Source organism: Abrus precatorius, unplaced genomic scaffold, assembly GCF_003935025.1.
Source record: "Abrus precatorius isolate BTA unplaced genomic scaffold, Abrus_2018 Scaffold10, whole genome shotgun sequence".
NCBI lineage: Eukaryota > Viridiplantae > Streptophyta > Magnoliopsida > Fabales > Fabaceae > Abrus > Abrus precatorius.
In genome coordinates this window covers 31,134,678-31,423,035 of record NW_020874292.1, presented here as the reverse complement: position 1 = coordinate 31,423,035, position 288,358 = coordinate 31,134,678, and the positions used below count along the sequence as shown (strand labels likewise).

Genomic DNA, 288,358 nt, shown 5'->3' with positions numbered 1-288,358 from the left:
ACCATCTAAGAGTAAATTCAGCACCTTGCTATTGTTTTACAACATTGGCAAATTGTTGGATGTGTTAAATCATTTCCACTCACAAAATGATTCCAATTCAAGATCTTTTTAATATCCCTTGATCTATATGTTCCTCTTTCATTCTGAACCATGTTACAATTATGGTTTAGTGGTTTCCTTATATTTTCTTCACATGTATAATAGTCCTTGTAACATTTATGGAAATATTTTCCTCTGCCATGATGAACACAATTTCTTCAGGGAAGGGCATGTGTGCTGGTATGGTGCTTTATAATCACTGGTAGCCTATTGAATCCATTTCTTTTTGTTTTCTGATTGCAATGCACATGTCTATGACTTTAATCATATTTAATATCAGACTCAGGTTTTGTTTAGTATATCACTAGTTTAATAATTATTTAAAATTTTCTATTATGTGCTATAATATCGTTTTGCTATGCCAATTTAACCCCTTGCTCTTACACCCTCTTTTACTTGCAGCCAAAAAAATTACCAAGCCAATTTCTTTCCAACTTAACAAGCTAATTTTGGAATCATTTATGCAGGCTTTAATATCAAATGTGAAGGAGTTAAATACTATACCCCATTTGCTGGTTCCTTGCAATTTATGCTGGTATTGTTGTACGCAAATTCTTCTGAACAGTCACATAGCTAACTAACGGCCTCTGCTTTGAAATTTGTGCTACCATGTCATTAATGGCTAGACTACGCTGTGTCACTATAGATGTTACCGGTACCCTAATGGCTTACAAAGGGGAGCTTGGTGACTATTATTGCATGGCAGCCAAATCTGTTGGCCTTCCATGCCCAGACTACAAACGTGTGCATGAGGGATTTAAGCTTGCATATAAGGACATGGCAAAGAACTATCCATGTTTTGGGTACGCAGCCAAAATGCCTAACATTGTGTGGTGGAAAACCTGTGTGCGAGATTCTTTTATCAGGGTAAGTTTTCTGTAAAGTCATTACTGTGGGTGTATTAATTGTCAAGATAGCTAAATTTTGATATTTACATGGGTGCACAAGAAAAGATAGCTTATTTAGTATGGCTCTAAATTTGTCTTCTGCAACAATGAATGTACCGAACTAACAAATATTTAACTCCCATCTTTGTTGATGTGTTCATCCTTATTAAAAGCGATCAAAATTGAGCAATGAGTTACAGATTCATGATATTTACAATCCTATATGTGAAAATTCATGAAAGAGAAAATTTGTTTTTCTGGCAGGCTGGATATGATTATGATGAGGAGACATTTGAGAAAATATTCAGACGCATATATGCCTCCTTTGGTTCATCTGCTCCATATACTGTCTTTCCAGACTCTCAACCATTTCTTAGATGGCTACGTGGACAGGGTCTTAAAGTTGGCATTGTGAGCAATGCAGAGTATCGATATCAAGATGTAATTCTTCCAGCTTTGGGTTTAAATGAGGTAAATTTCCTATGACTTTCCTAAAGTTTGCTACCAGACTTACAAATGAATATAAAAGATAAATCAACATTTACCATTGTCAGAGAGACCACTTAAACACATAACTATGAAGTGACATAATTTCACATTCAGAAACATCTGTGTGCGCCAGCATTGTTGTGCAAAAACACACTTAACTGGTGGAAATGTTAAGAGAGAATGGTGCACTTTCATTTTGAAACACTGATTATTGATTTATGATCTATGAATTAGAATGAAGAAAATTTTGTTGAACTGTAGTATTTTTGGCTCTAAAATGTACTACTCAATACAAGCTTTCAACGTTTTTCTGTACATTTGTTATGTGATTATATTAAGACATGTCTCTACACTTGTGCTGCTCGAGACAAGAATGTCTGATTGTAACGATGTTTGATGATGCAGGGATCTGAGTGGGACTTTGGTGTGTTTTCTGGTCTTGAAGGTGTTGAGAAACCGAACCCAAAAATTTATGAGATTGCACTTGAGAGGGCTGGAAACATTGCACCTGAAGAAGCTTTACATGTCGGGGATAGCATGCGCAAAGATTATGAGCCGGCTAAGAGCATAGGGATGCATGCGCTATTGGTGGATAGATTTAAGACACCAGATGCTGTGGAGTGGAGGAAATCTGGTGCAGTTGTTCTTCCTGATCTGTTGGCAGCACAAGAATGGCTGTCTTCGCAGAAGTCAAATTTATAGAGAGACTTTTTTTGCTCAAGTAGTATTTGAGTATCAATTTTCCCCTCTAATGATATTACTGTGACATGTGATGTTTCTCCGGGTATCATAATAGCTTGTGGCTGAATATTCCTCTGTAGAGCCATATTTGATAATCTGATGACTGAGAGTTAAATTCTGATGTAGCTAAAGTGTAACCTTTGTAATACAAATATATTCAAATGTTACTTTCTCTTCTTTGGGATTCTGGCATCTGTGGTTTTCCCTGGTTACTTGGTTTCCCAAGTATTTTACTTTACCAGTGGGAAAAGAGACAAGCATATCAAATTCTTTTTAAGTCACTAGTTTAGTTTAGTAATGAGGGATTTGAATAATTTGAGATCATGAATCATGACCTCATATTTTTTGTCATATTTCATATAAAGTATTCAAATCCCTCATTTTTTATGAGATCACGAAATTAACCTCCACTTTTGATTTCTTTGCCTGATTTTTGGGTCCATATCTGCTATAAATGAGGCTTTCTTTTTTTATGGTCAAGGAACTAGAGGATTTTTGTGCGGGATGCAGAGTCATAGACCTAGCATCCATTAAGCCCAATAGCATGGCTGGGTACTGTAACCCAAAAAGAAAAATCCATTGGGATGCTGCACCTAACACGGAATGACCCATTATCACCCTCGTTCTACATTCTTGCCAAGACCTTCCATGAACTCAAATTCATGATTCATATGGCCGTCTTTGTCTTGCAGAGTAAAAGTTGTAAAAGTCCTTTCATCGTGACGTTATGTATGGTTTTTCTGTCGACTACTTGCTTCTATTTTTTTATTTAATAACATAGTTTTAAGGGTTGTGTTTGTTTTTGGGTCTACCTATCAAGCCCTGTCATTTGTAGTGACTAGTTTGAATGAAGACAAAAGAATATTCACTTCAATCCATGAATTATTACGTGAATAATTCTTGTTTTATTTTAAGGTAGATTAATATGAATAAAAAAATTTGAAATAATAAAAATCAGAAATGATAAAAACATAATATTTATTAGAATTCTTGTTATTGGTAATGTACTTTTTTAATTTAGATCCATGGTCAAGATGATTTGATGTCATTTATGAAGCATGGCATCTTTCAATTATGCTGGTGGCCATGCTAATTCAATTATCTTGTTTTGCTGAATTTGGCAATCGATTGTTTTTAGAAGCAATTTTTATTTGGGGAAAACCTTGAAACGATCATAACTATTTGGACCTTCGAAAATGGTAGCGTTTAATAGGCTGAATACCATGATTCACCGTCAAATATTTTTCCACATCGAATCTTTACTAATAAATTTAGTGTTGGATGAATTTTGAACTTGGTTTTGAGTGATTTTAATTTTTGTAAATTTAACTTAAATTGAATTTGAAGTAAAATAATTTATATTTAGAAAATTTTATCCTAAAACCGAGCTTATAATAAAATTTAACATACAATTTTCAATCACATGTAAGAACTATAATTTTTCCTCCTCTTGCTTTTAGTCTGATTTGGTTTTAAGGTCAAAAATCAACGTGCGTGCGTTTAAAACAATCAAACAATTTATCTTCACACAATGACATCTATCTTTGATTATTCTTGCCTTTGGCGATGATAAAATAGAAACACAGCATGTATAGTAAATATAAATTGATAACCAACACAATATAAACAAATATTAATACTTTCTTCTTCTTATATTATTTCCCATCATTTGAGGTAACGTTTACTTCTTTTTAAAAAATATTAATATTCAAGTGATTATGATATGATTTTTTTTAAAGGTCTTTTATTAAAGGAGTTGGAGTGTAAAGGTAAATTATTTAAACATTAAAATTTAACTTAATTTGTGATCTTAACTTCAAATTTAAGTAAATACAAATATGTCAAATACGTATATTTCATATGAAAATACAAGTTAGTGAACTTGCCGGGGGTTATGTTTTGAAAGTGTTGCTCCCATACAAAGACAACCAAGACGTACAATGGTGTGATAGGATTGAAAGTGTTGCTCTCATACAAAGACAACCACGTCGATGTTCATAGTCTTCAATGGTGTGTTTGTTGACTTTTTTGTTTTTGAAAATTGCATGCTCCATGGGACAGGGAATGATGAGAATCAGTCGAGTTTTCAAATCATCAAGTGCCCCCAAATGGACATCCTACACTGACACCATCCACATTGAAAGATAAAAATATACCATTGATTTAAATATAAATCACCGTTAATTCTTAATTAGGATGAAAATTGATAAACTCTAGAATATCTGTCTTAGTAGACAAATTAATCGAGAATACCACATTAAGATTAAATTATTTTTTTAAAGTTTTGTTTTCTTCAATTTTTAAATACCAAACTCATATTAAGATACAAAATATTATACAAATTTTCAATTTCTTAGTTAAATTTCTTTTTAAGTGTTATAATTTTTTTATTTATCTATTTATTTCTTTTTCAGTCCTTCAAACAAGTGAAAATATTTTTATTTTTATTCATCCAAAAGATATATCATTTTTATTCTTTTTTTTTTAATTTATATCCTTGTTTCATTCATCTTGAGGAGGGTCGTAAATTCCACACTAACTGACAAGATAATTTAAGACACTTGGAAGGACCAATTCTTTACTTGAAAATAAGATATCTGCTTGTGTCCTAACCTGTCATTCACTTTCATATCCGCCTTAGGAAATACAGAGTTTTTGAATGGGGTCCAAAAGAGGCATGGATGAGGCTGAACCACAGAAAAGTTATTGGAGATTTAGCAAACAAGATTTCTTACCAGAAGAGTCCTTTGAAAGCTGGAACAACTATGTTTCTGCTCTTTCACAAACATGGTCAAGGTTCAAGGACCGTTTCTTCAGCAGATCAGATGAAACCACTGAGACAGAAGAGCTAAGGAAACAAAGTGAACATGAAATGAAACGTTGCCTCAACTGGTGGGACCTCATTTGGTTCGGTTTTGGTGCAGTGATTGGTGCTGGAATCTTTGTGCTCACTGGTCAAGAAGCTCATAACCATGCTGGCTCAGCAATTGTCTTATCCTATGTTGCTTCAGGCTTTTCAGCAATGCTTTCAGTTTTCTGCTACACTGAATTTGCTGTAGAAGTTCCATCTGCTGGAGGGTCATTTGCATATCTCCGAGTTGAGTTAGGAGATTTTGTTGCTTTTCTCACAGCTGGGAACATTCTTCTTGAAAGCATTATTGGAAGTGCTGCAGTAGCAAGATCATGGACTTCTTACTTCACAAACCTTTTGAACCGTCCTAAGGATTCACTGCGCATTAAGACAAATCTCAAAGATGGGTACAATTTGCTGGACCCTATAGCTTCTGCGGTTCTTATTATTGCTGCAGTGGTTACAATGATCAGCACAAGGAAAACTTCGATACTCAATTGGATAGCATCTGCAGTGAACACTGCTGTTATTATATTTGTGATCATTGCAGGGTTTATTCATGCTGACACATCAAATTTGACACCTTTTATGCCTTATGGGGCTAAAGGGGTGTTTCAAGCTGCAGCAATTATTTATTTTGCATATGGGGGGTTTGATAGTATTGCAACCATGGCTGAAGAAACCAAAAAACCATCAAGGGATATACCGATAGGCTTGGTTGGGTCAATGTCCATGATCACAGTGATTTATTGCTTAATGGCGCTTGCACTTAGCATGATGCAGAAGTACACAGAGATAGATACAGGTGCTGCTTTCTCAGTTGCATTTCAGAAAGTGGGAATGAAGTGGGCAAAGTATGTGGTAGCTTTTGGTGCATTGAAAGGAATGACCACAGTGCTTTTGGTAGCTAGATTGTCACAGGCGCGTTATATAACTCACATTGCACGTGCCCACATGATCCCACCTTGGTTTGCTCTTGTACATCCAAAGACAGGAACCCCTATAAATGCTACCCTCTTGATTACCATTGCAAGTGCCATCATAGCTTTTTTCTCTGGCTTGGATGTGTTATCAAGCTTGATATCAGTGAGCACACTCTTTGTGTTCATGATGATATCTGTTGCTCTTCTGGTGAGGAGGTACTATGTGAGAGGGGTCACACCAAGAGAGAACCTGTTAAAGCTTGTTATATCCTTGATGCTCATTATTGCTTCCTCAACAGGAATTTCAGCTTACTGGGGGCTTAGGCCTAATGGTTGGTTTGGATACACTCTGACTATTCCTGTTTGGTTCCTTACAACTCTTGGGATGTCACTATTTTTGACTCAGCAAAGGGTGCCAAGAGTTTGGGGTGTTCCTCTTGTGCCATGGTTGCCATCTATGTCAATTGCAACAAATATCTTCCTCATGGGGTCTTTGGAATCTGAGGCCTTCATAAGATTTGGGGTGTGCACCATGGTAATGCTGATCTACTACTTTCTCTTTGGCCTCCATGCAACCTATGATATGGCTCATCAACACGAAAAGATGCAATCTAAAGTTGACTACACAGAGACCATAAAGAATGCAGGGCCTTAGATAGTTGTACTCTAGAATTTGAACCCAATTCCACAAGTTACATGTAATTCTACGTGTTATTTTAGTCCTTGAATGCATAAATAAGGGTCTTATTACTGAATACAAATATATTAGCATAATGATCTTAATTTATTTAGTAGTCGCAGCAGTCGTTTTCTCTAATGGCACATAAAACATATATTATGCAGGGTGCTACAATTAGCAAAAATGCAAATCTACATAAATAACCGAAAGTGGATCAAGGTTTGATGAAAAGGATGTCTATATCAATGTTTAGCTTTATGCTTGGTTAACATCCGTAAGAAATGTTCCTGCATCATTAACAAGTTGCTGCCACTTGGTAATAAAATGCATGAATAGTATTTGAACAGGAAGTGTACTTAATACCGAATTCCACCTCCCCTACCCATTAGAAATTCAAAACTTAAATTTAACTTTCTAAAATCTCCAACAAGCCATTATAATAACGAAAATACTCAAATAGACAAAGATTAGGAGATTTATCATTTATACATAACTATTCACCACTACTTCAAAATTGTTTATAATGAAAAAAAGCGTGCACATTATCATCGATTTATCTCTTAAATGACGGGAATACTATTTGATTTTTAAAATAATGTGATTTGAACATCACATAATAAAAAAAAATAACAATTTATCCAAAAGAATTATCCGAATCTTTAAATAAAATAAACGTACAATTTATTCCTTAATAATGTATTATTTTTCTTGTTTTAATCTCCAGAATTTTTCATGTATATTATCAAATTAATAGCATATTTACCCTAACAAAATTATCAATTTACTTAAAATTCATTTTTTCCAAAATACACACATCCACACACACCAAAAAAAAAAAAAAAAAAAAAAAAACCTTAATCATCTAGCAGTGCCACCACCACAATTCGATAGAGTAGCACTACATGTTTCAATGGAAATTTGACCCTTTCAGCAATGAAAAAGCACGAACTTGAGAAGACAACATAACTAATCGTCTCCGACAAGACGATAACAACAACATTCTCAGAACTATAAACTCCACTCGCTGAGGTAGCCATTACCTTAACCAATCCAAACTCCACCTTTTTGGGTCGATCCATGCTATTCCATGCCAAAGTGCTCTACCTCTCCGATTAGGCTTCTCACACTCTCTCTTCGAACAACTCTCCATCTGGGTTTCTCCCAAACCCTAACACTTTCCTCTTACTCTTCTGCTTCCGATGCCCATCAACCCCTTTCACCTCAAATCTTCAAATCAGGTACCAAAATGGGTTCTTACAAATTGGGTGATTTATCTTTCTACTCCCTCATTGAGAATTACGCCTCTTCTTTTGATTTTGAGTCCTTGGAAGAGGTTCTGGATCAAATGAAGCGTGAAAGAAGAGTTTTTATTGAGAAAAATTTCATCATCATGTTCAAGGCTTATGGGAAAGCCCATTTACCTGAAAAAGCTGTGAACTTGTTCCACAGAATGGGGTGTGAGTTTCAGTGTAGGCAAACTGTGAAATCCTTCAATTCTGTTCTCAATGTGATTATTGAAGAGCGTCTTTTCAATCGTGCTTTGGAGTTTTATTCTCGTGTTACTGCATCCAAGAGTTTGAACATACACCCAAATGCACTCACTTTTAACTTGGTGATTAAGGCCATGTGTAAGCTTGGTTTGGTTGACAAAGCTATTGAAGTTTTTAGAGAGATGCCTCTAAGGAATTGTGCTCCTGATACTTATACATACTCTACATTGATGCATGGTCTGTGCAATGAGGGTAGAATTGATGAGGCTGTTTCATTGTTGGATGAAATGCAGATTGAAGGCACGTTTCCTAACCCTGTTGCGTTTAATGTGTTGATCAGTGCACTGTGTAAGAAGGGTGACTTGGCACGTGCAGGCAAGCTGGTTGATAATATGTTTCTTAAGGGTTGTGTTCCGAATGAAGTGACTTATAATGCACTTGTTCATGGGTTGTGCCTTAAGGGTAAGTTGGACAAGGCGGTGAGTCTCTTGAATCAGATGGTGTCGAATAAGTGCATGCCTAATGATGTTACTTTTGGAACACTTGTTAATGGGTTTGTCAAGCATGGTAGAGCTTCTGATGGGGCTCATGTGTTGGCCTCCTTGGAGGAGAGAGGTCGTCATGGTAACGAGTATGTATACTCGTCCCTTATCAGTGGTCTGTTCAAGGAGGGAAAATTCAATCATGCAATGCAGTTGTGGAAGGAAATGGTTGGAAAAGGATGTGAACCAAATACTGTAGTGTATAGTGCTCTTATAGATGGTCTTTGCCGAGAAGGGAAGCCAGATGAAGCAAGGGAGGTACTATTTGAGATGAAGAATAAAGGTTATTTGCCCAATTCTTTCACTTATAGCTCCCTAATGAGGGGTTATTTTGAAGCAGGTGATAGCCATAAAGCTATTCTTGTTTGGAAAGAGATGGAATATAATAGTTGTGATCATAATGAGGTTTGTTACAGTGTGCTCATTAATGGCCTGTGCAAGGGTGGGAAGCTTATGGAGGCCTTAATGGTGTGGAAGCAAATGCTGAGTAGAGGAATTAAATTAGATGTTGTGGCTTACAGTTCAATGATTCATGGCTTTTGTAATGCTAACTTGGTAGAACGTGGCCTAAAACTTTTCAATCAGATGCTTTGTCAGGAGTCAGAGTTACAACCAGACGTGATCACATATAACATACTCTTAAATGCTTTTTGCGGGCAGAATAGCATCTCCCGCGCTATTGATATTCTAAATGTTATGCTAGATCAAGGCTGTGATCCTGATTTTATTACATGTGACATTTTCTTGAAAATTTTAAGAGAAAATATGAATCCACCTCAAGATGGGAGGGAGTTTCTAGATGAGCTTGTAGTTCGGTTAGCTAAGCGACAGAGAACAATAGGTGCTTCCAAAATTATAGAAGTGATGTTACGTAAATTTTTACTGCCCAAAGCATCTACTTGGGCAATAGTTGTTCAACAGCTCTGCAAACCTAAGAATGTTCGAACAGCCATTAATGAATGTTGGAGCAGGCTATATTGCTGATATCTTGTAAGACATGCTATTCAATTACAATTTCCTTGAACCTTAAAAACTCTGGATACAGGGATTCTTTATCAAGGTCCTCAAGCATAAATGCATAATGCCTCAAACTTCCAGAAGGCAGATACAATGATACACGCCAGATACATAATTTTCCTTATCCTAATTTCATTTTGTGTGCGCGGAGATGTTGGTGTGAGCCAAACAGGTGACAAATGATTATCGCACCATTTAACCACTGCAGCTGTCTAAACCTCTCACTTGCTTTTGTCCATTCAAAATATTAATGTTATGCAACTTACGATGGTGATCAGAATCTTAAAACGGTAAAGTGCTCAACTATCATATAGTCAAGTGTATTTGTACTGGGCTCAGTCAAGGTTATTGATTGTGTATGCATGTTACAATTTCTTAAAATGCTGTCTGAAAATTTGGCCAGTAAATAATTTTATACAACTTGCAAGTATTTTACAGATTGCAATTGTGCAAGGCAAATGAAAGTAAATGATGATGAACTAGTGAACTGGATTGCTACTGATGCCAACATACAGAAGTGTAATTTTCTTTTGTGGGCATGTGCGGAGTCCATACATTGCTTTGTCTCTATGTGCAAAGGCAAAGAATGAAAGGGTGATTTTCTCATTATAGTTTTCTCTCTCTCAGACCCTGCCATATCTATTCTTCTTTGTAATTTGCTTGTTTTCCTTGCTCCTTTCCTTTTATATTTGTCTGGCACCCTGGGTTTAAAAAAATATCCAAGTTTCTTAGTGCTCGTTTGGTTCAAAGTTTAGTAGCCTTGATTTTAATAAAATTGATTGAAGCATTGAATGTAATTGATATACACGTATAAATTAATTTAAATCACACATTTTTATTGGAACGTATGCTTTTCATTAGAAAATGCAAGAATTGATTTTGTTAACTCCTAAATATCACAGTTGTAGATTTAAATTGAGTGGGAAAATTGTGGGGCTATGAGTGATGATGCCAAAACGAAAGTGATAGTAATTGTTGTTTATTCGATCATTTCATATATATATCAAGTTTCTTAAACTTCCTCTATTCCAGTAGTATAATCAGAAATAAGAAACCTTTTGTTGATACTTCATTCTTGATTGCTAATAACTTTTTTGTTAATCTAATGTATAGCTTTTGGCTTTTTACGCTCTGATTCGCATTATTAATTCCTTGAAGCATGATAGAGGTATGATGAATGTTAGGTTATTGTTTTGCACTTATTGTTAGGTTCTTGTTCTTCTCTTATCCAACTAGACCAGTGCAACAAAATTTTCAGTGTTGAACCAGGGTAAGCTTGTACGAGTGGATGAATATTGGAAGGGTTATTGGAATAAATATGACAAAAATAACTAAAACCATCTTTAGCTAGTTCCTTTTTAGGTGTCTCTTTGATGAGCCATGCTCAATGGCCTTAAATTTTCATTTCACAAACTTCTCTCACTTCAACTGGAAGCAATAGAAATGTAAAACATAATTTCCTGATAACTTCTGGATCTGTTACTTAGTACATTGAATCCTCTATCAAAACATTGTCTTTTGTTGATTAAATTGGTTTGATCTTTTATTAATTAATGTTAATATATTGGTAATGATATACTCTTCTTCAAGTAATGAATGACATGCACATTCTTTACCCCGGAATTCGTATCCCTTTTTTCATCACTTCTTCGTCATGGATTAATGGGGTTTTCTCTGCTTTTATCTTGTTCGTTTAATTGTGTCAAGACTGCTATTTATTTGTCCTGCTTTATAATTTCCTCTTTTGTTCAAAACTTAGTAACATATAAATATTTATTTTGTCATCTTATATTATACTATCTGACAGGATTTCAATTTGATTATCAATTATTAGCGGATAATTACAGAACAGGGCCTTGACTTGGAAGAGTTGAACCAAAGGCTATCGCTGTTGAGTTGGTACGGCAGAGTAAGGCATCTACTGAAGGCTAGCAATCTACAAAGGGTTTCTGTAAACTAAGTAACATTTTTCATTGATGAGCAAATTTTCTTCAAATTGCATTCATTGCCTCTACTTGTTGTGAGGACGTACCCGTTTAATTTTTAAAAATTCTGCTACCGTTTAACATATTTAAACTACTCTTATCACGCTCTCTCAATCACAATTGCTCTCTATTCAAGATAAGAAGATAATCGCACCATTGTTTGCTGCGGATTAACCTTTACATCATCTGGTCACACCAGCAATACTCAATCCCTCTCTTCAAAGTACCTTCACCTCTATTTTATATGGTTCAATGCATCTGCTATCTCATTTTGATAAAAAATATTTTAAAATATATAACTTCTATTTTTATATTAATTAATTAATTTTACAACTAATTTTATGAAATAATTTCAATTTCGATAACTACATTTTTAACTTTTATTTTTTAGCTTTGAACTTATCTATCCACTAATATTATCAAACACACCCTTCATTATTACTTGAGTTATTTGATGACATTAGGATATAATTGTTAACTAGACATAAAAAATAAATCGTTAACATAGGTCTGAAGAGACAATAAAAAACTAATAAATAATATTTTTTTTAAAATTATAACATTTAATGAAAGGAAGTTTTATAATATTTTATAATTTTAATAAAAAATTATTATACTTAAAATTTTTATCATATAATCTTTAATACATATTAAAAAAATTGATTAAAAAAATAAAATATTTACCAACTCAAATTAAAAGAGAATATATTAATAGTAAGGACTATTTTATGGTAAGAAGTATACTAAGCCGAATGTAGATGCATTGATAATATTTTTTTAATAAAAATTCATCACTTTTGATTTCTTACGAAGCATTTGCTAGTCTGTTCCATACCACGTTTGGAATGTTTCCCAAACGTAGGGAATTGGCGACCCAAATCACTCTGCTCTTTGATAGAATACACGAGTTGATGAAACTAATGTGTTTAATATCTTTCGAAAATCATTTAAAAATTACTTCTGAAATTTAATGTTAAATTAATTCTAAACATATTTATTTCCAAAAATAAAATTCCTGAAATCACAATAAAAAAGTGATGCAAATAGCAATTCCCTACATAGTTTTTACACACTGTTTCTGTTTAAGCAGCAGCTTCAACAACAGAAGAGACCTTTCGGAGAACATACACAGGATCTCCAACCTCAATGATATTACCATTCCCTTCAGCTGACAAATCCTTCGAATTCCATACCAAATTCTGGCCAAAGTAGATCTGTAGAAGCACTTCACATGTCATTTCACATCATTAAACCAAAGGAATGTTCATTCAAAGCTTGATGACTCACCCGGCCTTTATTATTGTGATTTGGCCTTATGATTTTTCCTGACCTAAACTTCGATAGAGTTATATTTGGTTCAGGTCCAGCTTTTGCAGTCTCTTGATTGATTGTAGGTATCTGATCATACAAATGGAATCAATCATCCCAGTTAGTAAACAAGACTATGTGCATGGTTGGTTCATCTTAATTTGAAACAACAATTACTTATTTTTGCTTGCTTCCTGAGAGAAGTTCTGAAAAATAAGCAATTACTCTTCAAATTTTCGTGTTTCCAAACATGCACCAAGAAATTACAGGAAAAAGTATATTTGCATGTGTACTAAAATGTGCATATTATCCATGTGATAGATATCTGTGTAATACATGCAATTATAGTGTAGTGAGAAGACAAAGAAACACACAGAGCATAAAGGAAATTACGAGGTAGAACTTTTCACCTTACAACGGTAGCACAGTTTGACACCGAAAAATGAAAACCTGTTTATCTTAATGTCAGTCCATATGTCCTCAGAAAATGGTTCACAACCTTCAACAAGAATACTGCACAATGAGTCACCCAAATGTCAATTATGTGATTTAACAATCCATTAAGATTTCAGTAGCTTCTGGTCTGAATAAATAACAATGATTATAAAATAATATAATTGCAGTAGACCAATACACATTGAAAAACCAATACTTGGGTCTAAAGCGATCAATAGGTACAGGCTCCTTCAGCTGATTGTTTAGTTCATCCAATGATTCCTGAAAATCATAAATGACAAATAATGAGTATAGATTCAGCAAATAAGAAAAGTTACACTTCATTTTCCAGCTGGATTAACCTGAGAAGCAAGTAGGAATTGATAACCATCAGTGAATAAGGTCTGCTGTTGTCCCTTAGCATAATCAGGATCCACTGGTCTAGTTTCAGAAGCTGCATTTGGAAACATTGAAGAGGTTTGTTCAACTCAAGAGTAAACACATTTTATTATGTATGTATTACTGGAAATAATCTGGTTTTTAAGCCAAATTTCCCATACAAGATATACACTAACACAGAGTTTCTCCCTAACAAGGAGTCTCCTTTAACACGCAACAAACATTATCATCCTGTTTGATTATTTGCCTTTTGGAAACACATGCTTTGCAATTGATGAAATGGAGTTCCAAGGAGTCTAAAACGCAGAAACAAACAGGTCGTAAAGCTGTTCAATGGACAACAACATTCCATATCATGTACATATAAGACACTAATACTAAACAAACACTGATAATTCAGGCCAAGTGGGTCTCAGTCTGCCTCTTATACCCTCTCACAAACTTTCCAAGGCCTATTAAGGTTCATCGTAACTACATGGTTTTGAAATATTATACTGGTCAGAACATACGTTTAGTATAACAAAAAATTAACAATAATATATAAATGAAGAAACAAATTTATCTGAAAAACCTTATTCTTACTTAACCATAAAACGGTGACTCTCATTGACTCCAAGAATCATCTAAAGTTTCAAATATATTATTATTAAAACACAACACTACATTAAACAATTTTACACAATAAGAGTTCAAGGTTGGAAGGGTTCATGAGTTAGGAGTGGAAAGTCTGAACTTTTAGTCTTACCATAACCCGGGAAGTAGGGACTGCAAATGCAATAGTTAAGTTATGCTCATTGTCAGTCAAGATACTAAGAGTAAAAGCATATCAAAAGAGTTTCTTTCCTGAATATGGGTGATGGGGTCACAGTGGTTGCAACATGCCTGGCGGGACATCTATCTCCAGCCACAGCAGCTGCTAGCAACAACAGCCACAGAGCTGGTGACAGATAACCGGGTTGGCCTGCCTTGTCATTCAAAACCAAAAGAAGAGAGACAACATAGCAGAAAAGGAATATTAAAAATGGCCAACTCTCATTCACAACATAATTGGTTTTATTTCCATGGATCATGCTTGACTACTATATGCGTTCAAGACGATTTAGCATGTATTCATCATAATGAATCGATGCATTTTGATATACAATGCCCAAATTTAATCCCAGCGATGTTCACATGTTCTCAAAACAGTTATATTTCTTAAACAATTCATTACATGTTTAAGGTAACACATGTAGATATTTTCGTTGTTCTCATTATCTCAAGGTTTCATAATTTTTCAAAGACCTACCAGTATTGAAGCGGACCAGGCGACAGGGTTTTCCTATATAATCCGAGAACCACTGTGATGCTTCAGCTCCCTCATCCCAGGCAGACCCAGTCCATTCCCATACTGAGACACCATCTGCTACTTCGTTTTGTTGTTTACTCAAAGAAATTTTGAGAGTTTGCATCCCAGGTGCTTTCACCACTGTTATGAAGTAAAACTTTATATTCAGTTACTAAAGAAAGGAAAAAAGTGATAATGAAGAATGTGCAAAGCAGAAGTTCGTCAGCATTTCAACTACTGTGTTTTTGTTTAAAAATTAACAACACGGGGAAAGCATCTGTCAAATGAGAAATAAAGTTTACACACCATATTCAGAACAAAACACATAAACTGAAACTACAAATCATGTTAAAACTCCATAACATATCAAATGAAAGCAAAAAAAGTGATCACACAAAGACATCCGTATTGGCCAAGTATATGGGGTCAGAAAGTATTCCTTATAACGACTTGGGTTAACCATAAATGTCCAACGTTGTAAAGTTCATTCTCTAGTTGTCCGCTCATGAATGTGAGGGGATGTAAAGAAAAGATCCCATGTTAACAATGAATATTGTCAAATAACTACTTATAAAGACTTGGACAATCCTCCCTCTTGAGCAAGCATTTGGGACTGAGTTAAGCCTTGTCCATGTTCAATTATACCAAAAACAATAATGGAGCACACACAAGAAAGCGTGTAAATCAAGTCAAGAGGGTCCAGCATCAAACTCGTATGCAGAATGCAGAAAACCAATGCGAAAAGCATAGAGAGAGAGTGCAAGATAAGATCTTCTTATAATGGTTTAACCAATGTGAACTAACTAGTTCCCAAGATGATTCATTTGATATTTTCCACTATCAAACCAAGCTTTGTTGTGCACATCAAGCTAAGGCATGGCTGTGTTGTGCACATCAAGTTAAGAAACAACAGGGTGCCACTTATCCTACATCAAAAGACATCTACTTTCTCTTGGATCAAACAATATTTTGAGGGTCCTTTAAGAGAGATGAGTGTGTCACATTGCTTCATAACAGATTTTGATGATTCTTTATGAATATTTTGGTAAAAACAAGGAGGCTGAAGTTTCTCACAGTATGCATGTAATAAGCTGAACCAAACACTCACTAATAATTTCTGATATTTTTTTCTTAAAAAGAAGAAAAAGAAGAAGCACAGGTGCCAATCCATATCCATATAATAAAGAAACTAACAAAAAATCATCATATGCATGAGAAGCTTATTATAGATCAAGAAAATGTAATCTACCAATGCAGGAATCTTGTGTAGGTTCCCAATCTTCAACAAAAGCATCAGGTGGCAATTCAACCTCAACCAAAGCAAGCTTTGGCTCAACTCTTTGTGTGAGTGCCTTCCCTAAGGAATTCACCAACATCCATTGTCTATCCCATCGAAATCCTGCCACATAATAATATTACAAAGTATATACATTCAACTAGAAACAAAAAAGAAAAAAGAAAAAATTGAATAAAAAGCAAAAAAAAAAAAAAAAAAAAGTGGGTATGTATTTGTGTACCATATGGAGTGAGAGGAGCATGAGAAACAGAAATTCCACGGCATGACTTAATTGGGTATATGAAAATGGCTGAAACTTTAGCTGAAGGTGTTGTTGGTGCTGATGCCGTTACTTCCATTTTGGTTTGGTTATTGAGCAACCTGAGCAGTGTCACTAGTTTAAATACCTTAATTTTATGTATATACTAGGAAATTTTTGCATTTTCGGGACCAGCACTTGGTTCTAACCAATAATTATCTTACACTTTAATATTTTAGATATGTATAAAAATGTAAGTAGTTGATATTAAGTAATTTTGAATTAAATTTTAAATATTTTATTTATATATATATATATTAAAAAAATTTGCATATTTAGGGACCACAACATAATCTCAACCAATAATTATTTTACATGTTAACATTTTAGATACATATAAAAATATAAGTGGTCAAACCTATTAAATTTTAGATCACATTTTAAATATTTTACTTTTTTATGTATATGAAAATTTTTTCATTTAGAAACCACTGCATGGTTCCAACTAATAATTACCTTACATATTAATATTTTAGATACGCGTAAAAATGTGAATGATTGAGATCACATAATTTTAAATTACAATATATATATATATATATATATATATATATATTAATAATTGCTTTACACATTAACATTTTCAATAATTATCTTATACATTAATATTTTAAATACGTATAAAAATCTTAGTAAACGAAAGTACATGGTTTTAGATCATATTTTAAATATTTTACTTTTTATGTATATATTGAGAAAATTTTTCATGTTCATATTTTAGACACGTGTAAAAATATGTGTGACGAGATTACGTAGTTTTAGATCTCAAAATAATTTTTTATATGTAAAAGTTAGTAAGATATAATGTTTTAAATAAATTATAAAAAATATGAATTGTTAAAACTATAAATTATTATGGCATTTTTTATATTTTAAAATTTTTTATTATTTTTTAAAAAATTGGTACTAACGATTTTCAATTTTTAAAATTTTATTGACAATTTTTTATAATATTTTAAAAATTATCATTGACAATTTTTAAAATCCTTAATTTTTTTATTCTTTTATTAGTAATTACACGAAAAGTTATCTATGACAAATTTTTAATTCATATTTTTATAATTTTTTAAAATACCATATTTTGATCTCATGTGTTGCATCATCTGTGGCACAAGAAATCCACACGTGGCACCTCACTTTGCAAGTACACACTTATGAAGACACGTTACTTTAGATAAGATTTTTTTTTGTGTGAGAGAGAGATCAATATGAGCTTTCTTTTTAAGTTTTAAAGTTTCTCTACAATTACAAACAAAATTTTATGTATTTAGTAAGTTTATTTTCAAAGTGATAAGGTTTTCTAATTATAGATAAAAATTTAACTTAATGATTATAAGTTATTAAGCTATTTTTTTTATTTTTAACAAAGTTTTTAAAATATAAAATTAAATACACTTTTTTTATTTTACAATTAAATATAATTTTAAATAAGTAAATGATTTTAAAATATATTTTTAATTAACATATTTAATTATAAAAACTTATTTTAATCATTAATTTTTTTCATAATTAATGCATATTTAGTAAAATAATATTTTTTCAAAAAATATTATTTATTAAAAATAAGTTTAATAAAATAAATGATTTTTTTGACAGAGTAATCTTTCTTTAGCTAAATAATATTTTTTTTTATAAGTTTAAGACAGTTGCTTATTGAATGCTCGAATTCTAAATCATCAGTTAAGGTAGAAAAATCCACACGCTTTAATGCTGTGAGGATATTAGTTATAGAATTAAAAACATTTTTTTTAACCAAAAATATAATAGTGCTCCATCCTTTTTAATACTTTTTAATAAGATGCAAAAATATATTTATATTTATATTTATAATTAAAAAATATTTATTGTATTAAAAAGTTAAATTTAATTAACTTCAAAAGTCAACTCAAAATAGGAAGATTATTTAAGTTTTACATTGAATATTTTTATTATATTTATAATCAATATAACCCATCTTAACATACTATTTCACACTTCAGAATGAATATTCAATGTGTAAAATTAAACATTTAAGTGTGTCCAACATTAAAATTAAATAAATTATGATACTATATTAAAATTTTAATTCAATTCACTCTTAAAAAGTAATTGAAGAAAATATGAATATTCAAGCCATAGAAAACAAATATTTGATTATATATTTAATCAAAATGACATATTTTAAAATGTTACATTCTCTCTCCGATTTATTTTTTAAAGCATATTAAATATAATCAACAATAAAAGAATATTTATAATCAGTGATGATGATTTATTGTTCCTCTTTAATACGTTTTTTAAAGTAAATTTAATAATATAAAATATAATAATATATTATATTAAAAAAATATATTAAGTATGATCAATAATAATAAAAATATTCATAACCAAATGAATTTTTGTTGCATCCTTTTTCTACGTTTCCTCAATCAATTTCTTTTCTTGTATACCAAAATCTGTACGTTTCTTAAATTAAATGTTATAATTGTAAAATTCAGATGGTAGATATGATGATGTAAGAGAATTGAATTTCTTTTTTCATTAAAAAAAGAGTACCATCCATTCTCAGCAAAAGAAAAGGAAAACACGCAACCAGCTAATAAAATTATCCAAGATATTTTTTTTTTGTAAAAAACAAGTAATTATTTTAGTTTTTAAAAATTATTTAATAAAACGCTTTAATTTTTATATTTAATGAATAAAAAAATAAAATATTTATACTTCTAATATTGAGAAATTATTTAATATTTTTTTTAAAAATAAATTAGGCTTGTTGAATTTTTTTAAGAACTAAATTAAATATTTAATATTTTAAAAATTATATTCATATTAAATTCTGACACTTATTTTATCCATTTATAAGAACTATAACTTTTATGAAAATAATAAATTCAAACTACGACTATTATTTTCCATAAACAGTGAGTGATACATACATCAACTTGTCAATTTACGACCCAGCTATAAAGATCCATCAACTTTCAACCTTGGTCCAATTCTTTGAACCTTATTACATGAAAAATTATTTATTAAAAAATGAACCCTAGGTTTGAACACTTTTTGCTACCTCTCAACATTTTTTCAATGTTTCTAATCCCAACTTTGTTAAAGTGACTTGTTTTAATTGGCATGTCATATATCTTATGAAAAGCTGATCATATTACTTAACAAGGATCCAAAGCAAGATAAAGTGACAATTCAACTGAGAAAGGTTTTGTCTATAGCTCGAGGGAACAACATTTTGGTCACATATTACAAGAGTGATTGAAATTGATTGCTCAGCTTTGGAGGCATGCATTGTTTCTATTGAATATCACTGATATTTAATTGTTTGACATGGATGTGTGAAGGGTCTTCATCACCATCCCAAGAAGAAAGAGTAGTCAGATATGGTACGTTGTGAGGTGATTTTTAGTGGGCTATAGGTAAATGTGAAAGAGATGTCCAGTGTTCAATCTTACTATTTAATTTTATTAAAATGTATTATTTAATAAAAATTTATGATATATATTTGATGGCTGGGATCTGTAAAGCATCTCTTTTTGTATTGACATAGATCATAATCCTCCTTTGAAAATATGTCATTAGCAAATGAATTAGAATATAAAAATTTATTAAATTATGAATCTAGCATGATAAATTGAAAACTTATAACTTTGGACAATCATACAATGAATCTTGCTTACTTACAATTTAAAAGAAGTGTGAAAAACGTGTATGTCTACATATAACATGTAAAATGCAATGGAAATGATGTTGGGACAACAAAAGAAGAAGTGATAGCAAAATAAGATTCATTTTCTTCTTCTCATTTGTCAGCTGGAGAATTTGAATAATGCATACATTGTGTTTAGTCTACAACTACCCACAAATGCACCCAAAATTCAAAACTCAATTCAAACATGGTTTAATCAATAAAAAATCATTTTATATTTATAAAAATTAGTACATTTTCAATACGTTGCACAATTATTATTAATTTAAATTTAAATTTTAAAAGGGAAAATCAATTATTTGATTTTTTTTTACAAAAAAATTGTTAGACAATTCATTTGTGATAAATTACGGTGGGGAACACATGAAGCGTACCACTACATTTGTACCAACCGGTCAATCAATAAATAAGGATCGTTCATGGATTATTATTTTAAAAGATGATTGAGATTCAAGATTCTTCATACTTTCCAAAATTCATAGGCAAGTTTTTACTTTTGTACAACCTGTTTTTATTGATTGTACTATTTTCTTTGAAATTTTGTTTCAAAATATGTTAAATATTCTTTAAATAATTTAGTTTTAGAATGTAATTTGAAAATCACTTTCAAAAATATAATTACTAAATCATTTCAAAATTAGATTTTGACTAGTTTTTAAGCACTCTTCTAGAACTTTAATTTTAGAATATATTAAATTCTCTTTTAAAATTATATTTTTAAAACGGTACAAAAAGTAATTCCTAATAGACTTGTGTTTTATAAAGTTTGTTTTATTGTAGCCTTATAAATGTCCGTACACACTTTGGTTTAACTTATTTAAGAAAATAATCACTTTACAATTTATTGAGAAAGCTGTTAAAAGATAAGTGATTATTTTCCAAAATTAATCCTTCCCAATCAAGCACAATTGCTACAGATCCTGCAGACACAGTTCATGCAGCTGCTTCCGTAGCAGAAGATACATTTTGGAGAACATAAACAGGATCTCCCACTTTAATGAATTTTCCCCTCTCGTTAGCAGAAGAATCCATCCAGTTCCACACCATATTCTGACCAAAGTAGACCTGCAGAAGCATTTCACATCATTAAAACCAAAAGAATGTTCAATCAGAGCTTGGGCACATAATGCCTTACCTTGTTTTTATTTGTTGCATTTGGTCTAATGACTTTGCCAGACCTAATCTTCATAAGAGTTTGAGTTGGTTCAGATCCAGCTATCCCAGTCTCTTGATTGATTGTGGGTAACTGACCATAAGATACAGCATCAATCATGAGTCTAACCTATTTAATCAAAATGTACATGATCCTGGACACTGATCTAGGCTACAAGACTAATAACATATTCAACAATTATGAAGTTTCATCTAGTCTTGTTTGATTTAGAATGATATGAAGATGACCACGACACAACCACCACCATACTCTAATTGAAAGTATTATTCCTTCCTTACTTCTTTATCTAATGAAAGGCTCACAACAGAATTCAAGTTCTGCCCACCACCTAAGTTAATCTATGTATGTCATATTGGTACGAGTTAGAATCTAAAATTGTTAGCAGAAATCATCTGGTACTTGTTACAATGGAGCATAATGATAGATAGGAAGTTACAGAGTAGAACTCTTCACCTTACAACGAGAGCACAGCTTGACACCCTGAAATGAAAACCCGTTTATCTTGATCTCTGTCCACAAGTCCTCAGAATATGGTTCACAGCCTTCAACAAGAATACTGCACCGTGAAGTACCCAAGTCTCAATTATTTGATTTAATAATCCATTAAAGATCAATTCAGTATCTTGCGGTCAAATTAGTAATGAATTTTATGAAATAATATAATTTAAGGAGTTGACCAAAAGACATTGAAAAATCAATACTTGGGTCTAAAACGATTAATAGGTAAGGGTTCCTTTAGAAGTTTGTTTAGTGCATCCAATGATCCCTGAAAGCCATAAATGACAAATACTGAGTAAAGAATCAGAATATAAGTTAAATTAGATTCATTTATCAACTAGACTGACCTGAGATAATAGTAAGAATGGATAACCATCAGAGAAATGGGTCTGATGATGTCTCCCAGCATAATCAGGATCCACTTGTCTAACTTCTGATGCTGCATTTGGAAACATTAAAGATGTTCATCATAATTATAGGGTGTAGTAAGATTAAAGTGGAAATTTATTGTAATTATTTATGTCATTCAATGCACTGATGCCACGATGGGCTCATGGCCCCATTGTGCATTACATACTCAGGGCAACACTGTAGTTTGGTTCACATTATATTAAACACATTTACTATAACCAAAAATAACAATAATATATACATAAAACAACAAACTTATTTGAAAATTTTCGGTCCTACTTCATTAGTTAAAATCTGAAGTTCTGAATGTATCAAACACAAAAGACAACATCAGACACGATGAAAAGTTCAAAGTTGGAAGAGTTTATGAAGTAGGACTTTAGGAGTGAGGAGTCTGAACTCTTTGCCTTTACTATAACTCATTTAGAAATTAAGGACCTACAAATTCAATAATTAAGTAGGAACTAAGGACTTAGAAATTCAATAGTTTAACTTTTGCCTTTTTCAGTACAGGGACTAAAATACCAACAAGATTTATTTTCTATACATGGGTTACAGTAATTGCAAAATGCTTGGCTAGCCATATTTTGCTAGCCACAGCAGCTGCTAGCAATGGTAGCCGCAGGATTGGTGGGAGATTACAAGGCTGACCAGCCTTATCATTCAAAACAAAAAAGAAAAATGGGACAAATAAGTAGAAATGTGCTCATCTTAATGAATCAATGCAATGCATGTTGATATACAATGGCCCAAGTTAATCCAAGCAATGTTTGTGTGCTCATCTTCACATTTTTTGTTCTTCTCATAATCTTATTCAGTTATTCTTCAAGGTTTCATAATTTCAAAGACCTACCACTGTTGAAGCGGACCAGTTGACAGGGTTTTCCTAAATAATTTGAGAACCACTGTGATGCTTCAGCTCCCTCATCCCAGGCAGATCCAGTCCACTCCCATACTGTGACAGCATTTGTTACTTCACGCTGTCGATTACCCAAACAAACTTTGAGAGATTGCATCCCAGGAGCTTTCAACACTGTATTATGAAGGTAGTGGCACTTGATATTTATTAAACAAAAACAAAAGCATTCATGATCATGAAAATTGTACGAAGCAAAAGTCATCAGCATTTCAACTACCGTAATCTCTTTTCAAAATAGAGAAACACAAGGAAAGCATCAATCAAAGGAGAAATGAAGTATTTTATTTTCATAAACAATGAACTCGCTAAGAAAGTGTTGGAGTGTTGGATTGCTGTCTCATAAACATTTGAGAATGCTATGGCTTATTCTACAGTTTTCAATGCTATGAGACAGCAATCCAACAAATTGATGCTATGATGTCGACACTCTACAGAAAGAAGAGAAGGATACAAAAGTAGAAGATAACAAATTCTCAAGGCAGAAAAGACAAAAAGGAAAAAAGCCAGAAAAAAAAATCAAGAACCTTGAAACAACGCATGCCAATCCCTCTGAATATCTAACAAAGACACCCCCTCCCCGCCAAAAATGAAGTTTAAACATCATATCCAAAACAAAATGCAGAAACTGAAACCACTAATCTTGTCCAAACGCCATAAGATAACAAATGAGAGGAAAAAGCTGATCAAGCAAAGACATATCCCAGATGGGCATAGCATATGGCCAAACTACTTCTTATAATGACTTGAGTAATCTTCCCCATTTGAGCAACGTTTTAGGGGCAGAGAATTGAATTGGGCATTCAAAAACTATTTAAAAAATTATCATATGTTGTGAGGAGCTTATGATGGCTTAAGAAAATGAAATCTAACCCATATAGGAATCATGCTTAGGTTGCCAGTCTTCAAAAAGTGCACCAGTAGGCAGTTCAACCTCAACCAATGCAAGCTTTGGTTCAACTCTTTGAGTGTATGCCCTTCCTTGGGAATTCACCACCATCCATTGCCGATCCCATTGAAATCCTATCACATAATGATATTACATTCGAGCCAGTTTGAAAAGGTTTATTTAAAAGTCTCGCAAACTCTTTTTAACTTATTTCAATAAGCTTCTAAATGAAACGAATATTTTCAGCTTATTTCAACAATTTCATAGTTAAATAGACAAAATAAATCATCGGTTAAAAACAGCTTAATGAATTAGCGTTTAATCAAACTGTATATCCAAATCCTAAAGATTTGTTTGTATTCCACTGGAAACAAATCGAAGTGTGAAGTGTTAAAGAAAGAAAGATTACCAGCAGGAGTGAGGGGAGCATGAGAAACAGAAATTCCACGGCAAGACTTGATTGGGTATATGAAGATGCCTGAAACCTTGGCTGCAGGTATTCTTGGTGCTAATGTTGTAATCCCCATTTTTGGATTTCTCTGTCTCACGTTAGAACTACGCAGAATCTTATTATAATAAGGATGTTCAGTATTTTAGTCAAAGACAATTCATGATTTTGTTTAATAAGAATATAGGATGAAGATTTTAATAAATCTAACTAAGTACAGTGTCGAGTGAGATTGAAGAAAGTTTTATATTGGATATGAATTCACAAATTGAGCCATGGATAATTGGTAAGAATTCATATACTTAATATCCTAAAATTTTGGATTGAATCAAGTGTCAAATTTACGTGTAAATGTTTACCGAATATTTTAGCTTCCTGCAGATTACTCAACATAATTTATATTCAGTAAATAAATTTAATATACTGACAAATTATGAGAATGAATGATTATTTTCATAACAATATGAAAATTGTTATCTTTATCAGTATTCAATAATATTCAATTTATGCACGTCTCCTAATTTTCTTTACAAATTATCCAGTTAGCAGATATTTTCGATAGTTATAATGCAAGGAAATATTTATCTCTCTCATCCCTATGTTTTAAAAAAAATTATAAAAATATGAATTTTTTTAAAAAATCAGCGGTGTCAGTAATAATTTTTTAGTATTTTTAAAAAATTCATAATTTTATAAATTTTGTGTTATTCTGTTAACACTTGCACTTAAAATTGTGATTTTGAAACTTCATATTTCATAATTAAAAAAAACCGTATTTTTTGTATATATAATTTTCAAATGTTTCAAATGTATACAACATGTTATGTTATGTGTTGCATTCTCTATCAGTGACAAATTGAACAGTAATGATGTACGATATTTTATTTCCAAGAGGGAAACAGAGAAAGATAAATAGCAGATAAAGTATCCAAAAAAAGGAGTGTTATTTAAAATGCACTCACATCTTAGCCTTACCCAACTGCCCCTCCCTTATCCTTCTTCCCTCCAAAACCACCCTCCACCAACCGCCACCGCCACAGCCACAAAACCCTGTTCTCCTTCCCAATGGATCGACCTTCTCCGCTCCCAAGCCCAATCCTCCACCACCTTCCGCCAAGCCATCTCCACCTACGCCGCCATGCTCGCCGCCGCCGCTCCCCCAGACAACTTTGCCTTCCCCGCCGTCCTCAAAGCCGCCGCCGGCGTCCATGACCTCAACCTCGGGAAGCAGCTCCACGCGCACGTCTTCAAGTTCGGCCACGCTTCCTCCTCCGTCGCCGTCGCCAACTCCCTCGTCAACATGTACGGCAAATGCGGCGATCTCGACGGGGCTTGCCACGTGTTCGACAGAATCTCTGAACGAGACGACGTGTCGTGGAACTCCATGATAGCCACCCTGTGTCGCTTCGGGGAGTGGGACCTGTCCCTGAAGTTGTTTCGGTTAATGCTGTCTGAAAATGTGGACCCCACTTCGTTCACTTTGGTAAGTGTGGCACACGCGTGTTCGCACGTGCGTGGCGGCGTGCGGCTCGGGAAGCAAGTGCACGCGTACGCTTTGAGGAATGGTGATTGGAGATCATACACCAACAATGCTTTGGTGACTATGTATGCAAAATTGGGGAGAGTTGAGGATGCGAAGGCATTGTTTGGTGTGTTTGATGCTAGAGACATTGTGTCTTGGAACACTCTTATTAGTTCTCTTTCTCAAAATGATAGGTTTGAGGAAGCGTTGTTGTATTTACACCTTATGGTTGTTGATGGGGTTAGGCCAGATGGGGTTACATTGGCAAGTGTTCTACCTGCTTGCTCTCAATTGGAGATGTTGAGGATTGGGAAGGAAATACATTGCTATGCTTTGAGGAATGAGTTTTTGATTGAAAACTCGTTTGTTGGTAGTGCTTTGGTTGACATGTATTGTAACTGCAAGCAGGCTGAAAAGGGTAGGTTGGTTTTTGATGGGGTCTTGAGGAGGACGATGGCGGTTTGGAATGCTATGCTTGCAGGTTATGCACGGAATGAGTATGATGATCAAGCCATGATGCTCTTTGTTGAGATGGTTTGTGATTTGGAGTTTTGTCCCAATGCCACCACATTGTCGAGTGTTTTGCCTGCTTGTGTGCGTTGTAAGGCATTTTTGGACAGAGAAGGGATCCATGGTTACATCGTGAAGAGGGGCTTGGAGAAGGATAAGTATGTGCAAAATGCACTAATGGACATGTATTCTAGAATGGGAAGGATTGAAATTTCAAAGAGGATATTTGGGGGCATGGACAGAAGAGATATAGTGTCTTGGAATACGATGATCACTGGCTGTGTTGTCTGTGGGCGTCATGATGATGCACTTAATCTTCTGCATGATATGCAAAAAGGTCAAGGAAAAGATAGGAGTAACACATTTGGTGATTATGAGGATGATGAATGCATTCCCCTTAAGCCTAATTCAGTGACTCTAATGACTGTGCTTCCAGGTTGTGCTGCCCTGGCAGCATTAGGTAAAGGGAAAGAGATTCATGCTTACGCTGTTAAAAAAATGCTGGCAACTGATGTTGCTGTGGGAAGTGCATTAGTTGACATGTATGCAAAATGTGGTTGCCTAAACATAGCTAGGATAGTCTTTGATCAAATGCCTGTAAGAAATGTTATTACCTGGAATGTTATTATCATGGCTTATGGGATGCATGGGAAAGGGGAAGAGGCTTTGGAGCTTTTTAAAAGAATGACAGCTGAAGAAGATGGCAATAGGGAAGTAATAAGGCCCAATGAAGTGACCTATATTGCCATTTTTGCTGCTTGTAGTCACTCTGGGATGGTGGATGAAGGCCTTGATTTATTCCATACCATGAAAGATAACCATGGGATTGAACCCACCCCTGACCTTTATGCTTGTCTTGTAGACTTGCTTGGCCGTTCTGGTCAGATCGAAGAGGCATATAAATTGATCAATACAATGCCATCCAATATGAACAAAGCAGATGCATGGAGTAGCTTGCTTGGTGCATGTAGGATCCACCAGAATTTAGAAATTGGTGAAATTGCGGCAATGCACTTGTTTGTCTTGGAGCCAAATGTGGCTAGCCATTATGTTCTATTATCTAACATGTACTCCTCAGCTGGACTTTGGGACCAGGCAATGGATGTACGAAAGAAAATGAAGGAAATGGGAGTGAGAAAAGAACCTGGTTGTAGCTGGATTGAGCATCGTGATGAGGTTCATAAGTTCTTGGCAGGGGATGACTCACATCCCCAAAGCAAAGAACTCCACGAATATCTTGAAACTTTGTCCCAAAGAATGAGAAAGGAGGGTTATATACCGGACACTTCTTGTGTCCTTCACAATGTTAATGATGAAGAGAAAGAAACGATGCTCTGCGGGCATAGTGAGAGGCTGGCAATAGCTTTTGGCCTTTTAAATACGCCTCCTGGAACTACCATCATAGTTGCCAAAAACCTTCGAGTTTGCAATGATTGCCATGTTGCCACTAAAATCATATCAAAGATTATGGACAGGGAAATCATTCTTAGAGATGTTAGAAGGTTCCATCATTTCAGAAATGGAAATTGCTCTTGTGGGGATTATTGGTAAAAAATGAATAGTAAAAAATTGATTCTTTCTAATTAATTCATCTCAACCTCCTCCTTCTCTCCCTCTGTTTTTTCTTCCTCTCAACTCCCATTTTCCCTCTCCTTCATGGGCGAGAAGTTCAGTTGAGATCATGTATCATTGCAACTGGATAGTTACATAATTTGGATAGCTAACAATTTGGAAAGAAATTCAACGTTGTATCTGCTGAATCCCTGATGTTGTCTTTCGTATGACACATTAACATCAGTACCTCATATCTGAAATAATCTATAACAATTTTGCTTACATCCTTTACTCCACAAATTTTTTAGGTGGCCCTAAGTTGGTTAGAATAAATAGTTTGTTTGTAGATTAATTACTTAGAGTCAGTTAGTTGAGTGGGGACAATTAGAAGAGATAAGCATGTTCCCCATAAATAGGAAGAGAGGACTGAGGAGGAAGATATCTTGTGAATTGAAAGAGGATTGGGGTCCTTAGGCATTGGGAGAGAACAAGGTCTCTCGAATACCTGGATTGTACTGGAGTTTGGTATAATAAAGATAATCTTTCCTCAATATCCGATAGAGTTTCTATCAGAACTATGCAGTACTTTGCTTTTTGGAACAGAACGTTCCGCTGTGTTCAGTTATAACACTAAAATTGGTGTATGTTTCCGCTTGAATAGTTCCATTAATTATCGAATTGAAGTGAGTCACTTTTTTAATTATGTCATGTTCAATTATCTTTTCTAAAATACATCAATCATAAAACAAAATTCATGTTACATTGTGTTTGGTTTTAATTTGTTTATAGGACACTACCTTCGAGTTTTTCGCTTATATTTTTTGTATAATTTTTTTCAGGTTCGCGTGTTTACTTTCACAAAAAATAATAAAAAATTGTCATTTGATTTCACATCAAATTTAGGGCTTTATATTTTTACTTTCATGGAAGGAAAACGGATTTATGTTGTCTTTTTCCAATTGAACTGTCTGAGTCAAGGTTAAACCATTGAATTGATATCTCAGGCCTCTGACCAGATTCATTTCCAGTCTGGATTGGGGGGGGGGGGGGGGGGAATGTAAACCATAACAAATGAATGACATGCAGTCCATGGATAAACATTATTTTTAGTGACACAGATTACAGTTATACAGCAAAGTGACAAAATTTTCCTGACTATTCTTCAGTTAGAAGATTGGGATCAAAACAGTATTTTCTCTTGATACATCTCCAATGCTTGGATGATTTTTTCAATGAACAATTTCCTGTGCAATCTATACCTGCACATGTAGCATTCACAAAAAAAAAAAAAAAAAAAAAAAAAAAAAACCTATAATTAGGGGGTTTAGGATTTAAGATGTTACTGAAAATAAAATTAAAAAAAAAAAGTAGCAAAACTGCTAGATGATGTAAATTTGGCATACTTAATTGCAGCTTCAAGTGTCCTTGTAGCATCTGTCATGGAATCTGTGGTCACAGTGTGTAAGCGAAGCATTAGCTTTTATTATAAAATCTAAGTCAGCTAGAGATAGAAGAGTAACACAATATAATATAGTATCTTTTGGTAAATTTTTATCTTATAATAATTTTATACGGTTGAGTCCATGCTTTTGTGGATGGACTACATGACTATTTTATAAATATCAGGTGATGCTTTAAAGAGCCCCACTATACAAGTGGTTGAGCTTTTTGCCCATTGGAATCGTGTAACTGACTCAAGATGCATGCTTGGTGCAATTAAAATTTAGTGAACTTGCCGGGGTCAATGGAGGCTCGATTGATCAAACTCTAGATAGAACCCATGAACCTAACTTAGCAGATATAATTGTAATCATGTAAATTTGTAGCTCCAACTCAAAATGGAAGTTGTTTTGGTTACATTGATCAACTGACTCCAGGACAACCAGAATATCACCCAAAATATTTTCAAGTTAAGGCATAAGTAGGGAGGATCTTTCAATGTTACAGTTACATCACCTCACAAGTGTGTACTCCTATTACTGATATAAAAACATAGTAAAATTAACAAGCTTATGCTAAAAGAAAGTGCAAATTATACCAATTTTAGGAAGATATATATTATCAGAAAGCAAACATATTGCAAAATACAATTATTTATTCACAATCAGTTCCATGTTTCTACGTTCTTGTGCAACGATACAAACATCATTACCTAGCAATTTCTGGTCTTGTTTAGAGGTTGTAGCAAATTCTGCAAGCATCTTTTGGCATTCGTCTTGCAACTCCTTCACAGCCTTTCTTTCCACACTAGGGACTGGAGGCACGTCCCCATCTGACCAAGTTGGCAATGTTCGTGCTGCAGCTATGACTGCTCCATTGACAAAAGTATCTCCAGGGTTTGATAGACGATCTGTTATAAATTTCATATTGATATGCTCAATAATGCCAATTTGAACATACAAAAGTGTAACGAAGCAGATTCCAGAAAGAAAATTCAAATGTCCATACTGTTATGGTAATACTCTTCAGGAAGGCCAGATATATTGAAGATTGACAGGAAGGAATCCAAATGAATACGTGCATTTCCTGAGAATTTGATCACATCCCAAGGATTCTGCAATTATAAGCAACTCCTAGAATTAGAACTACATTTCAAGATTCAATATATCTAAATACCAAACATGAAACATATATAAGTTTACATGAATTGTTCATCACAAGAACAGCAAAAGAACAAAATCACATAAATACATCAAAGAAGCACCTGCATACGGACTATTTTGCAGTGACCATGACCATGAACAAGTAATACAAGATACGAGACGAATTTTCTCAGGCAAATTAGGTTGGATCTTCAGTGGATGGGGCATCAAATCTAGGATACTGTATCTGTGGGAGAAAGTTTAGTGTATTTGGTGCTTTTCTATTTTCACTTTTAGATGATATGTCTTTTTCAGTGATACATGCTATACATACACTTCAACTGCTGCTTTTAAACAATCGGATTGCCAATAACAAGAGTAACATGTAATTTCCATATACCAGGTTTTGAAAGCATTAAAGAATGAAGAGTCAAAAGATAAGATGTCGTTATCCCTAGAGAAAATGGATGCTGACTTTCATTTGGCTTTTCAAAATGCTGTAGGGAGAGAGGAGAGGCACTTATTTATTTTCAATTAAAAAAGAAAAGGATTGAGCCGAATACAATAAAAAGATACTTTTTGTATATATTAAAAATACTTATTATTTTTCTATAGAATACTTATTATTTTTATATATATATATTGTAACAGAACCCACCACAATAATATTTTTTTTTAGGGCGATAGTTTTGAAAAGACAGATTACCTATCTTTTCTTGAAGAATTTCTTGGGAATCTTGCAAGAGCCAATCGTTCTTTTTTCTCTGACAAATGGTCAGAACTTCATCTAGGTTCGAATCCTACTGAGGGAAATTGACCACATTAAAATTACCTTCTAGGAAGGTCTGTTTGATATCCAAAAACTATTCAGCACGGATTCCTATTTCTCAACGATATCTCACGACCAAGACAATTGGTTGAATCCCGTGAAACCATTTCATAGAAGTTCATTGATATCCTCTTTTTATAAAGCAAATCGACTTCGATTCTTAAATAATCGATATCACTTCTGCTTCTATTGTAATAAAAATGGTGATATTGTTCCTCCATTGATCAAGAATTTCGATTTTTGGGAAGTATCATGGTCATCCAATAATAAGGGTTTCCTTTTTTTCAAATGAAAAATCTTTTTGGTAATAGTAATTATGGAAAATGGTAAGAAAATGATCAATTCTTACTACAAATCAAATAATAGGATTTCTCAATGGAAAAAAACGTAGATGAAAATTCTCAGTGTACATTGACAAATTATTGAAAGGAGTGGCTCTTTGTATGACAATATTAGAGGGAACAAAGTGAACACTCGAGAGTTTGTCAAGAGAACTTAAGCTCAACTAGAAGAGAGAGAAAGATTTTTTTCTCTTTTCCCCACCAATGGGATTTGTCATGGTCTTCAGTCCAGTCATATGTACAGATCGTAAGAGTGCTTGAACTCCAGTGTGCTAACGAGGGACAAAGAGAATTAGCAAAGAAATTTTCACAACAGTAGAGAAAGAGGAATAGGTAAGTAGGTCAAAGCAAGAAGAATTAAATTAATTAGGAAATTAATATCATGTTTTTGGAAAGGACCCTGAATACCTAACCAAAACTAAAGCGTAGAGAGGACTCCTTTTTGCTAAAACACTGATTAGATTTTGCTACATGGCTTAAAAGTAAAAGACAAGGAAATCTGATGTTGTAGTTCCACAGTCATGCTCCAACTTTTATATAGATATAATAGATGGTTGACAATGGCATCCATGATGCTTTTCTTTTTATTCCCCTTTATTAATGAACATTTTCATGAGCTTCTCTTGCAATAGCTGAGGGTCTCAGCCCACAAATATTCAGGATAAAGAACCAAAAAATATAGAACATTCCTTTCATCAAGATTTAAAAGGAAAGAAAATTACCACAGGCGATGAAAATCCATATCTTTGCATGAACATGTCATTCTTCTGCGAACTCATGTAATTGACTGTCATCTGTTACAATTTTGACACCATAATCATGATTACATGTCCCACAATGAATACAAATTACAAAGAAAATAAACAAGAAAGGAAATATTTTAGTTTCACTAACATAAAAGCAGTTATGCTTTAAAGTCATGTTAACCAATCTAATAAATAGATTGACTAATTAATAATTTTCAAGCTTAGGAACAATAAATTTCTATTTCCATAATATTGAATATAAGTACAAAATATGAAGATATAATTACACAAAAGCTATTGAAAGAAGTTGTGACATAAGATGCTTGACATTTTGAGGAAATGGTTGTCTTCTCAACTTCAATTTCTCTTCTTCTTTTTTTTTTCTACTCCTTGTTCTAGAGGTTTTTAGCAGTAACAAGGAGTTGTGGACTTTTGCTCTCTTTTGTTGTTTTAGATGCATATATCAATACAGTATAAAATGAGAGTCTTCAGAAGGAAATTTTTTACCTGATTATCTTATCTATATGATCCTGTTTTCTAGCTTTTGTGAGTATTTTTTGGCCAATGGGTGGTCTTGAGGTTTCTTTAGCAAATATGCAAAGCAATTGTAGAGCCTTCTTGAGCTAATATCGCCTTTATTTCTTTTTACATTTCTTTTTTCTGTTATTTTCATTTTTTTCTCTTTTCTGGGTATCTTTAGGAGGATTATTCTTTTATTTTTTCTGTTTTTCTTAATTTTCTTACTAAAGTCAATTGTTATCACCCTACACCTTGGAGAGCATTCTAGAACACTATGGAAGTTTCTAGAATTCAATAACATTCTAGACTGAGTACATGTGAAGCAATGAGAAGTAAAGGTGCAAATGGCTTAGATAATTAGAGTAATGAAAAACAAAGGTTGTAGAGCCATCACCTTGCATTAGGTATAATCATCATATCATTAAGGAGGTGGAGCTCTTATAAATAGGAGAAGTCATTCTATGTACAGCCATAGTGAGTATGCAAGGTTCCTTTGTACACTAGCCTACATTGAGAGTTTGGCATTCATTTGATATACACCCTATCTGTCTATATTTCTCCTGCCTTGTGAGATTAATTAATGTTACAAGACATAAAATATATCTACACTTAGTAACATTCCCTAGAAGCAGGGCATCAATAAAAATGCATATTATAGAAATCTCAGAATTTGAAGAATGAGGTTAAAAAAAGAATGGTATTCCTTTCTGAACAGACGATACAACAATGGGTTATAAATTCGTCTAGGATATAAATGCATTCCTATTTACAATAAATAATTAAGCTAATGCCAATGCAATAATAATAATTAATCCAAGACACTTTAATACAATTTGTTATTTGAATAGAACTCTTTCCTAGGATATTTAATTGAACACATTTTTCATACAAACATCAAATGGTTTACCTCATCTCCCTTTTTAATGCGCTGTCCAGCATTTGTAAGAACCTCAAGCATCCTGTCCTTAAAACGCCAATGGAAAAAACAATTTGGCTCAAATGAATGGTTCAGCATGTCTGAAAAAATAAGACTAAGTTAATCAGCAAGCTAAGTTAAAAAAAAAAATTCTAAGTATGTCATTTTTCGCTTCTGCTCAAAGTGTTTGATGCTTCTTTTTTCAGTGCAAAAAAAAACACTCCATGTATAATTTTATGCTACTTGTTCATCAAGTTTTAATATTAATGAACATCTCAAACGGGGAAATTTTTTTAGTTCCCTTATAATAATACATACTCCTATTACAATTGTAACTTTTTGCTTCGTATGATTATTTTTTGACAGTTTTATTTTTAAATAAAAATAAGGAATTTTCTAAATTTAGAACATTAATTCAAAGGGAGTAAATCCTATAGAAGTATTGAAAATTTGCTCCAAAAACAAATAATACACGTCATCAGAAAATAGAACTAAAGTAAAATTATGAAGATAAAAGATTCATCTAATTATATCATGAGTAAATAAAGGTATCATATCTAGTCAGACTAACTAAGGTGAATGGATTCACCAGCATAAGGAATCAGCATATTTGCTTCTTGATTTAGAGCACCAATTCTCATCTGCATGTTAATACATCGTGACTGTGCAACACTTACAGCCCAAATGAACCTTTGAGGATCACGAGCAAGACACTTTATTTTAAGGGGTGCAGCACTGTGCTAAACGAGATTAACACAATTTGTTAAAACATAATAAGTTTTAAGCATAACGGAAGACTAACAAATTCAACAAAGACAATTTGCTCTATACCCAGTTATTCTCCCAGAATTCTAAGGCTCTTTGTTGCTGGTTTCTCATAGTTGAAGCAAGACGGGGATCCTGCAGCTCCAAAAGTTCCTCCTGGTGATACAGATCAACAGATGAGATATCATAAAACCGTTACTAAAACTATTTTAAGTTCCAAGTTCCAGAATGTAGTGATTCAAATGCATGTAAGTGTATAGAACAAAATCTTTAAAATTGCAAAGGACTCCAGACCAACACAAAACATGTAAGATATGTATCTTGTGGTTCAATGAATATTTATATAGTTATCTTTGAGGTTTTCATTATATATACATGCATACATACATATATATATATATATATAACCTACAATGACTTGAGTTACAGCTTACAAACATTGGCAGAGGAAAGTTGTTAAAGTTAGTCAAGTGCTATCCATAAAGTAAAATAAGTTGCTAGCTGATTTCTTCCAACCTAATTTTTGTACAACCCAGTCAAATATCTTAAGGTAAGAACTAAGAACCAAGTAAAGTAAAAGGTCTCTTAAATCTTCGCAGAACATCAGAAGGACAGTAGACAACTTGCATGTCATAAAACATATTACTAAGAATAATTAATTTTCACAGTCTTATGATCCAACTTCAACATGGAAATAGCACATGAAAATATTTTGAAGGAAAAAACTTCGAACAATTAAACATCTATTACATACATGATCTCCCTTGTATATAAAGAATTGTCCAGTAATAAGTTCAAAACAGGGATACCCCTATCCAACCAAGGTAACTGATACAGAGACCAATTTGTTTTTTACACACCTCTGAGGCTAGAAGTAAGCTAGTGCATTCATCTGCACTGGGTAAGAAGTCGCCATACAATTGCCAAAAGTTGTCTTCACAGTCAAACGCAAATAAGAGAAGGCATGCTAACCTTAGGTCCCAATCTGTCTGCCACAAAGATTTGCACAATTACATTAAGCAGATGACCAGAAGATCTTTTTACTTTTTTAGCAGATACGACAGTTAAAACAAAGGGTGGCACGTAGTTAGCATATGTACTTCTCATGAAAACAACCAAGCAAATTGGTTATATCTTATGATGAACTAATGAACTTAGAGGAGAATTCCAATTACCTCTGGATTTGTCGAGTTGATAATATCAAATATTGGATGATCCATGGGAATTATATCAGGGAAAAACATCCATGGGAGCTTCTTGCTTATGGTTAACATCAATTCAAGAGGAATTTCCATTATAACCTGCCCAAATACATCGTTAGGGAAAACATCCATGGACAACTACTTTGAATAAAATCATAAAGTATATTATACAAATAACTAAGTAAAAAATCCTATAAGTTGACTACACATGCAATCATTTTACAATGTGCCACCTCCAGCAGTCATGAAGATTATATCTAGCAGAATGTAAGGGGAGTACCATCACTTGAAGCAATGTTAAAGCTACTCACCCTTTCTCGGCGAAGAGGCTCTACATCTTTGGAAGCATACACACCAAAACCATCAGGCCCTTCCTTAAACTCAACTCCATAAGCTCGCACACTTCGGACATAACCAATCTTGTAGAAATCAGGATCTGCAGGCTCCAACTACAGGAACAAACAAAATTAACAAAAAGAAAAGAAAGAAAAATCTTAACTGAGTGTCTCATCAAAATAGAAGACCCTTGAAGAATTCATCCAAATATCAAAATTAAGTATTATGAGCATAAAAGCACATCATCAAATTATGGAAACAGCAGTCGCTCTACCAGATTGAGTGTTATGAACATAAAATCGCATCAAATTATGGAAACAGCCCGCACTCTAACATGTTGAGTGTTGTGAACATAAAAGCACGTCAAATTATGGAAACAGTGTTACTTACAAACCATCAAAACAACAACCAACCAGTAAACAAGTGCGAGGCGAAAAACCAAAAAAGCAAAACAAAAGATTTTTACCTCAGAGGATGATGATTCTTCAACTTGGGGAGGCCGAAACAATGGAAATGGGGGTGCATCAACCAAAGCTTTGATGGGTGGTGCTTTGTTTCGAGCATGAGAACCAAATGAGTAAGTGGGTCGGCACAAGAAGCCACTGCGCGAACCTTTGAACTGTTTAGAAAGAAAACAAAGTTGGGAAGAGGTTCAAATAAGGAGACACAAAAAGGATGGGAAAAAAGGAAAGAAAAATGAACCTGGGTGTTGGAGAAGAAGGTCTGGGTTGGGTGATAAAGAGGAAAAGAAGCCATTGGAAATTGAGAATGGAAAATTAAAGCATGTGTTGTTGTTGTTATGTGTAGCAGTGTGAATAGTTATGCAAATCCAAATGACAGAACAGAGTGTGGGTAGAGTAGAGTGACAACGTTATCCGGTCTGGTTTTCGATTCCAGCAGCATAGGTCATGCCACTCCTTCAAAATATATCATTTATGAAAATTTTTATTTCTTGTTTCAAATATTTTTTTTAGATCTTATTTTGTTAACACACTCTCTGCGTGTTTTTTTTTAAGGTGTACTTCGTCCATTCTTTTTCATCAACTTTATTTTATAAAATTAAATAACTATTAATTTTTATAACTCTATTCTAAATTTATTCAGTAACAAATTATAAAGAATTAAAATAATTAATGCCACCTCTAATTTTGTATAAAAATTATATTTTATATTATTAATTTTTTTTAGAATTTTGTTAAAGATAAAACTTCAGTATTTTTAGTGTTGTTTATTAATTAAAATTAAATTTTTACTTGGATAATATGTTATAAATTTAAATATAATTTTTTAATTAAATATAATTAATTTTAATTAGTGAACGATATCAATAGTATTTAAATAACATATAAATTTTTATTTTGTTGATAACTTTAGTTTGAATTAATAAGATGGGTTTACCCAATCAAGTCAATTGGATTGTGTTTAACAAAACATAATTCTTATACTTTAATTTCTGAGTTTTAATTAAATTTGGATGTTCTATCTAATCAAGTCTAATATAAGTTAAATATAAATAAAAAATTTAAAAAATAAGTTTTGTTAGGCTTGAACATTATTTTTTTATGTTTTAATTATATTTTTTTTATTTATTAAATCATAAAAGATCATTCTAGACTCGAATCGCTCAATTTATCAGCCTTAACTCTAAAAATTATTTTTAAATAACTAATAATATGAAATTTTATTGAAAAGGTAATAAATGTGATAAATATTATTTTTAATAGAATCTTAGTATTATTTGTTGCATAAATCTAACTTTATTAGTTTGAGTTAACAAAATTATTCATTTTATATTCATATTTATTATAATATTTGCATTAATACAAGATTGATTTACTATTCATATAAAGTGAATATATTATTACTTAATATATAAATCATTAATGTGGCTATTAATATTATGAGTATTTTTTAATATAATAATTTATAATATATAAATATTTGTTAATAATATTAATAATTGATGATTTGTTTTTTATATAAAAAAATATTAAACATTATATAATAACTTATTTAGAAAATTCAGAATACCATTTTTTAATTACTATGTAAAGCATCAAACGTCACAGGAGATAAGAAGAAATGCCTATTTTTAAGTATTCACCCTTAGACAAGTTGTGAATGAGTATACAAATAATCTCTTAAAGTAATATTTTGTTAATATTTAATATCTACAGATTTTTTTTTTACAATCTAGTTTTCAATCCTTTTTAAGAATTAATTAATTCTAAAAGTGTTAATATATACCATTGAATCTATAAAATATATTGATTTTATTACAAGTTTTTTTTTTTTTTTAAATGTCAAACTCTTTAAAATAATCGAATCTGTTTGTATATTTTTGTTTCAAACGAAATTGTACTATAATAGTCTGGTTTTTTGTTCCTTTCACAGAACTTCCCTTCTAACTTAATTTTGAGCATACTCCATTTTAGAGAGTAAACAAAAAGGCTCTTACACTTGAAAATACGAATGATGAATGATATTATTAACAACAAAGAAACTTTTCCCATTTGGTAATAATGAACTACAATTAATTAGAGGACGTAGTGAGCAATGCTCTTGTTATTTTTGCAACTATTATTCTATATGGTTTGAGAATTTTCTAAGTTCACACTTACTTTACTCACTATATTTTGTGTAGTGCCTTTGTTTTGTGAGGTTTACTAATTGAATTTGTGACACTCAAAAGTATAATGGTTTAAATAAAATACTAATGTTAATAATTGTCTTAAGGTATGAAAAAATATTAAAAATTGTTATTAATATGTTTTATCATAATTTCTAATATTTTCAATCAACATCCTAGACACTTAAAAGACAGCATCAAGATTCGTATCCACGTGTAATATTGTGTACCGTATTATTAGTTAAATTAAATATTGTAATGTGTCTTTTTCTACAAACGAGTAAATAATAATATTAATTAATAAGATTTTAAAAAATAGTAAAATTTATGATATCTATTTCAGTTAAAAAAGATTATTCTAATTATAAATATACTAAATATGTAAAAAAAAAAAAATTATGTGTGCGTATGTGCGTGGGGAGTGTTATGGGTTAACACAGATTCAAATTTAGAATCATGAACATAAAGTCTATTTGTTTCGAGTAAATTTTTACATATCTATTAAGTCTGAATTTAATTATTATCCATAATAATTAAAAGTTGTATTAAATCTTGACAAATCCGAATTGAGGTATATGAACCTACTCATGAGGTAGGGTAGGGGAGGAGAAAGTTTTTGTTTCTTTTACTCTAAAGGAGATAACTTTTTCAATATTTATATTTTTTTTTTCATTCATAGAATTGTAACCTAGCTAGTGATATGTGAAACTACTTAAATTTGGATAATAAATAATTGTTTTAAATTCTCAAAATACAAAATTAAAAGCCTCTATTATTTTTACTCTTTGTTTTTTATTTTACAATAAAATATTATAATTCAATATTAATTATTAAGCTAATATTTAATAATATATTAATGTCATTGATTGTCTCATATTTTCTTTATTATGAATAAATATTAATTGAATAAAATTTTATTAATAATAAATTAATGTCTTTAATTTATTTTTTAAAATTATTAATTAAAGACAATTTTCGAATATATATAGATAAAAATATCATATATAGATAGATATCCAATTTAATATATTTTAAATATGTATCGTGCCCGTTAATTATGAGTCTTTAATAATAGACAACTTGCTCAATACAATTTCATTAATTTATTTTTTTTGGTATTTTAAAATTAAAACTTTGGCGTCAGTGACATATATTTTGATTATACAAATTCATTGCACCAAGTTAGCTAGCCGTTGGGGCAAAACTGTTCTTCTCTTTTATTTATGCACTCACCCTCTACACTTTTCCATCTCTGTCTTCTAATTAATTATTATTATTATTATTATCTTGGTACACATGGAATTAATGCTCTGAAAACCACCAATATAAACTGTAATTTCTTTCCAATTAATATTTTCTCAAATTTAATATCATTACGCACAATACATATCACTTTCCATAAACTCCTCTATGATTTCCTAACCTTGTTAAAGAGGTAAATGCGTATATATCTGGAAAAACAATTAAAATTTTTCTCATTTACAATCGAATGCAAAATTCAATGGCAAAATTTGCTACATTTAATTCAGAGATATGAAGAGGCCGGGCATATATAAGATGCCCAACGAAGTCAGGATTCTCACACACAGAACAGAGGCAATTAGAAAAGAAAAAAACTTCACTCTTTGCAGGTGCCCTTTTTTTAAGCTTTAAAAACATGGATTTTTCAATGGAGAGCTCTCAAGGTTTTAACAAGGATCAAGATAGTCAAAAGTTCAATGAGGAAAAGCCATCCTACAACCTAACTTTTGATCAGCAAGGGCAACTTGAAGCGTAATTTTCTTGCTTGTTAATAATATTCTTCTTTTGTATTTATTTATTTTTTTCATATTCTTTTTGTATTTAGTATTTAATTTCTGTATCAATACACTAACATCAATTTGAGATTTTTGTCTTCATTTTTTTAAATAAAGATTTTTCGAGCGGTGCCCAAATCCAGACGAAACCCAGAGAGATCAATTAGCCAAGGAGCTTGAGCTTGAGCCGAAACAAATAAAGTATTGGTTTCAGAACAAGAGAACTGAAACAAAGGTGATCATGTATTTGTTTTATAGTATATATAATACACATCATTCAAGCGAGTATTACAAGCATAGTTAAGTAATGCTGATCATGTTTTACTTGTATGATATCGTAAAAATTAATCGGGTTGAGTAAGCATATAACATTGCAATTTGGATTGGAAATAAACTAAAGAATACAAACTTCTTGATCAGTGTACTTGGCTCATCTTTTGGGATGCCACTCCTCTAGAAGAAGGACATGGACTTAGGAAACTTTTAGAAGATTTTATTTGAATCTACAAAAGTGACTTCTAACCTTCCTCTAAATATTTTTTCAGTTTATGTAATTTTATCAAGTACAGGCTCTTATTTTATAAAAAAAAATATTGAATAAGTATTTAGTTAACATATTTGTCCAAACATACTTTAATATTTAAAAACCGAGCAAGTAGTTTTGCTAATTTGATTGATTTTCTTTTGATGTGAATCATATATTTAATTAGCTTTATGAAGTGTGACCGTGATCGAAGGGCTACAATGGTTCTTTTTTTTTTATGTGTGTGAGAATAATTTTATATATTCATGAGTTATTTTCAGCATATTTCTAATCGTTCTTGTAAAGTTCATGGAAATACAGATGTCTCTCCCTGCGTCACAGGCTCCTACCCTTGAAGAGGTGAACCAAGAGAACAATAATTGTGATTCTGATCAAGCTGATGCAACTTTGAATGACAATGGAATCTGCGACCCAATGAGTGGAAGTGAAGAATCTCCAGAGATGGAAAAGGCACAGATATTAAAGGTTGCAACTGCTGCTATGGAAGAACTCCTTAGGCTTACGAGTGAACCCTTTTTATGGGCCAAGTCTTCAGATGATGTAGGATTTGTGCTCATTCGTGAAAGATATGCAAAAATGTTTCCCAAGGTTAACGATAGTTTGGAAGGTCCAGATACTCATGAAGAGTCTTCAAGAGATTCAAAAATAGTGAGGATTGGTGCGATGCAATTGGTTGAAATGTTTTTAGATTCGGTGAGCTTTCTTATAACACTTGATAAACACTATCCTCCTTCTTTTATATTTAGATAGATAGCATACTTTGTGAGGATTTGATTTCTTTATATGAGAAAAGTGTACTTTAAAAAATAAAATGTATTTACAACTGTTTATACAAAAATCAACGGTTAAAAATTAACAATTCATTTTTTTATTAATATCTTTTTATCTATTTTATTCTCTAAAAGACATTTCTTCACTATATCAGTCAAAAAGCATTTGTAACGAATCGTATAGAAGATTTTAGTTTATTATTAAGAATTTTAGGTTTTTATTGGATAACGGGTAGTTTAGAATTTCAGAATTTGTTTCAAATATCAAAATAAACAAATCTTCGTAGTTTTAGTGTAATTCATTATTTATCCTCACTCTATACTTTTGTATAATTGTAAAAAAAAAAATAGAAATTCACATTTTTATTTTTACATATTTCTTTTTTATTATTTTTTTAAAATTACATTCATTATTTATTATAGTAATAATAATAAATATGAGAGAGAAAAAAGAAACTCTTTTTTTTTTACTAGGAATAGGAATTTGGTTATTGGTCCATTTTCAGTTTGTACTTAGTAATTAGTAATATTCGAATGAAACAAAGATTCAGAACAATTAATGTAATTCTATTTCTAGATTTGTATATATATATAGCAAGCTTAGAAGTTAGTTATAGCATCAATCATTGAAGTCAGCAAACATATTTTATCTTTTACATCACTTCATTTTAAAAAGAGATAAAAAAATTTTGTAAATGAATAAATTCTCTAAAATAAAAAGTTTACTTTATAGTCATTTCACCATAAATTAGAAACCAAGTTTGCGTTTTATTATATATATATATATATATATATATATATATATATATATATGTGTGTGTGATAAACGTATATAATAATTCCTACTTATCTTCCAAAGTTTTATAATTAATTTTAGTCACCAGAATATGATACTCTTTCATTCCAGGACAAATGGGTCAATTATTTCACACCAATCGTTTCAAAAGCAGAAACAGTCGAAGTGCTTGATGCTGGTTCGTTAACAAATCGAAATGGAGCCATGCAAGTGGTATATAATTGCATGCAAATATTACTTTATCTATGTTTCCTTTAATTGCATATATGGTTTATTTATAGACATATGGTAACTAAAGATTATTTTTCCCCTCAGATGTACGAAGAAATGCACATTCTTTCACCTCTATTGCCATCTCGGACATTCTTCTTCCTTCGTTATTGTCAAGTAGTTGGTGTTGGCGTATGGGCAATAGCTGATGTGTCACTTGATTCCTTTGGAGGGCACGTTCCTCATTGTTCTGCTAGGAGGCTTCCCTCTGGGTGCATCATCCATCAACTACCAAATGGGTCTTCCATGGTATTTATAAAAAAATTTAGAGAAAAATACATGTCTCAAATTTTGAATGTGAACACCGTCATCTTTATGGATGTAGCACTCAGTTTAATTCAACCACGTTTTTAAAAGGATAAAAAATATATGAATAAATATGTCACTAATGATATCAAAATGCTAAACATGTTTTGGGAAGAAAACTTTAGTGATTAAAAAGTTAGGATTTTGCACTTCTTATGTAGGTATTTGTGCACATTGCATGTATAAGAGAAATGGGAGATGAAATAATATGTGTTGAATAAGGTGTTAAATTGAACTCTACAACTATAATTGTGGCTACAATATCAAGGTTTTGGAGGACTGTGCAATTATATCATGATTCATGACCACTATTAAGCATGGTTGCATCAGTCATATATATTTGTCTACAACATTAAGGTGTTAGAGGTCTTAATTTGCAATCACTACAATTGTAATTTAAGACCTTGATATAATAGGTGTGATATGATAGAAAAAGAAGAGAAAGATTATGAAAAAAGTGCAAGGAGCATTAAAAAAACAAAGGTTGATAAAAAGAAATACATTTGTTTTGATATTTAATAATGGCAACTATAGTAAGCTTTTATGATGAAATTATATGCTTTATTCTAGGTTACTTGGGTTGAACATGTGAAAGTGAACGATAGGATGCAAACAAGCCCCCTCTATAGAGATCTTCTTTGTAACAATATTGCGTATGGAGCAAAACGGTGGCTTTTGGCACTTCAAAGAACGTGTGAGAGGTTTGCATGCACTTCATCAATTGAAAATTCACCCATTCATGATGCTGAAAGAGGTTACTATCTATTGTATCACTTCGCTACCTATACATTATTTATATTCAACTCTTTGATCCATTTAATATGCTATAGCTAATCTATGTCTTCATTTGTTCAGCGATAATGTCAATTGAAGGAAGGAAGTGTGTCATTAACCTCTCTAATCGAATGGTTCAAAGCTTTTGTAAAATTTTGAAATCACGAAAACAGGATTCTACACCATTTCTTGAGGAAAACAAGAACGAGATTAAGGTTTCCATTCGCATGAACACAACACCAGGCCAACCGCATGGCTTTGTTGCCACTGCTATTACTTCCATTTCGCTTCCTGTCCCTCCTCATAATATTTTTCGCTTCCTCAATAGTACGAAAAGACGACACAAGGTTAACAGATTATACAATCTTTATTTTGATTATTCGAACGTAAATGTGTGAGTGCATGCATGCAAGTGCTCATGTGTGACAGTAAAAAATTTTATCCTTAAAAAAATTATGATTTTATTACTTGGTCATCTAAATATTGTGAAATTTTTCATTTAATCTCACTCTTTGTTTAGTTTTCATTATGAATTCTCATAAAAGAATTACAATTTTTTTAACCTTGCATTACAAGAATGATATGTAGTTGTTATTTCTCTTACACGCAGTGGGATGTTCTTTGCTGTGAAAATCGAGCGGCTGAGATTGCGTACATCTCAATTGGTGGAGCTAATGCTGCTAATCATATTTCATTTATTCAGGTATATATAATTTTACCATCCTTTTTATTTGATTAGTGTTGTATTTGAATATATCATATATGGATAAAGCACGTTCTTAGTACAATGGTTGCAATCCACATGTCATAGGAAAAATAAAAGATCAAAGGAAAGCGTCTTTCACATTCTTAAATATTGTGAAGCTTATTGTCAAATATGCAAGTTTATTGGGTATATAGTGTAGGAGATTACTATACGCATAAATTAATTTTACACGTTCTCCAACACGTACGGGTTTAAACTCGTCTTCGTTCTTTTTAGAGATGTTGCTTCAAATTAATAGATTTAATTAAACTCACTATAAGGAAATATGAATATATTAGATAATGCATTTTAAAGCTTGTTTGATCATAAGATGAAAAATAATAAAATATAAAAAATAAAATAAGATATGTTTTTGTTTTATTTTGCAATTGATACATATTAAAATAACAAATTAAATAGATTAAGTTATCGTATTATGTTTATAATTTTAGACAAGATTTTCCCCACAAAATAAAATTTATAAGAGTATATGAGGGGTAAACTTATTATATTCTATTAATTAAATAAATATTCAAAATAAAATATCATGTTCAACAAATAAAAATAATAAAATGTAGGTTGATCAATTAAGTCATATGTCCCATAAAAAAACATTTCTTTAATTGCTTTAAAGTGTATAGCAGAAAAAATAATTTCGCTTCAATATATGTGATACTGAATTTACCTTTTAGAATCTAATAAAAGTCATTGTTATTAATTATTTTCATAAAAATAAATTTAATGAAATTCATTACTATATTCATGTGGAGCAGACTCTCAATGCAAGAGAGAGCAACGTGCTGGTTTTTCAAGAAAGTTACATAGATTCTCTGGGATCATATGTTGTGTATGCTCCAATTGATGTAACAAATGCAAGAAGGATTGTAAATGGAGAGGGCTCAATGGTACATATTCTGCCTTCAGGCTTTCTAATATCAGGAGATGGTCGTGAAGTTGCTGAAACTTCTAATGGTGGAAATGCCAATCGATCACGAGGCTCGTTGTTAACTATTGGTTACCAAATACTGATTTCAAGCAAACCAAAAACTCGACACCAAAATATGGAAACTATGGAACTTACCAGTCGACTAGTCATCTCAATAGTTGAAAAGATTAAGAATGCTCTCAAATGTTCCGATTAGGACTAATCTTTTGGTGAGGCATTTTTGCTATTAGACTCAAGGATATTATCCATGGTTTTAATTATAATAAAATAATTCAAGGATCTATACAGAATATTTTCCATATCGAATTTTGAGATACGCTCACAGAGCTGTGAGATTTATATTTTGCATTGAAAAGTAGGCCAAATCTGTAGCTCTTTTGATAATTTTCTATTAATAATAACTTATATTTATTCATTTAGTCGCACTGACTCAACTCTGATAGTATCACAATCTGCTACTTGAAATTGGGAAGTGGAGGATGCTTCTGCATGTTTTCCCTTGCACCCTCGAAAGGTCAAAATCGAGTAAGATCTTTCACTTATAAACGAAAAACCATTGCACCGACTGCATTAATATTTTGGGTAATTTCAGCGTCATGATGGAACAAATAAATGGGGAAGAACTGCGCCAGTAGGATTTTTATGCCCCACATTGGTTAGATTACTCATATATTATTCTTTATAGTACATCTGACATGGAAATTAGCCCGCCGAGTTGGGCAGCTCCAGCTTGTAACCCATGTGGGGGCAACAAAGTAATGGAACATGGTTCTGGCTTCGCTAGGTTGGGCTGTTGGGTACGCCATGTAGGCCTGCCCGTTCCAAGTTGAGAGTAGGCCCATGGGCCCATGGGATCTAATCGAAGGCATGGATTTCAAGGGCCCTAAACAAGAGGGAACCGCGTGAGGCTGTCTTCACAGAGCAGCGAACACCTCTGGCTCCTAACAGTGGAGGGATTACAGGTCTCTGTACTTACAGCCCAATACGCCTAGTGGTCCTTGCCGTTTGAACCATTACTTTTTTTTTTATTATTCACGTGGTAACTTTCACGATTTTGTGTTTCAAAATTACACAGACTTTACATTTTCCCCAATTTAGTTCAACTTAAAAGCATTTTCTAAAATGATATCGCTTGTTCTGTTCTTATTTAGTATTGGCAAGCCTTTGTATCAATGTCGTCATAAGTTGTACTCCAACATCACGTGAATCCTTATACTGTATCTCAGGTGTGCATTTACATCTCAAAACAGTTCTATTTACAAACTGTGGAAACTGGAATTTACTCTATTCAGAAAATTTCTGTAAGCATTGCAATCGTTCACATAATTATCCTACAGTAAAGTACTCATCTTCCTTCCCTGTCCAATGCATATATCCAGTCATGTATATAATCCATCTCTCGTGGAATTCAACTAGGTAACGAGTTTCCTTTTACTTCTTTTAGCTTATTATGTATGTCTGCGAGCAGAATGCAGATAACGGCAAAATAAGAAGCTTGTTACCGATAAAATGAATCTCAAATCAGGCAAATCAATGGAAGTTGAAGAAAAAATTGAATACCTTTGTATTACACTGTGCCTTGTTGTCGTAAAGGCTGAGCTTCGGCGTGAACTACATTATTTTGCTGGTCTAGTGGCATGTACTGTGACATGATAGCCATGATCTCCGAGTCCATGTAAGACTAAAAAAAAGTAGACAACGGTAATTAGATATAGTGCTAATTTGAATCTTCATTAACATGAATGATGTGTGCATTATCTGTAGTTGAGAATGAGTTAGACTTACCCTGAGCCTATATTTGTAAAACACGTAACCAGCTAGACCAGCACCCACAACAACTGCTATGACCACAAAAGCAAGGAATCGTCCAAATCTTGAACCGCTTCTTTCTGCATGATAAAAAAGAAAAATTCTAATAATTTAGTCTGATGAATTTGAAAACATAGTTTAGTTTTTAATAGGAAAAGGATAAATTTAGATGTTTATATATGCATTCTTTTTAAAGCATACTACATGCATAAATACAAGAATGTGGCAGTAACTCATCTCTCTCATGCAGATCTGTATAATGCACTTTTGAGTTCATATTATAACAAATCAATCTTTTGAAAAAACAATTAAACATGTAAAGACCTAAGTGCAATGACCATTTAGTGTATTTTGAATGAATCCTAGTCATTTGTAGAATTAGGATTGGAGTATTATAAAATTGTCAAGGTTTTCGACTAAAAGTTTAGTTCACTACTAGTTGCTTCACCACTTTGAAGTCCACGGGATGCCATTCATCTATTTCTCATATAAGAATCTCTGACTATAATATCTCACCAATACAAACATCTTGTTCCTTTATATATAGAAGATTTCCCTTGCATTTACATTCGTAACCACCCCAAGTGTCCTTGCAGCTGCAGCCATCACACTGACAAGCACTTCGGTCCTTACATTCATCAACATCTGAATCAGATCAAAAGAGAATTTTTCAGATTGATTAATATTTTTGCAAAACTGATCATAAAAAGAAAATAACAAAATGTTTTTAACTTCCATGACGGATGCAAATATTACCTTCACATTTATGACCATCCCCACGAAACCCAACTGGGCACTGACAGCCATTTACCTGGGACTCCTTTATACAAAAGGGAATTCAGTTAGCCTTAAGGGATGTCACAGAAAGTGGTAGAATAAATTTCAATAACCAGAAAACATAAAAAGAAAAATGAAGATTAGGTTATGCAGTACTGAACTGAGCATGCAGAGAAAGTTACTCCATTTCTTGTTTCCGACCAACACCCACCATTGTTTATAGAACACCTTGCAGGCCCAAAAGCTGTCAAAAATACGAAAAGAATAAACATCTCAGCAAAATCATGGATAGGACCATATCACTTTTGAGTACAGAAGGAAAACAGGTGTCTTCTTATTGTGGACCATGCAAAGACATTATTTTTATTAGTTTTGTTCAGTCTAAATAAACATCAACCAACTTTAGAGATTTTGAATGTTATAGTAATTTATTCCACAGCACCCATACGTAATAATGACATACAAGGCTTTTCAAGGAGAAACAGGTGACTAGCTTGAATAACTCAATACTACCAATGTTGAAATGGGGATTTATATCTTTCAAAAGTTTTCAGTAGAAGTAAAATAGCAGCAGCCCAATACCGAATTGTCATTATTCACAAGATATTAGTAGTATCTGAAGAATGGATAGACCTTTTGCTCATAACTTAATAATGGACCTTTTTATTACGAAGACAGTGCTTATAAAGTGAAAATTACTCACATACTGACTAACAAATAAATAATAATTTTTATAAAATGCTCAACTGGGATTCATATTTCGTTTTCCTATTTTCCAAAGTAAAATGATCTAGCCTACTAATAAAAATGTTTGGGGGGAGTGACTATACTGATCTCCATCCACACTATGTCCAAGTATCAGTAAAATTGCACTTATATTTGGGTTTGAATTACAGTATGAAACAAATTTTCTCAATTGTTTGACATGAAAATTGCATACAGGACGAAATCCAATACCTATCTTGTTTTATGAGAAGAGAATAAATAGTATTGTGAAGTTCTGAAATAACAGGAAGGGAAAAATTCTTAAATTGGCGAGGCATACCCACACATGATGTATAACCATCACCCTTGTACTGAACCCCATTAACAACAGGGCACTCGCAAACTCTTCCCCTGAAAGTATCCTGACAAAGTATAAAGGTATAAATTGCAGCGGATGATAAGTAGACACTCATGGACTGTGATATGTCCTTTGATTCTAATTGTGAGAAAAAATGGTAACAGAAATTCCTTATGGATACCTTGCAAGCAGTTATGTTAGCATATTTGTCTTGCCAACATCCTCCATTTCTTTCAAGACACTCGTTAGTCTCAATATCTAACAAACTCAAACCAGAATGTAAAGATTAGAATATCAAACTCACAATATACTTTTAGAAATAGAAGAATCTATCATCAGTGAAATTCGTATAGTAAAATATTAAGCCCGCTAACCTCCGCTTAGACAAACCGAAGGTTCAGTAGTCTCCTTAAATCCAGAACATATTGCCTTCAGTACAGCAGTTCTCTCCAATTTCCCTTTTGACAAAAAAATAAAATCTTCAGAATTCTGACATACCAAATATGTTCTAGTAAATGATTGTTGATGTTGAGACATAACATATATATATATATATATGCACTACATTACACCAAGGACAAAGATTTTGAAATTCAGTTAACCAAACAACTGAAATAAAAAGGATAGATTCAAGTAATATACAGACAACGAAGGAATAGAAGATGACCACAGAGAAGCAAAATTAAATCAGGGAGAATCTAAACTTCGCCCGTCTGCATCAAGTGAGAAAGAAAACCCAGATTTTTAATATTATAAAGGGATCGGGAAAACCTTAAATTCATAAATAAGAATTAGGGTAAAGCCAGATAATGAAACAATATACTTCTATGAGCTTTTATTATTTCTCTGAAAATGAAACAAGTCTTTTCATATTAACAAAAAACGTGTTCCATTTATGTGAGGAAAGTGATCATGATGGTTGATGCTGCTCTAGTTACAAGACAGAAGCATCATCTAGTTGAAAGTAAGTTCACGGGTCTTTTCAGTTGCCAAGCCAGTGAAACATAAAGAACCGAAAGATATAATAGTTATAGATTCAGAATTTTTAATATGATAACTGGATTTTGACAGCCACATTCAATAATAGAATGCACATGCCTCACATACACATAGTTGAAGATCAGCAAAAGCATGGCGTTTGCAATACACTTCTGAGAATTCAAGCAGAAAATCTATTAAATGGGTACTTAAGTAACTAACCTCTGTACTGGACATTGTTTATAACCAATGTTGGCAAGATAGTGACATCACCACGAGATCCTCTCCCAATCTGAATATCACAAATGTAACAGAAGTATATAAATTATTTAACACAAACAAAAACCAGTCCTGTAATCAACTGGATCTCATGTTTCATTTTACATGGTACTATTAGATGGCAGTTTATATTGTTTTTAATTTTAAGAAGACATAGAGTAAACACTAAAAACATGTTTTATTTTATTTTATTTTTAAACAGTTTCTGTTTTTTAAAAAATAAAATATAGTACTAAAAAAAAATCAAACATGCTCTAAATATTTTACCTGAACTTGTTGCTCACTCTTTAGCACTTCATTCTCCACGTCCGCTTCAGGATCACCCATGCATTTCTTAATTTTCTCAATAGGCAGATCTGTAATATTCAGATAAAACTTTAACAAAAGAAGAGAAAACAACAGAATTCATGCATAGCAATATTAAAAAGAAGTATTTACCTAAAGATTTCATGACATCATCAGCACAATCTTTGCTGTATCTTTTCTCCTTCATAGAACATCTGACATGGAAATCCGTCACATAATCCCACCAGACCCACGAACGGTTGCTCTCATTGGCAACTCTATGGACACACAGCTGCCTCAAATTTTCATATACGACATCCTTCCCTTCATATCCCTCTCCAAAATCTTTCTCTGGATCTGGGGCACAATATCTCCCGCGGTTAATACATTGAGACTTGCACTGACTGCTAAGAACGAAGGGCTGAGGACAAAACCAAGTTATATAGTGTGGAGTGAATAAGGTATAACCACCCCTCTCAAGAATCTGAGCATGACCCTTAAAATTCTTCACAAAATTCATCTGCTCGTCACAACGAGCTCCACATTCATCATTGCTGTTGGTCCAGAACTCATACTCAACTCTGTTATCAGGGTGAGGAACTGACTCTCTCCAGTCTATTCTAAGCAAAACTTCATCTTTGTTATTTAAAGATTCCTTTATCGTATCACCAAAGGATTTCTCTATTAGAGCCGATGGAATTTCAATCTTCTCTATGTATCCATCAGCATCAGAGCTCTCCTCAGGAGAATCCATGGTTATCAGAGACTCCTCAATGCTATCAGTCACCAAAACAGCTGCAGCTCCAGCCAGTTGGGCATGCCAAACTTTCAAGGCAAAATAACACTCTACAAGAATAAATAACTTATACAGTAAGCATCACAAAACTTGGATTCAATAAATTCTAATGAAAACGGATGCTTGAGGCTTCTTATTAAAGATTTTTCTGATCACGTGAGGAACTTTTTTTTCACTAAAACTAGCCCTTCTGTTGACTTTAGGATTCATAAAAAAAACCATATAAACTAAATATATATATACACACACAAAGATAAATTATGGATATACGACACTTTAATTGTGGGACAGAGGGATACACAATATTTTCCTTCCGTGGAAACTTTCATTTTTCTTCCTTTTTTCGCGGATTACAGTAGCCTATATATATATATATATATATATTCCATTTTAAAAAATATAAGAAATTCGAAAAAAAATAGCTGAAAAATGCAAAATTAAAAAAAACGATCAATCAACCGATAAACCTATAATCAATAACTACTTATATTATATCATACACAAATATAATAAATCTCAGAACACTCAAAAAAACGAAAATCAGATGTTCACATAGATAACGGTCAAACAGCTATAATTAGGAAGGTGAAAAAAACTCAATCAAATAAAACGAACGAACGAATTGAGAATACAAAGTAAAAAAAAGTCAACGAAGAGAAAAGATAGATAGGTACCTCCACGATCAAGGAGAAGAATAGTTGGACGATTAGAGCGAAACTTGAAAGGCTTATCGCCATCGAAGACTTTGCAACCGTGAGAGTCTTTATCAGGATAAACGACGGAGCCAACGATGAAGCCTCCATAATCTGGAAGGCCAAAATTACCGATAGCGCCATCGCGCTTTGTTCTGAGCTTGTGCGGTGAGAGAAGCGCGATGCTACTCTTCTCCACTACGAAGCGTCCATCAACAAAGGTAAAAAGGAGCAAAAGGAACAATCGAAAGAGCGTGAGAGCCATGCAGATGCAGGGTTTCACGGTTTGTTGCGGCAGCGAAGAAGAGAAGAGTAAGAAGAAGGACGCGTGTGCTGCAAGAGATTGCAATTGCGAGTGTGGGTATTACAGGTGGAATGTTTTTGCATATAGAGAGAGAGAGAGAGAGAGAGAGATATGGTTTATGGTGCGGAGGTTTGTGTTTCGCAATCAAGCTGTGACGTAAAGCGAAGGTAAACGACAGGTGAAAGGAAGAGGGAGGTGGTGGACGGAGTCAGGGGAGCTAACTTCATAAACTCACACCCACACATTCACGCTTTTCTTTATATTCTTCATTTTTATTTCCATCTTTTTTATTGGAGGGAAATTTTTATAATCGTTTATCTTTTTTTTTTATTTTTTTAACCATATTTTTATTCGTTATTGAGTTAATTTTGTGAAGTAAAATTTCAAGGACTTATTTGATGAAATAAATATAGTATCATTTCTTTTTCTTAATTTATTTCTTATAAAAAAAATAATTACGTATGTAATATATAAAAAAAATGTGCTTGTTATGATTTTTTTAAACTTGACTATATATTAAATATTTTTTCTAAATTATATTAAAATATTAAAAAATATTTATATTTTTTAAAAAATATAACACTAATTTTAATTATTTCACATATACAAGAGTATAGAATTATCTTTTATTTTATATTATAAAAAAAATAAATCACAGGTGAAATATGAGTTTGAACTTAAAAAAAAATAGAAAGTGGTAGGGAACTGATTTTCTTCTTGGCTTTAGAAACTCTCTTTCTTTGCTATTGTTTGATCTTGTTCCGTTTTGTTGTGTGTTGTTTTAGAAAATGAATGAACTGTTATTGTGTTTTGGAATTTTAGCCATAGTAGTACTAATAGAAGAAAGAAACTTAACAAGTTGACGAAAATATTTTTAAGATTTTATCAAAGATTAGTTCTTAGTTTATAATTTCATGTATAAAAAGAAGGGGTTAACTACTTTCTTCATTTTTGTGCAACCATGAGTATACTACCACGGGAGTATCTTATGACTTCGAAAATGCAAGTATGCGCATCTTAATTATTGAAAACAATGGCAATTGCAGAATATGAATAAACAATATTAATGTAAGGCAAATATTAAGACCCTAATTTATATTAACTTTTCAATAATTTTTATAAGACTACAAAATTAAATTAAAATTAACTTATACTTTTATATTATTTTAAAAATTATTTAATTTGACAAGACATTTACTTATTATATGAGTAACTTTAGTTTATTTCTCTTAAGAATATTTTTATAAATATTATGTTCATTAATTTATTTATTAGTTTAAGAATTCTCAATAAGAATATTGGGCCTATTAAATTTTATAAAATTTAAAATAATTTAACCTTTTATAAACAATCTTATTTTAATGTATCATTTTTTAAATATAAGTAAATATCAATTACAAGACTACATGTTTAATTTGTCTAAAATTTAACATTTATAATTATAACTATAATAATGCATAATTTAAAGGTATAATAAGATTTGATGACTATAAAAAAAATTACTAACCAAAAAAGTTAATTAGTTTTATTCTTTAAATAAGACGATCACTTCCCGTTTAATCTTTTAAAAAATTAATTTTAAATTTACAAAAGAAAATTTATTTATTTAATCTCATTTTTTTATAAATATTCATTTAAAAATTTATCTAAAATTGAGCCTAATTAATATTTTAAAACATTATTAATAAACTCAAAATTAAAAGTTTTTTCAAAAAATATAATTAATCCATTTTTACCATAAATTTTTATTTATTGGTTTTTTAACCAATCCCAAATAACTAACAAGACCCATATTTTACTTTAAAAGTTAAAATTATTTAATTATTTTTCATATTACAAATGCCTAAGTTTTTCTGCTTTGTATGTAACATTTGCATTTTGTCGGTATTAAGAAGTTTCATAGAATGTTAAAGTAGTATAAGTTCCAAACGATGAAACCAATAATATATGCATTGATCAAAGGCAAAATTCTCCCCAGGATAACTTTTTTTTTAATTGACTTAGTCTATCTTGACAATGAAGCATCATGGATATTTCCGACTTGTACAATAAATACACTAATGAAAATTCTCATCAACTTTCCTTTCCTTGTCCTTTTAATTTGAGGAAAATTCTTTTAATTGACAATGAGGCACATCGGTTTTGTGGCATAATAATATAATATTGTGAAAAGGAAACAGATTTTTTTTTTACTGAACCCTAAACTACATGAAGAAAAAGAAGAAGAAAATGCAAAGTGAAAAATACATGCTCTAGATTTTAGTATAATTCAATCCCTTCAGAAAAAATTATATGAAACATTTTTTTGACAAACACACAAAATTTTAATTAAGAAATGAGAAAATTCTATTTATTTATTTTTTTCAGTTTTAGGCCAAGTCAATGAAGAAAAATAGAAAACAGAGGAGGCTTTCTATGGTCGTTAATGGTCCATCTTAAAGACTTCTAACGGATAGTCAATGCAAGACGATGATGCTGAAAAACCCACCTTACAAGGCACGTTGAGTGCTTTAAGGGTACAAGACTTTGCAATCTTGATTTTTTTTAACCAATAAGTATTCAGTATACGACATCACATTTGTATTTTTAAATCATGTGAAATATAAAAATATTAATTAAAACTATAAAAAGTTATTAAAATTATGAAACAAACGTGAGCATTTTGATTTAAGTCAATTCTAAGAAATGAAAATGAAAATGAAAATAAAATTATAGTACGATAACATGATTATTTAAAAGATGATAAAATAATTTTTTTTAATGTTATTAAAAATAATAAACTATAGTTTAATATATGATAATGAATTAACTAAAACCGCCACATGCATGATGCAAGTGTATACGTCTATATATTTAAAATACTGGTAAGAATACCTTAGCACAAATTAAAAATCAGAGGAGCATAACACAAGTCAACTGCATGGTAGTTTTTCCTGCCAAAATACATGTTATAAAATAAGGCACAAGAAGGCCCATATAGAGTAATGAGATAAAAAAAAAAAGACAAATAATTGAAATTGGTAATAAAAGAGCATTACATATATACGAGGGACATTCTAAATTTCTTTCTGAATTTGTTGTTAATCCTAGGTTAGTAAATAGTTGATAGTTAAATATGTTAGAGTAATTAATATTTCTTTATTTTTTAATATATATTAAATATTTTATTTTTAATATATATTAAATTATATTCATTGGTGTTTATTTAATTTTAAACACGAATCAATTGATTGGTCGGGATAGGAATATTTCAAAACTCAACCTATTGAGTTTTTGGAACTTGGTCTGATCTCATATTCCAAGGAAAAGAAAAGAAAAACCATAAAAATTTGTCTTATTTAATGACCTAATTTTAATTAAGGATGAGTTCATATCAACCTTCGCACACACGCAGAGAGAGACAGATATACAAATTTGACTGGTTGGGTGAGTTCTATTTTTATATATTTTTTAACATCTATTAAATATAAACAAGCAAAGGGACAAATATCACGAAAGCTACTTTTGAAGAATTGTTTCAAAATAATTAAATATAACGATTGATTGGTTGGATGAGTTATAATGATTTGAATTACTTTATAATTTTGCTTAACTCACTTTTAAGTTAACTTATCCGATCTTATTTAAACTTATTCTCATATACAGAACCATCAACAAATTTTCACAAGTTTATGAATGGGTTTGGTTTAAAGAAATAGCCAAATAAAAAAAAAACTATTGTCATGAAGTATAATTAATCCAAACTCATTTCATAAATATTGTTATTAATAAATGTAAGTATGATTCAATTATATTACTACAATAATCAAAACATTGTTAATGGCACTAGTCATCAATGTTGGTTAGTAATTGAATGTAATGGTAATGGGTTTTAATGACCACAAATCATAATTGGTAGTAATTTGTGATGGACACAGTGATAGTAATGACTAAAGTTAGTTGATGAGTATAGTGATAATAATAGGATAGGTAAGTTTAGAAATATGGTGAAAGATGTTTTGTTTTATCGTGTTCACTCATGATAAAAAAAAAAAGTGAGTATGAACATTGACTAAGTATATAGAGTTTAGTATTATATTAGGACTATGTGTTGATAAAAAAATTATAATAATAATAATTTTACAGGTTATGAAAATTTACATAACTCCACGTGCATATTTTTTATATTGATAGCGCTAGTTATCAAAAGAATAGTGATTTGAATTACTTAATAATTTTGTTTAACTTACTTTTAAGTTAACATAATTTTTACAAGTTTATGATTCAGATCAGTTTAAAGAAACAGCTAAATAAAAATTATTGTCGTGAAGTATAATTCATCCAAACTCATTTTATGAATATTGTTATTAATAAATACAAGTATAATTCAATTATATCGCCACCATCGTCAAAACATACATTAAACAGACATCCCTAACACCACATTTTATCAATGTTGGTTGGTGAATGAATCTAATAACAATAAATATAAATCACACTATTTATGAAGAACATAGTAATAACTAGAATTGGTTGATGAGTATAGTAATCATGACATTTTAGAGAAGTTTAGAAGTATAGTAAAAGATATTTTACAGTGTTGACTCATGATAAAATAAATTAAATTAAGTGATTGAATCTTAACTAAGTACACAGAGTTTTGTATCATGTTTATAATCATATGTCCATAAATAATAATAATAATTTCATAGGTCACGAGAGTTTACACATTTTCACTTAGAAAAGAAAAATAAATATAAAAGAATGAAATTTAAAAATAAAAAATTATTTTGTTTACATCTCAATTATTATTCTAGTATCCACTAAAAGTTATTGATATCCAATTCAATTTAAAATTTTATACACTATCTATAAATGGCTACTTTATCTGGTGTAGAAACAGAAAAAAAAATTATCAAAATATATTTTTTAGCAGAAATGTTTATTTATATTTTTATGTGTTTATTATCAATCTGTTTAAGTGATTTTTATTTAAAATACTCCTATTATTAATATAATTATAAGAGAGAAAATAATATTGAAAGAAAAATTATAATGGACACATAGGAGTAGTAATAAACATAAACTTTTATTGCATGTAAAGTGTGTGGTTAGAACTAGGGCAATAAGTGTGGGTTATTTTTTTTCATTTTTGACATATTTTTATTATTAACTGTAAAAAAAACATATCACATGATTTTTGTTATTCGATGCAAGATATTAAAAACAAGAAGGAAAATAAAAATCAATTAGCGTGTTTAATTTGTAATTATAAAAATATCAATTAAACATTAAAAAAAAGAAATAAATAGAGTATGCTAAGTTATCCATCAATTGTGAATCATATTTGATTAAGGAATCCACATATGATCGACCCTCGTCCCTTAAATGCTGAAAACGGACGGTTATTTTAACATCACACAAGACTACTATGGCAATAAGATAACATTTAATTAGTTCATAACGTCATTGACGATAGGTCGTGATTTGCACAAGGCCTGTAATGGAATTAGCTTTGGCATGGTGATCCCTTTGTCCTCCATCATATCAAGTTTTTCCTCACTTTCTCGTTCCCATTCGAAGCATTGAATTAATAATGCCATAGTGAAGCCCACCGTACGTTGGGCCAAGCCCAGACCAGGGCAAGCCCTTCTCCCCAACCCAAATGCAATTAACTTGGTCACCTCTCCTTCCTTTTCAAATCTCTCAGGCTTAAAACTTGTGGGGTCATTCCAAAGTTTAGGATCTCTATGAATGAGCCATGCATTAGTCAACACTATAGTGTCCCGTGGAATATTGTATCCTCCAATAGTACAATCCTCTGAAGAATAATGTGGTAACAATAATGGAGCAGGAGGATGTAATCGAAGTGTCTCAGATATGATGTTTTGAAGGTATGGGAGTTTTGACAGATCTTGCTCTTGTACTAATCGTTCCTTTCCAACGTGAGTGTCTATTTCATCTTTTGCCTTCTTCAATACTTCAGGGTGGTTCAATAATTCAGACATTACCCACTCTATAGTCACAGCTGATGTGTCTGTTCCAGCTAGAAGCATAGCCTGTAACTCATTTCAAATCAAATACCATATAAATTTCACAAAAATATATCAATGCCGCACAAATTGATTTGCAAACTATGCTGACACAGTGGATTAAAATTTTTGAAACTCCATTTCAATTGGTCTGTACCGGATCCGATAGCATGTAGAAGATTTTTCCGGCTTGATAAGACGTGGTCCTAATTTTGATGTAACTTGTAACGAAAATAGAGTTGGTGGTTAAATTTTAATAAGGTAAGGTACTATTTAAGTTTTATGCTTATTTTTCAATAAGATATTAAAATTTTTAATTTTATCTAATATTTATGTAAAAGATAAATCATTGAGGTGTAAAAAAATTAGAATACAAAATGCTTACGTTAAACAATAATTCAATGAATGTCTTTGTCTTTGACCATAGCATAGACGAGTGCGGATGGACCGTACGTGTCATAGGAGAAATGCTTCTTCGACATTTTTTAGTTCTGTGGAGATACTTTTCGACCTTCACGTGTCTTAATAATTATCAAAATTTTGTCTTTTATATTTTGGTTTTCGGGGTAAGTATTGAATACTACATGTTATTCTAAATGTTTAAAAATTATTTGTAAATAGTAATATGTATAAAAAAACATTAAAATAAAATATTTTTCTAAAAAAAAAAAAAGAGTCACTGCGCAATGATTCAATGATTAATTAATAATGAAATAATAGCACAAAAAATATTTTAAAAAGTTTGATTGATTACCTGAATAAGACCTTTGATGATGTGATCAGAATAGTACTCAGGCTGCGACTCACTGAGTTTCAAGAGGTGATCAATCATGGTGTCAGCACTCCCATGCTTCCCACTTCGGTGCTCCTCAATTAGACCCTGCAAGAATGCATCAGCTCTCTTCCCAATCCTCTTCAGCCTCTTCTCCAAATCCTCAAAATCGAACAATCTTATCATGATAACATCAGTTAGTTACGAATACTGAATCTGTTAGTTTGACCTGTTATAACAGATCAACAAACAGTTAGTTACGTCATCATTGATACGGTACCTGAGGAGTGGCAAGAAGTCACTCTTGTTGTTGGCGCCAAACAGAGACAGCATCTCCGTTATAATTTCCCTGAACTGCTTAGCTTCCTCAACGTCCGTTACGTCGATGTCCTCACCGTAATATCTCTTCCCCGAAATCATCCTCATCATGGCGTTGAACGTCATCTCCGTAAGCCTCGATCTCAACTCCACCTTGGTGGGTTCATGACACGTGGCGTCCTGTCCAAGTTTCCAAATTAACCGCTTGGTCTCGTCCCTGCGGATTCCCAAGAAAGAGTTGAGGCGGTTGGTGGAGAGGACGTCGATGGTTGTAATGCGGCGGAGGTTGCGCCAGTGGTCGCCGTAGGAGGCGGAGCCCAAGGTGGTGTAGTTGTAGAAGATGTACTTGCCGGCAATGAAGCGAGGGCGGTTGGCTAAAACGATGTCGTTTTTGGTGAAGCATTCTTGGACCAATGAGGGGGACGAGACGACGACGACGAGACGCGAGCCGAACCAGAGTGAGAGAATGTCGCCGTAGGTTTGGGAGAGCGCGGAGAAGGTGCGGTGGATTGGTTGCTTGAGGTGGTGGAGGTTGCCGATGATGGGGAGGGTTGGTGGACCCGGTGGAAGGTTTCTGATCCTTCTTGATTGGATTTGGAAGAAAATCTTAACGGTGCAGATGAATGCAAGGGAGAGGATAGCGTAGTGGAATAAGGGTTCCATTTTGATTTTGCCTTAGTAGTGCATGTAGTTGGTGAAGTAGTAGTTATATATAGTGGTTTCAATTGCATGAGTGAAAGTGTGAGTGGTCAACAATGGAAGCAGCCGGCATCTATTTCGTATCTTAACAGGGAGTTAGGTCCTGGGGAAGAAAAGAAAAGGTTCATCAGTGAGTTCGGTCTACAAGCAAAAAGAAAGAAGATTATTATTATTTTTTAATTTTAATATTTCAAATAATAAATCATAAATTTAATAAATTCTTTATTTATTTTTCTAAATATTATATTTTTAATTAAAATAAAATATTACGTTTTTTTCCCTCGAAATTCAGCTTAAATATACCTTTTATACGAAAAACTATACTTTATATTTGTGTGTGTGAAATGGGTAAAAAGAAAAGAAAAGAAAAGAAAAGTAAAAAGTAGAGATGTGATTAAAAAAAAAGGTAGTAAATAAATCTAAAAAAATAGATGTAAAAATATAAATTTATTTACGTATAGGTCCTGATTGCTGCTTAGTGTTTATTTGAAAATAATATTTTAAAAATACGTGCGGTTAAAAATTTTAAACAAAAAAAAGTATAATAACATGCAATAATATTTTTCAAATTTGTACATATTAGTTGTTTTTTTCTATGTTTGCATAACTTAAATGGGAATTGCATTTTTTTTATTAGAGAAATGTCATATCAATATTATACTAATTGATTGTGTTTTAGTAAAAAAGAAAAGAAAAACTACAAAATAAATATTATACTAATTTATTTGAAAGAAAGCGGCGAGAATACTATGCACTCTGTCAATTTTTTAATTTGACTCATCTAAAATCTGAAGGCATTTTAAACGATAAAATAGTAAAGAATAATAATCATTAATAAAAAATAAAAATGAAGATTTTAGTAATTTCATCATTTATTTTATAAATAAAATATATTATATTACAATCTTAAATACTAATTCTTCAATTAATAATTATTATTGAAGATCCTTTAACTATGTTACTTTACGTTGGCGTATGTATGTTTTTTTGTTAAACCTTTATGAAGTTAATATGATTTAATTGTACAGTGAATAATTTAGATTTTAAATATAAAATTTTATTGTTCATGTACTAAATTTGACAACACAAATTTCAATGCAAAATAAATTTTGCATTGAACAGTATTATCAAGATTTTAGTGAAAGTGATGAGTTGGGATGTCTAAAATATTATACAACTAATTGTGATCGTTGAACGCATGAAATCATTTTCACCAAAAATTGACGGACTAATTTAAACATTCGTTTAAAACTTGGCGATGGTTTATCGTTTATCGCATTCATAAAAACAAAGTTTTCGATTCTTGTCTTGCAATCACCCAACGGCTGTCATAAATTCATAACAAAGTTTGAAATTCACTAAATAAAAATAAAATCTTCATAAAATTAACTTAAAAATTATCATTTTATAATCAGTTTCTATATAAATCATTTTATCGTCTCTACACTGTGCTTTCCTACGTCAATGTATGACAAGCATTCAATAAAGTCAAATATTGTAATTGGCATGCCTTAGAAATCACTCAAATATTGGAAAGCACTTACTACAAAAGCAAGCATCGATATGTCAAGCAAACGATAGTGTGGGTTGCTTGCGTCGTCCCCAAGAATATTGCTTCTTTTATGAGAAATCGATCTCGAAAGTTTCAACATTTGAGTTGAAAATTCGTCTAATATTTCGTCAGCTCAATATACAACATGTGTTCAGCACCAAGAATTAAGGGTTAATTTATATATATTTTTCGTAAGTGTATGGAAGAAAAAGACATATCGATGTATATTCTTTTATAAATTTTATAAAATATGTATTTTCTTATTTTAAAATAGTCTGAATAGGAAAGTTTTATAATTAAAAAGTTTCAATAAGTTGAAATTAATCTAAGTTGAACCCTATATATATATATATATATATAGAAGAAAGATCTTCTTACATCCAGATTATAATTTATTACTTCATTAGCCATTAAATTTAAGTTAAACGAAAGGTTCAAATTAAGTATAAGAGTTTTTAGACTTTAAAAAAATCTTGCTCCTATATATATATATTGTAAAGAATAGATAATATATATATTTAATTGGTGTAAAAACTGAGTTCTATTATTGATCTCACAGAGGCTATTATATAGCCTAGAACAGAAACAGAATACATAAAAATAGTTTCACATATGACTATATGACAATATTAAAAAACAAACTGATCCTATAAACTAAGATTTATTAAACAAACTAGAAATAACTCCTAACAAATAGTAAAGACCTTTTCATTTCCTCCCTTAAACTGATTGCAATATGTAGTAAGTTTACTTCAACAAGATCAAGCATCCATATCTTCTTTCTAAGTTTCTGGAAAGCCTCAAGTTTTAAGGCTTTAGTCATTAAATCTGCAACTTGTTCCTGAGTTCCGTAGTGCACCAACTCAATTTCTCCATCTTTCACAAGATCTCTTAAAAAATGAAAACGCACACTAATATGTTTACTCCTTCCCTGCATTACTGGATTTTTTGAAAGTTTAATTGTTGAACTATTATCACATAATAACAGTGCTGTTGTCTTGAGAATGAGTTAGATTTCTCGAAACTCTTCTCGTCCACATTGCTTGACAGGCACTGGCAGCAACAGCCATAAACTCTACCTTTGTACTTGAAAGAGTAACAATTGGTTGTTTCTTGGACATCCATGACACTGCTCCTAAACTTAACAAGAACACATAACCAAACGTGCTTTTAGAGTCATCTTTATCTCCTATATAATTAGAATTTGTGAACGCAAGCAGATTTTCTTCCCTTTCTTTCCTGTAGAATATCCCATAACTAGTAGTTCCTTTTAAATATCGTAAGATTCTTTTAGTAGATTGCAAGTGCAACTCTGTTGGTTTGGACATGTACTTGCTAATTAAACTCACATTGTACATGATATTTGGCCGTGTAGCTGTCAGATACATTAAACTACCCACAATTTGCTTGAAGTAAGTGTCATCCATCATTGCACCATCAATATCTCTGTTAATCTTACTACCTGGAACAATTGGACTTTTCACATGTTTGCTTTCAGACATTGCAAACTTCTTCAGAACATCATTGGCATATTTCTGTTGACACACAAAAATTTCTTCTGATTTTTGTAAGACCTCAATGCTGAGAAAGAATCTCATCTTCCCTAAGTCAGTCATCTCAAAAGTTTGCATCATAGATTTCTTAAATTTAATCATCATACCCATGTCATTGCCAGTATAAATTAGATTATCAACATAGATGCTGACAATCGCTACTAGAAAACCGCTATTTACAGACGGATTTTTAGTTTTTATCTTATTTTTTTTAAATTTTAAAAAAAAATTGTCTGTAATACAAATGGATAAAAATTCGTCTATAATTGCGGTCCGTTGTTGGCCTGCCATTTGGCACAAAGTATTATAGACAAGAATTACAAACGAATTTTTTCGTCTATAATTTGAAAATGGGAGAGAAATTTGGAGCGGGAGTTACAGATGAAAAAATTCGTCTGTAAATATTGTCGTTTTTTACTGACTTTTTAGCTGGCAATCTGTAGACAAATTTTTCTGTCTATAACTGTATTTGACAAATTTATAGACGAATAAATCTGTCTATAATTAAACTTTTAAAATGCACTGTTTTATTAAACCATTTACAGATAGATTTTTCTGTCTATAATGTGCAAAACACATAAATTCGCGCCTCCTCCTTCTTCTTCTTTATTTTGCATAATTTCCTCTCTCTCTTTAAGAGCTTCAGTTTTTTGGCCTTTGCGAGTGATTGGAGCATCTATTTGAAAAATAATTTGCATCATTGTGTTCCTGGTACAAAACTGTAACTTTTAATCAGTTTAATTTTTTTATTTTTTGATGTATTTTAGAGACTTAAAATTTCTAATATAGAATTGTAGGATTGGAGATTGTATGATTGGGGAGAAGGGCGTAGAGGTCCTTCTTCGAACCTGATTATTGTGTGTTGTGGAATTGTTTGTGCTTGCAGAGTTTATAGAATATGCATGTTGTGGAGTTATAAGATGATGTGCTTTAGAACGGTTTAGGATTGTAATGTGTATATTTTTTATGTATTGATTAATAGATTGTTACATAATATATATATTGTGTGTAAAGAAAATTTAGATTTTTATATTAAGTACGTGTAAATAAATATAAAGAAATATTCATATATTAAGAGATATTCTGCCAAAATTTACATTAGAAATTTGTCTTCCTCCACCACGTCCACAACCTCGGTATGATCCTTTTCCTCTTTCTCTTCCTATGCCTCTATTGCTCTCCAACGTGAGTACTTGCTCATCATCTCGACTGACTCGTTTGAACTTTTGCTCATGGACCACCAAAGAGCTTTGAAGTTCATCAACGGACATTGCTTCTATGTCCTATGACTCCTCAATCGAAACTACCACATAGGTGAATTGAGCTGCCAAGGTTCGAAGTATTTTTTCAACCACTCTGGAGTCAGGCATATTTTCTCCATTGCTTCTCATTTTATTGGCCACTGCCATTACTCTAGCAAAATACTCTGTGATGGTTTCGGTGTCCATCATTTTAAGCACCTCAAACTCCCGTCGCAATGCATTAAGCATTGATTTCTTCACACGTACATTTCCTCCAAATTTGCATTGCAGGGAGTCCCAAACAATTTTGGACGTGCTCCTGTCCAAAATATGTTCGAAAACTGATCTATCGATGGCCCTAAAGAGGTAATGCTTTACCTTGTGATCCTAAGTTCTGGATTTCTCCAATTGCTCCAATTGTGCATTAGTCGAAATAGTGCCTGCAACAGGCTCCTCAACACCAGTCTTGACCAAGTTCCAGAGACCTTTGGCACGGAGTAGATTCTCCATCAATTCACTCCAATGGTCATAATGCTGACCATCAAAATAAGGAATTTTTACGGAGAGTTTCTCGTTGTGCATTATCAGAAATTTCTATCTTCACAGGTAAGTTGCGACTTACGTATCAAGCCCTAGTGAAGGCTTTAATACCAATTTGTAAGGAATAAATAATATATATATATATATATATATATATATATATATATTTTAACTGGTACAAAAACTGAATTCTATTATTAATTTCACCGAGGCTATTATATAGCCTAGAACATAAATAGAATATATAAAAATAGCTTCACGTATAACTATGTGACAACGTTAAAAAACAAACTAATCTTATAAATTAGGATTTATTAAACAAACCAGAAATAATTCCTAACAAATAGTAAAGACATTTTCATATATATATATATATATATATAAGATTTTACTAACTCTAAATTTATCTTTTTCTGCCTTACTTCTCATAATAGAACGTTTCACGTGTCGTTGACCTGCGAAACTTTATTATTATTAAGAAATAACTAATGTTTTATAGGGATTATAATTATTAAAATATAATAAATAATAAATTTTATTTTAAAAAACTTTATTTAATAATAATTTTAATAAAAATATCATATATAAATTTGTATTATCTACAACAGTATATAGGTTTGAAAAATCATACATAAATATCATTATTGGATCTTTGTTTTCATGGCGGCTATATGGCCCTTTCGTTAATGTTGATGGGGTGGGCCTTTCTACTGGTCTTACTTTTAAAGGGTTACGTTGGTGTTATTGATAATGACTTTCCAATTAATAGTCGACCGAATAATAATAATCATAAATTCCTTTAGTTTTGCAGTATTGGTTTTAGATAAATTTTTTATGTTGTTTTCTGAAACAATTTTTTCTACTAACGAGTCAAGTAACGATTCTGTCCGCAAATTAATAATAATAAAAGAACATGGAGTTTGGATAACATTTCATCAAGAGGAAAGACTAGTATAAAGTATGTTTGGTAAGGTATTTTAACTGACTAAAAGTTTATTTTATTAGCTAAAAACTTACTTAGCTAAAATAGATAATTACTAGCAATTTTTTATGTTACTTTGATTAGCACTTCTTTCAATGTTAGTTTTTTATTAAATTTTATTAATGTATAACAAGTTAAACTATAATAACTCCACATGTTCGATGGCACTTTGTCATTAAATTTTATGGCTTAATTAAGCCTAAATCTTATTACAGTACAACAAGTATAAATAAATATTTATTTTTATAATAAAAATTATCACAATAATAATATAAATTAATTTATATCATCTTGTTTTATTTTAAAATAAGAGTAAAATTAAAATTTATACTTTATTAAAATATATAATTACCAAGTTTTAAATTTTAAACTAAAAATCAATGATAACTTTATTTGTTATTTTTAGTACTAAATTTTTGCATATATAAAGATTTAAACTCAAAACTTTACTTAAAATATACTGAGCTGCTTGACAATCGTACTAATTTTTATTAATTTTAAATAGATATTTTTTTAGCTTTTATATTTTAAGTTTAATCTTTTAACGAACTTTTTATTTTTCAACAAATTTATCCTTTCTCTTGAACAATACAATATATTTTGCTTTCCCAACAAAAAATAAATCAAACGGTGTCAAATTTCAAAGCTTGAGGTTGCCGAATATCAAAACAACATTAAAAATGGTAGATTTAATTGTATGGAAACAATTTTACTCTTGGTTTGATTCGTATTTATTTTTTCCTTCTTTTATTCAAAAATATCATTTGCAGCATTGAAAGACATAATCCAATTAATCTATTAGGGTTGTTGGATATGATCAAAATGAGGTTATGGTCTTGGTTTAATCTCTCATTGGGATTGTTCTTTCTCTAAGTAGTGAATTAGCCTCTACAATATATTAACCTCTGGTAGTAATTAAAACTTTTAATGCTCTGTTTGTAATTAAAATATTGCTTGTACTCCGAAACTTTCAATATGATAATGGCATTCACTTTAGTGGCAGATTTTAATGCTTAGATTAATTCTTTTATAAGATGTGAGGGATAAGTACTGAAGACGATTTGCATGCCTTAAGTAGGGTTTTCTTTTTTTGTTTAAGTATATCAATTTCCAACTAATCGTTCTCAGGAGGACGATTCTATTATTATACTGACACGTGGTGCAAGTTATTTTTTTATCTCCTGATTTATTATTGTGCCGTGGTTATTATTTAATTTTTCACTTATTATATATATACTCTTCTCACTAGCAATTGTAATTGACGTTGTAAGAGCAGAAAAAGATATTTGAGATTAGTAAATTTAGTTATTAATTTTTTAATATTTATCTATTATTAAATTTAAGTATTGTTGTAGTTATTAATTAAATATAAAAATATTAAATTTGTGTTTAAAACAATTTTGAGAAGAATAAGTGTAAAAATTATGTAAATCAGGATGCACAAGTAAGTAATAATTTTTTATATTATGTAACAAATATGACACGTTTAAAAATTAAAAAAATATATAAAAATAATTAATATAACCGAATGAAGTATAAATAGTTATTAAAATAGAGAAAAAATTATAAAATTTTGTATTTATAATTTAAATATGAATGTGTTAAGTTGTTATGAATAATAAATTTATAAAAAATACAAATGTAAAAATGTAATAAAATAAAAGTGCATGTAACATTGCCGTGTAATTAATATTGTTATTTAGAAAATATTTAATTTAATTTATAGAATATAAAATAATTAACAAATATAAGTAAAAATAATGTCATTATTTAATTTAGTATGGTAGGATTAAACTAATTAATATAATTTATTAATTTTTTACGTTGTGTTATTAACAATTTAATAATAAATATATGTTCTAATTGAGTAATATAATTTTTTGATGTAAGATGACTGATTTTGTTATTATTGTATATTGGAATGGTTGAATATTTTTAAGTAATGAGAATGTTACGTTTGAAGGAAATAATAGAATGATTAAGATTGAATATGAAATAAATTTGGAGACATTGAAAAGAAATATTCATGCTAGACTGAAATTGTCTACTAGTCAAGTTATATATAGATTGATTTTACGATTTTTAGTAGACCTAATTGTTAGACAATATACAATTATGATATATGTGATAATGAAGATATTGATTGCATGTTAAGTCCCTTTTTTACAACAAAATCAAAGAAGTGCAATTGAAATATATGCAGAATATTATATCTGGTGAGAGTTCTTATATTCAATCACAAGGTGTGGATTTAAATTTATCATGTTCACATGACAATATTTTTGAGGTAGCGTAATTTTATTACTTTGATGATAATTTATATTTAATTTTATTGTAATTATATTTACCTAACAATAAATGTCATGGTGATGTAGAATGTGAATATGAAGATGAGGATCTTGATGACAATGAAAATAAATGAGGTGATCTTAAAGAAAGTTCATCTGATTATGATTTGGATGGTGCAATTCATGCGAGCTTAAATATAAGTGATAATGTATGAGAAGGAGGTATTAAGTACATTGAAATGATATAATATGTTTCATTAACAAAATAAAATAACTCGATATAAATGGAATTAAACCTCTAATGACACGTCTATCAATGTTTATCGTCATGCATAACTCTATACAAGAAATTGAAAGCTGCTCCTCCTCGGCCATACTGCCTTGTGATGGTGAAATCGTCAAGTAATGATAGGTAACGAACTATGACCCTGCTACTAAAGTAATCTGTTAGCATAAACCTTCCAATAAGCTTCAAAATATACGCTATAGCAAATTTCGTTAACTAAAGCTTGTCATGATTATGCATGATAATGGGAGTGAAAATGTTGATTTAACCAACTAAGCTTTAAGTTACTCCCCACAAAAGCCTTCGGTGATGGTCTAACACCTAAACTATCTTCAATTATCTGTGGTCAATTACCTCATAGCTGTAAATACTGGAATCCTATGAACCCAAAGACCTATTTTCGAAGTCTTAGACCTTCATCTTTTAATCAATGTAATGATTAAATGCTTATCTAATGAAAATTTAGCAAGATGAGCAACTCCAACAAAGTCACCTATCTCCAAATGAGGTAAAATCTCTACTGGAATACCGTCTACGCTAGCTAGCTAGTATAAGCTGACACTTCCTAACCTTTAACATTAGATATTATCGTTCATTTTAAATGTATTCAGAGACATGTATACTTTGAAAATGCAACAAAGATGAATCTTCTGACACAGGATTGATTATAATACCTTCAAATGAAGATGAAGTCATCCAAAAAATTTAAAATATATATTAGCATTATTATGTCATTATGAATATATATTTAAAATAAACTATTAAATTATACAATTTGTTAAAGTACTAATCATACAATTTTTAAATTAAATTTAGAAGAATATAAAATTCAATATATAACCTAAAGTTATTATAAAAAATGATAACAACATAAGAATTCCAAGTTTTGATTTTTAATGATTTTTACGTCTCACATAGAATACTAATACTATTTTAACAAAATTGTTTTCTTTCTAAGTCTAATTAAATTTCTATCATATATATGTATATTAAATTTTAATGAAACTTTTTAAAATAATAGTTATGCATCAAAGTATCAAAGTATTAATAGCAACTTCTAATCTTATACTTACTATGTAAATTATAATCATAGTGTTATTAAAGTATCAATCAATATTCTATTTTACGCTGCAAGAATTTATAAAATTTAAAATAACTACATTATGACTTTATTAACTTTTAAATTTTTAAAGTTTATAAATTTATTTCACTCTTGATACTTTGTTTATATTAATACAAAGTCATTGTTTTATTTCAGTTTATTACAACTTAAGAAATTTAACTTATGTACATTTTAACTTTTTTGTTTTTATTAAATATTTTATTCTTTTAATTCACTCTTATTATTAATCAATACTAATAATATAATTTTTCATACTTTTTCATCAATAGCAAATTTATTTCTAAATGTATTTAGCTTATTATCCTATAAATATAACTAATTAAGTATTTTAAGCTTAATATATTATGTTTTAAATACAGTTCTACATTTTATAATATTTTTACTATCATTAAATTTTTTTATTAAATTTTTTTGAGTTCCCAAATATAATATAAAATATATCAACTAATATATTATTCAATTACAATTGTACATTTATTAATTTTTTTTAATATCATTCAATTTTTATATACAATTTTTTGCATAATAAATTAACAAATATATCAATCAATTGCAGTTTAGAAACAAAATTTCCATGAATATACAGTTACTAACAAACACGTGCAGAGCATATATATAAACATTCAATAATTTATTAATAAATATAAAATAAATTATAGAAACAGTCAAAAAATTTGAAAAAAATATACAACTACATTTTCTACTTATCATATGGATACCGACAAAAATAGTATTTCACTTCACCACCAACAATCCTAAAATTCAGATACAAATATGTTTGAGTTTTCCTTACAATTCAACAAAATATCACTAATTTCACAAATTAATTTTTATCTTTGGATTTCTCATATGATAATAGAGCAAAAAATCAATTTCTTTTGAAATTTTTTTCAAAATTGCGTAACGATTCTTTGAGGCTGGCATTAATGGAGAAATGACGATGGAGTAAGAAAGAAAAAAGTCGTTCGCGACACTGGTTCCAAGAAGACACGTGTCAAAATTTTGGCTAGTAGTGCCCATGATAAGATAATAGGCCAGTCTGTATACATAACGCGCTTTCTCTCTGACCGTCCATTTCAAAAGTCCATCGTTCATATTTGGTCGACACTCGTGTACCTATGATACGTGTCTAGTGTCTTCTAATTTGCTTTGATACTATTTATTATTATTTTTAAATTTTTTTTGCCAATTTTTAAGTTCCACGTGTCACTTAATAAAAAGGTATTAAATTATATGATAATCCATTAAATAATAATAAATAATAATAAAAATACTATAATCAGTACACAACTGATACTTGTGTTAGCATAGTAAAAAATTGCATCAGATAATTAGTTTTAAGTAATTATTTTGAGAATTAATTTTTAAATATATATTATTTAAATAAAAAAATATTTTCCTTTTTTGCTTTTGAAACAAGAGTGATGATTAGGTTCAAACTAATAACATCATACAGAATTGTCAAAATATTTAATGAAAGCGAAATTTGATATTGTGTAGGTAAGCAATAGTTTATTATTTTAAAATTTGATAATTTTTTTTGTTTTGCTTTTTTGTGTATTTAATTTTATTATTTTAATTCTGAAGCAAGACAAGTTGATAACGGTATGAAACTTTAACTCTAAATCTATTTGAGAATGATTTCATCAATGAATTTTATATTCTAAACAAGAGTAATTTATTTACAAGTAGAATGTTTAATAAAATTATGATCTTTTATAATTTGTCACATTTATTTTTTAAAATTAAAATTATTTGAGAATGATGTGGAAATTTTTACTATTTACTTATTTTTATTAATTTTATTTTATGGTTCGTGTTCGGCTTGAAACTCCAGTAGTCTTTAATTGTTACTTTGTGATTGGGCCGAGTTTTCGTCCTTCTTGTCAGCATGTCAAACAACAGCATAAGTTTTATGATGGATTTATTTTTCTTTTATCTTACTTTCTTTGTCTTCTTTTTGTTTTGTTTTCCCTTTTTGTATCACCCACAGTTTTTTTGCTTATCCCCAATTCCAAACATGTAACTCACGAATGAAAAAGCTATAATAATTCTACTGAAACTTACAAAATTTAAAAATATTTAAAAATAATTAAAAACTTAATGAAGAAAAGTTACAATTTTTGTCTGTCAGAAGTTACAGAACATATACTATTTTTAAACAGAGAATTTCAAAATGAGCTCAGAATTATAGCGCTACTTCTATTAAGTTTCGTATTTAATTTTTGTCACAAATTTATTATTGTCCTATCACAGTTGCTAACTTGCTAGTTATATTGAATCACCCAAAAATGAACACTTGACACTCATTTGATAGGTATGTGTATGTGTATGTGTGTGTGAATTATAAATGAATATAATATATCCACCATTGCACGTTACAAACATTATCCATATATTATTGGAATAGCACTAATTAAATACTGAAATTAATGCTACACACTTGAGCATAGACAGATCAACACACGACTCAAATTAAATACATTATTCATCATTACACCAAATGAATCTTGCTGACGAGAGGGCGAGCTTTACACATGGCCATCAATGGAGTTAACTTTGACAAGGTGAACCAATTTTGCTCCCTCATATCAATCTCTTCCTCGCTTACTCGTTTCCAATCAAAGCATTGAATCAATAATCCCAAAGCCAAACCAACGTTCTGCATAGCCAAAGTTTCTCCGGGACAAGCCCTTCTTCCCATTCCAAATGCGCACAACTTTTTCTCTACTCCTTCTTCATCAAATCTCTCGGGTTTAAAACATGTGGCTTCATTCCACACTAGGGGATCTCTTTGCATGGCCCAAACGTTAGCCATCACTATTGTGTCTCGTGGAAAGTTGAATTCTCCAACAGTGATGTCCTCTGAAGACAGGTGTGGTATTGCTAGGGGTGCAGGGGGATACAACCTAAGTGTCTCAAGGATTATTTTCTTAAGGTAAGGAAGTTTTGGAAGATCTGACTCACTTAACAAGCGATCTTGTCCAATGTGAGTGTCTATTTCATCTCTTGCCTTCATCAATACCTCTGGGTGGTTCAATAAATTCGATAATGACCACTCTAACGTTACTGTTGATGAGTCTGTTCCCGCGAAGAGCATGGCCTACATTGAGAACAAAACTCTTTGTTTATTTAATGATCGGTTGTGCATAACGTGTGGTGGAAATAGGTTGGATTAAGATAAGCTTTGGAAGACTTCAATTGGTGATTTCAACGTTTAGAATTCCAAGGCTAATCTTTGAGTCATTTTCAAGACATGATTTATTCTTTTCACTTGTATGACTATTTAAAAGTCTATTTTGAAATATTTTTTTTAAATATTACAAATAGATATATTTTTAAGATTTATACTGACAATAATACATCATGTTAATATTTAATAATTAAAGTTTTAACTAAAAAATATTTGTTTGTATATTTGTACTAATAGTTTTAATTTTTATTAAAAAATTATTCCAATAAAAGATAATATAATGTTAAATTATTAGTATATGACAGTCTTTTACGGTAACATGCTTAATATATTTCATTTCAAGTTGTGTGTTAGATGAAACCCTAAACAATACTCAAAATAAAATAATTACCAGAGCAAGTCCTTTGATGATGTGATCGGTGTAATTTTGGGGCTGCGATTCTTGAAGATTTAGGAGATGATCTATCATCGCATTTTCTCTCTGTTTCTTGTTACGTTGCTCATCAATTAGAACATTCAAAAACCTATCAAATCTATCACCAATACTCTTCAACCTCTTCTCCAAATTCTGAAAATCGAACCATCTAAGAAATGGCAAATAATCGGCTTTATTAGAAACCCCAGCGAATTGCAGCAACTCAGCCACCATCTCTCTGAATTCCCTCGCTTCTTCAACATCTTTCATCTCACTCTCTTCACCAAAATATCTCTTTCCCGATATCATCCTCATCATGTTGTTATACGTCATATCATGGAACATGGAACTTAGTTCCACTCGCGCAAACTCCACGCGCGAGTGCTTCGCTAACTGGTGTATTAGCCTATATGTTTCGTCCTTTCGGATTGGGGCGAAGGACTGGATTCGTTGAGTTGAGAGAACGTCGAGGGAGATGATACGACGGAGGTTGCGCCAGTGTTCGCCGTAGGAGCACGACCCTACGGTGGTGCAGTTGTAGAAGATGTGTTTTCCTGAGAGAGAGCGTGCGCGGTTTGCCAAAACGACGTCGTTTTTGGTGAAGCATTCTTGGAATGCGGACGGTGACGAAACGATGATGGCGAGACGGGAACCGAACCAAAGGGAAAATATGTTGCCGTGTTTTTTGGAGATTTTATGGAAAAAGCGGTGGAGTGGGCGTTCGAGGAGGTTGAGGTTTCCGATTATGGGACGAGGTGGTGGACCTGGTGGAATGTTTTTGTACTTTTTTCTTTGATAAAAATGATTCAAAGTGAGAAGAGATACGAGGAAAAGGAGAAAGTAAGAGAACAAGGGGAAGATCTCCATGGCTGATTATTGCTTTAGCTTGAGATTATGGAGAACTGACTCTAAAATGTGAAGTGATAGTGTGTAATAATGTAGTGAACAGAGTTTCGGAATTTGATATATTAATTAATCTTCACGATGGCTTCAAATTCAAAGTCATGACACAAGCTCTTTCGAAAGTCAATATTCAAATTTCAAATGTTTGAACAACATAATTAAATGAAGAGAAATGCTAATAATATAATTTTATTATTAGTTAAATTTTATTAAAAATTAAAAAAATAAAGAGATAAATATTATTAATTAAACAAGTAAAATTATATAAATTTTTTTGTAGTTAACATTATTTTTTTAATGTTATTTAAATAGCTATTAAAGTAATTAAAAGGAGACACACACACCTAGTCCAAGTCAGTTTGTTTATTTTTCTTCCCCGCATGCATTAATACTCAATTAGCGAAACACAGAAACCTAATTAATTATCGATTTATTTATCTATATCTAGTTATATACAGAGAATTACTCAGATAAAAAAGAAGCACTCAATTGCCATTAAAATTTTATCATATAGTGGTGGCATAATGCTAATTAAGAGCTATCCAAGTCTTAAAGAGCACAACTCAATTATGTTCTATAGGTTGAATCTTTGGAAGGAAGCAATGTGCCAATGTTAGACACAGATACAGGAATAAATGTATTAGTTCTATTTCTAGCTATATGGACCAAATTTTAATGTACCATGTGGTTGTCCATTTTTGAGATACCTACCCATCTAAGCCAATCTGTCTACACCCTTGACCACTAAAAAAATGAATTGTATTATTCCTTGTTTTAATAAATTTTTTTTTGAATTTTTTTAATTTTTAATTTTTAATTTATTTTTTTATTATTATCATATTAATTTTTAAATTTTATATAATTGACATTATTCTCAAATACTCTCGCAATCGTTTGTTTCACATTTTACATGCTGTTAACTAATCAATTATTTTATTAATTGTTAAGATTGACCAATTACATACTTAGTTGATTTATTTAAATTTTTTATTAATCAATTCTATTTTGCTGGAGAGGCAGCCCAAATTCTATAATTGCTTATTGAAAGCGATTAACAACGTGAAAAGAAAGGCAGCTTAGAATAACTGTGACCTAAAAAGAAATTAACGAGTAGTTATGAATCCATTAAGTTTACTTTAATTATAATTATGTGTTCTATATAATGATAAATGGATTATAACTATAGTTATAGATACAATATTTTATTTACTATTAAGTATTTTTTAACATATATTCAATGACAAATGATAAAATATTTATAAAAATAGGATTCAATGTATTAAAAAAATACAGAATAATATCAAATATTATAAATTTTAATAAAATTTGATTGGATGAAAATCGATTATAAAATTAAAGTAAAAAGCCAAACTATGGAATCGAGAACTGGAAACTTATTCCGCCGCATGGCATAAAATCGGTGACGTTATTCTCAGTCCCAAACCTCAAACCTTTTCAGCATTGCGTTTTTCCGTGTCTCGCTAACAAACCGGACGCTGTTCAGGTGGTTCTCTCCGGTTCCGAAGCGACGCAGATATGCCGCAAGCACGAGGTGGAACAATTTGTTCCAATCGCATTCCTCAAAATCCTCTGTTTATTTATCCTAATCCTAATTCTTAATTAATTAATTAATCACTAATTAACGCTAATGGACTAACTGTGTTCTTTGTGACAGAGCTTCCAGGGTTCTACTATGACCCTGAGAAGAACAGGTATTTCCCCATCAAAGGTCCAATTCCTGGTTCTTCTTCTAAGACTAAAAACCCTCCCCTGAAGTCACCTCAAATCCCTTCCAATCAGGTATAGTATTTGTAAACCCTAAATGTATTTACCTATTGGATTTTTAGGAATGGAATTCTAAATTTGATTGATTATAGTTACAGGAAAGGAGTAGGAGTTGTTGTAGGAAGCTTAGAAACACCACTTCTAAGTTGCTTCTTGCTAGGGAGTTAGATGGTCATCATGTCATTGCTTCTCGATATTGCAAGAGTAGCTTCACTGAGGAATTCCGGAAAATACAAGCGTCTAAACCTACAGTGTGTTGTTGATTATTTCCTTCCACGATTGTTTTTCTTTGTCATTTCGAATTTTGAGTGTAATGTGAGGTTAATTTTGCAGGTGTGGAAATATCGGGGAACTGATAAGATAGGTATTAGTGCTCTGGAACATTTACGTGTTGATGTGCAGACGTTAGAGGGTCAATCTGAAACTGATGTTTTATTGACGGGCAGCATAAATGGCTCGTTGAGGTAACTTGTACATGTGTATTTTCTATTTGCTGTTGTGCTTGCTTGCCTTCTTTAAGGCGATTGAGGTCGTTTGATGCAATCTCTAACCTTTGCGATTGAATTGTGAAATGCATGTACTCATGTCTTATAACTTGTTTCTAACTATTTATGTAAGTGAATCCATCTTTGTATTATTTTATGATCTCACCACAATGTATAAAATAAAATAATAAGGTTTTGCTAGCCGTGTAAGTAATGGTTAAAACTGAAATGTTTTTTTATTGAAAAATGTAACATTTACTGTTTACTAATGCATCCCTGCCATAATTTCCAATAAAATCTTTTTGTTTATTGATTCCTTAAAAATGCCCATAGGGTAATGGATAGCTAAACCTAAATAAATAAGCTCATCCAAAAACACAAAACAGGAGTGCTAGCAATGCACTTTCTTAAGCATTCTTTCTTATTCTTTCCAACATAAACTATTATGAGTCAACCTCATTTCAGAGGAAGTGGGAACTACTTCATTCATGACTCCCAATAAATTTTAACTAATAATAGAAAGTATTTGAAAGAGTGAGTTGTTTGCATTCTTGCACAAAAATATTTGTGCTTATTATGTTAGCTAAGTCCTTCCAAGGAAAAACCTACCTGTCTGAACAGAAAGCAGGAATTAAGTCTGTAATTGCAAATTAGATCAATTAGTACAAAGCCTGGCTCAATAATTAATAAGAGATCCTGAGTTATTATCATAGGGAAAGAGGAATTAGATATCCTCCCTTCATTACATATTGAAGATAAATACGTAGCTGAGTAACAGGCATGTTTATCATCTACGATATTAATAGTACAACTAACAGTCAATATGTGTATCTTAATCAACTGGTGCATATCTTTTGACCTTGACATTATATTATTCAATATGATTTTCCTTTTTGCTTTACTCTTAATTTGCAACACTGTCCTAGTACTCTAATGGACAACTGATATCATTTTACCTCAATACTTAATAAGTACTTTGATGGTCCTGCAAACTAACTGGATCAAGCTGGGCACTTGAACCTAAAAAATATTGATTTTTGTTAACTTTGATGTATAATGTTGATTACTATTTACTAGTTGTTGCTTGTGAAGTTCGGTATTCGCAGTTTTTCTGAAGTTGGAAGGTTTGGACAATATTTTGATGGTGGGATAAAATGGATGCCTGATTGTATGAAGAATTATGTTAAAGAGAAAACAATTGAGCATAATGTGGTGCCTGGGCCGGTTTTCAGACCTAATGGAGCTTCACTGCTTATGTCCTCCAGAATTTCTTGTATAAGATTGGGTCCAAAATGCACTTCTCATGCTGTGAATGATGGTCCTACAGTTGGACATGCATTGTATCCTTTTTCTTTTTGGTTGTTTTTTTGTCATTGCTCTGTATGCGCTATATAGATATATAAATATTTACATTGGGTCATATATGGTCAAGACTTGAGATTAAAACATTTAGTCATATGACCTTCATGTAGCTTCTAATCTTTGATCATCCTTGTGACAATGGATTACAAATAGCTCTCCTCTCTCTCATAATAAAGTGATATGCTCTAGTTTATATTTTAATTACTTGTTCAGTCCACTCCATCAACAATATTGCAAGTTTGATACATTATATTGCACTTATTTATGATAAATTGACCTTGTAGTGAAAGGTCTTAACATGAAAAATAGATTCACTACTTTGGGATCGGAGACATCTGGTGGATCACTTTATACTCTTGGTCTTGTTGAACCATTAGATCTTGGGCCAGATATACTGAACACATGGAGCAGACTAGAGGAAATTGCTTCTTTCAGGTGTACACTTTGGACTGCAGAATATGATTATAATAATCATCGGGCTATAATAGGCAAGTTATTCTCTCTCTGCTCCTTCCTTCCTTCTCTTTCTCTCTTTCACACACACACACACACACACATGCACATGCACCCACACTCAAACAGGCGCATGCATGCTATGATGCATGTGCTTATAGCAAATAATGTTCAATTCAAATACAACCACATGACATCATGTGTGGAATTTGTACTTAACAGTTAGCATTAGCTCATGGTCTTGGAAATTTGTTATGTCTCATGGTCGCTTATTAGGACTTCCCTATATAGCTTTCAACCCAGTTCAGTTTGATTGTTACCAATTGCGTCGGCTGTAAGGATAAATAGTTTTAGGCTGTAACATATACCCAAATTTTTGTCAACAATTTACAAGAATTCTGGATTATTGAGATACTATGTTTGTTTCTGTTCACTGTTCAGATTCATTATATTTTGTCACTTTTCACCCCATTATTATAGAAAATACCTACTTAATCCGTTAAATCTCTTCACTGTTTGACTTTTGGCTTTTAAAATTTAGCTACGTGGAATAATCAAGTGTAAGTAACCTGTGTCAATATGGTTGTGAATGATCTGTTTTGCTTCTGTTGCTCCTGTCTCTTTTCTGCATTTGGCTTCTATATATTACCAGATTAAGATATTGAAAATTGTGCATAGGTAATGATTTATTAACGAAAAGTCTTGGTAGTTCATGAAAATGACAGTAGTGATCTAAACCCTCTTCCATGAGAAATATCAGAACAAACTTCTAGAAATTATGAATTTTTCCCCAGTTAATTTTTTATCTAATCTTTTGCAAGATATTCATTTGTGTTCTTAATCATTATTAGGTACAAATCTGGGAGGTGCTTCAGTGGATCTAGAAACTGGGATGACATCATGGTTTTTGCGTTGTAAAAGTGATGTTTTTGCACAACAGATTGTTAATTCAGTAAGTTATCTCTTTTTTATTCAAACAATGGTATGGTATTCCTAGTAAAGTACTCCCCATGGAGTTTTCTTTCAATCAAATAAATCATTACAATGATGAAAAGCTGAAATGTTCATCATGTCTTCACAAATGAAAAATGTTATGGTAAAATTATTTATCAAATTCATGAATACGAACAAAAAATTTATCTAGTGTACATAGCTGCTGGTATATGTACTTTTCCTTATATCATCAATCACTTGCACTACTGTTATTAGATACATTGGAAATGAAGGTGGAATTATTTAATTGTTGATCACTCATTTTGAAAGACATTACAATAAGGTTGAAAGTGAAATATTGTGCTTGATGTTATAGAGAAAAGGAATCCATTTTTAGCAATTAGATACCATCTTAACAAAAAAGGGTGATGTCCCACAATAACTTTATATTCAGAGGCTTACGGAGGATGAGTCCCACTTGTTTTGCATTTTTTTGGGGGGTTATATATCTAGTTAGGAACATGGAGATAAGAAGCATTTGATTCTGGGGATCCCAGGTTAAACAGGATTTGTTTTAGGGACACATTTGATTTACTAAAGTTGGCAATCTTTTTACATAGTCTCTCTTAGCTGCCAATCTCTATCTTTTCCAATGGACCAAACCATTATTTTCTCTCTCTAATATTTTTCAACAGTTTGGAGCAACTTTTTATGAATTAGTTACAGGTGGTTTTGGTAGGAAAAGGAGGGAATTCGTTAGAAGTTTATTAATGTATTGCAAAGCATCCATGCTTGTAGTTTTCACAATGCTTCTTTGTCCTTAGAGATGGAATTTTTTTCATGGATTTTATTTGGTGCAAAACTTTTGCTTTTATTCAAAGGGTATTCCTAACTTGTGCTGAGAGACAAGTTTTATTGCTCCGATGATCTTATTTATTTATTTTTTTAATTTCTTTGTCCCAGACAATATCTTATCCTCCCGTTTACATTTTATTCCTTTTCTATTTTTATAATTTTTCTTCTTTTATGCACATGAAATGTGGTATTTCTTAGTGTCTGCCACTTTTAAGGTTTTCATTTTTTTCCCACAAAATCATGTCATATCTTTTGTCCATGTTATGAGGTTATTATTGTTAATATATTTTTCTTGTTGCAGGGAAATGTGATTTTATGTGGGCTCAGAAATGGGGCAATTGTCACTGTAGATTTTCGTGAGAAAAGAGAAAGGTTCTCTGGTAGACTTATTACACATCGAATACCTTATACACCTTCAGATAAGAAAGTTGGAGGTTCTAATAAAGAATGGTTCAAGGTATTTTCTTTGATTCAGATATTAGAATTGAGTAGAGGTTAGTGAGACAGATGTCAAGAACAAGCAAAACATAACATAATAAAATATTGTAAAGAGATTTGAATATGTAAACAATTGTAAACCTTGATTTTAAAATAATGGGGCAAAAACTGTTAGAATATCTATTATAAGGAAAGAAGGTGAAAGCTAAGAGTTCCCTATGTGTGCCAAGTGACGTAGGCTTGCTAATACTTTCAAAGCTTATTTCCAGATTTGACTGCAGAGGCAACAGACCATTATGATTTGATAAGTTTTCTTAAACAGTGCTTCCACCAAGTTGTTTATTGACAATAATCACAATATAACCACATAAATTGCATTGAATATATATTTTGTAGCTCTTGTTTAATATTGCATACCAGTGGCATAAATGTCAAACCAGCTAATCTTTTCAGATTCAAGTAGGGTTTTATCATAGATCTTTGCTTACGGATCCTTATAGTTTCACCTACTTTTAATATTCTCACTGTAGCTGAAATTTAAGAAAAATTGTAATTGGCTGTCTACTTTTAGTACTTGAGGAGTTGATTCAAATTTCGTTGTCTTGGTTAACATTTTGCATGTGGCAATGGCATCATTAAGCTAAATTAAACATTTTGGTAGGAAATAAATATTATAGAAAATAAAACTAACTCTTGTTAAGCTAGTTACACCTGATTTACTGTCACTAAAACTATATCTTTGTAAACAAGTTCTTTAAACACTGAATGAATTTTACGTTTTAATAGAGTCTGCTCCCATTTACCTATTTAAAAATTTAGCTTTTATTCCTTATTTATTGTTAAACATCCTTTAGTGGATTTTTGGGTCTTTTGTGAATCAGAGTTTAGGCCCCCTGTATAAATATCTGATTTGATGGAACTTGTTATTTCTTGCATTTTGATGGTATTTTTGTGATTGTTGTAACACTATAGCTTTATCTGTTGTTGATATGCTTACACCCCTCTCCTGTTGCAGCTCACTGGAGACATATATCCTTCTCATACCATTAGGATGCCTTCATCTATATCCTGGTTAGTCAGCCGTTTCCCTACTAGTTGTCTAGTTGACTTACATCTTCCTTGATTGGAATATTATAGATTTCAACTGACTATTTCGTGTAATTTATTTCATGTGTTGACACTAGTTTGGTGTCACTTCAGTTTGATGATCAGTACTTCTTGGCAAGCTCAATGGATGGATCGGTTAGTATATGCTATAAGGAAAATTATTACCTATATCATTTGTGTCTTCTCTTACATGTCATACAATGCTAATAATTTGCAGCAGAACCTAATTATTTGGCAGTTGGGTGAATTTATTCCTAATATTTTAATTGAAGAGAAACTATTTTAGTAGATCCTTTTTCAATTGAATTTCTATTTTCTCGAGTGATTTATCTTTACTTTACCCCCTAGGTCTTGCATCCCCTAGATAATATGGTGATTGATATAAAATAAAGGCATTGCAAACACACAAACCATTTTTTGCTGACTGCAGATCATGAAAAAAATTACTTCTAAATGATCTGTTGTTGTCCTTAGATGAGGCTCTATGATCATCGACTACTCCATAGGGGTGCTGTTCAATCTTATGAAGGCCATGTGAATTCTCATACTTTCATACAGCTTGGTGTTGATCCAGCTGAGAGATTTGTTATGTCAGGTGGATGTTACTTCAGTGATTTTTATTTTATTGAGCATCCTAGAGTTTGAAAATTCTGACTTTGCCATCTCAGGTGGAGAGGATTGCAAGCTACGTTTGTGGAGCATCAAGTCTGGTGAACTGCTTTTTGAGGATAAGTTCGCCGATTCAGTTCTCTCCACTGTGTGCTATAGAACATATAAAAGTGGTGAGCACAATATGCTTTTGATCTTTCTGCTTTCTATTTATAAATTCTATATTTTTATTGTCAGCTGATTGCTAATTTTAAACTGTATTATTTGGCTGTATAGGTTTTAAAGCAGAGGAGGAAAACAGATACAAGCATGACTCTTCTTTGGGTGCATGGCTTGGATCACACCAAGGACTATTTTATATGAACTGGTTATGACAGTGAATGGCCCTGCAGGCTGCAGCAATAGCACCTGTAGCTGCACCTAGGAGATAATGTTTTATATGACCAAGTTTGGATACCTCAAGAGCCCATGCTCAATGGACTAGATGCGCGCAATATCTGGTATATAACCTTTTTGAGGTGATAGTCTGCTTGCTAACGCCCCATGGTAATGGAAAATGGGTCTTTCTGGACTATCAGGTTGATCTTGGCATGAGGTGATTAGGTAGCTTGTAGATATTTAGTGAAATTCCCTATTTAAAGGCTTCATACAGGATTAGAGTTGATACTAACACATAGTAGAGATGATCCATTTCTCTGTAGAGATATTGCTGTTGAAGTATTTACACACAATGAAAGGTTGGGGTGAAAACCAAAAAATATAAAAAATAAAATGTGGTTGTTATGGCGTTTTTGCCCCTATGTTACTATGTTGACCTTGTACCTGTACTGTGAGAATCTTCAGATGCTGGTCAGCCATAGTTGTACTAGTGTCAACTGTGGTACTGTTAATTGGCTCTTATTATTAGCGGGTTATTTAAGCTTTTATTTTTTTAACGAATAACTGAAAAAAACAAATGGGTTGAATCTCAGGCAGTACCGTAGTTGTGCTGCGAGATTAAATGTGGCGTGTAGGAATGAATTTTGCAATTTTATTTAAATAAAATATAATAATGTTATTTTTAAATATAAATTAATAATAAACAAAAAAATATTTTAAGAACTTTCATAAACTTTGGTTTATTTATATTAATTTTTATTTTGAATAGGTGAAATAAATATCGACGTTGCTTGTATATGCTTGTATAGACATAAGGTGGCAACCCTAAAATAAAATGAAATCTAAATACTCTATTGCACTGTTTCATTTCTTTTATTGTCTTGTGATGTCTTTCCTAAATATTTTCGGGTGAGATTAAATTTTATTTGTGAAAATAGGAGTTATCCCCTTTTTTCATTACTTTTGTTTAATAATATTTTTAATTCATTTGTGAATAAGAAGAAAAATAAGGGATCACGCTTCGCTTAACTTTGAATTGGTTGGAACTTTGAATAGATTTTAGTAATCAGGGGAATTAGACAAAAACTTACTTTGTTGTCAACATTAACCCTAACATTGCATGGTTAAATCAACTTCAACTTTAAAGTTAAGTTAGCGATTACAGTAAGAGTAAAACTCAAATTAGTCATGAGACTTCATATTGGTTGTCAATAGATTCTGAATATTGTCCTTCAATGTTTAAGTTAGATATTTTTTTTAAAAAAAAATTGCTTTGATCCTCAATTTAATCTAAATACTTGTTATTTCAAGCTAAAATAGAGTAAATTGATAATAATAAAAAAAGTACTGAGTATTTCTTAACTAACCGTAAGAGAGTAAATCCTTGTAACAAAGAGTTCATTGAAGTAAATTTTATATCTTTTAATAAAGTGACATAAAAGAAGATAGAAAAGGAGTGACTTTTTCGATCACCTCCAAAGAAGACATAAAAGAAGGAATGAGCTAAGCTCCTTTTTCTGGTATCCATTAAAATGTGTAAAATTTTTTACACACACAGAACTCAATAGCAACTATTCCAACCACCCCATAAAACTAGGATAATGACTACATGTACTAACTAATCAGCACTAGCCACACCACTCTAATCACCCCATGCACAAAGAAATAAATAAATATTGGGCTTACACTAGTGTTTTTTTTTTTTTTTTAATACTTAACTAGAAATTGAACTTGAATTAGTCATGGTAATTAAGGGACCCAACAATATTTCAAATTTTTAAAGGATAAAGATATATTTTATTAATGAAAAAGAAGAGTATTTAGTCTAAGTTACATAATGAGTTCAACAGACTAAAAATATTTGAAAAATTAGTGTTACAGACCTAGGCTCAAATAGGCTAAGCAAAAGCTGAGTTGCAAACTTATTTTAATAGTCCGTAGTTAGTTTTAAACAGGATAAATTACATTTTTCTTTCTTAGTAGACACTTAAAATATAATCTCTTTTTCTTAACACTAAAAACAAACATTTCTCTCTTGAGAAATTAACACGTGTTACGCTTTAATTTATTCAATGAACAAGCATCTTAACGTTATCGGTATCTAATTTTATTTATACGAACTAGTGTATTAATAAATGTGATAATCTTCTTCCCTTTCATTTTTTTCTCGCTATCATTCTCAACATTATCATTGGCTTTCATTATTGATTTTGAGACTTTAAACGATGATTTTTTTGAATGAAATTCTAAATTAAGCTGATAGTAGAGGAGTTTAAAATATCAATTTATTTTATGAAGTCTTAACCAATAACATGAAGTTTATAAACCACTCCAAACTGCATGCTCATCCTCTCACCTTTCTTTGTTTTTCAATACATTATTTTACGAGATTGACATGCTTTCATGATGTAATTATATATATACATTTAAATCGTATCCCAAAATTTACCCTTTTAAGAAATCAGAACCCAAAAGAAAAAAAGAAAAAGAGAACAGATAAATCTTGAATGAAGATGAGGAATAATTAAAAAGGAAATCTAAATAGCCAAACAAAGAAAACAGTCGTGAAAAGGAAAGCTGTCAAGGCACTTTGATTGCTTTTGTCAAAGCAGGTTATAGCAGTTCTTTTGATATCTTTCTGTTTGACAAACATTCTCTAGCCAAGTAGCCATACAAAGCTTTTGAGTTGAGTCTTTGGTAACAAATTAAAGTAACTAACTAAAGCGACAAGACCCCTTGAAAACAAAAGTGAAGGCAAAATCATGTCTCAGTGCCTACCTACCTCTCTTTTAGCTTGGTTGCCTAACATGAACCTACACAGTTTCATTATTTTAAGATAAAACAAAAGTTTAAATGTGATGGGACATGAAGCAGTGAAAAATGTTGAATTTCTTCGAGTGTGCGTACATCAATTAAATTTAACAATGAATTTAGTAAATGGTACTTTATCATAATGTTTGGAATGTGAATGTTTTTCATTCCATAAAATGCTAAAAGATAATTTATTATGATTAACACTATGGAATCTTGGTACATATATCCCAAAATTTGAAATCATGATCAAATCGGCCACAAATATCTAAACAAGCAAAGCAAAGAAAAAGGACCCAATAATTAGTCCAAAACAGTTTGGTAATTTCGAAAGATAAACAAACAAGAGGGTACTAACAAGAAGAAAGAGACACTAGATTTATATACATTTGAAAATTGGATCAGCTTGTAATGGTTTGTTTCAGTTATAAAGGAAAGGGACAAAGGATACTATGGGAGTGCAGAGAAATTGATGAGGATATTTTGGGTAATGGAGGATGAAGGATATTGACCCTTCAAACACTGCTTTGAAGGCCAAATCCGTGTAACTTTTTCACGCAAAACTATGTGAGGGATGTTTCTGTATACTTTTTTGAACCCCAATTCTCCTTTCATTATTGTGTGCAATATGCAACTCCTCGTCGTAAGCAAAAGACCCCTCCTAACCTTTGTTACAATTTGAATCATTATGTCCATTGGAGCATTACCAATTGGTAGATGGATGCCCTTTTGTGATCAGTAGAGGGTTACTTTATAGTTTATTTTTCCTTATTTTTGTTAGGAACTTCAGTTACGTGTTGAGGGTTCCATTTTTGTGTCTCAATTTTCCGTTTACATCCACATAAGACATCCTTAGAACCAAAAACAAAGAGAGGTTTGATTGCCTGTCCAGATAAGATGTCAATGGCTTCCTATTAAATTAACATTTCTAAAAAAAAAAAACAGTAATTTTTCAGGTTTGATTTATAAGATTCTTTTGATTGAATCTTACAGATTAAATTATGTTTTTGTTTTTATAATAAACCGGGCAAAATCTCAAACAACAAAGAAACCGATTTAATCACCCTCAGAAACTAATTTCATAAAAATGTTAATGCATTAATTTTTTTTTAAAATATTACTCACATTCTAAATTTATTTTTACTTAAAGTTAAATTCTATTATCACTTTAATTATTAAATGAGAAGTTACAAAATAATAAATTTATTAAAAAATAAATATTTAAAGAAATAATAAATATTTCAAAAATTTTAAAAAGGATATTGTTTTAAAGACCGTTAAATTCTTTCAAAGGAATCTTATAAAAAAGAATAGAGAGTATTTATTTTGATTCCTTCAATATTTCCTATTTCCATTTATAAGTCATTTATCAAATTTCTTCAATGTCTTTGAGAAAGTTAGAATTTACATCTCACCAACAGAATTACATATTGTGGCGTCACTTTATTTAGTTTGTATAGGCATGCCATTAATTTGTTATTTCAGCCTTTTATCGCAAGACAAGCCTAATTTAGCCTCTAACTGATCAGATGATCTAATGGGGATTAATTTGGCTGCATTGGTGTAAAAATAAATACATAACTGAGAAGATGAGAATAACATAATTATCTTCAATAGGTTTAGTTTTTATTTTAAAATTGTAAAATTTTTCAATTTAAACTATATAATCATACACGAATGAATGATAAAAAATAACTCTCTTATCCTGGTGATCACTCCAGCTATATATATAAGAGAGTAAAGAAAAAATCATGATGACTATTCTAAAAAGAAGCAACAATATATATACATATATGAACAAAATGATGACTAGAAATAGATTCTCATGTACACATATCCTCATGTTCAAATGATTGGCACGTGTGGTTCAGTTTCATGACAAAATATGAACAAAACTGCACTCCGATATCAAACTGCATGCTTTAAATCCTAGCACTCAAATCAATTCTAAACAAATGGAGAAAAATGAAAAACAAAATAATAATAACAATAATATATAATAGTGAAGACAACATAAAACCTGAAAACCACGAACCTCTGAGTTGGTAATATTAATCCTAATTTTTAATTTTTTTTGGGGTGGGGGATTCTACCCTGATATTGAATATTTACCTGTTTGAAATGGGGTTTGGACCACTTGGGACTTCATGCTCACTAGCATTGAAAATCTTGTTTTGCCATTGAAATGGAGGCCGTGGAGCTGGAGAGATTTCTCCTTTAGGACCCTTCAAGAGATCATCAAGAACATGGGTATCTTTCGCAGTTTTTGGTGTGATATTTGTCTTGGAATTTTGTGTACTTTCTTCTCTAGCTGAAGCAACTATTATGGTGTCCCTTTTCTTTACGCCATCTTTTATAGAAGTTAAAGTGGAGAAGCTTCGTTCTGGGATAGCCATAGCAAAGTGAAAGGCTAAGAGCAAAGAGAAGAAGAGGGTCATGCAAGTGATATAGGGAAATGTTGCATCAACAGCCATGCAAAACGAAGTGCCTTATAAAAATCATCCAAGATGCACTCAACAAATTTGAAAAGAGTATGTATATATGTGAATTTGTTTTTGAAGCTGGAAGTAACAAGTAAGTGTTCTCAGGAGAAGTAAAGGTATCTTAGGCTGTAGGGTTTATATTGTATTAAAATTATAAAGAAGTTCAACTCAGAAAGTTGAAGAGAGTATATGAAAAGAAGAAAGCAGAAGATTGGTGAACCTCTCCCTTTGACGATGTGTTAATTGATTGTTAGGTACATAGCTTTATCTATATGTTCTGTCGTATTGAGCAAGGTTATGAAAATACGAGTTTCTAGCACCAATGGTTACTAACAACCAATAATAATAAGTTACATCATAATTAATAAATAATTATATTTCTTAAATATACTAATCCAAGTTTAATTTCTTGTCATATTTATGATAAAATATTTAAGTCTTATGTATTAATTAATATCTTAAAATATTAATAAAAATAATGAATAAAAATATTTTATAAGAAGATTACAATGAAAGAACATTAAAAATTTAGTTAAAAGAATTTTAAGAATACTTTTAAAAATATTTTTAATTTAAAAATATATAATAATAATAATAATGATGATGATATTTGTCTGTTATCATATGTATTTTTTTTTTATATAGAAAACAATTATGGTTGAGCCAAATAATATCTCTCATGAACAACAAAATTCTTCCTCTAAATAACAACAATAATATGTAAAGACATAGGTTACTATTTTGTCAAAAAAAAATGTTAAGAAAAATAAAATCTTCCAAGAAAATTTATTTAGATGATATTATTCTTGAAATATATTAGTATTTAATTGCCAATTAAGATATTTTGGCATATAAAAAGTGAAGACAAATAAGAAATCTTCAATTAATTTTTACAGTTGGGATAAATGAAGAAATTCAGGTTGAGCCAAAAGTGGGATGAACAGAGTATGGCTACATTTTTTTTCCCTTAACAAAAAAGTATGTGTGAAACTCAAGACTGAAAAGAGAGAGAAACATGGTTAGGTTGGTGACGAATCACGATGTATAAGACAGGGAGCGCGGGGTCAGAAGGAAATAGCTACCTTTGAAGAGCCCCACACACCGGAATGAGTACAGAGCCACACACTTGAGTTAAAGAAGTGTTTGAATTATGGGAAAAAGCACAAAGATCACCACTCACCAGTAAAGAGAGAAGAAAGAAGAAGAAAAGGACCAGAGAGAGAACATTAATCTCCAACTCTATGCTTAAACTTGATTCCATAACCCATTTCTCCTAACATCACTTTTTCTGGGAAATTTAAGTGTTTAATGCACAGGCAGACCAATTACTCACCAAATATATGCTCTATGATGAAGAATATGATTAGAATATGAGTTTCAGATATATTCTGTTATTTCAAGATCAATAACAACAGTTACACAATACAGATATTTATTAAAAAATGACCATCATATTAAAACTAAGTTAGTAACTTGCATATGAGAGATAAGTGAGTGCTTAGTTGACATAATTTTCAATAAATTAAAAATATTTTTTTGTTAAGCAACAAATTAAAAATATTAAAAATTAATAATTAAAAAATGTTTATTATAATTACGATAAAAAAAATTGCATTTATTTTGTATAAATAAAATTAGAGGTAGTATTTTACTATTCTTTTATATTGATAAGAAATAATTATTAATATATTTTGTTATTAAATTTTTTATACCATATTTAGTATAAGATGTATGCTAATAATATAAATTCAGTTGCTGATTTAATAGTTAAAATGTTAATAATATTTTTTATGATTGAATTAATAACTGAATATTTGTTAATATTTTTTACTAAATATTCAGTAATTAAATAATTTGTAATCTTCTAATTTATTTTAGAAAATTAAAATATTTTAGATCTTATGTTTCAAATACAAATATAATGATACTCGAAAAATATGATAAAAAATAATGATAATTATAATTTAAAAAATTATAATAACTTAAAAAGTTAAAGAATAATAAAGTATAATATTAAATAAACATGATAATTAAAAATTAATTAATGTGATCACTTCTTGTTCTTATTACATTAAAATTTAGATTACAAAATTACAAAAATAGAGGTGAGGGGATATTTCAAAATTTATGCAAATAACATTTTGCAAAAACCAATGCATAGTTAGGAGATGTAATATTGCACATAATTTTTTTAACTACCCAACTTTAGGGTTTTTAATTTGAAAGGGTTGAAAAAAAACAAAAAAACAAAATGCATTTCAACCTTCTAATGTTTCCCATTTGGCAAATAAACGTGGAGAGGAGAGTAAAAGAAGTGAAAAAGTAACGCTTTTATAAAAAAGAATGCAAAAAGTGAATCTCATTTAGAAAAGTAAAATGTATTACACTTTTGAAAGGTATGTATTATGTGTATCACTTCTTTGGTATATATTGGAGATTAAGGAACGAAGAAACGTGATCGAAGGGATGCATGTTGTCAACGTTGTATATAAAGTGAGAATGAGAATAGTATATTGATAATTCAAATTAAGTTAAATTAATTTTCTCTTTATTAAAGAAAACATAGGACTAACAAATTAATTTAACTTTAAAGTTATATTATTCATTTTAAAAGTTATACATAACTTTTTAAAAATATTATATATATATATATATATATATATATATTTAAAATTTTAATCATTTACAGCAAGATTCAATAGTTGAGATTATTAGTTCTTTTATTTTTCACATAAAAAAGTAATCTTATTTAATATTATTTTTGTAGGTGTGTTTAATGAGTTGGCACTTTTAACGTAAGAGTGAAAAGAATAACCTTTAACAATACAATACAACGATAATGAATTGTTCATAATAATAATAATAATAATAATAATAATGTATATTAACACTCATGTTCTTTCCTACTTGAAGGACAGTTATTTTAATAAGTTGTTTAGTATATAGTTTATCAAAATAATTTTTTAAAAAATTTATTCCAATTATGTTTATATTATAATTTATGTCATAAGGAGAAGAATTTATTAAATAAGTACTTAATCAATATGTGTTTGAATTTATGTCTAAATAATTGTAAGTTCACACTTAATTTAATACTACTAATTATAACATGAGGAACTTATCCAAACAAATCCTAAGTAACTATATAAAAATACTGACCACACTAAAAGATGGACATCTGACACTTGATTAGCCACAAGTCATTCATGTAACACTAGTTAAAGGAATTATTTTGTGTCAAATAGTGAATAATATTTTGATTTAGGTTATGGTCCAAACTACTTGATCGTCACAAAATCAGTAAATGAAGGATCACGGTGAGTAATGATCCAAGAAAATGTGGTGCTGTTTTTGCAAAGAAACAATCCTGACACCCAAGTCAAGGGGCTATTTTAGCATAGCTTGGTCAATTTAATGTCACCAACCTAATCACTCCCTGTAATCCCCTTCCTAATGGAGTAGTATTTGGCTCCTGCTCCATCCCACTCAAAAAGTTACAAGAATATTTAGTCTAGTTTTTGTTAATATGAGTACATGATTTGACTTCTTTAAAGTAAGAATAGATCTTAATTATATTTAAAAGATGTTTTAATTTAAATCAATTGATATTTTAATTTTACGAACAAGAATGCAACTTGGATTCTAAAGAACATGTTATGGAAAGAAAATTTGATTTACAAGACAATATTCCATTTTCTCCCAATCAGAAGCAAACGTAGAAATAGAAAAAGAAAATAAAACTAGAATAGGGATAAGGGGATAAGATGAAAGGAAACCGAAATAACATAATAAAGAAAACAGTGAGTAAAAGGAAAGCTGTCAAAGCACTTTGGTTGCTTTTGTCAAAGCAGGCAAACATTTCTTTTGTTATCTTTTTGGTTTGACAAACATTGCTATAACGATACTTACAAAGCATTTGGTTTGAGTCTTTGGTAACAAATTAAAGTAACGAATTAATAAAAGTTATGAGATCCCTTAAAACCAAAAGTGAAGGCAAACTTATGTCTCAGCGCCTTGCCTCTCTTTTAACGGATAAAGGCATTGATTTATGAGACTTGCTGATCATATATATATATATATATATATATATATATATATATATATAGTATTTTAGTAAGTTATATTTTAAAAACTTTTAAATTCTTTTTACAAAAAAATAGGTATTTTGCTTTCAAGTATTCATGATAGCTAATTACTTGCATTTCTTTAGCAACAATTAGAGTTTTATAATTGTTTTATTGAACCCCAAAAACAAATTCACTCATTCTATTAGTCTTCTAAAAGGTTAATCACGTGTAAAACTCAAGTCTGGAGAAAACCAAAATAAACATGAATATCTTGCCTTATTTCATAATAGACAGTTGTTTTAGCTTGAAAATTCTTAATTGAAAATGCATAAGTTTCGTGGAAACACATAAAGATTTATTAATATGAATAATAATCTCTGTACAGTTCATTTTTTGCTGTAGAGATACAAAAAAGACAAACATAAAAAGAAAAAAAGAAGAAGAAAAATCGAAAGATGTGATAACTAATGATACGATAAAAAAATAAAATGGAAAATAACTAAAAATATTATAAAAGTATATTATTGTTATTCTGGGAATTAGGACTTAAAAGAGTAACAGTTGAGAAGTCTAAGTACTAGCATCGAAGATCTTAGGGATGATTTATCCTATATTGAAGTCCTTCCAAAGACCTGCATCGTGGCTAATTTCGAGATCTGATTGCAGTGTTTCCCATATCTTTGTAATAAGGTGGCTAATAGGTTGACCAATTTTGCTGAAAAACTAGTGATATTAGCGTTTGGCTTGAGGACCCACTAAGTTTCATTATACACTTTTAAGGTGAGATGCTAGGGTTTAGTGAAAGTTATCTTGCTAGACAAGGAATTCTGAGAATATAGGGTGATTCTAACGTTATCTCTTTATTTGTAAAAAGTAAATATAATAATTTTTAATTTTAACTGTTGATATTTGTAGATATAAAATGAATGACTAAGATTAATTGGTGAAAAAATTAAAAATTAAATTGGGTAATAAAATATTAATGAAGGGTAAATAAGTAAATTGTCACTTCACATTTATCTTTTTCTTCTTCATCTCTACGACAACTTCTCTATTTTTCATCTCTCTCATTTTCTTTCAACCTCCTTCATTCTCAGATTTTTTTTTTATTTAAACTTTAAAATTTGTTGGATAAAATTAACTAAGATGATATTTCTTATCTGTGACTTCCTTTATAATTTTCTCTGAATTACATGCACCACCTTATCAATCTGGGTTCTAATGAGACATGGCTGGAAGAACATGAGACGTGGTTGGTGAAAAATTTGAGAAAACATAATGAAAAATATTCAACAGAGACAAAGTCAACCCTCTTTTAATTGTTTAACCGAACAAATCAAAACTTCACAAGTAAGATAATCACTTCCTACAATGCTTGTTTTGTACTTTCCACCCAGCGAGGTCATTCTACTTCACATTCAAAATATTTTAAATAAATACCCAACACTATTTACATTAACTATCAAAATCGATTTAGACATACATTAACTATCAAAATTGATTTAGACATCCACCACATATAGAATTGATGTTTTTTTTTAAATATAACTCATCATTTTCTACATTGGCTCTATAAGTAATCTATGTTCAAATTTATTTCTTCCCATACGTCACTTTCAACATCTAATTTTCAATAAACTCGATGTACATATATATGACCCATATATATCCAAATTTTCTAAGTTGAATCTTAAAAGTCAAGAAGAAGATGAAATGTGGTCGAAAAAAGCAAAAATAAAAAATATAAACAAATTTTTTTAAAAGAAATGCAACTTTTTACATTAGTTTTCTCAGAAAACTGATGTAGAATGTCTTCTTTTGTTATAAAATATAACTTTCTACATTGAAGCGAATTAATGTAGAAATTTATTTTTTTACGTAGCTATTTTAATATCAGTTCTTGTAAAACTGATGTAAAACATATATTTTATTTAAAGAAAACATAACTTTCTAATTTTTTACATGAGTTCTATGGAGAAAATCGATGTAAAAAGTTATTTTTTACGCAATTACATTAACATCGATTCTCTCATAAAACTGATGTCGTAATTTAAAAAAAAAAAAACACAACTTTTTATATTGGTTCTCTATAAAGAACAAATGTAGGATTTTTTATTTTATTTTTTGCATAGCTACTTCTACATAGGTTCTCTAGAGAGAATTGATGTAAAAAATAAAAAAAAATTTAAATGTCATTGTTTTTAACGTTATATACGAAAGTGGGTATATGCTTTGATTGTTTGCTTCTTCATTGTTCCATTATGTTAATAAACATAATAGCGACTTGATATCCATAGAAAGTGGAAGAAAGATGTCATTTTATTAGTTTAAATTTTTCTGTGTTAAAATTCTATCATTTATGAATTTTTTAATAGTGCTAATAAGATGAGAGTAAGAGAGGAAAAAAAGGAAGAAGATGATGAATGAAGAACATAAATAAGATTCTAAAATTTTAATATTTTCCAAATTTTTTAGTGTTATATTTTTCTAGATAAATGTTCAGCCATTTAGAAATCCTTTACAAGATCAGAATGAAAGAAGAAGAATAAGAAAGAAAGAGATAATTATATTACTGATTTCAGAATCTGTATATTTTGTGGTAACTGTATTGAGTATTGTCCAACAAATTATGTATCAACGAATATAAAGAGTATAGAATTTCACTAGTAATCGTTACGAATTGAGAAAAAATAAGAATATGAATTACTAATATATTTTTTTTTATAAATCTAACTTAAATAACCAGTTTCCTATAATACAATTTTAATCATTTGATTAAAATCAACTATTTACAATATTTAATAACTTTTTCAAAAGTTATTTTTATCTTACTTTTTACAAAAGAAGAGAGGATGTTAGAATCACCCAAAAATATATTTCATCCTACAAATTCAAAATACAACTTGTTATGATTAAATTTTTGTAATATTGGCAGCTTTAGGCCAAAATTTGAAATCGTGATCAAAGGCAACTACCAATAGAGTTTCCAAAAATAAAATACTGCTCATTTAGACAAATAAAGCAAAGATGACCCCAATAATATACTCCATATCCGTGCTTGTTTCGCAATATTACTATTATCTTTAACAAAAATGCGTGGTTTGATTTTATGTATCTGATGGATATGATTAAAGTTGGTTTATGTGGTTTGGTTTTCCTCTAAATTCAATAGAGTTGATACCTTTTTTTCATATTGGTGCATTAGTCCTCTTAATAGTATGAACACTGTTGTTAATTATTTATGATTATTAATTAATATGTGTATGAAAATTAGAATATGCTATTCAATATTTTTTTGCCTCTTGGCAGCAATGATTTCATAAAATATTTATATATAAAAAAGATTAAAAGAGACAAAGTTTCACACATATTTTTAATCAATTAAAATTATAATTATTATTAAAAAAATTAAATTTACATATATAATCCTCTGAAAGAAATTAAGGAAGGAGGGTAAGGGTAGGCTAGTAACCCCAAAATACATCCTTGTCGGCAGTTTCATGTGATAAACAAACTAGAAGGTACTATAAAACAAAAGGAAAGAGACACTGGATATGATATTTATATATACAGAGAGAAAGAATCAGCCTGTAATTGTTTGCTTGATTTTTGAAAGAATGAGACAATTAGTACCATGAGAGTTGCAGAGAAAATGATTATAATATTTTGAGAAATTGAGGATTAATGATATTGACCCTTATTTTTGTTTCGACCATTGGATATCACACTGATTTGGATACCAAGACCCAATACCGTTTTCAAGCAAAATTATGGAACTCATTTCTGCTTTTTTTAAAAGGTATAATAAATATTTATTTTTAAATACTTAAAACTAAGCTTCAGAGAGTTGATGGTAACAATTTTTGTAACCCCAGTTTTCCTTTCATTATCTCTGCCTCGTCTTACACGAAAAACATAAAAACCATTGCAATTTTGAGTCATTATGTCGTTTCCCTCAGCGTTTGTATCCATTTGATTGGACCAATGTGCCCACCTTCGGTGCCCTTTACAACCAGAGACAGCAATCACCTTCTCATCTAATCCTTTTAATTAAGAAACTAAACATTTAAAAAAATAAAAAAGACCCCAAGTATTTTGTTAATTAATTGACTAATTGCAAATAACACTAAAGAAATGGATTTAATTGAAACGAAAAAGGACGTTTACATTTATCAGTACCACAATGTCTCTAGTAAGATTATTTTCATGAAAAATATTTATCGGAAATGATATAAAATAGCATACGATGCAAACATTATCCAATATTATTAAGTTATAGAGTAAAGATTAAACTGTATTCCTTTCAATCTTGACCTTCTCAATACGTCACACGTATAAAAAAGTAAACACTACGGAAATTTACCAAATCAACTATAACTTGGATAATATTTGATTGTTTGATGGATTAATTAGCTAATAATAAAACTCATTTTTTTTGCAATTGTCCATGAACTAAAAGTTCAGTGGAAAGAAACAGAAAACACGTATGATTCATAGACGGATAGAAAGGAGCACAAATATGATGGCCATTCTGAAAAGCAGCAATTATGTATCTAAACATAATGATGACTTCAAGTAGAATCTTAGATACAAACATATCTTCAGGTTGAATGATTGGTACGTGATCAAGTTTTCAGCGTCAACTAATAATATGAATAGACAGTACTGCTCTAATATCCTTTTAAGCCCTAGCACTCAAAATTAAACCTTTGTAAATGGCCCAAAACATAATAAAGAAATAAACAGGGAAGAAAAAACAATTAAAAATCTGCAAAATTATAAACCTCATTGGAAGTAAGATCAATATTATTTACTATTTGATTTAGTGCTTGTTTGGAAATAGATTAATTTTACGAAATAAATTTTAAAAAAGTAATTTTTTTCTGATAAAATAAGCCGACCACACCATTATTTACTAATTGGAAATTAATCAAGTTTGGACTACGAGGAACTTTATGCATGTGAAGTGTTATTGCATGGTTTTAAGATTGCAGGAACTTAATTTGTATACATTCAATAAATTTCTATAATTTTCTGATAAAAGAAAAGTTAAAGATTTCGTTTCACCTTCTCGGCACCATCTTTTATATAATACGTTAGTTGAGAGAAACTATGTTTGGGGAAGGCCATACAATTTAAGTGTTGTGCAGAAGAAGAGGTCAAGCAAGTGATAAGAGGGAAATGCATCATCACCAGCCATGCAAAACGAAGTGCAAATTATCCAAAAAGCGTCTTGGTAGCTTATTAATTATCATAACTCAAGATTCTTGAGTTGTCTTACTCCTATATTCACAAAGGAATAAAAGTCACGAGATTATCACAAATAAAAATGAAAAAAAAAAAACAAATGTGGACATTTTATTAAAGTAAAATTATAATTTTTATTTTTAGAATAATATAAAAATACTTAAGCCATATCTAAGTTTTCCTGATAAAATAATGAAGGACTAATGTTTTGATATCACCGCAATTTTGAAAGTTTTTAAAACAACTCTCATGCTAAAATTTATTTTATATAATTCTTTAAAATTTTCAAAATATCATTTTTTTTACTTTAAGTAATTCAATTAAAATTTTATTCCAAACTAGCAATTCTAAAGAAAATTCAATAAACTCCGAAACCTACTCTACATTTTTATACTATATCCCATTTGTATGACAACTTTACAAAGAAACATAAATAAGTAAAATTTGGGGGTAGTTTAAAAAAAATTAATTTTGTTTTTCAATTAAAATTAAAAATTTATATTTTCTAATAAAATATTTACATTTAATATTATCATAAATTAATTAAGATAAAACTGTATTTTTAATTAACAAATATGACTAAAAATATCTAAGAAACTGCACTTAAATTTTGTCTGAATAGAAAAGTTGGTAAATAAAGTGAAAAAGATGGAGGTGCATGTAAATGAAAAGGAAAAGAAAACATAAACAAAAGTGCAGATTAATTGATTTAACAATGTCAAAGTATTAGGATGCACGAAAGAAGAAACTGGAAGGTAACATGTTCCAAGTACAAAGTAAAAGATAAAAATGGAGTAAATCAATAAGCATTGACAAAATTGCAGTTGGTCCTGATTTCTCCTTCATCCTGGTCCGTGAGAACTTCAACAATGCCAAGCTTTCCCATGGACACCGCAAATTGGTGCTCAAAAACATTGGGAGTGGCACTTAATGCAGAAACAAGAGGTGAAGTCCTTGGATCAGCATATAACAATTGATCAGTAGATAACAATCCCATTTTCTTCTTAAGATTTATGTAGTACACATGGTCAAATGTCTTCGGTGTTGTAGCATCAAGGTCCACATACTCTGAGGCCCATCTACACTTCCTTTGCAAGAAGTTAACATACTTTGGATCTATAGTTGGGTCTGGTTTGCCAGTTCCTTGGTAGTTGTACAGCCTATATTGAATGGATCCACATGAACTCCTTCCAATAGTATGAGCCCCTAAACACAATCATCACACACGCATGTATATTGCAAACAATTAGTGGAACATTTTGAAGCAAGTTGGGTAATATTACTAATAAACTATATAAAGTTTAAATTATAAATGCTTCATTTAATTTAAGATTTTATCAATATTAGTCTTTAAAATTAGTGTAAAGAGTTCAAGATTGACAAATTTTTATTAATGAAGAAAGTATATTAATCTGCCTAAAGACTAATGTTAATATTTTTAAAAATTTATTTACCTGAGAGAACAACTAAGTCAAGCACACTCATGCCCTTGGATTGGAAAAACTCAATCAAGGAAGTAATATTTTCATGGCCCATAGGCACCATTTCAGCTTCCTTAGCAATGGAAACCTTGCCATCTTTCCTACCATAAGGAACTGCCCAATAGGGTCCACCCAACTCAACCGTGGCATCCCTTGCAGCAGCAGTTAGAATGTCAGCACAAGACACTGTCTTTGGGCATTGTTTCTCAAGTTCTGCCTTTATATCATCCACCACTTCGAACCCTCTCAGTGTCTTGCTTGCCTGTGCTGTCCTCTCACTTCCATCATGGTTCAACAGAATGGAGCCATCACATCCCTGCATGAATAGATTAGTCCAATTGAGTATAGTGCCAAGTTATACATATTGTTTGGCAACTTTTCTTTTTTGGAGAATTGAAAATTTTCAATTTTTTTTAGCTCACAAGATTGATTCTAAGACATGAATTAATAAAATTAGACTACTTTTAATTCACTCTCAAAAGTTAATTCAAGAAAGAATTATTCAAATTTGATAAGAAATATTATAATCACACTCCTAAATAACGTGAGTTACAAAATATGAACATGTCTATAGTTAAAGGGTGATCATTAAAAAAAATAATAAAATCAACCAACTTTTAAGCTATCATTTTCAAACAATAATTAATTTTTAAAAATTCAATTTTTTTAAGAATTAATTCTACAAAAATCTAATACAATAAAGGCTAATTATGTACCCTGACAGAGCAATCATGGAAGTGCAACCTCAGGAGACTAGCTGCTAAAGTGTAGTCCTTCTGAATCCATTCTATCAATTTGCTGTGTAGAATTGATTCGAATTGGGGACAGCTTTCACGGTAGTGACCAAAAGATAGGAGATTGTCCAAGTTGGTTTCATATATTGTTGGGACTTGGAGAGTGAAGACAGTATCATCATAATTTTCATGAGGTTGGGCTATGGCTGAAACGATGTAAAGAGCCAAAAGAAGAAGCAATGGGAGGAAAGAATTAGACATGTTCACTCTTAGTTATTAACCTCAATGACACCCCAAATTGGTAAGGCTTCCAACTAATGAGGTAAGTGTGAAACACTTTGTTCTGTGTCACATGTCCTTGTGTGCACATTAGACGTGTGATTGGTTTATATATAGAGAGGAAGATTTTGATATTGTGATTATATTAATAGGATGTGACAAACGTGGGAAGAACAAAATAGTGTGCGCATTAGACATATATGAGTAGTTTATATATAGAGAGAGGAAGACTTTGATATTGTGATTATATTATTGGGATGTGACAAACGTGGGACGCACAAAAGATAACATAGATGACATGTTAGCATGTTCCCTTGTTTTCTCATTTGTTGTTCACCCTGGAAGCCAGCATGATTCTTCTTTAATCGATATTTCTCCCATTATTTGTCATGGGCATGGCTGGGGAATGAGCATAATTGATTAATCATCATCCTTTGAGTGTAATATGGTTTAATGCATTCAATTGATTCTGTATATTTTTTCTGCAACGGTTTACGTTGACCAAGTGTTTAATAAATATTATCAATTAATAATCATCTTTGATTAAGTTTTTTTTCTTTTTATTTAATTATTCATTTACAGGTTGATATAGGATAGTTATTTAGTGGTATAATTGGCACACATTCTTTGATTCACTCAAGTTAGTTATTACTCAATTCTATAGGCAATCTTTATGAGTGATTCTGAATATTTGTATAAAGCAACACTATTGTAATTCATTTTTCATTGAATAAATGAGAAGTATTCTTCTGAGATGGTATCAAAGCTCCTAAGGGAGTTCTAGTAGCTAAGTGGTTTATCAATACGAATATTTCGTTCTTTTTCTTTTTTCATCTTCTCTTCTCTCTTTTTCTACTTTTAACAATGGTGGCTACCCAGAACTCCAACTATAGCGATTACCAAAGCAATACGTCCAATCCTTTGTATCTTCACCCCAGCGAGACACCATCACAAGTGTTAGTCACCTTGCAATTGAACGGCATGAACTACCATGCTTGGGAAAGAGCTTTGAAGCTCACCCTTCTCTCCAAGAACAAGCTAAAGCTTGTGGATGGCAGCTTGATTCCTCTGTCATCAACGGACCCCGTTTATGGTGCATCTTGGTTCATAGATCCATTGATGATTCGAGCTACAATCAATTCTATGGATCGACCAAGCATCGGAGGTGTGGAAGGACCTTCGTGATCGTTTTTCACAAGCGGAAATGTTTAAAATTTCTGATTTTCAAGAAGAAATCTATCATTTGCAGCAAGGAGCAACCACTATGAGTCAATATTTTACTTGGGATGAGTTTGAAAATTATAGACCCGTGATTTCTTGCAAGTGTTTGATACCTTGCACATGTGGAGCAAGTGAATCATATAAAAAGTATAGGGATCAACATTATGTTATTTGTTTTCTCAAAAGGATTAAATGAGCAATTCTCACATGTGAGGTCTCAAATTATGCTTCTAGATTCCCTTCCTTTTGTAAACAAAGCTTTTTCTCTGGTTGTTCAACAAAAAAGGCAAATATCTACTACCGGGGTCATTGAGTCCTCCTCTGATGCAAAAGCATTTGCAACAAATTTAGATTAATATACTGTTGGTAGAGGTCGAGGCAATTTTGAAAGGGATAGGGGTCATGGTATAGCAGGAAGAGGCCAAGGGACTTCCACAAAATTGTGCGCTTACTCTGGAAGGAACAATCACACAGTAGACACTTGTTATTTTAAGCACGGTTTCCCGCTGGTTATAAGCCTAGACCTAAGAATGCAAATGCTATTATCTCCAATGAAGCTTGTATTTCAGAAAAAGACTCTCAAAACCAGCCAGGGAGTGTTGTTCCAAGCATTGATTTCATACAAAAGTAATATCAAGGTCTTCTAAACTTTGATCTCTTACATGTTGACATTTGGGGACCTTACTCCACCACTTCTATTATGGGTTATAAATATTTCTTGACCATCATTGATGATTTTTCCGGTTCACGTGGATTAAACTAATGAAACATAAAAGTGAAACCAGAGACATTTTGTTACTTAGAGACACAATTTGATGCAAAACTTAAGACAATCAGAAGTAATAATGGACCAGAATTTTTAATGATAGAATTTTACCTTGCTAAAGGCATTTTTCGTCAAACTACTTGTGTTGAAACATCTTAACAAAATGGGGTGGCTGAAAAAAAGCATCAACACATCATAAATGTCACCAGAGCCTTGATGTATCAGGCTAATTTACCAAAATCTCTTTGGTCATTTGCTGTCATACATTATGTCCATCTCATTAATAAATTACCTACACCTTTATTACAAAATAAGTGATCCTATGAAATTCTTTATGAACAATCACCAAATTTTAATCACTTAAAGGTTTTTGATTGTTTAGCTTATCCCATTACTTTGGAGCAAGGTATAAATAAGTTTTCCCCAAGAGCTAGAAAAACAATTTTCATTGGATACAAAGAAGGAACTAAGGATTAGTTGTTGTATGACATTCAATCTAGAAAAAATTTTGTCTCTATAAATGTCATTTTTTATGAAACTTCTTTTCCTTTTCAAAGGGAGGAAGCATCTAACATGACTAATTTCTTTACACCAAAACCAACCTGTCAAGGTTCTTTACCATTTACCATATATGTTGTTGCTGCATTACAAACCCCTAAACCTGAAACTACTTTAACTCCAAACAATGACACATTACCAGCAACTCATGCTCCATCACATGCTGCACAATTGCCCATTAGAAAACCTACAAGACAAAAGGCAACAACCAACCTACTTGAGAGATTATCATTGCTATCTATCTGCTGCCAGCAACAGTGATTTGTCTTCATGTATCTCCTCTTTAATGACTTATTCTTTATATTCATTTCTTTCTTGCCATAAATGCTCATCAAATTATAAGAAATTTTGTTGTTCAGTATCGTCCTTGATTGAACCTAAAACATATTCTCAATCATCTAAATTGGATTGTTGGAAACAAGCCATGAAAATCTGAGATTAAAGCTCTTGAACCAAATCATACTTGACAAATAGTTGATCTTCCTCCTGGAAAAATCCCAATTGGTTGCAAATGGGTTTATAAAATTAAATATCATGCTAATGGTAGCATAGAAAGGCATAAAGCTAGATTGGTTGCCAAGGGTTACACACAACTTAAAGGAGTTGATTACTATGACACATTTTCTCCTGTAGCAAAGCTCACTATAGTGAGAGTTATTCTTGCCTTAACGGCTGCCAAACATTAGTTTCTTGAGCAATTGAATGTTAATAATGCATTTTTTCATGAGAATTTACATGAAGAAGTCTACATGACTTTGCCTCCAGGCATGGCCCCTCTCATCCCAATAAAGTTTGTAGACTCAAAAAGTCATAGTATGGGTTAAAACAAGCAAGTAGGCAATGGTATGCTAAGCTTATCACAACCTTACTGGCCCTTGATTTCAACTAATCTTCTGCTGACCATTCACTCTTCATCAAGCATGCAAGTGTTTCCTTTACTGCCCTGCTAGTATATGTTGATGATATAGTTCTTACATGGAATGATTTTGATGAAATCCAATTTGTTAAGGGACACTTGGATACACAATTCGGTATTAAAGATCTTAGCCATTTTTCGTTATTTCCTTCGTCTTGAAATCTTAAGATTTTCTTCTGGTATTCTGGTTAACCAAAGGAAATATGCCTTAGAATTGTTGGATGAAAGTGGTATACTTGCTGCCAAACCTTCATCCACTCCTATGGAGCCTTCTACTCGATTAGTTAGCTCAGGAATATACATGTATCTGATCCTCATGCTTACCACAGATTTGTTGGCCAGTTAATGTATCTTATCATCACCAGACCAGATCTGACTTTTGCTACACAACATTTAAGTCAATTTGTCTCTAATCCTATGGTTTCTCATCATCAAGCTGCCATGAGAGTCCTTAGATATATCAAGAGTTCTCCTGCTAAAGAGATTTATTTTGTAAAAGTTCCTCAATAATTTCATCTACTTTTGCTTATTCTGATTGGTGTTGTTGCTTAGAAACTCGCAAGTCCATCACAAGCTATTGTGTTTTGCTTGGTTCATCACTGATTTCCTAAAAAACCAACCACAGTTTCTCGCTCTTCATCAGAGGCTGAATATAGAGCTTTTGCAGCTCTTAGTTGTGAACTGCAACGGCTGCAATACTTACTGATAGATGTACAAGCTCCTCCCACAGCTCCAATTTCTGTATTCTGTGACAATCAATCAGTCATTTACTTGGCTCATAATCCAACATTTTATGAGCGCACAAAACATATGAAGATTGATTATCATGTCATTCGAGAGATGATCAACTCTGGCCTTTTTTATTTACTTCTCGTTCTTTCTTTTGCTCATTTGGCTGATATGTTCACTAAAGCCTTTCATCCAAAAAATATTGACACAGTGTGTTACCAAGCTGAGACTTTTAGATATACATAGTTCAACTTGAGCGAGGTATTACTAATTAATAATCATCTTTGATTGAATTTTTTTTATATGTAGTTATTCATTTACAGGATGTTATAGGATAGTCATTTAGAGTGGCACACATCCTTTGATTCACTCAAGTTAGTTATTCCTCAATCCTATAGACAATATTTATGGATGATATAATTTAGTAAATTGATAAATGATATAATTTTTAAGAAAAAATTATTATTTAATGATTGTTAGTATGTAATTTTGAATACATGTTAAAATATTATTATAAAAAAATAAAATATTTATTTTTAAATATATTAATTGTTATTTTTTATATTTTTATGATATTTGTATTCATAAATCACTCATCCGTTAATACTATTCTGATACTCTTTTGCATAAAAAAATTAATTTATTAAAACTAAAAAAGGAAGTAATGTGTCAAAATTTTATAATATATTTTAATTTTTTAATAATAAATGGTCAAAATAATAACAGATATATTAAATGAATGAATATATTTACTTATATTTTATTAACAAAAATTACAAAATAAATAGAAATATAAAATAAATATAATAATTAATACGTTTAAAAATTAGTCTACAGTAGTTGTTGTTTCTTATAAAATAAGTCACTAATTTAATTATTGAATACTGTAACATTTCTTGAATATAATATTAACAAATTTTTCTAACATATAGCATTGGCTGTTATAAGAAATTATAGTATTTAATAATTAAAATATAGTATTTAATATTATTAATATATTAAATTATATTAAAAATTATAATTTTGAAGATGAATTTTATTCCAAGTTAAAAAATTTCAATTGTGAATTTATATAATATAAATTGTTTTATTAATTTAAATGAAATAAAAATTTATTTAATAAAAACATAAAAAAATATCAAGAAGATAATAAAGAAGAAACAGCAAAACTTTTTACTTAAAAACACTGGTAGAATTTTATATATGAATAGACACAAACAAACCGAACGAGTCCAAAAAAATTAGCTTAAAAAATTTTCGATCATTAATTAGGACAAAAGTAACATTATTGAGTGGGCAAAATGAAAATACAGAGAACCTTTGGAGTAGCAAATTAAACATGGTTTACAGCAAACAGCATGCAATCAATCAGAAAGACGAAACGCCACAAAAGGACATCATGGTTTGGTAGATCAAACCAATAAGCTTGACAAGAAAACAATACTATATATATATATATGCAACATAAATTAAATTGTTCTTCCCTTTGTAGTCATGCAGAGAGTTCTTTAATCTGCTACCATGTCTTATCTTTTGGCTATATATATATATATACGCGTTGCTTGAGGAATTGTACAAAACCCAAATGTGCAATGGAATCGAACAATTTACGTGGCTAGCATGGGATATATGGCAAATTCTTTGTGGGGACTCCATTGACTTTGCAAAGCATGGAAAGTACATAATTCCAAAATTCCTAAACTCAAACCAACAAGTTTTATATAGGGAAATTGAACTGCCTGCTTTCTCAATGGGGTCTCCTCCATGTTCAATAAGAAATCATGCAGAGTAGTATACTGTGCACACATTCCATTATCCACGTACATTTTTTAATTAATTAAATTTCAAAAAATAATTGATCTGTAAAATAAATACTTTGAATTTTTTAAAATTAAATAATAATAAAAATTATACTCCTGAGAATACGTTATTAATATTTTTGGTCAAGTAATATAAACATAATATTATTTCTTTCTGTTGGTTCACCCAACCACTGTATCATCCTTCTCTAAGCAAATATCTTCGTAACTTCACGTATTCATCTTTATCTTCTCTGTGTCACTATATTAGTTCTGTTGTATAGCACACTCACATCACAAGATTTCTATAATCTCTATGACATTTATTAACTCATTTCTTTTTCTTATATTTCCCATGCTCTTTTTCCTGAACCCCCAGTTTGACTTTCTCAGCATTAATTCAGCTTATCTTATCTACCTTCAATGACAATAGTCAATGCCTTAATGGCAAATATTGCTATTGACTGACACAGTTGCAGTCTCTTTTATTAGTCATTGATATGCTTTGTCAAGCTATACGCAGCTGATACCAACTCATCTCCACTAATGCATGCCATGCCACCATGCATGATGAACTTATCAATATGCTTACACATACACACTTCTATAGAACCATTCACATGAATGATGATGAATCCTTTTCTTCTCAATATCAAAAACAACCACCACCGCTTCCCAACCTACACCTAACACCATAAATTTGCAGTTGTCTTCATCCGTATCTCCGTATTAAGAAGAACAAATTTGCAACCAAACAATTGAACCTTGTAACTACGAGGATGAAGATTTCAACACTTGGATTTGTTTTTCTTTTTTGCTTACTACATCTAGTCCTTTGCCATGGTAACTTAGACAGTGAGGGCACTATGAGAGTGCTTTTGGAGGTGAAATCGTCGTTTTCTGAAGACCCAGAAAATGTTTTGAGTGATTGGTCAGAGAACAACACAGATTACTGTAGTTGGAGAGGTGTGTCATGTGATGATGACTCGGAGCAAGTGGTGGGACTCAATCTGTCCGAGTCATCACTCAGTGGGTCAATATCATCTTCACTCGGTCGTTTGCAAAACCTGCTCCACCTCGATCTCTCTTCTAACCGCCTCAAGGGTCCCATTCCAACTACCCTTTCCAACCTCACTTCATTGGAATCGCTGATTCTTCACTCTAACCAACTCACAGGTCACATTCCCACCGAGTTAGCCTCGTTACTGAGTCTCCGAGCTTTGCGAATCGGTGACAACGGACTCAGTGGAACAATTCCCGCCTCACTTGGGAATCTGATCAACCTTGTCTACCTTGGTTTAGCCTCATGCAGACTCACCGGTCCGATTCCACCTCAACTCGGTCGACTCAGTGAGTTGGACAATCTGATCCTGCAGAAAAACGAGTTGACTGGTCCGATTCCGCCCGAGTTGGGGAACTGCTCAAGCCTCACCATCTTCACTGCTGCCGAAAACAAACTCAATGACTCGATTCCGAGTGAACTGGGTCAACTCAGGAAACTGCGTGTTCTCAACCTTGCCAACAACAGCTTAACAGGGGAGATTCCGAGTCAACTCGGTCAAATGAGTGAGCTCAAATATCTAAATTTCGTAGAGAACAAGCTTGAGGGTAACATCCCAATGTCTTTAGCTCAACTGGGTAACCTTCAAACTCTTGACTTGTCCATGAACATGCTCAGTGGGGTGATTCCAGAGGAGTTAGGCAAATTGGGTCAGCTACAATTCATGGTTCTTTCTGGTAATAAACTCAGTGGGACCATTCCAAGAACCATATGTTCCAATGCAACAAGTTTGGTGTTCTTATCGTTTTCAGGGAATGGACTTAATGGTGAGATACCAGCTGAATTGGGTCAGTGCCAATCACTGAAACAACTTGATCTGTCCAACAATTTTCTCAATGGATCAATACCTACTGAGGTTTATGACTTGTTGGGTTTATCTTTTCTTTTGCTTCACAACAATAGCTTGCTTGGTTCAATCTCTCCCTCCATAGGGAACCTCACTAAATTGCAGACACTTGCATTGTATCACAACAAGTTGATTGGTGCTCTCCCTAGAGAGATTGGGATGCTTGGGAAGTTGGAAATGATGTATCTTTATGATAATGAGTTATCAGGGAAGATTCCTTTGGAGATTGGTAACTGTTCAAGCTTGCAAAAGGTTGATTTCTTTGGGAACCACTTCAGTGGGGGAATTCCCAGCACTATTGGGAGGTTGAAGGATTTGAATTTCTTGCATATTAGGCAGAATGAGCTTGGTGGTGAGATTCCAGCCACACTTGGTAACTGTCATATGCTTGAGGTGCTGGATATGGCAGACAATAACCTCTCAGGTGGCATTCCTGCAACTTTTGGGTTCCTTAGAAAGTTGAAGCAGTTCATGCTTTACAACAATTCTCTTGAAGGTAGTATTCCTCACCAAATGATAAATGTGGCAAACTTGACAAGAGTGAATCTTTCAAAGAATAGGCTGAATGGTAGTTTGGCTGCATTGTGTAGCTCTTGGAAGTTTCTTTCTTTTGATGTTACTGATAATGAATTTGACAGTGAAATACCCTTTCTCCTGGGGAATTCACCTTATCTTGAGAGGCTAAGATTGGGTAACAACAAATTTTCTGGTGAAATTCCAAGGACATTGGGAAAAATCACTGAGTTGTCATTGTTAGACCTCTCTGGGAATTCACTTACAGGACCAATACCAGATGAGCTATCTTTGTGTCATAATCTGGCCTCCATTGATTTGAACAATAACTTTCTGTCCGCACACATGCCATCATGGCTTGGAAGTTTGCCTCAGTTGGGAGAGCTTAAGCTCTCCTTCAATCAATTTTCTGGGTCTATTCCACTAGCCCTATTCAAATTACCAAGGTTGCTGGTTCTTTCCTTGAATAACAATTATCTTAATGGAAGTCTCCCAGGTGATATTGGTGATCTTGCATCCCTTAATGTCCTCAGTCTTCACAATAACAATTTCTCTGGACCAATCCCTCATGCACTAGGTAAGTTAAGCAATCTTTATGAACTCCAGTTATCCAATAATAGCTTTAATGGTGAGATACCAACTGAAATTGGAAATCTCCAAAATCTCCAAAGCATTTTAGACCTCAGTTACAATAATCTCTCTGGTGATATCCCACCTTCACTTGGCATGCTATCAAAATTGGAAGCACTTAATATCTCTCATAATCAACTCACTGGAGAAGTCCCTTTAGTAGTTGGTGAAATGATGAGCTTGGAGAGGCTTAATATCTCATACAATAACCTTCAAGGTGCATTGGATAAGAAGTTCTCCCGCTGGCCACAAGAGGCATTTGAAGGGAACATTCATCTTTGTGGAGCCTCTCTTGGGAGCTGCAAGCATCGCGGTACTTCCCACAAGAAGCTATCAGGCTTAAGTGACACAGCAGTGGTCATAGTCTCTGCCATTTCAACTTTAGCTGCAATTGCACTTCTAGTACTTGCAGTGAGCATCTTCTTGAAAAACAAGCTAGAACTTTCCAGGAAAGGCAATGAAGTGAATTGTGTTTTGTCCTCCTCTTCAACACAAGCACGGCGATCATTGTTCCCTCTAACTTCTCCTGGAAAGAGAGATTTCAGGTGGGAAGATATCATGGATGCCACAAACAATCTAAGTGATGAGTTCATAATTGGTTGTGGAGGTTCTGGAACAGTCTATAGAGTTGAATTCCCCACTGGAGAGATTGTGGCTGTGAAGAGGATTTCATGGAAAGATGATTATTTGTTAAACAAAAGTTTTATAAGAGAAGTTAAGACTTTGGGGAGGATCAAGCATAGGCATCTGGTGAAACTGATAGGTTGTTTTAGCAATAGAAACAAGGGAACTGGTTGGAATCTGTTGGTATATGAGTATATGGAGAATGGGAGTGTATGGGATTGGCTACATGGAAAACCCCTCAAGCCAGGTAAAGCAAATGGGTGCCTTGATTGGGATACAAGGTTCAAAATTGCTGTGGGATTGGCTCATGGAGTGGCGTACCTCCATCATGATTGTGTGCCAAAGATCATTCACAGGGATATCAAATCCAGTAACATTTTACTAGATTCCAAAATGGAGGCACACTTGGGAGATTTTGGACTGGCAAAACCACTCATTGAGAATCAGGACTCTAATACAGAGTCCAATTCTTGTTTTGCTGGGTCTTATGGTTACATAGCCCCAGGTAATGATTGATCATACTCCTGACTTGAATTATTATTTTTCTCAGTTTTTCTTTTTTGGTCTAACTGTTGACAATTGAATTAAAATTTGCTTGTATTTAGAGTATGCATACTCAATGAAGGCAACAGAGAAAAGTGATGTTTACAGCATGGGAATTGTGCTTATAGAACTTGCTAGTGGTAAGATGCCAACAGATGCAGCTTTTAGAGCAGAAATGGACATGGTGAGGTGGGTGGAGATGCTCATTGATATGCCAGACACTGCATGTGAGGAGTTGATAGATCCTGAGCTGAAACCCCTTTTGCCTGGTGAAGAGTTTGCTGCTTTCCAAGTGCTTGAGATAGCCATACAGTGCACAAAAACTGCACCACAGGAGAGGCCATCATCACGCCAAGTATGTGATCTTCTACTGCATGTAGCCAACAAGAAGAAGCTGGACTTTGAGAAGCTGAATTTGGATCATTACTAGTTATTTTATTTCCAATAGATTGAAGATAAAGGAAGGCATGTTGTATGTGCTTGATTTCATTTGAGAAATTTTAGCAATTCAACAAGCACGTTTTAATTAAACATACTCCAATGTTGAGATTTATAAAGAGAAATATTAATATATATAATGGTGACTTGAAAATGTAAATTTTCCTTTTTATCAGATTAGTATTTTATGTTTTGCATCCTTTTAACATTTTTTTTTATGCCGAAGACTCTTGGCTATATTTAAATTATTGTCAACCTCCAATGGGGGATTGGGAGGTAAGTTGATTGCTTCAGTTAGGCTGCCTTTTCTTTTCTTTTTTCTTTTTTCTTTTCCCACTTTATAAGAAAATGACTAGTTAAAACAACTGCATTAATTTGCTAAGAGATTGTTTGCGTAAGAAATTTGGAGGTAGGGGGAGAATTTTTATTTATTTTAAATAAATATATTTTAATTTAATAATTTTGTAAAATAAAAGATATAAAATAATATATTAATATAAATATAATGTATTAATAATTTATTTACGAGGACTATGTTATTTACTCCCTAAAATGATAGATATTTGACTATTTAATTCAAACTTATTTTAAAATATTATACCTTAAAATTATAGACATTTGTTTATTTAGTTTTTAAAGTTATGAAAGTATTATTTTAGTCTTTAAAATTATATGTATCTATTAATTTAGTCTCTAAAATTATGAAATGAAATTTTTTATCTTAAAATCATCATAAATAAACTATTTTTGTTTCTAAATTTATAGGAACCCTCAGTTTAGTCTGTGAAAATAGAACATAATTTTCAATTCTTGAAATTCTAATAAAAACTTGTTACTTCCATTAATTTTCTATAAAATTTATCCAACAAAGTATTAGAAACAATAAGACATCATGCTTATATGACTACCTATCTTATTAAATAACATTATTTTATTTTATGAAAAAAATAGGAAAAAGATGTGTTGCTAGCAAGATTATTGCCTTTTCTTTCGCTTCAACTTTATTTTAAAAATATAAGTTTAAAAACTCTTACACTCAATATAAATGTTTCATTTAATTTACATCTAACGATTAATAAAATAATAAATTATAATCTATTAAATATAAGTTAAATAAAAGACTTAAATCAAATATAAAAATTAAATTTATACTAATATATATATATATATATATTACTTTCCAAAATGTTGCAGCTTTATGACATACATGAATCATATTGACACCTACCTTACAGTTCATTTTATGGTAATAAGATGATATTTTATATTTTACTTTATTTAATATTTATCCTATGGGCTAATTTTAATTTTTTTTAATTTAAATTTTATTTTATGAAAAGAATTTAGTTATAAACAAGATAATATAATTAGTTAGATTAATATATCAAATGTAAAATAAAATAAAAATATTTTTATTTTTATTTAATTTTTTATCTTATCTTATAACGAGCTCTTAATATATCACATTAAATATGTTGTTAAAAGAATTTAATAAAAATTAATGAGAAAGATTAAAATGATTAATTTTTAATATTTTTTTATAATTTTAGAAATTAAATTGATAAATATTTATAATTTTAGAGATTAAAATGATTAATTCATAAAAATTTTAAAAATTAAAAGTTTATTTCTAAATATAAAAGATTAAAATAAATAATTTTTCTATAATTTTAAATACTAGATTGATAAAAATTTATAATTTAAACAAAATAATATATAATTCTTTATTTATTGTCAAAGATGATATATAATTTTATTAATTCAAAATAAAAATTTATTTTCTCTCTCTTTCGAAAACTCTCCTTGAATAATCCCTAACACTTTTATTTGAGAGTTTAATAAGAAAGAAAAAATAAGTATCTAAAGAATATATATAAAAAGAAATTTTAAATTCTTTTTTTATTTAAATGTCAAACTCACCTCTTTTTTATTAAAAAAATTCAAAGAATATTTCAGTGCACATCTAAATTTTTTTAAATTTTTTAAAAAAATTTAAATAAAAAAAAATTCTTTCTTATTTAGATGTTAACCATTTCTAAAATTAGAAAAACTAAAAAAATAAACCAAAAAAGTTTTGGATTACATTTAAACACTTTTAAGCCTTTTTTGTTTACTTTAAAAAAAATTCAAATAAAAAATTTCTGTTAAAATCCTTTTCCCCCCCTAATTTTAGCCTGGAAACAGAGCCTAAAATGTTATTTTTGTTTCAACCATCCCAGTCCTTTGAAGAAGAAAGCTCAAACTTCATCTTATCAAAGTCTAACGAAATTTAAAAACATTAAATAACTCTTGAAACAAAGTTTCAATATAATTATATTCGTAGTCGTAGAAACGCTTGTATATAGGTCGATTCTTCAATCAACTACTTTTTTTAGTATTTACAATTATTATATTGACTTAAATGCATTCTTTAGACATTATTCACATTATTTATCAATTAAAATTAAATTTTTATTTTAATATTTTTTAATAATAGTAAATATATATTTTTATTGAAATAAAGCTATAATTTTATTTACTAAACAGTATACAAATAACAATATATAAATTTTGTCCCTATTGTATATTATCGATTATAAATAATATTATAGTTAATAATCGACTAAGCTTTTACGTACGGTAAAGTTATGATTTTTGAGACTAAATTCATTAGTATTTATAATTTTAAGAATTAATTTGATATATTACTAAAAAAATTCATAAACTTTTTAATCTAGCTCCTTTAAGTAAAGAGAATATATCTGAAACATAAATTACATTTAAAAGTAATATATATCATTTAAAATATTATTATAGTTTGTGAGTAATATTATTGTTAAGAGTTAATGTCAATAATTGCTTAAAAACATTAACACCTAAAATTATAGGGAAAAATTAGTAATTTGATTATTTAATTTTTTTTTTAGTTTTAAATTTGTATTTTTTAAAAATTTAGTAGTCTAACTTTTACTTTTATCTTAAGTTAGTTTGTTTTTATCTCAACTTAGCGACTTAGTTAGAATGTTGTTAAGGCTCGTCAAAAATTACATTTTTGAATTAGATAATTTTGATCCATCTAATTCTGTGTACATGGTATGAAATGCAACAAAATTTTATAACTAAGTTGGCACGTAAATAATGAGTAAAAGTTTCAAAAAGTTGTGTTCAAGTTAAAATATAGAGATTTAATTATTAAAGCAAAAATGGGTCTTCAAAAAATGATTCAATTTAATCAATTTAAAAATACAAAAAAATGATATGTTGATCAAAACTTAGCATTTAAAAGAATTCTTCAATCAGTTTCAATGATCATTTAATGAAAAAGAAATAATTTTTTTTTCAAAATTAGACTTTGATGAAAATGATTACTAAATTTATGCTTCAATTTCTATTTTAACCAATAAAATGACCAAAATTTTTAATATATTGATCAAAATATAGTGTTTAGGGACCTCTTCAAATAATTTTAATAAAATCTTTGAAAAAAATTATAATGTCTGACAAGATTCTAATGGATTTAATCATATTATAATAAAATGAATAACTTGAAATGAAAATAAAAAAGTGAAGGTTAAATTGAAAAAAAAAAAAAGAAGATAAAATTGAAACGTAAAATAAAGGTAGAAAATAAAAATACTTATTTTTCAAAAAATAAAATAAAAAAACTATTAAAATTTCAACTATTCATTTTTTTAATCAATGATTACAATTTATTTTATCTTGAAATATCACCTTCTTAGTTCTTATTTAAAAGAGGTTAATTTTATATTTATGACTGGATATTCCCACATACACAGTAATTGGGTAAAACTTTCTTCAACCTAATGACTGCAAAGTTCAAAATTTTGAAACTGTTAAATTTATGTTTATATAGAGCGAACTTTCATTGCAACTAATTAATGTTGTCAAATGATATTAACTATATAAAATTAGTTTATGTTATTTACAAAATCTACAAATTATTTTTTTTCTACAACATGGCATACCCTAGCAATTACTTTTAATTAATGTAAATTCAAATTCAAATCGTTGAACAATTAAAACTTACACATATAAATCAAAGAAGCTACAAATTAATGTTCAAATTATTGCGCTATTGAATCATACACGTAAATATTAAAACTTACACATATCAATCAAAGCAGCTACAAATTCAAATTCAAAATCAAAATCATCACAGAATCGATCCTTACCTGAAATCTAAATTAAATTATTATTTCATAATTAAATGTTTATCATGATATTTCAAATGTCACGTGACTGTATTAAATTCTCTTTTTAAATATAAAATATAGGTATTTGTATCTTTCCTGTTCATAATATACTCTATGGCTTGATTTTGCAGTAAATACGATTTCTATGTAACGGTTATATGCTAGATTTTATTTTATTTTTTTCTAATTCAAAATTAAAATTTGACATTTTAGCAACTTTTTAGCTTTAAAAGAAGTAGAATAAATGTTCATTAATATTCATTTTATGAATCACCGCTACAAAAACTGGAAAACGAAACTTTTATTTGTAGAAAATATATATTATACATAGTTCAGTAACATTTTTCTTAAGTTCAAGTTTTTTTTTTATATAATTTTCTTTTGTTTTCAAAGACTTTTACTAGAAACACTGAAATAACATTTTTTTTATTTTTACTATTTTATGTATAAATTTATAAAAAATGAAAAATAGACTAAAAAAATTATAGTAATTTTGTAATTAAAAATGAAAATAAAATATATTTTTAAAAATCAAACAGGTCTTTAGTAACTCAATTATAATTAAATTAACAAAATACTAAACAACATGTATAGTTGATAACGTGACAAAAATAATATTATATATAATATAATATATATTTTTTATTTTATTTTAATTCTTAAAATTGTTATCCATCATATATTTTAATCTTTAAGATTGTTATTGAATTAAACATTGTAATCTTTTATTCTTAAAATATTTAATTTACTTATATTTCTTTTTCTTTATTCTTTCATTACTAAAAATTAGTTTAACAGACTTTCATCTACATCCTTTACTGATGTTAAAATCACTCCATTATTTCTTTTTCAATTTAATCAAATCTAAATTTCTCAATTGAGTCAACTTCTCTAAATTTATCATTCACTCACTCACTCACTTTTTTTTCCTCCAAAGAAACACACCTTTTGTAATGAATCAAACATTCTAATGTTGTATATTACATTTAACACCACATGATTCATAGGATGAAATATAATATTCTCGTCTTTTTCACCATTTAAATATACTATTATCTTATCAAAATGACATATCTTATAAATATTTTTATGAAGCATTAATATTTTTTTATATAACTTTGCAATCAAGGTGTACTTGATGTTTAACATTTCTAACCTTTACAAATTTCTAATAGACTTTGGAAGCTCTGAGATTTTAGTATTTCTCAAACACAAATACCTTAAGAGGAGCAATATGTAAATGTTTTTAGGAAATGCATTTAAAGGAGTTCTTTTTAAATCAAACACACTATATAACTTGTTAAACTTGAAGTCAACATCGGATGATAAGAAAATATCATTTGTCTTTGTCTTTACCTTATCATAAAAATATTAAAAAATATTAATAGTAGACTAATGACATCAACTTGGTCGTTGCAAAAAAACACAAATGGTGACCAATGATAGTATTTTCTAGTGATAACAAATGAAGAAGAATAAGAATAATAAGTAAATAAAATATTTTAAAAATTAAGGACTAAAACATTAGTAACAATTGTAGAGATCAAAATATTAGACAAATAACAATCTCAAAGATTAAATGAAATAAGAACACATCATAATATATATGATGTTATTTTTATTATGTAATTAATCATACATATTATATAAAGTGATATGTTATGTCATGTAAAATATTTTATGTTTATTAAAAAAAGGGAATTTAATTCTATTAGATTTTATTTTATATTACATTATCACGATTGTATCATGAAAAATTCAAACTAAATATAAGAGAAGAAAACTTAAGTGATGCCTTTTTAGTCTTCTCAGTTCAGGTTGAAGTTTCATCTCCGTCTTAAAACAAAGTTCTAATTTTAATTAATAAATAATATAAACGGTATCTAATTTTTAAGGAAATTCCAAATTCCTAACTTCAGTTTCTAAGATATTTTTCAAGTAAATAAGAAAATGTTTTGTTTGTGATAATTAAAAGAAAAACTAAGTGATACGAATTCGAATTTTGTCCCACAAAAGGTGCCATAAAAGGATGGTGGCACCAAAATATAAAAACAATCTAATAGTAAAAGGGAAATACAAAACCATTTAACGGTTCACAGAAACAGTTGGTAAAAAGAAAGTGAACCCATTTCTTTGATAATTACAACCTAAAGGTAGAGGAAAGTGGAAAGAATCCCAAATTGTGTAGAAAACAGTGAATCTAGAAATGAAAGATAAAAAACGGTGACAACTAAACACCCCACTACTGGTCAACATAATTTGGTCAACATAATGTTAAAGGAGATGGTGATATAATAATGTAGAGGAAGAGGATGACGCTCTCTTTGCTGTATTTTCTCTTTCTCTTTCTCTTTACTCAACGACCCCACAATCTCAACGGTTCAAACTCAACGTCTCACTCACTAAATCTCATTCGCACTGTTTTATTTATATAAACACTCATCACATTCTAAGCTTTGGTAAGCTTCGCGTGTTGCACCCTTCTAAGAACCTCACACCTTTGTTCCTTTCTTTCGACAACAAAAGCGCTTCTTCCAATTTTAGGCACAGCCCAATCTTCCAATTTAACCAACAAGGACGAGGAAACAAAACAAACAACGTTAATTCTTTTTTGTTGTCACAACCGTTACACAAGACGTCTAAATATAGGCGACGAAAACGGGCATGGGTTAATTATGATTTGAAGAGCATTTATAGCCATAAACTGCTCCTTCCTTTTAGTGTAAGAACGATCGTTTCTCCTTCATCTTCTCGTCCTCTGCTTTACACTGTTCTGTTTTTTCTTTTTTCTTTTTTCCTTGCGTTTGAGCAAAGAGTTCTACGGTGAAGAGTTTCGTGACTTTGTAATGTCTCAGAATTCTCCACCCCTTTCCCTGAAATGGGTTGCTATGCTTTCAGGTTTATATAAAACCTCGTGAAGGTTTGAACAAACCGAGAGAAGAACTAGAAGCAGACAAAGCAGAACAAAATGGCATCTTCCCAAGTTGTTGAAATGGCTTCTTCTTCGCCCTTTGGTTGCGTTCTGAGGGACCGTAATCACCGCGATGGATGCAGGGAAAGCAACGTGAAGGCCACGCATGCCGCATTCCAAAGGAACATCAAGAACTTTGTGATGGACCACATTAACACGTGCATGTCCATGTCTTCTGACTCAACAAACGAGAACACCAACAATACTCACATGAACAACAATGGTTCATGGGTTTCAAAGGCTCGTAAAAACCGCAATCTCCATAGGCTTCATTTCAATAGAACCAACCATGACATCAACAATGACAAGGATGAAACCTCGTTGGCTTCATTGATTAGCCCCAGACACTCGCGCCTTCTTGATCGATGGGCTGCAAGACAAGCTCGTGAAATGGTGTCAACATTGGAGAATGAGGCTGAGTTATTGTCCATGAACAATAATAACAATCACAACAACAATAACGGTGACATGTTCACAAGGACTTGCAATAGTTCTAGCTCTGATGAGCCCTCCTCAGAAATCTCAAACCTTGGTGCATCTTCCCTTGTTCAGATATGGGAGAAGAGGCTTAACCAATGCAATGGCTCTAAACCAATAGAGAGGATTAGTCCCAATGCTGCAAGTGCTTCTAGCAACAATGAGAATGCGTCCTCTGTGGAGGAACAATGCATTGATGGGCCACCGGTGAATGAAGAATCTTTCCCTGATTGGGAATCTGATAAGACTGGACACAGTGATCAATCTGTTTCGCCACGTGGCAGGTCATGCTCTCCGGAGAGTGACAGGGTCAGTGTTGCTGACATAATCAAAAAGCTCACTGCTACAAACCATAATCAGAGTCCAACACCTTCTTTTGGTGATGACAATGAGAATGAAGTGTGTGGTGGTAGCAGCAGTGTCACAGGTTCTCCTTGTAGAGAGCGAGAATTTGGTGGCTTCACACAAGAGCAGTTAGAACATAAAGCTTTTCCTCAGATGGTTACTTCTTCTCTTCGAATTCGAGGTCGCCGGGCGTATAATGATTTGCTTATGCAGTTGGAGCATGACCGTTATGGGGAGCTCAAGAACCTGGCAGAACGTGGATCAGTCTCCAAGTTCACACACAGAGGTCGCATTCAGGTAAAAATGAAAACAAAGGGGTGGTTACTCTTTGTTTGTTATTAATGACAATGTTATGCCCGAGTTTCTTAAACAAGTTCTGATTGTAATTTGCTTTGTATGCATAAATGCAGTCAGTGCTTCGACTTAGATTGTTACAGCGTGGTGCGGCAGCTAATGATCCACCCAGCCAGAAATCAACAGCATCTGAAGTCAACAGACAACAACAGGGATCAGCAATTATGCAATTAAGGTTTGATAATTTCCACTCAAAAGTCAAGTTTCTTACTCCTTTCGTGATCGATACTCATACTTTGAATGAACTCTTGTTTTAGAAAGATATTTAATGACTTCTCTGGTAGTCAAGACATATCCACACCAAATGCCTTGCCGAAAAAAATTTGTTGAATTTCATATCATGGTAGTGGCAAGATGCATTAAAAGAGTATAATTATAAATGTCTGAATATACTTACTCATGGACTATTTATTTGTCTGAATTCCAAAACTTATAATTTCATTCCATAAAGCCAGATTTAGGCTGGATAACATGAGAATTGAGAAGGGTGTAAATGCACATTTGGATCAAGCATTTCCTTTTATATGCACCGGTTCTTATTATAAATGTCACCAAGATGGAAACTCGTAAATAAACAATTTCTGCTATTTTGGCCCTTAAACCCATCAGCAGTTATCATCCTTGTGAAATCTAAATTTAGGTTTTTCATAACATGAACACAGCAAGGTTCATCATATTTAAGTTCTCCTGTAGGATATTAAATGACAAATGCTTTTATAAAATGCAGGGAAAGGTTTAATATTGGGGTTGAACTTAGAACTACAGTCCAGGGAGAAGTGGCTAGCCCAAGAAATCCTCATAGGGAGATAGTGAACAACAACACACAATTGGCTAACTTTCCCTCCACTGATCAACTCAGCAAAGACACAAGCAGCCAGACTCCTCATGGAATTGCTAATCACTCTACAGAATCCACACAAAAGTCAGTGTCACACACTGCAGCATATCATAATAGAGAAAAAGCTCATCCAAGTTCAGATGTCATGTTCCAAGAAACAAGTTTTCAGGCTCAACATCATGAGCCCCAAGAAACCGCTGAGGCAACTACTCCCATGACTGATTCAAATCTAAATGAGACAGATGATAGGGTAGAGACAAGCAACAAACAGAATGATATGGCTAAAAGCAGTAATGAAGAGACAGTAAATGAGGAAGAGGCAAGTAACCGCCGGTATGCTGAAATAAGTTATGAGGAGACAGTAGAAGAAGAGGATGTAAGCAATCAGAACTATGCTGAAAGCAGTTATGATGAGATGGTTGAAGAGGTAGAGACCATTGACCAGAATTATGATGAAATCAATTATGACTGGATCAGTGAAATTTCTAGGCCTAGGAGCTATTGGGAAGAGCGCAGGCAAGCATGGTATAGAGAGATGCTTGACAATGATTCTCATAATGAGGATATACGGAAGCTTCTTGAAAGGTATGTATTTTTCTGTTAAATTCTTTCAACTATTTCCTTGTATGTTCCTTGAATATAATATTTACATAATGAATTATAACTCAAGAAAATGTTTTAATATGTTCACTGTTCTGAATACAAGTATATTATGCTTCCAGACAAACGGTGTCAAATTTCCTTTCTAGTGACTTCCGAGAAAGAATGGATAGATTGATGGAATCTCATAGGGGAACACAAACACATGTAGTCAATAGTTATGATAATCATGAGGAAGACAACCAAGGGTTGATAGTATTTTTACAAGAGCATTTGCATAATGCGAGAGCTCCTCAAGAAGATGGAAGAGAGAGCGGGGAGGAAGAAGAGGAGGTGAGGATAAATCAGGATGGGGAAGAGGAAGAAGATGAGGAGGCAGATGAGCAGGAGCATGAACATGAAGAGGAGCATGAGGGGGAGAGTTTGATAAGTGGTTCATATCATGAAGTTGGCAAATATTCTAATCAATCCTCATCGTGGAGTTTCGGGGACAATGAAGCCGGTGATGAAGATCTTGATAGAGATGCTTCTACATCCTCTCCTCAACCTTATCAATCTCAGCCATTCTATCAGGATAGTCGGCGATGCTCTTCGTCCACCAATCATCATTCTATTGTGAGTTTCTGTTTACGTTGATAAATATATCTGAGTACAAGACTCTTAATCTCTTACTGATTACAAAACTTCTGTGCTTACAGGAAATGGAACTCATTTATGATTTGAGAGGGCACATGGATCAACTTTATCATGAGATATCTGAGCTCAGGAAATCAATAAAGGGCTGCATGGATATGCAGATGCAATTACAAAAATCCATGAACCGGGAGGTTCACACAGGTTTGTGCTCATTTATAAGAATTTTTAATCATGTCAATCTGATTGTCATAGTGCAAAATAGGCAGTACACCATTTAAGAAGTTCAGGTTCTTCAATATTCTTAGAGAATTCCAGAACAAATGAAACAAGGTGCCCATATTACCACACTGGCGATGTCAGCTTGAATTTCTAACAACATTAATTTTCTGGATTAAATAAATAAACTCCTTACTCTTTCATGCATAAAATAGTTTAGTTTCTAAAAAGATTACTATGTTGAGTTGAAATGCAACCGTTGTGCAAGTTAAAAAAAGATGTCACTTCACCATAAGGAAAATCAAATAAATTTGTCTCATACAAAGTTTCCTCTTTGGTTCACTTCTCATGCAAGCGAATATGCCTTTAATTGCATACCAATTACAAATGTCTGTCTCAGTAACTTTAGTCATGCAATGTATTATATAAAACTCCATTACAGTTAAAAATGAAGAAAAGAAGCCCCATAACAAGGCTCCAAAGAAAGGCAACTGCTGTATTTGCTATGAGATGAAAGTTGACTCGCTTTTATACAGGTATTTTCTTCCGAATTCTTCCAAATTATTTATTTTCATTTTAAGAGCAAAGGAGCACTCATGTTATCACCAACTTCATTACAGGTGTGGACACATGTGTACGTGTCTGAAGTGTGCCAATGAGTTGCAATGGAACAGTGGAAAATGTCCTATTTGTCGAGCTAAAATAGTCGATGTTGTTCGAGTATATGTTGACGATTAGCCTGTCTCGGTGGACAGACTCTAGAGGACTATCTCCTAGTCCTGATACTTAGTGAATTGCTAAGACAACAATTTGACATTATATGTCATACGACTTTCTCCTTTTTACATATACTTTCCAAGTATATGATTTTTTCTGGGGGAGATTCGTATCACAGACTTCAGTGTAGATCTTGATAGTTATAAATGAAACTTTTTTTCCTGCTGATATATGTTCGGTATAATTGTATTACAAGGACTTAATAAAAACACAGACAAACTTAAACACACAAATATTTTTGGCAACATGTCGGCTTTGTGAGAAGTGGAATATGTTGCTTGAGGTAAAAAAAGGGGGAGAAATAAAAAAAAAATGTTACCAACATTAGTTTTTAACCTCAGGCAAATGGGGATGAAAAAGCCAATATAATTCCAGACTACTGTTTAATGACGTTTATATATATATATATATTATTCGGAATTTTTCATATATATAAACGCAATCTAATAGCAGTACACAGTTGAAAGAACAAGAAAAACAAGACAAAAGAAAAAAGTTGTGTAACATTACTTGTCAATAAAAGCATATGACTTTCCCTTTTCCACGTATTTCGTCTGCCCACCAGTTTAACCATATGACTGTGTTGCCTGTTGCGGGTAATCAAACATGCGTTGCTTGCTTCAGAGATGAACATGATTTACACCATTTACAACTATCATAAATGATTATCTGCCGTTTTATGAATGCTTGGTAGGGCAGAAAGTTAAAAAAGTGAAAAATGGTGTGGACGTGTGGTATAATTGACCTGTTATTTAAACATATAAATTTGATTGGTTCCCTCATTTTCATTACTTCAATTTATTTTATTTTATTTTCATTTTTACTCCAATTAAGTGGCAGTTTTTTCCTTTTTAATTTAAATAGCAATTAATGAATTGCAAGGTTATTCCAACGAAAGAAAGAAACATATTAATTCGTCTAGAAGAATGAAAAATCCTGAAAACTGCATACTTCATTGTAATGTAGGCTCCTCAAGTTTAGGATAAACAATCTAAGATAAATGGGTCGAGAAATATTGCTAAAAAAATTTAACGGACAAGAAAATTCATGTTAATTGGGGGGTTGGCCATGGAGATCAGAAAAACCTCTGCAATGATATCTGGGTCCAACCTCCAATAGACTCACGGTGTTAGTACACCTGTTACAAAGTCAAATATGTAAATGTAATTGACTCTATTAATTATCAATCAATTATTAATACCACCTCAATCTTACTCTTAGAACATGAGAATTTTGCTAATGTAATATATTTATAACATACTTCTGTGTTCGGTTGGGTATATTCAATTCGCCTTAATGAATCAAATTTACATGAAAACGTACATGAATCATCTTACAAGCTGGACAGTACCTCGAGGTGACCAAGGTACTAGCTACCTCATGCGAATATCCAATCAACTTAATCTTCTCCTATCTATACGATCAATTTAAGTTTTGTTTTTGGTCTGACTGTACAATCAATTTGACTCACGAATCTCACTCGATCCAGCCTTTTGCTTTCTGTCAATACTGGATCTAGTTAATGTAACTGATCAGATCAGCCACAGCAGAGCCCAATTTGATTTCCCAAATTCTATAAGACCTTCTCGTAACATAATGAACATATGTTGCCCAACAATGTGCCCATCCTATATACGCAATCATAAGAGGAGATGAATTGCTTACCTCCCTGAAAGATATCACTATTAACATTGCATATGGCCGAGCCAGGTGTATTCCGATGACCGCAAGGGTTACTAGGGAATCAGTAAGAAATTACCTTGGTGAATTAGTGGTTAAATATTTGCCATACGATACGATTGCTTATTGTAAATTTTTTGTTTCAAAGAAAGTCTAAAAGCTGCATGTACGGCACATGCAGCCAGCCCCTCACAGGCTTTGCTTGAAGACTACGTATAATCTCGTACAAAGGCTATTGAGTCCACACATAATTCATGCTACAACTACAAGAAAGAAAACTTAACAGTGGATAGACTTGCAGAGGATGGCCCGAATGTATACTGTTTTTTCAGCTTTACTCCCTCCTTGTCAGACATGGTTTGTCCACACAAAAGAAAGACATAGTAAATGACCATAAAAGAGGAGGACCCTATAACAAGGGACATAAATACCAGTACCATGCAAGATTGTGGATTCGCTTTGGGTAGGAAGCCTTTGTAGATACTTGGTGATGTACAACTAGGTCTTTTTTTCGGGTAAACAGCCGCTTCTTTTGTCAAACAAAAGGTCCAAGAAAATGCAATTGGAAAATATATCCCTTAAAGTGGTAAAAAAAATCAAGAGAGCTGCTGAAATCGGAATAGATAATTTTTTGGAACTCTAGAGTGCAAATCCATACTTGCACGGCCGAGTAAAACTTGTGCCAAGCATCACTCAAGAGTTCATTTTAGATTCTGGCAGCTCTATTACTGTATTAGGTTCCTTATTCTTCCATGTAAACCTGAACTGCAGTCTCAGCAATCATCACTCACTTTAATTTTTGACTTCCAAAACTTTCCTTGATCTCTGACTTTATAAAATATTATTAAATATCATTCACTTGAGTACATAATGCCAATGAAAAAGAATAGGTGAATGAAATTTTGCAACAATTTTATGAAAGAAAAAACTAAAATAAAAATTCTGTAAAGTCAAAAATTAAAGTAAATATTTACAATGTAAGAGACCAAAGTAGAAGTTTCTCCATTCCTATCATCATCTACCACATATATATGTAGCTCTACCCTGACCATAGGTGCCATTCATGATAAAAAATATGACAATGCTAACTCCAGCCGGTACCTGGCTAGTATATCAAACCACTAAAATGTAGCCACTTTAACAACAACTATCATACTGTTAATAATTTCTTAATATTTGAACAGGGAAAGAAGCTATTATCATTCTGTTCTTGTAGCCATTCATGAATTTGACTTCCCAAGTACAAATAGGGCAAATGCACTCAATGCTTATGTTTGTGTAACACAGAAGATTAGTGGCTGAGAACTGAGAAATAAAGAATACAAAATACAAAGGATAGGTAATCGTTCCAACCCAAATTAGTAAAACACAAAACAGAAACATACGGTAGATGCTAAAGCCTTCCCATCATTATAAGTCTACAGCAGAAAATAAACACCAGAAGAGTAGAACATCCCTATCAGTTTGAGCAATAGTCAACCTTAAAACAAGTGACTCAGTCCATACTCCAAACTAACACCAAAATGCAAGAAGTTCAGGTAAGATTTGTATGATAATATATGCTATTACAGCATATTTTCAGGACAACCATCAAAATTTATGGAGTTAAATATGCAGTGTCAAGAAAATACTTTCCTTGTTTGCACTACATAAAGCAACCAAAAATAAAAAGAAGCAAAAACTTACTCTTTTAAGAGGAGATGATTAAGGCAAGAATTGCAACCGGTTTTTGCACTACTTATATCAAATCTTCCAATCATAGAAATGGGTAATTGAAAAATCTTTCATTCTAACTCTTTCTGTCTTTCTCTTCTAAACTTTTGCATGTGGTGGAAATCAACCCAAATACAATTAGAGGACCCATCCAAAACAGGCAACACCAGTATTCCAAAGAAAAATAGTTATAGACCAAGAAGCCTGTGGCTTACGGTGATTCCAACTAAGATGTAGGTGGCAGGACATTTGGCTTCAGCATGTGCAGACAAGACAACAAAATTCTGGTTTTAAGACAAAAGTAAAAGAAAATGAAAAAAAAAATGCTGATAGAAGGGGAAAAACCCCTTTAAATAGATTAAGACAACACCAAGATGCTTCTTTGCCCCTCTCAAAACCAGCTTCACACAACCGGCATCATATCATCTCCACTAATTTTTCAATATCTAAATAAGTGCAGCTTCATGCTCATTGAGAATCTTAGATATTTACGGGAAACAAGCTTGCAGCAGAACCCCCTAAACTTCATATTTCAATAATCTAAGACCAGACCAGTTTTTTAGTCCTCAGTTCCACAATTCAATGCATTCAGCACATTATAGGAAATGATAACAATCCCAAATTTGTTGACATCAAATGTAATGCCTTTCATCTTGCAAATAATTATATGATATAACTCGCACTATGTGACATTATTTCCAGATATGCACCCCAAATTACAATTTAATACTTGTATGTAATCCACATCTGTAGTTTAATTAATAAAGAAGGAACTACCTGATGGTCATCTAGGTGTAAGCAACAAGCAAAGCAAGCAGCCCAAACTCCTGCACCAATGAAATTGGCCACTCCGCAAGGCACATTCAATCAGCAAAAGATCACGTGCGCAACACCTGGCAGGTACTAACACCTAAAAGGGTTTTGATAACAATACGAAAAGTCACACTGAACCAAATTCTGAAGCAGAAACTTATGTCTAAAACAAGATAAAAGCTTACTTAACCAACTCTTAACACGATGGTCATTGTCATTGGACTTCATTATACATCAAAATACAAGGCCCTTCCCCTACAGGGAAAAACAATAAAAGCAGAGAAACGGCATTGACCTTCATAATAACACTAATTATTAGATCAATGGCACAATTAACATTGACGATCTTATAATAAATGGTAAAGAAGCAAAAAAAAAAAAAAAAAAAGGAAAAGAAAAGAAGAGGCTGCATTTGCAACCTAATAATGCAATTAACCGTGTACAGAAGGGTGGAGGGAATCAAAACAAAACCCCACAAAAAAATAATAATAATAATTGTAATCTTACTTATACCACTAAATACAATAATCCTATACAGCAAAGAACAACTACAACAAAGGATCGAGAAGCACCAGCTTGAGACCGCACATCTTCGCGAAACCCCGGCGGCGACGAGAGGTGCGAGGGTTGGCCATCGAAACCCGGCGAATTCTCCGGCGGGAGCGCGTCATCATCCGGCGGAGGAGCACCATCGAGAGGCTTGGCAGACACAATAGGATTCCTGCCGAAGATCTCTCTGGGCAACAGAACCTTGGAGACGCCAAAAATGGCGACGGGATTCTGATCGAAAACCGTCTGCGTAACGGAGGCCTGAACGATGCCTGTGTTGATGGCGACGGAGCCGTTAACGCGGGAAATGTTGAGTGTGAAGCTGCCAGCGCCCATGGCCTCAGTGGCAAGCGTTGGTTGAAGAGGGTTAACCACGGATTCAAGAGAACCGAGAGGGTAATAGGAATGAAGCACGTGAAATTTAAGAACAACGGCTTTCTTATCGGCGGGAAGGGACTGAAGCGCGACGGAAGGAGGGAGATCGGCGAAGGCATCGTCGACGGGGACGAAGAGAGTAATTCCGGCGCCGCCTTCGTCCGCTTCGAATTCCTGCACTACGCCGGAGGCGGAGAGCATGGAGGCAGCGACGTTGAAGTTGTGGCCGTCGATTAGGGCTTTGGTGATGTTGAGGACGAGGTTAGGGCGAGTTTCGGAGGCCATGAGGTCGAAGCCGTAGGGAATGAGGAGAGAGTTGACGGAGAAGATGGTAATGTTGTATGGTAGGGTTTTGACGAGGGAAAGAAGAGTGGCGTTGGAAGGGGAATAGGGAGCGGGTGAGTGGATTGAAACGACGCCGGATTGGGGGTCGCGAGTGATGTTCACAGAGCCGAAGTCGTCGGTGGCGCGGCCGGTGGTTTGGAGGAGTGTGGTGACGAGTTTGCCGGAGGGAGGGAGGGAGCGGAGGTCGGACCATGACAGGAATTGGAGGAGGACGTGGTAGCGGAGGACATCAGCGAGGGCGGAGGGGGAGAGGTGGTGGCGGACGAGGTGGTCGTCGGAGGATAGGTAGGAGTTTGGGACGGCGAGGAGTGAGAGGGAGGAGCGGTGGGAGAGATCGGCGGCGAGTGGCGTCGCGGAGGAGAGTAGGGCGGTGAATTGGGAGAGGTCTGGGAAGGTGGAGAGGAGCGCGGTGAGGTTGAGATTCAGCGATAGTGTTGCTGGTGGGGTCAAGAGGAGTAAATAGAGTATTGTTCTGAGGGTAATATGGGGAATCATTGTTCCCCCCGATTCAGAATGGGAAGCCATTGTGGTTTCTCTTCTTCAATGGGATTGGATTTGGGGGGTTATGTGACAGATTTTGAGTGAGCGAAGTGTGAAGTGAAGTGAAATGAAGTAGTGAGATGAACGAGTGAGCATGCAAGCTGTGAATGATGAGATTAGCACCGTGGGGGTGATGCAATGATGATGTGGATTGTTAGTGTTTTAGTGTTTTCCATTATTCTCTTTTTTTTATCCCATATTCCGTCTTCTTCCCACTCAACTTGCTTTCCGCTCTCTCTAATATGTGTTCCTGGGAATTTATGACAACTACCCTTAAATATAATTACCTAATTCCACTCTCCTCTCAGATTATGCTATTTCACATTTATATGTCATGGCATGAAATTTATCATTCATACTGTAATTTGATAATATTCAATGACGATTTGTCTCTAATGAATTACTTACATTCTTCTATAAATAATAATGTAACAATTTATTAGCAGTTTATGATCAAACTTTTCGTCGTGTAAACATTTCTCGTCTATCGTTCATCATTCTAAGTAACTGCATGCATTCGTGCTAATTTAATTATTATAATGTCTTTTATAAGTACATTTTTTTTCTAAAGAAATAAAACTGTACTTTAGTAGTTATAAATATAATGGTTATTAAAAGATTAACAATTGAAGTTTTCAGGAAAATCACAGTTTATTATATATGTATTTGTATTTCATTAAAACTTTAATTGTTATTTTTTAATCAAACCTAAATTTTATCTTCCAATATATTATTTTATATTATAGGGATCAAATCTTACCGAAAAGAAATTAAATAAGACTTAACTACACTTTGATCTCTTTAATTTACATTATATATAATTTTAATATTTCAAGATATTTAAGCCTTTATTTTTTAAATTAAGCATATATTATTTTGTATACCTAAAAATTTTAAATTATTATTTTTTATTTAAATATTTAGAAATTTATCATAGATTTAGAGTTTAAAATAATTTCAAGATTTTCCACTATTTTATTTAGAAGGAATGAATTAGATTTACACAAATATAATATAACAATACTTTATTCTACATTTGAAGTGAACCGAATATTGACATGACGATAAGTTATAAATCATACACAAATAATGAAATTATATTAATTTTTAATGCAAAATTAGATATAATTTTATTTAAATTAAAACTGTGTAATAAATTTTATTTTTAATAGAAATATATAAATTTTATTAAAATTATATAAAATTATCAAATTTAATTTTGCTTATAACCAACATTGAAAACTAAAATAAAATTAACATAAAAATATTTTTTTAATTTGTTTCTTATTAATAAAACCTAATCTTTAAAGAAAATATAATAAAAACAAAATTATAAAAAATTCTGTTGAGTTAATGTAGCGTGTGTAAGATCCAAGATAACTTGTATGACTCTTCTTCAGCTCTCTTGCAGAAAGCTACGCTAAATGCGCCTCCAAAACAAGAAGCTCTCGGGAAACATTTTCTGGATATCACAGGCAACGAACATTCTCGAAGGATCAATGATAGAAAATGGAACATGCCATCGCTTCAAATGCCCCGTTTGGCTAAGAACAACAACTCCTGAGAAATACCAAACTCATATAGTTTATTCGCAGACAGAACCATGTATTCTAGCTGAATGAGAAGGTATATCCACAAACGATTTTAACCCTGCTTTATTTCTCATTCAGTTATTCCAAACAACGTGCACGCTTGTTCTTTATAGATTAAATTAATTGTTTGGTCCCGATCTTATACTATAATTAAGAATTTTGCACCTCTTTATTTGATTGTTCATTGTTCTCTATACAACTAATAAATGAAACCATGCACATGTTAATTGTTTATAGAAAACTTAGCATCACCCTAATTACTTATGTTAACTGTTGCCTAGTTTATATCTACTGCAGTTTAAGTGACAGTTTCTCTCTTCTTCAACAGTGGCGAAATCGCTTCTTCATTTTCGCTTGTTTGGCTGCAATGTTTCAAGCACAAAAATAGCTGCTATATGGGTGCATCTGTAACATGTCTCAGTAATAAGAGAAATTTTAGTAGTGATGATTGTTTACCAGTTATTAGAGAACCTAGTACAAGTAGAAATGCTCCTGATGACCGCTCTAGAAAATCGGGTTCACTCGGTGGCATGTTAAAATACAAATCCGCTGAAAATTATCCAGTCCTTCGAGCAAGCTGCCTTCAACACTGGTTTAAAAAATGGCAAACACTTAGGAGAAACAAATTGACAGCTAGCACTTTTGCTGCTGCAATTGGGTTTTGGCGTCGTCGAAGGGTTCAGCTGTGGTTAGAGAAGCTTGGTGCTATTGAACCGTTCTCTGGAAACCTTGCCACCTGTTGGAGCAATATCAAAGAGGGGGATGCACTTGAAAGATACAAACTGATTACTGGAAATACTGTGTTGTTTCCTGAATTTCAGGTCTATGATGCATACCCAGAAGATAACTGGCTGGCTGCTTCACCGGACGGTGTTATTGACAGGATGGTGTATGAGTTACCTTCTCGTGGAGTACTGGAGATAAAGTGTCCATACTTTGACGGGGACATAAGGAGAGCTTTCCCTTGGTCTCGAATTCCAATTCACTACATTCCTCAAGCTCAGGGTTTAATGGAGATTCTGGGAAGTGACTGGATGGATTTTTATGTTTGGACTCCTAATGGTAGTAGTCTATTCAGGTTGTATCGTGATCCAGAGTATTGGGATGTAATGAAAATAGCTTTATCGGATTTCTGGTGGAAGCATGTCCAGCCAGCAAGAGAGTTGTATCGTAGTAATGATGTAACAAATCCCCTTTTTCAATTAAGATCAGTGAGACCAGGTCGTAGACATGAATTGTGTACATATATAGCTTATAAAAGCAAACACATTGTTGATAATTCTAAGTTGTTGATGCGGGAGATACATGGGAAACTGCAAAATTGATGTCACCAACTGTTAGAGGAGCGTCATTGGAGCAGTAACAAATTCTTTATTATAGGTTCCATGATATTTGAGAGGTGAGTCTGTGTCAATATAGTTTATGAATAAATTGATTTAGCTGAAGAGGGATGACATTATGAAGTTGTTGTGTTGGTTTACAGATTTAAGGAGTTGATTGTTAGATGTGATTATTTGAAGCTGGAGAGTAGAGAGGGACAAACTTAACAGGTTATAAAACTTTACACAATTGAGAAATCTGGTACTGAGAAAGAGGAGGGTTTGACTACAATTATATCTCTTATTCTCTACAAAGAAAAATTGTTAATATCTTGCAGGCTATCTTCCTGCATTCATCAGTACATTAGTTCTGTTGGATCACTTTTCTGTTAACACAATAAAATGATCCGATACTTGAAGTGAGTAACATGTTCATAATAACAAATATGGATTTACATGCTATGAAGTCCAATTTGAGGATGCGGGACTCGTTTCTTTTTTATTCCTCTCTGGGGTTGCTTAAGACTAAGACTCTTTCTCTTCTCATTGTCTAAGTGACCCAGTTCCTTAGGCTTCAGCAAGGTAATTTTTTGTAGACCTACTGAACTTGAGTCATAGCTTCCATTGTAATATTTTATTTTGATTGACTGTTAGCTAGTTTGTTCTGTATTGCAATTTGCTAAGGATGCTATCTATGAATGTTTGGAAGGCACAGAGTTGTCTCTTATATACTAAACATGAAGTAGTAAATGTTTTCCCTCTTCTGGTGTGTTTGATATATAACCATTCTAGTGCCTTCATCCAACAGCTTAAACTTTTAGGAAGTGTTGGTTCATGGCATGGTGTTAGCCCTTCCAATATGCTTAATATTACCATAACAACAACATGGTTATTCACAAAGCGAACACTCAACCAAATGCTGATTATAATTGAGAATAAAATATCTTGCTGCTGACTGGGTTGTATATTTTTATTTTGCAAGCAGGCTTAATTGAACTTCTTTTGAAGTTTCAATTTCTATGAATAACTCTCTTTTAAGTTACTTTGTTACCCACTTCTGGTCAGCATTTATATGCTTGTCTGGACTTATGACAGATTCCTATGCTTATAGATTTTAAACCCTCATTACAAGTTAAGACATGAATACAAGATTGTGAACTTGCTTCGTACAAGTCTTTCTGCAAATATGAAGTCAATGGGTTCTTAGGCTTTGTGTCTAATACCTCTGATTTAATATATTTTCTCATAATTAAGTTATTCCTTAGAAGCTTTTGCAAAAGAAAACTCTCAGAAGTATCTGCGAAGTTATGATTCTAACATCTTTTATATATGACTGCTATAGTTATATCCTCGGCTGCAATGCTTGATGCATCTATAGGATCTTTAACTAATATTTTATTACGGGTAATCTTATAGATTGTCAGATATGGGGTGTCAATATGCTCGGTATGGCTTACAAGTTTGTTGTGTTTGTTTTTATCACTGTCTTAGTAATTTTCTTGTTGCCAATTGTAATTGTTGCGTTGCCAGTTTGCCATGTTTCAAATCTCAACCTTTTAATACTCAAGGTGGTCTCCAAGATTCCAACCATCCAACATGATGTTTAGAATATGAAGCTTAGGTATGTTTGTTTCACATGTGGTCAGATATTGTCACCAAATTTTTATCCAGGTAGTTAATTGTGTGATATAGCATGTCACATCACAGCAGGTGCCTGCTGCATGAAGTCACTCGTGTCACATTTTTGTGTCCTGCAATTCCCACCCATGATTGTAGTCAGTATCGTGGATCTAGATCACAGCCACTATGATGCACGGGGACAAAACCCTTCTTTGCCACTGATGTCTGAATTTTCCAACCCCTTTCGTTTTACATATTTTTGTGATTTCTCCTGTCTCTTTTCCAGAAGAATCACAACAGGGTATGAACCTCTTCTTCCTCATTTGACGCAAACAGAGTCAACGTCTGACCCCACTGCCCGCTGTGTTCTTAGTGATTTGCTCTCCGATGCATGTCCAGGTCTCTGTTCTTTCAAAACCTGCTGTTAGTACCACAATTTTGCTTTCATTTGCTCAGATGTGACCTTTCTAAGTTAAACATTGTAGCTATTTGGAATTTCTCCTCATTTAATGAATTTAATGATTACTTCAATTTGTATAACAGGACATTTGGGGTGATTTGATCAGTTCCTTGAGGTAAAATTGTAGACAAATCGTGCTCATTTTCCAATTCTGATTTTGTTTTCTTAAGGTGGCTAGTTGAAGGATTAACAAGTTAGAGATGGATATATAGGGTATAGAGAGATTTTAATTTCACTGCTATTTGCTGTAGAGAATACTAATTTAAGACGCTACTTGGAGATCTTCTTACCCTTCATTCAGGCTTTTAAGTGGTGTCCTTCGGTCACTTAAAATGCCATGAGATTGGAGAGACCATTCGAAGAAGAGATGAGAAGGGTTGTTTAGGATCTTGATACAAAGCACTATGCACTTTGTAATACTCAGGTTTCAGTATATCAATGAGGTGGTTGTGTATTGCATGTTTTAGTATTAAGTTTATTGCCTGCTGCAAATTAATACGGTTTGGTTGTAGAATGCTTATGATCAATCATTAGAACACAATAAAATATTGTGTTCAGTTCTACTTTACATGGATTTAAAGATGTCACTCATGCTGATAATTTGAGTTTTTAATTAATTCTAGGTGCTTCTTGCCTGTAAAGGAACACTTACTGAAGGAAGGTCTAGAAATCCTTATCTAAGGTGGTATTACTTTGGTTCAATTTATAAGAAATAATTACCAATAGTTTTTTTTTTGTCTAAAATATAAGAAATAGACTCATTTTCAAATGCATTAATTTTAATTTTTTTATATTTATTTATTGTAAGATTTATATTAATAAGGTACTCACCTTTTATATGGATAAGTAGACACATTTATTCATTTAATATATAAGATAACAATTAATATTATGTATATTTTTAGAATAGAGTAAGAAGTATGATAAATAATTTGTTAATCTTAATGAATTAGGTGCTTATTTTTTATAAATAAAATTGGACTTAATATTTATTTAAAAGGGAAAAACTTTTGATGTTTTGTTGAGAAAATGTGACAAGTAACACGTTGTGATAGCATTTTTTATGGTCATAATAAATTTTTAACTATTTGATCTTAAGCTATTTTTTATATATATTAAGACTCGTTGCAAGATATTTAAAGAATCACGGTTGCCTGCATTAGTTTTGCGGGAGACATTGTTAGCATCCCTCAACTTCATTTTATGGATAATATCTAAAATATATGCAAAACGATAAAATTGCATTCATGCATGCATGCATATATATATATAATTCAATATGGATTATTTGTTGATTTTCCTTAAAGCGAATCCCTTATACACACACAAGTAAGTGTTTTAGGTATTGCATGGGAAGAAAAAGAAAATTTTCAATATAAATAATTAATCTTGGGTTAATATAAAAAGATGTCCTTAACATAAATTGAAAGTTTAAAAATAATTGAAATTTAACATTTTTAAAAATACGTAAAATGTGTTCCATCAATAATAATACCATCTATCCTTAGAAGAGAGTATATTACATGTTCTAACATTTAAGAAATATGTTTATAATCTTTATAAGTCCTTTGGTTCTAGTCTTCCTTTCTTGCATTTGGTTTTGAATCGCTTTCCTATTCAAATCATACAATAATTTCATTTTCTAAAAGCATGTATAGTTAGAGTAGAAAAAGGAGGGGGAGCATAATTTCCCTTATCCAAGCTTTTTGATGTTACTATAATTATAAGGATAGATATGTTGTCATAGAAAGAGATAGGTTTCAACAATTGTTGAGCCCATTTTCCCACATGCTTAGCCCAAACTTAAAACCCATCTCAGGCCTAAAGTTGTTTAACCCAAATCAGGCTTGGCTCCGCTTTGGATCAAAGGATGAGTCCAAACGGTTGTCCCACTGTTGAAGAGAGGCTAATTTTTAACAAATAATAGCACATGAATTAATGCATCATTTGAAAAAGAAAGAAATAAGGGTGAAACTAGTTGAACACAACGAACTGTATAAAATAATATAACAGTTCAACATGTCTTGAGTCTGGATCAAAGTGCCATTTCCCTTCATTAGAAAATAAAAAACACACAAAATGTTAGATTCATTAGGATGGGTGTTAGGATTCAATCCCAAAGATGCACATACACTTACAGTAATAGTTAGTAACGAGAGTTAATTTAATAAGACTCGTTACAATTCATTCATATTAAATGTCAAATTTATACATTTATATTATTTAATAAACTTTGAAGATTTAATCAAATACTATATTGGACACCATAGCATTAAAAACAAGGTTCCGAAAGATGCGCAAAATGCGTAAGAAAACTTCCACGCTACTCAGAAGAGAGGAGGCAAATCAGTAATAATGGTTATGAATAGAAAATTGAAAGGTAATAATCCAAACAAGGTCCCACTACTAATGAAGTTCGAATATGGGTTACATGTGTATGGAGTAATTCGTGCCTACGTGGCAGAAAGATAATACGTGGCAGAATAATAAGAAATATTGCAAAATAAAAAACATTGGTCCCCACAAGACACCGCATAGGTGTATACTAAAAATCAGAGATACTCATGTCTACCCAAATATTATTATTCAGTATTTTATTCTATAATCTAACTATAGGATATATTTTGTGGGAGTTACACAACATATTTTAGTATTATGATAGGCTTCTCAACATAAATAAGAGTTATTTTAGTATTGTGTACTCTAAATTATCCCACATTTTAGAAAAAAGATTGAGTTTTGGTTATAAATTAAAAAGCAGTTTTTAGAGTTTTCTCTTACTTGGGATGAGAATGAGACATGGAAAGTAGAGATCTTTACAATATTTTTTTTTCATGCACATAAATGGCGAAATTAAAACCGAAAGATGGTGATAAGAATTCTGAATTCCTTCTGATTACACCGAAACATGTCGGTGAGAAATATCTCTTTAGTACAAAAAGAAAATTACAATATTTTTTTAAAAATAAAATAGCTTAGTTAAACTGAGGCCGCTTCCAATTATTTAATTCAACTTTAATTGCTTTATAAATTTAAGCTTTCATTTTTCAAAATTTAAGATTTTTTTATTAACTCACGTAACTTCTTTAATATTGAATTTTAAAAAAATTTTAAATTTTAAATCTTAATATATTAAATCAAATTAAAAATAGTTAAGATTACTGTAATTTAAATTTTAAATTTTAACATTTCATATTATTAAAGATGATGTGTCTTAAGTTTAATAATTTAAAATTATATTTAATTTAATCTCATTTATTATAGAAAATAATTATTATTAATAATAAAATAATTTATCTTTTGTAAAATTTATTTAAATTTTAAATTTTTATAACATGTCTTTAAATTTTCATTATAAAGTTTTATATAATTTTAAAATACTTATATAATATAAAAAATGTTACTTATTTAAAATTTCTACTTTTCAATAATTGATTGGACAGGTCGAATAATTGGAAACTGAATCGATTATGAACTTCTTATACAGTTCCATTTAAATTGATCGGAAGATATAAATACGCTTAATTTCATGAATCTCAATTTTTAAGGTTTATTTTAAGTATATAAAATGATAATTTATTATAAAAATTAATTATATTCATTATATTATCATAATAATAAATAATTTTAATAAAAAATTATCATATTTTACTATTTATCTTCAATATTAAGAACTCAGTTTAACATTTTTTATAATTAACTTGAGTTTTACGTATTTGATAATTAATTAACCAATTATTCCGAATTATCATAAGAAATACATTATTTTCATACTTTTTTTATAATATTAATAATATTTTATCTTATTTCATAATTTTTATTTCTCTTTTAAAAAATTGTATAAATATATTATTCTCCTACAAATTTCTTTCATTTTTAAAATAATTATTACAAGTCAAGCACATAAAAATCATCATAATTTAATTTAACTTATAAGCATAAAAAATTAATTATTATGACTAAAAGATATAAAAAGAGTCCAACTGAAAAGAATAATATTACTATTAAATAAAAGAATTTCATGATTTAAAAAGCATATTAAACTTTAAACATATTAGTCTAGTCAACCTGGGAAACAGATAATAATACTAATTAACTGAAAAAGACTATTAGAGATTAGATGTGTGAAAATAATTGAATAAATTCTGACAAATCTCAGAAACAATTGAAAATGAATGTGGACACATGTCTTTGACATTGGAAGACAGACAAAGAGGGCAACAAATGCTTCATACAATAAGTCATTTTTGCTGTCCCCACAGGCTGCCACGTGTCACCACCTTTTCAGAATTTTCTTTGTGGTCCTTTTTGGGGAGTTTTTGCAGTGCCTTATTATTCTCTCTTCATGGAACCAACAAGTCACTGTCCTCTAATTTTTATGCCATGGACCACTTAACTTACCCTATAATAAATTTTTATGGTAGTGAATATAGAAATAAACAACGAGTGAATATGCAATCATTTCATTCAAATAATTTATCCCCCAAAAAAATTGCTAAAGATTGTATCACATGATGTGTGTAAAAAAGTAGTATACATACATTAATGTCATGTATTTTAAGCCACCTTAATGCATATTTAACATTTAGTGAAAAATATATGCGTATAATGTATTAAAGTTATCACTTGTAAGTTACTCAATGCAATATCTCCTTAATTGTAATGTAGTTTAATATAAGATAATATATTCATTTCACTAGAAAAGAAGAGGTTAGTCACTAAATTTCTTCTCGTTAATATAATACATAGATGACATAAATTTTTCAAAAAAATTAATATGTAAATATATATATATATATATATATATTTAATCAAGATAATTCTTATATTTTTTACTCACTTGCATATAATTTATAACTTGCACTCACTCTCACTCACTCATCTGCCCCACCCTCATAGAAGGCAAGTGAACACCATTGAAGACAATGCCTTTTCGGTTAATATATTTTGGGAACATCTTATATATTTTTGTATTAATCAACATTTTTTTTTATTTCTACATTTTGTGAATTATATATACTTCTTTTGACCCCACTTAAATCCCTCTCCCATGGGTGAAGTGCTTCCTTTTCGTGAATTTTGTGCTACCTAGTTTGAATAATAATAATAATAATAATAATAATAATAAAAGAAGTAAATGCACCACAGAAGTAACCCAAAAGAAAGACAAATGGAAGTTTTTAATGTTATGAAACGATGTGTGTAAACTGAAAAATGAGAGAAACTAGGCGATAAAATACACAACGAGGAAATTAAATGCACCACATAAAGCTTGTAGAGTGAGTCCATGCATCATCAAATAAAAGTCAGAACATACATTTTACTTCAGGTCCTATCTCATCTACAATTTTCACATTTTGTAGGGACTGTGTATACAAGGCATTGACTAAGAAGAAAGGATAAACAAGAGTTAGTTAAGAGCTATCTACATTCATTGCCAGCAAAGATAAAAACAAAGCTTACCAATTAAGCTTCGCTTAAACCTAACATGTTTTACGAATTAAAAGCTTAGGCCATTTTTAAGGCTTGGTTAAAACTTTTTGACCTCTTAATCATTTTAATGGCTTACTTTATATTAAATAAGCCATCAAACTAGTAGACAATAACACTTGGAACAAACTAGCATAATATTGAACAAAATCACAACGTAACCAATTGCATTTTATTCATCCTCTTCATGAAATCAAATCATTAGGGATAATATCAAGTAATGAAAAGCAAGGATCAGTGAGCACAAGTGGTTTATAAGCTCTTTTTGTTAATATTTTTTTTTTATTAAATCTTTATGATATCTTATCTTTATTTCAAAATATACAAATTCTTACTCTAAATAAGAAAAAGATAATAAATCAAAATCGAACAAAACTGTAAATAAGCTCTTTTCATGATAATATAAAACTATTTTACGATATATATTTAAAATGTGTTTATAATAATTTTTTAAATATTCATTTAAAACATAAGATTTCATAATAAATTCCATATTAAAAACATTCATGAACCAAATTTATTATTTTACAATAAATATAAATATTAAATATTTAAAAGTATAATAAATTTTGTTCAATTTCATAAAAATCAACAGGTAAAGTGACAAATTTTATAGCTGCACTAAGATCACTCATGAGACATGGAGGATCCTTGACATGAAATGAAGGGCATGACATTTTAAATGGAGGCATGGAATTGCATGCTCTGTAATTCAGCAATAACTAGCAAGGAGACATCTAAGCCCTACAGTGGTAGATTCCAATAAACTATTATCTTTTGATGATGCTATTAGGTTTCTAAGTTGGCCTAGTTTGAAACATAATTCTACCTTACAACAATACATAATTTAGTAGTGTATAATTTTTTTCCTAATAATTTGGCCTTGCATCTGATTATGCTTGTTTGAGTTAAACAGTTGTTAAATTAATTTATGAAGGAAATGAGAAATTATTGCATATTTTGAACTGCTTCAATTAATTGGAGAAAGTTATAAATTTTCAAAGTGATAGAAAATATAAGATTTTTTTTTTCAGGATTTTACAAAATTTATCTTAAATATTTACTTTCATAAATATTTTAAAAAAATTGGTAGAAGTTGGATTGATTTCAACAATTTCTTCGCTTTCAAATAGAAAAGCTATCCATTTAGAGATATATTTAGTATTTAGTGAATATACAAACAAACAAACAAAATTCTGTAATTTCATCAACATTTAAAAAAATCAGGTATAATTTTTAGATATTTTTTTTATATATTTTCTAGAAGAAAAAAGAGCTACAAATTAAACTTGGGAGATGTCAAAGGGTAAGTTGCAATTATCAATCAATCCTTTTACATTTTTTTTAGTTTGTTTTTTTGGGGTAAAAAATCAATCAAATTCCAAATCTCGAGGCCGTAGAGCGCAACATCTTATTGCCTAATTGCAGTTGCCATTTCCTTTTTCGCGAAAAAAGCTATTTTCTTTAAAATTGTTAGGTTTTTCTTTTTCTATTTTCTCTCAGACAAGAAGAAAAATGTTCCTTACACGGAACTTAAAAAACCTAAATAACTCAAAATATATAAAATATAAACCACATTATCATTAAGAGGTAAAAATATTATCAAGATGAAGTGATATTCGTACATGTTATGCGTATATCAATCTCATTAACAAATAAAAATGTAAACAAATAATTTTTTTAATGTACATCTAATCAAAATATCACACCATCTAATACATGGGTGACATTATTTCATCAGTTTAAGTTTTTATGAAAACATTTGATATAACTTATAATTTTTTATATTTAATATTATATTTGAAAACTATGATTTAAAAAAAGTGAGAGAAAAATTAACCAAGGGTTAAAGGAGTGAGATGAAATGGTCCTAAGATTTGTTGACACTTGACACCCCAACGGTGGACAGCATCGACCCTATGTCGCATCCTACTCTTAGCCACAAATTACTTAACGGTAACAAATACAATGGGAACCGATTCATCTCTCAAAATTTCTTTTTTCCTTATTTAATAATAATAATAATAAATGATAAATGTGGATGAGACTAGGGTCCTCCCTCCTCCCCTAGCCGTACCCAAATTACAATAACTTTTTGATAAAAATAATGTAATCTGTCTCCTTTCTCTCTTCCCAAAGATAAAATATTTTTTCTTTTTCATGAATCCTTTTCCCCACGCTAAGCTCACTGCTTCCTCTCTCCTTCCTTTGATTATGCTCCTTTAAACTCGGTTAAAGCAAAACCATTATTTGCCACCCCAATCATAAACACAGTTCATTAAATACCCACTCCTAAGGTCTTTCTCATTTATTTTTCTAAATTGCAATTAACAAAATCTAATCCGAATTTTTTTATTATATCTATTTTCTATACACATTAAAAAATAATATTATTACTACACCTCATTTAATTTTTAACATCCATAAAGAACAAATTTAAATACAATATTTTTTAAAAAGTAATATTTTATTTATTCCTATTTTGATGCATCTAGGATTGAGCCATAAATAAATCCCCCATTAGATGTTTAGCATCATATCACAGTTGACAGAGCTCCCTCAATCAACAACTAACAATTACATCGCAGATACATGAAAACATATCAAGCGTAATTCCACGTTTACAACCACACTCCGTTTATAAGCCCAAACAAACCCTCTCTCAACCAAAAACCCACACATTCTCTTCTTCTCTTTCTCTTTTCTCTTCTCCTTCAACAATGGCCAAAGAGAGAGAGAAGAAACTCTACGTAGCTTTACTCGGAAACTACGCAGCAGAACTAAAGCTTCTCCTCACAACCCTTCTTCTTCTCTGCGTCGTTGCAACTCTTCTTCAGTTCCTCCCTTCTCGCTTCACCATCTCTGCTTCCGATCTCCGAGTTTGCATATCAAGAGTCACCCAAACAACCCCTAATGCCACTTCATCGACTACATCGTTAACATCACTACCCTCTGTTTCTCTCCCTTCTCCACCACCACCACCGTCACCGTCACCACCACCACCTTCACCACCACCACCCTCACCACCTTCTGAACAAGTCATCGCCGGAGGAATCATAAAACGCGCTTTCAACCCTTACGGTTCCGCAGCTTACAACTTCGTAACAATGGGTGCATACAGAGGAGGCCTAAACACGTTTGCTATCGTTGGAATCTCTTCAAAGCCTCTTCATGTCTACGCTAAACCCACTTACGAGTGCGCCTGGGTTTCACTCGCCGGCGAAAACTCCTCCAAACCCGTCACCACCGTCGGCTACAAGATCCTCCCTGACTGGGGCTATGGTCGCGTCTACACCGTAGTTATCGTGAACTGCACTTTCTTGGAGCCTCTCAATGTTGACAACGCCGGCGGCAAGCTCGTTCTCTTCGCCTCCACCTCCGGCGGCGGCGATGCGAGCCTCAACGTCACCGACAGAATCGAGGTTCTCACAGAGCAACCGGGAACTCTAGATGCTTCGTTGTTCAGTTCAAAGCCTAAGTACGATTACTTGTACTGTGGTTCGTCTCTGTATGGGAACCTTAACCCACAAAGGGTTCGAGAGTGGATCGCTTACCACGTGAAGTTTTTCGGGCCAAGGTCGCATTTTGTGATACATGACGCAGGTGGGGTGCACGCGCAGGTTTTGGAGGTGTTGAAGCCGTGGATGGAACTTGGGTACGTGACTTTGCAGGATATAAGGGACCAAGAGAGGTTTGATGGGTATTATCATAACCAGTTTATGGTGGTTAATGATTGTTTACATAGGTATAAGTTTATGGCTAAGTGGATGTTCTTCTTTGACGTGGATGAGTACATTTATGTGCCACCTAAAAGTACTATTAAGTCCGTTCTCGATTCACTCTCCGAGTACTCTCAGTTCACCATTGAACAGATGCCAATGAGTAGCAAGCTTTGCCTTTCCGCAGATTATGGCAAAACCTACAGGTACATTCTTCTTAATTTTTTGTATTTTGTTGCCCTTTTTTTATTTATGTTCAGCATGGCTCAAATGGGGTTTGCATAATGTTTTGTTCCGTTTTAATTCTAGTTGGTCTTTTGTTAATTTGTTGGGTTAATTTGGGTGTTTGTGTGGTGAGCTACGAAATTGAAGAGCAAATGAAGTGAGATGAAAGAATGAAGAGGTTTGTAAGTGGATCTGTGTTGGATTTTGAAGGGGATCAATTCGGGGTTTAGTTTAGTTTAGTGAAGTGAATTTTGAATGGTTTGGAAAGTGTAATGAGCATTTACTCGGGTAGGTAGTTTGAAGAATCAAATGTGATGTCATTGGTTTTTTCTCATGTTGTGTTGGTGTTTGATAATATGGTGGATCTAGAGTGGTTGAGTGCTGTTTCTTTCCCTAGCGTGGAAGGTGGGTTGATTGATTTGGTTTGCACGAGTTTAGAGTAGCCATTCCTTTGGACAGGTAAAGGTGTGGTGGTGTCTTAGAGCTTTTTTCTAGGGTGATTTATATCTTATTAATTAACGCACCGTTTTAACTGTTAAAAATAGCAAAATGGTATTGTTTGTTGAAGAGGTTTTTAATGTCATACTGAAAATTCAGACAATTCTTTAATTCAGTCACAAATGTCCTTTTTGAGTAAGGTTGCTGTGCTGTGCTGCCAGCAGTACCAATTGTCAACATCATGCTAATTCTGGTAATCGAAAAAAAAATAAAAATCAGGGAGCGTGTTAAATTGTGATGATGATCTTCCCCAAACGTTCACTTTGCATTGATTTTTATTTTTTATCTGAGATTTAGACCTGTGCATCCTGGTCCACAAGTGCTTTGATTATGACGGATTTGTTGGTTTGCACTCAACCCTTTCTCTATTCATAATAATTACCATTTCCCATTTTCACCGTCCATCAACAACAGTTAGATCTAGCTGTTTTGTCCAATTCAAGTGTTTGTATGTTGATTTTTGTTACCATACACTGAACACAGAAGGAGGGGTGATTGTGTTTGTGGCTTTTACAGTTAGTTTGATAAGTACATATGCCACACTAGGGACACAGTTGTCAACCATGTTGTGTGTAACATCGTTATTTTGTGGTGAATGTTATGTTGGGGGGGTGTCTCAAATGGTGTGAAATAAATTTCCAGGAAATGGGGCTTTGAGAAGCTGGTGTATAAAGACTCGAAGAAAGGGATTAGAAGGGATCGCAAATATGCAGTGCAACCAAGGAACTTGTTTGCAACTGGGGTTCACATGTCACAGAACCTAGCAGGAAAGACGACTCACAAAACTGAAGGGAAAATCATGTACTACCATTATCATGGAACCATAGCTGAAAAGAGAGAATCATGCAAAATGCTTTTGAATCAAACAGAAATTACCTATGACAAAACCCCTTACGTGTTGGACACCACCATGAGGGACATTGCTGGTGTGATCAAGAAATTTGAGCTCAAGATGATTGGAAATAGGCTACAGAAGAAGACACGGCAATGACGCTGCCAACAGGACAAATCTCTTTATTTTTTTATTTTAAACTTTATAATAATTTAACTTGTGGTAGAATAGAAATTCATTGAGCGGTTCTTTTTTTCTTTTCTGTTTGATAGTTTTTTTTTTATTTCGTATATTTACAGATGAGTACATGAGCTGTTTCATTCTTAGTGTTTCTTTTGTGTTCACTATTGTTTTTTATTCTTTTCTTTTTTACATTTGTAAAAAAAATAATGAATAAAGATGAATGGTTCAATAATGTTGTCGGTGTGGGGCATGATGAGGCATCCCCACCCACAGTGACAGACACCATATGGAGGGTGGCTATTGTGCCCCTCTTGGCTGTTGCTGTGCTGGTGTGTGCATCTTTTTTTCTTATTCTATTTTCGATCCCCCCATTCTTTAATTATTTTCTGTGAAAGCATTATATTCCTTTCTTTAATTTGATGATGAATCCTAGCTCTTTCTTTGACCCTAAACATAATTATGAGATTATTTTTCAGATTTAAAGCACACTTATAATAATAATATGAGGGAAATTTGTGGCACGTCCCTTGAGCTGGGAATAAAGCTTTCTAGTTATGCTTATTTATGGAGTCTATACCTTTATGTATGAAAGGAAAATTCTGTACTGTTTGTCTCATTGATTAAAGGGGTTTGCTTTTGGACAAGTCAAAAGGGCCATGTGGATGACATGAGTGCTCTTTCTCTTATCTAATAGGACATGGCCTAATCATTAATAGCTAATTATTATTTTTTAGATTTTAAGTGTTTAAATTATTTATAATATAATCATCTTACATTTTAAGGGGTAATTTCTTTTGCATCTAAAGTTCAAATTGTTGTTATGCTATAGAAATATCAAAATTTACCGGAATACTATCGAGTATTTCCTGTTTTATGTTGTGTTTTAAAATTTCATTAAGTTTTTTAAAATTATAAAATTAAATGTATATGACCAAATTTAAATATAGATTATTTGAAAATATTTAACACTAAAAGCACTCTTACAAGTTGTGTAAGTAAATTTTATTTGCATCTACTAGAGAACAGAAAATCAATGTGAACCAAGATCAATTACAATAATTTTAAAAATGCATATTTTTTCAAAAAATTTCTTATTCATGTTCAAAAGATAAAAAAAATTGTCAATATAAATAATAAAAATATATTTGGATTGACATTATAATACGTTAATTTAAATTGATTTTTTAAATAATTTAATTTAATTTAATTTTATATCTTAATTAAAGATGATAAAATTGGCAAGTTCGATTAATAGTTTCTCACCAGTTTACTTACTTATTTCTGCTTTTTAGTCGGTCAAAATGTATTAAAGTATGCTGACTTGTCAATATTTTTTTAATATAAAAACAAAAATATTTTTATTAATTATTAATGTAAAATTATTATTTAAATATCTTTTATAAGCTTTTATTATTTATATTAATTTTAAGCGAATCAATCAAATCTACCAATCTACTATCTTGTTGATCTACTTCTAATTTTATTTTATTTTATTGCTGACTCGCTAGCTTATTAACACACTTTTAAATAGGTTAGAATAAAATATTTTTAAATAAATTATAAACTCGGTCAATATAGTTATACTTAGTAACAGCAGCAATGCCATCCACATTTCATATCAGTTAAAATGATGCAATGGGCACGTTATATATATATATATAGATTTTTTTATATAAGTGTAAATTTAAAAATTCTTATTTTTAATTTAAATTTTTTATTTAACTCAAATCTAATGAATTATAATTTATTATTTTATTTATCATTAAATTTAAGTTAAATAAAAAATTTAAATTAAATATACAAATTTTTATACTTATTCAGTGTAAGAATATCTTTAGCCATGGATATATAATGTTGCTTATGAGGTTACAGAATTACTCGTTTAAGAACCAGTTTCAAAGATTCACACTTAAATTCTGTGTCTCAAAACACAGGAAAACGCGTGATCTTATATAGAGCCCTGAAAGGTGTTCCGAAAAAGAGAAAAATGAATATAGATATCATTGGAGAAATATTATTTGATGCATTATCAGTATAAACTTTTACATTTTCATTTGACAGTAGACTATATTTCATTCGATGGATATGTCATATATTAATAAAATAATAGTGTAAAGTTTCACATCAAGAAAGAATTACCTACTCAAACTATATACTTGACACGTTGTGAGTTGGACAGGGGTCTCATTTGACCGAGTCCATAGGGAATTTAACCAATTTAATTGAGTTGGCATGAATTGACATAAAAAAAATTGAGTTGGCATGAATTGATACACCTAGTATTGTTAATTTATCGTTGTTGAAGATTCAAAAGCTTAATTTTTCTTATATAAAAGTGCTTATCTTTTATTTCATGAAGGATCGATGTCTTAGATTTTTATCATATCATTTTAATACTTTTTATTATATTGTTTGATGTAATTTGTGTTACCGATAACAACATATTGAAATTATAAAAGATTCACTTCCACGGATCGCTTGAAATACGTGGCTTTAGCAGAATCTCAGCATCTGTTATGTGGGGTTGGTTGATATCTTTTCGTTAGGACCAGGAATGACTACATGCAATTACTACTGGCGTGACATCAAAGAATCAGGAAAATAAGAAAGCAAAATTTTAATAATAAACATTGCCATCAAGTAATTATTTTCTCTTTTCTCTTTTTTCACTTTTCATTCATATAAAACAGAAAATTGAGATGCACATAGAAAACTGCAAATTAAAAAGCATAGTCTGCTAAATGATAACGTGGTCCATGGCCATCTTTTGTTTAGGCCAAAAAGAGGGTCCTACATGGCCATTAGCATGCTTTATTTTGCAGTGTTGAAAAGTCTGTGTGTGTGACTATGTTGAAGGGCAAGCTGTGAGGTATCCAATATCTTAGCCAGCCGACACATGCACATAATATGAATCAATGTGCTATATCTAAAATTAGGCTTCAAACACTAGTCAACAACTGTGTTCCTTCCTTCACTACCTTTTTATGTTGGAATTTGAAGCCTTCAACTATACTCTTTCTTTCTTTGCCTTTCTTCATCTCTTGATTTCATAATTGAATTTGGAAAAGATAACCCAGACATATTTATGTGTCAATGTGATGAGAGTTTCCTAGAAGGTGTCTCACCATTATTGAAATTCACTAATGCATATAATAAAACCTTGATAAATTTGTATACTATATAACCTATATGTGATAAAAAATTATAATTCAGTTTTACTTCAAATTAAGAAATATTATATTGTATCTTGTTAAAAAATTGTAAAATAAAAATTACTAATTTTAGCTTGTTGCGAGTTAATGTAAAATGGGTAGGAAGAAAATGGCACAAAGGGACAAGATTGTTGGGAAGGGGACAAATGAATGGACCATGATTTGCAGAGGTAGCACGTCAAGGAAAAGAGCTGGCAAAATTGAAATGGGAAAAAGAAATTCATTTAACAAATCATCTAATAAATCCAATTTTTCTGTTGGTGGTGTCGAGTTTATGATGCATTTCTCGAGTTTTCTTCTCTTGTTCCTATGGACACCAAGAATCATAAAGTAAAATACTACTTCCCACTCTTTACACCCAATAGAAAGGGACATTGAAGAATCAATGATGGGAAAGTTCCATTATTTAAATGCTCATTCATAGCCACCATATGTTCATTATTATCACTGAATAACATTAGCATTAATTCAAACACACAAAATAGCTACTCTATATGAAAATAGTTTTTTAGCAAGAAGCATCTCTAGTATCTTCCTTGCTAACCAAACTGTGTAGGCATTATTTTAATAAGAATACCATATTCTAACATGGCATGCCATTAATTGTTTTTCCTAGTTATTTTGATTCCTTACTCTGATTAGTGGGCGATGTGGGGTATGTTATTTTTTGTATTTACGTCTACCTAAAACACACATTGTAATCAAAAGTAGTAACCAATCACTTAAATCCAAACAATCCCTCAAAGGGTGTTTCTGGAACAATAATAAAATATTCATTAAAGTGGATGCTAGATTTGACGGTCCCTATGTTATGAAATTTAAAAAATATCAATAATTTACAAGTTAGCTTAATGTTTATTATGCACATGAACTAGGCATCAAAGAATTAAATAATCCACCGTTTTATTGTAGGAGTTTTTATAATTGAGGCTGCCCCAGTTTAGTACTTCACAAACTTTTACTTTAATCTGCAACCAGTTTCCAGCTACTGACACTTTTTGCCATAAATCTCCTCTCTATTGGGTTCACATAGATGTAATGAATTGGAAATGTGGATAGAATAGTAATAAATTAATAACTCTGACATCACACGGTTGAATGTTCAGTTAAGCTGAGACCTGTGAAACCCATTGGGCCACACTTGTAGATGCACATAAATCAGTGAAATTCATTCTTTCTTTATGTTTCTTTTGGGTATGAAAATAAGTTAACATTCAGAAGAGGTTCTACCCACTGCATTATGCTTAAGGCCATTTCTACACATAATATTTCAGTGCTTGTTGATCCCACCCTACTGCACTTCACTGCACAGTTTATATTCTAGAGAAGTACATAAATTTAATTGGTTAGGTGGGTCTGTTATTCCCATCACAATTGTTCATATCCACCTTATTCAAGTGTTTCTGGTAAGGACAATTATGTAAAGTAGAGGCAGGTAAAAATCAATTGTTAAGGACAAATACTATTTACAAAAAGAAATTGTTCATTCTGAAATTCTAATTGAAACAACTGTTTACATTGCATTATTTGTGTACCCCCAAAGGCTATCTTTAATTTTGTGTATTGTAGAATCAAATACATTGGGACTAATTTGTTGATTCAAAACTTTGATTTTGACTCTTGTTTATGTTATTAGACTGGCTATAAATAAATTCATTTGATCCTTCCTTGTTCTTTTCCTTAGAATCTAATACAATGTGATAACAGATTAAAAAAATGAATAGATGGTTATAAACAAGTTATGCTAGTCTTTCACGTCCTTTATTGTTTTAGACAAATGACTTTAAATTTAGCAAAAAGTTAAAAAGGTGTGGAACACTACGGCTATGATAAACCTAAACTTGGATGGAACCTTCCCACTTAGGACCTCCTCAAAAGATGATGGTACCGAAGACCTTTAATCATTGAAGCAATGAAAATGGGACTATTAAAGACTTGTTATTATTATTGGAAACCAAATAGAACCTACATTATTTGAAAGTAAATTATAATTTGTCAAGAAAGATATAGACAGTTTGATACCAATAACATAGTTTTTTTCTTGATTAATGGAAAGAATAATTCCACTGGCCAACCATATAATCCTTTCTTTTTCTATTTTGTCTGCTCTAGTGTGTGCACTTTACCATATAATTCAGCTTCTTTGGCAGCCACAATAATAGGAGAGGTGGTTGGTTTCTCAAATTCATTTTCTGGGGGGTTCTTCTTTTACTTTCCATGCCCTCTTTAAAAACGTTTATTTTATGCATGCGGAATCTCTATCCAATCCTCATAATGTTATTAATGTGTGTGTTCGAAGAGAACAAGCTCAAATTTTTCTTAGTTGATTAGTGTCATGAGATTAATTGGTAGCTGATTATGCCAAGATAGTTATTAACAATGGATTGGAATTAGAAAGTTTTTTTTTTTCTTTCATGCTTTGCTATTTCTAGTTGGCTGGATCCAAATGAAACATAATTTGTGAATGGGTTATAAACTGGAACTTTTGAAGATTTCACCCTATGCAAAATTAAATGTAATGCACGGTTCTTATTTTGTTTGTCTCTGTTTATGCAACAGTATTATCAATTCTTCTGGATGGAGAGAAATTCTTGGGTAAAATCTTACTTTGTGTACCGATAATTAAGCTTATTTGATAATTTTTTTTATCATAGAAGATTTATGATCATAAATTGGTTTATAAAATATATTGAAATGGATTAAACAATATTTTGGAGAGTTATACTAAAAAATTGTTAAAACACTAACTAAAGTTAATTTAAGTAACAAACAACTTAGTATCATTTAAGTAAAATTTTGGATTCAAGTCATTGTATATACAAAAAAAAATTTAGTGATAAACTCATTCACCATATCTAGATGCGCAATTCAGGTTATATTTAAATTAAATTGGGTGAAAAACTAAAAACAAAAAAATTATAAAACTATTTTAAAAAATTATTCATTCAAACACTCTCTAAACAAGTTACGAAAAAAAATATAAATGATTTAGAGCGAGTCACTAATAAGAATTATTAAAGCAGTGAAATAAAAACACATAACAAAATAGCTAAAGATGAAGGTGAAATGTTTACAATTTATTTGACACTCCACAATATATATTTTTCATTTGGTCAATTAGCTTCCAACGATTAAAGTAAATTATTAACTCTGAATTTGTTAGGCAGATTTTCTTCTATTTTTGTTGCCTTTTTTTTCCGTCAACATTCTATTTTTGTTCAAATTTTCTTTTGGGGGTATTTATAGAGTCCAAGTTGGAAACGGGCCTGAATTTTTACTATAATGCTTGGGACCATGTGAGAAGCCCATTTGAAGATTTCATTGGACCTTGAAGTGACTACTGCCTGCTAGGGAATACGGCTGGCTGGCGTGGGCTAATTGGGCTTAAATGACGACACATCAACGACCGAAAGAGATTTGACAAAAGAAGAGCCCGATACAAAAAAACTGAGGCCATATTAATTTTTCCATAATATGATAATTTTTCATAATTCAAGGACTAAATTTTCATCTACTAAATTAAAAATAATTTATAAAATTAGAAACTAAAGTGATAAATTGACTGAATAACTCATGTTACCGTATTTTGTTATTCAATCTTAAAATTTCTCTGATGAAGACTAAAAAAATGAAAAAGAAATGTACGAAGTTGGTGTGGAGAAAAACGTTAAGGGAATGAGGTTGCAAACAAAAGGGCTTGTCTCGCAGTCTTTTTTTAGTTAGATCTGATAAAAGATATAATCTAAATCAAGATAAAAGAATATATATATATAGAAAAATTAGCAAACTAATCACTTAATTTTTTTAGGGATATTAAATTTATCTATTTAAATGTTAGATTAAACATTTCGATGAATAGATTAAATTTAAAATTGTATATAATTAAAATATAAATAAAAATAATTATAAGCTTATATACTTAAATTTTTTATTATATTTAAAAATGTATATGTACGATTATTAAAAAAATCTCATGATTTAATGATTATATATGATACTCTTATTCTTTAAAATAAGTGAATATTCGATTTTGTTAACATTGACCAATTTTAAATGATTATAAATAGAACTTTTTTAAAAAAACTATTTATCATATTAAAAATATATCAAATAAAAAATATTTTTTAAGAGATACTTTTACTTTTATAACTAATGTTAACAAATTCAAATCAGTGTTTTAAAGTGTAGTTCACAGCCAAAATTACTCTCACAACATGAAGATTTTAATGATCTTAGCAATCGCATTATGATCACAATTTCGATCACATGAACCCATTTATCAATAAATTTTGACAATGTAAAAAATTATGACATAACCGCAACCATGATCAAAACGGAAATTTAAAATTGATATGTTTCAATAAGAAGATATTATTTATGTTTCAATATTTTTCAACAATATATCAAAACATGAGAAATTATCCACACTTGTGCAAACATGAAAAATGTTTTGTATATCATTTGGGAGTACATCTTTAGATGTCTCCTTTACATTTTGAGTGTGATTTGAAAATGCGTAAATATATTTGATAAAAACTAAAATCAATTGTACAATGTGAATTTGTAGTATTGATCCATTGTCTAAGAGAAAGGTTGATGTAATCAGGAATCATGCATCATCGCCACCGCATTTCAACATTATAGAAGGCAAATCAAAGTAGGAACTGAAGGAGTCATCTTCAAAACTATTTTCTTGAACTGTTATCCCTTTACCTTGTGTAACCCCGGGCTTAAGTTCAAAGATTTCCAAAGAAAATGTGCTAGACATTACAGGATCCACTGAATGATCCATTTTGATGCCCCCTTTACTTGCTTTAACTTTCTTTGCTTTTCCTAATCCTGGCAAACACATGCAAAGGGCATTAACTTTGAATCCAACATCTTCCATTCTCTTGCCACTATCTTTGGAGAAGCTTCCTTGATGCATGTTATCATTTTCTACTTCCACTGCACTCAGCCTAAAATCAAATTCATCTGGGGTTGCATGAGTTCTTCCTTGGTTTTTTGGCACTGACATGCTCCTACATTGTAGATGTTGTTTCTTTTGGCTCAAGTTACTCATCTTACTTGGTGATTCTAGGCTCTGAGGCAATGAGCTAGGTGGAATTGGAAGGGTGCAGCTCAAGAATTTGTGTTTTGGTTTCTTCAGTGATAGTGAATCCACCACAATATGCATTTCTTTTTGCACCCGCATGTTGGATTTTTCCATCACTGTTAAAAGGAAAAGATATCTGCTTCAGTTTCAATTGGTTTTAAGTGGTGGTGTTTTCTGACTGTAATAAGAGAATTGAACTATTTATAGAAGAAGAGGCATAGAGTGGTGTTGTTTCTCTCTGTACAGCCGTTGAGATTACTTTTTAGTTTGGTATCCATTTTTAGATATCAATTAAGATGCTTTGGACTCTTAGGATCAGTTGACTTTTTTGTACATTCACATCCAAAATTCCTGGCCGGCATTGTACTTGGATTGGATGATTGAGACTTGAGAGAGATCAATGAGGGAGCCGGCAACATTGGTAATTTGTGCATTAATTTTATATTTGGGTTGATTGACTTTATTCTGAAATAGTAATAGAGGAATATAAGATGCATGCATGACATTCTTAAATAAGGGGGCAAGTGAATCACAAATTAAATAAATCTTGTAACGTGCATACTTCAAAGTCAAGATTCTCATAATAGGAAGCAGACAAATATAATATAGAACTAACCATGACGAATATCAAATGGCATCATACCTTTGCTTGCAAGATGTGAGTTTTAACCATTGGTTAGAAAATCAATGATTAGGTCTGTGATAAGATTCTATAAAAAACTAAGAAGTTGTCTAAATACACCTTGATTTTATCTTTGATGGTGATAACTCCTCACTGTTCCCTGAAAAATAATGTCAGGGACATTTTGATCCAAAAAAAAAAAGTAAATAACCTGAAAAATATAAAAATGAGACACTTTTGTTCTTACTTTCAATGGATGAAAGGATTAAAATGTCTCACATTTATAATTTCGAAGGACTATTTGGTGACTTTGTTTCAAGGACTAAATTGGGTCAAGTGAAAGTTTCATGGACTAAATTATGATTTACTCTCGGTTTTTTAATCACTAATATTTGCAGCGATATGATATGAGGATCCATTCCAGCATAGGGGAATCTGCTGCTGAATGTTTCTTTGGTAGGCAAGCTAAATGTTTCAAGAAATAAGCATATGGTATAAGAAAACTGAAGCAGATGTGTCTTTATAATCCGCATTCGGCAAAGGTTAGCGTGCATTAACTACTGACAAACTTTCTGTTGCTTATTATTGATATCTTAAGATGCTTAATGAGTGTCATTCCATATGTATAAAATATCAATGCTACCATAATCAAACTTAACTCCGTTATTCACTGTATTTATATCTTTGTTTCTTAGTTTCTCTTTTATTCCTTGCTGTAATTTTTTCTTGTTTTCTCAAAGATATACAAATTTCATTGATGTTGTAGGGAATTTTCTCTTCTATTTGGAAACAAAAAATGATATACTCGAATATAGTAACGACATATCAGGGAAAAATATAAGTAATTTAAAGGTAATGTCAATTTGAAAAAGAAGCATTTTGTAGTAAACAAAACTCATTTACTCACACTGTTTATAATTTATACACTAGAATTTTTATTGTCTCTATTAAATATTGTTCATATAATATTATCCGTAAAATAAATGCAATTCACATGTTCGAAGAAACAAATTTTGCGTGGTTGTGACTTGTGAAACCAATTTTAACAAAACACATCTTGGTTGTGTAACCGAAATGTAAGTAAAAATCGAAAGTTGTCTTAACTTGATATTATTACGACAGATTATACCCTTGATTACAGTTTAATAGTTTCATGCATGATGAGTAGGGTAAGGTGATCATTTATATCACAATTCACAAACAAAACTACCCTCCATTTTCCCTTTAAATCTAATTAGTTAACAAGTAGGCTAGCACTTGCTAAATGAGTGTGCGGATTGCAGAATTGGACACAAAAGCAAGTATTCATTTTTCGTATGAAGGTAACAAAATCAGCTACAAATGAAGCTTTATGAGTAAATATTTTTATTCTAAATTCCCTATTTCATTGTCAAGCACTTTGTGCTGCTGCTAAGAAGGCATTAAAATCTTCTCTGGCTTTTCTCAAACGAGGAGAGATGCAGGATGCTGGGGAGGCAGGGTATGATGGAGAAGAAGATATGGAAAACCGAACATGGCGAGGTGATGCATCAGATTTTCTAACACTGCCTCTAGTGGAACCATTCTTCAGAACCCCTTTGAGGTCTTTTTCAAAGACAAAAGATGCAGCAACTGGCGAGTACACTTCACTAGCACTGCATTTGATCAACTCTATTGGAAGATCAAAGTAGGAGTTGGTGGAGCCTCCTTCAATCTCATTGAATATTGCTGCAGAAGCCCATGAACCACATTCAAAGTTTTCCAAGGAAACTGTCCTAGATATTACACCTTCCTTTCTTGTTTTAACTGGCTTTACTTTACCACCAAAGCCTGGTAGATAAAGGCAAAAAGCACTGCATTTAAGGCCATCATTTTGTGTTTTCATGTGCTTATTAACACTCTTGGAACTTTCTTTGACAGCTTCAATCCTGGACAAGTCGTCATGGTGCCACTTATCATGCTCCATTGCACTTAATTTACTCAACCAGTGATCAAATTCATCTGAGGGTGCACATGCTCTTCCTTCACCACATGACTTGCTCTTCCTTAAGTGCATTTCTTGTAGCAGATGCTGAAGCTTGTAGGTTAAGTTAGTAGCATGACATTGTGATTCCGGGCTCTCACTTTTTGATTTCTTCTTCGAAAGAGCCGAAGCGAAACGAGGCGATGAATTCGCCGAATTCGGGAGACTCATGCTTAAGAATCTTGGTTTTGGAGGTTGTAGAGTTGGAGGGTGCAAAATGGTGGCTGCTGAAGTTGTGGTGATTATACTTGGCAGCATGGTAGTGTCATGGTACCCTTGTTTAATAGGATAATTTTTTAGTGAAAGTGGATCCACCACAATATGCTTTTCATTTTGCAAGCACTCCATCAATGAAATTCTTGGTTGCTCCATCTCTTTTATGTGAAGCTACTATGTCTTTTGATAAGGATTTCTATATCAGAAACTCAACATGGACTTGAGGAACACCAAAGGGTAGATAACTGCTTATATAGGAAATGGATAGAATGTAAAGAATGAGTTAACATAACATGCCAACATGACCTTTTCACATCTTAGTCGTGATGACCATGTTCTTTGTATATTATAGTTGATTATATATTTTTCCCCGTAGGTATTAGCTGACTTTATATAAGATAATTAGATAAGTAAGAACTTGAAAACATGGTCAATTGTTCCTGTTATTCTTAAAATACATAGCACATCCATGACTTGAAATATTAAGTATTATTATATCACAACTTGAGCTTTGTACGTGCTGGCATCAACCAAAAAGAAATCATATGTCAAAGCATAAAAAAGAATATAGGGCCAAATATCATGAATAATTGATACCAACGTACATTTAAGATTAGAAAATAAAATATAACAAGCTACAATTCAAAAAATTCACACAATAAGAATTTTTACACAATACTTTTTTTATATAAAAAATACATAATATGATCTATTTAAAATTACACAGTAATAGTAAATGTTGTAATTTTTAATAAAATTTTATTATTTATTATTTTAGTATAACTGAGTGTGTCCTTAGACACATACTTAAAAAAATAAAAAAAAATAATAACAGTTTTAGATTATTTTTGTAATGCACTTTAAGTCACTAACAATGAATACAGTCTTTTTGCATTGCAGCCACCTGAGGATCAAATCCAATGTGGCTTTTGTTTTTGCATAGGCAGATGTGATTGACATGTTCTTCAATTCTTCTCTTCTTTTCTTGTCTATTATTTAATTAATTAGGAATGCACATATCTTGTAAAATTTGCCTTTACATCACACATAATGGTTTTAAAAAAAATATCTCAAAGTTGAAACCTGGGTTCACTTCTGACGTGGACCCACCTTAAGTGGGCCCACACTGCCAATTGAAGCTGAAACTGGCTACTTGCCATATACCCCATATTGTTATTCACACTCATCCTAAGATCTGAGGCAGGTTAAAATGAAGTGGGCTGGGCTACTTTTGCTTTGGAAAAACATTGTGTTACTTTAAGAATTTTAAGGTCTGACAAAAAACTTAAAATAACCCCATCTTTATTTATATAGCAAAAGTTTTACTCATTTTAAGCTTTTGGAATTAGCTTTTGAAAAGAAAGAAATGAAAAGAGAAAATTGAAGAGCTTGTTTGTTTCTATTTTCTTTTTTAATTTTTTAAAATTATATTTTAAAACAATTTAAAAAACTGTCATTTTAAAAAATAAAAAAAATTAGGTTAATAAACAAATTTTATTTTACTTCTTACTTGTAAAAAAATTATTTTTAAAAACATAAAAAAATAAATTTCAAGCTTTTTAATGAGAAGAAAATATTTTGTAAATCTTTCAAAATATTTTCATATTTTTAAGACTTCATTTGAGAGTTAATTTTTTTAAAAAGAAGAGATAAAATTTATGTGATAATACTACTTGTTTCAAAGTTATTATAGTAATACTAACAAATAAATGCAGAGTAACCAGTGTAATATTTTAATATTTTTATATGAAAATAATTTTATTTATCATCACCATTATTATTAATTTTTATATAAAAAATATTTGTTTAGAACGATAGATTGGAAACATTATTTTAAATTCAATCTATTTTTAAAAAATTTAAATATTTATACATTATATTAAATTGAATTTATATTTATTTTTTTAAGGTATCAATTTTATATATTATTACAAATTTAATTAATATTAACTTAAATTCAATTTCAAAATTTTAACATATGGCATAAATCATCTAATTTTATGTCACATCATGTTTTTCAACTAGTTTAATAATTAGTGTCATTATTAGTAACTTTTATTCATAAATTATTAAAAATTGACAAATTATTATAAGATAAGTCTTGTGTGAAAGTAAAATATATATAAATTTTTCAGTTAAGTTGAGAATTTTTTTATATTATAGTTTTAAAAATTGAATTTCATTTATCAAATATTTGAAATTATTTCTTCAGTGTTAAAAGAATCACATATTTGATATTATAATTTTTTTTTCTCTTTAAAAAACTATCAATTAAAATATTAAATAATTTTTTTACCAAACACTTTAGATATTTATATCAACTTTACTCCCTAAAATGTTCTATATATTATAAAAGTTTCTTACCTCACTTTCTTTCTACTTAAATTTTATATCATTATTCAGTTTCATTATTTTAAATTACAGTAAATGTCTATTACACAACACAAAAATATTTTCTTTTAATTTCTTTTTAAGAAATAAATGCCATATAACATAATCCTATGTATTTAAATGTTGTATTAGATTCTATCAACTGTGAATAAAGGAAAATAATCATAAACTCTTTATTAAATATGTATAAAAACATATTTTGCATTCATAATATTAGAATAGAAGACATTATATATAGAACTGTAAAAAAATTCATCAAAATTTTATAGACTAAAATGTCCATTTGATTAGGGTTAAGGTTAGGGTCAGAGTTTTCTTAGCAGATTTTTTTTAAGTTTTAATTTTTTTAAGAGAGATAAATATAATTTTTTAACAAAAATCTAGCTAACTATACGTGTTTCAACTCTTAGTTCCACAAATTTAATAAAAATCTAGACAATTATTTAAAAATTTGGGAGTCTTTAAAAAGGATTAGGATTCAAGTCCTAACATTAAGTAAAATTTAAGAATGTTTTTAGGATTTGACTAATCTGTAAATATCATTATTCTGACCCATATATTATGAGTTAAATAGTGCATGACTTAATATATTGTTTTTAATTAATATAGAGACAGAGCTGGATTAATTATTTTTGGGTTAGGTAGGATTGGCTCCCAGGCTTCAGCCCTTTCTTATAGCTCTAATTGTATAAGAAAAAGTAACTATCTAATAATACTTAAACCAATAAAAACTGATTATAGATAATAGAGTTTTTAAAACATTATTGTTAAATATGGATAGAAATATATTATATTTACTTTATATAAGTAAATATAATCAATTTAATAATTTTAAGTTTAAGTATAATCTATTATCTATTATAAATTCTTTATTAAGTCTAACGTGACTTTCTTAAAATATTAATTTGAGTTACTAGTCTTTTTAATAATCTTATTTCGTATTAAAATTGTTAATAAATCATTAAATATCTTTATAAGTAAATTATCAAACTATTTAAATAGATATGTTTATATAAAAATCATAAGATTTGTATATAAATAAGTTATAAATAATAGTTTAGTACTTTAGATATTTGTAATAATATTATATATTTTTATTTATTACTTTCAAACCATATATTTGATTTGAATAAGTAAATTACTAAACATATAACACACAATTGAATAAACATTAATCTACAAATCATTAAACAAATTTAGTAACATAAATTTTTATACTTTAAATCAACTAAATAAAATTTACACTTAAAAGTAGCAAAAGCAACAAAAGAAATACACAAGAAACATTATTATTTTAAAATAAATTATAAATATATTAATAAAAAATATTTATCAAAAAATAATAATACAAAAGACTTCTACGAGCGTTGTTCTATCTTATATAATAAAGATACTTTTCAACTAAAACAAAAGAATTATAATATATAATTTAAGATTTTATTTATTTTAAAATTTAATTTAATATAATATTATAATTTTTATATAAAATTATTTAATATATTATTATTAATTTTATAAATCTTAAATAAGTTATTCAACTAGGTCTAATAATTTTTTTAAGTTCAATTTGACTTATTTAATTAATTAATTTTTTTTAAAAATAAATTAAATCTATTACTTAATTAGATTTAATCAGACTAAACTTTAAAAAATTTAAGCAATAAATTCCTATCAAATAAATTTATATTTATCCTATTCTAAAAATATACTTTATTAAATATTTGTAATCACATAAAAATATGCATAAGAATATTTTTTAATTAGTATTTTTAAATGTTTAATAATATTGTTATATAATAATATTAATATAAAGTCAACTAAAATAATTATAATTGTCAATGTCAAAATAAAAATATTAAATTCTACTTTTTATTTCTGAAAAACAAATGTGCACAATTTTAGAATAATTATATTTTTTTATTATTGTGTGTATAAAGATTGATATGAAAATATTAAATATGGTTATTAAATATTTTAATTTACATAATAATAAATAATAAATAATTTTTATCACAATTAAATAATTTTATTTAAATATAAATTTTTTTATTTATCTTTTTATTGTGTGTTATAGGTATACAATATATATATATATATATATATATATATATATATATATATATATATATTAATAATTAACATCGATACATGTTTTGTGAGCACTAATTCTTGAAAGAAGTTATTTTTAAAAATTTCTTAAATATGAATATTTTAAATTTTAATTCTTTTTTATCATTTAAAGCAATTTTTCTATATTAAGTATTTTTTTATTTAATATTGACTTTTTATATTTATTTTTGAATTAATTTTTTCTTTATTTAATTTTATTTAAATATTTATATTAATAATTATAATTTTTAATTTTTAAATTTATAATATATTAAATTTAAAAATAATTATATGAAATATATTTTATTATTTATTTATACTTTTTTATTTAATTTAGATATACACACCAAGTGTATGAAAAAAAGGGTGAAATATCTTAAGTATAGTTTGATTTGCTTATGCACTTGTATGCACATTAAGAGGCTCATTGGTAAACATAATTAAATAAAATAATTATAGGATAAAAATTGAATAAAAATATGTTATGATAAAAGTAAGGAAAAGTAATAATTAAAAAAAGAATATACGAGTAGTTCATATAATTTGTGACCTAAGTTCATGAGTAAATTAAAATATTTCTATATATTGTGATTTATGTATATACTACGACCTATTCTTCTATTCTTGTAAAGAAATGTCATTTTTGCTTTTAAAACAAAAGTATATAATGACCGATAAGGTACAATAATAATTTTGTTTATTATAATTAACTAAAATAATAATGGCTAAAGTTTAGGAGATAATAGAAAAATTAAGTTTATGTTATGTTATATCTTACTATTTGAGATAAACAAAAAATAATAAAATAATATATAAATTATTTAAATGAAAAGTTAATTTTTTTAATCAAAATTAAAACTTTTAAAAATATTATTATTTGTCCTTTTGAAAATGACATATTTTTTATAAAATACTGAAAAGTGACATAAAATATAAGTAAAAAATTATTTTCATAATATTTCCTAACACATCTTTTAGAATAAAAATTTAAAATTTAAAATTTAAAAATAAGACAAGATTACTTAAAGGCTATATGCATTATATTTTTTTTAACCTGAGCAACAAAGAAACATGTAGGTAGAATTCAAGTGATTATCCTGAAAGTTGACTTCTGGAGTTATAACTTGAAAGTTGGCTTAAATTTTCCGCAATACAACACCGACCTTGCACAAAAACTGCATACCAATCTGGCTAGTTTCTCGTCAAAGTGCTGCCTTTATATTTCAAAGTAAGTACTGTTCATCAATTGAGGATAAAGTAGTCAAACTCACTACCCAGAACTCGGAATAACAGTTTAAAGTCATTAATTTTACATTGAAGACAGAGCATTAGAAAGAAGCTTCCCGATAAAGTTGATGAGTTCTCTTCGGGTATTCCTCCACAAATCTCTCTCTCTTTTTAGAGACACGCGTTTAAATGTTTAGGGTAATTTCTTTTAAAATAATGTTATTATTTTTACTAAAGTTTACATGTCCTCAGCTTCAACAATAATCTATACTAAATTATAACAATAATTACATATTAATTACTAGCCAATACAAGTTCATTAGAGAAATCATCACCAATATCATCCTACCTTGTTAATTTAGCCAATCCTCATATGGCTCAATACTATTATTACATATTTTCATTTATAATATTAATCATTTTCCATGTTACCATAGTTGAAATCAGACTGTACAAAGTTATATAGTCCCTATAAACTATTTTTGAAAAGTTCTGTGCTTACATAATATGGATTTATCTTATAAGTTGATGTTATTATGATTAATAAAAATAAAATTACTACAAATTGTAAATGAGGTGTCTAATTGTTGCAGAATGCTCATAAATGCCTTTGTCATCAATTTACCATATCAGATGCATTTAAGATGAAATCTCTCCAGTATAACATTAAATATTAATACCATGATGCCTAGATGTTTATGAGTATAATATGCCTTTGCTTTAGGAAATAGATAATATATAAAACCCCGTGAGTGAAGTGTTAAAGTTTAATGCTTTTATTTTCTTTAAAAGGGACTATATAAAAATCATGCCATGTAAAACTTCACAGGCATAGAACCATCACACCTCGAAAGGTTCACGTTAATTTAACTTTTCTAAAATGAAAACAATACAGGTGAGTTTTTATTAATTTAAATTAAATATTCCACAATTTAATTTAAATTAAAGTATATAGTTTTATTTTATCACTTTAGATAAAAAATTTATTAATTTTTTATAATAAATATTAATTAGTTTTCTAAATATATTTAAAAAAAGTAAAATAATCATTTTTATTAAAAAATATTATTAATGCACCTCCTTCATGATTTTTAATACATCTTAATATAATTTTTAATAAAAAATTTACTCTCTTGATTCTCTAACTAATGTTATAATGATATAAATTAATAATTTTATTTTTTTAATCACATTTTCCATCTCATCTTTCTCCTTCTTTCTGTTGTTATTTATTTGTTTTCTTTCATTTCCTTTTGCCCATTCAATATAAGTGAGATGTAACATATTATTATCGCCCCTTTAGTAGGGCAAAACAATCTATATACAACAATAATTAATTTCATTTTAAGTATATAAAATCTAAAAATTTAAATCATACAATTCTATATAAATTGTCAAAATTAAAAGTTAATAGTCATACAATTATTTTAAATTTTCATATACATTTTTTAATATTAGTAATTTAAGTAAGATTTAATGATTTATATTTAACTTTTTACTTTTTACAATAATCAAGTATTTTTAATTGAATAATTTTTTAAAAAGAAAGATGATTTTTTGTGAGAATATAAGATGTGACTGAAGTTTAAAGTTGATCTTGCTTAGACAGCTGTATAAGGATATTTAAGATTTACTTAAATTTAATTTTAATAATTTATTTATGACTATGTTTTTTTACACTTTTTCATTTACAACCCTTAATTAGATAACCATAAATGTTTTTTTTTTAAAGTACCAGAAATGAATTTTCAAAATTAGATTTAAGGGCGTGACTGTATCTAAATAGATAGATTTACTTTGCAAATAAAATCTCTCTCCATTTTCAATCTCTCCTCCATGGAGGCCAAATCACAAGCCCCACAATTGCATCATCAGTCTCTCAGCATGACCCCCCTCCCCCAGAATGAAACAAGCGATATTGAATCCACAGATCAACAAGGTACGGAAGAATCACATCCAAATCTACCTTCATTATCCGCAGACAACAAAAATCAGGTGCATGAAGATCAAAAGTCAATCACCAACAAGAGGTACATACCCCTTTTGGTTCTTAATTACCTAATGCTCTTTGTGGGTTCACTCTCTTCAAGTTTGCTCTCCAAGTACTATTTCATCCACAAAGGTTCAAGCAAATGGGTCTCAACTTGGGTTCAGTGCGCAGGTTTTCCTCTCTTGATCATCCCAATTTGTCTCCCATGTATCCTTAAATACACCAAGAGAAAACCCTTCACTGATTTCAGTCTAAAGATGTTTATTTTATCAATTTTTGTTGGTTTTATGTTAGGCCTTAATAATCTTTTGATCTCATGGGGAGTTGCATATCTCCCAGTCTCAACCTCAGCACTTGTCTTGTCCTCTCAACTAGTTTTCAACCTCATTCTCTCAGCCATTATTGTGAAACAAAAGATAACCTTTTCAAACCTTAATTGTGTCATCCTTCTTACCCTAAGCTCCATCATCCTTGCCTTAAATTCTAGTCACGAGAGACCAAAAGGGCTCACACAAAAGAACTACTTCATTGGATTCTTTTGCACCATAGGAGCAGGTTTGTTATTTGCCTTGTATTTGCCAGTGATGGAGAAGATTTACAAGAAGGTGTATTGCTACGAAATGGTGATGGAAATGCAACTCGTAATGGAGATTGCAGCTACAGCATTAGCCACCGTAGGCATGTCATGGGATGGAGGATTTTCTGAAATGAAGGAAGAAAGTCAAAGGGTATTTGATAAGGGAAGCACAGTTTATTGGGTGACAGTGATGGCTAATGTGGTGACATGGCAATTATGCTTTATGGGCACTGCAGGAATGGTGTTTTTGACATCTTCACTAACTGGTGGAATTTGCATGACAGCATTGCTATCCATGAATGTGTTAGGAGGGGTAGTGGTGTACAGAGATGCTTTTGGAGGCTTCAAGGCTGTGTCAACTGTTTTGTGTGTATGGGGATTTTGCTCTTATGTCTATGGGATGTACATTAAAATGGTGCAAGAGAAAGCTCGAATGAGGAATAGGAGTGAATCTTCCGCAGAGTTGATCCCTATTGGGAACCGTGGGGTGATTCATTGATAGGATAGTGGTACTAGCTTCTTAATTGCCAAGTTGGTGTAATTAATAAGTTTGGTTAAGATTCAATAGCATGTTACTTATAGTATACAACTTAGACGCGTGCTTTAAGTATTTTTTAATTTAAATTTAAATTTTATTTCCAATAATTAGATTAATGAATGTTGGCATTAAAGATGGACTGGCTTCTTGTCTGTGAAAACAAAATAACTGGTTTCTAAAATGCTAAAATTATCACTCAGACACTCAGTGTTCTATTTGTATCGTAACGTGTGTTAGATACTACTTCTTTCGATTTTGTCTGTAAAATATAATTATTAATATTTTTATCTTAATTGTAAAAATAAAACTATATTTTTAAATATATTAATTGTAAATTCATTTTTATATTTATTGTGAGATTTATTACTATCTATATATTAATATATATATATATATATATATATATTCATTTAATTTTTTTAATGTATATCTATGGATACACAATAAAAATTTATGTATAATAAATTTATTAAAATGTTAATAAATTAATAACATTAAATGTTACAATTTTTAATTAAATTATTTTTAATTTCTCAATATGTGTCACCAAATCACACTGTACTGATAATCATTATCTAATGTACTCTTTCTTGTTTTTTTATAAGATAATTTTATCTAAATTACACAAATCAACAAAAGTAGTTAAACATATATAGATTTTTTATTTTTTAAATTATTATAACATAATAATTTTACATTTATTTATTATTATTATTTTGTTCTCATTAATAAAAAACAATTATCTAATTTATTAAGATTAATAAAGGATAATTATATATCATGAATTTATACTCTATTCTAAAAACATAAGACATCTTTAATGTTAATTGGTAAAATTGATGTCTTATATATTAAATTAATAAATACATTCAATTATATAGGTAAATGTGAGCATTTTATTAACACAAATTTGACCATAAATAAAAGTATACAAATAATTTTAATTTTAATTTTTGCTAATAAGTATACAAATAATTTAATAACAAAAAACTCAACCATAAATATAAGTTTTTATTTTTTTTATGATTATAACAAGAAAGTATTGGTAGTTATTTCTAGAAATAACTTCTAATCTCATTATCAATATTTATGTACCTTTGTTAAATATATATTTAATTTTTTTCCTTTACCAAAAACAATTCTATCAACTCCATTTATTAAAAATAAATAAAAAAGACATAATAAATATTTTATAAAAAATATCTTTAAAAATAACCATTAAAACTTTAATTTATAAAACAATGTCTTATTTAAAGAAACTCAATGTTTTTAAAATATATCATAAAATTCTGAAATATATTTATTTTTATTAGTTATGACGAATTATTTATTTATTTATGATTTAAAAAGTTAAGAAAAAAAGTTACATCTTCAACCATTAATTGAAGTAACTCCGTATCAGAATCAAAAATACAATACAAGCACGGTAGACATTAATTTTTAAAGTAAAACTTTAATTATAAAATATTACTAAAAGAAGAAAACAAAATTTATATTAGTATAAGTTTAAAAATTCTTACACTCAATTTAAATTTTTTATTTAATTTAAATTTAACTGCCAATGAAGTAATAAATTATAATTCGTTAAATTTAAATTAAATAAAATTCATTAAGTGTAAGTTTTTAAACTTACGTAAGATTCTGTCCAATACTAAAAATATGTAACAAAATAACTTACTATATTCAAGTATTGTCGTTAGAATACATTCTTTTCCAATTTTCATTTTTATAAACGCAAATTCTTGTTTATCTTTGATTATTTATGCAATTAAGGAGCACTTAATCCTAGCCAATCGACTTAATGATGATATCTTTGTATACCACGAAGAAAGGTGATAACTTCGTAATCACTATCGATATTTTCTGGGCTGGTAAGTTGATCTAAAGTTTGGTATAACTTTGTTATCCACAGCTTTGGTATCACAGGGAATCTGTTGCTTAAGTTTACTGGGATTTGATGACCCAAAGAAAAAAAAATTAGTGGGGTTTTTAAATAGAGTCACGTATAGCATGTTTTAGAATCACACTAAATCTCTAAGAATCTTATAAAATCACGTTAAATGCTGAAAATTATATTAAACTATATTTTAAGGTAAAAATTATAAACCATATAGTGTTAAAATAAACTACACTTTGAGTAGATTTGATACAAAACTAAACCCATTATCAGTGATCAAGTTCTCTGCCTATAGCTCTCTTGTGGTTTATGCATTGTTGTAGGTGAATGTGTATTAAAATTTTTATCATTTTTTTAGTCTGAATCTTTTTAGCGTTTCGAAATTATTTAAGGGCTTAATTGTCAATGAGAAATTGTATTGGCATAAATTTTTTATAAAAAATTAATAGAAAAAAAAGAAAAAGAATGAAATAAAATAGTTGATCTGACAAAGAAAAAAATATTATATTTTTAAAAATTTATCGTATAAGTAAATAATTTTATTATCTATTAATTAGAATGGACTAAAAGGATCCAATTAAAAGGATTATACTTATCAATCACCTTATTTTTATTTACAGGCTCAGATAAGAAAAATTTCCACCTAATTAACTGAACATATTGGCACATTTTGATCAGTTTGATTGTATCAATAGTAACACGTGGAAATTTATTAAATAAAAATAGTAACACGTGAAAAGAAAATCAAACATGATTAATTCCTCAACATAGAGTACCCTCAACATAGAGTACCGGTGCTTATCCCAGTGAAAAGTAAGGTAAAAATATAATGAAAAATATACATTATTTAAATGAGTTAAAATTTAAAAAAATTACTTGTTTAAATAAAAAAGTAAGAGAATAAACAAATAATTAAGTCATATTAAAAATTTATTAAAAATAATTTTTTTATAAATTTTTAATAAATATTTATTTTAAATTTTTTTTTATCAAATTTATAATATATAATATTATTTAAACCCTCCTCCTTTCACGGGGAGGAGAGAATAGGTCTAACAAATTAAAAATTCCTTGTTTTTTTCCCTCTATTCATCTGAACCTTGTCCCATTTCCTACCCTCCTCACATTCTTTCCTCTGACCAAACGGAACCTTGATAAATACTTCATTTTCAAGAGTCCCTGAATTGTTAAAAAAATTTATCACATCAATTTCTAGAGTTAATAAGCATTAATAACACTTAAACATAATTGTTCAGGTGATATGTGAAATACCAACTTAATATGGTAGTTATCACTTAAACTAATATTATATGTTAGACAATGGATATTTAAGGTAAATGAAGGAGAACATGATAACACGATATATAATTTAATTCATTTGTTGTGCAGCCCTTAGCAATTTATTTTTATATTTTTAAATTAAATTTTTAATTTTTATTGTGAAGGGTTAAAGTATTGAATTATTTGATATGATAATAGGAAATCTTTTGGCGTAATAATAATTTTTATTTGTAATAATTAATTTAAAATGATTTAAATATATAAAAAAAATATAAGTAAAGGTACAGTTGAAGAGATTAATAATGACTTTTAAGTTAATAAAAAGAATGGAAGAAAATTCAAAATAACATTAGAGAAAATTATTTAAAGCAATCTCATAATAAATAATACCTTAAAAAATTAATTTTTAAAATATATAATCATGTAACTGAATTTACTCGATAGAATAAAACTTGATTATTATTATGATGCATATTGCTCAAAATTCTAGAGTAACCAATGGAAGAATACTTCGGTGTAATTATTATTATTATTAAATAGTTAAATCTCACTGAAAAATATTTGTTCATACCTTTTTCCCTTGTATTCACAAAACCAGTTTTTTTTTTCTTCATTTTTTACATAATTAATTACATTGTTTTTCTTTAATTTTTCAATTTTCTAGTACTAATAATATTTGAGAGAACAAATACAATTTGTGAATGAACATTAGAGAGGCTCTGATTACTCAACACCCCGTGATATATATATATATATATATATATATATATATATATATATATATATATATATATATATATATATATATATATATATATATATATAGCTGTTACCTGTAAAGTACAAAATCTTTTTTTTTTCTCCTTTCCTTTTCTTTAATCATTATTGCGCTCACAAAATTAGCTCACAGATTGAACTTTTACTACGAGCTCACAGAATGCTTGCGGCACTTTTTGTCCTTTCCATATTTTTTCATGACAAGCTTTAAAGTTTAATACCTTAAAGAAAAAATCTTTGATAAAGTGACTTATGAAAGAACTTGTTTTTTTTTTGTTAATAAATTCGTGAAGTTGTTTGATATAATTTTTTTGGGTACAAGTTGGTAAAACTGTTTAATAAACACAAATATAAAATATATTTATAATTTTTGAAAAGGAATTTGTAGTTTTTAAAAGTCATGAAAAGTTATTTCAGCTTTTAGCTTATTGAAAGCTAACTTTCAATTATAAATATGGATGTTAATTATAATTTAGTAATATGTATGTATGGATGTATAGAACATGTTGTAAATTTATGTTTATTTTGGTTAAAATGTTATCATTTAGTTTTAAAAGTAATATATGTATGGTAAATAAATAATTAATATTTTATTATATTTTGTTTTGATTAAAAAAAAGTCATATCTTTATTAAATAAATAAATAAATAATACAGGATTATATCTCAAATTTTACTTGAAAGCTTTTTAAGACAGATAACTAAACTTATAAATATTTGCTATAATTATTTTGTAATAATATTATGGCAATTTAAAATGATAAGAGAATATGTCAATATATAACATATACATATATAAAAAAAAATAAATATAAATCATCATTCATGTTCTAAAGGAAATATTGCAGAGTATGAATAGCGTTTTTTCTTTTTTTTTTTTTGTGTGTTGAGCAGAGTATGAATAGTTGTATACATTTTCATGAGTAGCAAATATCATGGAGTATGCACATGTTATTGAGAAGGGAAGGAACACTGGAGTAAGGGGACGTATGAGAGAATATATAATTCACATGCAAAATTCGTGAGTGTTGATATTATTCTCCAGTCCAAATTGAACAGTATGCTCAAAGCCCATCCAAACTAAAAAACAAATATCCCTAACTTAGTATGCGTTTGATTTAATGTTTATTTTAAAAAAATAATTACTTTTAAAATTAAAACATCTTTAAAGATACCTTAAGAGTGTTGTTTATTTTATTTAGCACAAATTAGAGGATTTTTTATTTAATAATTATGAGAATCATAATTCATAAACATGTTTAAGTTAGAAAAAACTAGAAAAACTCCTAATAAAATTAATTTAAATAATTTTTAGATAAATTTCACCTTAGAAAGTGTACACACATTGAATGAAGAGAAAATAAAAAATAAATTATTATCCCTTTTTATATTTTATAAAATAATATTAAATAAAAAGTATAAGTATATATATATATATAATAAATTATTCATATTATATTTTAAAATTTTAATAGTCTTAAATAATTATATTAATAATATATATTAAATGAATGAATATATTTACATATATAATTAAGAGGTGATTATTTTATTAATACAAATATATTGATTTCTTCATTTGTTTTCCCTTTAGAAATCTCTCCTTCATTCATATTTTCTAATAGATTTCCACCAAAAGCTCTCATTCTTGTGATCAAAACTTTTCCCTTTTCCAATGGCATGTTAATTGTTGTGCATTCCATGGCGATTTTTCATCATAGAGGTGTTCTATAAACTCATTCATAATGTATTTCTTTTTTCCCCAAAGCCATCTTTTTCCTTTTCTTTCTTTTGTTAAAGATGGTGAAAGTAATTGTTCAAAATAGCTGATGGGAAAAGGTTTGTGAAGTAGAGAATTTAATCTCGTTGCCATGCAATTTGCAAGGATAGATAAAACCCTTTATATATAGCTGGTAGGGATGGACTTAGGTTCCAGTGGGTGTGTTGTTAGTCAAGTTTAAAGAATGAAAACTTAGTCACTTGTGAATCATCTGAGTCATTACAATGGTGTTTGAGATGTCACTTATGTACTGATTATTCAATTTGTTTATATATAAGTTCAACTAACCAATTTAATTATAAAAGTAGTAAATAAATAAATATGTTGAATTAAATTATCATTTATTATTAAATAAATAGTACATTATTTAATATATTTTATAATTCAAACGATCAAATAATCTAAAATTTATATTGGTTGAAGTACAATAGGATAGATAGGGAGTGCTTGAGTACTTCATTCAGCTGGCCAATGTTCTTAATCTAAACTCACAGGGAGTGAACATTGAATTTAAAGTTACTTTGGAAAAATGATAAAATCAATTATAAACTAAATTTAAATTATAAAGTCAGTTTTTAACTAATTTAAAAAAGATAAATTAATTTAACATTTAATTTATATAATTTAATTTTAAATTAATCTAATCCATTCTCAACCTTCTATTTTATATACTTAAAAAGGACAACATTTTCTTCCAGAGGCGTATAGACTGATTTTGAAGTTGTGTTCATACTCAACTTGACCTTGACATGCAACATAAAATCACGTGGGCATTTCTACTGAGGCTTATTTGTTTATGTTTGGAAATCAAATTTGCAAACCAAAACACACATTTTAATGAAAATTTATCCAAATATGTATTGTTAGCTTGTGAGAGGCATGTTTTCAAATAACCTTCAATTAAACTTTCTTTCAAGTTATTTCCCTCCTATGTCACCAAAAGGAGAATTAATTAGGTAAGTTGAACAATCATTTTCCTTCCACTTAATAAGTCATTTATATGATGTTGGCTAATTTTGTTCATTCTTACCATATTGGTCTTTTCACATTAATTCTTTCTCATCATCCTCATGACTGTCCTGTTTGTTTTCAAATATATGTGTCTTTCTGACCTTTTCAAGATTATTTCAAAAGTTTTTTAATTACATTCTATCAAACAGTTATGTTTTTACTATTAATAAACATGTAAAAATTATTAATATTTATTGATATATCACATTAAACAGCATGCATGATATTAACATAGCATTAAAATAACTTTGTTTTAAATTTAAATAAAATAAATATTTTTTCCTTAATTAAAATTTTTGACCTTATCTATAAAAATTGTCTCTTCTAAAAATGTCATATTTAAGAGCAATTTTTGTCTCACTAGATTTCTCCAGCTTTGCTAAAAGCTCTTCCATTTGTATCACATCTACCTTTTCAATTTCAAGCTCTTTCAATTGATTTATCATCTTACTTCCTTTTAATGTGTTACTTTTTTTTTTTTACTAATTTATTAATTTCTATATTATCATGTCTTTCAACCCTTGATTCAATTGCCTCCTTGACAATCTATTAAGGAAAACATGACTTAAAATTTTCAATAAATTTAGCATAAATTGAAGCACGCACTTGCAACACAATAAAATAAGAATATATTTTTTCTCACAACCAAAATGGTATAAATCTAACTTGAATATTGTATAGTTTTTTTTTTTTTCAAATGTCTTATAATATCAGTCACAATTAAGCAACTCAATCTTTAACATAATGCGCATCATTTCACTCATAATAGATGTATTTATAAATCTAGAGTTTGGATCTTGGTCCCATCATGCATTGTTTTTGCCTTGGAATATCTCTTTCGTCCTCAAAATATATCCTAGATGAATGAAGAGTCAACTAATTAGTTTACTTTATATTTCTCTCAACACACTCAACAAAACAAAGTCATTTTAGTAACATGTTGACATTACATATATCATTTAATGTCAATATCAACCAAAGTCAATGTTTCTTACACATTTAAATAGACTACAATTTGAGACAATTAACAAAATAATTTTAAAAAGTAAAAAATTAATATACTTGAATTATACTGTCTTTGTAACTAATTTATAGGTTTATTTTAAATTAAATATTTCACTTTTTTTTTCTGTAAAAACTTCTTTTCTTAGTATGATGTTCAAAATATGAAATTCTTAAAAAATTTTGTGATTAATAAAAATAAATTTGTCATAAAATTATACATCAAGTAGGTGACTAATTATCTATGAATTCTTTTTTTTCCGTACACTAATGGTTGATTATTAGTGCGTATTATTAGTAAATCATGATATATTATTACTCAACAGCATCATATTATTAATGCATGTTTGTAATATTTAAATTAGTTTAAGTTTAATTTAAATAATTACTGTATCAAAAAAGATAATCTTAATTCTTTTGTTTACGCATAATTGAGTTCATGATCACATGCATTACAGTGATATCTTCTCAATGTAAATATTAATTAATTGGATAATGTGTATCTCACATTCCTTATGTAACGTGAAAAGAGTTTAGGAGATAAAATGAGACAGAAAAAATAATAAATAAAAACATATAATAAATAATGTGATAAAGAATATAAAAAATAAAATTAAGTCTCTATTTTTTTGTATAAATATTTTTTCTTTGATTTTACAAATAAATTTGATGAATTACAATAAATAGTATTTTTAGGTTTTTATAGTAAAACTATTCTTGAATTAGTAAAGTTAATTTAGATTTAACTTGCACTTAATCATTTTATTTTTAAGGATGAACCCACTCTACTACATTAACTACAACATTTGAAGAAGTTAAAGTTCCTTTTTATTTCTAAGATGATAACAAATCATCAAAATTTAAGGATTAGCCCCGTCTGTGTTTTTTAAATGACATCAATTCTAAAGTAGCTGCTTAGATATTTTAAATTTATGAATTATAAATGCTAATATTTTTTTAAAAAAATTACACATATAAAAATGGTTTTAATTTAAATATTATTAAACAGTACTAGAAATGTCAGTGTACTTTAATTTTTTTTAAAAAGTATCTAAAGTTTTATTACCTTAATCTATGTAGTTATCTTTAATATTACTTAATATAATATAATTTTATTATTATTAAAAATAATTACAAAAATTAAATTATGAAAAAATTAAATAAATTCGTACAATAGACGAGCATAATAATTAATTTATATATATGAATTATTTTATTATATTCTTTAATATAATATATCTTTATTATTATATAATATAATAATAGCAATAAATTTTTAAATATATCTTTTTATATATAAATTAAATTATTATTTTTAATTTTAAAATAAGATAATTTATGAAAAAATATGATCAAAGTACGTTATACGAAAAATAGGGATCAACCAAATTTATTAATTTTCCAATTTTCCAGTGGTCCACTGTGCTTATAATAACCAAAGTAGTCGAAATAACACTACACACGTAAGAATAACATCAAATACAACTTCACACCTAGAGATGACAGATGGTTCTCAATGAAGCTGACAAGCAAGGAAAATAGCTGAATAACTTCAACTTGATCGGTTTCAATTAAAATGCCAACAAATACAAAGCTGTGTTCCACTTTAGAACCTTCATGATATCTTTTCCTCCATGGAAGTTACCCCATCACTGCCCCCCGCACTTCATCATCATCATCCTCAGTCTCTAACTATGACCCCTTGTGTCAAGAACTACACCAGTGACATTGAACTCATTGATCAAGAAATTTGTGGAGAAGAATTAGCACATCCAGATCTACCATCTTCCATGGACAAGACAACAATGCAGTTGCATGCAGATCAAAAGTCTTGCACTAACAAGAGGTACATGCCCCTTTTGGTGACTAATTACCTTTGTCTCTTTGTTGGGTCACTTTGTTCAAGTTTGCTCTCTAAGTACTATTTTATCCACAAAGGTTCAAGTAGATGGGTTTCAACTTGGGTTCAAACTGCAGGCTTTCCTCTCTTGATGATCCCAATTGCTCTCTCTTATCTTCTCAATTTCACTAAGAGAAAACCCTTCACTGATTTCACTCCCAAGATGTTAATTTTGTCCGGCTCAATTGGAGTTGTGCTAGGATTAAACAACCTTCTCTTCTCATGGGGAAATTCATATCTTCCTGTTTCAACATCAGCCCTTCTTTTATCTTCACAACTAGTTTTCAATCTTGTCCTATCAGTGATCATTGTGAAGCAAAAGATAACATTTTCAAACCTTAATTGTGTCATTCTTCTTACCTTAAGCTCCATTCTCCTAGCATTGGATTCTAGTCATGAGAGACTAAAAGGGATAACCCAAAGGAACTACTTGATTGGATTTTTTTGCACCATAGGGGCGGGTTTATTGTTTGCCTTGTACTTGCCAGTGATGGAGAAGGTTTACAAGAAGGTTTATTGCTATGAAATGGTGATGGAAATGCAACTCATAATGGAGATTGCAGCAACAACATTGGCCACAATTGGCATGGCATGGGATGGTGGGTTTTCTGAGATGAAGACAGAGAGTGAGAGGATATTTGATAAGGGAAGCACAGTTTATTGGGTGACAGTGATGGCTAATGTGGTGACTTGGCAACTTTGCTTTATGGGCACTGCAGGAATGGTGTTTCTGACATGTTCATTGACTGGGGGAATTTGCATGACAGCATTGCTATCCATGAATGTGTTAGGAGGGGTGGTGGTGTTCAGAGATGCCTTTGGTGGTGTTAAGGCTGTGTCCACTGCTTTGTGCATGTGGGGGTTCTGCTCTTATGTTTATGGCATCTACAATAAAATGAAGCAACACAAAGATCCAATTAACAAGAAGATTTCTGAGACCTCCTCAGAGTTGATCCGCATCGTGGATCGAGGTGGGAATTTTTGATCTATATATTTGCCTTTCGTATATTAGCTTCTATATGTGTTGTCATCTTCTTATAATAAGCTAGTTTGACTTGGACTCGAGTAACTTCAATAGTTAATTATATGTCAGTGTTGATATTTTCCTACCCATGTATATGTATGTATCTTATCTAGACCTAAACTGTTGTTATCTATAAATCAACTCTTCAATTAATGACCATTGAAGCATAAAACGTAAATAGAAATATAAGTAAACATTTTTCAACACGTTATTTTTAACATTTTTTATTATTAATTAAATTTTATAAAATTATATAAGAGACTCATTGAAAAATGCTAACCAAAATATTTCAATATTTACATCCACCTTAATTTGTAAAGTCTAGTTACGGCTTATGTATAACAGTAAGTAGTTGTGAAATACCACATTTGGATATATTCGGTATATTAATAGTAAAAGGGGAGAGCGATTAGCATAATTAGTAATTTAAGGTTTGATGAATTCATTACAAAATATTAGACTCGGTATTTTGCTCAAGATAATAACAAAAGATGCAGTCCTCTCTGACGTGCTTTTCATTTTATATATTTTTTTATGTAGACTTTTATTATATATTATATAACTCTAAAAAGTTTTAAACTTATACTTTAATCAAAATCACTTTATTATAATGTGCTTAGTTCAGTAGCAAGATGTTACTGAATTTATGTGAAAAAAGAGTAAATCATTAGATATTGTTTCTGAATTTTGCAAAAAGAGGTTGCATGGTCCCTTCATTATTCCCATCATTTTTTTTTCTAAAAATGAAAAAAATATTCTTAAGTTAAAATACTTTTAGTAAAGATAAATGAATTTTAGAACGATATACTTTGTTTAGAAACTATTTTAGTCACCCAAATATATACAAATGTGATTGGTTCTCTGATAGATTAATAAATATATCTATGTAGCCCTTTAATGCAAAATTTTAAGAAGACCATTAATGTAGAAAATTGACGATATTTATATGTGAATATGCAAATAAATGTTATTGCTTATTTATAGAGAGAGTCTTAATAAATACATGTGAATCAAATAATTTAAATTAATTTTTTATTAAATTTTAATAATTTAATAATTTGTTTCAAATATAGAATTTTAAATAAATTAAATACTAAAACTAGGTGATGACTACCATAAATTAGTATACATAATTTAGTAAAATATTTGTTATAATAAATTTTAAAAGTTATAGTGTTTATACTTTAATTTTTAATAAAAATTCATAAATAATTTTTTTTAAGTATTATATATTTAAAATAAGTCTTTTAAAAATATTTTTTTAAATTAAATATCTTTTAAAAGCATAATTGTAATAGTTACAAAATTATTATTATTTTTACATATAATTCAATTTCATTCTCTTAAAATCACTTCCTTTTATATTTGATTCTAAAGGTAGTTCAATATTATTTTTTGTGTGTTTTTAACAATTAATTTGACAAATTTAGTGACTATAATTAAAATTTAAGTGATAAAATTTGAAAAGATTATTCAATATAAGAAATTTAATGAAATCAAGTAATCTTCGCTTAGAATAATATTGTAAAAGTTTTGTTCAATTTTTTATTATCCTATTTCATTTCATCCTTATTTTTTTCTTCCCAATAATATATAAATATGTTTTTTAAATCTAACAATTTAAATAATCATACTCTCTGAGCATTGTCATATTTTGAATTGTGATATCTATAAATGAAATCAATTAAATTTATAAATATCATAAATTTATCTCAATTCTTTTTAAAACGAACAATCTAGCTAGATTAAAATAGAGGCAATGACTAAAAAAATAAGTGATTGAATACTAAAAAATGTAGAAAAATCATTTTTTATAACTTTTGCTTAACTTAATTTTATATAATGATAAAAATATAAATTTTGTCAATATTCGTTTAAGTCATAATAATTTAACTTAAAAAAAATATATGATACTCAATCTTAACTTAAGTAAAACTTTATTTACTTAAGCAAATATTAAAATATTTTGTGTGGCTTAAGTAAATTAATGACCGTTTAAGCTATATTTATTAAGTGAACCATTTTTTTTTAGAACTTTTGCTTAAGGAATAAAAATATGGCTTAAGCAAAATTTACAAAAATTATGCACAGCAAATACAATCAATGTACATAGAGAGCATGAGAAATATCTAAAAAAGGCATTGAAAAATTTGTCAATACTAAAGTTTATTTTCTTGATAAATTAAATATAAGAATGAATGTGAAAGTTTTAATTTTAAAAATTATTAAAATGACATTCAATATTTTATTTATTTAAAAATTATTTTTATTATAAATTAAAACATGTGAATACATATCTTTTTAAAATTACCACCGGATACAAGATTCAAACAAATACAACTTAAAAAATATAATAGAATTTTAAAGATAAAAAATAGAAGATATAAAATAATAAAGTTTGAAAGTTCAAAAACAAAATTTTAAATTTTTATAAAATATTAAATTATAAATATATAAAAATTAATATTATTAAGTTACATGTCGAAGATCTAAACTATTTATATATTTAAATATATATTTAATAATTTAAAAATAGTTATTCGTTTATAAATTACTTATTTTGTTAACTTATGTTAGATTGAATAAATTTTTTAAAATATTAAAATAAATATTTTATAAAAAATTAAAGATATATTTAAACCATCTGAGTATCTACATAAATTGAATAATAGCGTAAAAAGATTACCTTGCACTGTTTCATGAAAACAACTATACCTCTTTCTTTTTCTTTTTTTTTTCCTGCAAAAAAGAAAAGAAAGAAAGAGATGGCAAAAGATATTGGGCTACAAATTAAAAATTGATTAAACAAAAATATGAATTTCAAGGCGGGCTTAGCCGGAAATAAAAATGGACCGTGATTGATGAGCCCAAAAGGCTCAGCAAGGTGAAGTTTTGGCGGGAAGGCGTTCGTTCCCTTTCTTCTTTCCCGCCAGAGAGCGCACCCATTTGGTTGGAGTGAGACGAGAGCTGAGAAGCTCAATTCCAAACTCAGTGGTTAGGGTTCCGAGTTTGGTGTGAGAAGAAGAAAGCGGAATCTGCAAGTGAATAGCGAAAATGGAAGCATTCGGCGGTTACTTGGTGGACGAGAAAGCCGTTAGGGTTGAAAACGCCTTCTTAGAATTTCTCAAAAGGTTCTCTTCTTCTTCTTCAATGTCTTCTTCTTTTCATTTTCGAAGTGAATAAACAATTAACTATTGTTTGAGTGTATTTCACAGCTTCAGATCCGGGCATCGTAGCGAGCTTCATTACGAAGCGGAGATCGAAGTAATGGGAGCCAACGAATCCAACACCATGTTCATCGATTTCGACCACGTCATCAGATTCAGCGATCTCCTCCAGCAAGCTATTTCCGATGAATATTTGAGGTTTTCGTTTTTTTGTTTGTTTGCTTTTAAAACCGTAATGTTTCTTATAATTTTGGGGGCATTGAGAATTGTTTTCTGTGTTGATGATAGATTCGAACCTTATTTGAAGAATGCTTGCAAGAGGTTCGTCATGGAGCTCAAGCCAACCTTCATATCTGATGATAACCCTAACAAGGACATTAACGTTGCCTTCTACAACATTCCAATCATTAAGAGGTCTCTGCATTTTCATTCCAATTTTCATTCACAATTAACAGTTTGTAACTTGTTAGTTGTACCTAATTTCATTCACAATTTTCATTCCAATTTCAATCAGGGATAAGCTTTTAATAGTATTCTCAATGATAGGGTTCTCAACGATATTTAGCGAACTCTATGTTTGTGTGTGTTGCTCACCGATGAACTTACCCACTTGCAGGTTAAGGGAATTGGCTACATCAGAAATTGGAAGGCTTGTATCTGTGACAGGAGTGGTGACCAGGACAAGTGAGGTTCGGCCTGAGCTCCTCCAAGGAACTTTCAAGTGCCTGGAGTGTGGTGGGGTTATAAAGAATGTTGAGCAGCAATTCAAGTATACTGAGGTAATTATTTTGAGTTTTGATTCTTGTCATACTTATCAATATCATATTATATATGTGTTTTTTGGCATATATTATGATTTTGTGGTTATTTGTCATCAGCTGTGTATTTTGGTTGCTATTTGACTATTCCTATTCTGACGTAATACCACATTGCAGCCATCAATCTGTGTAAATGCCACCTGTAACAATCGAACAAAGTGGGCACTGTTGCGCCAAGAGAGCAAATTTGCTGACTGGCAAAGGGTAAGAATGCAGGAGACATCCAAAGAGATACCTGCAGGTTCTCTGCCTAGGTCATTGGATGTTATTCTTCGTCATGAGGTTGTGGAACAGGCCAGGGCTGGTGACACGTGAGACTTCTCTTGCCCCATATTTCTTGAACTACTCATTATAGATGTGTTTGCTTGTCAGAATAACCAATCACATTCTGTCTCCTTGCAGGGTGATTTTCACAGGCACTGTAGTTGTTATACCTGACTTATTGGCATTAGCTTCTCCTGGAGAAAGATCAGAGTGTCGTCGGGAAGCTTCTCAGCGCAAGGGTGCTACAGCTGGGAATGAAGGTGTGAGGGGCCTTAGGGCTTTGGGAGTCAGAGACCTCTCCTATCGTCTAGCTTTTATTGCCAATTCTGTTCAGGTTTGCGTTTGTTTTTTACGGCTACTTATTGGTTTGTTCATGTGACGCGATGTTGATTTTGTGATTGGTGTGGTTTTTGAATGATATCTTTCAGATTTGTGATGGTAGAAGAGAAACAGACATCCGGAATAGAAAGAAGGATGCTGATGAAGACGATCAGCAGTTTACTGTAAATTCATGATGCTCTCCATCTGTATGCATAGATATTCATGTTGATGTAAAAAGAGCTGTATTTTTGCTTTAATTAATAATTGGGCATCATGTGCTATTTTCAATCGCCTCAAAAAGCTACCCATTTTAGGTTGGTTGTTATCGATCTCTTATATGTAAACTGGTTTGGACCTCTCCGTTCATTTTCTTTTTCTTTCCATCATTTGTTGCAGTTTTAACCTGACTAATTTTCTCCACTATGTACACTACACAGGCATTATGTTTTTGTCAGTTTTCTAACATACATCTGAGAAAGAATAATTGACCCAATACATGACTGGTTGATTTTACAGGCACAGGAACTGGACGAAATTCAACGAATGAGGAACACTCCAGATTTCTTCACCAAACTTGTTGAAAGCATTGCTCCAACTGTTTTTGGTCATCCAGATATAAAGCGAGCAATTCTTCTTATGCTTATGGGTGGTGTTCACAAATTTACTCATGAAGGCATCAACCTAAGAGGAGACATAAACGTTTGTATTGTTGGAGATCCCAGCTGTGCAAAGTCTCAATTCCTTAAGTAGTCCCCTTTTTCTTCTTCTTTGGTTACTTTATACTGGTTTATGCAAATTGAATGGTTATATATGCTGGTTTATCATTTCAGGTATACTTCAGGCATAGTTCCAAGATCTGTGTATACATCTGGGAAATCATCATCAGCTGCTGGCTTGACCGCAACTGTTGCCAAGGAACCAGAAACAGGGGAATTTTGTATTGAGGTCAGTAAACTGTTTTTTCTGTACTTTAATGGATATGTGAATTAATTGTCCTCTCAATCAAGCAGCTGGACAGGTTGCCCAGGCAGATATTTTTTTGTCATTTGTGTTTTACTATGGCGTACGTTTCTATGTTTTAGTGAATTTAAAATGTTTGGTATGCTTATTGATGTTGCAATTAGAATTTGCATTTAGCAACTCATATGGTGTAGCATATAAACTATTTATGAAACTTAACTCACAGATACAGTCTGAGTAGGGTATAAAAGATCTGCGAAGGATAGAGGGTTCTAACATGTTCGGGTGTTTCATCTTTATCTGATATTGTGATATTTGCCTTAGTCTTGTTTTCTTGAATGTTAAAGAACTTGTTTTCAGGCTGGGGCATTGATGCTTGCAGACAATGGCATTTGCTGCATTGATGAATTTGACAAGATGGACATTAGAGATCAGGTAAGAGACGTGTTTTTTGACTTGTCTCTCATGATCATTAATTGGCAAGTATCTCAATGTTTGATTGGATTGAAGGTTGCAATTCATGAGGCCATGGAACAGCAGACTATAAGTATCACAAAAGCAGGAATACAAGCAACACTTAATGCTCGTACTTCCATTCTTGCTGCTGCCAATCCTGCTGGGGGACGATATGATAAATCTAAACCACTTAAGGTAAGATGTTCTGGTGCCTGGTCACAGCTATTGATTGCCTTGACATTAAATACAACCTGGGCTAATTGCTATATATATATATAATTTTTTTTTTCAGTATAATGTGGCTCTTCCACCAGCTATTCTTTCAAGGTTTGATCTTGTATATGTTATGATTGATGACCCAGACGAACAGACAGATTACCACATAGCTCATCATATTGTCAGAGTCCATCAAAAGCGTGAAGGTGCTCTTACACCAGCATTCACTACAGCGGAGCTGAAGCGTTATATAGCTTATGCAAAAACTATTAAACCAAAGGTTAACGACTTGTTTATAACTTTTGGATCAAGTACTTTCTTGAATGGGGATAATTTTGCCTTCGTGCTTCTTTCTGATGTAATCTGATTAATGCAGCTCACGTCAGATGCCAGGAAACTACTCGTGGACTCTTATGTTGCTCTCCGTAGAGGTGATACAAATCCTGGGACTAGGGTTGCATATCGTATGACAGTTAGGCAGTTGGAGGCATTGATCAGGCTGTCGGAGGCCATTGCTCGGTGTCATTTGGAAAATCAGGTGCTTTAAGATTTCAGAGGCTTATCAGTATGCATTTGTTGTATATTTTCTTTCTGTGGACTAAAGAAGATTTTGTATCAGGTACAACCTCGTCACGTTCGTCTAGCTGTGAAACTGCTGAAAACTTCCATAATAAGGTACGAAAATATTTCTTGCATTTTTCAGTTTTATTTTGGGAACTAGATTTTGGTGATAATTGCATTTTACATTTTGATCCGCAGTGTGGAGTCCAGTGAGATTGACCTATCTGAGTTTCAAGAAGAAAACCGGGATGATGGAACCGGTAATGGTGATGAAAATGACAATAATAGAGATGCTAATGGTCATGTGGGAAACTCTACAGCTCAGCAAGCTGCTGGAACTGATGGTGAGGTGTCTTTTACCCATTTTACCTTGAAATCATCTACTTTATAAAGAAGCTTAATTATTCGTTGGTTTAATTATCTTGCAGGAAATCCTGGAGATGGGTCTAAACCCCAAGGGAAGAAACTTATTATAAGCGATGAATATTTTCAGAGAGTTACCAGGGCCCTTATCATGCGGCTTAGACAGCACGAAGAGACTGCTATGCAAGAAGGTGGTAACTTAAAACCATCTGTTATTTGTTATTTAACATTTGAACATCGAGAAAATTTAAATGTTCAATTAATTAAGTTTTTTAATGGACCCTACACATGTATATTTTACTCAGGTTCTGAAACTCTGAATACCACTTGACTGGTGTACAAGAAGATTTATTTTTATAAACTGACTTTTATCCAAGGATAGTAGGAGTGTCCGACGTTATTTATTATTACCTCTGGTCTTTTTTAAAAGAAATAAAATGAATTTTTTTTTATTATAAAAAATATGATAGATTTAAAATGTATTTTTTTATTAGTATTATTAAATATATAAATTGCTTCATTTTGTTTATTGTAAAAATAACTTCTAATTCTTTTTAAAAGAAATAAAATGAAGTATTTTTTTTTTATTATAAGTAATAAATGATAAATTTAAAATATATTTTTTTTATTAGTATTATTAAATATATAAATTGCTTCATTTGTTTCTTATAAAAATAACTTGAGAGAGTATATTGAAAAGTAAATTTTATGTGAACTAAATAATTACAGGAACTGGTTTGGCTGGGATGAGGCAACGAGACTTGATTCAATGGTATGTAAACCAGCAAAATGAGAAAAACAATTACAGTTCCATGGAAGAGGCAGCAGCCGAAGTTTCCAAAGTTAAAGCTATTATAGAGGTACACTTTTTGTTTTACATCCTCCAAAAATTTAACAGCTTCTCAGGCATGTTAATTATATCAAACGCTTGTACCGCAGAGTTTAATTCGAAGAGAGGGCCATCTGATAGTGGTAGACGACGGTAGGCAAGCAGCAGCAGAAGCTGGAGGTGCAGAGCAGTCAACATCGGTATCTAGAAATGACCGAATTTTAGCTGTGGCTCCTAATTATGTCATTGATTGACAGCCAAATGGTGAAAAGAATTTGGAAATTACTTTATTTCTCATTCCCAATTATTGCAATGACTTGATGGTTGACTTTTTCGCGTCTTGAGCTGCAAAGTGGTTCCTTATCTGATGAGTGAATTAGTTATGCTGGAATGAAAACTGAAAACTGATCAGATAACCATGAATCATCTGTTTACTACTGAAGAGAGTACATATTAATTGTCAGAAGCTTGACGATGTCCGTAAATTAGACTTTGTATAATGTATTTACGCTGATGCTGATTGAGTTGTATTAATTATTTTTAAATTTCTATTGAATTTTGAGTGTTTGACCTATCAAACTTATTTTTATTAATGGATAGGTTTGTTTCATTAAATTAAAATTTAAAATGTTTAGTAAATAAACAAGTTATTTTAGTCTAGAGGTCATAAGCTTCTAGTTTTTTATTTATCTTTTCTATTTTAATATACTTTCTTTTTTATTGTGTTTTTTCCAATCTTTATGCATGTTCTTCTATATTTCTTGAAGTTTTTACTATCACATCTCGAAGATTCAAAATATCATAAGTTTATTAAACATACAAATTTTTAATACATTCTTATACTATTTTATAAACACACACGTATATCAATTATTTTATAAGTATATTTATAAGATATTTTTAATTCAGCATATTAGTTTACAAATATTTAAATTTATTGCTAAATTTACTACAGACTTCCTTTCTTAACAATATTTTTAAGGAACGATTCGGCCAGTTCCAACCGTTTAACAGATTAAATCTGTCAGGAAAGTAATCCAGGCCAAATTTTGTGTTATTTTTGAAAAACCACTATGCTTTAGTTTCTTCTTCGTGAGTATTACTAATAAACCTAACCACACGCGATTATTTAAGTTTGATAACCTTTAATACAATCATATATAAATATACATATTTATTTAATAACTAATTTCAGTATATACGTGTCTGCGCTTTATTTGCGTAGGCTATATTGCTAACCGAGAATTTTTTTCAACGTATGAGGGACAACTTTATGGTTTATATATATGTATATGGTTGTGCGCATATAAATAGTTATATCTATATATAGTGTCAATTTTTAATTATTAGTCAAATAACAACCCATTGCTCATCAGACCTGTTATACGTAGTTAAGTACGTTACCTAATTATTTATCTGCTACTTTTTTTAATTTTTCGAGTTACAACTATTGTTACATAAAAATTTGGATCCCTTGGTTTTGAAGAAGTAAGAGTCAAATTTTTCACAGAAAGAAGAACAAAGAATAGAGAGTGGAGTATATACCTTGGATTAGAGGGCTTCCTGGATAGATACCTTCAACTGCAGTCTACGTTTCAAATCAGTTTTTGTCCACACCACACAAACTGGCAAAGTGTTTTATTTTTCTAATCATGTTGATTAGCTAGCTAGTCCAAACTCCTAACCCCGCTTAGTCCAACCCTTAATATACAAACAATCTTCATTTCTATATTCTAAACAGAAAAGGGTTTGAACAGAATAGAAGTCACTGTGGGCGTGATTGCAGAACCAGCTAAGCCATGTGCCAAGTTTCATTTGAGAAACCAAATTAAACACAAGCGCATTTTTGTCCTGAACAACACCCAAAACATAAATGATAGAGCCAAATTATGAGTTACAGATCAACATCAGAGGTATTAAAATCTATAAAATTAATAAAATGATAGATAACATAAATACAAAATGAAAGGGACCCACATCTGATATTTGCCACCTATGGAATAAGTTGATTGCCAACTGTCATTTCCCCCACAATATGTTTCATTCGCTTTTATATCCCTATGGTTCCCCACATAATTACCACCAACACCTTGTCTTTGAAGCATATCAATCATATCTCCTAGACCTAACTCTTTTAAAATACTTGTGTATTTACATTTTTGTCCTTGCTTCATCTTTGATGTTAACGTGTCATACTAGTTGCATGGGCAGACAGAAGATGGCTGTGAAGTAATTTAAGCAGCACTGTTTGGCTGGCATGAATGGGCAAGCGGTCATGCACGTAATTAGGTTGGAATTTGAAGGCTTGTTTGGTTGTAACTTGGAAGTTTGTATAGTGTGTGTGCTGGATTATTGGTGCCTTGAGAGTGATAAAAACTCGATTTATATATGTGTTGTGTGTGTTAATTTGGAGAGACAAGTGGCTGCAACACTTGCATTGAGTTCGACTTTGATAGTTTGAGTTTGAATATTATAAGTTAAGGTCCACGAGATAGATAGATAGATAGAAAGAAAGAGATTTTGAAACACAGATGGGATACTGGAAGTCTAAGGTTCTTCCCAAGATCAAGAAGGTTTTTGAGAAGAATAGTACTAAGAAAGCTGCTGCTGCTGAGGCCTCGAAGTCCTTCGATGAGTCTAAGGTTTCTCTTCTCAACTTTCTTAACTATGTACATATTTTTCAGTGTTTTCTATTTAAACTTATTTTTATCTGTTAGAAAAGAAGCAGTAGTATAAGGGAATATATATTAATTGCTTTGGTGTTTGGTATATAGGAGGAATACAACAAAGCCTTCGAAGAAAATAAGATTGAACTTCAAACTAAAGTAATTGAAATATACGAGGCTTCATCAACTGAAATCAAGGTGAGAAAATTTAAATATATGTATCAGAATTGAAATGAATAAAGAAAAGTTAAGAACCCACCAATTAATATTGGTTGACATGGCCCTTGTTAAAAAATTTCATCATCTTGCAGGGTTTGGTCAAAGATCGCAATGAAGCTGGGCTAAAGAAGAACACCGCAGCAGTCCACAAGTTCCTAGAAGAGCTTGTTAAAATTGGTAAAGTATTAATTTATAGTCTTTTTTATCTATCTGAAAGTAGCAACTCGGATCTCTATTGTTTTAAAGACAAAACTTAAAAATAAAAACAATTATTAACAAATGTTATTAAATGTACTTCTACCATAAATTTTAATAAAAGGTTTTTATATACTGATTCCATGATCACTGATAATTTATTTATATGTACTTCAACTTAGTACCATGTGAATATATTTCAGATTTCCCTGGATCAAAGGCAGTATCTGAAGCATGTTCCAAGTTTGGACCAGCCTCAGTTTCGGGCCCAGTTTTCTTTGTTTTTGAGAAAGTATCAACTATCATAGTTACAGAAGAGAAAGTTGAGGCCCCTCCTACAGCAACTAAAGCAGAAGAAGAAACAAGCACTGTTCTAGAGAGAGAAATAGTTGTTGAAGAAGAGAAAAAGGAAGAGGAGAAACCACAAGTAACAGAAACAACTGAGAAAAAAGAATCAGAACCATCTTCAGAAGCTAAGATAGAAGAACAACCAGCTGAACCTGTTGCCTCAGATGCTAAAGAAGAGAAACCTGCTGAACCAACTTCAGTAGTTGAACAAGCAGAACCGCCAAAGCCATGATATCTTCAATCTGAATAGCACCTATAGTTGCTGGTTCTTGAAGATGCAAATATACGTGTATCTTTAGTTTGCAAATACTCAAAATTGTTACATACCAATCTCTTATTCTTTTATTTTTCTGTGATTATTGATTTGTGTTTTTGCTTAGTTTGATGTTTTGAGATTTGATAATTGATGTGCATGTGAATGTTTGTTGTGGATCATTCTGTAATTTTCATTTGCAGTTTTTAAGTCAGAGAATTGTGAAGTGCATGAATCATTATTTTTGTTCATCGAATCCTTAGTGTATGTTGTTACATTTAAAGATTTATCAGTTCCATTATGGTAGTCCTGTACTTTGGCTGGATTTTACATTTATTTGCTGCTATGTGTGGGTTCACTTTACTATTAAGTATTGATTTATTATTATTTTTTACATACAACAACAAATTGATAATAAAATATTAATAAATAGTAAATATTTATTAAAATCATAGTATTTAATATTATTAATATATTAAATTTTGTAATTTTAATAAAATTTACTTATATAAATTCTGATTATTTACTTTTTAGATATATGGAAAATTGTTGATCTATGTACACTACACAATTACAGAGAGCACACACAAATTCAGGAAAAGCTAAATAACATATTTGAAATAGAACGCAAGGATATTTTTATTTTTAAAAAAATAAATAGAAAGAGTTGTAAGCGCCTATTTAGAAAAGTATACTATAAGATAAATATATGGTGTAAAAAATAAAAACATCTATATATATCACATAAATACAAAGAATTCTTTAAAAATCTGACATATTATCCTTTACATACATGCCCACTTACAGCACTTTCTTTTAACCAAGTTTAATTAAAGTCATAAATGATTTGAAGTTGAATTATTATTATGCATACTTTTAATTTAAATTAATATAAAAAATTCCAACTATTTTTGTTCCATTATCATTTAAATTTGAAATTTAAGACTTTTTGGACTTTTATTATGTTTAAGTTAAAAATATAAAAATGTTTTAAAATAGTAACAAAACAAATATATTTTTTATTTTATATTTTTTTGAAATTTTTATTTGTATTTTGACTCTATAAATTTTTAAATTTAATACTTTTAATTTTTAATAATTGTCAAATAATGAGATAACTAGTTAAAAAAATTCTACAGGGTCAACTTTTTGTGTAGTTAAATGAGTGAAGGAGATCAAAAGTGTTGAATTTTAAAAAATCAAAATCTCACAAACTTATAGGGATAAAAATGTTTAAATATTTTAAAAATGTATATTTTTTATAATTTAAAATATCATTAAATTATTTTATTTATAAGTAAAAAAAAAGTTAGGGTTAACACCATTCATATTAAAATATAATTTAATAAATAAAATTAGTATATATTGTTCATAATATTATCTATAATTGTAAAATCATCATTTTTAATATTTTAAATTATGTTCAACATAAGAAAATAATCATGCTATGGATGTAAAAAAGTTTCTGAAAAGAAATAAAAATATTTCGAATGAAATAATTGTACAAATTAGAAAGAAAATAACTTGAAAGAGATTAAGACAAGAAAAAAAAAAAACAAAATAAAATAAAATGATAGAATACAATATTGAATCCAAAATAGATATAACAGAGGTCATTTTAATGTTTATTTACCTACATAATTTAAGAATTTAGATCTTTATGTCATTGAATAACATGGTATCATAATATTGAAGAAAAAAATGATTTTTATTAAAACAGAATTTATCATGATTGGTCCTAGAATTTATTATTCATGCTGCATTATTTTTCTATTTAACATGGTTATATCACATTATTCAACTACAAAAGAGAATATAAATATATAATATAAATAATAATAAGTTTTCATATATGATATTTTTATTCTAATATGATATAAATATTTATGTTAATGATATAAATATTTATTTTTTCATTCATATAATGCAATTTTTTTTATGATTTAGATATGACTATAACTGAAGTTAAATATTCATCCCAATATAATCTGAATATTTATCTATGTGTTTAAATATTAATATACTTTTCTTGTAATTACACTATTAAAAAAAATTTATTTTTCTGAAATAAAACATAAATAAAGCACTTCCTCTTTTTGTTGTTTTGATTTTTTTAAGTTTTATTTCAAAAGTTATATTATTTTTAATTTTCAATTCTCATTGATTTTTTGAAAGAAATTTATTGTATAAAAATTAGTTGGAGTAATATTAAAAAAAGATACAGTACTAGCTGGTACGAATATAATTTCCTATTTAACACTTAACTGGTTAATTATCATTTACTATTACGGGTTTCAATTTTTTTCTTCCATTGATTTTTATTTTTATTTTGTACTTAAATCTAGTCACATTAATTTTGTGCTCATTTCATGAAAAATTTTATCAACAATTCTTGTGCAATCTGTGCACATTTTTCAACTGCTGTTTCTCTTAAGGATTTGATTCTTCCATATTAAACAAAATGTATTTTAAAAGTTAAATTATATTAATAATTATTGATTAAAAAAATGAACAATTAATTTTTCAATAAATTTATTTTAAATGCATTAATAATGTAAAGATTTTTTTATCCTAATATTTTTTAATAGTAAATTATCATATCAACAAGAATATTATTTTTTCTAATAATTAATATAAAATTATATCCACAATATACTTTAATTAATTAACAGTATATTTACATGGATGCTGTATCAAAATTAAAATATTTTTAAATTAATTACTGTAATCACATTTTGCTTTATAAAATATATTTTTTTGGTTCTAAAGAAATCAAATATATTATTAAAAGGCACTTTGCTGGGTGACAAACACTTAGTTGTGACAAATAGCACTGTTCTATTATCAGAAAATCTTGTTTGTATCGCAAGTGGAAAAAAGTTTGGAACCTAAACCATAGGTTTCATGCATGTAAATTGAAAAATCAGAGTCAATGGATCCAACATTTGATGTTGCTGCTTTGAATAATCCTAAAGTCACAGAGGACGATTTGAACCGTTTTAGGTATTCTGTCTATGAAATTTCCACGCAAGTTCAAAAGGTTATTTCTTTTTTCATAATTCAAAACTATTTCTCTCTCTCATCTCACTGTTCATATGTCTGTTAAGAGGAGCCGATGAGTTGGAATATCACTCACACGTGTGGATGACATTGCAATTCTCTTTTGAATTTCTTGAGATGCTAAATCTTGTTTTTCTTTAAAATTTTTCTCAGTTGAAAAATTGTTGAGTCTGATTAATATTCTCATCGTGCCATATAATAGAGATAGTAATATTTTATGCCTGTTGAACCAAATTAGACTCTTCGTATATGAATTCACCGGAATATTTAATCAGCATTTTGATAATTTGTACGATATAACTCTTTTTTTAAAAAAATTTAACAATTATTTAGTTTGTTACATATAAATATGAAGTTAATTAATGGTAGAGAATTTGATAATTTTAATGTCTTTTGTTAATTGTTCAGCCTTTCTGATTGTAATTGTGCTGGCAAAGCTCATCCAGGGGTGTTAAGTTTGGATTCAAAGCTGTGACCTCTTTTATTTTATTTTTGCTTTTAGATTTTTTCTCTTGTTTATTTATCTGTCATAGTCGAATTGAGGGTGCAACATACTTTTAGTTTGAAAAATTGTACGTCTTCTGATTATGGTTCTTTTGAACTACAAAATCTGATACTGTATAATGGTTCTTTTGTCAGATTTTGGGAGGATATTTAGTAGGAACGAAAACTAATAATTTTATAGACCTTCTCTATACTACTTATGCTGTTTTCTTTTCTCTCATCCAATGTTTATTGTCTTTAGGGTTCTAATAATATTGCCCGAAAATTTTACTTCAGACAAACTAAAAAATTGATCCAAGATTTTAGCTTCAGTCATTTCTTTTAAAACTAGTTTCATTGTATAAATAATTCCCAACTCTTCACCATAATTGTGGAGAGTTTATGCATTCCTGCTTTCTCTGCACCTAATTGTAAGTTTCCATTGTAATTTTTAAATTGCACACAGGTTTAAAGGTGGAATTGAACTTCCCTTTCAGATCCTTGCACGGGCATAAATCAGCATTTTTTTTTTCATCTTATAAATATCTCATTTGATTCTATGCCATCTGCATTCCAATTACTGTGATGAGATTTCTTTTCGTTAGAATACACATTATTGTATAAATGAAACGTGTTGGCTTTTTATCAATGTTTATGGTCTAGGGAATGTTTAATATTTTGTTAAGCACAAATTGCTGCTATGCATTATGAGTTTATAGTATTATAAGTTTGAACTTGAAATTGAGTTAAAAAAATTATTTGTGTCATGTCTTGCATGTAGCTTGAGAAGCAAGTTACTGAGGTTGAACAGTTCTACCGTTCCACTGATGTTCAAGTAAATAGTGCCAAGGACAAAGGGCGGGAGAAGCATCTTGCTGGCACTAAGAAGCCACAGCATGGTGCTTCAAGTAAGGAAGCTACTCCTTCAGACACAATGCAAGAGCTCATGCGCCAGTTTTCCCTTATACTGCATCAGGCAAGTGCTAATACCTTACAAATATTTTTATTATTTCAGATGTCAATTGTCTGACTAAGATGCAATCATGGACCCTTTTTAGTGGTACTGAGCATTTTCAGTGTCTCAAAACTGAAATTAGAGTAGGAACTCATCATCCTACTTTTATCAGTAACCATCTTTATTGAATCTTTTATCTGCCTTCAATGGTAGCATCATTGATTGTTTTACTATTAATTGGCTTTGTGTGCTCCTTGGCCATATGGGCTTGTATTGAAACTTGAAATTTCATATTTCCCTATACTAAGTTCAGATTATTCATCCACGTACTTGTCATCTTGCCTATGTGGCTCTATGAGGCTCCTCTTGACTGTGTTATAACTTGCTTGCACCTGGGTACCAGTGCAGTTACTAATTTATTGGGCTTTCTTTGTTGCATACCATCTATTTACCTGCCCTGCAACCTGAATACCCAACTAATTTCTACTTATTTTTTCACTTGTTTTTGTTAGTCTTGATTTGAGCTTTTCTCCCATTCCTAATGTGGGTCTTACGGGGGCTGGGAGGGGCTCACTGACAATTTTGGATTTCTTATATTATACTTGTTTCTTCTCTTCATGCCATTAATGTAAAAAACAATGTATTTTAAGTTTTGCTCATCAAATTAAATGTTTTTTGCATTCTCCCTCTAGGATTTTATTTAGCTTTTTTTTTCACAAGTACTTTAACTTTTTTTCGTTATCAATGCAGTTTTACTTAGTTTTTATATTTCTTTTTTTCTTTGTGTTATTGTCATTTGTCACTCTATTTTCTCTTAGCATGTGTCACTAATCAATTCTGTCAAAAACTTAAAGTTTCCCAGCTTTACACAAGGTAATATAATCAGACATTATTTGTGTAATTGGTACAGAAAAAGTACACTCCTACAAGCTTTAGTTTGTTTTTATCTAACCATGGCAATTTCAAGTTTTTGAAAAATTGAAGACCATGAATGTACTCTCACTTCTAATAATCTTGTTTAGTTTTATCTTTTACTTGTTTTATACATGAGGAGGTTATTCCAAGGTTTAAATGTACCATAAGATTTTCTGTTCATTTTAAGAGTCAACAGGCATGAATTACACGTTAGTAATTATCAGTTGGTACTGAGTACCTGTTGCCCGCTGCAAAAAGCTTCTATGGTTGACCTGATGGCCACCAGTTGCCTACATTCTATCACCTTCCAGCTATATTTACTTAATTGTACATAAGCAAATAAATTGTTGTACGCTGATTGTTTATTTTCTTGAAAGGAATATCTTCTTACTTCTATTGAGAATAATAAAGCAGAAGCAGTAATTGCTTATCTTTTTCATTATTTAATTGAATAACCTCCTGTTTTTCTGCTGAATCTTTTAAATTGATTGCACCGAGTTTCCTGCAGAAAATCAATGACAATACCTTTTGTTTCTTCTCAGATGACCCAGCATAAATGGGCTTGGCCCTTCATGGAACCTGTAGATGTTGAAGGTCTTGGACTGTATGACTATTATGAGGTATTTCTTTTTCTTGATCTAGACTACAGATATCTTATTCATATAAAGTACATTTGAAATCATGTTTGAACTTAAAAGCATGTATACTTGTACACTTTCAGAAAATAAATATTGTTTAGATGTTTTGCTTGGTTAGTGTTAGTTGTCTTTTATATCTGAGTTATTTGTTTACTATTTTCTTCTAAAAATTTTGTTTAATTTTCTTCCCCTAGATTATTGAAAAGCCTATGGATTTCACTACGATAAAAAGAAAAATGGATGCTAAGGATGGTTCTGGTTATAAGAATGTACGGGAGATATATTCTGATGTCAGGTTGATTTTCAAGAATGCAATGAAATACAATGATGAAAAGAATGACATCCATGTTATGGCAAAGACATTGCTGGAAAAATTTGAGAAGAAATGGCTGCAGCTTTTGCCTAAAGTTGCTCGTGTGGTAATTTGTTTTTCCAAAATATTTTCCTTTCTTCTGCATGAATGAAACTTTCTAATAAACAATTTTGAAGTTGCACATATGGAAATAGTAAAATAGTAGTGATTTTAGTGATCCTATGTCATATTTAACCATATGTCCATTACCTTTCATATTTGATTATCTCAGGAAAATGGACTATTAAAGGAAGAAGCACAAGTGCAGTTGGAAACACAGCTTGCTCAAAAAGCCACTTATGCCAATATGGCTAGGGATATAAACGTTGCGGTTGTTTGAATATTTTCTTGTTACAGTTGTGTTTAAAATCAATTGATTTATGTTACTTAAAAGTATATCAGATGGTTAATGTGTTTGATTACTTGCTGTGTCAGCTGTGTGATGTTGATTTGAACTTGAATAGACTCAAAGCAATGGTGATGGAAAAGTGCAGGTTTGTGAAAGAGTCATCCCTTATTACTCATTTAATTATTTTTACCTGGTGATCAAGGTCAAACTGCAATAAGTATTATATGCCATCTGTTTACTGTCTTGTCTTTAACGTTGAAGTTTAAATGTTATTAAAATCATAAGACTACCAATTATCAACGAGATTAAAGTTTGTATTTGGAAATACGTTAAAGACCTATTAACATGAATACAATGCAAAGGCTACAACTATTAGCATTAAAGTAAACTTGAATCCATGATCATTCAAATGTAAATCTTAACACGCACTAATTTCAGAGAAGGTTATTGAACAAGAAGATTTGATGAAAGGTATCCTCCTTCTTGGCATTAGCTTCCCTGTCTCACTCATGCTGTCGAAATATTCTGTTATTGAAAGATAGTGTGTCATTCTGGTGTTCTTTGTGGTTCATTGGTTAGGTAAATAAATGTTTTTCGATTACATTTTTTTGTTTCTAAATTAACTATTAAAAAAAATTGTTTAAGGTTCAAGCACAATTCAATCTAATTAACACTTCATACAGGTAAAGCAAACAAATTCTGATAATATTTGAGACTTGAGTATCTTTAGCCAATTATACTGCTTATGAAATCATTAAATCCTTTGTGTTATTTAGACTGGTGTGCATACTCATGGAGCTGTACTGGATTTTCCTATAGCTAGATTTGCATAATCAGGGAATACACACACATACATTTCATTTACAAACTGCAATAGTGTTGAACCCTTTTACCCTTGTATGGTGTATGAATGGCGTACCGTTTTTTAAAGTCACAAGGACTAGTGCGGATAGCAATATATTATTTAATCAGTCAGTAATAATTGGTTCACAAATATTTATCTTTTCATAATTTGATCCAGTAAGTACTCATGACCTTGAGTTAGGTGTGGTTCTTTTTATAGGTCCATAATGTGGCATTGTTTTGATTATGCTTATTTTGCACTGATTCTGTTGGCAATATTGCAGGAAACTATCAACTCAGGAGAAACTGGCACTTACAACTGCTCTCAGCAGACTGACTCTTGAAAACCTCACGAGAGCATTGCAAATAGTTTCTGAGAATAACCCAACCTTCCAACTTAATGTTGACGAAGTCAACCTTGACCTTGATGCCCAGGTTTATCATTTTATCCTATAGCTAATAATGTTTGTTGTCATTCTTTTTCTTTAAGAGTAATATTATTTATGCATCAAATTTTTATGACAATATCTACGAGGGAGAGAGAGGAGAAGATAAAAAAGTGTATGATTATGTAATGGAGAGAAATAAAGAAAAAAAAAAAGGAAGGGGTAAAATTTTGTTGTATTTATATTAAGATATATTTAATTTTTGTTGATACTTATTTACAAACTAATCTTATATTTAAAAAACTTACATTTTAATCTTTACAAAGTGTTACGTTTTTTATTTGTGACTATAACATCATTAAAATGAATGGTAACTTTTTCTATATCAAACATAAATTTACAAAACATTCGCCTAAATTCAAAAGCATAAGTTTTCTAGGTTGAGGAATTCAATTGTAAATTAATATATATATATATAAACCTTAATAATATTCTCCTTTGTCCATCTTATCCGAAGTTTTTCTTGTATAACAAATGCTTTCCAGATACTTAGTAAATTTGCTAATTTATACAGAGTGACTACACTCTCTGGAGACTAAACATCTTTGTGAAAAGAGCACTGGAAGATCAGGAAAAAGCTGCCCGGGACATAGTTGTTAATGACAACGATAACATTGAAGACAAGAAAAACAACAAAAGGAAGAGATTGTGATCCCTTTGTTTCGTCCTTCACATCCATATAAAGAACTAAGAAGCTATCTTAGCTTTGATTGAGCAGGATCCTCAAGAAACTTCTTAATAATTTGACAAAATGCTATGAAAAAATCGTTTACAATTTTATTAATGATTAGAAAAATATTACTTTATTTTTGCTTTATTTTCATTTCATAAGATTCATTGAAAAAATGGTGGAAACATTTTATATTTTCACCTTCTCAAATAACGCTGAAGCTCTAATTTGAAAATAATACTAAAAATACTTACAAAATTGTAACCAGTATTGTCCTATGTAAACAACAGTTGAAAAACAGGTTTCGCCAAATGAAAAAACAAATTTCTAGACACTTGATTTTGGAAATTCCTTAAAATTTAGTAAATGGATAACTTACAGCGGCCAAGGACACATGTCAACTAACATTATAACATAAAGAGTAATGATTAGGGATGATAAGGAATAAATTATCCGATCAACACTCATAAAATTGACTCGCAACAGGTTAAGTTTTTATTTGTAACTTTCTCTTGTTTACTTGGCAGAAAAAAAATTATGGAATGAATGTTAGAATTTTTTCGTAAATTAGTGTGAGCTACAATCAAATGTGGTTTCTTATATTTGTCAAAAAAAGAAGAAGAAGCTAATATTATGATACTCAAGTTAACTGATAATGTGATTAATTGATAAAAGACTTTAGACACTTAATATTAATATATATTAAAAATAAAGTAGGCCTTAACTTAAAAGCATGTGATAGAAAGAATTAGAGTTAATATTTTATATATTTGATTAGGTCTCTTTTATAGTGATTGACAAGTTAATAATTATATGAGTTGTTTCACAATTTCAACTATCAAAAATTGTCTTTTGAGAGTGTGACTTATGGAGAAGGTCTAACTTATCACTTCTTATAGAATTGAGAGATTGAGTACCACGACTTTCATACAAAAGTTATGTCTTTAATAAGTAAATTTAAAATTTTATTATAATTATTATTAGTATTTCTAATTATTTTTGGTATTCTATTTTTATATAGTCTCGTTTGAATAGTTTTTTACTTACAGTGGACCAATTTGGAAAAATAAAAATTCAACTCACTTTTAATTTTTAGAAAACTTTTGTAGATGCTTTTGTAAAATTTTGGTCAAGATAAAAGTTTCATTGTTTATTTAATTTAATTTTATATCTTATGTTTTCTACTTAGTTCAAAGTTCTTTTATAGGCATAATTATTTTACTTTTTTAAATGGATAAATTTTGTATGCAAAATAAGAGGTTGAGAAATTTAATATAAATATTTATGTTATTCAAAATAAAAGAATACATATTCAAAGATATAAAAATATATCTAATTATATTTTTTATAATATTAACATAAAAATATATTTACTAATAAAGTAAATCATAAAAGTTATTTTTTCATATTTTTAATAGAAAAAATTATTTACTATTTTATATTATTTAACTAGATTAATACAATTTAATTATTACATTGGTAATATGAGATTAAATTTTTTTAATTTATTTATATATGACACATATAAAATATTTTTCATGCAGATATTTTTTAAATAAAATTATATTAATATTTAAATCATTAAGTGAATTGCTAAAGCTAGTCATCGAAGCTACCTCAAGAGGTCATTTAGTGGGCATATCCCACAAGATGTCTATTGTATAAAATCACTTCAAGAAAAAAATCATTAATAGAGAAGAAAAAGTTATATACAATTATTGCAACAAGCAATTGACAGATAGAAGATCAGATGAAACAAATTATTTGCATAAACATTTTCAAACTTGTAAGAGGAGGCCATATAAGGATACAAGATAATCAATCTTATTAAGAGAACAAAAGAAAATAAACAGATCATCTCCTTATTTGATTAGTTATCACTTTGATCCAGAAAAATCAAAAAGAGATATTACTTTTATGATAATAATTCATAAGTATCCACTTTCTATGGTAGACAATTTGGAGTTTAGAGTATACTCTGAAGGCTTCCAACCTTTATTCAAGGTTACTAGTCGAAACACAATAGAAGGTGACATTATCAAAATCTATCAGAATGAAAAATTGAAAACTATGAGAGTCTTAGAGAAGATTGGAAGTAGAATTGTTTTCACAACAACCATGTGGACAACTAGCAATCAAAAGAAAGAGTTTATAACCATCATAGCTCACTACATTACTCATGATTGGAATATGCAAAGTTGTATATTGAGTTATAATTTTTGTGATCATTGTATGATATATTTATTTTCTATTATTTGCATATAATATTTTAATTATTTCAATGTTTATATATATATATATATATATATATGTATGTATAAATTCATTTTTACATTAATAGATTTGTACATGTGGAATATCCACACACAGCAGAAACCTTGTCTAAAGTGTTGGTTGAATGCATGCTAGATTGGAATATTGATAGAAAGTTATTTACTATTACTTTGGATACTTGTAATATAAATGACTCTCTTGTTAGTTTGTTATTACAAAAACTTGATTGATCTTCTCTTATGCTTGATGGTAAGTTGTTTCACATGAGATGTTATGCACATATTCTTAATTTAATTGCTCAAGATGGTTTAAATGCCCTTAGAGATAGTATAGAAAAAGTTAGGAATAGTGTTACTTTTTGGACGACTACACCTAAAAGAGAACAAATCTTTAGACAAACAATACGTCAAATCAAAGTTTCTGTTACAAAGAAACTTATACTTGATTGCAAGACAAGATGAAATTCTACTTATTACATGCTTGTTGTTGCATTGACTTATAAAGACGTTTTTATTCATTTGAAAACAAGAGAGCATATGTATAGATGTGTCCCTACAACAAATGAGTGGGAAATTGTTAAAGAAATTTGTAATAAATTAGAAGTTTTTAATCGCGTAACTGAGATACTTTTTAGGACACAATATCCTACAACAAATATTTTCTTTCCATTTGTTTGTGAAATAAAATTATCTTTGCAACAATGACAAATTTGTTCAATTGATGCTATTAGAAATATGGCTACAAAAATAGTAGCCAAATTTGAGAAATATTAATTTGTTATATATGAAATCATGGGAATTGCCACTTTTTGGGATCCAAGATATAAATTGAAGTTGTTAGAGTACTTCTTTTCCAAGCTTTATGGAAGTTCATCTTCTTTTCCAAACTTTATGAAAGTTCATCTTATTTTGAAATTAACAATGTGAATAAATTATGCTACTTCTTTTTTAGATTTGTTTAAGCAAAAATACGCAAGAAGAAGAAGATATTTCTTTCTCTCCCGTTCATCCGGCTCCCACCCAGTTTCCTTCTCTCTCTCTTCATCTAGCTCTCCTCTCCTCCCCTTCACCTTCACTCATCTCTCTCCCTTTCTCTCTTCATTCAGCCATTTTTCATTCTCCCTATTAGCCTTCTCTCGCTCACTTGTGCTCCTACCCCATCTTCTTTTCACATCTCTTTCTCTCTTTTGCTTCTGATTTTTTTGCCACTTTTTCTGACTTAAGCTAGATTCGCTTAAGCAATTTTTTTTAACTTAAATCAAAATTACTTTTTACTAAATTCACTTAAGCGAAAACAGAAGTTTTACTAATCGAGACTTTTAGTCACTTTAGTAATATTAACATCGGCTTTTCATCGCCTTGTAGTTTGTTTTTGGGTTGTTGTAGAATCGTCCTTCTCTCTAATAATAATTAATAATAGATACCTTTAACAAAGAGAATCAACAAAGCCATTGCCCCATACAATCAACAAAGAGAATTTGATTACGCTTAGGCAAGCTTTATGCATTATTTTTGTAGGATTCGATTGAGAGAATTTCAATTTCCTTGAACAAAAACAAAACTGTTCAATATTGTTATAGCGTAAATTGGAAAGAATTTAGATCCATTCGTTGGCTACATTTGAGCTTACAGAAGAAAAACGTGATGAATAATGCAATGCACCAAAAGACATGTAGATCAGGGAGGAGGCATTTTAATTATTATTCAATGCCATTCATTATATTAAACCAATATTCCATCCTTGGTTACCTTGCAAGAGTCAATTTAGCCTTATACAACTTCAATAGTTCATCAGCTTCCTTGTCATGACAATAGATAAACTTATCCAAGAACAGCTTTTCATTAAACTGAAAAATTGCACGCAGGCTCATCTCCTTCATCTTCATCAGACCCTTTGACTTCAAAAACAGAAAAACAGAACCCCTTGGAGTGATCCTTTTTCCCAAGCTCATAGACAACACCACGGGATACCTTGCAGCATCAGAAGCCTTAAAACCCAACTTGTTCACCAGAAAATCCATAATATCCTCAATCTTACTTTCTGAAGTGGCCATACAGAAAGGATGCACTCTGAAAGCAGCTAAAATATCATCATTACTCCAACCCCATTTTCTATAAACACATTCCTTCCTTGCCCATGTGGACCTACTCAGACCCACCTTCAAATGAGCAGCAACAATAAATTGCATCCTCAAAGGGTTAAACCCCAATTCCTTAACTTCTAAAACTGACTCCTTAAACTTCTTAGGGGATGATTTCAATGTGCGTGGATAGTACTCCACAAATCTTATAACAAGTGATTCAGGAACCCCTTCTTCCCTCAAAGTTTGGAGATTTAACCCTGAAACCTTTGCAAAGTCACAAAGAATACCCGAATAGCGAACAACGGTTTTCATGAACTTGTGCTGAGACTGAAACATGTTGCTGAAGTAACCAAAACAGGGAATTATCTCTCTCTTCAAGCTTCTGCAGAGGATAATAGGGAAGTTACTTATGATGTTGCGTATGTCGGAGTCAGAAAACCCTTTGGACTTCAAAAATTCGATCCTTTGATACAAATGTTTGTTGGGATTGGTTCGAAGGATATCTGGGACGCTTCGAACGATTCTTAGGGCCTTGGTTTGCGAGAAACCTAGGGTTTTGAAGAACTCGATCACGGTGTCAGGTTTTTCGTGCGTTTCGAAATTCATGTGTTTGGAAAGCGATTCGGCGCGGTGCGGGGAAAATCCACAAGTCTCGATGAGGTATGAGGCTGTAAAAGAGTTTTGTTTTGAATGGGTGCAGAGGAATTTCGGAGAAAGCCATGGCCATGGGTGGTAAACCAGTTTTGGAGAAACGCTCCTGCTTAGAAATTTTAACATGGAAAAGGGTGTGAGAAAATGGAGTCGAGTGACATCACCAATTTGGGAACACTAACATGTGCTGTTGGGATTGCATTCTGCAGGAAACCCTAAACCATTTCCCCCCTTTCTTCTGGTTCGTGATTAGGGTTTTAGATCACAAGTACTAGAAAGCACAGCCGTTCCAGGCGGGGTTGAGCTAAAACGACGTCGTGGTCTAGAATTGAGCAGCGGGTTACTGTGTCCTGTTCACGCTTCTCTGCGAATTAATTTAATTGTTAAAATTATTAAAAATTAGACATTTTAATTTCTAAAGTTATAAAAAATGTCGTATAAAAAGGAAAATGTTTTTCATTATTTTCTTTTGAAATAAAATTACATCATTTAATATTAATAATATGAGTAGTACGTTGACGCTTTGAAACTAAACTTATCACAGTTAAAATGTTATTAGACAAATTTGACAGAGATTAGTGGAAGAGGTTGATTTTTTATATATATAATTTTAGAAATTTAAATTCTTTATCATAGTTTCAAAAATTGAATTGATGGGTACTTATAATTTTAAAAGTAAAATAATTTATTTACGACAGTTTGATGGGCTAAATTCTTTTAATAGTTTGTTGATAAGTCCATGTAAATTTAAGAATTAAAATATCATTTATAATCTCAAAAATAATCCTTTTTCATAATTTTAAAAATTAAATCGATGAATACGTAAAATTTTAAGGAATAAAATCACATTATTTCTTCTTTTGTAATTCAGAACGAATTTTACACATAAACATGTAAACTGTTGTTAAGATTAATTTAATTACTATTGTTAATGATTTAAAATTAAGTTTATTAAAATATAAAAAAGAAGGGTGCAGTTTTCATAGGAGAGCATGTTTCTAACCGAGATTAGCATATAAGAAATGCTTCAAGTCATAGAATGCAAGGAATAGACAATGATTAACTCAAATGGTACAGGAATAAGCTTATTGTGGTATAAGACATAAGAAAAAATCATTGCGTAGTCAGAACTAAATCTAGACATGTTACAAAAATGCATATGTGTGACTTATTTATTTGTGAGACCTCTATTGTGACTATTCAAAATTTTCTGAAGACTTGCCTAGTAAGTGTTCAACACAAAGCCAAAACCAACCCAAGGCATCATTTCCACACCTTTGCTACCAAAACTAGCCTTTCTTTAAAACATTTGCTTGTCAATGCAGATTTTTCCAGCCTAAACAGGAATGGGGTTTGGTTTATTCTTTGACTCTATCTCCTCAAACTCCACCCAAGCCATCTGATTGCATTGCCTGCGTGTGTTTTGGATGTGAATAAAATACTATCATAGCAAGGCTCCTAATACTCCATCAGCAAGGTACTGTGTATTAATCAAAATAAAATAAACAAGGTAGAATGTAAATTTTAATCATGCCCGGTTTATTACAAATACCAACCCCCTCCTTTTCCCAGAAAAGGAAAAAGAAAACTGGCACAAATAAAAACGCTCTAAGGTGGCATTAACTATTTGAATCGCAATCTAATAACCTTAGTTATAGCTAATTCAAATTAGAAAAGTGCTAAATTATTAGTAAGGTTCTGTTTCATATTTGAAAGATCAAAGGCATTATCTGACCCAATTAACAATTACATACAACGTATTGCAATACTTAAGTCAGCAAACGCACTTCATCGTATGGCAAACCCCGGGTAAAAACATTTCAAGGTTTAATATTACCATTGTGAAAAGATAATTATCAAAAGCAGCAAGTATATGATATAATCTTTCTTTCTTTCTTTCCCAGGAGAAAAAAGAGAAGCACTGCACCGTGTACAATCGATAGAGCACCACTCAACCTCAACCAACAAAATACTATACACACCTTGCAATGGAAGATCCAAAAAGTGCAAAGCCAAAAGACCATCTGAAATGCAATCATCCCGTCAAACCTGAAAATTAGACTAAACTTTCAATTTAGTCCTTGAAATTGTTAACATTCAACATTTAATTTATAAAATTGTAAAATATTTATGAGTTCTTAATTTTTGTCTTTATCAATTGCTTTAATCTTTTGAATAACACATTATCAACACACAATATCTATAGAACGTTAATATATCATGTTAAGTAATAAGTATGAATGTTGAGATGATAAAAAAAGATGTCATTTTACTATTCAATTAATTGTGTCCTTATTTTGTATTTTACGTTTACATTTTAAAAAAAAACAAACACACAAGCAGATTATCATGCCTCTTGGTTATAAAGGAATTTGTGTTTCGAATCATGAATTTGTAGTGTGTGATTAGTTGTTTGTGTTCTCAACATCTACAGTAATTTTTACTAAAATTTTATTATGGAAAAATAGCTAGAAATAATTGATATGAAAGTAAAGAGGGGTAATATAAACTGCGTTTTCTTTTTGTGTTTGTGATATTAGCTTTTTGGTTTGTTATATATTTGCTTCTATTCTTAGAAAATACTGCATTTTGTATGCTGTAATTTGAAATAGTTTCGTGGATCCGGTGTTTATTATCGTAGGTTAAGGATGCTTTGGGTATTGATTATTGAAGTTGTGAGGCTATAATTGCAATTATTTGCTATCAAGGTTGGACTATTGTGTCCACTAGTGCTAGAGTTTTTATTTTTCTCGCCTTTTCTTATCATGTATTTCATTTTGTATTGATATTAAATAGATGCTAATTGATGGAGTTTAATTTAATGAATGATACCAATAATGTTTTTTTTTTTTAACAGTTAATAGAGACCTAAAATATGAAAGAAAAAAAAAACTCAAATTGGTTTGTAGGTTGTAGAGTAGTGTAGTAGTATGATTTATTTGACTTGACTGTTTTATTTTGGTTTTATTAATTTGACTACTTATATTGGTAAGGGGTAAGGCTACGAGTACTTGACTATTTTTGTTTTGGGATGCATGCTAGAGCAATTTTATTGCTATATATTTCAAAGAATGACAAGGTTGACATTAATTTAGTTTCTAAAAGATAGTTGACACAAATTTAATCCTTGAAAAACAAGTTAGAAAGTGACATTACATTGGTATTTCGGTCACAACTCTTTAGCAAGTTTTGCATGACAATTGACATGGCAACTGCATGTTTATGCCACCTTGGCATCTATGTGGATATCTCCGTCAACAAATTCATTCTCTAAAATTAAGACTTCAACACAATTTCCTTTGTCAAAAGTCAAGAAAAATAGTAAAAACTCAAAATTATAAGGCTTATGACTTCTATTTTGTGATCAGTTTTGGCTCTTGAGACTTGCATTTTTGTTCGGGCAAAGCTATAGGATGGGGTTTTATAGTAGAGAAAGGAATGAACTATGCGGGAGTGAATTGAGTTTTTAGTCCATGTAATCCTTGTCACAAGGAATTGAAGATTAGAAGGTCAATTATGAGTGGTGACAGCTTTGGCTAGGTATATGAGATTTTAGCTCCTTTACAAGTGTTTGCCATTAGAAAGAACTTAGAAGGTTTGGTTCAAGTAGGAAAGGAGAGAAGTTGAATTGGGAGATGAAAAAGACGTTTACATGAAAAATTGATGTCATCTTATTTTTAGGGACTAAACAGATGTCAAAACAATGTCATTTTTTTTTACTATCTCAACGTTTATACTTGTCACTTATCATGTCAGTGTTACTTTACTATCCGCTAATTATGTGTTTCACTGAACTAAAATAATAGATAAAGACAAAAATTAAAAACTAATGTGTACTTTTGAAAATATCAAGACCTAAAATGACCAATGCTAACATTCTTCAGGACTAACTTGAAAGTTTTGTCCCAAAAATTGTGCAATAGCGAGGCTACACGATACCTTACATGACTATTATTTTGATATCCTTAGATTGTGTTTAAATAAAATAATTTATAATTACTATATTGTATATATTTGATTTTATATTTTTTAAAATTTCCCGTCAAAACACTACTAGTTTTCGACTACGAGATACCGACATTATTCTTTAACAAGAACCAAGGATTAAGGATAAAAAATGAGGTCTTATTGTTTGACTTCAGTGAATTTCATAACTTGGATAGGTGTTTTAATAAAGCTTCACAGTTCATGTTGCAATATCTGCTATTTTCATCCTCTTTCGACAAACATAATCAACAAAATCATTGCATCATACAATCATTTGAAAACTAACTTTAAAATGGCAGCATATGCAACTATAATAAGACTGCAAGAGAGAAAACCAACGCTGAGTTTGACCTGAATTGAAGGATGGAAACAATGAATATAAAATGCAACAAAGAACATGAAGATCAGGGAGTAGGCACTAAAATTATCACCCTGCAAGACTCAATTTAGCCTTGTACAACTTCAATAACTTATCAGCTTCCTTCTCATGACGATAGATAAACCTATCCAAGAAGTACTTTTCATCATACCTAAAAATTCTACCCAGGTTCAACTTTGTCACCAGACCCTTTGACTTCAAAACAAGAACAACAGAACCCCTTGGAATGATCCGTTTCACCAAACTCATAGACAACACGACCGGATACTTTGCAATATCGGAAACCTGAAAACCCAACTTGTTCACCAGAAAATCCATGGCATCCTCAATCTTACTTTCAGAAATGGACATACAGAAAGGGTGACCTCTAAATGCCACTGCAATATCATCGTCACTCCAACCCCACTTTCTATAAACACCCTCTTTCCTTGCCCACGTGGATCTGCTCAAACACACCTTTATATGAACAGCTATAACAAATTGCAACCTCAAAGGGTTAAACCCCAAATCCTGAACTTCTTGCAGTAACCCCTTAAACCTATTAGAGGGTACTTTCAATGTGCGTGGAAAGTACTCTACGAATCTAATAATAATTGATTCAGGAACTCCTTCATCCTTCAGATATTGGATATTTAAAGCAGAACACTTAGCAAGGTTACAGAGAATACCGGAATAGCGAACAACGGTTTTCATGAACTTGTGCTGAGATTCAAACATGTTGTTGAAGAAATCAAAACAGGGAATTATCTCTCCCTTCAAGCCTGCACGGAGGATTGAAGGGTACCCGGTTATGATGCAGCGTATGTCAGAGTCAGAAAACCCTTTGGACTTCAAAAAATCGATTTTTTGCTGCAAAATTTTGTTGGGATCGGTTCGAAGCATTTCTGGGACGGATCGAATGATTTTTAAGGTATTGGTTTGCGAGAAACCGAGGTTGTTCAAGAACTGGATCACGGTGTCTGGTTTTTCCCGCGTTTTGAAATTCATGCGTTTGGAAAGCGATTCAGCACGGTGTGGGGGAAACCCACAAATGTCGATGAGGTATGAGATTGTAAAAGACTTTTCTTTCGAATGGGTGCCGATGAATTTCAGAGAAAACCATAGCCATGGGTGGTTTTGGGAGAAAACCGGTTTTGGATAAGTGTTCCTGCTGAGAAATTTGAACATGGGAAAAGGGTGTGAAGAATGGAATCAAATGAAATCAACAATTTGGGAACACTATCATGTGGGTTGAGATTGCATTATGCAGTAAATCCTAAACCCCCTTCTCCTAGTTCGTGATTAGGGTTTTAGCTCACAAGTACTATAAACGCCCAACGTTTCCAGCCGGTTTGAGCTAAAACGACATCGTGCTGTAGAATTGAGCAATGAATACGCGCTGCTGTCTGTAATTGAAAGAAGAGAAGTGTGTTTTTGTAATTTCATTGAGAGCCGATAAATAAATAAGGAGATCTATATAAATAAAGAAATGTTAAAAAATATGTTTTTAATATTTTTTTAAAAGAAAAAAAAAGTTATATTTGCTTGCAGTCTGATTTTGCCAAGATATTACGAGGTGTAATTTTTACTTTAAATAAATAAATATTGCTTTATTAATTTTCAATTTACGATCAGAATGGGTGATAATCAGTTGGAAAATTGTAGGATTCTTGAAGAATAATTTAAATAATAAGTTCGTCAGTGATCAAAATTGTTGCACATTCAGAAATATAGTAACAAAAAAAATCAATTTTATTGAATCACAAAACGATACTGAACTGTGTTATTGATCGATGCCATAGACCATGTACATACTCTAATCCTCAAATAAATAAATAAACAACCATGTATATAATAATAATAATAATAAACGAAGCAGCTTCGGTGTTCAATTATGGATTTTCTTTCTTTTGTGTAAAGACTTTTTTATTATTTTTATTTACATTAGGTAGTGTTTCGTTATCTCTCCTGTAAAAGTTTTGTACTAATCTGAGAGGGGAAAAAACTATAAAACTTAAAATCTTTTAAGAGAATCACATGACTTTAAATCTTGTATCTGATTTTAGTTTTGTTATATTCAATATTCAAAATCTAAATTATATTTAAATTTAAGATACACGCTTACTTTTTCTATGTATCTATTGTGAACTATTATAATGCTCCTGTAGTTTAGCATTTTCATCTTTGTAAATATTATTGATCTTTTTAATCTACGCTCTTCTGACAAAAAAAAAATCATCTATAATATTCAATACAAGAAGTAAAAAAAGGTTGATCCCATCAGCGAAACCGTTTCGTTCTTTCAAAGGACGAAGAGGGTCTTCTCGCATTTTAGTAGTACTTTATAGTCACTTCATAATTTACAATCTAGCATCAGTTTTGGCATGTACTTCCACATATCATAGGCTATAGCCACACACTGCGTCAAACATCAAGGCATATAACAGAACTAGAATGTACGTGTGCAAACTGCAAATTATAAAGTGGGTTGACTTTCAATCAAAACCAGAGCTTTGTTTTATAATTATCAGTTTTACAAAACTATAAATAAATATAGTATCAACAAAAACTAGGAATAGAATAAAAAATATAAAAAAATATTAAAATAAAATCAAAATAAAGGAGGGTTGAAAAAAATGTGTTTTATCTGATCCAAATTGAGTGTTCACAGTAACAATTCACGATGATTCCCTCCACCATCACATTATGAAAGAAACTAAATTTAAAAAAAAAAAAAAAAAAAAGATTATGGTATATGTTGGAGCTCATTGGAAAGGTCAATTGAATCAAAAGTTCCAGCACAACTTTGCATCTGCGACTCAATGTTAGTTGTAACTAGCAAATTTGGGTGAGGAAAAAAACTGGCTAAAAAACTTTTTGTTCCAATCTTCTATTTCAAAAATCAGCTAGTCCAAATCAGATCAGAATTTAAACTTCTGTTTAGGCTTTTTCATCACAGCACAGCCAGGGTCCTCAACATTCTGCAGCAAAACAAGCCTAGTTACTTAAATTGTTAAAATCTCTAAGAAAATAACCAGTCACATAAAAAAATAATAACCTTTCGCTTTTTGTTTTTCTTTTTTTCTTTCTTCTTCTTTTTCTTCTTTTTGCGTTCCTTTACATCAGACGGTTCATTCTGCTCTTCTTCACTAGATTCCTATCAAGATTAGAAACAACTCAGAGAATTTGAAAAGGGCAGATATATCAACAACTGTCCAGACACCATTAACAGTAAGCAAGTACCTTAGAATTAGAGTCACCAAAGGAATCCACATGCCGAATACTTCTTTCTGAATTAGAAGTACCACCTAAAGTTGCGGGGAATCATGAAAGAATACACTTAACGACTGTCTCACAAATTCAATTAAAGATATGGATAAAGAAACTAAAATAAATCAAACAGAAAAGCTCATGCCTAACATTGTTGAAAGCCAAAAGGAAGACATAAGGCTTAAAAAATAATATGTGCATGTTGTGGCTCTAATCTGGTGCACTTTCGGTTTACCTCCTCATGCATGTGCGCGAGTGTTTTGGACTTGAAAAAATGATTTTTCTAATATGTCAAGGGCACACAATAAAATCTATATATAGTAATTTTTTATTAAAATCACAAGATATCACAGAATCTAATGCTATGATTTTCAATAAAAAAAACTTTTTGTTTGTTGATTTCTTATTGTGTGTCCTTGAGACATATTAGAAAAACCTTTGAAAAAAATACTCTCATAATTACTAGCTCCTTGAGAAAGCTAGAGTGTTAATCATCGCCAGTTGATGTCTATCGGTAAATTCTATTTCTACTAAAGTAATTCCTCCTCCAGTCGATATATTTGGTTAAATAGTGGAAGAAAACCACTATTTTTTTTTTGCTAAACATGACCAAGAAGATAAATATTATATGCATCAAAGTCACAGCAAAAGCACACATTTGATGCAAATAACAGCAGTGATGAAACTTGAATTGCTCATATCATCAAGTAATATATAAGTAATCAAATAGTACAAAAATAAATTCAAAATAAATAATCTACTACACACAGAGTCTTTCAAAATAGGAGAGAGAGAGAGAGTTGAATGTGTTACTTGAATAGACAGTTTGTTTGGCATTATTGACAGCAAGTTGAAGGAAATCAGGGTTAATAGATGTTAATCCATTAGGGTCCTTCAGCTTCCTCTCCAGAAACTTTGCCAAAGCTGCTGCTTTATTCGTTGCTAAGGGTCCACCGGGATGAGCTAACCTGTCATCAGAATCCACGAATCCAAAATTCAAATCATACCCACTAAAATTGATGGGATGAGAAAGCAAACTGTAAACTCAAAATTAAAAATTTAATCATGGGGATAGTAGTGAAGTGTGATATTGAAGAAGAAAAAAACCCTAAAAAGAGGAAGAAGAGAACCTGGGTTTGGAATTGGAATGTGAAGGGCGGGGAAGAGGGGCGAATTTGCTTCCGCGAAGTGCGCGTCTTTCATCTTCTGTCAGAGTTTCGATTTCTTTCGCCATTTCGATTTTTGGGAAAAATCTCCGATGTGTGCGTCTTTTCCTTCAAATCCCAATTACCCTTTCTTTCTATGTTCAATTTAATTTGTTGAACATTCAAATAAATATTTAATTAAATTATTTTTATTAACGTGATATAAAGTTTATAATCTTTGAGTTTATTTTTAAAAAATTACAAATATTTTTTCAATTTAATAAACTAAATTAGAACAATACCCACGTGCTTTTCACATGGAAAGAAAACCAATAAAATAATAATTCTAAGATATACATTTAAAGAAAGAGCAATCAATGATTGAAAAATAATTTTATTATATTTTTATCACTCAATTATTTTAAATTTAGAGGCATAACATAAAACTTAATTAGTTTACACTAGTCTCTAACTGTTGAGTTGCTTTGATTGTTAATTCTATTGAATTTCACCAAAATGTTGATTCATGATCATGTTGCTGCGATTTTTTTTTTTATTTCATATTTTCAATTACTTTCATGTTGGAGTATTATTAATATAATTCTTCAATATATTAATTACGATTAGTTAAATTTTTTATTAAAAATATAAAATTTTAAATAATACTTGTTAAATAAAAAAAAGATTTATATAATTTTATAATTTTTAATAAATTTCAAATAATAGTAAATAATGTGTTAATATTAATGCAAAAAAATTTAATGTAATTTATAAAAAAAAATCAAAAGTGTGTTAATAGTTTAGACTCATCCTAGTGCTATTTTATTTACATATCAAATAAATATATTAATATAAAAAATTAATGTAAATTTTAATAATATTTTTCTTTTTTAAGATCATATATAACTTCCATTAGAATTATGTTTTCTAGTTGAGTAATACTATTATGAGTAATAAAGTTCTATCTTCAAATATTTTATATAATTGTATTTCCTAAAATTGAAGTCAAAAGTGCATTAAATGTCTATTATTTTTATTATTTTATATTTGTCCACCTTTTTTTTTCATTTATATGTTATATTAAAAATTTGAGTCAACATTCTTCAACATGAAAATATTTTTCATTATTTTACTTTGTCTTTATAATATATAATTTTACAACTCTTTTCGATCCTTTTTATAAAAAATAAAATAAAATATTTTTTTATTTCTTATTATAAAAAATAAATAATAGATTCAAAATGTATTAATTGATAAAAAAAAATTTATATCTTTTTTTATTAATATCTTTAAATATACAAATTACTAACTATACTATTTAATATCATGAATATTTTTAGAATAAAATTTATATTTATAAAAAATATAATACTTAATTATTTTCCTTGATTTTAATAATTTAATTTTTTATTTTTTATAAAAAAAACTGGAAAGAGTATTATTTATATATATATATATATATATATATATATATATATATATAGAAAGAGAGAGAGAGAGAGAAAAAAAATAAATGTAAAGATATTTTTTAATTTATATTTTTAAAAATTTATGTAAATTAAAAATGCCTATTCAATTCACCCTATACTTGATATTTATTACTTAAATTATATTTTAAAATTTTTCCAATTCATCACCAAACTCGTAATAATGCATGTTTGATTAAATTTTAATAGAATTAATTTTTAGAAAAAACTGATTCCAAATCATTGAACGAGATTCAGATGTGTACTAAAATTTGCCATGAAACGTGCGTTTTCCCATCATAAATTGCAATAAATAAATAAATAAATTCTAACTTCAATACAAATAAAACGTAATTTTCATTTGTGGTTAGGTTGGAGATAACAACTAAGGATCAAGGATTGTTAACCATCAAATATGAAACAACAGTATCTCAACCTTCATCCTCATTTTTTTTCCCTTCAAACTTTGTATCTTCACAGCAGGGAATGGTTACAGAAATTGTGCTTCCCCACCTTGCTGGTATCTATATGAGGTGCACAATACATTTGAAGACTAATACGAATGGGGAGAGATGAATAAATTTTGAGCAATCAAATACTCTGAATTTACAGGCCTCTTTCTTTAGCCTAAAATCTTAAAATGAGGCAACAAAGCAAGAGGCCAATCCAATTGTATTACAATGAAATGAGATAAAATCACCGTGTAAAAAGCACTGAAATCAATCTCCTTTGAATGGCTGGACAAGTGATGGTGGGCTAATTATATGTTTAACCATTGTAAATACCATTTTACTTCTCCATTCACCAATCCAAACTAACCGCCAAAGAAGAACTTGAATATGTCACTCAATGAAACAATGCCTTCTACACGCTTGCTGCCAGCTTCCACAATAACAAGCCGCCTCACACCTGGATCCAGTATTAGACAGCATACAAGTTTCAGCATCACAATCTTTTAAAATGAAACCAATACATATCTAGAAAAACTAAAGCTTTCTGCTAAATCAAATTAACAGAAAGCATAGAAACAAACCGAATAGCACACTAGTAACTTCTAGGCCACAACTTGAACACATAACTCTTCATCGTATATTGACATTTCATCCACTTGGTACCCAACTCTATTACCAAAATCTCAAGAAATAGGCAAATAGCTTATGCTATCGGAAAAAAAAATGAAAATTCTTATTACAAACTTAAAGACTAGCCTTAGATCCACTAAGCAACTTCTTATTTTAAACGAGTATTTAGTCAATTTTCATTCAGTTTTTGAAGTCTAAAAGGAGAAAACAAAATGCCAGGCCACTAGGGTTAACACTGCTTGTTACAAACGTACCTCCCTCCAAGCTTGGTACGATATCTTAAATGCTACGTCAATAATCTATAAATCATTGGGGATAAATTAAAACACTGCAATCTTCAGTATAACTGTAGGAAACCATGGGAGAGTTGCCAGAAGAAGGAAAACTAGCCCAAGGGCAAAGGTCACAGGGAATTGGAATCACATTGTCAAGCATGGTACACAAAAATAACATAACTCTGGTATATACAGTAAAATACTTCTCTACTCTCCAGTCTCCACACAATAAAAAATTAGGGGTACAAGTCTACAAAATAAGATATTGCTTTCAATCAATATCGGAATATATAAAAGAATGTTAACATGAACTGATGGCTAACCCAGGAAAAAACGAAAAGAAAATCTACAGAAGTAACCTTGAGTGAACAATCTGCCCATCACATAGTTTACATAGAAAAGGAAACTGAAAGCCATGCTTCATAAAAAAAAATTAAGGAAAGCAACCGCACCTGGATTTGCCAGACGTTCCATCACTTTATGCAGAGGATCAGAACCCAAACACATCTGACATCTTTGACTTCTAAGCTCATAGGGACTATATGCATCCTGGCCCAACTGCAAAGCCTGGAGAATAACACATGCAAATCAAACATCGATCACAATAAGAAAAGCACTAAAAAAAGGACCTCCATATTAATATAAAAGATACAGAGTGCAACCTTAGCTTAGACTAACTGACAAGGACACTGACATTTATATTGCTGTTTAAAATGATTTTTTTTTTCCAAAAAGAAACAATCTCAATCAACATCAATAAAGACAAGAAGAAATGAAAAAAAAAGAATGCAAGAATCACATAAATATTGACACTTGGGCATTTAAGTTGCAAGTTTTAAAAAAAAAGCCATCAACAGCGACCAATGAAAGCAGCAACCCCATCCTAGTCTTAAAAATGCGGCAAACAAAACCATTTCTAAACATTACGAAGGAACAAGAAATCTTCAGGAAATTCATAGTAATACAAATGAATAACATAAGCACTAATAACAAATTCACTGGCTTCAGTCAAAATGAGAGCATGTCACAAAACAGTTAATTCTCATAGTTTTGCCTGCATTTAAAGAAAAATTGTTGAATTTCTGGTCCACCTACTGTAGGTAAGCAGCTGTTCATTTAGTTTTTGCCAACAAGAAAACTACATGCACCACTCAGTGTGGACTAAAAGTGAGGGCTCAGTATAATCGGCAGGTCTTAAGTTCAAACCTCCCAGCTGCAATCTACCAAAAAGACATGCTGCCAAAACATAGTCCACGATATCAGCTCATCAGTCATGATGGAAGCTTTCAAACTATTGGCACTAACCACCATAAAGCTAAAAGATTGACCTAGATTTCTTATATTTCTAGTTCCTCTACCTAACCATTGATAGCAATTATAACTTACGATTCATTAGAGGTTGTCTACTTTTACCAACACCTAAAATTAAGCCATAAGCTTCAACAGAAAAATGCAGGCCAATAAGGAAGTCAACTCTTCATTGGCAAAAGTGCATATATATAGATATGTGTGTGTGTGTGTGTCTACACACACACACATATTAAAAAATGTTAAAATCAATCCTTCCTACTGATTTTAAACATCCAAAATCATTCTTATTGAAAAAGTATTTTGTTACATCAGAAATGTGTGAGTGCTATAAATATTCTTTCTCAATAAAAGTTTCTACTTTTAAATGTTAAATTCAGTCCTAAAGACTAATGCTAACAAAACTCACACCACATACAGATGCACATTACCTTTCCACCTCAAAAAGCAGAATGCCTCAACTTGGCATCAATAACATTAATATACGAAGAAAATGAGAAAATCAAACCTCACATCATCTGAACACTCCTTCTAGTCCTATTTAAAAGACACCTTTTAGAAAGTTTTAGTGGTCCTTATTGTAAGTCACTATAATTCTTATGAAGTATTGATTATTTTTTCATTATTTATTGTTAATAATTTGAGTTCAGAGAAACTTAAACTAAAACCAACAAAGGTAAATGTTAATAGTAAAATTAAGTTGAATGATATTAAATGAAGATAAAATTAGCATATTTGTGCCATTTAAAAAAAAATAATTAACTTTAACTACGTTTCCTAAGGTGTGTCTATTGTCATTCCTATTTAAGTTATTTCTGTCTAAAATACCTTTTTTTTTCTCTCTCTAATAACCATATTAACAATAGGGATATTTTACACCATAAAAGATTTAAATAGGAGTGACAATAGACACGCTTTTTATAAATCTATGTAATTCAGTTAAAGTTATCTTATAAAATGACTAAGGGTAAATAAGAATCTATATATCATCAGTAATTCAATATGAATGTTTGTTGTGTGTCATCCACTGTAAGCATTCAACAGCCAATAATCAAGAAAAAGAAACATATGTTAAAAACTAATTGAACATACCAGACTGAATTATTTTAAGAATAAACGAAATATATTTCAACAATATCAAAACACTTTTTGGTTCTGCATGATGCCAAACCAAACATGATTTTATAAAGGAAATTTTATCAGAGAAAAAAGTGCTAAATAAATCTCCTGATTCTGAAGATAATCCTCAGTTAACCCCTAGGCTAGTAGGCTCGACAAACAGCTCAATCAAATTCATGAGGAGATGAAATCAAAATATATTTGTATTTTTTTGTTTTCAAAACATAGATTGTCAGCAGAAGTTTATTGGTTTGCATAAATCAGAACACTTACCTGATGAACAGTCATTTCATCAAGATTAATATGTGTATATGCTCTGTCCTTCGCCAAAGCCGTTATATCACTATCAACAAAGAAGAGCAGGGTAGAAATGTGAGAATCTTATAAAACCCACTGCAAAGATTGAGATGCTAAAAGGACAATTTAATGCTTGAACCACAGATTGAGACTGTATAGTATCTCAAACAAAGTATCTTTAAGTATAATAATTATAAGGACATAAAACACAACAGACCTCCGACAATATATATCCAATAATGAGTCGTTATCGTCAACTATTGGTATTGAACTTACTTGGGCTGCAAAAGCAAAGGAAAGAAGTAATGTATGTAAAATTAAACTCATGTCCAAAGCAAAAAATCTTTTGTTAATTTGCATGTTGACGCATAAAAAAAAAAAAGAAGGTATCACTCCATAAAATTTATGTTTTCTTTTGATGATTAATTATACATCAACTTCCTTCTAAATACGAGACAGTGCTCTCTATCATCAGCCTAATACCTCAAAAATATAATAGGATACCAATTTCTTCATTCTTTCTCTCTGTTGCTTTTCTTTTCGATATAGTATGTTCAAGGTCAGACAAAAAAGTTCACACCTTGAACTAATAAATTTAGGGCTGAAGCAAGAGAAGCAGATGGTCTCAACATTGCTAGAGGCTGCCGATTTGATTCCCCAATTCTGGGCACCCACGTGCCCACAGGTATCGCACTGATTGGAAGTTGAAGTACAGGCAATGAATTAGAACAATGCCTGAAATACCTACAAATGCCTGAAAATCAATTTGGTGAGGATCAAGCACACGTAATAACATTATAAAGAAAGCTCTCATTCAATCTCACATTTTAGTATTCCTGAAAGTGAAGCAAGGTGTAGTAACTGTGGAAATGAACCATCTTCAGAAGATGAATGGATAACAGGAACAGTTGAAACCTCCTTTTGCAAGATCTTCATGGCAATGTCTTTCAGATTATCATATGGCCCTGCCTGCATCATAAAAGAATATGCAAAAGGATGTCTGACATAGTGAGCTAATAGAAAAGTGGGCCAATGAAATAGACAGGTAACTTTAATCAAAGCATACAATGATAATCAGTTAAAAACTATTTTTATGATTGGGAACACATTTATACAAGCCAAGGCCAATGTAGATTTATGGGAAGATTGTAAAAGACAACTCTCTATGTCTAGAAAAGTAACATTCAAGATCCTCTGCCTTATGTTCCATGCATTGAAAGTCAATAGACATTTGGTATTCAAAACAGATTGAATTTAACTTAATGATTTAAAAAAAAAGAAGTAAACAGGAATAATGAAGAAGCAACAGCCTTTTATTCATCTTTCTTTGACAAGGATAATGGCCAAAGCTAAGTAAATATATATGTCAACTTCTTCTCAATCTGAAATAACAACAAAAGAAAATGGGATGGGCAGTATAGAGTAAACTAGTAATAGTAATACTAGACAATTTGAAATCCCAGTATGTTGCTAATATATACCCAGTCAACATCATAGCATCATTACAGTGGCTTTTAAATTTAGAGAAACAAGTATCCTTCCATTTACATATGACACAATATGGCATATGATCCCTAACTGCTCTGCAAAAGGTTCCCAAAATATACTTATTTAGATAAAGTTGACAATAATTTTAAAAAGGTATAAAAGACACTCATTTCCCTTAGCTGTGCAGACATGCATTCCTGTTTTCTAATATCGGCACATAAGTCAAGGCAAGAGATATCCTGTGTAAGCTTCAAAATGATCTTCCGAAATAGACCTCTTTGTGATTTCTTTTTTATTTATTCATGCTAGTAGCAGACACTATGCTACATCTAACCCCATTAACCTGTGTAACCCAGAGATAGAAATTAAAAAATAAAAATATATACAAACACACAAAATGATAATTAACTCAATCTGCTCATTATACGCATAGTATACAAGCATCTTCATGAATATATTACAAACTATATCTCCAAGTAGTAAAAAATATGAGCCTTATGGGATAATAAAGCCATATAAAAACACATACATAGATGAATCGTCTTGAAAAGGCACTTCCATGACCATTGTTTTGTCTATTTAGATATGACTTTCCTTCTTTCCAAGCTGATATGGTATGTGTTTCAAGCTCCTCTTCTGTCAGATTGGACCCACGATTCCCCAGCTGAAAATAGGACGATTAAAAGTTTCAAAAAGCATTGAAAACTACACACACATGAGAAAAGCTTTCTATTCAGAAATCATGCCAATACAAAGATAAATCTTAAACTAATGATACCTCTATTAAAATAAAAATAAAATATGAAGTACACACCTCTCTTAAAATTAAAATAAAATCCAAAGCGCTAAGAACACCAACAAATTGCCCCTTGCAGAAGTCCCAAAGTGGAGCCATGTAAATTCCCTGTAAATTATCCAGATAAAAAAAAAATTGCATATACAAACTTGTAATCAGCGATTGATGTAGACATGATAACACTGAAACTAAGAAAGCTATTATATATTATGGAATAAGGAAAAGACTTTAAAAATCATTGTCAAATCAAAGCTTCTGAAACAACTGGTTAAATTCCAGAGAATAATTCAAAAGCATGAGCAAGAGTCATTTCTTACCTATCTCCCAGAGTAAAGTCATGTAAAATGATATGACAGTAATTTAACATGTTTCAGCAAAATTATTCAATATGCTAAAAGGACTCTGGAAATTTCAATTTCATCTAAGAAAAAAAAAGAGCAACCTGCTCATGCAGTATATGAAATGCCTGTTTCACTGGCAGATCAACATCCAAAGCAACAACCTGTGGCCAGGAGTAGTAAATTAGTATATTCAATTTTGAGTCGGCGATCTGTAAATTTGATGAAGAAAATCAGGAATCCAATATAAAGGGTCAAGGAAAAACTTCCAAACCTTGCCTGACTCAGGAAGCAATTCGTAAGCTGTGTGCGTAGACAGAAACGCAGAAATACGCTGACAGGAGATCTGTAGATCAGCACCTGATATACTGGGCAGCACCTCACCCAATGTACCATCAGTCAATCGAACCTGCTTTATAAGTAAACAGCATATTATAGTTAATGTCCGAACAATTAAATTTCAGATACAAGTAAACAATAATATAATTTCAGGCATGAACAGAAATCATATTATAAGATGCAACGGAACAAATATGTGCAACTTGATATCGTAAGTTACCAGGGTTATGAGTTACAACAATAAGACCATCACAAAGATTATATTTAATTTCATCCCAAAGAGAAGACTCTATAGACCTACATGGATCAATACTTCTGGATCAATGGCCTTAACAAATAACATCTAAAATAAGTATAAAGATTCTCCAGAGTCCAGAGTCTCAAGACAGATCATAGATATGACACTATTCCTTGAAATTTCATTCACAAGTTCAACATAGCCAGAAGCCATCATTCAGAGAGCAACTATGTTGCTAACAATAAACACAAATGTCAAGGTATGACTAACTCATACCATACGGCGAAAAGCCTCATTATCCACATCCATGTTATTTGCAGAAGCGATGTCTGGGGTTAAAACAGGCATGTAGTTAGGATCAGTAGCCAAGAAGACAGTGTTGACTATCCCGTACTCTCCAGGTACATGAGGTTGATGTTCATCATGCCGCCATTCTCCATCAACAAAAAACTTGAACTGCATTCAAATAACTTTACGATAAGTATCCACTACCAAGAACAAAGGCCAAAACAAAATAACATTTTTAAAAAAATAATAAAGCTAAATGATGAAACAGGAACTAGCATTTTAAAAGTCTGTAAACAACCTCAACACCATTATCCCACTTCACTTCAATATCAAGATGATTTTATGTTAAACCTTGCATTTTATATATTTGGCTATTTAACAGTAATATATGTTCAGTCAGTATTATGTTGAAGTGCTTTGCCACCAAAGCATCTCTCTAAATAACTCCCAATAAAATTTACCTGTTCCACAAAACCGGAAAACCGCAAATACAATGTAGAGAGACTGAGAAACTTTTACTCAATTGTCATCAAATACCTAACAAAATACTGGTCTTTTACCTTACTAAGATCCCAAAACCAAAAATGCACACACCAGTTAGTTTGAATAAACTTCTCAACAAGTAAAAAGTACTTATGGAGTTATGGGACAAGTATATAAGAAGGTAAAATTACTTGAACTTCTCTCAGAAGTTAATTAAGTTATGCACCTCAGCTTTTGAAGAAGTTAGATGAAAGAGCTTATAAAAAAGCAGAGGTGCACAAATTTATTTTACCGTATGTTAATTTTACTTCGTTAGTTTCTTCTCCTATACATGCTTATCGAGTAGCTTATTCAAACAGAGCCTAAGCCAGTAACATAATCATAAACTGACCTGATGGTAACCAGGGGGCAAATTATAAATAACTTGAAACACAGTTGGGCAACCTTCCACTGGCGACATTGGTAGAAGCTCAGTCCACCTTGCAGACAAAATTTACATTAAAAGGAAAAAGAAGAGACATAAGCAACACTAAACTAGAGCATTCTAGCAAAATGAGAATAAGATGTTCATAATGTAGCAATTAACAAAATATGCACCGTGTGAAAGAACCACAGAGAAATACACTCCTTCCTCCATATGGCCACACAAAACGCATGGGAATTAACACTGTCCCTGCAACACCACCCGCATCCCTTGCAGAATCCATGCTGTGACTGAACATTCGACCTCGAATTGAGAGTGCTACACTGAGAATACCCTCCACGCACCACTCTTCATCGCAGCTAGTTAAGCTCTCAAGTTGCAAATTCGAGTAAATGTCGCACCAATTCAATGCACTACGAAGCTCAGATTTGAAAGAACAAAAAAGAATCCACCCCAAATCAAAAACCCACTTGGAAAAAAGGAAAAAGCTCAGATTATGATGCTTGATTCGACCGAAAAATCAAATACAGAATGTGCCCATTTCTCCCTGCAACAGAACCGACGAATAAATTGAAGCGGGAACAAAGATAAAACACTCCTAATTAAATTTGCATGCAACGAATCATTTACGAGCACGCACAAAACCCTAACCCTAAATTGAAGAAACCTACCAAATTCAACCTGGAAGAGCCACGAATTTGGGAAAAAAAATCTGAGAAAATCAAAGCACAGAAAGTCTCAGAGGAAAATGGAGAAAAAATCGAAACCCTATTGAAACATCAGAAACAACTTGTTTAGAAAACCAAGAGATTTATCCTTGAAGGGAAAAGCAAAACAAATAAATAAAATAAATTTAAATAAAATTCAATTAAAAAATTGGAATAGAGTCAATGAATTATTATTTTGAAGGTGCTAATTGATAAAGCGAAAATTCTGAGAGTAAGTGTAAAAATGGAAAAATAAAAGTGGAAGTTAAACTGTAAAAGGCATCACATATAAAGTGCACGTGCGGTTCTGTTATCTGATTGCGATGTGATAAAACGGTTTTTTTTTTTTTTCAAACACGTCATTTCAATTTTCGAATTTTAAAGGTAAGAAGTTTAAATTCTTTTTCTTTCAGGTGTGATCAGAGAATGTAATAACAACAGTAAGAAATAGTAAATTTTATTAAAATTATGTAATTTAATGTTATTAAACAGTAAATTTTATTAAAATTATAATATTTAATGTTATTAATATATTAAATTGCATAATTTTTTTATTATATATATTTTTTATTTTGTGTACTTTTACCTACATGTTAAAAAAATTAAAAAATATTTTTCTATTTTTCTTCATTTTATCTTTGACAAATATTTGCGAAAATGATAAAGATAATTGAACTATATATAAATATAAAACGAAGTTGAGTTTTAAACTTAAGATTAACATCAAACTAATATTTTACAGCTTAATTTGAAAAATTTTGTTTTTATTTATTTTTATATAAATTTTAATTTAGAAAAAAAAGTAAACTCATATTTATTAAAAATATAAATAAAAAAGAGGCATAAAAATAAAATTATAAAAATATATATTTATTATTAGTAAAGATTAAAAAATTAAATTAAAGAAGCAGAGTGATATAATACATATTTGTATAATATTATGACGTATTGTGAAAAAAGCTATTTAAAAATATAATAAAAATGTAAATATATTATAAATGTAATTTAGTTAGGTTTTTTTTTAATTTCACTATTAAAAATTGAAATTGAAATTAAATTTTAAAAAAATATTTTTTATTTGATTTTGGTTTAATTAATTTAAATTTAATTTTCATGTTAATTAAACAGTTTAAGTATATTTTGGTTTAATTTTAATTATTTATAATCAATTAATTCTATTTAATATATATATAAATAACTTTTTTATTAAAAAAAATACATTACTTGTTATTTCTATTTTGTTTTGGTCTAGACCTCCACTGAAAAAAGAATCTATTCAAGTCATATCAAAATTCTTTTTGATTATTATGTTTATTATAAGTAAGAAAATTTAATTTATTATTATGACTATAATAAATATAATATAAATTTAAATCACTAGTATATAATATATATATATATATATATATATATATTATTTTTACTATTAAATGAGCTTAAAAGCTTAGACTAAATAAAATTACTTAAACAATCTAAAGTTTAAGATTTTTAGTGAATTTAGGTAAAGAAAAGGAACTAAAAGAGGGGACATTTATTAAAGTATGAGATTGTTTTAATAAAATTTAGACTTAATTTAAAGAGCATATCTACACACTTATTACTTTCTTTTATCGTATGCCTAAACCTAATAAAAAAGATGTATTTTAAAATATTTTTAATAGCATTATTCAAATAAAAAGAAAGATGATTATAATTTTAAAAATTCAAAAGTTAAAATTAACTAAATGACTTTTTGTGAAGTCTAATTCAATACAGATTATTTCAATACTTTTATGTATTACAAGCTCTAAATCAACTAATAGTACCCAAAGTTCTACTTCTAACGGAGAGCAAAAAATCGAGTCTTCTATAGAATCTTGCATCAATCCTTCCATGACTTTGTCTAACTAAACTCCAACTTCCAGCTCATTCTAACATTAAGTTTTAAGTGATTTGGAAAAGGAGAAACCATCAACATTAGTATATATTTTTTATAAACACAGAATGTGATTCATTATTATCTTTAAATAAAATAATTTTACAATTTTTTAAATAAGAATTTTTTAAAATTATTTTATTTTTCATCACACACTGTGTCTTTTTTAAGGTTAAGTATTTAATTTTTATTTGAATCTTTAATTTTTTATAATTTATCCTTTATTTCTAAAAAAATATTTATCTTTAGTTTAATTTTATTAAATATAATAAAATATTTATTATTAATATTGTAAAAATTTCTTATTATTTATATATATTTTTATAATATGTACATATTTAAAGCCTAAAATTACTAGGTTGGCTTTATTTTTTACTTGTTATGGTACATTCCTGTTTGAATGGGTGAGCATGGCTCAATTTAAATTTGACATGCATGTGTCATTAATATTTGATTTCTTATTATTTATTTTTTGAATTCCATTTTCAAATAAATTCTTATTTAAATATTAAGATTTGTCCTAACACAAAAAGTAATCACAAGAAAAAAAATTATACATTTTGCACAAAAAGTAACTACGGGTAAAATATTATTACTTAATTAGTATTGAAGTATTTTTGACTTTTTTTCCCCTTTTCACATGTTTTAAGGCATATCTAAGAGAAAAATAAAATTAGGGACATAAATAATTAAAATACATTTAACAATTATCAGTTAAACCACATCAACAACATATACTCATATTTAGTCAAATATAATAGTATGGTATATTTTTTTGTGTTTTTATTTTTGGAGTAAAATATATATTGCACCTAGTTATTGTAAAATTATTAAAAATTAATGTTCATTTTTTTTTAATCGACATGAAATGCCAAATATCTCGAGGGTTGATTTTGTGCTTCATACAACTAGTGCTAACTATTATCCCTATAGCTTTTGCCTATTGTATAAAGATACCTAACTTCAAAAGTGAACACCCTTTTTTACAATTTTAAATTTTGTGGTTCTTGTTTTTTGAGTTTTCATAGATGTAATATTATTATAGTGTCAAGAACCACAAAATTTGAAATTGTAAGAAGGAGTGTTCACTTTTGAGGCACATTTATCACTTGAAAGTGTTTTGACAGACATAACATCAATAAATATTTATGTCAATGCAAAAAATGGTGTTATTATAAATTGTTTTACTTTTAATCATAATTATTAAATTCAAATTAATTGGGGAATCAACTCATCCATGTGGTATCTCCATCCATATTTGTGTATACCAAATATACTCATTGGAATCAAATATATAAAGACAACAGAGACCAAATCATATTTGTCGTTTGAAGCCTAATTGTTGTCATTCATCAACTCACGTAGATGGACATGATTATTTTCTCTCTCTTTTATTGTGGTTAGGGGTTGCCACTACATACATGAAATAATGATATGGAGGATGAGGTGGAGTTGCGATGCCAAATGTTATTAAAAGGAAGAATTGTAAACTGGGGTCAAGTAAAATAGACATTACAAAATGATATGGAAAAGGCTCAGATTGAGTTTATGTCTATTTTACTGTTTGATAGGAAGGTAATAATACATGCTGCCAACATATTTCGTCTTGGAAACAAAACAAAATGGTTGAACAATGAAGTTATATTCTTTCTTGATAGGCTAGGAAATGATAATTAATTTTAGACCATCAGAGAAGTGTAAAAAGTGTGAAGGAATTTTTGTATTATATAATTGATTTAAAATAACTATACAAAAATAAATTTAAACCTGTAAAACACTGTCTTAAAAAATTATTTTGATGTAGTAAACATTTTTTCAAGATATAGCTGACCCTTCTTAGCTTAAGACCAAAGTTACAAAAAATTAATAAAATATAATTTTATAACCAAAATAATAAATCATAATAAAAGAAAAGTTTATTTTTTTATATTACTTTTTCTAAAATATATAAAGTATTTTGATCATCATGTAATTGCTCATACATGTAAATATCAGTGACAATAATAATTAAATAAAAATAATAATTAATACATTTTTTAAAATATAATTATTTTATTTTTCAATGTCAAAACATATCATAGAATCTATTATAAAGCAATAAAAATAGGAGATTTTTTTAATTCGTACAATATTGCACATGATAAATTCTAATAAATACACCACTTAACTAATTTGTATTAATTATTTTATCATGATTAAAAAAATAACAAAGAGACACGCAAGATTTATATTCTCTTTTATAATACTATATTGACGTTAAAGCTTTGAGAAAATAAAAATGCATATAATCGCATATAATTAATTTGTTAAGAGAGTAGATTTCTAACAAACTAAATAATGCATATTTAATATACGTATTTGAAAAACAATTACTTATTTTGATTAGATTTTTTAGATAATTTATTTTAAAAATGTAGTTACATCTTTAAATTTAATGCTATATATTTTGGTATATTTAGAATAGAAAAAATTATAAAAAATATTTTAAAAGGAAAATATACAACTCATTTCATTGTGCTAAATAAGTTTAGGAGAAGCATATAAAAAAATGAATAAAAAAAAACATGTATATCATATGATGATGCTTTTAGTTTTTTTTTATGTCAAATATTTTTTTAATTTTTATTTCATCAATACTTATTCTATTCGATTTATTAAGTAAGACTTGAAATTTATGTCAAATAAATAAAATCACAATACTATAGTTGATAAAGTTTGAATTTACAACCTCCTAATTTTTCAAATCACACACTATTAATTCAATATTAATGATTTAAAAAAATTACAATAAAACAATTTTTTATATTTGTTATATAATTTTAAGTATTTTTAAGTCTAATAAATTCAAGTTTAAATTAAATGAATTTATGAATAAGCAATTACAGGAGAAAAAATAATATAACAATAAATAAAACATTTTTATAAATTAAAATATAACATATTTTTTCAAAGTTTTAGATAAGTTAAATAAAACAACTAAAATGATAAAAAATATAAAATAATTTAAATGTATCATAAAATATGATTCATTTTATTATTTAATTTTTTAGTTTTATAATTTTTATTAAAAAATTGTCTTAATTAAGTTTAAGTAAAAATTAAATACAAACAAAAATTAATTATTTCACTAAAATATAGATAATAATATCAATCTTAAAATATTTTGAAAAGTAAGTATTATTTATTTTAACAAACTAACTGAAAATATTTATATAAAAAATTTGGGAGTTTCAAGTGATATAGAAAAAATCACAATTTTCAAAAATAAGACAAAGTATTTACATGTTTAAAATTAATTAAAAATTGATCAATTGTAAAAAAAATCTATATATGAAAATTATAAAATTAACATAATAAAGTCTACTTAAAATAAATAATTTACCTAGATATTTATTTATTAAATTATCGTATAAAAAACTTATTTATTTAAAAAAATTAGTTTAAAACTACATTAAAAACTTATTCATCTAAAATTACTAATAATATTATAATTATCATTATTTTATTAAATTTTATATTCTTATCTTAAAATAATATATTTAATGTCATTTAAAACCTTAGATTCATTAATTTAAACAAGCTATTGGAAAATAAAATTTTAAATAAAAATTTAGTCTGTAACAAATTATTAAAAAGGTTCATATAAACCTAAAAAGGAATTTATTTATTTCATAAAATAGGTACTTTCCTAAAATTAAAATAGCAAAAAAAAATAAAAATTAAAAATAACAACGCATGAAAAGGAATTAAGAGATAATAAATCAAATTATTAATTATCAATAATTTTTTTTAAATGAGACGAAATTGGGTTAAACAAAATAATTAAAAAATTGATACAAAAAGCCCAGTTTTTCTTTCTGTTGTGTGCAGACATCAAAATATTGAGAGAGGAAGTGAAAGATTTGGAATCCGTTTTGAACTCGCCGTCAAAACTCATTCCAGTAGCAACTGACCGGTTTCACCGATCTTCACCGCTTTTTGTCATTCATCAGATTGTGGGGTTCAAGCCAAAAAATTGAATTTTTAATGCAAGTAATGATTTTTATTCTGGTTTATATGCTCCTACATCAATGAAGGGTTGTTTCATGGCATGATCACTAGTATCATCGAATTTTCCTTTTGGGTTTTTGAGGGTTTCGCGTTTCCTTCGCTGGGTTGGTGTTTTTTTTTCTTTTCAAAATTGTTTTTTTGATTTGGATTTTTTTTATGATAGTTTTTTTGGGGGTTTGATTCAAGTGATGCTGGACTTCCGGGAATGTTTCAATGTGATAGGGTTACTATTGGGGTTCTGGGGTTTGGCCTAGGGCTATAAAGTTTTGGTGGGTGGTGGAGATGGAAGACAATACTGAGCTTGAGGAAGGAGAGGCTTGCTATTATAAGGATGATGATGAAGGCAACATTGACCTTGATTCTCTCTCTTACATTGTAAGGGTTTACTTGAATGTAATTTTAACCAAGTTTGAAAATTTCCCATTTGAATGTGCTTGGTGTATGGTTTGAATGATCAATAAAATTGGATCATTGTGCTTTCGTTGATCATGGTGTTTAAATTAAATGTAACAATGTATTTGGTTCCTAGAGGAAAATGTGAATAAAAATGTTATAGAATTTTTGGACTAAATCAATATGATACAAGCTGAACACAACTATTGGCTATTGGACTTTATATTCATACCTAAATTCTTTGTTAGTGGCAAAGAAATTTGATCATAATGAAGTGATTTAGAAACATTATAGAAATCTTGAGTTTCTTGTGTTTTAACAAGCATAGTGAATCTATCCTTGAAAAATTCCAATACCTATGCATATCATGAATTGATTTTGTGTGCTTAATGAACAATGATTCTCTACATGTCTATTCTGATGTATCATGAATGAATAATGTAGGTTACTGGTTACCAAGTAACACCACAATTATCATCAATTACTAGGAAATAGGTTTTATTTGCCACACCATTAATTCTTGTGCGTAATGGTATTGATGCAAGTTAATCTTCTAGATGCTCTTATATTGTTGATGCTATATTTTCGTGCATTGTGTATTTTGTACTCTGAGAAAGTTAGCACCAACAGATCAAAACATAGAATTAATGATAATTCTTAAGTACTTTTTGATCTTCATGGTGCTTTCTGTTGATATGCTTTATATTCCTATGATCATTGTTGATTAATGCCTTTTTTTTCTTTGAAGTACTCTTGGTAAAATTTTAGCATGAAATTATTAGGACTAATAAATTTTTCTCCTGAAGGATGAGAGGATTCAACATGTTCTTGGTCACTTTCAAAAGGACTTTGTAGGTGGTGTATCTGCTAAAAATTTGGGTAAGTGGCATAATAAAATTCAAAGCTTGTATTGAGAAATGAAAAAGCCGTCTTTGTGTCGATGAAGTGATGTTATCAATTCAAATAATATTTTTCAGGTGCAAAATTTGGTGACTATGGTTCCTTTTTACCAACCTATGAGCGCTCCCCTTTTGTTCGGTCTCATTCAAAGACTCCACAAAGAAACCACAGCTCACCAAAATCTACTATCAATCTCCACATGGAGGTATAGGCATATAGGAAATTTTTGTTTGTCTATTTTACTGTTTGATAGGAAGGTAATAATACATGCTGCCAACATATTTCGTCTTGAAAACAATACAAAATGATTGAGCATTGTGATTTATATTCTTATACAGGCTATGTCTCATAACACAAAAGCACCTTCAAATGTGCCTCCTCTTGCAAGGCATGAAAATGCTTCCCACGGTTCACATTCATTTCATGATTTAAGAGCAACTTCAGTGAATGAATTAGTGGAGAAAGATAGAGGTATTTCTTCAAGTGATATAGCTGAGAGGTGCACTTTGAAAGATGATACTACAAAAAAGACAGGGAATTCAACTGACCAAAGAACACTGAAGTTTCGAATCAAAATGAAATCTACTATCTTAGCACAAAAAAATGCTGAAATTTACAGTGGCCTTGGGCTTGATAACTCTCCATCTTCATCAATGGGGAATAGCCCTGTGGAAAGTGAAGGCATGCAACCTGTATCTCAAGAGAATGCTGAAGATTCTCCAATTGGCATTGTTCAGGTAGGGGACCATTTCAATTTCTATACCGTTTAGTTACATTAGAAAGATTAAAGTATTTACTTATTATTTGATGACATAGGATATGACTTCCTTTCCTATCCCTGGGGGTGTTCTATCATCACCTCTACATGAAAGTTTGCTCTACTTGATAAAAAATGAAAAAGTTATTAGAAACATCAGATATATGTCTTCTCTCAACAGTCAACAAGATCCTTGTTCCATGTCGACCGATGAATCAGATTCTTTTGTGGGTGATTGGCATTTGAAGAAGAGGACAGTGAGAATAGTGAGACAAAGTGATAAGCTATTAAAATTGAAACATATGAATGGCACCCTGTCTGAGAATGATATGACGTTGCATACAAAGAAAAGGTTAGGAAATAGAACACCAGATCATAAGGAATTTTTCTCTAATGAATTGAAATGGACACCTCTGTCAAGTTCAATTTGTGATGCTGGTGAAACTGCCGAAGTCACTACTAAAACTTCTGAAGCCTCCAAGGAGGTTAATGAGAATGGGGTGCAAGGCAGAATGGTTTCTGTTGAAGCATTGAAGGAGGAATCATTGGAGTCAAGATCTGGTCAGGATTTTGCGAAAATTGAAAAGCAAAATGCAGGAAATGGTTGTATGAAAAATGTTTTGGAGTATACACTGGAAAATTCCTGCAAGGATAAGTCTGCTGACCCTATGAATAATGACAAGTGTAATACTTACACAATTTCCAATACGGTTGAACGTGATGCAGTAAAACGTAAGGTCGGTCAAAAGCCTGAGATCCACCAGAAGGTGATGGTTGTAACTGAGCGGAAGAATAAGTCAAAAGGTGGTCAGAGTCCTGGAAAAGCAGAGGCTGTTGCAAGAAAAGATAGCTTTGATGGTACTTATAATGCAATGGTAACTGATAAAGGGAGAGCTGGCTTCACTGTTACTTGTAGAAGTAAAATGAATAAATCAAAGTCACTTAAGGACAATAAGTTCACTGATAGCAACAAAGATTCATTGAAACAAAAAAAATCAGAACGTAAAGTTGACAGTCTTGCTGGTAGTGGTGCAATAAAAAACATTAACATTTGTAATAAAAAACAGAGTGTATTTGGGGCTAAAGTAAAGGAAAGACTGAGTAGCAATAAAGTGGCCAACCAGTTGCTAGCTGGGTCATGCATAAAAGATGCTTCAGGTTCACTTCCCATTGCTGGAAACAACCCTGCTCCTGAGATGATTCCATCAGCTGTAGCAGCACCTCAACTTATTGCTGAGGATTGGGTATGTTGTGACAGTTGCCAGAAATGGAGACTTCTACCTACTGGAATGAAGCCAGAGCATCTTCCAGAGAAATGGTTGTGTAGCATGCTAAATTGGCTGTAAGTTGATTGCTCATTTTTGTTGGAATCATGCATGACCATATATTATGCTTGGTATATGCTGAGTATGCTGTATTATAAGCAATAATTATGGGCTATCTTGAATGATATACTGATTATTTTTGCAATTTCTTTTATTTCTCCTTGTTTGTGCTCTTCGTATTATTATCCTCTTCTCATTGTACTCTGAATATGTTGTTAGGCCTGGGATGAATTCTTGTGACTTCAGTGAAGATGAGACGACAAAGGCACTTTACGCCTTATATCAAATGCCAATTTCTGAGGGTCCAAACAATATGCAGAGCCATGGTGCTGGAACTGTAATTGGAGTGAGCTCTACAGATGCTTTGCAATATGGCCTACATCACAAAATGTCTAGTTCTGATGTGTTGTCTGATCGAGGAAAGAAGAAACATGTTATTAAGGAAAAGACAACGTCAGGAATTAATAATGACATGGTTCAGCTCTCAAATTCTGCAAAGACCAATACTCAAGTATCTAGGAAAAATAGAAGCTTGAATGACATGAATCAACATCCTGCTGACTTAAACCCAACAAAGATGAGTTCTTCTAAACACCTTAGCAGGTTTGGCAACATGATTGAAGAAAAACATGTGCCTAAAAAGAAAGAAAAGCAAGTAAATGGAGGTATGTCATTCATTTTAAAGTTGATGTATTATTATTTCAGATTTATTATTTCATGGTTTTTGAATGAGCCTAGTGGTGTCATATGATTTATGTAGCTGACCTCACCTAGTGAGATGTGATTTGGTTGTTGTATTTATTTTTGTGAGTAAGCAATTATATATATTCTTAATTTAAATTGTCAATGTTTTCACACATTGGCAGGTGACAGAAAGCATGTTAAATTGAAGCGTAAGATGGATGCAGATCAATGTAGATCGGGAACTCCCAAGAAATCAAAAACTGAAAATGGTTGCTATGCTGATAAACAACTGAATCCTGGCACAGGCCTTGAGAAGGTGGCTCTAAATTCTACAAATGGTTTGCCAATGAAAGCTAGTCGGAAGGATATGAGGAAGTATGATGAGTATTGTTTATCTGAGGATGCACAGGACAGATTACCTGTAAAGAAAGAGGGAGATCAGGCTCAGGCCTTGTCTGGTGGTGGGTCCTTGGATGTGAAAAACAGCAGTAAAAACGGTTTAATGAAAAAAAGGAAAAGGAGGGACTGGTTGGATGATGAAAAGCATAACAACTCATACTCCTTGAACGGTGATAAGCAGCATGGTGAAGAGGGCAATGCAAATGAATTTAGGAAGGAAAAGAAGTACAAAATTTTCAATAAAGAGGCAAAATCAGTTACTGAAGGTGATGATAAATTGAGTAAAGGTGGGATGAGGCAAGTTTGCTTGTCAGGCAGTAGGGACCAAAATACTGTTGGGACAGAAGAAAGGCTTGTTGATAAATGTCAGCAGCCAAAGAAGCTAAGAAAAAATATTGCATCTCATCAAGCTTTGGATGGAACTGATCAATTGGGCAAGGATTTGGGCTCTGGACATCTTTTATTGGCAGCAACATCAAGCTCTTCTAAAGTTTCAGGGTCTCATAAAGCTAAAACCAACTTTGAAGATGTCAGAGGTTCGCCTGTAGAATCTGTTACCTCGTCACCTATTAGGGCCTCCAACTTGGATAAGAATATTTTGGTGGTGGGTGACACTTCAGTGAAAGATGATGCTACAAAAGGTGGTCTCTCTTCAGTAGGTTCCAGGAGAAGTTCAGATAATAGGGAGGGAAAGCTATCAGTAAAATTGAAGGAGGGTAGAATTTCATACAACTTACATCCTGCATCCCACAAATTATCTTCGGTGGAGTACCAGGTTGAGGATGCTAGAGATAGAACCAGGATCCAAGCTAAACATTCTTCTGAACCAAAGAATAACTATTTGCTTGAAGGTGGTGTTCATGTTGAACATGGCAATTTTCCAAATGGTATACGTCATGAGGAGAAAGTAAACAAGGACAACCAGGAAAGTGAACTTTCTTGTCAGAAATCTGGTAAGGTTACATCACTGCACAGCAAGGAAAAGGACAGGTCTGGTTCTCGTGTTGGGGCAGATAAGATGACAGTTTCAGTTTTGGTGACTGGTTATTCCAAAAATAGTGGGAGTGGGGGGTATGATTCAGCTGTTGATCCTAGTTATCAAGCATCTGGTGTTGAGACAAGAAGTGATGCCAAATATAGTTCTCCCAAGTCTAAATGCAAAATTGACAGTATTAGTCAGAAAAGTGCTTTAAGACATGGGTCAAGCGAAACAGGAAAGCAAACTAAGCCAAAATATAGGGACTTAGAGAATTCAGTTTTGAAGGTGGATGCTCAATGTAGCACTGATAGACAGACTATCTCCCAGCAAAACCTGACTTGGGATTTTGAGGAAGAAAACAAGGCTAATCATGTTAGCACAGAATCAAGAGATGGGAAATCCAAAGTTCTCTCAGCTTCTGTGGGTGAAGTAAAAAGGGAAACATTAAATGTGGGTTCTAGAACTGTACCTCAGTATCAAAAGGGAGGCATGTCTAAGGAGCAGCAATTCCATGTTCCTGGCAATAGTGATTTAACCAAGTTAACAAGAAATTGTGCTGATGTTAATAACAGTGTTGGAGGTAATTATAGTTCAGGAAATTTTGCACCTGATCACAAACTCACTGTGTCAAGTCCTTTGAGAACAAATTCTAACCAAAATGTTTCTGACACACTGGAAGAGGCCACAAAACTAAAAGATAGTGCCAATCATTATAAGGTTAATTGATCACTTTGTGATTCGCTTCATATCTTTTGATTGGATCTAGCAACTTTCATTTTCTAACTGATGGTGTTAACACTTTTTACTTCATAGAACTCCGGGTTTGATTTTGAAAGCAATGAGACTTACTTTCAAGCTGGTTTGAAGTTTCTACATGGAGCATCTCTTTTAGAGAATTGTTCCAATGAGAGTAGCAAGCATGGGGAAATGAGTCAAATTCAGATTTATGCTACTGCAGCCAAGCTTTTCAAGTACGTACAAAATTCTGAAGGTCTAAGCAAATTTACTATTTTTAATGATCTTAATTTTTACCTTTATTTATTTATTCATCAAAGTTCATTTTGAGGGAAAAAAAGGTTTGAGAACATGCAATTTGGTTGTGAAAAAATAAGGCTGGAAGTGAGTTGAGTCATTTTGTAAGCCGGCTCTCATCTTGGTTCTTTAACAGCTCAACGAACAGAAATTTTGTCTGGTTCATCAATGAGCTTAGCTGGAGCTTTCAGATCTCATTAGCAAATGTGGTGGCCCAATATATAAATACAGACATCTTTTAGTAATGATGATGATGATGATGATGCTTTTTAATTAAGAAATCTAGGGCTTGTAATGACAATTTAATTATAATGGATTTTAAATAATACATTTTATTTGTAATGCTTGTAATGAAGTTGAACAACGACAATAGTATAAATGTTGTTCCAATAAACGACATTAAAATTTGTTGCACTTTTATCTTTCTCTTGAGCTATATGTGTTAGCTTGCCTTCAATCATTCAAATTCAATGCCTTGAAATGTTTTCAGATCCTGTGCCCATGAATATGAAAATCGCCAAGAAATGGCAGCTGCCGCTTTGGCTTACAAATGCATGGAGGTGGCATATATGAGAGTGGGTTACTGTAAACATTCTGCTGTGAGCAGAGATCGAAATGAGTTGCAACAAACTTTTCAAATGGTTTCTCAAGGTATTAGAATATACATGCATTTTTGTCTTCATGCTTGTTAGGCGTTGTTGTATATGATGATTTTGCTATGTTTATACTTGCATCCTTCTTCCACCAATGAGTACAAAAAATTGCATGGTATCTATGCACATGGTGGAAAGGGGAAAGCTAGTGAGTAATGAATTGGTTCTTCTATATTCTAAAATACTAAAACTGATTTTATCCAAAAAAGAAAATTGAAAACTGATTTATGAATATGATGTATCTTCCTGTTTTGAATGAAATGGGAGCACATGATAACATCATTTTTCATTGTCTGGGGATCTCAATGCGATAAGCTAATGGAGTGTGTTAGATTTAAAACCATACATGATTTTTTACAAAATGGGATTGTTGGTTCATGACATGTTATTAAAAGCCTCTTTGACTCGGTGGTCAAAGTGTTAGATTCTTGTGGCTCCCCATTCTTGTAATAAAATGTGAATTCCACCATGAATTAAAATGAGTCTAGATTTGTCTTCCTTCAAGTCCAACCACCGAAAAAAGTGCTCTTATGCAAAGGAATGTGTTATATATAAATTCATTCATGAGCCTTCTTCATCTAACTGCTCTGGTTTATGATGGAGTGAACACGACATACTTCAGACTTCAGATAGCTTGATGGCCTCATCTTTGATATTAGTTGTGTGATGGACTCATTCATGCCTTGATCCAAGTCATTGATGTATCACTGCTTTTTTATTCTGTTGTTTAGGTGAATCTCCTTCATCTTCTGCATCCGATGTGGATAACTTAAACAATCAGGCAGCAACAGATAGGGCCACTTTGCCTAGGGGTACTAATACTCATGTTGCTGTCAATCAAGTCATATCTACTCGAACTCATCCAAATTTGGTCAGGCTTCTTGATTTTGTAAGTTTTAATTGTTGATAAACATTATGTTCTATTTAGAAGTTTATCTAGCTATGTTAATCTAAGGGTTTATTGATTGAGAATAATAGCTGAAAATGTAACTTTTTTTTTTGGATAGATGTTTGAGAAAAAAACCAGGATGCATGTCTGCTGTTTTTGCCATGCAAGAGTAGTTCAGACTTCTGTCCTTTAGACAATTTTCTATTGCATGCAAGATCTTGTCTTGTACCTAATACTCCTAGAAAGAGTGCTTCTGTTATATGAAAAGAAATGCTAGCATCACACTCTTCTGAACACACTTTTCAGTATACTTCATATAATTGGTCTATTTGTTACAAGGTCAAAGTTCTTGTCTCGTAAATTAATGATTTTTTATAGTTAGACTTTTTAAAAAAGGGACCAATTTCATGAACTGTGGCGAAGAGTATGCTTGTGTTGCTAACATTTCTCTTCATATTAGAATCATGTTGTGTTGAATGTTGTGCAGGCAATTGTCACTGACTCACTTAGAACTTTTTAATGTGATGTATGTTTTAGTTTTTGGTGGACAGGTGGTGGTAAACTTTCAGGGTTATAGCCTTCTTTCTTTCTTCACCTTAACCACTTATGTAGTCATTTCGTTGTAGGCACAGAATACCAAATCTTAAGGATGGTTATGTATGTCCATTATTTTTCAAGAAGAGTTGGGTGAAAGTATTTGTGATTTTGCAGACTCAGGATATACATCTTGCAATGGACGCTTCTAGAAAATGTCAGAGCACATTCATGGCTGCTAATGTGATCATGGAAGAAGCACGGAATAAGGACTGTATAACTTCTATTAGGAGCGTTGTCGATTTCAGCTTCCAGGATGTGGACGAGCTTGTACGTCTTGTTTGGATTGCTACAAAAGCCATAAGTCGTGCTGGTCTTGGTGGTGGTAGAGATTAACTTGATCCTGTATATAATGTATTTTTTTGGTTTTACTTCTCTACTGAGATGGCATTGTGAAAGGAAGGGGAGCTAAGAGATATCTACCTAGATTGGCACCTGGAAACCTGGTAAGATGGCAGGTTGAAGGCGATCTATTACCCTTGTGTACATTTGTACAAAAGTGATTGATTAGAAAATTTTGTGACGTTATTTCAATTAAGTTTTTTCTTAATGTGGGTAGGGGTATAACACACACCCTTAAATTTTATGGGTTAGAAAGAGGGATGGGATTCCTGGCTGTCAAGTGACACCGGATGGATATTATGTTAGTTCAGTGCTACATTCTTTGCTCCACTGACATGGAGCCCCGGGAACAACAATATAGAGTCTGAAAATATTAGGCAACCATTTTTGAGGGCTTTGAATACTGATATAGTTAAAATAGGTCCATTGTTTATGACAAACTCTCCTTTTATGTTATCATATCAAAGTTTTGAATGAAAAGAAATTGTTGCAGATAATTTCCTCGTGTGTGTGTGTGTGTGGGTGGGTGTGTGGGTGTGTTATATCAAGTATAATTTGATGCTAAACTACTGTTTTACTAATATTTGATTTATGTTCAAGTGATTGCATCTTCTAAGTTCCTCCATCTATGTTTTGTTGGTCATATTGTTTATATTTGGGATTTGGTTGACTTTTTATGGCAAGGCTAAAGTGTTGGCCGTTTGAGGTATCATCAGTATGTGGGCAGGGCATCTTGTGAAGAAATATTAGCTAGGAGTGAGTTACCTTGCTTATCCAAGCTTTGCAGAATTTTCCTATTTTGACTGGTTTGAGAGTTTATTTCTTTTAGTTTTTAATCTTAACATAGAAGTACTCGCTATCATTGGATGACATCTTGTTACATAATGAAAATCTTGTTTTGATAACTACCTGAAGACTCAACTCTTAATAAAATGACAAAGCATGATTGGATAATAGTGTGATAGTCTGTATTAGAATTAAACTCTTACTTTTTTGGCTGGTAGAGATGGTCTAATCCAAAATTTGTTAATGTTGTCATTATGTTCGTTTAAGTATTAAACTACAATAAATAGAGTTATAGTTAATTTAATAATTTAAATTTTATATTTTTAATTAATTTTGTTAAATATAGTGATGATTTTTTTAAAAGAATATAAGTAAGTTAATTACTCTATCTAAACAACAATATTTAAAATGAAAGAAATTTAATTATTTTATAAAAAAATATTATAAAATAATAAAAATTTGAATGATATAATTTAAATTTTTTAATTACCTCATTCAAATACATCCTAAAACTGGAGTAGCAGAATTTTTTCTCTTCTGTATTCTCTTTTTCTTCTCTCCCCTCAAAATATTTGAACTAAACATAAAAAGAATATAAGCATTTCTTTTCTTCCCTCCAAATCCTACCAACTTAATATTTGTATAGGTGATGATGATATTTTGACCTAATAACTGCTTATAAAAAGTATCTATCAAATTTTGTAGACATAGGTGCAACTATTATATTTTACTTATACTTGCATAATATGTTTATTATGTTTTATTGTTTTTTTCAATAATTATTGAATTAGTTAGATAATTATATTGGTAATATTTTATTATTATAAATTAAATTATCTTTAAATTTTTTAAAGCAAGTTATTATATACTTTACTTTCAGCGAATGAACTTTTTGTATTATTATTTTTTATTATTGTTATAATTATATTAACTTTAATATTTTATTAATTTGTGAAACAAACTTATCATAGAAGATTACATTTTAATTAGTTTAAATGTAAATAATAAGTCTAGGATATTAAAGTTATCTATGTGGTTTTTTTTTAAAACATGGATAAAAGATATGCATTATAATTATAGTCTTATTCATTGCGATTTTGTTAACATAACTAACATTCTATTTTGTGTTTTTTTTTAAAAACTTTTTTTCATGTTTCTTTTACATGTTTGAGAATTTTCACATGACTAATCAGGATGCCAAGTTTGGATTGACTCATGAATATAACTTTATTTGTTTTAACGTTGAGGGAACATTAACTATTGCTAAGAAAAAGGATAAAAATTTCAATTTTTCCTTTCCATCCATCATGTTTGGAATGTTTCACTTCAGCAACCTAGCAAATATATATTTTAAAACATGTTGAAAAATATGAAAATATAAATCTAACTAGTATTATAATACTTAAATGTCATTAACTTAATTTAAACATTAAGTTCATGAATTACTGGGAGAACTAATAAGTCATTAGTTAAACTGCTATATAAATAAATATTAAAGTTTGCACGTATATATATATTATGTGAAACAAACTTGATCCGGTCGTTATGGTGATTATGTATAGTTCTTTTGCACATAACTATATGGGTTTGATTATTGGTATTGACTTCTAGATATATCAATATCCTCTGGGAAATCTCGCATCAGTTGAACCTGGTGCTCGAGAGAGTGGAACACCATATAAAAGGGACTTGACCATCTTCATTTAGAATATACATAATTAGTAGTCTTTTGTAGGTGTGAATGGAGCATCTTTATCAATTGTTGCTTGCAAAACCAACTCTATAGATATTCTTTTGTAAGCTTTGAGTTTGAGTTTGACATGAGTGATCATGTAAAAAAAAACATCTAACATGTTAGACAATATTAATTAGTAAACAAATTAATTCCTATACTTTAAAAGTTTATGAATGTCTTTTAACTTTTAAATCATTTAATTAAATCTTTTTGAACAAAAAAAAAAGAATCTTTAATCATATTTTTATGTTAAAGTTTCGTTAAGTGTAAATACTTAATTATAAATTTTAAAATAAAAATGTAGCTAATGACTTAATTACAAATAGATAAAATTTAGGAACATAATTACAAAAGTTTAAATTATCGAAAGTTATTTAAAACTTTACAAAGAGTTCAAGAGCCTATAGAATACCTTTAATCCATGTTACCTTAACGTTCCTCACTTGAAAGTAAATGAAACATTAGTTAACTTGTTCGTTTAATATGCTATAAGAGGGCTAATATTATTTTCTAACTTATTTCTTCATTCTTTGATTCGTAAACATTACTTAATTCACTTAAACCTCTAATTTTGTACTTTTGATGAATACCATTAACATTTTAAATAATTTTTAAAATGATATTTTAATTGTTTAGATAATCATGAATTCAACTTTGTTAACTGGAGGAAGGTTAAGTATGACTTGTAGAAACATATTATAATTTAAATTTTAAAAAAATGATTATCAAATAGCAGAGATCGAACCTTATAATGATGAATGGTAATGGAAGTTAATTGTACCCTTAACAAGCTTTATTTGTAATGTTTATTGTTTCAAATTTAAAATCACCGCCGAAGAGAAAAAAAATATTTGATTACTAACCTCTATTTAAAAGAAAAAAAGAGTCATACAATTATATTTGAGAAAATATTCTATTAAGAAAAAAAGAGAGTTATGGATTATAATTAAACAACCTTATCAAGAATGAGTTTGATTAGTGAAAATATTCTATCAAAGCAAAAACATAAGTTAGGATTATTAAAAACCTTATCAAGAATAATGTGTTTGACTTAAGTACGGGTATTCCTTTTCCTTGGGTTTTGTGCAAGTTGAGAAGAATAATTTGTTTCATTCGTTGTGTCATTGTATCCGTTGACATACCATTACCTAATATATGTGTTCTGATACTTGAGTCTCATTCATTGTGAGTGATTGCATCCTTTGGTACATACCATTCTATAATATATTTTGTTTGACTTTTAATATGTAACTTTAGTGACTTTATCATTTAACTTGAATAATTGTTGTAAAGCTATAAGATTTTATTGTGTTTATAATTGTATAATTGATCTATTTAGTAAGAAGTATTATATTCAAATTTCATCATATTTCTTAACCTAATGATTACTAATAGTTATAGATAGCAAACAGAAATTAATTTTGTGTCCTTTAAATTTAGAGATACCTTATGATATTTAATATTAGACCAAAAAAAAACTTTGTTTATTTAATTATCTTTTGGTAAGCAAATAAAAGTCACGAATCGCGAATAGAAATTGGTTTTGGGTCCTTAAATTTAAAGATATTTTATGATCTTTAACATTAGGTAAACCAAAAACTTTATTATTTATTTATCTTTTTGTTGGAACTTGGAAAGAAGTATGATAGAATAATTGCAAAGCATATCTGTTGACATATTAATTATTTGATGTCACCCTGTGCATAAAATGTTACATGAACAAAAATAATTTCAATATATATATATATATATATATATATATATATATATATATATATAAAATATTTTCTTGGATATGTAACGATCCATGAGATCTTAACAAATACATAATGATCTTAAACAAATATACTATCACTTATAGTCTGAATGGGATTTAATCCTATAACCTATAAATAAAAGTTTCTTTTCTAAAGAGTTGATGCACCAGGTATATTATCACTTAAAGAAGATTCTTATAAATAAGATATTCTTCTAGTGTAAGGTTTTCTATCAGTTAACATAGTAAGTGTAAACATATGAACAGAAGAGAGGATATGTTAATATATGTAGTGGAAGATTAAACCTTTGACATTGACATCATACGAAGGATAAATTCAAATAATTTTCTCATTCTAAAAAAATGTTTTTATAATCTACTAATGGATTTTCACCAATAATATTCATTGACTTTTATCTGTCTAATATGTGCCATGTAGATAACAAATTTCATCTACCAACAAAAATATAGGATTTAATGTATATTAATATATTTGATTTTTTTTTTAACAAAAGGTCACTTTTTTTAAAAAAGAAAAACTCTTAAGAATCTGATAAATAAAAACTAAATCAAACCCAATTAATGTACCTTAGCAAGATTTCTCTCACACACAGATAGTGGTGGAGCTAGAGGGAAAAGCTGCAGATTTTTGTGGAGTGCATGCTTTAAAGGTCAACAAAAATATATTTTCTTAGTAAACTTTCATATTTCGAAAAAATTTTGAGGTGACTAAAGTCCCTCGATCCATTGTTTTAATATATGCCACATATACAGGAATACTATTGCTACATAACAAAAACTTTTGGTAAAACTGTTGAATGCGAACTACTTTAATTGATTGAATCGAGAAAAAGAAAATTAGACAGATTGTTAATTAAAAAATAAATAATAAAATAATTTATATTTTATTATTTGATTTAGTTTGGTTTTTTATTTTTATGTTTGTATTAATTTTCCTATTCCACATTCATATAAATCCTAATCTAAAAGTATTTTTTATTCTTAAAAATATTAAGTTTATTTTAACTTGTTACTCATAATTTGGACCAAGATAAAATTTATGATGAAATTTGGACAAATAAGTTTCAGAATAAAAGAAAATTAGGGAAATCGGTGAAGATGAGGCACATCCTTCAATATATAGTTTTTGTGAAAAGAGGTAATAACAGGTTTAGGAATCAGCATTTCTCTTAAATGATGAACCTAAAGCTTACATAGACTAGACCTTGACTTGTAGAGTAGCCTATTAAGAATTAATAGTCTTACTCCTTAAGAATCTTGTAGTGGCTAGAAATAGTGGAGGAAATAATCTAAATGATTCGTACGTAAAGCCACAATAGGAAGCTTGAATTTCAAGCCCTTTCACTAGCAGGATAAGCACTCAATTTGTAGAGACTAGTATATTAAATGAACTGTTTAGGGATAAAACCAAACACAAAATCTTCATTTTTAAAAGTTTACATTTTATAATACATTTACCTAACACTGATATTCCTTAAAAAATGAATTAAAAAAAAATTAAAGACGAGTTTATATATAAAAAAAATTGAGTGAAGAATCTCAGTTCATTTACTTCATTGTTTTATTTTGAACAAAAGATACTGAATATTAGCATGGAATCATTCAAATTCCAGATTGACGTTTCTTTTTGAACTTTAGCTCAAAGGGATTATCATAATAAAGGATTCGCTCGTAGTGAAATTTAAACTTAACAGATTCGACAACCACTTGTTTATTAAGAATATTAATCTATTAATTGTTTTTATAGTAAGCTAATCACATATCTTGGTGAATAAATCCTTCTTTGTTTTTTTTTTTAATGTATAGGCTAAGTCTTTCAAGTAACTCGTGGCTTAACTTTTGCTAATTTCAAATGGTTGTGGTTCGATAATAGAATTTTAGTGTCAAACTTAAAGGGGGTCGTTGATTACACCAAATAATTGTTAAATCATTCTATAAGTTAGTAGAGACAAAACTAAAGCTCCCATTAGAGGTGTTCGAAATTCTTGTTTTACTAATTCTATCTAACTAAAACTAAATTGATTTTGACAGATTGAAATTTTAAAAGTTATACATGACATGTTTGAAGACGAATTTGGATCGTACTTCTAATCATCTTAATTCAACTGGTGTTTCATGTGTGTACGTGTGATAGATTATATACACACACGTTTTTAAAAATTATAAATTCTTTAATAATATTTTATACAATACGATATTATAATTATATTGATATAATTTATTTCAATTCTATAATTTGTTTATGTATAACAATGTTAAAAGTTTGTATATTATCGACAAAAAGAGTAAATTCAAATTGAAAAAATAATCCTATCAAAATGTGTCAATTCGGATAAAGATGATCAAATTAACTACCCATCCTAGTCTAAATTATAGAAATTTCAACCTTTTAGATTACTTCTTGACCAAGTATCCATTCACTTCATAAATAAAGGTTTTCCATTTTTTTTACTCACACAAGAGCACAAATACCATTTAATAGCATATGAAATTTATTATAGTTCTAAAACCACATATAAGATATATCTTTTCCCCCCTAGTTACGTACAGTTTCAGTCTTGCTTACTTATAAAATATCATTTATAGAGTCATCTACGACTTCATTCATGACTATTGAATAGAATGATTATAGAATATCATTTGATCTTTAACAAATATGTGTACCCCTTTAATTTGGTTTCTCAACTTTGTAATTTTATCATATGACTTTTTAAGTATTTTAACTAATTTGAATTAGATTGATCTTTTGGCAAAAAAAAAAAAAAGGAATCAATTAAATGTGATATATTTCAAATGTAACTATATAATTTGACTGTAGAAGTTTACTTTGATTTAAAGGAGTATATTATGTATTAAAATAAAATAGTATTTAAATTTTATAAAGTTTTGTAAACTTGATATATTTTATTAGAATTTTCAATCTAAAAGTTATATTAAAAAATTTATTTTTTTAAAATTTATTAAAAATATATAAAAAATTATTAAACTTAATTTTTAGAGTCGAGATAAATATCTAATAATAATAATATTTAAAAAAAACATAAATTACTAAAATTTACATCTATCGTTAATGAACAATGTTAATACACATTGGAAACATTGTTTTTAAAAAGATTTTTTATAATTGGAAATTCACTTAAATTCCACTAAATTAAAAGATGTAACTCTCACTTTATTTAATAATTTTACCGGACTTTGAAGCTGATTGTTTAGCATGAAAGTTCACTCGAGAAAATTTCTCCTCTCACAAAAAGCGCCTGGATCGGAAATTAAGAAGTAGGATAATAGTTATACAAATAGAAGCTTTATCCAATAATAAATAAATGTTGTAATACTTAAACACTTGGATGTCTCATTGACTTACATGGGAGAAAATGGAAAAAGCAAGTAAATGGTTTATTCAGGAAGAGAAAACTAACTCACCTCTGTCAGTTTATTATGCCCACAAGTAGTGGATTATATTGATTGCACTCCCAAAGGTTAGGTTAAAATGTGTTAATTGATTAAGGTCTCACGTTAAAAAATTTGAAGAAAAAAATTATAAAATATAATAATTTATTATAAGAATAATTATGTGTTAGTTAGGTTTGCTATCTTGTTAGTATAAAAATTATAAAAAATTGATTTGCAATTTTATCCTCTATACATCAAATAATGGAGAGGGGTCTCTTTTTGGTGTAATCTTTGAGAGGTTTTATCCTCTTGATATTTATTTTTTTGTGGAGATATTTCCATTTCAGTAGACACCAGACAGTAGCATGCGCTGAGTATGTATATCCTTCAGTGGCAGAGTCCACAGCAGATTTTGTTTGTTTTTGTTTGTATCATTGCCAAGACAAGAAAACTTGTGGGACTGAAAGTTCGCATGTTATGGATGTCTGTAACAGCTTATGCATGTCATGAGTCATTAATAAATAGTGATGCATGCCTCAGCAACAAGACATGCATGATGGAAGAAAAAGTAGTGGAGGATTTAAACATTAGAGGGTGGACAAATGCACCATGACAAATAACACTAGATTTGGTCTGCAGAATGGGGCCATTTTTCTTTGGGACATTTGAGAATGGCCCTACAGCTAGTCTTATATCACTCACATAATTTTTCTGTAGCTTGTAGGGTAGTATGTACTGTGTACCATTTGTTATTATTTATCTATTTCATTGTTTATAATATACTATACAGTAGATGGTCCTAATTTTTATTTACATGTACCTTTTTATGCTACGGTTGATGATATCATACATATTAGTTAATTAAGTTGACATAATTTTGTGGCTATAAATATTACACATGCAGTTACATGTCATTCATTTGATTGATCAATTATTTTACAAATCAACAGCATGGAAACAGAGTCGAGCTTTTAATATTGTTAAATTGTGGCACTAGCATCCCTCAGAAGGAAAAGGACGTGGTGTCTGTTACACCACTTGCCATGTGCACTTCAATCGATATTTTCTCCCTTTTGGTAAAAACAAAAAACAAACAAACAAAAAAGACATTAGAGAAGAGGTTTGTGCTTCTTAAACTGAAGTGATTGGTGAATAATTATTCTGGTGTCACAATTGATGGAGTCACAAAAATGCACCAAATGTCCATAGATAAAGATTTGAAAGCAAAACCAATCATCCATAATGGCATGTGGAAGTTTGGTTTGATGTATTTTTGGTAGCACTATAAATCTCACTTCTCCAACTTGCATGTTAGTCACAACTGCATGCCTCCTTGCCACCAAACAGTAAATTTCAATTTAAGGTTAAAGTGTGTCACCAGCTACAAATAGATTTTGCATTAGTATTTATAACCTCACTTAATAAGGAGGAGTGATGGCAATTAGAATTGAATCTAAGCTTTTAAAACAAAGAACAATTCCTATTAGCTATGTTGGTACTATAAATTTTGCAAGGGTAAATATTTATTTTTGTTCGTGTTTTATTCCTTTTTAATAGAAACATAAAAGAGAAATAGACATAGGTTATAGTTATTAAGAGAAGGTGCTCAATTTTTTTCACTTAATGCGTGTGATTATTTAGTAATTAATTCAACTAGGACGTGACAAGTGACAACTCATTTAGGTTTTGACATGACAAAAATAATGCTAATGAGGTGACTATTGCACTAATGTTACAACTAATACTTCAGATTTAATAGATTATAAATTTAAATATGTTCTTAGTTTTAATAGATATGACTTTATTTAATTTGACTTTTAATTTTCTCATTAAATTATAATTCTTATAAATTTTAAAAATTATTCTTATAACCTAATGAAATGTGTTATGCATCTATTTTACTACAGTTAACGTGATATATGACATGACATAATTAAATACGTGAATTTCATAAATAATAAAAAATATTTTAAAAAGAAAAAATAACATTTTTTAAATGATCAAAATAAAATAAAATCATATTTGCATGAATTAAAAAGTATGTTTTATCAAGATTATAGATGGATGTGTTTGATGCGGGTCCCTGTGAACAGCTCTTTTAGATTTTGTGATAGTAATGCTATTTACGCCAAATTACAATCACTACTGCACATAATACATACATGATATAGCCTTCAATTAAAAGGTTAAAAAATATTTGACTAAAACCTCATGGATTCGTGTGTCAATTATGCATAATTATGACATAGTATTCCATAAGTAACAATTGTTTTAACATTTTTTTTAATGTAATTCTAAGAAAGTATATTAAAAATAAGCATATTTATTATCTCAAATTTTTATAATGGTTTAAAATATTTAATAAAATATATTTAATAATTTTAACATATTCCTTAATACACGAGAGAATTAAATTATATTGAGATAAATTACACTCATTTTTACACTATTTAATAGTTTATTTTTAAAACTAACCATTAAATTAAAAATTCTAATTATAAAATTATGTTTATAAAATTTACTATTTATTTAAAATTATTTAATATCTTATTCGTACGTATCAAATTTATCATAATATATATTTAAAATAAAAATATTTTAATTTTAATTATTTAATTAATTAATTTTAACAAATTTAATACAAATAATTTAAATAATATATAATTATAATTCAAATGATTAATAAATCATTTTCTTTATTAAATTATTGATAGTATAAAAGTAAATATAATTTTAACGGCGTCATTTTATCCTCCAATAAATACACAATAAAAAAGTCAATTATTTGCTATGCAACGTCATAAAGGTCTAAATTCTACTATAAATACATGCTTGGTTGAAAGGGTTGAGCATAGAGTAATCACTAATCAATTTGAAGGGAAAACTGTGAAGCTCCAAAATTCAGTTTCCATGCCTCCAGTACCCATAAATGTTGGGCAAATTGACGATGTCCAAGAGCTGAGAAAAACTAAGCCAAGGACAATTCCTCATAGATTTGTACGAGACATGACAGAAAGACCAACAACACAAACTACAACCCTTTCCCCACCATATAATGACATGCCTGTCATTGATTTCTCTAAGCTTACCAAAGGGAACAAAGAGCAAGTACTCACTGAAATTTTCAATCTTGCAACTGCTTGTGAGGAGTGGGGATTTTTTCAGGTACATACCATTTAGTTCCTAAGCTACTAATATTTGAAAAATATTTACAGTTTCATTTACTTATCATATTACAACAGCAACAATAATAAATTCTTATTTCCTGATTGAAGGATGATATAATACTATTGAACTCGGTGAGAAATTAATTTTTTCGAGATATTATTTACTTACCATGTTACACATATATTTTTTGTAACATATTCTTTCATGGAAAATAATATTTAGTATGGTCATTAGGTAATTAATCATGAGGTTGACCTCAATCTGCTGGAGGGCATAGAGAATCTGAGTAGAGAGTTTTTCATGCTACCTTTGGAAGAGAAGAAGAAATACCCTATGGCTCCAGGCACAGTCCAAGGGTATGGACAGGCTTTTGTTTTCTCAGAGGACCAGAAGCTGGATTGGTGCAACATGTTTGCTCTTGGAATTGAACCTCAATATGTTAGGAATCCAAATCTATGGCCAAAGACACCAGAAAGATTCAGGTAACATAAAATGGTATCGCCATATATATATTTGATTCATTTATTCCGATGTTTTTATGTTGGTTAAAAAACTTGAACAAACACTCATGCAGTGAAACAGTGGAAGTGTACTCAGAAGAAATAAGGAAACTGTGCTATGACCTGTTGAAATGCATAGCTTTAGGCCTTGGCTTGAAAGGTGATGTGTTTGAGAAGATGTTTGGTGTAGCAGTGCAAGCCATAAGAATGAATTACTACCCAACATGTTCCAGACCTGACCTTGTTTTGGGTCTGAGTCCACATTCAGATGGAAGTGCCCTCACTGTGCTTCAGCAAGCAAAGGGAGGCCCGGTGGGACTTCAAATACTCAAGGACAATACATGGGTTCCTGTTCAGCCAATTCCAAATGCTCTTGTTATCAACATTGGAGACACAATAGAAGTAAGATCACTACTGTAATTAAAGTATTTATTACATCAGAGATACAAATATGTAATAAATATATTTTTAATAAAAATATAATAAACCCTTTCTTTTGTCTTGTCTACAGAAATTTTAGTTAAATAACAGTTAGTTTCACTAACTTCTCTTTTTTGGTTTTTTTTTCCTTCTGGATTTGATTCTATATTCCATTATGCAGGTTCTTACAAATGGAAAATACAGGAGTGTGGAGCATAGAGCTGTGGCTCATGAGGAGAAAGATAGACTCTCAATTGTGACATTTTTTGCTCCTAGCTATGAAGTTGAGCTTGGTCCAATGCCAGAATTTGTGGATGAAAACCACCCATGCAAATACAGAAGATACAATCATGGAGAGTACAGTAAACACTATGTAACAAACAAGTTACAAGGAAAAAAGACCCTGGACTTTGCCAAGATCCCAACCAAAAACCTAAGCTAGGAAGGCCCCCTTAGTTCCGCAACTAGCTAGTAGTACTATAATTAGACTATGTATGTGTGTATATAATTATCGACCACATAAAAGTATCAAGATCAAGCTTCTGTATTCTTTTTAGTTAAAAAATAGGCAGAAGAATTAGTTGGCTGATGTAGAAGAGTGTAAATGTGGGTCATATACAGATGACTCACTGAAATTATTCTAAATATGTATATGCTATCTTTCAATGGAAACTGATGACATCTTATACTTTATAAGCTTTATTAGCATATTGTGTTGCCATGTGGGCATTAATGGTCTAAATCACATAAAAAGCTAAGAATAAAGTGGAATTAAGTGTCAAGACAACTATTCTCTATATAATATTTTTTATGATTTCTTAATTTGTGTAAATCATGCATAATAAAAAATTAATAACTAATAATTTATTATTAAAAATATAATATTTATTAATATTAATGTATTTAATTATTAAATTTTATTATTTTTAATAAAAAATTTAAATCTAAACTTACAAATTAAAATAAAAACATATTAAGAAGTAGACATTCATGTGGAGCACTTCCACGCAAATATATAGTGGAAGAATCAAACAAGAAGGGGACAAAATCATTGATTGTCTTATTGTTCTTGAGAGGAGAGCCTTTTTCTTTGTGATCAGAGAGAAGGGTGGCCCACAAGTCATTTATGAATGTCTTAGTTGTTCATATAATTGGATGGAAGCACCAACCGTGCAAGTTGTGATGGTTCACAGTGATTCTGAACTGAAATGACATTTGAGTGCTTTAATTTGACAATGAATTAAACCAGCTTAAAACCATAGCTCGTTTTTTTTAACATGTTAATACAAGTGTGAAGTGAGGCTCACAGGGAAAGAGGATGCACTTTAATTGGTGGCAAGACAGTTGTTCAGTCAAAAATAAAGGAAGGTGGAGTTGGGTGGGATTGTACATTAAGCCCATGCGTGTCGCTAGTGAGTTAAGCAACTTATACATTATGTGTTGTAGAGCAAAGGTTTTAGGCATTAAAAGTTGCCTAACAAAGGTGCAACATGAAAAATGAAATTTCAATAACTAAGTGGACAATAAAAAATTATATCAGCAAAATACAAAGCTTAAGGTTGTATTTGGATGAGACATTTTAAAAATTTTATAATCCATGTCTTTAAATAGTAAAAAATAATTTTAAGCATCTCTTATTATTACTTTCATATCTTTTAGAATTTTAAAATCCACTTTCTAAATACAACCTTAACCCTATATGAATATGACATGCCATACTCAAGTAATTTGAATAAACGATTCGGTTTTTGAATCATTATCTTTAAGAAATTTGTTGACAAATTAATAAATATTTAACCATGCATCTTTTGAGACCCATCCTATAGGATGATTTTCAAATATTTAATTCTTCTTCTAAACAGCCAAAACACATATACCCATTAATTTATATCTGTTCCATTAAAAAAAATAACATCTCAATAAAAAAAAATAGAAAGGCTAATCATGAATGTTAAATTTTTTATGATGTTATTGACGTGTCATTTTTTTTAATTTCAACAACAGACAAAATGTGCTAATAAAATATCACGTCACACCTTAAAACTTTAACACATTAGATGTATGCATCCTTCTATTTTTATAAATTATTTAACTTGTCTATTTTCTTATGAGGCTTAAATATATTTCAGTTGATTTATATATTTTTGTGAGTTTTAGTATTTAGTTTCTATTACTGATGTCATTTATTATTAAGAGGTTGGCAAGTGTAAATTTAGTTAAATTATATTAGTGAGAAGGGATAAAAAAACTTAAAAAAATGTAAGGAACAAAATAAAAATAAACTTGTTCAGAAGGACAATTTTTTTTTAAAAAAAAAGGTAGAGAAAAATATATTTAAACCTTGTATGATTTTATAACCTTTTCTTGCACTTGACACTCCTAACGGAATGAATAAGTGATTTGAATCCATGAATAGCTTGCATGGCTCGAAGAAGATTATGAGTTACATATAGAAAATTTTACTTGTCATTTAAAATCTGAATTGTCTCAGGCAAAAAGAGAGATCCGAGAGAAAGGAACATCATTTTTAAAATCAATCGTACCAAACTAAACTAGGAAGTGGATCTTACCCAACTTGTGGATTCACAATTTTACGAAACGTGTAAAGCAAAGCCAGTTTTTAAAATTATTTTTGGCCCTTTAAATTGGCATGAGGAAATCATTCACGTTTGACTTGAGGTCATCACCCCGTGTATGAGGAACGTGAAAACAATAGCTAGCCCTATGGCTGCAAACCTTTACCCACTACAAAATAATTGTGCTTACGCAAGGTTTTTTTATTCCTAGATTCACAACGTGAATTTACCATGATGTTTCATTTCACACTATTTTGAGCAAGAGTACCATTGCACTTGAAATTTGAGGAAGATGAACTCTGCTACTACAAGTGGACGGGTCCCATTGTCCAAATTTGAGGAATTTTGCACGTCACATGACCCAACAATGATTAAATAATTTGTAGCATTAGAAGTTTTAGACTAAGAATAACCGTTGGAAAAAAAGAAAAAAAGAAGAAGAAGTGATTAATCCCTAGAAAGAATATTCACGTTTATCAGAGAAATTTGCCAATCTTTTCATTCCTTGTTTAGTTAGGCAAGCGAATGCAGCCGTTTATTTTGCTTCATTCACTTGAATTTGACACCAAATTGTTATTTGACAAGTCCAAAATATTAGTTGAATTTGAACCACTTTCTAGTCATCTTCAGTGGCACTTGAAAACAAGTGATTTTCTTCTATATCTTCCCCACCTCTTTGTGTTCCCTAGAATTTCTCTACTATTTTCTATTACGGCTTTTCGAAATAAATTTTTGGACAATGAGAATTACGGTTTAGACCTTTGCGATTTATCTTTAATCGAGAGAATTATTTGTAAATGTTGATACAACGCAATATCACGGTAAATCTGTATACTTGTAATTAAAGTTTTTAAGAACAATAACTTATTAACCTCTCATACTTAACGCATCTTTTACATTAAACAATAAAAATACGATGATCAAATATAGATTATGCTTCGTCAATATTAATTGAGTATCTCATTTCAAGAGTGATATCAAATATCTCATTCAACATTATCCTTTTTAGCAACATTTGTATATAGAATTACTACAAAAAAATAGCTCATTTATAGCAATTAAATTTAATGATTAATAACAGATTTAACCGTCTTTAAATATTTTTTTCAGTGTTAAAATTGGTGATATAAAATTAAATTTGTGCCAGTTTTAAACTCTCCACTAAATTTTTAAATTTGTAGCTTTTATTTAATGACAATTTTAAACTATCACAAAACTTTGAAATTCAAATTTCAGATACAGGACAATATTCTATTTTTTGCTTTCACACTTTTTTCGGTTCTTATTTTCTATTCAGTTTTTTTTTTTGCTATTTAAGTTCACATTCTATTTATTTTTTAACATTACAATATATATATATATATATATTTATATATATATATATTATAATTTATAGTATAGAGTCATTGAAGAAGAATCATTTTTAGAGAAAGTGAAAAGGATAAAAGAAGATTATCGAGGTTGTTACAGTTAGAAAAGACACTTTGACGATGATGACAGTAGTAGAGAGAATGGTGGAACTCAAATGAGGCTATGGTGGAGATAAATAGTAACTTTGAGTGAGTGATAAAAAATGGAAAAAGGAGTAATATTTTTTATATTGTTATCATAAACTAACACTAAATTTTGCATTTTTTACAGTAATTACACAAAATTGCTGCTAAATCTCATATTTTTTACAGCAGTTACTAAAACCGACATTAAATGTTATTTTTAAAATGTTTTAGTAGCTACTATTGCTGACCACTACTAATAAACCGACACTAAGTGACGCATTTCTTGTAGTGAATACTATTTTTTACTAAATTTTTCATATCATGACATTTTCTTAAAATGTTAAAAGGCATAAAAAATTACCACTTTGATATTATTTTAATGTAAAATATTTTTATAATCATATTAATATCAAGTGAATTTGTATAATGCTAAATAAATATTTTCATATTTTTAATTAGTAAATTATAATAATTTATTTAAATAATTAACAATTTAAAAATAAAATATTACATTTTATAAATTTCTTCCACAATTTTTTGTATTATTATTTGAATTTTAAAAAAATCAGTATAATATTTAAAAAATCATATAAATTTGTTAAAACTAAAGAAATGTGAGTACAATTTATCTTAGTTATTCGAATAAATAAAACTAACTACCCTTAAAGTTTGTCTATTTCACACTAAACTCTATCCTCCCTTAAAAATTGGAGTCCATCTCATTAAACTAACATTTCTATAACTATCATTTAATTAACCAAGTGTTTTTTATTTTGGTAAATAATATATAACCTTTGGAGTTTGGAGTCTCATTTAACTCTGGTAAACAGTTAACTAATAGCCATTCCATTATAAAAAAAAACCCAGTTCAGTTATTGGTCACGGTGATGTTAGGTCTCAAGAGGCATTTTTTAAGGCACACTCATTGAGGTTTAAAACGGTGGTTAATAACTGTTCCTACACTATTCTTCCTCTCATCTATTTCATGTGTGAGTTAGAGAGAAAATTTGTAAGTTATGTCTCACTTTATATTAAAAGTACCATCATCAATTTGGTGTTGGTCTAGAGCGGTGTGGTTGAGATGTAGTCTTGATGATGGATCGGAAATGTTATGTACTCGTGCTTCAGAGAGTGATGCATGAAATGAGGGTGTAACTAGCCAATTACTGAAGGTTAAATTGGAGAACACACTAAAGATTAAGGAAGCTAATTAAGTTGTTTGAAAAGACAACTCTTACACTTCCAGAAAATACATTAGTTGAGTGAAAACTGCTGCAGTAGAACTAATTTAAAGCCAAATATTAATGTGTTTAGACTCTAGATTATTATGGGTGAATTAATAAACAAAAGTTCGTGGGTCCTTACGAATTAAGTCTCTTACAAGAAGGGATATGATGATTTGTCAGGTTGTATCATGAATATCATACTCACTGCTCATTAAGGGAGAAAACGTGTATCCAGTATTTTCCTGATTGTTTTCACGTTTTATGATAGAACTATTAAAGTTTTCTAGTTATATACATTATTATTTAATGGCGAGTTTTATGATAGAACTATTTAATAAAAAATTATTGGTTTAAAGTAATTTCAACTTGCACAAATGTAAAACAATCGCTCCACACAGAAATTCAAAGCCTTTCCAATTTTCACCCAAAATAACTTCCCATTGGCACACAACAGACGGGGAGCAATATTTATAATTATGAGGGATGCACATTAAAGAAAATGCTTAAGAGGATAATCTCATGGAGTCATGTCTTAGTACAAGACATCCAAATATCCGAAGATGTGAAAGCAGAGATCCATTCCCTAAGCACCATAATATCAAGCATTCACCGGAAGAATATATATAATAAAAGGCGACAACCACGACGAGCGAGAATCTTGAAATCCTTGAGATACTCATTCACTTGATGGTTTCGAAGATGACAATCAAACTACAATTTCACTGAAACTAGAGTTACACGATTCCTATTTTCCTTTATGTGGGTGGGAGAAATAATTAACAGACAGGCATCAACTCAGTCATCATATGGAACCGCGGCAATCGAAACAGAGAAAAGAAGTGAAGGTACCAATGAGCTGGACCTACTTATGGAATTGATTACAACTTCTCCAACATGAGCACACATCTACAGTAGTAACCCATACCTGGATATGGAGGCAAAATGTACAAGCACTCGCAGCTCCTCCTTCCAAGGAAATTATGGAGGGACTGATATTTTGCGTGTTCAAATATGATCCTCTTGTTTTGCTATTTGTAGCAACTGCAGAACCACTTCATTTGCAAAATCGTCTAGACCAAATCACGCCAAGTACCTGAATAAATTTGCATTATCTTTGTCTCTTTCCAGGTAGTCTCGAGAGATCAAATCTTCAATCCGCTTCTTAATTGCCTTAACATCAGGCTGTGCAAATACATTATTCCATTTCAACTATTCAGGATTTGATAAAAACGAACAAACATCAAATTATGTTAGAAAAGGGGTAAAATACAAACCTTAAACATGCGACCTAACTGCTCAACACACTCCATAACTAACTGTTGGTAATTTAAAACTTTCCGACTCTTCATAATACGCACAATTGAGGCATCAATAGCATATCTTCTGTCCTTGTCAACATCCTCAATTACTTTTTTCTTCTCATCCACAGGAGGAAGAGGAATCTACATGACAAATTATGCGTCAGTCCCACTCAAAAATCAGTAAGTTGGATAGAGAAATTAAGATAGCCAAGCAAATAGACAATACTTTTTAACATAACTGTACCTTGATCCTCCTCATTTTGTCCGTAAATTTTGAATTAAATTCAAAATAATCAGTAGAAGATACTGTTTTCGTGCTTGGTTCCTTGTTAAGAATCTTGTACTTGGCACAGGACAACGAATGGAGCAGTCTAATAACATCATCATCAGATAAGTTTAACTGAGTCATTATCTCTGAATAACTCAGTCTATCTGATGAATTAAAAAGAAGCAATGCCGAAGCCTATTGAAAAGTAAGAAACAACACTGGGTAAGTACAAAGAAATCCATACCAATATCTGTAGACTAACAAAAATGAAGAAGCAATGACATTATAACAGATACACTTCACCACATAAGAAGCGTGTTGAAAGAAATACAAAACCTGATAAGTTGTTACAATCAGCTCCACAGTTTTTGGTTCGAATTTCCCACTTATGTTGCAGGTACCCAAGGAATAAATCCAAGTAAGTTTTCTGTGCTTAGTTTTTGTTTGATAAAATTCCTTGAAAACTTCAACACATCTAACCTAAAATATATAAAAGAAAGGTGTTAATTGTAAACCAAAATGAACTAATCTAGGTTAAGTCATATCAAACTCTCAGCATGAGTTCTGAACAGTTAATATCAACAATATCCAGATATACCATTTCTGCTGGAAGATTGAGGTCAAAAGATTTGTAACTAGGCCAGAAGCCAGTTGTCAGAACTGTAACTGTCAAATCTATTCCAGGGTCTGCATTAGGATTATTGCTTAAATACTCCTCAAAGCTTGTTTGGTTCTCCTTTGCCAGTGTCAAATCTGTAACCTGGTAGAAGCCACAAACAATCAAGTTTCTTTTTCCATTCTACTGAAATTAGTTAAATATAGTATATCAGCTCCATTTACAAAGACTAACCATTCCTTCCATCTTTGAGGTAAATTGACCACCACATTGTTGCTTCAGTTTTGTCAAAATACTTCTCTCATGGTCATCATTGGCACTCTTGTCAAAAAGAAGCCTCCGAGCAAGTTTTTTCCTGCAAATAATCAAGCATAAACATGAATGGCTATTCTTCTGCAAGCACCTTACATTGGAGGAGAAAAAAGGAATTTTGACATTCAAGCTACAGAGAACAGCACTTCAATGATGAACTACAACTATATCATCAATCATGTCATTAAGATTCAAAGTTTTTACATGATAAAATACAAAGAAAGTTGTAAGGCATGAAAAGCAATCAAAACCATAAAGGCCAAGACCAAAGAGGATACGTTTGGTATCCATATTACAAAGTTATAAAGCAGGGAAGAAATTTTCTATCTTCACTCTTTATAAAAGTTGTCCGAAAATAGTCCTTGTCTTGTTGAAATATTTGAAAGATAAGGTAATATAAAGTTTTGTATATGCTTATATAGGTAAATATATAAAATTTAAACAAATTTACCTTTCCCAAATAGTTACAATCCACCTTCTCCCCACTTCCTTATACCCCCACCACTATCTCGATTGGTCTCCATTTTAACTATAATTTTATCTAGCATTTCATGCATTTCCCAAAAATAATCATTCACCTTCATGTTGCTTGAAGGAAAAATAGCAACAATTTTTATAAAAGTGGCAATTTTTATGAAGTACCCTTGAGAAACATTTCTAACAAAATGCTCATTTCCTTTTCTAAGCACTTTTACCTGTAAAATTCAGCAAACAAATCCTTGTCACTAATATAGGCGAGCAATTTGACAACCTGCAAATGGAACAAAAGAATTCTCAGTTTCAAAACTACAACCATCACGTTCATAAAAGTATATGAAACACCTAGACTGATGTATTGCAGACCTTCTCTAGAGTTTCTTCAATTGCTTCGTCACTCAATTTTTCACTTCCCCCTTTCTTAAGAATATTATCACAAAAAGTGGCAAGCAGTTCAGCACTTGAGCTTCCAGCAACACCCTTGTTGCAAAAGATTTCAAAAGCCTCCTTAAGAGCCTATAGGATCAAAACTTTTAGATAACATATTAATTCAATGTAACAACTTCAAAGTCATTTTATGATCATAACCTTGTGGAAAAGAGTGTGATTTTGGAAACAATCATTTACGTATGCCAGGTACTTGTCATGAAGTTCAATCACCTTCCGAACAAAAACCTGAAGACAGAGACCAGTTTCAGTTTTCAAAAATGAACATATTACCATTAAAATATAAAAATGAAAAATTAGGAGATTACCTGCTCCTGTACACCAACTATATCCTTTTTCTCTGCCTGTAGACATTTAAATTAAAAGGTCAGCAGCAAAATTAAATTGCTCCAAAAGAATGGCATATTTCACAACTTGATTAATAAGATATTTGGTCGTAAAATGAGGATATTGATTTTAAACTATCCTCATTTTAAACGACAGTTTATTGATTTCTATCTATATTTGAAAACATCCAGATTGTTTCCCCTACATGTCACATGGCAAGTCCTCTGGCAATGTAAAACCAATCCACATACAGTGTTAAGATAGGTCGATAAATTATAGAACTTCCTTAGTTACAAATGTTGCACATCATCCAGCAATAACACCAATTCACATATACAATGTGTTGTGATAGGTAAATAAGTCAGAGTCATTTGGTTCCAACTGTTTACATAGAAAATATTCCTAAACACATTTCCATGTCATAAACATTTATTTGCACACCTCTAGTTGTAAATGAAACATTCAAGATGGTGTTAAAAAATTACATTCTCCTAGCATCTGAACACATAATATCCCATAAATTCATTGATGATAGTCATTTTTCATGACATGATACCTGAACAGAATGGGTAATCTACATTCTACTGTACATCAAAGTTGAAAACTATAATTTCATCTTATTTATTTACAAACAGTTCACCATTGAGAATTTTAAACAGACTTCAATAGAAAAGACCTGGGATTGAAAACCAAGCATATCAGTATTTCCTTAATTATTACAATAGAGAGAATAATCCTCCCAACCAGAAATAAAGAAAACTAAGGAAAAATACCTTTCTGTTACTAGCTGCATCTTCAGCCAACTTCACCAAGGCCATACCTTCAGCAGTGACATGCTGTGTTGTGGAAGGAGAGAAACCATCTTATTAACAAATCATGAAGAATTAAAGGAGAAAAAGACAAGATCCCAATTTTAACTGACATACAGAAGGAAAGGAAATAGTAAATGTATGTTCAATGTCACAACCTGCTTAAATATACTGGAAACAGGATCTAAGCCTCGGGGTATTTTAGAAAAGAGCCTGAACATCCTCGACAAGTCTTCAACCTAACCGATTAAAAGAAAACATAAGATTATGAGAATAAACTTAAATAGTAGTAGGATAAGTTTAAAAAAATTGTGAACATCGTGAGTAGGATAGATTTTAATAGACCTTGTCGTCTCTAAGTAATGCATGACATCCAGAATGCTCTTTTTCAAGGAGTTGATTTGCATATACAGATAACAGTTCATGTTGAACTTTCTAAAAGAGAAACAAGGCAGAATAGTTTAGAAACTAAAAAATGGAACCATAAAAAATCATACTATTTAACAATTGTTTTCTTCAAGTGGCAGTATTCCAACAAAGTAGAAGACCAAATAGCAGAAAATATAGCAAAAAAAACCTCTAATAACTTTGGTTCACTACTAGAGTGCAAGTAATGGGCAACTCTATCTTTCTCCCGTTTTAAGCATTCCTCAGCCTGTAATGAAAGACACAATATCAATCAGAAGTCATACAATATTGTACACAAAGAAACCAAGTTACAGGGAACACCACAAATAAATAATACCTTGAGCATATAATCAGGACAAGAATCTTCTAGGATCCAGTTTGAAGCCTTTCGAGAATAATAAGCAGAAGTGTCTTTGAGCATGGCAGCCTCAAAATCATTCTCATAGTGGTCCATTTGCCCCATTCCAATTTCAACAAATATATCTAATACATTCTTCAATAGAGCTCGGTCAATCTGCTCTCCTTCACGCTCTTGATCAATCTTTGAACAAAAAGGATAAGTTAATTAATCTACAATTTTTGTAAATATTGAAATTCTTGTATGATAAGAAAGAAAAAACATACAAGAGAAATTACTGCATCTCTGACTTTCCCGTTTAGTTCCTTGTAAACCTGAAAATAATGAAACTCATATATTTATCTTGTGATAAAGCAGCATTAAAATGAAATCAAAATAATAGAAAGCAATCTAATCAGCAGTAGCACAATAAATCTAGTATGTATTTTTGAGTTCTGAAACAAGTAAGAATAGCCAACAGTAAAAATTGACACAGCATCATCTATGGTTCAGTTGAAAAATTGTAATATTACATCATTCAAGGTATATTGTAAAATTACCAAATCACGGAAGCAAGTCAGCCCAACTTCATTTAGTGGTGGAAGAGATCTCCGAGCAATAAAGTAACGGTCCAAATAGTGAAAGAAACGAGAAAGCCACCTAACCATAATTTTATGGTTTGCCCACCTTTTCACAAGCTCTCTTAGCATAAATTCATCATGCTTCTCTCTCAAAGAAGGTAACACCTGAACCAAAAAAGTGATTCTACTTTGAAAGAAAGAAAAGTTGAGAACAAAATTACTAACAGATAAAACTGTCAAAGTAATTTAAAACAGACCTTTAAAAACTTTATGGTCAAAATGTACTCGAAATTAGATTTCACATGACACCCCCCCTCCCCCCCCCCCCCAAAAAAAAGGATCATAGAATATGTCATCTATCATAATTGATGACTTAAAAAATGTAATATCCAAGTTTCATAGAATATATCATCATCTATCATAATTGATGATTTTGAAAATGTAATATCCAAGTGTCAGCCAGATCTTACTTTTAGGGAGTTTAAAAACAAGAGGGCATCTATATAAGACAAACAGGACCTATCAATGTTGGGATTTGGCTCCATAAATTGAGAGATCCACTTTAGAGGAAAAAGTGATACCCACTGATAGAAAAATCAATGGTTGAGATTGTAATGAAATGCATGCACATGTAAAACAAACTATAATATTGTTTAAATATACTCCCTTAATTTTTTTCATTAACAGATATAACTCCTTAGTTTTACTTCTACAGTGAATCCCTCACTTTAGTGTAGTCAATTCCCAAACTTTGAGAATTCGTTCAACCATATCGATAACAACTTATAAGATAAACATATGGACTGAACATATTTTTTAAAAAAAACTCTGCATCAGACACCCACACTGATGCAAAGATAACAGCATTGCACAGTAATAATTGGAATAGCAAATATGGCAGTATTATTAATCATGTAAGAAAATTCAGGTAACATGCAGGAAAATCTCAACATCACAAGTAACTGAAAAACAAAAAAGGAGCACACAGAGCAGCAGCTCCTCATAATGGGATGATACTCCCAATCAACAATAGCAGAAAAAATACTGTCCTCCCTACAGAAAATGCCCTTCACACATATAATCCTCTCTTTGTAACTGACTTGTTGAAATGGCTCCCTAGTCACCAACCAATTCACTGTTTTTCTGGAAAATTCTTCTCCTTCTTCCTCACATAGCACTTCAACTCTTTTGGTCCGTTGTCATAGCTAAACCCAAGATCCTTAAATGGGGCCTGTGTATCACACACACACAGAGAAGCTACAACAGTGCAAAATCCCTTTTATTAAACTAAATGATGTCATTTGAAGGGTCAACCTATTTACTTTAAGTAAGTGCTAAAAGACCAAAAAACAACATCATTCTGTAACTTAATGCCATACATTCATTGCCAAGAGCACACAGTAATATGAAAAGGAAGTCACATAGATCTCTAAACTTTCACTGTATTTCCTGAGGCAGATACCTTTCCAGAATACACCTTCTCAAGGGTGAAGGGTTTAAAAAGAAACTGCTGGATATGGAACCATAGTTATCAATAGTGGCCTGTGTAGCGGAGCCATCATTTCAGTAAGGAATGACCCTCAGATCTGCCTAAACAAAGTGTTTCTCTGTCATGGATTTCCGCAGGGCAATAGCACTGCTACAAAGAAATGAACTGATTTCCTCCTTTGCCCTCAAAATGGTACAGTTGAGTGCTCTTTAAGTGCAAATCAGACATTTTACCCCTTTTCAGAATGCTTTGAAAACTCTAACGGCCTAACCCACTTTTTTCCCCATGTTTTTCTCTTCCCCTCCTCTCTCTTGTCTCTGTTTTGCTCCCCTTTCTCTGTTCTGGCAAAGCCACCCATCTCTGGTGGCTTTTCAGGCAATCTCCTCGGTTCTGCAGTTCAACACTGCTGTCTCTGTGTTGTTCTTCTCTGTTTATTTTCCTTCACTTTACTTGTACATTTTGCTAAAATCTAATTTGCTGTAACTTTATGGATGGAAAATCAAATCACCCTAATATGTATTCTAAAAAATTTGAGACATTTCATAAGACAATGATTATAACACAACTTGTCAAGCCTTATCAATTATCAAGTTTTAGTTCATTTCATACATTGAGTTTCAAAGTTTTAGTCCATTGATTTTCATATGTATTCTAATATGCATGCGCACACACACTGTGTCATACATTAATTAGAATCTCAATTTAATAGATTAACTAACCTTGCCACACTCAAGCTACTTTTATTCTCCTTACTTGGAAGTTTAAAAATTGATGGATAGAAAGGGAATGCAAGGGAACCATTAGCAAATGATACCTTTTAAAAATTGCAATAAGGGAAAATAGCTATGCTATTATTTTGAGATTGAATGTTCCAAAACATATTTTAGGGTGAGGCATTTCACAAGAATTGGGAAACAAAGATTAAGTTACACTCTTTTTCACTTGTTTAGGAACTTTCAAAATTAAAACTACCAAACCCTCTGAGAACTATAGGATTGATGCAGCACATTTTCCTAAAAGGAAGAAAAGATATGTCATTGGTATCATCATGTACCAATGTTCCTTGAGCATTGGACACAACACAATCAAAACCAAATTACACTCATTATTAAACCTATGCACTGCCGAGCAAACTCTGCTAATGCTCTTCCTTTGGGTCTCCATGATAGGGAAGAACCTAAAGCTATTTGTCATAGGATCATTCAGGATCTTATATGGGCTTCTTATCCCTGTAGGATGCAATTGTAGTAGGGCTTTGCCGTCCTTTCAAACCCCCACCCCCAAACACACACATAAAAAGAAAAGGCAAAGAATATTAGCGGTATACAGATTATTTAAGTGCTTATTTAATAAGCTATTTTTAAATGACGGCTTATACCAAAAATTTAATGATAAAGCTTATTAAGATAAGCTGAAAATAGCGTACAAGAGTCATAAACTATTTTCTATAAGTTATTTGTAAGCTCTTCCAAACAAGCCCTAGATATGATACTGATAGTAACCAAGTATTGCCCTAACAGGAAAGTAGCAAACCAGTAATCACAAAATAATGCACTAAAAAGAATTTCAAATTTATTCGAAGATTCAAACAGACAAACAAATCATATCCAAATAGTGGTGTTACTCACTGTTGATACGATGTACTCTTCAAATGATTCCCTGTACTTGTCGTACAGTTGTTGGGAATAGTCATGAGGAGGCTTTTGAGTGCACATATTGTATATGGTCCTGCAACCCGATTTAAGGAAAAGAAGATTCCAGAAGGAAATATTGAATCAACTCAAGCAGAACGAATTTACTTAGACGCAAAACTCTTAGTGCATGTCTGAATTATCCAATTACGATGATAAAAAAAAATAACGAAAAGATTTCTAACAGAGATTTAGAAAAATAATCAATTATTTTTCCAAAAAGACTGTCTTCCAAACATATACTAAGGACTGAAAATGCAATTGTAAACAACAAAAATAACACATAGATGGATACGTGTATAGCATCATATAGTCCTCAGAACTGAACTGAGGCTCAGGCAGTCCTTCTAGAATGTTCTTCAGCTTCATAATTCCCTTCTGCATAAAGTCCCATCCTTGTTCTAGGTCAATAGTCTTGCGCTCACTCATAGACATTCCAGAAAACTAAATTTCAAGCTGAGACGCCAGAATCTGCAACCAAATGTTCATAAACCCTATCAGAAAAAATCCAAACTTCAACCAAACAATTAAAAAGCATTCCCAATTCTAGCCAAACAATTTCAACTCTCATCGAAGGAAATCACGGTAAAAAGCACAGAAACCCCCCGAACTAAACCTAAAACTGTTCCAAAACGAGGTAAATGCAAAATCACTCATAGATTTGCCCCAATCGAATTAGACGAAACCGCGAGGGCAACAGCTCAATCCATCTCCAACATCGAAATTATGAAATCCGCTGGCGAAGAAACAACGCCGTGGCGCTCGGAAAAGGCAAAGATAGAAGAACAGAGGGAGATCAAGGAAGTGAGATTGGGAGAAGAAAAAGCGCGTTACCGTGGAGAGATGAGAAACCGTTGGCGTTGGTGAGGAAACGAAACCCTAGAATGGTCGAAGGAAAATCCAGAAGGAGGAAGAAGATGAGCGAGTTCTCGACAACAGAGAGCACCGAAGGGTAAAAGGGAAAACTAGAAGGAAATCAATTACCAAATTTTGATTATGTATTTGGGGTTTGGGCCTTCTAATTTCTAACTTCTTACGGATTCAGATCTTCTTATTATAAAATAAGAAAAACAAGTATTATTTTTTTAAAAAAGTAACTATTTATATCTCGGCTTAGGAGCGATACTTGGATGATAAATAAATAGAGTTTTTTTTTTTCAATAATTTTTATTATTTTATAAAGTTAGCATTAAACGAAAAGAAATATATTTATTACCTTGAAAATATAAAATTATTTCATATTTTTTAAAAAATCATAGACATAAAAGATAAAAATATAGAGTTATTAATAAATAAAGTTTTACTTACTGCTTTTAAAAGAAATAAAATATAATTATATTATCAATTACAGTTACACGTTGAAAATATTATTTTTTTATAAAAAATAAAAAATTAAATCATCAGATTAAATAAAGTAATTAATTTTATTATATTTTTTATAAATATAAATTTTATTTTAAAAGTACCTATAATATTAAATAATATAATTAATAATTTATATATTTAATAATATTAATAAAAAAATATAAAAAAATTTAGCAATTAATACATTTTAAATTTAACATTTATTTCTTATAACAAAGATTAAAAAAATATTCTATTTTATTTCTTATAAAAATGACCGAAAGAAGTATATTAAATTATATTATATATATATATATATAAATTATTATATAATATTAATTACTTTTTATCTTCATCAGAAAAGTTAAATTTAATATTTTAATCTTATCTAAATTATAATAATAAAGTCATATTAAAATTATTATAATATTTTTTAATTTATTTAAATGTTAAGTTCTATTTTTAGTCTATATACATATTTTTTTTATTTTGGTCTCGACGTAATTTTTTTTATTTCAATCCCTCCCGTAGTTATATATATATATATAAACTAAAATAAAAATTATATTATATATAAAAATTAAATAAATAAATATAAGATAACAATATTATAACAAAGTGAGAATTATTTTTTAAAAATTATTTAAAATTTTATTTACAATTTTTAAAATTAAATTAAAAACATAATTTACTCAAATTAAAATAATATTTAAACTAAAATTCTATGTTAAGTCAGGATAAATTAAGACATTAAAGAAATTTTTAAATAAATAAGTTCATAAATGATATATTTATGATCAGAACTAAATTTTATTAACTATACTTGAGAAACTTTTTATAAAATAATATACATATGTGTAATAAATTCTATTTATTATTTGATATATTATATTTATAATATTAACTTTAAAATATTTTATAGTTACCTCTATAATCTTTAAAATTAAAAATTAATTAGAATTAAAAAGTATTAAATAGTGGTGAAAACACCCGAAAATGAAGACAAAATAGAAAATAGTTGTGCCTTTGAATAATTTTAAATATTTATAACATTCTCTTATCGTTTATTCATACGAAAATTTGTTAAAAATACATGTTTTAATATATTTTTAGTTATTGATTAAATTTTACTAAATATTTAAAAATTATGTGACTTAATTCAATAATTATAATTTATAATCTAATATTTTTTATATTTTTATAATTCTTAAAAATTTTAGGTAACAAATAAGAATGTTTTAGAGAGTATTTTTCACTCATTCTTTCTCCATAGCCTTAGTCAACAAAAATTAACGATCATCTAAAATCAAAAGAATACGCTAAAAACAAAAATTTAAAGTTAACCTTATATTTATTAGAGTTAAAACAACTTTTTATAGTGAACAAATAAGATTTTTATACTTATCGACTTAATGTTTATAATGAAAAAAAAAAGACGTAAAATATAATTCTAATTTATACGATAAATTAAAGCCCTTTTGGTAACATTTTGACATCTCTTAGTTGGTAGGAATGAGATATATAAAGCGATATCTCCCACACTGCATTATTATGAAATTTAAGATGGAAAGAACAATTCTTACTATAGTTGCTTATGATACTTAGACACGTTAGTTAATCTTAAAAGAAAAATACATATTTAGAATGTGTTTGTTAGTCAATACATTTTTAAGATTGTCAGAGTAGTTTCACTTGACACGTCTATAAGTAATTTTATTAAAAATATATTGCATTTTATATCTCACTTAACTAAGAATGTAAAATTCATTAAAATTTTCAATTTTATTTTCCAATAAAGTCAATTTAGCAATTTTTACATCATAAGAAAGGGAAAAATTAATGGTATTAATAAAAATGATAAGTGATTTTTTTTACTCATATAAATATTGTTCATGGTATCTCTATTTATAAATGTTAAATTATCAACCTCCATAATTTTAAATTAGCTTAGAACCCATTTTTCTAGATATTTACTCACTAACTTTTTGTTTTGTAAAAAAAAAATCATATATATATATATATATATGTGTTTTTTTCAACTTATATTTGTTAATTATTTTTACTATTATCATTTAATTATTATAATGTATGGATACATAGGACACTAATTTCTTCTGCAAATAATATTTAATAAAAAATATTAATTAATTAATTTCTATGAAGTCAAAAGCAATAACTTAGTAATAGAAATCAAAATTAAAAAGAATAAGGGAGAATAAAACTCACTTCAAGGGGAGAGTCTCCCTAGAAGACAAATGTTAAAATTAATAAAATTTTTGCTAATTGGTTTCTTAAGTTTTTTTCAACAAACCATCTCTTCCTTTTATATAGGAAGACTTAGATAGAAAATGGAAACAGAAGTACAATTATAATAAAATACATCCTAATTGTTCCTATTAGGGAAGCACTTGTCTTCGAATCTCTACTTTGAAGTGATGACGTTCTTTTGACTGTTGCTGATATGGCTTGACGTGGGGAGGATACCTGCAAAAGCAAGATGCTGAAGTTAAGATTCGATTCTAAACAATAAGTACTATTTAATATTGAAAAGTTAACCATTTACCTGTACTTTCTACCTTCCTTCTATAAGCAATGATATGGGCTTGCTGAGTCAACCTGATTTTAACCCTTTAATTAAGGTAGATAATGATCCGTTAATTACCTTTTAATCCTGACATGAAGTATTCGGCCATGTTAGACCGAAGGAGTATTCGGTTACCTTCTCCTATAAATAAATCTAAAAAGTGAATAAGACTGAAGAGTACCCTATTCAGTACACTAATAAACTCATAATCAAATATTAGTTATAACAAAATGTACTCTAATAAATATCCATAACAGATATATTGTGTAAATATGAACAAACAAATACCGTGGAAGAATATATATATATAGTCTTTTGATCGAGTATAATCTTAATGACATATATTAAGTGTAATTGGTTTTAAAATTGAAAGATGATATAATTTAAATATTTTGTAATATCTATACAGATTTACAACAAAAAATGGTCCCTTATTTATACGTAAACGAACGAGTGAATAAAGTATAGTGAGGTAATGAAGAGTGTGTTGAGTGCCATGAAGAACGTGGAAGGATGAGGTGATGAAGGCACAATGAAGTACATGTATGAAAGGATTGTTGATAAGATTCTCTTACGTGAAAAAGAATAAGGATTGTTTATATTTATGTTCGTGAAGATGAAAGCTCGTTACCGAGGTAATCTTATTAAAACCAAATGACAGAAGTAATGAGGGGGTTATGTGGTTTTTGCTAAGGAATAAAGTCTAAAAACTGGTTGCTCTCTTGCCCATTTGTTTTTTTATTTTTATTTATTTATTTATTTATTTATTATTATTATTATTATTATTATTATTATTATTATTTAATTGTTTGTTGGACTTTGTTTAACTTTTAGAGTTGGGCCCAATTATAGATGGATCTTAAGGCATGTAATACAAACCCAACATCATTCTATTAGATATCTTTTTATAATAATTTTTCTTAATCATTATTCTAATTTTCACATGTTTCTCTAATAAAATTTATGATTATTTATAATGCTTGTCCAAGTAAATAATGAAATATATATATCCAAGCATTATATATATATATATAGTTATTTGTTCTTAGATCATAATTTTACTTGATTATTATTATTAATTTACTATTAGTATTTTTTATTTTAAATATAAGTTTATATACATTGTTTGTTTTACAACATTATTTTTTTAATATTAGTTTCTTATGGTTTAGAAAAAAATATACTATTTATATTAAATACTTGTATGTTCTCTTATATCGTAAGTATTTATCATTATTTTTATAATTATTTTAGGCATATTTGTGATATTTTAATCAGGATGAAGATTAAGTTACTCTAAAAGTAACTCTTGTGACTTTGACAAAAGTTATTTCACTTAATAATTTTGTATAAACAATAAATTTATCAATTAAATAAATTAAAAGTTATTTTTGAATAGATCAAGGTTATATAAAAAAAATCAATAAAAAATAATTGATAATTTATTGAATAAATTTAATTTAATGTTTAGTATATATTTTTAAAAGATAAATAAATATTGACTGTAAATTTTATACATACAAACACTTGATTCTTGTAAACTTGGTATGTGCTAGAGTTTTTCTTCTTTAATTGACAAGAATGATCAGTGTAGTATGTGCTTGGTTTATAGTTTACTTTTAAAAATAATTATTTATTTTTGTTAGCTTCTTAAAATAGTTTTTGAAAAATAAATGATTATTTGCTAAAGAAAATCTCGCAAGCATACTAATAGAGTTTTTAGCACAGTTTATTACGACGTAAACAAGGTTTTGAATACTATACAATGACCGAATTCAGTGTCAATGTGCCGCCATTTACGTTGAGAGTAGTTTTCTAAACTTTTGTATATGAAGTTCGAGTGATCCCTGTTCAAAATTAATAAAGGTGGTGAGAAACTTAGACAAATTAATTTTATTATTACTGACTAAACAACTGCCCCAGCGTATATAGATTAATTGTATTTGGCTGTGGTAATTTAGGTAGATATTATTAACTTATACTGTAATAATATCAGTTAATACACAATAGAGAAAGTGTGTGTTTATATAAGTGGTGATACATGAGGAAAATGAGTTGCATCGATAGTTCATACATATATCATCAACTATATTCGATTGCATGATATTGAACCTATATGTAATCTTATTTAATTTTCTCTTTATCCAGAATCTATAGAGTCTACTGTAAAAGATGATGGTGTTTGCATAATTAGCATGCTATGTGCTCATGAATTATATATAGGGAACGGTGTCTGTGAAATAACAAATAGGTAATGCGTGGATGGTGATTAATAAATGTACTTATTAGGCCTTAACTACTGAAGCAAATGTAATTCCGAAAAGTAAAGCAATTAATGTTGATCACTTTCAATAAAGAAAGGATGGACAGTATAAAGATGCAAAACAGTATGCAATATATTAATAGAGGTATAATGGGGCTGCATATTTGAAATTAAAGTAGAAATTAACTACACTACTCTACCCTTACATGCAATTGTTTACAAATAAGCGAGTGGCGTGGTGGGCAAATAAAGGAAGTTTATTTTATTTACATATTGTAATTTGCATATTAACTTCTCAAAATTAGTTGGCATCACTGATATTACCCGAAAGCAAGTGATAGTAATAGTATGGTCTTTCTCTTCCTCATAATTACAACTACACTTGAAATGAATGAGACAAACTCTTTTTTTAAAGGCTAATTTATTAAGAAAAATATTAACCTCAATTTTAAAAGCTGGGTTTAAATATTTAAAAATAATATTTTTTATTAAAAAATATTTACTATATTTTAAAAACTTTAATGTGATTTTTTTTATAAATTATTATTATTGTTGTTGTTGTTTAAACTCAAGCATAAAAATCAAGATTATCAAAACTCATTTATTAATTATCGCAGCAAATACTTTTTTCCTCGCCTATTTAATTATCCTCCTATCATCTAGCATTATACCTACAATGATTAGTTGTACCATTGTTATTCATAATAAAAAATAAATAATTTAATTTTTATATATAATAAACTAAATCTATATTAATAAACAGAAGTTATATTTATAAAATAAATGTTTATTATATTTTTAGTAAAAATAGAATTTTATGACAAAAAAAGAAAAGAAGATTTGTACATAAAGAAAAGGCATGCATCTTAAACTTATATATACTTCATAAACATAAATCAGGGAGAAAGAAAGTAAAAGAAATCAGTCTCAATTAAGAGAAAGCAAATAAACTTTCGATATGGTTTTTCAGGATATAACCATGCATAAATATTTTAATATTTGGTGGACGTATTTCTCGACTCACCATAAACATTAGAGAAAGGTCATAACAAAATGTAGTGTACTTTCCACTTTTTTTAGCTTTTACAATGCACTATAAGGTTCATCAAAAAGTTAATCGTGGGCGTGGAGTTTGTGGTCTTTATTGGAATGCAATATCTCATTATTAATGCTTAGAACTTATTAGTTTTTGGGCACATTGTCACACCTAGACCAACCAGTAAGGTTGCTTTCTAAGGCAACCAATTCGTGCCAGACACTTGGTAATGAGTCGTTGGCCATGGCAGAGAGTAACCTTCATTCCCTTGGTTTTGTTCTACATATAAACCCCATTCATTAGATCGTTACCCCACAGAGAAGAGTGAATACATTGCCAGCTCTTTGATCCTTCATTAAAGGAAATAAGAAATTTAATTTTTTAACGTATACTTAAAGAATATATAATAAAACTTTATACATAATTTTTTTATTAACAATTATACAATATATGTGTTCTTAGACTCAACTAAAAAGACAGTTAATATTTTATACTTTTTATAGATCGCCACTTTTCAACATACAAACCATTGTGATTGGTTGATGCTGCCTGGATTTTCGTCCTTGATTTCCTGTGAGAGTAGGTTCAATGCAACTTTCGAATAGAAAGAAGAAAACAAGAAGTAGAAAGCGTTATTTATTTATTAATATTGAACGGTTTTTGGAACCCTAGTTCCCCCTTATGTTTATTATATGACAAGGTAAAATCTAAACACCATAATCTGCTTTGTGGGAGGGAGGAGAGGGAAGGTGGTTTTCAGTTGTATGTTAGACACAAGACATAATGAATATAATAATAATTTGAGTGTGGTAGAATTTGTGGTCCCAACTCTTAAAAATTGCGAGTTAATGAAACCCTACCTTAGTCTAAAGCTTAAAAAATAACTTATTAACACCCAGTGAATTAGGATACTAATTAAGTATTAGTTGATGCTTACATATACACCATGTGAAAGAAACCCTAAAAAGTAACTTTTCACTCGTTGTTCGGCGACGGCGATGCAGACTTCAAATAAACAAAACAGTAAACCAGAATCTAAACAAAGATGAAATCAAACTTAAACTTAGATCTTACAGGTTAGTACAATAATTTTTGAAAATTCATGGAAATTAATCTTGGGAATTCATCAGAAAAAGAAATTAGCAAGTTGATTCCAATATTCTCTTCTATGGAACTAAGATCAAACTAGTGATTTACCACCCCAAAGCTTTCTGGCTCCTTTGAACTTTGCTTGAAGGATGAATATTCCTATTCTTGAATCAAGAGCTCTTACTACAGTACATACTAGATGAAATTATCATCAACTAATTACTAAACAGCTGTTGGGAGCACAGAAAGTTTAATTTGTTATTTGAATTGTAGAGAGAAATAAACTTTAAAACTGAATGATCTGCAGAATCATGTTCAAGATCGATTCTCAGATAATCAAAAAAGCATGCAAATCTGCAGTCAGTACAGAAAAGAAAATTAAACACGCAATCAATTTTGTTCTTCATCACTCAATCAAATCCCACTAAGACAAGAAAATCATTACATTATGCCATCCTCAGAAGCCTTAACAGGCCTTATAATTAATCACTACAATTCACTTAGCATATATATGTATTGGTTAAAACCTAATACCTCTATTGCGCAATTTATATAGTTCATCCTTTTCTTGGGGGCTATTATTCCCTCTCTCTTGATTTACCTTGTGATGATCTACCTCTAATTCTCTATATCTATGCAAGTACCTTCTCATGGGTTCTGCATAGTCATCAAAGCCAAGTGTAGTCAAGGCCCAGCAAATGTCATCACCATTCACAGTCTTTCTCCTTTCCTTTCTACACTTCTCCGAAGCTTCACTGGTCACAAAGCTTATGAACTCCGACACACATTCTTGCATTGTTTCCTTCGCTTCCTTCGAGATTTTTGCATTCTGAGGTAAAATCTGCTTCATGAGCCGTCCAACATTGGCTATTGGCAGCATCCGGTCCTGTTCTTTGATACCATCATAACCATTGTCGTTTGAGGAACTTCCTCCAATGTTGTCATCCATTTTTCCGATATCCCAGAAACTCTTTTGACTATAATAGACTCGGAATCGAGGTCTCAGATCGAATCCCGTTGTATATATAGACAAATATTGCGTACATATGTTGGGCACGCTCACTCGCTATGACACATTAAATTGTTAAGTTATGTGAGTACTTGTGTCTTCTTAATTGTTTAATATGACACGTTATTTATTACATGTGAATATGTCTGATGCTGTGTGGAATGTAAGGGAAATACTTAGTTTAAAGATAATAACTTACAAAATGAGGCTTTTAATGTTGAATTGTTAAATTGAAAAACACTAGAGCAGTACCCAAATATATTAAAAAAACATGATGTAGTACTTGCAATTTTTTAAATTTCAAGTCTTTATCTTTACGATTTCTTTCAGAGAACAAAGACTCTTCTTTCTTAATGATGAAATATTAAATAAAAATTTAGTAAATAATAATTTTTTTATTAAAAAGTATATTATTCAATATTATCAAAATGTATTGAATCTTGTGATTTATAAAATAATATTATATATAAATTTGTGTTGTATCTCTTAATATTAAAAAATCAATACATGTATAGTACTAACAAGTATAATTTCTGTCACTTGAAAAGGACTAATACTTTATAAGTAACTTGATTAATCATATATAATAAACCCACGAATTAAATAAGTATAAAACAATGCCAACCCGGTCGGCTACACATATAAGTTGGGTCTGATGCTGCTGCTCTCATTCTAACTGAGTACACAGTCATTTTCTTTGCAAAATTTAGACGAAGTCCAACTCAAGAATCTTTGATTTCATTGGCTTGAAAGAACTGTAAGTGGATGCTTGGAAGGCTTTTTGGGACGGTTGAAAAGAGTGAAAATGAAAAATTAGTAAGAATTAGCTCTTGGAAAGCTCCAAGATGCAAGTCAGTTTGATAGGTATTATTCAAGATAGAGAATTACATATAAAGGAACAAGTCCACTAATGAGCTTATATTAACATGGTTTAATAAATGATTAAGATTTTTAAGTGTGAGGGTTATATTATTGCTGTTTGTCTATAAGGTGGATTGAATCCAACTCAACCACTGAAAAGAAAAGAATGAAAAAAATAATTGAAATGGAAAATAAATAAAAATAAAGCAAAAGTAGAGAAACGTGAAAAATATAATTTGTGTGCGGGGTGGCGTACAAGTGATTAATTTAATTTAAATTTTATATATGTTATAATGAAGTTTACGTCATTCCCTACGACAGCAAAGTAATTTGATTTTTAAAATAAGCATTTATCGTTTGGTCGTGGGTTCAATTGCAGTTTAGGAGCTGTATATGTGATCGATGAGCTCCAAGGTTGTTGGGAGTTTTGCACCTCATTTGCACATTGAAAATGAAAAGTGGTAGACATCATGGCCAGGTTCGGTTGGGTTAGCAAAATTATAATTTAAACTGATTAAATAAATACAAAAAATTGTGTTTTTTTTTCATTTAAGTGTTTAATATAGACTGAATTAATTAACTCAATTAAATTCAAGTTGAGTTATTGAATTTAGATCCAACCTCAAATATTTCACTCTAGTAAAATTAACAAGATCTTTATCATTTTATTAAGATTCACGGGGAAGGAAAGTTTTCTCAAATTCACATTGCAACTATACATATAACCTTACTATACATTGGTTATTAAGTCTTTGTTCAACGCAAACAAACTCCTGTTTAGATTCAAATTGAATTTGTCTGTAACTTAAGTAGTCCAACTGTGATAAACACATATGTTTATCATTTGATATTTTCGACAAACATCAACTTTATTAAATTTGTCCTAATATAATATATATATATATATATATATATATATTATATAATTGACAATTACAACGTTAATGTAAAAAATGACAAACTTACCTCTAAAATCATTAATATTTATATGAAAAGATATGCGATTTTCATGTGTTAAACTTTTAGTCTAGTTAAAATCTTTCTAATTTAAGCTAGCGTTAGATTAATTTTTGCACTTATATTAATAACTTTCATTCACTTTCAAAAACTTCCATAATCAAGCATTTTAGTCCCCTCAAGACTTAAGTATCGGAGCATTTGCATATTAAAAAATTATAAAATATAAAGATGAGGTGAAGAGTATTTAACAGTCTTTAAAGCTCTTACACGTTAAAAAGCTTGTAAACCGTAAATCTTGTTTAATTGATATAAAAATTCGGGCTATTCCAAGAGTCAACGGTTCTTTCTTTGTTGTGGTCATATTATACAAGGATTACGTTGCAGCTCATGCTTTTTAATCACTTTTTCAAAAGGTATGTGCATAGCCGTAAGGTTAGACTAAAATATAATCTAATAAATACGGTATAGCAGAGTTTTAGATAAAAGTTTATAGAGGCTTTTTTTATGTTTTTAAAAAATATTTTCTTAAAATAATATTTTTTTAAAACATATTATCTGTCTGGAGCTTTTTTTTATCACATCAGCACCTATTTCGTCTACCGTATAAATGAAATTAATTTTTGAATTATGTTTCATCTTTAACAAGAAAGAAATTACACGATTGTACCACGTGTCATCGTCTAATTAATTTCATCTATTACATGAACAAAATTGACAAGATTGTGCCATATGTCAATCTAACGATAAAAACTTAATTCAGAAAAAAGAGAATTAATACATCTGAAAAACATAATTATAATTAATTAATAACAATTATTTCTACATTCAATATTATTAAAGTAAATGTCATTGCAAAGATAACCACTATAAGTGCATTTAGAAAACATGTTGTAGCAGAATAAGTGTATATGAAAAATAGATAAATAAATGTTATTGGCAAAATAACGGATATAAGTGCATTTGAAAAACACGTCATAGCAGATTAGGTGCATATAGAAAATGGGTAAATAAATACTATTGAAAAATTAATTAATTGTTTTTGAATAAATAAATTACTTTAATAATATTAAATGTAAAAATGGCAATTATTAATTTACTGTAATTATTTTTTAAGATACATTCATTTTTTTCATATTAATTAAGTTTTACAGTTGAATTAGTACGACACGTGATACAATCTTATGAGTTTCGTTCGTCCTTATAATAGATGAAATTAACTAGAGAATGACATGTGGTGCAATCGCATAATTCCATCAATGCTGAAGATGAAACATAATTAAAAAATAAAATAAAAAGTTTGTCTGTGTGGTAGACAAAATAGGTGCTGATGTGCCAAAAAAAGATCTCAGACAGAAAATATTTTTTTTTAAAAACTATTATTTTAAAAATATTTTTTAAAAAACATAAAAAAAATAAAAGAGCCAGTTTATAGAAGTGCCGGCTATAAGTGACAGGGTAAGTCCAAAATTTATGGAAACCTTTATTAATAATTAATTGAGAAATTACAATAGTATATTTAACGTAGCATCTTCATCTAAAAAATAACAAATTTATGATTTGTTTTATTTATATAATGCTCATTATGCTTTATCAACATGAGATCACTTCACCTCTCACATTAAATTAACATAACAGAATAAATATATCATATGTAATAGGAGAGTTATAAACTTCTTTTTTTTTACTAAGTATATGTTTCATATGGTTAATATGAAAAGTACATTCAAGATCATATGGTTTTTAGCTACTAATAAAAACAGTTTTACCTTTCATTTTGAGTTTAAGCAAAAAACAGAAAAAAAAAACTTAGGTGATGAAATCTCTTCAAAGATTACTTGATCTTGAATTCAAACTTTATAAATACCTTTTTGCTTTAATTTTAGTATACCCTTTAATTTACTTTACGCCCTATGTCTTTAATTTCTCTTGAGAATAAATAATAAAATGGATCTGTCATTATATGAACATATATCATTTGTTCAATATACAGTTATAATCCCACCAAGAGTTGTCGATTAGGTTTAAGATTTTATTAATTATTACAGGCAAGTAGATCTGCATTACTTACATCCGTCCTATAATTATTTGCGTCCACACTCTAATGCTTGGCCAAATAAAATTAATGGTGGAAGAAACTAATCAAAAGTATGTGTGAAATGATATTCAAGTAGAAAGTAAGCCTTGAAATTTGAAACCTATTGACTAAAGAATCTATTTTGATTATTAAGAGACGAGCTTAAAATTATTCATACTATGGTCTCCCCTCCTTTTATATATATGCAGAAAAAATTAATTATCAATATTTTTTATCTTTAATGATATGAAATAAAAAGTTATTTTTTATACCTTTATTTATTATTATATACGTATTAATAAAATATACAAATATTTTGTATATATTTATTTATTTATTTTAATATATAAGTCACCAATTTATTCATATAATTAATTTATATTATTAATTTTTATTAATCTTGATGAATTGATTATTTATTCTTATAAGAAGGAGTAGAGGAAATACATTTACTAACTTTAATATTCAAGATTGGGCTTAAAAATATAAAAAATAGTATTTTTATTTAAAAATAAATAATTTTATATTAAAAATAAAAAATATATTTTTAATAAAAGAATATTACTTTTAAATGCAAAGAAGAATTAAGATTAATAAAACTATTATATGCATTCTGAATCTCATTCGACACACTTATTTGCAAACATGTTCCCAAGTTATCAGACTGACACATGTAAATGACTAAACTAACATTTTAGTCTTTGAGACATTTAAAATATCACATTAGTTCACAATTTCCTTCTCTGTTCTGCATTTTAGTCCTTGACGTTCGACCCCGTTAAGAGTCCATCACAGAAGGCTGAACTGTCACGTTAAGTGCTACGTCAGAATCCTTGTTGGCATCAGACGTCGTTTTGGAAGCTAGCGTGACAGAGATAATTGCAAAACGGTGTCGTTGTCATTGAAACTCCTTTTGCTCAAATTGAATCAAACATATCAGAATATATATTGCGCCTCTGGTCTTCTTTCACCATTAGGGTTAGGGTTCATGGTTGCAATTGGGTTACTTGATTTTGTTGGGTTTCTTCTATTCCTCTATTGTTGGGGTATCTTGCTTCTATTATTAGGTTCCTTCCTTCCTTGCATGATTTGGGTTTCCAACACTTTATATGGCTAGTAATAGCAATATAAGCCCTTTGATGAGTTCTGCTTCAAGGTCATCATCAGAACAAAATAAGAAACGAAATGGCAAGATTTGTCATTGTGGGTTGAAAGCAGCTGTTAGAATTTCACAAACAGATGCTAATCCTGGAAGATTGTTCTTTGGATGTCCCAAATATATGGTAAATAAAATTAATTTATCGTTGTATTCAATTGTCATTTCTGATAAATTAAATTAAATTACTTCTTATACATGCTGTAGGTTGGTGAACATTGCAATTATTTTGGATGGGTTGATAACAAAAATAGCATGGAGGATAGGTATAATGCTGCTAATTATTCAACCTCTCAAGTAACATCTCCTCTTACAAGTGCAGCAGCTGTGAATGAAGAATGGATGAAGAATTTGGCTGCAAAAATAACATATTTAGAGGCTAAAATTAAGAAATTAAAGTTGTTTGTACAAATTATTTGTATTTTGATGTGTATTGTCATGTACTTTGTTGTAAGATAATGATAAAATTTTGTTTTAATGTTAATAAAGAATGCTTTTGTAATCATTGTTGACCCTTATTTCGTTTATATTTTAGTGAAAAAAATTGATGAATAAAAGAATGAAACAGAGTAATTTTTTAGCTTGTTCTGTCAGGTACTGATAAGTGATAACTCTGTACATAGCAAATAATACATATGCCATCTCAAGATGTGTGATAGCAATGGTTTATGTTTGCAGAAAAATATCTATTTGTAATTGGACAAGTAGCAGTAAATTGGAGGCTATATGAATTTGCAATTTAGAATGCATTATAAGTGGATCAAATATGTGTGATTTGAAAGGAAAGAGGAAAGTAGTGAAGAAAAAAATATTGTTTTTTTTTTCATTGAACTCTTTTATCATTTGATAGATGGCATATTGACACAGATAGATTTTTAAAGCCATTTTAAGTCATAACACTTCAGTAGAAATAAATCATTGAAAAGTTCTCGCCAAAGAAAAGTTCACAACAACCATAAATATGCCTATGCCTTCTCATTCATTGTCTTTATTGTATACATGTTTGCATTGAATTGTGAGATGGTGATGTAAGTTTTTAACAAAAAAGGTATATAATTATTTGGAACTTGAAATATCATGATTCTCATATGAACGAATTGACTAACCTCTGTCCATCGTTAAAGAGACAAATAAATCTTGATGACTTTTCTTCTATGTAAGAGAAAAACCAGTTTCTGCCTCCTTGTACCTATCATTCTATTTTCTCTACGTTATTGATGATGAAGGGAGAGAATACGTTACAGTAAGGAAGAGGACCCGTTTCACACGTTCTTAATCATAACTGTTTCAATCACTATTTCCATCAAACAACAATTATTTAAAATTTATGAAACCGCTTCTCATTTATTCAATTACAATTTAGCCCTTAATAATTAATTAATTACTTATTAGACTTTAGACAAGTCACATGCTCCTCACATGAGACATTTAAAGTCTTACATTCTCCCATTTGGCTCATGTGACATTATCCAATATCATGGTTTAATAAATAAAAGATTAAATCATCATAATGCGCATTGTCATGACTAAATCATTTCATACATTGAGTATATCATAAATCATAATTAAGAATAAGAACTAATTTGAGTCATGGCGGTTGTACATCACTTTAACCGACATATTTCCTTCCATGTACTACAAAATTAGTCTTCTCCTTAATATGACCAGTAAGTGAGAAGTACAAAATTGGTCAAACATAATATCTTGATTCAAGACGGTACCTGTTTACATCATCACAATACAATCATGCATGCATATAAGAAAACAGATAATCAGAAACATATCCATAAGTGAGCTCAGAGTATCAAGTGCATAATACATAAAATGTAATCATTACATCTAACAATCATCATAAACAATAATGCCCATATTTTCAACATGCTCAATAAATGTCTTGGGCGGCAACCCTTTTGTCAGAGGATCAGCTATCATAAGGTTTGTGCTAATATGTTCTATTGATACTCTATGTTTCTGTACTTCATCTTTCACAGAAAAGTACTTAAGCTCCATATGCTTAGCACCCTTAGAGTACTTATCATTCTTAGAGAAAAACACTGCTGCAGAATTATCATAATAAATTTTCAGCGGCCTGGCAATACTGTTGACTATTCCAAGTCCTGAAATAAAGTTTCGCAGCCAGTTAGCCTGAATTGTAGCCTCAAAACATGCTACAAACTCAGCTTCTATGGTAGATGCAGCAACAATTGATTGCTTTGCACTCTTCCATGATACCGCTCCTCTAGCTAAAAGAAACACATAGCCAAGAGTGAACTTTCTTGTATCCACACATCCAGCAAAATCTGAATCTGAATACCCAATCACTTCAAGGTGATCAGACCTTCTATATGTAAGCATGTATTCTTTTGTTCCCTGTAGGTATCTTAGAACCTTCTTCGCAGCTTTCCAGTGATCCAATCCAGGATTACTCTAGTATCTTCCCAACATCCTAGCTGCAAAGCTTATATCTGGCCTGGTACAGGTCTGAGCATACATAATACTCCCAACAACAGATGCATACAGAATTGTTTCCATCTGTTTCCGTTCCAAATCATTCTTGGGACATTGTGCGAGACTAAACTTGTTTCCTTTCTGAATTGGAACGGGTGATGCTGAACACTTTTCCATTCTAAATCTCTCTAGTACTTTATTGATATATGCTTTCTGAGACAAACCTAATAGTCCTTGTGATCTGTTACGGAATATTTCTATCCCTATCACATAGCTTGCCTCACCCATATCTTTCATTTCAAAGTTACTAGAAAGAAACTTCTTAGTCTCATATAAAAGACCAAGATCATTAGCTGCAAGCAAAATATCATCAGCATACAAAACTAGAAATATGAACTTACTTCCACTGACCTTTAGATATATACACCGATCAATAGTGTTTTCCTTAAATCCAAAGGATACAACAGTATCGTTGAACTTTAGATACCATTGACGAGAAGCTTGCTTGAGTCCGTATATTGACTTCTTTAATTTGCACACCATGTGTTCCTTTCCTTCAACTGAGAATCCCATTGGTTGATCTATATAAACGTTTTCTTCTAAATCTCCATTGAGAAAGGCAGTTTTCACATCCATCTAGTGTAATTCTAAGTCATAATGGGCCACCAGTGCCATGATAATCCTAAAGGAATCCTTTCGTGAGACAGGTGAAAATGTCTCTTTATAGTCAATGCCATCCTTTTGAGTAAAACCCTTAGCAACAAGTCTGGCCTTGTAACGTTCAATATTACCATGAGAATCACGTTTGGTCTTGAAGACCCACTTACAACCAATTCTCTTACAACCTTCTAGCAATTTTACAAGATCCCAAACACCATTCTGTTCCATGGATTCTAACTCTTCTTTCATGGCATCTAACCATTTATTAGAATTATCACAACTTATGGCTTGTGAGAATAAAACTGGATCATTATCATTAATGCTTAAGTCAGCTTTTGAGTCCTGTAGTTATACCACATAATTATTTGGAATAGCAGGTCTTCTTTCTCTTTGAGACCTCCTTAATGCTATTTCTTGTGGTTCTTCTACAATAGGTTCATTTTGAATCACTAGTTCAGTGTTATGTTGCTCTTCTTCATTATGTTGTGGTGTAATAATAAGAGGAGCAACAACTCTATTGCTAAAAACACAAGTCACAGGAACATGTACTCTAACTTCTTTAATTTCCACATTTTGTGGATCTGTACTCCTACTGATTTCACAATTTTCAATGAACCTAGCATTTCTAGTTTCAACAATTCTTGTACTATGATTAGGGCAATAAAATCTAAACCCCTTAGACTTTTCTGGATAACTAATGAAATAACCACTGATAGTTCTTGCATCCAGTTTCTTTTCTTGTGGATTATAAACCCTTATTTCTGCTTGGCAACCCCAAACATGCAGGTGCCTCAAACTAGGAGTCCTACCAGTCCAAAGTTCAAAAGGTGTCTTTGGAAGAGCCTTACTAGGAACCCTGTTTAACAGATACATAGCAGTTTTCAAGGCATACATCCGCAAAGATAAGGGTAAAGAAGAATTGCTTAACATGCTCCTAACCATATCCATTAATGTTCTATTACGCCTTTCCAATACACCATTTTGTTGTGGTGTACCCGACATTATGTATTGAGCACAAATACCACAAGGAGTTTAGCAAATGGACCTGGATGTTGTCCAGTTTCATCATACCTTTCGTAATACTCACCACCTCTATCAGACCTAACAACTTTCACCCTTCTGTCTGATTGCCTTTCCACTTCATTCAAGTAAATTTCCAAGGCATCCACTGCTTGAGATTTCTCATGCAGCAAATAGACATAACCATAACGGGAATAGTCATTAATAAAAGTAATAAAGTATCTCTCTTTTTCGAAAGAATTAACATCAAAAGGTCCACAAATATCAGTGTGCACAACTTCAAGAAGCTGGTTACTGTGGCTCCTTTCTTTGTGTGTTTTGTTTGCTTTCCTTTTATACAATCCACACAAATATTTAGGTCAGTAAAATCCAAGTCTGGAAGGACTCCACCTCTTACTAGTCTTTCCATTCTTTCCCTGGATATATGGCCTAAATGTCTATGCCACCAGTAAGCGGAACGTTTATTCACTAAACTACGTTTAGTGCCAATGCTATGATGCAGAGTTAAGAGAGTTTCAGCATACAAACCATTTAAATTTAATTTATATAAACCATCACAAAGAGTACCAGTACCAATGAGATAATTATGTTTAAATAAACTAAAACATCCATTTCTAAAATTAAAAGAGTATTCAGTAACATCAAGTTTAGATAATGAAAATAAATTCCTAGATATACTAGGTACATAAAGAGTTTCCACTAAATCTAAATGATGTCCAGTGTCAAGAATCAAGCGATAAGTCCCGACAACTTCCACTGGAGCTTTCACTCTATTCTCCATAAACATGAACCTTTCATTTGGGTTTATGGCTTGGATCGAATGGAATCCCTGCATTGTGTTAGAAACATGAGTTGTACATCCAGAATCAATCCACCAAGTATTATGTGGAACTCCAGTTAAGTTTGATTCATAACATACATAAGCATTGAGCTTACCCTTTTTCTCAAACCAAGCTTTCCGTTTCAGGCAATTCTTTTGGAAATGACCAGATTTTCCACAGAAACGACATTTATCTTTATCATTATTCTTCTGGATTTGTGCAGAGGCCTCATTAATCTTCAATGGCCCTTTACCCTTATCATGCTTCTTTACAACCTTCTTTCCAGCTCCTTGATGTCCTTTATGGCTCACGTAATGGACTGAATGACTTCCTTGATTCTTTAGCCGTATTTCCTCCTGAACTAACATATTGTGCAATTCATGCACATTCCATTTATCTTTCATGGCATTATAGTTCACTTGAAATGGCCCATACTCAGTCGGTAATGAGTTAAGAATAAAATGAGCAAGGAAGCTTTCATCCACAATCATGCCTAAGGACTTAAGCCTTGCAGCAATGTTCGTCATTTCAACAACATGCTCATGCATAGTACGTGAACCATCAAACCTCATGTTGGTTAGTGTACTCATTAATGTCCCAGCAAGAGACTTGTCAGCTGTTTGGGAGCGCTCTTCCATATTTTTCATAAATTATTTCGCACTTTCAGTTTTGGGAAGAGCGGTCCTTATATTTTCTGCTACACTCATTCGCATGAACATCAGGCTAAGTCTGTTTGATCTTTCCTTTCCCAAGCTTTATAATGGGTCTTTTCTTCATTGCTGCTAGTATTAGTAATATGAGTAGGCTTCTCTTCCTGAAGAGCAAGATCAAGGTTCAAAACACCAAGATGAAATTGAACTTGTTCACTCCAGTTAGAGAAGTTAAGCCCATTAAAAACTGGCACAAACGAAATGCTAGAGTGCAGAATATTGGGAACATTTACTGCATAATTAAAACATACATAGGTGTTTTGAGACATAAATACGCACACTACACACACAAAGCATTTTAATATTAAATGCATACTAATGTTCTCCTTTGGGTGATACATCAAAATACATGACATTTAATGATGCTAATAATACATAATGAATTGGCAATAAAACATGTACCAATTAGAAATATCTACTACCTCTGGGTATATAAATAAATTAATGGCACATACAAATTACTTACAATTATTCTCATTGATTATAAGAACAATTAATCAACCTTTGGGTGATACAGAAATGTCTCATAATAATGAATTTCAATACATACCTATAAGCCAATAATAATATATTTAGCATCCATTATTCTATAGGTAATTAAAATGAATCATCATTAATTTGGAATTAAATAAAATTTATGAATTTGATCACTTTGGTGATTAACAAAATTCATCACATACTATAATCCCAAAACAAATTGACTTTCAATCACAATAATCATATAATGAACCTTTGAATTATACAGCAATCAGCAACTAGTAATTAACGATTAATCAATAATGGAAATATACTGCTATTGGCAATCAATTAATTTCATAAACAAATTCCAGAACTCTTGCCAATCAATCAAATAATTCAGTCAGCGTCTCGTAACCACATACTTTGAAGCCTCACAATAAATAATTATAATATGATTATTGTACAACACATTGAAATCGGCAATCATTCAATTGTATAATTATGAAATCATATTGCGCATGCCAATTAACATACAAAGTAAATTCTATTATTTCAATGCCAATGAAATACATGTTACGCTGAGCAAAGGTCATCGACATCGATATGCGACAATTGAATGGCTAACAATGCAGATAATAATATTTTAACAAATTATTTGCCATAAAATTTCGTGCAGCTATACTCGAAAAATGTTGATTTCAAATACACAATCACAGGTTCAGGTTTATACGTGCAGCGAAAAATTAAAATTCTCAATTTCAAAATAAGGGTTTATAAAATTGGGAAAATTATTTATGGAGAATCACAAATTTCACAACCTGATGCTCTGATACCACATGTAAGTTTTTAACAAAAAAGGTATATAATTATTTGGAACTTGAAATATCATGATTCTCACATGAACGAATTAACTATCCTCTATCCATCGTTAAAGAGACAAATAAATCTTGATGACTTTTCTTCTATGTGAGAGAAAAACCGATTTCTGCCTCATTGTACTTATCCTTCTATTCTCTCTACGTTATTGATGGTGAAAGGAGATAATACGTTACAGTCAGGAAGAGGACTCGTTTCACACGTTCTTAATCGTAACCGTTTCAATCACTATTTCCATCAAACAGCAATTATTTAAAATTTATGAAACCACTTCTCATTTACTCAATTACAATTTAGCCCTTAATAATTAATTAATTACTTATTAGACCCTAGACAAGTCACATGCTCCTCACATGAGACATTTAAAGTCTTACAGGTGATTGATCTTGCACATTCCCATACAAGGTGCTTCAAGACTTTATCTTTCCATTGCTTACAGAAATTTTGCCATAGATGCCACACACAAAACCTATGGTGTGCACCTGCCATTACTTCTTGCAAAGCTAAAATCAAACCTTGCAGTAAAATACGAAGTTCATTTTAGTCCTTAATAGAATAAAAATTATGCAATTTAGTCTCTAACTGATTTATTATTAATGAAATTAAATCCCTACCAATTCTAAGTATCATAGTAACATCATCCTACGTAGATGTTTACCCTCTTGGAAAGAACCTCTGGTGCTATATAAGCTGGAGTTCCAACAGTTGATTTGGGTCATGAACTAGAGATTGACCAACCAGTTTTTAGCCAAGAACAAAATTTGGGATGAATCTAATTAGTATGTACTGATTTTGAATTTCTTATTAATATAAAATAATAAATTGTACTTAGTACCCAATTTTGGCTTAAAAATTATAAAAATATTAAATAATAACAACAACATACAAAAATGATTAAAAATAAAACCATTCAATGCCTTAAATTGTTGGAACCTAATTCCAATCAAAATAACTATTCCAAATAAAATATATCCAAATGACACAAGTCTTACATAATACAAACTTGTTACATAAAAAATAATGAAAACAAGTAACATAATCACAACAACTCATTCTGCAGTCCTAATTCCAGGTGTTAGCATGAAATGTGCAGCTTTTGCAGAGTCATCTCCCTTTTTATTTGGTGAAGATGGTGGTGGACTTTTTTGTTGAGGTGATTTGGGAACATTTGCAGCAGATGAATTTAGGCCTAATTCTACCTTTTTTTTTTCTCGTGGTACTGCATCTGTTGGCCCTTCTTTTGTAGGTACAGTAAAAGATTGTTGTGTTGGAACTTCTTCTGCAGGTATGGTGATGGACTGCTTGCTGTGTTGAGTTGTTGTTTTAGGCTTGAGAGTATTCCATTCTTTGCTTTTTCAATATAGGACAAGTCTGTTTGTTGTGGTTTAGAACTCCACAACATGAACACCTAACATGTGGCAATTTTCTTTTCAATTTATGTTTCTGTGGATTCTCAGTTGTTTGCTTTTTTTGTTCATCTTTCCTTCTTTGCTTCTTAGGTCTGCCTGCAGTCCTCTTAATAGTTGGTGGTAGTGGTGGAATTAGCTCACTTTTCTCCCAAAACTCTTGACTTTGTAATAGTTGAACATGATGTTCATAGGTTGCACGACATGCTTCAGTTGTTAACCATCCATGGCAGTAATCTTCTGGTCTCTCATTTTTATATGCTATTGCAGCAATAACATGCATATAAGGCATACCTGTAAAAATTATAAGAAAAAAAAAATCAAACATTATATATGCTGCATATTCATATAAATTTAACACATAAGTTATCATATAGAATTAACTAACTTGTTAATTGTCAAAATCTACAAGTGCATGTGTGGCTGTCCAAGTGAACAACAACCTTAGTTGTGGATCATTGCACTTCAAATTTATGAGTATCATCTTCACCTATGATAGAAGTTTAGTTAAGACAAATTTAATGTTATATTACTAAAAATTATTAGAAAATTAGGATTATGTTTACCTGCCCATATTGGTGTCCACTTAATGCTTTGTTGTTTTAATTTCTCCAACCTACTTTGCTGTATAGGAGGCAACTGACTTACATGGTCTTCCAACTTCAACTTATTAGTACTAATTGTTGTCATGATGTAGCATCAAACTTCTTCCAGTATTGTTAATATTGGTTTACACCTTGCATTTACAATCTTTGAGTTGAAGACCTCACAGTTATTGTTACAAATGTTATCCACATTTGGTTATTCACTAAAGTATGCCTTAGTCCATGCCTCCTTTGGCCACTTGTCTAAGTATGCTCATGTCTTCTCATTCATTGTCTTTATTGTATACATGTTTGCATTGAATTGTGAGATGGTGGTTGATCTTACACATTCTCATACAAGGTGCTTCAAGACTTTATCCTTCCATTGCTTACAGAAATTTTGCCATAGATACCACACACAAAACATATGGTGTGTACCTGACATCACTTCTTGCAAAACTGGAATCAAACCCTACAGTAAAATACGAAGTTTACTTTAGTTCTTGATAGAATAAAAATCATGCAATTTAGTCTCTAACTTATTTATTATTCATACATCCAACCTTAAAGTCATTTTTGCACCCAGCAAAGCATATATACAATCTTTTAAACTGCAGTGGACCTTCAACTTGAGGATCAGTTTCCATTTTGATAGTTGAACCTGTATTACTTCTCAAAAGTTCCCCACAATAGTCCTACAACTTTCCAAATTGTTCTTTCTCACTTCCCTCTACAATCTCTCTTACATTAACCATTGACCTGTATATTTTGGTATCTTCTATCTGCACACCAAATTTCTTTTTAAAGTACTCAACTTCAGAATGTTTCATATTAGGGTGTTTCCTTAATTTGATAACAAGCTTACCTACAACCCAATCTTGTGTTGCTTGTTTGTTTTTAAAAACCTTGCCATAATTGTGTTCACTGAGAAAAGTCTTAATCTGAAAGCTATGTGTGACATTATTTTTTGCACAATATATTTTCCACTTGCATTTTTCATATTTACACTTAGCTCTTACTCTGACTTTGTCATTTTTTACCCACTTTATTTCTCTTCCCATCTGAATTATATAATCATTAACACCTTTTTTGAAAGATTGTAAACTTTCAAACTCCATTCCCAACTCCAAGTAAACATTTCCAAAATTTGCAAATTCATTAAATTTGGAAAAAACTTGTTTGTTACTATCTTCATCATCTGAGTTTGCTGGAGTTCTTTATTCTTCAGACTTCTATGAATTTTCAGAATGCTCTTCTCTTTCTGGAGTTTCCCTATGACTCACCTCTTCTACATCTTCTATGCTATTATCAGAAAGTTCCTCATGTAAATAATATTCTTCATCAATATAGGTCATTTTTTCTTTACCTTTTCCTTCAGTTTTTTTTGCCTCTTTCTCTTTTCCTTTTTCTTTTCCCATTTTTTTTTCTTTTTTTGTTTTTTCTCTGATGTAGCAGATTGAAAGTTTTCTTTCATGGCTCCAATTCGCAAACTTCTTCTTCTTATTTTCTCAGCTGATTTATTAGAGTCGTCTTTTCCTTTTCCTTTCCAATTTGCTTTGCCTTTGCCTTTTTCTTTTGTTGTTTCTTATCAACTTCTACTTGTACTTTGTGGACTGATATTCTATCTTCAACTTATAATTCTTCAGTTGTTACATCTTCAATTTGTAGTTCTTCTATTACTAGTTGTTCAACTAGTACTTCTTCTGCTGCTGGTTGTTCAACTTTAAAACCTTCTTCCATTGTTGGTTGTTCAACTTGAATATCTTCTTCTATTGTTACTTGTTCAACTTGAATTTCTTCTTTCATTGCTGCAATATCACCTTCAGGACCTTCCAACATTAGAATTTCACTGTCTTCAAGCAATTATGGTGTACTAATCTCATGCTCATAATAGACATGCATCTCCTTTCTATTCTTCTTAGCAATAGTCACCATTTCCAACACATCAGCATCATATTTTAATAACTTCAAACCTTCATCAAACTCTTTATCAAAGTCAGACCAAAATATATTTTTTATGTTAGTGAAATACCTCATTGCCTTGGCAAAGTTTATGAAGCTAAAAATATCTACCATATCTTCATGAACATCAGTCCAAACCTCAATTTTATCCCACTTGTACTCCTTAATTCCATTTTCTTCCAAAAATTTTCCTCTATAGTGAATGTAAAACTTAATTGTTTGCGTTTACAGAGAAACAATTATAAAAAAAGTCAGCAATCTTTTGCAATTTTAAACTAATTTACTGAATAAACAATGAAAGTCATGCATGCACATGAAAAAATGGGTTAAACCATGCAAAAAGGGACCACTTTCATTAACATTATCTTCTTTAATTTTAAAAATTAAAAAGTTGTAAGAAACATAAAGGGACCACTGCCTACCAAGGACCACTTCCTACCATCCCTTGTTGTTTTTTGATAACAAACAAAAAACATTTTCTAATAACCACGTTCATATTGATTAAGGAGAAAGAAAACAGATAGGATTCGTCGTCCTCAAAATATTGAACAGTTAGGGTTCTTTGTCCCTAAACCAAAAAATTGACTCAATGAATTAAGAAATTTTTTTTTTTACCAAATTCTCCATCTGTTGGCCTTTGTTCCACTACAATAAACTTCAATCTTGAAATATTTCACCCTCAAACACAATTACGAATAAGAATTTGGGTGAGAGAGCTTAGACTTAGGGTAGTGTTCTTCGACAATAATGAGAAAATGTTTGATTCAATTTGGGCAAAAGGAGTTTCAATGACAATGACACCGTTTCACAATTATCTTTGTCACGCCAGCTTCCAAAACGACACTGTTGTTGCCAACAAGGATTCTGACATAGTACTTAACGTAACAGCTCAGCCTTTTATGACGGTCTCTTAACAGGGTCTAACGTCAAAAACTAAAATGCATAACGGAGAAGAAAGTTGTGGACTAATGCGATATTTTAATTGTCTCAGGGATTAAAATGTTGTACTCAAACTCTTTCAGAGACTAAAATACTAGTTTAGTCCATGTAAAAACATCGTACATTCTTATTCTTAGTCATTGAAAGAAACAATGCATTACTAGTACTCAAGTGACATTGCCTGCAGCTGCAATCCTTTGCCCACCCCCCTAAAAGGTTCAAAGTTAGAGTATTTTAATTAGAATATAACTTTTTTAATTAAGATAGTATAAAAGAAAAACATTATTAATAAAATAGCTAAATATCATTTTTTAGGATCACATATAAAATTGAAAAACAATTAAGGAACTTGATCATTTTAAATGGAGTAGTCAAAGAAAATAACATTATTAATAAAATGGTTAAATTAAAAAAAAGTAGTATTTTCTAAAAGAAATACATTTAAAATAGATAGAGAGAAAGGTAAAACGTGAAGAATCTTGTTGTATATTAGTAGAGAGAGACAACAGTAAATCTTTAAAAATTAAGAGTTCCCATAAAATTTAAAACAAAAATGTATGAACCACCAAAGGAGTTCATGAAATAGTGTAAACTTGGAACAAATTTATTCTGATTTTTCGTTCTTTACGTTTCTATGTCCTTTCCAATGAAAAACAGTTCACATCTTATGTTGCAAGCTAACAAGCTTTCTTGCAACTTGAATGTGTCTACAAACAGTACACGTTTAAGAGGTTTACCAAAACTAGATCTGTGTTTCAAAACTAAAGCACCAGACTAACTAGTACAAGTAAGAGATTAGCTATGCTCATACAAAGCACTAAATTGTTAATGAGGTTGTAGCTCAGTTACAATCAGTCTCAATCCCTGAGACATGGGTGTGATACATCAGGAGTTTTGATTTCCCACTAGTAATCCGTAGTCCATACTCAGATGTTTGCACCCCTATTGTAAAGGATGGCCCAGTGCACCAAGCTCCCATTATTTTGGGTGAGCAAAGCGGCAGTACCTGCAACTCGAACATTCAACCAAGTCAGGAGGCAGAACCTTGCCATTGCACCAAGGATCAC

General features: G+C 30.5%; 34 protein-coding genes across 56 annotated transcripts in view; 17 read left to right on the top strand and 17 right to left on the bottom strand.

Moving 5' to 3' along the window:
- Positions 1–2,273, top strand: part of LOC113852879 (haloacid dehalogenase-like hydrolase domain-containing protein 3) — a 3,822-nt gene extending 1,549 nt beyond the window's left edge. Inside the window, exons 2-4 of the mRNA XM_027483272.1 lie at positions 567–966; positions 1,251–1,457; positions 1,881–2,273. Of these exons, the coding sequence (XP_027339073.1) occupies positions 709–966; positions 1,251–1,457; positions 1,881–2,177 (762 nt within the window). The 5' untranslated portion in view covers positions 567–708 and the 3' untranslated portion in view covers positions 2,178–2,273. The remainder of the gene's footprint in view (positions 1–566; positions 967–1,250; positions 1,458–1,880) is intronic.
- A 1,834-nt stretch (positions 2,274–4,107) lies between these two features.
- LOC113873342 (cationic amino acid transporter 5) lies at positions 4,108–7,487 on the top strand. Its single transcript, XM_027511424.1, has one exon. The coding sequence runs from the start codon at positions 4,876–4,878 to the stop codon at positions 6,643–6,645; it is 1,770 nt and encodes a 589-aa protein (XP_027367225.1). The 5' UTR covers positions 4,108–4,875; the 3' UTR covers positions 6,646–7,487.
- A 63-nt stretch (positions 7,488–7,550) lies between these two features.
- On the top strand, positions 7,551–11,834 carry LOC113872886 (pentatricopeptide repeat-containing protein At4g20090). Of its 5 annotated transcripts, none has more exons than XR_003505921.1 (3): positions 7,551–10,008; positions 10,157–10,312; positions 11,553–11,834. XR_003505921.1 is itself a non-coding variant. In XM_027510765.1 (1 exon), exon 1 carries the CDS (start codon positions 7,757–7,759, stop codon positions 9,683–9,685), a length of 1,929 nt encoding a protein of 642 aa, XP_027366566.1. In that variant the 5' UTR covers positions 7,551–7,756; the 3' UTR covers positions 9,686–11,813. The 5 variants fall into 5 exon arrangements, 1 of the variants encoding a protein (XP_027366566.1); XR_003505922.1 differs by having other exon boundaries at positions 11,566–11,794; XR_003505920.1 differs by having other exon boundaries at positions 11,526–11,794.
- Positions 11,835–12,616: 782 nt separating this feature from the next.
- Positions 12,617–16,835, bottom strand: LOC113864636 (mitochondrial amidoxime reducing component 2-like). 2 transcript variants are annotated; one of them, XM_027498588.1, is made up of 8 exons: positions 16,690–16,835; positions 16,422–16,571; positions 15,134–15,313; positions 13,809–13,900; positions 13,664–13,728; positions 13,422–13,524; positions 12,991–13,101; positions 12,617–12,917 (listed from the first exon to the last, which is right to left on the bottom strand). In XM_027498588.1, exons 1-8 carry the CDS (start codon positions 16,805–16,807, stop codon positions 12,786–12,788), a joined length of 951 nt encoding a protein of 316 aa, XP_027354389.1. In that variant the 5' UTR covers positions 16,808–16,835; the 3' UTR covers positions 12,617–12,785. The 2 variants fall into 2 exon arrangements, with proteins under 2 accessions (XP_027354389.1, XP_027354399.1); XM_027498598.1 differs by lacking the exon at positions 12,991–13,101 and having other exon boundaries at positions 12,727–12,917; positions 16,690–16,833.
- Positions 16,836–21,222: 4,387 nt separating this feature from the next.
- On the bottom strand, positions 21,223–32,383 carry LOC113864630 (mitochondrial amidoxime reducing component 2-like). Its single transcript, XM_027498575.1, has 9 exons — positions 32,378–32,383; positions 24,759–24,888; positions 24,334–24,483; positions 23,398–23,577; positions 22,481–22,572; positions 22,337–22,401; positions 22,089–22,191; positions 21,597–21,707; positions 21,223–21,526 (listed from the first exon to the last, which is right to left on the bottom strand). The coding sequence occupies exons 2-9, from the start codon at positions 24,874–24,876 to the stop codon at positions 21,395–21,397; spliced, it is 951 nt and encodes a 316-aa protein (XP_027354376.1). The 5' UTR covers positions 24,877–24,888; positions 32,378–32,383; the 3' UTR covers positions 21,223–21,394.
- On the top strand, positions 25,716–29,652 carry LOC113864611 (pentatricopeptide repeat-containing protein At3g57430, chloroplastic). Its single transcript, XM_027498532.1, has one exon. It carries the CDS (start codon positions 25,750–25,752, stop codon positions 28,378–28,380), a length of 2,631 nt encoding a protein of 876 aa, XP_027354333.1. The 5' UTR covers positions 25,716–25,749; the 3' UTR covers positions 28,381–29,652.
- LOC113864618 (protein PLASTID TRANSCRIPTIONALLY ACTIVE 14) lies at positions 29,459–37,552 on the bottom strand. Of its 3 annotated transcripts, XM_027498563.1 has the most exons (14): positions 37,322–37,497; positions 37,086–37,238; positions 36,595–36,732; positions 36,257–36,382; positions 36,054–36,070; positions 35,942–35,960; positions 35,148–35,237; positions 34,906–35,056; positions 34,308–34,417; positions 32,858–32,929; positions 30,832–30,937; positions 30,536–30,736; positions 29,787–29,829; positions 29,511–29,642 (listed from the first exon to the last, which is right to left on the bottom strand). In XM_027498563.1, exons 1-14 carry the CDS (start codon positions 37,373–37,375, stop codon positions 29,564–29,566), a joined length of 1,359 nt encoding a protein of 452 aa, XP_027354364.1. In that variant the 5' UTR covers positions 37,376–37,497; the 3' UTR covers positions 29,511–29,563. The 3 variants fall into 3 exon arrangements, with proteins under 3 accessions (XP_027354355.1, XP_027354364.1, XP_027354346.1); XM_027498554.1 differs by having other exon boundaries at positions 29,459–29,642; positions 30,536–30,733; positions 35,942–36,070; positions 37,322–37,552; XM_027498545.1 differs by having other exon boundaries at positions 35,942–36,070.
- Positions 37,553–40,905: 3,353 nt separating this feature from the next.
- LOC113852280 (homeobox-leucine zipper protein HDG9-like) lies at positions 40,906–46,391 on the top strand. The gene is made up of 9 exons (XM_027482517.1): positions 40,906–41,021; positions 41,162–41,279; positions 41,889–42,281; positions 43,266–43,367; positions 43,470–43,673; positions 44,301–44,484; positions 44,586–44,851; positions 45,115–45,207; positions 46,023–46,391. The coding sequence occupies exons 1-9, from the start codon at positions 40,906–40,908 to the stop codon at positions 46,389–46,391; spliced, it is 1,845 nt and encodes a 614-aa protein (XP_027338318.1).
- A 971-nt stretch (positions 46,392–47,362) lies between these two features.
- Positions 47,363–53,411, bottom strand: LOC113866239 (vacuolar-sorting receptor 6). Its single transcript, XM_027501123.1, has 13 exons — positions 52,857–53,411; positions 51,540–52,232; positions 51,369–51,457; positions 51,045–51,114; positions 50,219–50,302; positions 50,026–50,102; positions 49,827–49,908; positions 48,943–49,025; positions 48,761–48,824; positions 48,521–48,649; positions 47,981–48,084; positions 47,756–47,876; positions 47,363–47,653 (listed from the first exon to the last, which is right to left on the bottom strand). The coding sequence occupies exons 1-12, from the start codon at positions 53,137–53,139 to the stop codon at positions 47,763–47,765; spliced, it is 1,872 nt and encodes a 623-aa protein (XP_027356924.1). The 5' UTR covers positions 53,140–53,411; the 3' UTR covers positions 47,363–47,653; positions 47,756–47,762.
- A 5,199-nt stretch (positions 53,412–58,610) lies between these two features.
- On the bottom strand, positions 58,611–60,949 carry LOC113845824 (isoflavone 3'-hydroxylase-like). 3 transcript variants are annotated; one of them, XM_027473460.1, is made up of 4 exons: positions 60,237–60,949; positions 60,167–60,171; positions 59,944–60,123; positions 58,611–59,216 (listed from the first exon to the last, which is right to left on the bottom strand). In XM_027473460.1, the coding sequence occupies exons 1-4, from the start codon at positions 60,940–60,942 to the stop codon at positions 58,611–58,613; spliced, it is 1,497 nt and encodes a 498-aa protein (XP_027329261.1). In that variant the 5' UTR covers positions 60,943–60,949. The 3 variants fall into 3 exon arrangements, with proteins under 3 accessions (XP_027329261.1, XP_027329251.1, XP_027329243.1); XM_027473450.1 differs by lacking the exon at positions 60,167–60,171 and having other exon boundaries at positions 59,944–60,114; positions 60,223–60,949; XM_027473442.1 differs by lacking the exon at positions 60,167–60,171 and having other exon boundaries at positions 59,944–60,139; positions 60,242–60,949.
- A 2,555-nt stretch (positions 60,950–63,504) lies between these two features.
- LOC113852279 (uncharacterized mitochondrial protein AtMg00810-like) lies at positions 63,505–64,194 on the bottom strand. The gene has a single exon (XM_027482516.1). The coding sequence runs from the start codon at positions 64,192–64,194 to the stop codon at positions 63,505–63,507; it is 690 nt and encodes a 229-aa protein (XP_027338317.1).
- An 8,666-nt stretch (positions 64,195–72,860) lies between these two features.
- Positions 72,861–75,122, bottom strand: LOC113849543 (isoflavone 2'-hydroxylase-like). Its single transcript, XM_027479527.1, has 2 exons — positions 74,128–75,122; positions 72,861–73,646 (listed from the first exon to the last, which is right to left on the bottom strand). Exons 1-2 carry the CDS (start codon positions 75,016–75,018, stop codon positions 73,038–73,040), a joined length of 1,500 nt encoding a protein of 499 aa, XP_027335328.1. The 5' UTR covers positions 75,019–75,122; the 3' UTR covers positions 72,861–73,037.
- A 1,309-nt stretch (positions 75,123–76,431) lies between these two features.
- LOC113869982 (DDB1- and CUL4-associated factor 4) lies at positions 76,432–84,017 on the top strand. 3 transcript variants are annotated; one of them, XM_027506576.1, is made up of 13 exons: positions 76,432–76,606; positions 76,730–76,854; positions 76,938–77,090; positions 77,173–77,303; positions 78,431–78,664; positions 78,996–79,174; positions 79,991–80,091; positions 81,229–81,384; positions 82,381–82,436; positions 82,550–82,607; positions 82,947–83,067; positions 83,141–83,254; positions 83,358–84,017. In XM_027506576.1, the coding sequence occupies exons 1-13, from the start codon at positions 76,591–76,593 to the stop codon at positions 83,453–83,455; spliced, it is 1,542 nt and encodes a 513-aa protein (XP_027362377.1). In that variant the 5' UTR covers positions 76,432–76,590; the 3' UTR covers positions 83,456–84,017. The 3 variants fall into 3 exon arrangements, with proteins under 3 accessions (XP_027362377.1, XP_027362369.1, XP_027362384.1); XM_027506568.1 differs by having other exon boundaries at positions 76,433–76,606; positions 76,932–77,090; XM_027506583.1 differs by having other exon boundaries at positions 76,463–76,606; positions 76,932–77,090; positions 83,141–83,233; positions 83,358–83,983.
- A 14,849-nt stretch (positions 84,018–98,866) lies between these two features.
- LOC113853138 (peroxidase 7-like) lies at positions 98,867–100,543 on the bottom strand. Its single transcript, XM_027483610.1, has 3 exons — positions 100,265–100,543; positions 99,522–99,864; positions 98,867–99,273 (listed from the first exon to the last, which is right to left on the bottom strand). Exons 1-3 carry the CDS (start codon positions 100,541–100,543, stop codon positions 98,867–98,869), a joined length of 1,029 nt encoding a protein of 342 aa, XP_027339411.1.
- A 6,873-nt stretch (positions 100,544–107,416) lies between these two features.
- Positions 107,417–111,197, top strand: LOC113852278 (LRR receptor-like serine/threonine-protein kinase GSO1). The gene is made up of 2 exons (XM_027482515.1): positions 107,417–110,729; positions 110,830–111,197. Exons 1-2 carry the CDS (start codon positions 107,417–107,419, stop codon positions 111,195–111,197), a joined length of 3,681 nt encoding a protein of 1,226 aa, XP_027338316.1.
- A 6,925-nt stretch (positions 111,198–118,122) lies between these two features.
- Positions 118,123–122,777, top strand: LOC113852828 (GATA zinc finger domain-containing protein 7-like). The gene is made up of 7 exons (XM_027483203.1): positions 118,123–119,488; positions 119,602–119,720; positions 120,273–120,968; positions 121,106–121,598; positions 121,682–121,820; positions 122,278–122,371; positions 122,456–122,777. Exons 1-7 carry the CDS (start codon positions 118,367–118,369, stop codon positions 122,571–122,573), a joined length of 2,781 nt encoding a protein of 926 aa, XP_027339004.1. The 5' UTR covers positions 118,123–118,366; the 3' UTR covers positions 122,574–122,777.
- Positions 122,778–125,195: 2,418 nt separating this feature from the next.
- LOC113852418 (fasciclin-like arabinogalactan protein 4) lies at positions 125,196–128,744 on the bottom strand. The gene has a single exon (XM_027482672.1). It carries the CDS (start codon positions 128,610–128,612, stop codon positions 127,326–127,328), a length of 1,287 nt encoding a protein of 428 aa, XP_027338473.1. The 5' UTR covers positions 128,613–128,744; the 3' UTR covers positions 125,196–127,325.
- Positions 128,745–130,011: 1,267 nt separating this feature from the next.
- Positions 130,012–134,187, top strand: LOC113852977. Of its 4 annotated transcripts, XR_003502471.1 has the most exons (7): positions 130,050–130,253; positions 130,548–131,618; positions 131,703–131,769; positions 131,877–133,159; positions 133,249–133,557; positions 133,702–133,733; positions 133,870–134,155. XR_003502471.1 is itself a non-coding variant. In XM_027483404.1 (2 exons), exons 1-2 carry the CDS (start codon positions 130,246–130,248, stop codon positions 131,542–131,544), a joined length of 1,005 nt encoding a protein of 334 aa, XP_027339205.1. In that variant the 5' UTR covers positions 130,040–130,245; the 3' UTR covers positions 131,545–134,183. The 4 variants fall into 4 exon arrangements, 1 of the variants encoding a protein (XP_027339205.1); XR_003502469.1 differs by having other exon boundaries at positions 130,036–130,253; positions 131,703–132,120; positions 133,445–133,557; positions 133,870–134,180; XR_003502470.1 differs by having other exon boundaries at positions 130,012–130,253; positions 130,548–133,581; positions 133,702–134,187.
- Positions 134,188–141,655: 7,468 nt separating this feature from the next.
- Positions 141,656–145,013, top strand: LOC113871423 (galactan beta-1,4-galactosyltransferase GALS3-like). Of its 2 annotated transcripts, XM_027508528.1 has the most exons (3): positions 141,656–143,033; positions 144,193–144,351; positions 144,466–144,682. In XM_027508528.1, exons 1-3 carry the CDS (start codon positions 141,829–141,831, stop codon positions 144,539–144,541), a joined length of 1,440 nt encoding a protein of 479 aa, XP_027364329.1. In that variant the 5' UTR covers positions 141,656–141,828; the 3' UTR covers positions 144,542–144,682. The 2 variants fall into 2 exon arrangements, with proteins under 2 accessions (XP_027364329.1, XP_027364322.1); XM_027508521.1 differs by having other exon boundaries at positions 141,658–143,033; positions 144,193–145,013.
- A 9,871-nt stretch (positions 145,014–154,884) lies between these two features.
- On the bottom strand, positions 154,885–155,868 carry LOC113852277. Its single transcript, XM_027482514.1, has one exon. It carries the CDS (start codon positions 155,866–155,868, stop codon positions 154,885–154,887), a length of 984 nt encoding a protein of 327 aa, XP_027338315.1.
- A 7,380-nt stretch (positions 155,869–163,248) lies between these two features.
- On the top strand, positions 163,249–166,920 carry LOC113852785 (probable purine permease 4). Its single transcript, XM_027483155.1, has 2 exons — positions 163,249–164,421; positions 166,891–166,920. The coding sequence occupies exons 1-2, from the start codon at positions 163,276–163,278 to the stop codon at positions 166,918–166,920; spliced, it is 1,176 nt and encodes a 391-aa protein (XP_027338956.1). The 5' UTR covers positions 163,249–163,275.
- Positions 166,921–173,985: 7,065 nt separating this feature from the next.
- On the top strand, positions 173,986–175,176 carry LOC113852276 (probable purine permease 4). Its single transcript, XM_027482513.1, has one exon. The coding sequence runs from the start codon at positions 173,986–173,988 to the stop codon at positions 175,174–175,176; it is 1,191 nt and encodes a 396-aa protein (XP_027338314.1).
- A 3,023-nt stretch (positions 175,177–178,199) lies between these two features.
- LOC113869095 (DNA replication licensing factor MCM6) lies at positions 178,200–183,617 on the top strand. 2 transcript variants are annotated; one of them, XM_027505249.1, is made up of 18 exons: positions 178,200–178,346; positions 178,431–178,580; positions 178,671–178,796; positions 178,999–179,161; positions 179,318–179,511; positions 179,603–179,798; positions 179,893–179,967; positions 180,302–180,531; positions 180,616–180,730; positions 181,106–181,180; positions 181,256–181,396; positions 181,494–181,697; positions 181,794–181,955; positions 182,037–182,092; positions 182,177–182,322; positions 182,419–182,532; positions 183,071–183,201; positions 183,281–183,617. In XM_027505249.1, the coding sequence occupies exons 1-18, from the start codon at positions 178,270–178,272 to the stop codon at positions 183,422–183,424; spliced, it is 2,499 nt and encodes an 832-aa protein (XP_027361050.1). In that variant the 5' UTR covers positions 178,200–178,269; the 3' UTR covers positions 183,425–183,617. The 2 variants fall into 2 exon arrangements, with proteins under 2 accessions (XP_027361050.1, XP_027361042.1); XM_027505241.1 differs by having other exon boundaries at positions 182,407–182,532.
- A 1,920-nt stretch (positions 183,618–185,537) lies between these two features.
- LOC113869109 (plasma membrane-associated cation-binding protein 1) lies at positions 185,538–187,173 on the top strand. Of its 2 annotated transcripts, XM_027505261.1 has the most exons (4): positions 185,538–185,812; positions 185,945–186,034; positions 186,148–186,232; positions 186,454–187,173. In XM_027505261.1, the coding sequence occupies exons 1-4, from the start codon at positions 185,702–185,704 to the stop codon at positions 186,828–186,830; spliced, it is 663 nt and encodes a 220-aa protein (XP_027361062.1). In that variant the 5' UTR covers positions 185,538–185,701; the 3' UTR covers positions 186,831–187,173. The 2 variants fall into 2 exon arrangements, with proteins under 2 accessions (XP_027361062.1, XP_027361072.1); XM_027505271.1 differs by lacking the exon at positions 185,945–186,034 and having other exon boundaries at positions 185,548–185,812; positions 186,454–187,077.
- A 2,610-nt stretch (positions 187,174–189,783) lies between these two features.
- LOC113852275 (transcription factor GTE1-like) lies at positions 189,784–195,544 on the top strand. The gene is made up of 8 exons (XM_027482512.1): positions 189,784–189,891; positions 191,176–191,370; positions 192,807–192,884; positions 193,097–193,321; positions 193,487–193,585; positions 193,690–193,748; positions 194,731–194,881; positions 195,407–195,544. Exons 1-8 carry the CDS (start codon positions 189,784–189,786, stop codon positions 195,542–195,544), a joined length of 1,053 nt encoding a protein of 350 aa, XP_027338313.1.
- A 3,778-nt stretch (positions 195,545–199,322) lies between these two features.
- On the bottom strand, positions 199,323–200,846 carry LOC113852667. Its single transcript, XM_027483002.1, has one exon. The coding sequence runs from the start codon at positions 200,694–200,696 to the stop codon at positions 199,581–199,583; it is 1,116 nt and encodes a 371-aa protein (XP_027338803.1). The 5' UTR covers positions 200,697–200,846; the 3' UTR covers positions 199,323–199,580.
- A 3,791-nt stretch (positions 200,847–204,637) lies between these two features.
- Positions 204,638–207,622, bottom strand: LOC113849955 (transcription termination factor MTERF9, chloroplastic-like). The gene has a single exon (XM_027480236.1). It carries the CDS (start codon positions 206,101–206,103, stop codon positions 204,985–204,987), a length of 1,119 nt encoding a protein of 372 aa, XP_027336037.1. The 5' UTR covers positions 206,104–207,622; the 3' UTR covers positions 204,638–204,984.
- On the bottom strand, positions 207,545–209,488 carry LOC113849962. Its single transcript, XM_027480248.1, has 5 exons — positions 209,316–209,488; positions 208,999–209,153; positions 208,159–208,223; positions 207,974–208,072; positions 207,545–207,896 (listed from the first exon to the last, which is right to left on the bottom strand). Exons 1-5 carry the CDS (start codon positions 209,417–209,419, stop codon positions 207,837–207,839), a joined length of 483 nt encoding a protein of 160 aa, XP_027336049.1. The 5' UTR covers positions 209,420–209,488; the 3' UTR covers positions 207,545–207,836.
- A 1,644-nt stretch (positions 209,489–211,132) lies between these two features.
- Positions 211,133–220,160, bottom strand: LOC113873437 (sucrose nonfermenting 4-like protein). 4 transcript variants are annotated; one of them, XM_027511570.1, is made up of 14 exons: positions 219,943–220,160; positions 219,445–219,818; positions 219,239–219,326; positions 218,353–218,532; positions 217,774–217,908; positions 217,604–217,663; positions 217,180–217,269; positions 216,895–217,029; positions 215,702–215,846; positions 215,458–215,631; positions 215,095–215,158; positions 214,854–214,923; positions 212,606–212,720; positions 211,133–211,705 (listed from the first exon to the last, which is right to left on the bottom strand). In XM_027511570.1, the coding sequence occupies exons 2-14, from the start codon at positions 219,567–219,569 to the stop codon at positions 211,611–211,613; spliced, it is 1,476 nt and encodes a 491-aa protein (XP_027367371.1). In that variant the 5' UTR covers positions 219,570–219,818; positions 219,943–220,160; the 3' UTR covers positions 211,133–211,610. The 4 variants fall into 4 exon arrangements, with proteins under 4 accessions (XP_027367371.1, XP_027367362.1, XP_027367352.1 ...); XM_027511561.1 differs by having other exon boundaries at positions 211,174–211,705; positions 219,445–220,128; XM_027511551.1 differs by having other exon boundaries at positions 211,192–211,705; positions 217,774–217,911; positions 219,445–220,128.
- Positions 220,161–225,746: 5,586 nt separating this feature from the next.
- LOC113852537 lies at positions 225,747–235,279 on the top strand. Its single transcript, XM_027482842.1, has 11 exons — positions 225,747–226,318; positions 227,143–227,215; positions 227,314–227,441; positions 227,575–227,973; positions 228,053–229,335; positions 229,538–229,983; positions 230,185–232,097; positions 232,194–232,351; positions 232,903–233,063; positions 233,797–233,954; positions 234,666–235,279. Exons 1-11 carry the CDS (start codon positions 226,226–226,228, stop codon positions 234,882–234,884), a joined length of 5,031 nt encoding a protein of 1,676 aa, XP_027338643.1. The 5' UTR covers positions 225,747–226,225; the 3' UTR covers positions 234,885–235,279.
- Positions 235,280–245,438: 10,159 nt separating this feature from the next.
- On the top strand, positions 245,439–247,332 carry LOC113853142 (protein SRG1). The gene is made up of 4 exons (XM_027483616.1): positions 245,439–245,746; positions 245,984–246,231; positions 246,324–246,651; positions 246,851–247,332. Exons 1-4 carry the CDS (start codon positions 245,492–245,494, stop codon positions 247,109–247,111), a joined length of 1,092 nt encoding a protein of 363 aa, XP_027339417.1. The 5' UTR covers positions 245,439–245,491; the 3' UTR covers positions 247,112–247,332.
- A 4,956-nt stretch (positions 247,333–252,288) lies between these two features.
- LOC113853141 (cullin-1-like) lies at positions 252,289–262,144 on the bottom strand. Of its 3 annotated transcripts, none has more exons than XM_027483614.1 (20): positions 261,865–262,144; positions 261,326–261,501; positions 260,968–261,067; positions 257,830–258,015; positions 257,557–257,604; positions 257,270–257,473; positions 257,102–257,179; positions 256,870–256,959; positions 256,683–256,763; positions 256,489–256,551; positions 255,697–255,732; positions 255,530–255,616; positions 255,308–255,457; positions 255,160–255,215; positions 254,387–254,507; positions 254,135–254,296; positions 253,873–254,016; positions 253,513–253,731; positions 253,242–253,409; positions 252,289–253,149 (listed from the first exon to the last, which is right to left on the bottom strand). In XM_027483614.1, the coding sequence occupies exons 2-20, from the start codon at positions 261,463–261,465 to the stop codon at positions 253,048–253,050; spliced, it is 2,235 nt and encodes a 744-aa protein (XP_027339415.1). In that variant the 5' UTR covers positions 261,466–261,501; positions 261,865–262,144; the 3' UTR covers positions 252,289–253,047. The 3 variants fall into 3 exon arrangements, with proteins under 3 accessions (XP_027339415.1, XP_027339416.1, XP_027339414.1); XM_027483615.1 differs by having other exon boundaries at positions 252,390–253,149; positions 257,830–257,956; positions 261,865–262,106; XM_027483613.1 differs by having other exon boundaries at positions 252,391–253,149; positions 261,314–261,501; positions 261,865–262,055.
- Positions 262,145–269,756: 7,612 nt separating this feature from the next.
- LOC113852274 (nuclear transcription factor Y subunit B-5-like) lies at positions 269,757–270,295 on the bottom strand. The gene is made up of 2 exons (XM_027482511.1): positions 269,881–270,295; positions 269,757–269,770 (listed from the first exon to the last, which is right to left on the bottom strand). Exons 1-2 carry the CDS (start codon positions 270,293–270,295, stop codon positions 269,757–269,759), a joined length of 429 nt encoding a protein of 142 aa, XP_027338312.1.
- A 9,220-nt stretch (positions 270,296–279,515) lies between these two features.
- Positions 279,516–280,993, bottom strand: LOC113852273. Its single transcript, XM_027482510.1, has 3 exons — positions 280,454–280,993; positions 280,220–280,363; positions 279,516–279,695 (listed from the first exon to the last, which is right to left on the bottom strand). Exons 1-3 carry the CDS (start codon positions 280,991–280,993, stop codon positions 279,516–279,518), a joined length of 864 nt encoding a protein of 287 aa, XP_027338311.1.
- Between the last annotated feature and the right edge of the window lie 7,365 nt (positions 280,994–288,358).

Coding starts and splice junctions, on each gene's coding strand:
- LOC113873342 (XM_027511424.1), top strand. CDS start 4,876: ATGGGGTCCAAAAGAGGCATGGATGAGGCTGAACCACAGAAAAGTTAT.
- LOC113872886 (XM_027510765.1), top strand. CDS start 7,757: ATGCCAAAGTGCTCTACCTCTCCGATTAGGCTTCTCACACTCTCTCTT.
- LOC113864636 (XM_027498588.1), bottom strand. CDS start 16,807: ATGGAAGTAACGGCATCAGCACCAACAACACCTTCAGCTAAAGTTTCA. Junction 13,729..13,808: donor AATTCCTACTTGCTTCTCAG/GTTAATCCAGCT, acceptor TATGATTTTCAG/GAATCATTGGATGAACTAAA. Junction 12,918..12,990: donor ATCACAATAATAAAGGCCGG/GTGAGTCATCAA, acceptor GTGCTTCTACAG/ATCTACTTTGGCCAGAATTT.
- LOC113864630 (XM_027498575.1), bottom strand. CDS start 24,876: ATGGGGATTACAACATTAGCACCAAGAATACCTGCAGCCAAGGTTTCA. Junction 22,402..22,480: donor CATTCTTACTATTATCTCAG/GTCAGTCTAGTT, acceptor TATGGCTTTCAG/GGATCATTGGATGCACTAAA. Junction 21,527..21,596: donor ATGCAACAAATAAAAACAAG/GTAAGGCATTAT, acceptor ATGCTTCTGCAG/GTCTACTTTGGTCAGAATAT.
- LOC113864611 (XM_027498532.1), top strand. CDS start 25,750: ATGCACTCACATCTTAGCCTTACCCAACTGCCCCTCCCTTATCCTTCT.
- LOC113864618 (XM_027498545.1), bottom strand. CDS start 37,375: ATGGCTTCTTTTCCTCTTTATCACCCAACCCAGACCTTCTTCTCCAAC. Junction 36,733..37,085: donor AAGAATCATCATCCTCTGAG/GTAAAAATCTTT, acceptor TTGTTCCTGTAG/TTGGAGCCTGCAGATCCTGA. Junction 32,930..34,307: donor GCATTAAAAAGGGAGATGAG/GTAAACCATTTG, acceptor AAATTGTAACAG/ATGACAGTCAATTACATGAG.
- LOC113852280 (XM_027482517.1), top strand. CDS start 40,906: ATGGATTTTTCAATGGAGAGCTCTCAAGGTTTTAACAAGGATCAAGAT. Junction 41,280..41,888: donor ACAAGAGAACTGAAACAAAG/GTGATCATGTAT, acceptor ATGGAAATACAG/ATGTCTCTCCCTGCGTCACA. Junction 42,282..43,265: donor TTGAAATGTTTTTAGATTCG/GTGAGCTTTCTT, acceptor CTTTCATTCCAG/GACAAATGGGTCAATTATTT.
- LOC113866239 (XM_027501123.1), bottom strand. CDS start 53,139: ATGGCTCTCACGCTCTTTCGATTGTTCCTTTTGCTCCTTTTTACCTTT. Junction 50,103..50,218: donor TTCGGTTTGTCTAAGCGGAG/GTTAGCGGGCTT, acceptor TGAGTTTGTTAG/ATATTGAGACTAACGAGTGT. Junction 49,909..50,025: donor CTAACATAACTGCTTGCAAG/GTATCCATAAGG, acceptor ATACTTTGTCAG/GATACTTTCAGGGGAAGAGT.
- LOC113845824 (XM_027473442.1), bottom strand. CDS start 60,942: ATGGAACCCTTATTCCACTACGCTATCCTCTCCCTTGCATTCATCTGC. Junction 60,140..60,241: donor GACTTCTTGCCACTCCTCAG/GTACCGTATCAA, acceptor TATCATGATAAG/ATTGTTCGATTTTGAGGATT. Junction 59,217..59,943: donor TCATCAAAGGTCTTATTCAG/GTAATCAATCAA, acceptor AATGAGTTACAG/GCTATGCTTCTAGCTGGAAC.
- LOC113852279 (XM_027482516.1), bottom strand. CDS start 64,194: ATGGGTATGATGATTAAATTTAAGAAATCTATGATGCAAACTTTTGAG.
- LOC113849543 (XM_027479527.1), bottom strand. CDS start 75,018: ATGGAGATCTTCCCCTTGTTCTCTTACTTTCTCCTTTTCCTCGTATCT. Junction 73,647..74,127: donor TCATCAAAGGACTTGCTCTG/GTAATTATTTTA, acceptor TTCTCAATGTAG/GCCATGCTCTTCGCGGGAAC.
- LOC113869982 (XM_027506568.1), top strand. Junction 78,665..78,995: donor CCTACAGTTGGACATGCATT/GTATCCTTTTTC, acceptor CATGAAAAATAG/ATTCACTACTTTGGGATCGG. Junction 79,175..79,990: donor TAATCATCGGGCTATAATAG/GCAAGTTATTCT, acceptor AATCATTATTAG/GTACAAATCTGGGAGGTGCT.
- LOC113853138 (XM_027483610.1), bottom strand. CDS start 100,543: ATGTCTAATTCTTTCCTCCCATTGCTTCTTCTTTTGGCTCTTTACATC. Junction 99,865..100,264: donor TCCATGATTGCTCTGTCAGG/GTACATAATTAG, acceptor CTATTCATGCAG/GGATGTGATGGCTCCATTCT. Junction 99,274..99,521: donor TGACTTAGTTGTTCTCTCAG/GTAAATAAATTT, acceptor GATTGTGTTTAG/GGGCTCATACTATTGGAAGG.
- LOC113852278 (XM_027482515.1), top strand. CDS start 107,417: ATGAGAGTGCTTTTGGAGGTGAAATCGTCGTTTTCTGAAGACCCAGAA. Junction 110,730..110,829: donor TTATGGTTACATAGCCCCAG/GTAATGATTGAT, acceptor GCTTGTATTTAG/AGTATGCATACTCAATGAAG.
- LOC113852828 (XM_027483203.1), top strand. CDS start 118,367: ATGGCATCTTCCCAAGTTGTTGAAATGGCTTCTTCTTCGCCCTTTGGT. Junction 121,599..121,681: donor CCACCAATCATCATTCTATT/GTGAGTTTCTGT, acceptor CTGTGCTTACAG/GAAATGGAACTCATTTATGA. Junction 122,372..122,455: donor GTTGACTCGCTTTTATACAG/GTATTTTCTTCC, acceptor ACTTCATTACAG/GTGTGGACACATGTGTACGT.
- LOC113852418 (XM_027482672.1), bottom strand. CDS start 128,612: ATGGCTTCCCATTCTGAATCGGGGGGAACAATGATTCCCCATATTACC.
- LOC113871423 (XM_027508521.1), top strand. CDS start 141,829: ATGGCCAAAGAGAGAGAGAAGAAACTCTACGTAGCTTTACTCGGAAAC. Junction 143,034..144,192: donor GATTATGGCAAAACCTACAG/GTACATTCTTCT, acceptor ATAAATTTCCAG/GAAATGGGGCTTTGAGAAGC.
- LOC113852277 (XM_027482514.1), bottom strand. CDS start 155,868: ATGGAGCAACCAAGAATTTCATTGATGGAGTGCTTGCAAAATGAAAAG.
- LOC113852785 (XM_027483155.1), top strand. CDS start 163,276: ATGGAGGCCAAATCACAAGCCCCACAATTGCATCATCAGTCTCTCAGC. Junction 164,422..166,890: donor ATGGGATGTACATTAAAATG/GTGCAAGAGAAA, acceptor AAAAATTAATAG/AAAAAAAAGAAAAAGAATGA.
- LOC113852276 (XM_027482513.1), top strand. CDS start 173,986: ATGACCCCTTGTGTCAAGAACTACACCAGTGACATTGAACTCATTGAT.
- LOC113869095 (XM_027505241.1), top strand. CDS start 178,270: ATGGAAGCATTCGGCGGTTACTTGGTGGACGAGAAAGCCGTTAGGGTT. Junction 178,347..178,430: donor TTCTTAGAATTTCTCAAAAG/GTTCTCTTCTTC, acceptor TGTATTTCACAG/CTTCAGATCCGGGCATCGTA. Junction 182,093..182,176: donor CTGAAAACTTCCATAATAAG/GTACGAAAATAT, acceptor TTTGATCCGCAG/TGTGGAGTCCAGTGAGATTG.
- LOC113869109 (XM_027505261.1), top strand. CDS start 185,702: ATGGGATACTGGAAGTCTAAGGTTCTTCCCAAGATCAAGAAGGTTTTT. Junction 186,035..186,147: donor CTTCATCAACTGAAATCAAG/GTGAGAAAATTT, acceptor ATCATCTTGCAG/GGTTTGGTCAAAGATCGCAA. Junction 186,233..186,453: donor AGAAGAGCTTGTTAAAATTG/GTAAAGTATTAA, acceptor AATATATTTCAG/ATTTCCCTGGATCAAAGGCA.
- LOC113852275 (XM_027482512.1), top strand. CDS start 189,784: ATGGATCCAACATTTGATGTTGCTGCTTTGAATAATCCTAAAGTCACA. Junction 192,885..193,096: donor GACTGTATGACTATTATGAG/GTATTTCTTTTT, acceptor TTCTTCCCCTAG/ATTATTGAAAAGCCTATGGA. Junction 193,749..194,730: donor ATGGTGATGGAAAAGTGCAG/GTTTGTGAAAGA, acceptor GCAATATTGCAG/GAAACTATCAACTCAGGAGA.
- LOC113852667 (XM_027483002.1), bottom strand. CDS start 200,696: ATGTTAAAATTTCTAAGCAGGAGCGTTTCTCCAAAACTGGTTTACCAC.
- LOC113849955 (XM_027480236.1), bottom strand. CDS start 206,103: ATGTTCAAATTTCTCAGCAGGAACACTTATCCAAAACCGGTTTTCTCC.
- LOC113849962 (XM_027480248.1), bottom strand. CDS start 209,419: ATGGCGAAAGAAATCGAAACTCTGACAGAAGATGAAAGACGCGCACTT. Junction 208,224..208,998: donor CAAACAAACTGTCTATTCAA/GTAACACATTCA, acceptor CCGCAACTTTAG/GTGGTACTTCTAATTCAGAA. Junction 208,073..208,158: donor TTGGTGACTCTAATTCTAAG/GTACTTGCTTAC, acceptor TAATCTTGATAG/GAATCTAGTGAAGAAGAGCA.
- LOC113873437 (XM_027511551.1), bottom strand. CDS start 219,569: ATGTTCAGTCACAGCATGGATTCTGCAAGGGATGCGGGTGGTGTTGCA. Junction 215,159..215,457: donor CCTAAATTTATTAGTTCAAG/GTGTGAACTTTT, acceptor TTGCTTTTGCAG/CCCAAGTAAGTTCAATACCA. Junction 212,721..214,853: donor ATGAAATGACTGTTCATCAG/GTAAGTGTTCTG, acceptor GTTATTCTCCAG/GCTTTGCAGTTGGGCCAGGA.
- LOC113852537 (XM_027482842.1), top strand. CDS start 226,226: ATGGAAGACAATACTGAGCTTGAGGAAGGAGAGGCTTGCTATTATAAG. Junction 229,336..229,537: donor TGTAGCATGCTAAATTGGCT/GTAAGTTGATTG, acceptor ATATGTTGTTAG/GCCTGGGATGAATTCTTGTG. Junction 233,955..234,665: donor TGGTCAGGCTTCTTGATTTT/GTAAGTTTTAAT, acceptor GTGATTTTGCAG/ACTCAGGATATACATCTTGC.
- LOC113853142 (XM_027483616.1), top strand. CDS start 245,492: ATGCCTCCAGTACCCATAAATGTTGGGCAAATTGACGATGTCCAAGAG. Junction 245,747..245,983: donor AGGAGTGGGGATTTTTTCAG/GTACATACCATT, acceptor TATGGTCATTAG/GTAATTAATCATGAGGTTGA. Junction 246,652..246,850: donor ACATTGGAGACACAATAGAA/GTAAGATCACTA, acceptor TCCATTATGCAG/GTTCTTACAAATGGAAAATA.
- LOC113853141 (XM_027483613.1), bottom strand. CDS start 261,465: ATGTCTATGAGTGAGCGCAAGACTATTGACCTAGAACAAGGATGGGAC. Junction 257,605..257,829: donor TGACTTGCTTCCGTGATTTG/GTAATTTTACAA, acceptor CATTATTTTCAG/GTTTACAAGGAACTAAACGG. Junction 255,617..255,696: donor TAGTTGGTGTACAGGAGCAG/GTAATCTCCTAA, acceptor CTCTGTCTTCAG/GTTTTTGTTCGGAAGGTGAT.
- LOC113852274 (XM_027482511.1), bottom strand. CDS start 270,295: ATGGATGACAACATTGGAGGAAGTTCCTCAAACGACAATGGTTATGAT.
- LOC113852273 (XM_027482510.1), bottom strand. CDS start 280,993: ATGGAAGAGCGCTCCCAAACAGCTGACAAGTCTCTTGCTGGGACATTA. Junction 280,364..280,453: donor AGGGTAAGCTCAATGCTTAT/GTATGTTATGAA, acceptor AACACAATGCAG/GGATTCCATTCGATCCAAGC. Junction 279,696..280,219: donor ATTTAGTGGAAACTCTTTAT/GTACCTAGTATA, acceptor TTGCTGCATGAG/AAATCTCAAGCAGTGGATGC.